Here is a 215,473-nt window from a genome sequence, read left to right on the forward strand (position 1 = left end):
CCTCTCTGCCCCCTCCCTAGGGCCCCAGCACCTCCTGAGATGTAAGTGTTTGCCCAGCCTTGGTCCCCAGCATGCACATCCATGAGGTGTGCTATGCATGGCTGCTTTCCAGATTAAGAGCCAGGCAACAGGGAGTTATGGGCTCTTAAAAGCAAGAAGAAAAAAACCTCTGAAGAAATAGTAGCAGCAACCAGTACTTCTACAGTCTTCCAACAGGGAGGTCTTGACCACTCATGGCTGCCCACCTCCTGGTTCTACCACAAGCCACCTTGAAGTATGGAGAGGCTTGTCCATGCAGAATGCAGTTGCCTATATTAGCCACAAGAGGTCACTTCCGAAGGCGTCTGTATCCCACCTGCTCTCTCTCATCCCCCTAGAACATCCAGGGCTGGAGCTCTCCAAGGTGGCACCAACTACTGGCCCCACTGGGCTGACCTCACCCTCCAAGTTCTAAGAGAAAGATCTGTAGAGTAATTAGTTTCCCCTGTCACTTGTCAACAGAGCCAAGTATTATTTCTTTCATTAGCCCACCAATGCCTATTTCTGTTCTCAACCACAATGATGATGTTGATCAAAACAAAGCTGTGCTCACTGGGCATGTGCCAATGGCTTACTTATCTGCTCCATAATACTTTCAAGCTGACACAGCAGCACAGATGGGCCCTGAGCAGTAGGAAGGAAGCCAGTGGGAGAGGGCCCATGATGTATCAACTTCTGAGGGCCTGTAGCATGAAATACAGCCTTAGAAGAGATGAGGTCCAGCCACTTCCATACTTTTAGCTCAGCTCTCTCTCTGAGAGCCATGTCTCTGACCTATGGCCACTAAGATTTGTTTGCTGAGGTTGGTAGAGGGCAGAGAGGGCCAATCGACATGATATATTCCCCTGCTTAATCAATAAGGCCAACTACCTTATCATTCTTCCCAGGCACCAATAGGATCATTAGAAAAGTCATAAAAACAGAAACATAAGGCCATACACTGACATCCCCACCCTATCTAACTTACCCTACTTACTCTCCCAAATGAAGGAGCAGCAAGCCCTCACAGGCAGACAGACAATGTCCTGGCCTGGGAATCAAGAAATCTGTTTCATTCCTGGGTCCTCCATAAGTTCACTATGTGAACTAGGCAAATCACTGTTCTTCTCTATGCATCTGGAAATGAAGGGAGTAATACAGATGATCTTTAAGCCCTTTCCAGCTTTAGGCTTCTGAGAATGCTAAGTATACGTTAACATCAAAAGTGAGCTAGGACACGACTACCTGGTAACAATACCAACTACACTCCTAACGTCAGGCACAATGATGTCATTCCCTTCTCCACCGCTTCATCCACAGCCAAGCAGAAATAACTGGCCGACTCTGAAAATGATACCAAGGGGAGGGGCGGGCACCGTGGAGGGATCATGACGCCCCGCCCAGGATTCGAGATGAAGCCTTTAGACTACAAATCCCAGCATACAGCACTGCAGCTCTGAAAAGTATCCCCTCCTGGTAGGCAAATCACTCTTCCCCGAGTCCATCCTACCGCATGCTGCATCGCACGCACACGGAACTACGGCTCCCACAATCCACCAGACCCACCCCTATTCTCGCTCCCAGTGTGCAGTGCACTCCCTTTCACCCTTCGGGCCCTTGGCGCGTTGCAAACTGGGAGTTGAAGTCCACTGTAGGCAGGTAGCTGGGCGTTGTCAGCATTACAAACTTCGCTTTTGGCTTTCTCTTGGAGAGCAGTTCTCAGGGACAGTGATCAAGAGAGGGTAGTAACGGGCAGGTGGAACTCTCCATGGTGCCACCACTACGAAAAACAGGAATGCTCAAGCTAAAATGTACTGTCGGGAGCGGGAGGGAAGCGGGATCAGCAGCCATCCAGCCCGACACCAAAACATCGTTTTCCGTCCCGATGTCTTTTCTTTTCTCTTTACCAATATGGCGCCTGGTCCAGCCACACCTGACGCTGGAACCAAACAATCCAGTACAACATCCCTAGGAGTACTGCTGTCACCGACAGCCTACCAGCTCCAGCCAACACTACACTTTGCTCCTTTCTGTTCATGTCTGAGGACTCCAAGGACATTGTAGTCTATATCCCATTACCAAAATGGCGAAAGGAGAAGCATTCTGGTTAGGGCCTGCAAGTGACAATACGCCTGCGCGGGAGCCGGCTATGTTGTTGTGGGGCGGGAGCGGAGTACCCTCAACACGCGTGCGCGGGAACACAGTGCTCTTGGTCTACACACAAACACCAATGGATGAAGAGTCCCCGTGTTCCTGCGGCTGCGCGATGACCCTTACGAGCTCTCCCAGGCGCCTGCGCGAGACCTCAGGTCCCGCCCTTTTGTCTCAGTACGCTGGCGCAGGGCAGAAAGGCGGGGCTTCGGCGCTCCAGACGAATGCCAGCGCGGCTGCGCGCCGGGGGGTACCCCCTCACTGCGGCTGCGCGGGGGCCCGGCCGCCGGCTGTCACTGCGGTTGCGCGCGGCGAGCGGCGATCCCGGGGCGCCTGCGCGGGTGGCTTTGCGGGCGCTCGCGGTAAGTTTGCGCCAAGTGCGCGGCAGCCGGGACGCAGACGGCGGCGGCGGCGAGAGGCGGAGCCCGGGGACCACCCCCCATCACCCTCCCCGCAGTCACCTCACGTACCACAACCTCACCTAACCTCTCACCCCCCTCCGATCCCCCCAACCCCGGGATGGCAGCGCCCGCCAGCCTTCCCGGCCGGACCAGCGGTCGCCAGCGCCGGCTTTAGCCTGTGGGACTAGGCCCCGCCGAGGCCTGACCCCCGGAGCCGGGACCCACCGTGCAGCCAGCCGCCGGGCCGAGGCTGAGGGGCCGCTCCCCCCTCACGGCCCGTGGGGAGGACGCTGCCGTCCCGGGGACTGGGGGCCGGGGGGTGGGGGGGAGCCAGGGCGAGGAAGTCGGGACCCGTGTTGGGAAAAAAGAAGGGGGACCGGGGTCAGGAGCGCCCCCTCCCCCCGTTTCCCCCCTCCCCCCGGGGTTGGGGGGGCCGGAGCAGAGAGCGCCCAGCCCGGGAGGTGGATGAATGTGGGAGAAAATGGAGACCAAGACGATCGTGTACGACTTGGACACGTCGGGGGGGCTGATGGAGGTAAGAGTGGCCCTCCTCATCCCTCTTCCCCAGCACCGGGAGGGAACCTCCGCCCTCCGCCCCACAAAGCCGGTCCTGAGCTTGCAGCGCAAGAGGGCCGGGGGAGGGGGGCGCTTCCTCACCTAGACTCTCCCTCCCATCTTTCCAATTCGAAGGGCTGAGTTCAGCCCCCGAGGACGTTTACAGCAGTTTCACCTACCCGCCGCCCTCGATTCGCTCTCCCGAGGCGCCAACCCACTCCATCTCGTTGCACCGGCGGGCCTCCCCACCCCCTTCTTGTCCGCCCCTTTGTGCTTCCCCCAGCACGTCCGGGTACCGGGCTTCAGGCCTCTGCCGAGCCTGGCTTTGGAGTCCCCCACTGTCCATACAAGGAAGTGGCGAGAAGGGAACCGCGCACTCTCTCCCCATCCCCCTACCCTGATCCTCCCCATTTGGAAGAAGCCGTTCTCGTTGTTGTGCTGCAAGAACGCGATTAGGGTGGGCTCCCCCTGGTTCCGGGGGCTGAGAGGTTCTGGGAGTAGCCTGGATGGGAGGAAGAAGGACAAAAGAGGGGAGAGGGGTGGGTGACGGAGAAGCCGCGCCGGGAGGGCGACGGACCGCCCGAGAGCTCCGAGTGTGCACACACGGCATTTGTATGTGTGTGCAGCAAATCCAAGCTCTGCTGGCTCCCCCCAAGACGGACGAGGCAGAAAAGCGAAGTCGGAAGCCTGAGAAGGAGCCCCGGAGAAGCGGCAGGGCTACCAACCACGACAGCTGCGATAGCTGCAAAGAAGGTGGGGATCTCCTGTGCTGTGACCACTGCCCGGCCGCCTTCCACCTCCAGTGCTGGTAAGGTCTGGGGACCCTTGTGGAGGCCCTTGGCGGACCCGTCTCGGCACATTCCTTCACCCGGCCTACCCCTGCCTGCCAAAATAACGGGCGCTTGTAGCCGCTAGCTGACTTTCTGCAGCCGCTGGGGCGAGTGCCTCCCCGCCCCCAGGTGCTGCCCGGCTCCGGCCGTTTGAGGGGGAGGAGCAGCAGTGGGTCCGGACCCCAAGGTGGGGGTTGGGAGGAGTGAGGAGAGCCCCATCTGGGATTGGAAGTCGCTGGGGAGCCGGGACGGAGCCGGCGGGGCACGGCTGGCGGTGGCGGGGGAGGAAGGGGAGGAGCTCCGGGCTCTGCGCCGCTCGCTTGCCCGCTCGCCCGCCGCTCTCGGGCCTCTGCCGGGCTGGGCTCTTCTCCGGGCGGGTGCGCGTAGCCCTCGGCCGCCGGAGCTGCCCTGGTCCAGAGCCGCGGGACGCGGCGCTCGGTTGCTCCCGGCTTTGGAAGGAATCATGGAGGGTGTCTCTCGAGTCCTCCTCTTCTCTGCCTCTCTGTTTACAATATGGCGACCTGCCTTTAAATTATATTTTTATTCTCAGCGCCATTTTGGCTGCATATATGATTTGCAAACGTCTCCCGGGGAACGGTGGGGGTGGCCTCGAAGTCCTTTCTGCAGAAGCTCCTTGGGGGCCAGGGTTGGGATCTCGCCGCTTTGGTCCCTTTCTCTGCCGCCGCTTGCCCCCTGTTGCCTCTTGGAGCTGCCTCCCCCTTCCCTCCCCTCCCCGCGCTGCCGCCTCTTAGGAAATCGGGCCGGATTAGACAATTAAAATTGCCCTTGGGCGCAGATTTCACTTCTTCGCTCCGGATCTGCGAACCCTTCGCTGCAGAATTCTTTACTGCTGGGGCAGGATTGTGTGCGGTGGCTCCGCGAGGGCATTTTTAAGGAGCGGAAAGCTGGAAAGCTGTGCGCTTTTTTTTTTTCCCCGTTACTGAACGCGAGGGGAGGGGAGAGACGGTAGAGAGAGGGAGGGACCTGGGTTGATCGCCCGCTGCTTGATCCTCCTCAGCAGCTCAGCCCAGAACAATCCAGCCAAGAAGAGTTTAAACTCCAGCTTCTGTTTGGAGAAATCACCTCTGCCCTCCACAAAAATCCCACAACTGTGCCGGGACCCCGATTGCGTCTTGTTCTGATGGGACTTGTTCTGTTGTTCAGCAACAGTTGACTGAGGCAGACGTTTGTGAGAGGAGACTGCAGGAGAGAGAGCGGGAAACAGAGGGGCTGCTCTGTTTGTTTCCACCGGTTTTTGATGTTGCCTTTTTTAGCCCTCTGTTTAAAAAAAAAGTGAGATTTTCCTTAAGCACCCCGCACAGTTCCAATCACATTCCGTTTCTCAGTTGGTGTAGTAGTGCCTACTGTGTATTTGTATTAATTGCAGGTTTTGGAACACTTACTGGACAGATGACTGATGCCGGGAAAATTAAGTCTGTGGTCAGAAGTTATGTAGGAAGTTCCCATTACCATTCCCAAGATTCTTTAGCCCAGGAGGGCACCCCATCTTGGCTTGTAATGTTGCAGGGACAAAAATGATTATCCTGGAGGGAGCTTTGCTGCTGGCTTTAAAATTTTTTATTATGAAATGACTAACACTAGCAGGAAGGATCTGTGGTTTTTAGCCTTTGCTTTCTATAAGATGTAATCCACCTGGAAAAAAATACCTCCTGTCAAGTTTCCTGTGCTGTTCTTGAGCACAGAAGAGATTTGTACCTGGGTATATGTTGCTTGCCAGTTATTCCCCTGTTGCTTACATTCGTGTATGTGTGTGTGCTTGTTTGATACATATTAAGACTGAATTGCAGACTTCTTGGTTTAAAATGTGGGTTAATGTTTCATCTCTAGAATGAACTTAGTGTTGACCAAGAATGGTGAATCCCATATTGAGAATTTTGTGAGCTCTTTATTACCATTTGTTTAATAAAGCTGAAATTGTTTGTTAGAAACTTCTGGGCATGGAAAAAGTGTGCTGTTTTGCCTGAGATTGGGCTTTTTAAACTCTAAAACCTAACTTCTGAATCTTTGAATTAGATAAGTCCAAGTCTTGTCAAGTTGTAACAATTGAGTTTCTACTTTAACTGGTAGGAGAGAGGGAGATGCTTTTTTAGCATTGGTGAGATTGAAGTTTGCCAAGACTGCATTTCATTGACTACCCCCGCCACTAAAGACAGTGAATGGGAACTGGTAATCAGAGATTTGAGAATCCTAGTAAATGAGGCAGGCCTTGTTTCACATCTCCAATTCCCTCTTTCAAGATGCCAGTACTGAATGTACCATTGACTTATCTGAGTAGTTATATAAATCACAAAACATTCTAGATATTGATCCAAAGGCAGGAACCCTTCTTTTAAGCAAGGCTTATCCGACTTTCTTGCCTCCTTAACATAGCACACTCTTTCTAGCCCAAGTGAAGTACTTCATTAACCATCTCAACTTGAGTAGTTAGGTCAAGCAATTAATGGTGTCAGAAAATTTTGATTCTTGAGTGCGCTCACGTTAATTTGTCCCATTATTGCTTGTTTGTGTCATGTGGGAGTGAGGTTAAGAGGTGTGGCTATATTTTCTCTTGCTTCCCTTTTTAATTGGCTAAGACTGGGTTATTTAGATAAGCATAGTAGTGATAATTTTCCTTATGTAGAGAATGTGCAAAAGTAAAGATGGGGTTTTGTAAACCCTATAGGTTGTAATTGCAGAGCTGCTGTGGGTCTCCATTCAAAGCTCTGTGAGATATGTCCTTTTTCAGTCTCTGGTGTGCCTTGCCAGCTTGCCTCACAGTGAACAGAATCTAGTAAAATGCTCCATAAGTGATTCTAGGCAAACTTTACCTCCTGGGCTTAGTGACATAACCATAACCACAGGGGATTTTTCTAAGCTAAGCTACTGGAGGAAATGACTGGTCAAATAAGCTGTTTTAATTGTCTTGTCTTTTCTCAGGGGCCAGTGCTCTGTATGAGGAATAGTCCTTTCTGTCCATTTAGACTAGGAGCCCTATTTCTGGGTTTTCTGTGATGATCTTCTGGGTGAGGGAATGAATTGTCCTGTGTTCAGTACCATGAACTCACTGAAGAATTGAACTTGAGGAGCTGATATCTTTGTATTTGTTTAAGTGATAGCATAATCATTTTATCCAAGTTTAACTGGCTTATCAATTATTCAGAGTGGTGGTAGGGGTTACTAAACCTACCCCTGGAGAATTAGAAAGAGATATGTTTTTAAGTGTTCCCTGGTGAACCTGATCTTTATCGTAATTGTCATGCCATAAGTTGAGCATTGTGAAAATACTGGTCTGCATAGACTGGTCTCTAAAAATCAACTTTAAATACTTAGAATAACTGGTAGAGCTCTAGTTGCTGATGGCCCATCGTTCTGCTTGAGGTGGACTGTATGGATAGGATTGTTCTCACTGATAAAGTCAACACCACAGAGCATCGGTAATGGAGTTGACTGGAACCTGGATGGTTTCCTCTGATTGCATTTTGCTTCAGTCAGAGGGACCAGAATGGTCTGATTGAAAAGTGCACCTACCTCAGCAGACCTCAGCATGGTTGCTTCCTGTCAGACAGATTTCTGTAGCATTTGCCTCCGCATGTTATATTTGGAATTGTTGGCTGGCTTTCCTCTCCCTGGTGTTGGCAGCAAGATCCAAAATGAGGTTTTCGAAGAATGAGAGTAAAAAGGTCTCTGTGCACAGGCAAAACTAAGCTCAGTTTGGAGTTTTGCATATTTAATTTTCAGTGAGTCATAACAAGAAGGGTTTCACACACAGTAGAAAAGTGCCTTGTAGAAAATCTTGGCTGTTTTGATTTTAAAGGAGGTGATTTTTTCTGATTTTATTGTGTTTAGCTCCTCATTAGAACGGTATCAGGCTAGTGGTGAATGGAAATACATTTATTTTAACTTTATCTTACGAATCTGTTGTTTCTGACATTGTAAGTGCTTGGAAGCCTGGCACTGAAAAACCGGAGGTGACAACATCTGGACTCCTTCCCTTCACCTTGCCCCCTCAATAGTAAAATGATTCAACAATAAACAAACCTAATTTGGTTTTATGTGTATTTTATTTCTTTGTTTTTGCATCTACTGTGTTGTTTAGGAATCTGAGTGTATAGTAGGGCTTTTGAATGGCCCACGCAAACAGGGTCCAGTAGCATTCAGTTTTAACTTAATTTCACATGCATGCTTCATAAACTTAATGTGGGGATTAGGGGCTAATTCTTGTGATATGAGTGCTTTAGTTCAAAGATAAAGGAAAATTACTGTTTAAAAATATAAAAATAATATTTGGTATGAGTTGTTTTCTCACAAAATGTGACTCAGATGGCTTTGGTTGAGAAGGGAAGCATCAGAAATACTAAAACTGGGAAAGGAGGTCATACTCCTCCAAGATAATAGTTTGTGTGTAATTTAAGGCAAATACTTAGTGGTACTGTTGTAGGAAATTTTTCGTTTCGGGCCTGTCCCAAAATTAATTACCAAACTCAGTGAAAGGTAGGACGCGGTTATAATCCCATCAATTTCCTGCTGTTCCTTAAGGCTCTCAAAATACTTCACAGATGGACTCCACTAATATATTAGGACTGTTGGGCCTTTGTTAATAATGACTTGTGTATTTTTTTACACACGTAAATGTGGAAAGTCATATTTAGGTATTGCCTTCATTTTAATCTGGAGATGAAATCCATGTTGGTCTGTTTTAAATTCTTAATCAAGTGTGTTTCCAAGATATTTTTTTAAAGCCAAATCAGAAGGACAAATAAATTATTTAATTTGAACTGAAAAGGAATTCAGATAGTCACTACTGTTTGTTAAACGAAACTTTTTTATTAAGCTCTGAGTGAAAGTATAAGTGATACTCAGAAGGGCTCAGTGAGTTTTCAGGGTTCATCCTTGTAGGATTTGTAGGATTTGTTCCTTTTAAAAACTGAATACTATTCTGTGTGTGGATATACCACTTTTTTTAGTCCATTCATCCATTGATGGATGTTTGGGTTTTTTTCTACTTTTTACTATTGTGAATAATCATGCTATGAACATTTGTGTGCAAGTTTTTGTGTGTATATCTGTTTTCATTTCTCTTAGGTATATACCCAGGAATGGAATCACTAGGTCATATGATAACTCTTACGTTTAACCTATGAAGAACTGCCAGACTGTTTTCCAAGTTGGTTGCATCATTTTACATTCCCACTGGCAGTGTGTGAGAGTTCCAGTTTCTCCACACCCTTTCCAATACTTGTTATTACCTATCTTGATTGGAACCATCCGATGGGCATGAAGTGCTATTTCGTTGTGGTTTTGATTTGCATTTGCCTGATGGCTAATGATATTCAACATCTTTTCATGTATTTGTTAGCCATTTGTGTATATTTTCTAGGAGAAATGTCTATTCAGATCCTTTGTCCAATTTTAATTGGGTTGTGTGGTTTTTTATTGAGTTATAAGAGTTCCTTACATAAATATAGTCTAGATACAAGTGCCTTGTCAGATATTTGATTTACAAGTATTTTCTCCTATTCTGTGGTGGTCTTTTCACTTCCCCATCTTTTTATTTTTTATTTTTAGTCTTACCTAGAAAAAATGGTTGATTTAAGCAGTTTAATGTCTATGCCTGTATTGTCTATGTAATAACAGTAAGTAAAGAGTTTCTTCTGTGAACTCAGGATGGTGTCTCTGTGGAGAGAGAACCTTACAGTGTAAATTTGGTATGTTTCTATTTCAGCTTTTCTGTGTGACCCCCTCTTAGCAAAGAAGTCTAAGGCTGGAAGTTAGCCTAGAGGAAATTTTAAAAATCCACCAGTTGCCTTAAGGCAGGATGCCCACCCAGCACCCATCTGCCACAATAGAAAATTTCTGTGTGTGAGCACTTCTCATACTTGGAGGTCCCCTAGTTCAAGGAGGAAGATTTAAATTGCCTCAGTTTGGTGACAGCTTGGGGTGGAAATAACTACAAATCAATTAATGAGCTGTCTTTTGAACCCAGTTAACAGGAACAAAAAGTTGTTTTACACTGCAGTGAACTCACCTGTTTCTATGTGTCTTTATGTAAGCCCAGATAGCAGTAAATAAGGAGACAGCCTGTGGAGAATATTTGCTTGAAGGTTTTATATAGCTTTTAAAAAGAAACTGTCTGCTTTGATGCTCCCAGGAGGGTTTGATGCTCCCTAGAAATGCAGATGTCCTGCTTCTTAACAGAAATTGGTATATTTCTCCTCCTACAAGTTACAGGGCAATAGAAAAGAGATAAAGCTAAGTGTTGTTTGCTTTTGGTTATGGGTAAGAGTGTTGAAATCCATCTTTGAACTTTCTTGTACCACCCCCAGCATGTACACAACAATTCCTTGGGTGTGTAGGTAAGCAGGCCACCCTGGTGGAAGATTCTGGTTGGGGTTATGAAGGCACTTACTATGATAATGCAGTATAGACTCCTGGAAATACATTCTTGTTTAAGGTGCCAGAGTTTTATGTCACCAGAGGTGGGCGGGGTGGAGGGGATGTTTTCCACCTCCACTGTGCTCTTCCTTTGACTTAAGGTCCCCAGGGAGTACAACATGGCCAGCTGCATTGCCATTCAATGACTGACACCGCTGCATAATGCTAGCCTCCCAAGAGACAGGACAGGAGTACAGCTGTCCCCCTGCCAGTTTCCTGAAAGAGGAGGACATTGTATTCAGTGCAAGTCCTAGACCAAATTTCAGAAAGGTACTTTAGTGTTGCAGACTTGTCACCATGCCCAGGACGCATGCACAGGTCACTAGCTGACTGCTTTTCCCATGACTCTAGAACAGTTAAGAAGAATAAGAAGGTGACACCTTTTTCTGACCACCATTTACAGATAACAAAATCCTCATCCTTTAAGCCTTAGGTTATTTCTAAATCTGGGTCTCAGCAAATAAGAATAAAGATGAAGTTTTGTGTGGGAGAGAAAAAAAACACTGAAGGATACAATAGGCACTTATAAAAAGAGAAATCATTGATTTGACCCATCAGCAAAAAGGAACTTGGCTACTACATAGAGCTGTTGTTGAATTCACTGTAAGCAATTTCCAAGTATATCTTGGAGATTGATGAAATTTTCTAAGTAATGAAAAGTTTGACTCATTCAAAGAACTACTCCTTTCCCTTTTGCAATCATGTACTAAATGCTCACTAAACTACTTGAAAGCCAGAGACACTTCCTCTGCTCACTGCTGCGTAATACTTAGTGGTATTACAGATGAGAAATGTGCAAAGATAAACACTGGTTGGGGAGCAGAAATGAAGTCTGGGTTCTTCCAACTGGATGGTACCTTGTTAACACAAAACATGGTGACCATTCCTTTCTCCCTAATTACATTTGCTTTCCTGTATGTTAGTCGCTTTGCTGTTTAATCTTTGCCCTTCCTCTGTTTTCTGACAAGTTATACAGAGTGTCTCCCAGGAAATACTTCCCAGTCTTGAAAGGCCTAAAGACATAGTAACAGCGGAGTTGGGGATAACTCTGCCTGAAGCTAGTGTTGGTCTTTCCCACTGATTTGGGCTCTGCATGAGGCTCTTTTTGAAATGAGCTAGAGTGAGCAGGAGAGGATTTTCTGCAGGGTTTGAGTTTAACCATAGCCCAAAGACATCACTTTACCTCTAGGCCAGGCAGAGAAGGAGGAACCTCTCAGAATTACTAGCAAGGTTGAGCTCCAGGGTGGAACCCTGTTTGTGGCAGCACAAGCACACTTACAGGCTTTTATCCAGCTGTGATCCTCAGAGAGATGTTGGATATTTTTTTCTCCTGTCTGCATTTGTGCAAAGAACGGAGCAGAGAAGCTAATGAAATACACTAAACTTCAAGTGAGTTCAGATGAGTCTCTACATCACAAAACGGCAATGTGGAGCTATTACTGTTCTTTCCACCAGCCCGGGGCTCCTGTGATGAACTGGGAGCTTTTAAATTCCCATGTTCACTGAACTGTCAGATGGAGTTCTACTGATTCTTGGTTTTAACAAAGCTCTGGAAACATTAGACGGAGGCTCTACAGTGAACTTTTTCCATTAATAATCATCAATTATTGGTCAGAATTCATTACAAAAATTGTACTACATTAATCTCATTAAGTGTATCTAAACCTATAACTTTTCACAGTTCTATACATAGGTTGCTGTATTTAAGTTTCCTAATCTTGCCTCTTTTTTTTTTTGAAAGAACATCTTAAGTGGAGGGAGAATTATTTTTGTCTTGCTTTAGCCCTCCTTGGTAGTCCTTGTGGTTTTGCCTGGCATAGATGACACTTAGCCATTCTAACTTAATTCTAAGGCCTAATTCCGTGACATCAGATATCTTTGACTTTAGTCTACAGTTTGTTGGTGTTGAAGGAAGCTGAATAGTAAGAAAAGTGTCTGCAGGTTATTTAAGTTATGGGAAAGCGCTCATGTCCGAGGCTCTTATGCTTGCTACATACCAGCTTTCTGCAGATCTTACCATTTGTGTGTGCACATTCAGGCCTTCAGGGTGATTGTTCTTCGGTGAGGGACCATCTGAGAGAAAAGAGGGCTGAAGGGGAAAATCATGGCGCTCTGTCTCTGAGAAGTATGTTCAGCTCCTAAATAGGTCACCAGGGGTATAACTGGAAGCCTTCAGAAGCCCAAGTCAGCACTTAACTGTGGCATCAAACCACGACAGCACAGTTTGACAGCATGCCCAGGAGATTACTTCAGTCGTGTAGGGAGGGGAGCTTTGAGGTTTCTGAGTAAAATTGGGGGAGGGGGAGGGCAAGGGTAAAAGAAGGTGGGGAATAAGCCCTGTGCTGTTTTGGCCCAAATAGTAGCATTATTCTCCCAGCTTTTTTTTTTTCTTTTCAAAAGAAGACCCTGTCAGAGGAGAGTAAATGAAGCAGAAATCCTCCTTAGGGAAAAGCAGCTGGGCCTTATGTAGAAACCTGCTCTCTACATTTAGTTGGATTTCAAATAGAAATTCTCCCTACACTTAAGATGTTATTGTTTTTAGTTTTTCCCAGCCTTTATAGAATTTTAGGTCCAATATCCATAGGATGTAAACTGGTCCAGATTCTCTGAGTTGTGTGGCCTGGCTACTTTCTTATTCTTGATAGTCTTCTAAAATTTGGCCACAGAACAGTACCCAGTTTTCCATACCTCTGAGAGTCTTACCAAATACACAGTTAAAATTGTTGGTTCTTCTTTCCAATGGAGTGTTCCCTGGGAGTGTTAGAAAGTGACTGCTGAGGCCAGAATGTTTACTCTTTTCCAAAACAGGTGGGCTCCAGCAACCATCATAAAGTGAATGAGTGAAGCCAATTTTTTAAATGTTTGCAACCAGCTCATTTTCCATTGTAAAGAAGCCAGGATTGTAAGAATAGCCAAATCAGTGACTAGTACCAGCACATTTCCTGATCAGGTCCTGTGGCATCTAGAGTTGGCTTGTAGAAAAGTTAACAGGCAAACACCTGGTATAACTGTTGGTACTCTATCCTCCATCCCTCCTCCTTTCCCTGCACTAACTCGTAACCCTCTTCTCCAGGTGTCTTCACTGGGAGGATGCCCCAAGCCAGCTCTGCATAGAAGGCAATAAAACTGGGGGGCACAGTCGGCTAATTTGAAAGGATTGTATGCCTGTGGAAGTGACGCAACTAGCTAAGTTTCTCAATGGGGCATTTGTGATAGCCTGGCACTTTGTTGGCCTCCTTGTTAACACAGCTACTAAGACTTTGCATGAAAAAACCAGCAGTCCTTGTACTTTTTATGTACTTTGTGGCATTAGCTGTATTTGAGTTAGTAGCTGGGATAAAGGAGGGTAAAGGATTAAGTTTCATGGGCCCTATGAACTTTCTCTCTGCTTTCATCTCTCCAGTATCCTTCAATATGACCATCTTCTCTGCCTTTGAATATTAGGCCACGCATGATGGCAAAAGCCAATGCCCGCTCCACACAAGTATTCAGAGGAAGCTTACTGTACCTGCAGACATTTGAATTTGATTAAATTTTGTTCCCTCAAAACATAAACTATTAAATTTGGGTATTATTAACACAGCTTTTAATTTAAATTTAGAAAGATATTTTTAAATTAAACTACCCAGCACCTCTTAGCTTTTCCAGGACAGAAGCTGATTTCAATTTATAAAAGGCTTATTTCTTGAGCCTTTATAGATCAAGAAGGCTGCTAGGAGGCTGAGACATGATTGTGGTCCTGTCAGCGATCACCTTCCCTCCCCATTTTGACTAGTACCAACACATTTCCTGAGCTGGCCGAGGACAGCAGGGCCAGTCTGAGGGAGTGTAGGCCTGATGTGAGCTTGTATTGTCTCTTGCAGTTGGTCTTACACAGAGCTGTTAAATATAAATGCAGGATTTTTATCTGGTAGTGGACCTCACATGGATGGATGAGACCCATGAACTGTGAAATTAAAAATCAAAACTGCTCAGTGCTATTGTTTGCTTGCTGAACCACCCTACCCCTACCAAAAAAGGGGGGAGGGGACATACAGATGATGGGGGGTGGGGGGTGGGCAGTGAAATCTTTCTTAGTCTGGTATTTTATTTCAGCTGAAACAACCGTATATGGCTAGAGAGCTTCTGATTCTTGGAGCATGATGGGTTGTGACAGGAGGGACCCTAACCAGTTCATTCGACTGGCCTCTTTTAGAAGAAAATGTGAGTGGAAGGCTGTTGTATATTGTGTACAGATATGCTGTTTGCACATAGTGTTCCTATTAAGTGTTTGTATTAAACAGAATATTTTGTCAGTCCAGGATGAGAAGATAGTGTTAGAACTTAAGTTCTTTCTTAAGTATTTTTTAATCCATTTGCTTCCTTTTGTCCTAAGACAAACACCAATGCTTTTAATTTGATTAAGTGATATTTTCATGTCTCTGGCCACCTTTGGCTTAAGTTTTAAATGGCATTGTCACTTAGCTGGATAGACAGTTGCAAGCCATATATCAATAACTTAACATATTTTTTTAAAAAGGTCCAGAGCCCAACATCATTTTTATCTGCTTGTTGTAATGCAGAAAATAGGTCTGTGAAATGAAAGGCAGTCTTTCTGCTTCCCTGTCTCCCTCTCCCTCCACCTCTCCCCTCCTCCCTTTGTTCTCTTCTTCCCCTCCCCCCCTCCGTTCCAGTTCCATATTGAAAAACTGCTTGTGCTGGATGGATAATTAACACAGAGCTATAGAGCAACAGGTCCCACTGGTGGCGACTAAATCTGAAGTAAATGTTAATGTCTTGCAGGTTCACGTGTATTAATAGGCGAGGGAGATGAGTGAGGTTAGACTCGGATCAGCCGCACTGGTGTATGACTAGAAATAGATCCTCTTAATTAGAGAGCCAAGAACCATGACAACTACCAACATCTTCCACCTGCAGTGGTGAGCTGCAGCCTCATTAGTGAATGAAAGAGGCATTCTAAGTTAAAACTGGACTCCGTCCTTTGGCTGTAAGTCGGGATCATCTGGCTCCAGGCTTTGAATCTTTGACACGGAGAGATCTGTCAGTGCAGGCATTACAGTGAGCTGAGAGAGAGAGTGTGAGAAAGAGAGAGAGAGTGTGTGTGTGGTTTTCTCTTTGATGGCTCCAGAAATAGACCAATCTAGACACCCTCATCAGCAATAGAGACAGATTATTTGGATTTGCTTATAGGAGTCTAGATGCTCGAGTCCTGCTGCAGAGGTTGGTTTTAGGAGTCTTCATTTTGAAAAAATTAATGTCTTTGACCAGTTTTTCAGTTGGTTTGTGTGTAGATGTTACTGTTAACAGTTTATGGGCCCTCTCACGCCTCACTACACCACACCAAACTCTGAGATGCTTCTCTTTCAGTTGTACAATCTCTGAAGACTTAGAGCCCTGTTGTTATGAACTATTTTGTAGCTAACAATGTCTTTAAGATCAGGTAGTGGTTAAAATAAATAGCGAGTTGGAGAGCAGTGAACAGTCACTTTCTGGCCAGGGATTGCAGACCAGGGCTTTTTAACAGACGATCTGGAAGGAAACATCCATAGTTGGGAAGATGGGAAGATATTCTGCAGGAGCTCCATGCTGACAGAGCGTTCTGTTCTCTGCAGTGAAGGGTGCCTGTCTTGAAGCACTGCAAACCATGTTCTTTTGAAGGCAGAAAATAAAGTAGAAGTTCTTGGCCTGTTGGCTAAAGAACTACCAGTTTTCCAAGACAAGCCAGCTCTTGTACAGAAGACGACTATTCCAGGGCTCACCTTCCTTCCAAGGACTTGATGGTTCTCAGAAGGAATCTAAAGGTTCAAAGACTGTTGTGCTCTAGGTAGACTTTAGCCTCCATTCCCAGGAAAATGTCTCCACTCCCAGAACCTTCCTTTTATAAGGTAGGTTTTCAAAATACAGAAATATACCTGCTTCTAAAACTAGTCTCCTCATGAACCCGCAAGTTCCTCAACTTCACCATCTTTAAAGGATCACTGGCTGAGTTACTATTTGCTGAATAGCAAATGCTGAATTGTAGAAGAGGTCAGGAAGAGGCCACTGTCACCTTCAGGTACCAAATGGCCAAACTTCTGGGACTCTAGGTTGAGTCTGCCATTCATAAGCAGTTGAGTCTTAGAAGTCTGTATGGCAAGAATCAATTTGTAGGTGATCATATGTGGTCTCATTACCAACTGTCATTTTATATATTGTCTCTAGCCTATGATCCCTGAGAGCAAGACCTTGTCTGAAATCTCACCACTTAGAACGTTGCCTTGCATAAGTGTCCAATAAATGCTTGCGTGGATGAATGACTTTGGTCCTCTCTCCCTAAAGGCAATGTTTCTTGATGGAGTAGATCATAACTTGTTTGCTTTGTGTCCTTCCTCTAGCAAAATACCTCCAGTATTGGTTAGTAAGGCATTGGTTAGTAAGCAGTGGGAGGGAACTCAATAAATACTGGCTGATGTAGAAGGAAATGCTCAACCTTGAGGTTGAGGAAGATACCCTGTTGGGATACTCCACTGTGTTCCGCAGAAATGAGAGAACTACCAAAGGTTCCTTAAAAACAATTGGGCCCAAGATTTGGAAGAACCAGGAAACTGATTTGAGTTCTAATTCTGCTGCTTTCTGGCTCCATGGCTTTAGATAAGTCGCCGTAGAGATACCTGTATGATGTGAATAAGAATTAATTCTCACGTGTACGATGGTGAGTATCAAATAAGAGCGTCTGTGAAAACACTTTGTGAACTGTAATACACTATCTAGATGTAAGATGAGATTATCACTCTGCTGTTTCTAAGCTTTAGTGATTAGGAAGCATATTGATGTCTTTACAAGCAATACTGGCTCATTATAATGTTGTCATGGTTTTTACTGCTGAGCAGCGGAAACTCTGATAGAGTAATTTCAGCATTACCTGACTTTTCTTTTTTAATCTTTAATGATTTCCTTTTGTAGAGAATGGCCCTCAACACCCTGTCTTCATTGATGTATGGGGATGAGAGGGAGCTACGACAGCCTTGTTTTTCTTGACAGGCATACCATGATTTAAAGACTCTAGCATGCATATAATTGTTTCAGAGTTGTGCATTTAACTTATAAGAACACCATTCTTCTAGGGGAAGGAGCTTTAAGATGGTCGGCTGAGGTGGAGAGGTCCTCAGGATGTATACAAGTACACAGAATCTGCAGAATCTCCTTTCTCCCTGGAATCCTTTCTCTGTTGGCAGTATTTCTGATACGGAACAAAACTAGTCTGTTTGCAGAACAGCCTCTTTCAGAACTAGTTCCTGAGCTTATTGCCCCAATGGCAGCTTGTCTTCCCTTGAGCCATTTCATGAATCCTTTTCCTCTAGATGTTTGAATGGAAAAACTGCCTTCTAAATAGCTTGAAAGGAATTGCTAGGAGCAAAGAGGAAAGAAATATCATCATGAGAAAGCTTTAAGAGGGGTGATTCCTGTGTTCCAGCTATGCCTGTGATGATCATTTTCAAGAAACATAGACCCTCCTTCCCTATCCATCCCATCTTAGATGTTACTGCCTCCTTTCAAAATACTGTATTTTCAAATTTATTTCAAGATGCATATTTTATCTCTAAGAAAGCAGGAGAATCCCAACAAGGTCTCGCTGTTTTAAAATGTTCTGTGTTCATCCTGGAGACAATACTCTGACACTCTGACTTCCCTGCGACTCCCTAAACTCACAGCCCTCATCCCACACCTTAGAGCAGATGAGAGAAGCCTATGACCATAATCTAGAATTGTGAGAAACCTGTGTTCTTAAACTTGGTATCTCTAAAAGTGATCAAACCAGGAGCTACTTTTGAGAGTCTCTTAATACAGACATTAAACATTTTACCCCTGTGTTAAGAAAGAGAAACGAGAAATCAACTTGTTTAAAGAGTGTTTAAATAAGTAGGGTGGGGTGGTACAGTATGAAGTTCAGGTTTGCAAGAATGGACTTTGACTCTGTTGTCTTATTGTTTTGTGACAGAAAACATAAGTAATTTCATATGTGATTTAACCACCAAGACAAATGTCTGACCAACGGCATTGCCTTGCCTCACCTCATGACTTGGGGGACGGGGCCGGTTATAGTCACTTCTTAGAAGTCCATTATTTTAGTGCTCCTTCATTCTTTAATGCTTTATTGAGTACTTACTGTGTGCCGGGCATTATGCAGAGTGTGGAGGTACAGAGATAAATGAGGCAGAGAAGGAGATTCGGGTCCACAATAGTTCAGTATAGTGTGGCACAGAAGTGCTATAGTGAACCAGGAGACTCCTGGAGGTAATACCTGACTTGAGCTCCAAAAGATAAAGGAATCCACCAAGTGAAGGAGTGGGGCACAGCTTTTATGGCTGTGGGTAGCAGCTCTGGAATGAGCAGAGACACAGGGTTGAGAAACAGTATGGCCCTGCGTAATGGAGATGGAGAAAGGGGCGGGGTTCTGGCCTCAAGGGTCTTACCTGCATTACTGAGGAGCTTGAATTTTATCCTGTAATGAATGGGGTAGGGGCAATATTGAATGGATTTTTAATTAGGTGACTGATCTGATTGGAATTGTGGCAGAATTACTCTGCCAGCAGGGTTGAGAATAGACTGAGGGAAGCCAGAAGGGTGGCCAGGGGGCCATTCACATCTTGGTAAAAGATCTAAGCCACTTTAACACCTTGCCTCACCCTTCTCTGCTTTACATGTTTGGTGTAGGGTAGGTACAAAACACAAAACCAGTAGGCAGATGAGAAGAAATGGTGAAAAACAGAATCAGAAATGACAGCCTTTTTAGGGTTAATTTTAAAAGGATTGCTGCTGAAGCATAGTGGAGTCTGTAGGCCTTTGCAAAGAACATACATGCATTTCATTAGTTTAGATGTAGCCTGTGCAGAAATATATTGGAGAGAACAAGGGAGACTTTACAGTGACGTTTCCTGTGGTCCTCCAGGGTTTGAAGACCTGTCCCAGTAGGCCAGTGTGCCTCCAGTTTTCTGCTTCCTGGTAAGGCTCCTCCTGAGATTCCACCAAGGAAACAGAAAGGATAGGAAGCAGTGAGCTGTGAGGGCTTGGTGGACATCCTGACATGTATGCTCAGGGTTCCAGGGATGCATTGGCAAAGCAGGAGCTAGGAAAATTTGTCAAGCCAAATACTGTTTTACGTAGAAATGGTAAAGTAGCCGAGCATTAAGCCCTGGGACTTAAAGGAGAGTCCTTACATATTCATAATCCACATATATTCATAAATATATGTGTGTGAGTATATAAAATATATCTTCTTTTTAGCATTTCACCTATACTTTGGAGAAAAATTTCTTCCATACCATTCCAAGTAGGTGACTCTCAGGAACTAAATGTAAGAATTTCTCAAGCATAAATGTAGCCTTATTCTGTATAGCAGTGGTTTTCAAACTTTGGTACTGAGCAAAATCACCAAGAGAGCTTGTTAAAAACGAATTACTGAGCCCCACTCCCAGAATTTCTGATTCAGTAGACCTAGAGTGAGGCCTCGATTTGCATTTCTAGTACCTTTTCAGGTAATGCTGATGCTGCTGGTCTGGGGACCACACTTTGAGAACCACTGCTGTGTAGACATTATATGACCTGCTCAAGGATTTAATAAAGTTTCATATAGTTCTTGGTATAACCTTAATGGAAGTTAGTGACCTGGAGGATCAGTAAAGCCAACCCTATACATCTCTAATTTTGATTCAGTATTGACTTACTGAATGACTTACTGAGTGACTATCATGTGTGCAACCTCTATATTATAAAGATACAAAGTGGAAAGAGATCCAATCCTTCTCTTGGTTCCTCTAATTTAAGAAATAAGAGAATTGTGAGAAATAAGGGAAAGCACAATAAGTGCCAAAATAATACAAAACCATGCAGCCAGAGGTCCAGGATGTGTGAGTAATCTGGGAAGAGCACATGGAAGAGCTGTGCTGTTATCTGTTGCTGAGTAACAAACTACCACAAAATTCAATGGCTTAAAATGGACACTAGGTATTACCTCTCACAAATCTGCATGAAGACTAGGCTCAGCTGGGTGGTTTTCCTGTTCACATGTTGTTATATGGGACTACAGTTATTTGGAGGCTCATCTGAGCTGGCATGATCCAAGATGACTCAGTCACATAGCAATTGTTGGTGCTGGCTGTTGATTTAGAGTTTAATTGGAGTGCCTTAAGTCTCCTCTGTGTGACCTCTCATCATGAGAGCAAGGCTCTGATATGGAACATCCAAGCACATAAAAATGGAATCTACAGGTCTCTTAAGATCCAGCCATAGAAGTTACAACATTGTCACCTCTTCTGCATTCTGTTGGTCAAACAAGTCATAAGACAAGCCCAATTCAAGAGGGCGGAAATGGACTACTTCTGGGTGGAAAGAGTAGCAAAGAATTTTAATCTTCCATAGGCTGACTGAAGCAGGCCTTACAGAATGGATAAATAGGGTTTTGACATGCATAGCTTTCAGTGGAAAGAGTGTTCCGGGGAAGAAATAGCAAGTCTTCAATTTGACTAGGGGGAAAGGTACCTGAAGGGGGCCTGGAGAGATGGAAGGGGGACCATGTTACAGAGAGAGGACTTTGAACAGCAGATGGAAGAGCTTGGACTTATACACTGGCAGACTTTGAATGACTGTGGAGGACCTCTCTCAGTGATTTTAGTAGCATGGTGCAGAGTTGGGAGTGACTCTCAAGGCTCCAAGCTGGTTCTTTATATATTTCCCTAAGTTCTGGATTTGGCTTCTTTTTCAAAGATATGGGAAGAAGGGATGCCCAGTCCTTAGGTTATTGTAAATGATGCTCAGTAAGCATTTTGAGGGATGACAGAATCCAAGGAGTGCTGCAGGACTGGCCAGAACAGGAGTTGAGGGACATGTGGCTTTGTGCCAGACCTAGCTAATCTTTTCCCTGATGCATCAAAGGGTTAGTTACTTAGTCTTGCCCTTGTCTTTTCCCTGCAGTAATCCTCCACTGAGTGAAGAGATGTTGCCTCCTGGGGAGTGGATGTGTCACCGGTGCACTGTTCGCCGAAAGGTAATGCTGCTTTCTGAAGGCTTTGCTCAGAATGCCAGATCTAGAGCACTGATACTCTAGAGCTAAGACGACTTGGCCCTGAAGGCATTTTCGTCCCTTCTTCTTGTCTCTTCCAGCCCTGGATCACCCTCACTCTCCCCATGGTGACTGTTTGGAATCCAGTAGGGCCTAAAATCCAAACATGGGCTGCTGAAATGGGCAGAAGAGGTGTGTTAATTTACTGAGCCATGTCCAGTCGCTAGTGACAGGAGTAGTCTGATCTTGTAGACCTCCTGATAAGAGGCCTGAATGTGGCAGCTATATCCATGGCTGAGAGTGGCTGAAGAAGAAGAAGGCGGCTTCTCCAGCTTGATGGAAAAAGGATTTCCCTCACCCTAAGGCAAATAAGTCGCTGGTACCCAGAGGCTTGGCCAGGTGTATGGGGTGAAGAGGACTTTGACCCACTTGTACCCCTGGTTGCCTAACCTCTCTTTAGTTCCCCTTCCTTTGGTTTTGGTCATTCAGTACTGGCTTTGAGAACATTATTTTCTACTTTGAGTACTTTTGTGGGGTGCAAAAGCTAAATTCTCCCTTATCGAAAAAGGAAGTAGGTGTGTTTCCACTCAGATTATGAGGGACCCAATCCTCAAATTACAGGCTGTGAATTAGAATTCACCGTGAATTGTAAACCACTCTCTTCCCTCCCGCAACACTAATTAAACACCAAACAACTTTGCATTGTTGTGACATCACCTCTGTTTTCCTGGCCCCTCAACATGATGTCACAATGAATGATGACTTCCTTGGTTGCAGAAACAGGATGAGATGATTCAGAGATTGTGGTTTATGTATGTAACAGTTTCCAGCCTTTAAGAAGAAGGTAAACAGGCAGACCCTATTTTTCAATGTGTGCATAAGGGTTCCTATTAAAAAGCAAGCCAAGTCCAGGTCAACCACCTTAACCACAGCTGTAGTTTGATTTCTTCTGAAGTTCATACACCAGGGTGTCCTCCAGCTTGTCCACCTCCCAGGATCTCTACTTGTGTGTCCCTAGTTAGAGTGTGACCAGTTAGAGGTACCTCCCAGCCAAGAGGCCTTTCAGAAACTTGCCACTCAAAGAAACTGGACTTGAAAGGGTTGGGAACAGCTGAAGGAGAAAACGTAAAGCCAGAAAAAGAGGGTGGAAAAGAGGAACTAAGATTATTTTAGTGCTCATCATAGTTGGGTATTTTACATGTGATATCTCATTTTAATCCATACAGCCAACAATGGGTGCTGGTGGTGGTATTTCCGTTTTAAAAAGAAACTAAGGTTCGCAAATGTAGAACTTTCCCAAGTACTGAAAGGAAGTGACAGAGCCAAGATTTCAACCAAATTTTGTCTTACTCTAAAGCTCTATTACCTCAGCATCAGTTTTCTAGAAACAGAACTACTTGCTGGGGATTAGAGTATGCCTTTTCTTAACATAGTGTGCTTTTCCTGAAATGCCACTCTGACCTGCCCTCAGGTGGATGTCTTTGCCTCCTAGTGTCAAATCTGCCTTTACACCCCTTTGCCCTCTGCACCCCTCTGGCCTCCTGTAGTCACACTGAAATCGATTGAAATCATACGTCCTGTGGGCCTCATCAACCTCTGATGTTCAGATCTTATTCCTAGTGGAGGCTAGATCTTCCCCCAACTCAGAGCCGTCCCTCTCATACATGTGATATTCCTTATCTCTGCCGTATCCCTGTGAGGAGGAGAAGAAAGGTTTTACCAGTCTCACTTTACACATAGAGAAATTCCTGCCCACAAGCCTGAGTCACTCAAGGTCATAGGGAATCAGTGGCAGAACTGGGACATGATCCCAGGTCTCCTGACTGGAGACCAGTGCTAAACCTCCGTTTGACCACTCCGTTTGGAGCCCTGGAGGAAAATGTGTTATCAGTCATCTAGTCCTACTGAGTACACTTAGTCTTTTTCCATTTCTCCACCTTCCCATTCAAAGAAGTGTCACTTTCAGAGTTCTAGTTAAACTTGAGACACTGAAAACCACCATTCTTGGATACAGTGGTTGCTGCCCTTCACACGACCCTTCCACCTTGCAGTACACTTGTCTTGCATGCCAGCACCCAGCCTCCCTGGACAGGGAGCTCTGCTTGCCCTTTTTACCTTTACTTTTGCAGACTTTTCTCTATTTTGAGCAAAGTGCTTAAAACCATTCAGGAGGTTTTAAGAGGACACTCCAAGGCAAAGTATGATGATCGCGTTGATTCTCTTATGTTATTGTCACTGTTGTCACTTAGTCTGAATTTATTCTCACTGTGAGAATGCCTTTACCCCTGTACCTTGTGTAGAGATATTGTTCATATGATGACTTAGAGTAAATGATGTGTGGTTTGTATAATTGTTTTTAACTTTCTGTACTTTTTGGTGATTCCCTGCTGCAGTGATTTTGCCAGCTTTAGTTTAGTTCAGCTATAGCTTTGTCAACTTCAGCAGACCAGTGTTGCAAGTCCCCAGGTGGATGAGTCTATGATATTAGAGACTTTAATAATTTTGGTTAGTGGTCTAGCAGGACTTTGTAGCATCTATCTCTTTCTATTTTGTGGTACTTTATGTGATGCCCACCTGTTCATTTGCACAGAAACGAGAGCAGAAAAAGGAGCTCGGCCATGTCAATGGACTGGTGGACAAATCTGGCAAACGGACTACATCCCCCTGCAGTGATACTGACTTGTTGGACAGATCAGCTAACAAAACTGAACTCAAGGCCATTGCCCATGCCCGGATCCTGGAGAGGAGAGCCAGCCGGCCTGGCACGCCCACATCCAATGCCAGTACAGAGACCCCCACCTCTGAGCAGAATGACGTTGATGAGGACATCATTGACGTGGATGAGGAACCAGTGGCAGCAGAGCCGGACTATGTGCAGCCCCAGCTAAGGCGGCCCTTTGAGCTGCTGATTGCTGCTGCCATGGAGCGGAATCCCACCCAGTTTCAGTTGCCCAATGAACTGACTTGTACCACTGCACTACCAGGTTAGCCAAACCATCATATCTTCTCCCTCACCTGGCTTCCACAAAGTCTATTGTGCAGCCAAGGGCAGTGCTGCCTGTGGGGTCACTGTTAGTGTAGCCACTGTCTCAGGCTCCTGTTCTTGCTTCATGGAGAGATCTTTGAAGATTTTATCTTTTACAATGCTTACTCAGTTTTCTACTTTCCACCTTTCCCATTATCATTAAAAAAAAAAGTAATACATACATGTGGTTCAAAAATCAAAAAATAGGGTTATAATGAAAAATTTCCCACCCATCCCTGTCCACCATTGGCCTCATTTCCACCTTCCTACCCCTCACACATAACCATTGTTTGGTTCTTATGTATCTCCTAGAATTTCTTTGTGCATATATAAGCAAATACAGATATATGTCCATTATCCTCTCCTTAAAAAATATATCATTGTACACATGTGAGTGTATACCAGGATAAGTTACTAATATTAGAATTGCTGGGTCAAAATTATGCATTTACAGCTTTAATGGATATTACCAAATTGCCCTCCGTTTCTTTTTTATTTTTTTTTTAATCAAGTCATGGCTCCTACTTGCTACCACAAAGCACCTAGATCTTATTTTCTTCTTCCCAGAGAAAGTGAAATTGGCAGGGTTAAGAAACCTACTAGTCCGTAGGATGCATACAAAATCAAAACTTCTCTGCTTTCTGTAAAAATATGGTAAAATTATAGTCTTTATCTCAGCCACCTCCACAGAATAGTCTTTGTTGACTATTTGACATGGGCATTTATATTTCTTAAGTTGTGAGTATCTAACCTAGGCTTCTGACCATTTCATGTTTGTAAAACATATAGATATATTTCTGCCACAGAGCAAGTGGCCTGTGATCATGGTTCTGACTTATGTCTCCGTTCTCCTCTTTTCTCATCCTTTTCCTCACTTGAAATCAGCCAAGGGGGCCCAGAAAAAGATCCATGTCCAGGCCATGGCATGTGCTTTTACTAAAATCTGTTCCTCTGACATACTGTTGTTTCCATATCCCAGGCTAGGAACTCTGCATCCAGGGAAAGTTCAGCACCACCAATTTCTCTTCTAGGTTCTAGCAAGAGAAGAAGAAAGGAGGAAACCACAGGGAAAAATGTTAAGAAGACGCAGCATGAGTTAGATCACAATGGTCTCGTTCCCTTACCGGTCAAAGTCTGCTTCACGTGTAACAGGTATTTTTCTTCCATACTAAGGGGCGCTTCCTCATATTCAGCAAATGCTTTTTCCTCTCGTTTTCACCTTTTCCAAACCATATATGTTAAATGTAGATAACCTGTATTCTGATGGTACGAGTACCAAGAGACTGAGTGTCTAATTGACCAGAGCCTTAAATGTTTTAACAACAAATTATCTGAAGAATCACATGCAGAAGTGCTGTAAATTGTGTGTGTAGAGGCTAGAACGAGAGGAGTTAGACTTAAAATGAAGCACAAGATATTTAGACTAGCTAGCAGAGAGAACTGTGGCCAGCAGAGACAGAAGTTCCCGGAAAAGACAGATAATTTTTAAAGCACTAAAGCGGAATTTAAAAGTAGTACAAGTTCCATAGTAGCATCAGGATGGATGACTTCCAAAAGGCTCTAGGCTGCCCCAGTTGTAGCTTCCCTGGGACACTGGTTTCCTTCAAGTAGAATCCCCTCAGTGACAGGAACCAGCTGCTTCAGTTACTGAAGCTGGACTTGTTCGCTTAGATGTGTTCGAAGGGCAGGACAGCAGGAGAAAATCGCTGTCAAAAAGAAAATGTTCTACAGCAAAAGCTACAGAGAACTAGATAGTAGAGCAGCAGAATTCTGAGTCAGGCCCAAACTGAGGCTCCGGCGCATCTTAAGGCCTCAAGGAGTATCACAGTTACAAATCATAACTGGCATTTGCTTGCACCCCCTCCCTTGAACTGTGCTTAACGTGAATATATACAAAATCATTTTCCTGGCACAACTCTCCCTACTTGTCAGTTTTGCTGAGCACTTCATGCAGAAGAGAAATCTTTTTCTTGCTGTAGTATAAGACTCTGGAAAGGTTGCTAGTGATTTTTTTTTTTAATGAAGTAATTGCTTTCTTTTAAGGAATAGAAAGATCAGAGCAGGGTTGGCTGTCTTCCCCCAGTGGGTGCTGAGCATTGATCATTCCTGCTCTGACAACCACTTAAGCTATACTCCAAATAAACATTCACTTCTTTATAAGACACATTCCTCTTAGAAGAGAGAATAATGAGGAGCCTGGTGGTAGCCCCCAACTTCATCTATCTTCCTAATGGTGAATGTAACTGAATCATTGGGGAGGAGAATGTGGGAGAACACTTAGCATTAAGGGAGGCAGGCTGTTCCACAGTGCAGTTTGTTTGAATTCTCCCATCTTGCCATAGAAATGGTCTACATCTCTTTTTTTGCAGGAGTTGCCGCGTTGCCCCTCTCATCCAGTGTGACTATTGTCCCCTCCTGTTCCACATGGACTGCCTCGAGCCACCGCTCACTGCCATGCCCCTGGGCAGATGGATGTGTCCAAATCACATCGAACATGTGGTGGTAAGCACAGCAGTGCCCTTCATTCCTCTGTAGACACAGCTGGGGTATGGACTGATTCAGTAGGAAGTGCAGTACAGTCAGCTTTGTACCAGAGTTCACTTTAATCTCTTAGATGCTGGTTTCTGCAGACCATCCCATTCAGTTCTGATTACTTTGACATCCTCAGCTGTGCATTTTGCCTTTTCCCACAATGCCTTGTTTCAGCTGCATAAGCAGACTTAACTCACTAGTGATTCCTTGTTCATGAATAACTTCTATAGTGAATTAAGCAGTTGACTTTACACCTCTAAAAGGACGGTGTATTAGATCCAGCCTTATGGAAATAAATGTTCTCAAAGGTAGTGGCTTCCATATTTTCCTGCCTCTTATTTTTAGAGGGAACAAACTAAGAAAATTTTTTAAATGTCTATTCTCATAGCACTTAACTGCCCAGAACTCTGGAGAATTGAAGAATTGACACAGATAACGGTATTCTAGACAACCATCCATTTATTGAACACCTGATGTGTCCTAGGCACCAAATGAGGCTCTTTCCCATCTCTTACTTTCTTTACAAAGGCCCTGGCATGGCACATGATAGGTGTTCAGTTGTTGAATGAATGAATGAATGATAAGATGGTTCTATTATCTTATCTCCCAGGAGGATTGGTTACATTTTCCAGACTGCTTCCTTGGGCTAGAAGAGGACTGTAATTTACTGTCTCCAAAAGAGGTTTAGGACATTTCCTGGTAGGCACTTAGAACGGTCACTCAGAAGATTGAATAGGAGAGGGCTTCAGGCAGAGCAGCTCCCTCATAAGAGCAGCCTTTCCAAATTAAAAAGGGAATTGTTTATGACATTGTCTATCAAATGCTGATAACCATAGAATGACTGCTGGCCTACAGCATGCCAGTGTGCTCCCTGCTCTGCACTGAGAGGAACCTCAGTTATAAACTTACACAATGGGAGAAAAGCTTTGTTTGGCCCTCATTTGACTAATGCCAGTCAGAAAGGTTTATGTGGGAGGAAGCTTCTCTCCAAGGCTCAGTGTGTCTTGTTTTGCCTCCTGCTGAACCAGAAAAAAACAACCATGAGTAGTCTACCCAAATATGAGTCTGTAAGAGCAGCTTTCCAGCAGATGACAAATTATTAATTAGGTAATTTTTTATTAACCACTTAGGGATTTTTCCTAATTTACTAATTAGGAAGCTGCCATACAGATCTTTTCTTTTAATTAAAATGTAGGGGACCAGAAGAGGAAAAGTGGCATAGTTTCTTTAAGCCTCTGTATGCTGCTGTACCAACTTTTCTTCCCTCCCTTTGGCCTCAGATCAGTATGAGGTTTTCTGCCTCCTATAGGGCAAGGCTGTGATATCCATATGGGTTCACTACTGCTCCCTGGTACCAAGGAGGAGGAATAAGGCAGGATATTCAGGACTGTGGTGCTGATGTCTGCTTTCAGCCAGGCTCCTTTAGAGGCAACGGTTCTGCTTGCATTGGGAGAGATTCCCTTGCTAGAAAGAAATCTAGGGCTCCCTAGGGCCAAAGCCAGCATATCCTCTGAAACCTGTGAGCTGGATAGAGGACTTGAGGCTGAATTTGGAAGGGCATTTCTTGGCTAATTTCCTATTTCTTGTCCCCCTCAAGCCTCTCTAGGGAATGAGAACATACCAGTTTTCCATTGCTGGACTGAACAGGGCTGAGGAGTGTTGACGGAAGGAGCCCATTTGGCTGAGGGCTTCTGTTTTTTAAACGTAGAGAATACAGTTAGCTGGGAGGGAGATGCATTTTGAGCTTTATGGCAGGAATATATCTGCTGTGTCCCTAGCTCAACCAGAAGAACATGACGCTGAGCAATCGGTGCCAGGTGTTTGACCGTTTCCAGGACACCATTTCACAGCATGTCGTCAAAGTGGACTTCCTGAACCGAATCCACAAGAAGCACCCTCCTAACCGCCGCGTGCTCCAGTCAGTCAAAAGAAGAAGCTTGAAGGTGAGTCACAACCTGGTGCAGGCAGAATGGTGGTCTCCAACTGCCCTCATGGGGTAGACAGAGGATCATGGTCCTAATTTTACAGATTGGGAGACTGAACCCCCTGAGATTTGTCTGTGGTGTCTCGGCAAGTAATGAATGCGACCATCTTTTTAATACTTGAGGATAGTGGTCAGGATTATGAAGTCCAAACCCCCAAGTAGACCTTCAAACTCAGCCAGATTTCTACGTCTGAGGATAAAGCCCTTTAGCCCCTCCCACCAAACTTAGATATGCCCTGCCGTTACTGCCTCTCACCTGGCACTTACTCCATCTGTTTCTGTTAGATGGCCAATTTCCTGGGGCTGTCTGGTGAGGTGAAGGTGGGATGATAAGCAAAGGGCCTTGTGGAAAGTGAAGAGCTATCCACTTTTCTGGGCTGCTGTAAATGTATCACCAGTACTCAAAAAATTGTGGCATTGGTATAACCTAACATTTGTATGCATTTGATAGTTAAGTGTGTCCACAAGATGAACAGGAATATTTCCTTCTTTGAAAAGCATTTGGTAGTATTGAGGCCATTTCTCATAAACCAACCAGATTCATTTAACCCAGAGTGCAGCACTATATACCCATATATAAACTCAGTTTTTCTCTTTTGAAATAATCCTGCCGACAGTCCCACTTGCCAGTGGAAACTCACAGTTCCCAAATATGGCCACTTGGTGGCAGTCACACTTTAAAATCACTCACACCACTTCTATCACTTCCGTTGGGTGTCAGCACTAGCAAGATGTTAACTGTTGAAAATTGTGTAACAGACTCTTAACTGTGTAAATATTTATGCTTTAGTCGAAACACCGGTTTTCCAAAATTAGATGGTGTTTTCAATTGGGGGTAGAGTATATTGGAGGTGGTATGCCTCATACCTTAATTAAACATCTGAAAGTAATCTAGACTGTCTGATTTGCCATGTAGATTTGGAAGAGAGGTGGCTGCTGAAGTGAATAGATCAGGAGGCCTTGATAAAATCCTGTTATTTTTATGATGCCTCCTCCCCTTTTTTAAATGTTTCTCTATTTTTTAAGAAAATCCAAAGGTATGAGTTACCTGAAAAGCATTTTATACTTAGACAATTTGATAGTGAAATGAGGGCTATAGCATCAGAGGACGGTGGTAGAAAACTGTTTCAGCTCTGCCTGGAATTGGCCTTCATCCTTGATGTGTAGCAGTGCAGGCAAAACCAGCTGAGGCCTTCATATCTTTGTTGGGGGTTCCTCTTCCCCCTGCCCCTTCACTCTTCCCCAAGGGCAGCCTTAGGCAAGCCTACTGCTCTGTCCCTCTCCCTCCCATTCCTGGATGACCGCAGACAAGCCCATGGCACCAGCCACCACTGTTAATGCTGATGACTCACAGTTCCATATTCCTTGCCTTTCTTCTCATACCTAGATTCATATCTGCCTGCCCATCTCACAGACACCACAGTCTCAGCCTGCCCAAGACCAAAAGTCTTCTGCCTTCAAATCTGCTCTTCCTTGTATGTTTCCTGTTTTAATGAATGACAGCAATCTCCACCCACTCCCTCAAACCAAAATTCTGGGAACAATTTTCAGCTCTCCTTCCCTTATCTTCCGTAAGGACTTGGTCACCAGATCTGTTGGTTTTCAAATGTTTTCCAAATCTATCAAGTGCTTTCACATCTTTGTGCCTTACATGCTGCTCCCCTGCCTTTATTTTCCCTTTGTCTGCCTGGAAATTCCTTCTTGATTTTAAAGTCTCAGCTCAAATACTGCCTTCCTGTAAAATCTTCCCTAATCCCAAACTCCTACCCCCCAGACAGAAGTAAGCATTCTCCCGTTTTTTTGTTGCTCCTTAGACATACCTCTCTTCTAGGACCCATTACGTTGTATTGTAATGTTTCTGTGTTTATCTCTCCACTAGACTGTGAGCTCCTTTAGGGCAAGGCTTAAGTTTTGTTCACCTCTGGATCTCTAGGACTTGGCACAGTGCCCAGACTCAGGCAGTGTTCAATAAATGTTGGTTGAATGTATGAATGACTCTTTGTTTGTGTGGCTCTTTCATTCTTACATGGTGTGATTCAGAGTGTGTCTTTTGTCTTTGTGCAGCAAAGAGGTCTTCAATTGTTTCATGAGTCATGAATGAATGGATGAAGGAAACTGACATTGAGTGCTTATCATGAGTTGGGCCTCACGCAGAGCAGTTCCACTGTGAATGTGACCTCACTTAACTTTTATCTCTTAGATACAGCTCACTCACCTCCCAAACTTGGGGCTGAGCAGTAAGATCCTAGAGTACCACTCTGAAGCCCTGTCCAGTGTCAGTCTTAGACACTTTTTAGGCCAGAGCAGAAGGCAGCATGCCAGAAGGCCTAATTTCCACAGGCCTTAGTCCTTGATGAAGAAAAGTGGGGGACGTGGCTGCTCTTTCAGTTCTGTGCCTTCTCAGGCTAGTCTATGTGTGTCAGAGTCAAAGAAATGGAGATACAGAGCAGTAGCAGCCCACTGAGCCTCCTTGTCCCCAGCGGATACCAGAGTGGATGATGGTCCCTTAGGCATCAGCACGGCAAACAGAAGAGTGTGGCCAGGGCAGAGTCAACTGGATGTGTTGGCACTATCTTCCTCTCCTTCCTCCTTCTGTCTATCCTAAACAGGTTCCTGATGCTATAAAATCTCAGTATCAGTTTCCACCTCCTCTCATTGCACCTGCGGCCATTCGGGATGGGGAGCTGATCTGCAATGGGATCCCTGAGGAATCACAGATGCACCTTTTGAACTCTGAGCACTTAGCCACCCAGGCAGAGCAGCAAGAGGTGAGTGAAGGCAGGGCCGGGATCCTAAATCCAATCTTTCTTCCACCTCACCACAGCTGTTAACGAAAGTAGCCTCAGTGTCTATCTTCTGGGACTCCCCTTCCCTCCCTCCCCCATGAGTTGAATATTCTGGAGAGAACCTGTGGCTCAGCTCCTGAGTCAAGTAAGAACTAGAGTCAGCTGGTCTGCTTCTCTCCATCAGTCCCCCGGTGTGCTGTGAGACGGGCAAATCTGTCTTGTAGAAAGAGATTAGTAGACCTGTAGAGAGGTTAGGTGACAGTGCTGGACACACTGCAGGCACTGGGGTACTTGCTGACTTTTGGTCACAGGGTGAGCCTTAGGGGCAGAGTCAGAATGGGAATCCCAAGCTCTGCTGGCCAGGGTGTTACCTGCCAAGCATACCAACAAGCCTTGCTTGGGAATGGAAACAGAATCCTCTCGGGAGTCAAGCACACCCTGTCTGGGTATTCTCGATGGGATCTCAGAACCAGTGCTTGTCAGCTCTGCTATAGCCCTGGCCACTGTGGCAGGAAGGACCAGTGCCTCCCAGGCCTCTCACCCTCCTCTCCTTTCCTCTCCTTCCGTTGCAGTGGCTCTGTAGTGTTGTTGCGCTCCAGTGCAGCATATTGAAACATTTATCTGCTAAGCAGATGCCTTCGCATTGGGACTCTGAACAGACAGAGAAGGCTGATATTAAGCCTGTTATTGTGACTGACAGCTCAATCACCAACTCCCTGCAAACAGCTGACAAGGCACCTACACCTTCCCACTACCCCTTGTCCTGCCCCTCAGGGATTAGCAACCAGAATTCCCTGAGCTGCTCTCCACCCCACCAACCCCCAACCCTAGAGGACATCAGCTGCAGTTCTTGTGCGGAAAAATCCAAGAAAGCCCCCTGTGGGACTGCCAACGGGCCAGTGAACGCAGAGGTGAAAGCCAATGGCCCACACCTCTACAGCAGCCCCACTGATTCCACGGACCCCCGGCGACTTCCAGGCGCCAACACCCCCCTTCCAGGCCTCTCCCACCGGCAAGGCTGGCCCCGGCCTCTCACGCCACCAGCGGCTGGGGGGCTTCAGAACCACACCGTCGGCATCATTGTGAAGACAGAGAATGCCACTGGCCCCAGCTCTTGTCCCCAGAGGAGTTTGGTTCCTGTCCCAAGCCTGCCCCCTTCCATTCCCAGCTCTTGTGCCAGCATCGAGAACACCAGCACTTTGCAAAGAAAGACTGTCCAATCACAGATAGGACCTCCGTTGACAGATTCAAGGCCACTGGGCTCACCCCCAAATGCCACCCGGGTGCTCACTCCCCCCCAAGCAGCAGGAGATGGTAACTTGGCCACAGGAGCCAACCAACGATTCTGCTCACCAGCGCCATCATCAGGTGAGTGTTGCTCAGCCTTTCCTCCTCTTCCTGGCAAATAAGGCTTAAGATTCAAAAAGCACTCATATCCCTGTGAATATTTCTGAGGACTTTGATCTCTATTATCTGTCCTCCCCCTGCTTTTATAGGTGGGACTGCTTAGGCTCTGAAAGCTTAAGTGATACTTTTAAGGTGACCTACCAATTGGGATTGGAACTGTAGCCTGGGTCTCCTGACCCCCATTTCCCACACCTTCCATGCTTAGTCTTCTGCCTGTTTTGTTCATCACCTTAGAGGAAACCAACAAGCTCTCTGGAGCCACTGCAGTCAGTCTGAGGTTTGGGTGATGGCCTTAGTGTTTCATGATCCAGATTCTCAGAGCCAGCTCATTTGAACATCTACATCACAGAAAGCAGGATAGAAAATAACACTGCCTTTCAGAATAGCTGCAGAGTGGGATGCCCACAGAGGTTGATTTGGCCCAAAAGCTTGCCTTGGAGCCACGTACCAAAAGGCAGTCCCTTAATCCGTACTTGGCCTGGTGTAGACCTGCTTTCAGTTGTCCCCAGTCAGCATTCAGAACCTCAAGGTTGCTGACCCCAGCATCTGAACCAGGTTTCAGATGCTGCTGGAACCCCCTGTGGTCTCTCCCGTCTGAACTGAAGCTGGCCTCCTAGTCAGCTGGGAGTCTCGGTAACCAGGTGACTGTGACTTCTCTGCATGGGGGCCCCTGGTCCCAGGATGGCCCCTACTCTCAGGCTCTCTTCCTATTCTGTTTATCTCTTAATACCAGCCTGGATAGATTTTGCACCCTGTGAGTCCAACTTCATTATGCAGGAATTGCAGGGGCAGGCACCACTTTCTGAATGAGTAGAGGCAGCAGGGAGGTAGTCGTGGCCCAGGGAATGAAGCTATCCCACCACGTTCCCCAGAGCAGTAGATGTCACGATGCTCTGGAGACTCCTGCGTGCCCGGGTGCATTGTCCTTCCATCTGCCCTTCCTCACCACACGTTTTTAGCTCTAGGAGTTCCAGAGCCTATGGGGTGAGAATCAAGAAGGGAACATCACCTTGGGTCCGAAATCCAGACCTGTCTCAGCAGTGGGGGATTGGACCGGTGGGTTTCCCTCAGGCGACGTAAGTAACAGTCTTCCTGCTCCGTCCCCAGATGGCAAGGTCAGCCCCGGCACGTTATCCATAGGAAGCGCTTTAACCGTACCCTCTTTCCCAGCCAACTCTACTGCCATGGTGGACCTCACCAACTCACTTCGAGCATTTATGGATGTCAATGGAGGTGAGTGAGTGAGCTGCTGCTCGACCACCAGCTGCTGTCCCTGTGCAGCATTTAACTCTTTAAAAAGGGACAGAAGGGAAGCCTGATCGGGGTGGTGGGGGTGGGAAAGAAAGCCCCTTCTCCTGTCTCTGCCTTATTCACACACATGTACACGTAGTCAAAGATGAAGGGAGAGCTGAGCCAACCTGAACCAGTGAGAAGAGAAGAAAATCACTTTAGGCAGATCACCTGGACTTGAAGAATAAAACCAGGAGGAGCCTCACTCCCAAGGAGAGACCTTATCTGTGAGAACCCCTAAAGTCAGGGAGAACTGGGGCAGATCTTGATCTCTGTGAACAGAGGGTAGGTAGAAAGTCCAAGCCTCAGCATCAGACATCCCAGCCCTCCGCCACGGGCAGGCAGGTGGTTGTGTTGCTCCCCCTTTCTAGGACCACTTTACTTTAATATTCGGCTCTACCCCACTGCAGGAGGCATCTGCACAGGCTGCTTTGGGGCCAGTCTCTCACTGCAGATGCTAGTTCTCAGCTCCAGGTCCTTGTACCACTTTGTACTCTGTGCTGTTTGAGAAAAATCACTTGGCTGGATTTTAGGAATGCTGAAATATTTGCTCTTTGACCCTCACTACTTCCACATTCCATTTCCTCCTCAGCAGCTTTTTAATCTTTCTCTTTGGTTAATAGAAATCGAGATAAATATGCTGGACGAGAAGCTGATCAAGTTTCTGGCCTTGCAGAGAATACATCAGCTTTTCCCCTCCCGGGTCCAAGCTTCACCGGGCAGTGTCGGGGCACATCCGCTGGCTTCTGGAGGGCACCACACAGAAGGTGCGCACGCCCACGTCTGCCGCCACACCACGCCGTTAGATTGCCCTTTGTGTGTGTGAACAGCCTTCTCCCCTCCATGGAGCAAGTCAGCTTTCAGCATCTCAACCCTCCACATGTGCCTTTAACGGGCTTAATAAAGCACCACGGTTTCTTTTACAGAAAGCAGAAACATGATGGCAACCACAGCTTTCAGATCAGACTCAGGAAAGTCTGCTGTTACTCTTTCATACACACCCACTTTGAGACACAGAAAACAGCTGTGAATGCCTTTGGGTATATGTGGTTTGCTTTCAAATACTTGAGTTAGAAGGGTTTCCCAAAAGGAAGTTTTTCAAGTTCAAGGTGAGAAACAGAGTAACAGTTGGGGTAGCCTCCTGAAAATTCTTCCCAAAGGGATATCCCTTTGAGCATTAGCCACCAAAAGCCTTGATGCTTAAAAAGTGTGGTCTCCAGACCAGTAGCATCAGCATCACCTAAGAGCTTGTCAGAAATGCAGAGCTCAGGCCCCACCTCAGACCTGTGTAATCAGAATCTGCCTTTTAACAAGATCCCTTGGTGATTCATATTCAAAATTAGAGAAACATTAGTCTGCCTTGTTTTTTGGCACAGCCTCCCTACATTATCAGTTGGTATATCCCTGACAAACTAGTAGCCATCAGCCTTGAATTCCACGGCCATCTACAATGATGATCCTTCTTACCACATGTGGGAAATGCTATAGTAAGGGAAAAAATCCTCACCCTGAAACAGCCCACTCAGATGTGAGTTTGGAAAGAGGATTCATCCAGTGGGATTAATTTCTCCAGGCTGTGAGCCAAATGTCCAGGTTCTGTTTGTTTATGTTTGAGCTGCAGGTTCTGTTGGTTTGTGTTTGGGTCCCAGATTCTGTTTCTGAATGGTCACATCCCTGTGTTTGTCTTGTAGCGCAGAGAAAGGAGGTACAGGCCCGAGCTGTGTTCTACCCTCTCTTAGGGTTGGGAGGAGCTGTGAACATGTGCTATCGAACCCTCTACATCGGGACAGGTGAGCCAGCTCGGATTGGTGCTGAATCTGTTTGGCCCTAAAGATTGACACCTTTACCCACAGAGGCTAGAAAGGGGGAGGGAAGCCTCTCCATGTCTGGACAAGAGGGACTAAGAAGGGAGACTACCAACTGCTTGTCTTCCCTGCTTCAGGCCCTTTTGCTTTGTTCCCAGTGTGGCATCAGGAAAGCTGAAAGTCAGCTCTGACTGGTGCTTGGTGAGGCCTTTTAAACGCTGCAGGAAGTACCTGAGGAGAGGGGGAAATGCTTTGTCTCTGGAGGTCTTTGAAAAAGTGATGGGACCCACACATACCTAACCTTTACTTAGTTCACCCTGTATCTTGTACAGACAGACAGATGAGCCTTTGGTCTAGAAATGTCTCTTTTTTCAGATGATATGACTTGTGGGCTCTGCCCCCCATGTTGTGCTCTCATAGAAATACCCATCCTCTTCAGTAGCTCACTGCTCCCCTCTGGGCAGCAGATGTTCTAAAGCAGATCAGCTGGTAGGGACAGCTGTTTTTAGCAGGGGGTTGGAAAGACATCAGTTTTGTTCAGAAATTATAAGGAGAGGGCCCTGAGCTGCCTGCCCCTTGAGTGCCCACCCAGAAGCTAACTCTCTCCCTGCCTTACCTCCCCATAACATACACTTTACAGTCTATTCTCTGCCTTCCTTTTCCTCTCCTCCTGCCACCTTGCAGGAGCTGACATGGACGTGTGCCTTACAAACTATGGTCACTGTAACTACGTGTCCGGGAAACACGCCTGCATATTCTACGATGAGGTGAGGGATTGGGACGGGGTGGGAGAGAGCTCTTCCCACCAGAGGCCTCTCCTAGACACTGGGCTTTGGTTCAGTGCCCTGGGGTGAGGAGAAGGGGGTTGGAGGTCCTCTCCTTTTCTTCCCTCCCTGTCATTCCTGGAGGAGAAGAGTCTGGGTGTGGAAGGGCATCCTGCCATGGCTGCCTGCTCCCCAGGAGCTGGGCTCCCTCCCATTTCTCCTGAGGTTGGTCAGCAGGCCAGCAGGGGGCGCCCACCCTGAAGCAGGGGAGGGGCATAGAAGGACCCAAGCTCTCTGGGGTAGTCCCTGTGTATTTCATCCTCATCATCATGTGCCCGTGAATATCATTTCACAGGAGCCAGTGCTGAGGGGGCAGAGTATAGAAACGGGGAGAGCCGGGGGCGGGGGCCACTAGAAAGGAAAGCTTCCCTGAGGAGGTGAGTCTTGAGCCCCATTCATTCTAAAGGGACAGGAAGGGAGGCGTGATGGGGAAGACAGGGCTCCCTAAGTAGAGCAGCACAGCCTTCTCCATATGTCCTCTCTCCCCTTAGCCCCAGGCCCCACGCAGCAGACCACACATCTTATCTTCCCTCCTCCTCCTCAGAATACCAAACATTATGAGCTGTTAAACTACAGTGAGCACGGGACAACGGTGGACAATGTGCTGTATTCATGTGACTTCTCTGAGAAGACCCCGCCAACCCCCCCAAGCAGTATTGTTGCCAAAGTGCAGAGTGTCATCAGTAAGTTGGGGCAGAGGCCTGTGGCTGCAGAGCCTGCAATTTTTGGACACATTCTCTAAGGCCCCAGTCAGGGTGGCTCTGGCTTGCTGCCAATCACCTGCTGTCTCTTGCTTTCCCAGACCCATTGGCCAGGTGCTCCTTGCTCGTGGGCCCTGGAAAGGCCATGGAGAAGCATGTGCTTTGCACCCCCATGTTGTGTACACACCTACCTGGGGACTTCAGACTCCACCAGTCCTTTCTGAGTGTCCCTCACCCCAAGACATGCAGCATTTAGAGTGGGGAGGTACAGGGGCCCCACCCTGGCAGACAGCCTAGATGGGTTGGCTGCTCACCGTTCGTCTCCTGTGACCTCCCCTTCTTTTCGCCAGGGCGCCGCCGGCACCAGAAACAGGATGAAGAGCCAAGTGAGGAGGCAGCCATGATGAGCTCCCAGGCCCAGGGGCCGCAGCGGAGACCCTGCAACTGCAAAGCCAGCAGCTCGAGCTTGATTGGGGGCAGTGGGGCCGGCTGGGAAGGCACGGCCTTACTGCACCACGGCAGCTACATCAAGCTGGGGTGCCTGCAGTTTGTCTTCAGCATCACTGAGTTTGCGACCAAACAGCCCAAAGGCGAGGCCGGCCTACTGCAGGATGGGGTCTTGGCCGAGAAGCTCTCTCTCAAGCCCCACCAGGGCCCTGTGCTGCGCTCCAACTCCGTTCCCTAGGACTGGCGGCTACCCCGTCACCCACCTGTCCACCCAACCCAAGACTCCTGCAATGCAAAAATGTACACAAACCAAGCCCGGGGGTTTTTCTATACTCCACCAGAAACCCTTCAACTACAATCTTTGCATGAAATGAAGAAAACCTTTTGACTGTTTTTTAAAAATCCTTTTTCTTTTCTCAAGTTCTAGGGGGCATTTGCACATATATTTGTACTCAACATTTCATGGGAAAGCGGCAGACCGAGCTGAGGAACAGCGTGGGCAGGGAGGGGAAGGCCAACGGTCTGGACACTTCCTCCGACACAAAACCGTTCCCCACCCTCCTGCTCCCTCCCCCTCGCCCGCCGTTGTAAAATAATCAGAAACTTGTTCTATTTTGTGGCAGTGACAATAGTTTTATATTAAAAGAAAAAAATACAGTTTTCATACAGCAAAATCTATACAATATCATTGTTTTATTTAATATAAAGATCGCTACCCACCCTCCTTCCATGGTTCCCACCCTCCAGGTTATTTTCCCTTTCTGCAGCGGTTGCACTACAGGTAGCTACTGTGTATTATGGACAAATGAGAAATGAATTCTTTTTCTGGCTGTCCATCTATTTTATTTCAAATAAGGAAAAGTGTATTTGGATTTTGTGTAAATACATCTAGTGATGACATTTTTTCAATGTTTTTAAAAACTGTGTACAGTACTACATGTGGTAGAGCGTTTTCTTCAAATTGTCTATTGTAGCAAAAATGTTTTTGTCGTAAACCTGTTTTGTCTCCTTTTTTTGTTCTCCTGCCACTTCTCTCCTCTTCCTCCCACCCCTGGCTCCCCTCCTCCTCTCCCACCCCCACAACTAGTACCAATGTACATAGTAATTGTAATGTTTTAGACTTTACAGAAACTTTCCTGTATTCTGTATATAAAAAAACAAAAAGACTTCAAATTATGTTTTCTGCCTGTCTGTCCTACCTGTCATCACCCTTAGAGGGGACCCTCCCCGAGGTCCTGGTCCCACAGTCTCATTGAACAAGTCTCATTCCCAGATACTCAGTCCTCAGGGAAAGTCAGGAGAAGGCAGGTGTTGGAGAAAAGTGAGCCTTAGGTGGGAGGGGAGTGGGGGGTGCATCTGTGAAGGGGGGCTGTTCTATGGCTTTGTGGGTGACTCGAAGTTCAGAAGGCTTGATCGTTTGACATGATCAGATTCTGCAGGAATCCAGGGGTAAGCAGGTCCCAAATCCAAGACATTAAAACGAGCTGACATGAGACTTCAGCATTCTAGTCTAGAAGCTTTAACCCAAGGAGTTGGGGCTGCCTTTTGTTCCAATTGTTTGCTATCCTACTTTATCCATCTATCCTGGGGGAAGTCATAACACTTGGTTTTGTCCATTCCCCTTAAGCTTTAGCTGGGCATGGAGCAATTCATTAATTTATTCAATTGTCACTCAAGTTCCTTTTCTGCCCAGCCTTTGCAGTCACTTGGATCTTGGTCTGGGTCACTTGCTGTGAGCAGTCAACAGGGCAGATGTGGCCCCTCCGTCTTGGAGCATAGAATCTAGTGTGGAGCAATCTGTTGATTCAGATGTCTTGGGAACATGAAGGAAAAAGAAATCCAGTGTCTAGACTCAGCCATGCCACAAGTAATGTGACTTGCAATTACAGCTTTACCACTGCAGTTCCTCATAACAAATCTACAGCATTACGTTAATTCTAAGGCCCTGAGCACCCTCTTATTAAGCCAAACTAGTTTTTCCTCCTTGCACAACTTACCTGAGAAACTACCCCAGAAGTTTTTATTTCATTAGTATTGCATCCCGGGCCTCATCCCACAGCATCTACAATGAACCCTGAATCCACAGTATGGCTAAATAGGAAATTTCCCCCCGAGTCAGTTCTGTCCCTGGCTTCCACCTCATCTAGCTTTGTCTACACAACTCTGTCCCCCAGTGCCCTGTGCTAATGGGCCTCCAACTTCCTAAGGGCAGAAACAGTATTGTTCTAAGTATTTCCAAGGCTAACTGCATTGCTGAGCATGCCAGAAGTGCCAAACAATGGGTGCTAAATTGTACTGGGTTTCTCAGGCAATGTCCTTTCTCCTGGCAAGTCACTTGGCCAGGAATATCCTTACCCCTGCCTCCCTAGCTGTCTCCACCCATTTTGCCATCATAATCACTTCTTCCACTGAGTGATGGAGTTTACCTATTTCTTTCACCTGTGAGAATCATTCTAGAGACAAATTTTCTCCTCAGGATAATAGGTTTTACAATCTCTTCCTGCTTCCCTTCAGAAACGGAGGGGGTGGGAGGCAAAGGCAGGAAGATAGACAGCTAATGAATGAATAAATTCTGACAGCCCTTAACTGATGGTGCCACCCTGAATATACTGTGTCAACTCTCCGGCCTTTATAGGAAGAAAAAGGAAGGATCCTAGAAGCTGAGAGCTGAATATGAGGATAAGTAACTGAAAGAACTTGTTTATGGAGGGCAAGGCATCCATGACTGGACTGACTCTCTAGACACAACAGCATTCATGTACCCACGCCTCTCCAGAAGGTAAGGACTGCTACATACTTGACACCCAGAGGGTTCACACATGGGTTAGCCCCTCCTGCAAGCCCTCAGCTACAGATAGATCTTGGCACAAAGTACAGGTAGACAGGGAGATGTTCAAGCACACACACCGACAGAGACTACAGATGCATGCACACACCTGGAGGGGCTCTCGGCCAGTATGGGTGCAAACATGTAAAAGGTGCTCACACAGGCACATACACCTAGGGCCAGCAAATGCACATACCTACAAGGTGCTCACAGGGCACATACACAGAGGATCCAGAGGTACGCAAATAACCTGAAAGAGGATCCCAGGGCTCCTGGGCACATTACACACCAAAAAGTCATTCACACTCTCACTAGGCACGCATGTACATACCTAGAGGGCGCTCCCAGGGCCTAAATGCACACATGCACCTAGGTTTTCGCACAAGCACACACCCAGAGGACGCAGACGCACGCCTAGGGGGCGCTCCCAGGGCCCACGCGCATACGCACGCACACACACCCCCGCCCTGCCTCTCGCCCGCCTCCACCTCCGCCTCCGCCACGCCAGGCCAGTGCGGGGCGAGCAGGCAGCCCCAGGCGGCGATCCGGGGCGGTGTGGGGCTCAGAGGGGAGCCCGGAGGCGCGGCCGGCATGGAGGCGCTGCTGCTGGGCGTGGGGTTGCTGCTGGGCGCCTACGTGCTTGTCTACTACAACCTGGTGAAGGCCCCGCCGTGCGGCGGCATCGCCAGCCTGCGGGGCCGCACGGCCGTGGTCACGGGTGAGTGCAGGCGGGCAGGCAGGGGGCGGGGAGGCCAGGACGGCGGGGGCGGCAGCCCGCGGGCTCAGCTCGGCTCTCGGCCGCCCTCCGCAGGCGCCAACAGCGGCATCGGGAAGATGACGGCGCTGGAGCTGGCGCGCCGAGGAGCGCGCGTGGTGTTGGCCTGCCGGAGCCGGGAGCGCGGCGAGGCAGCCGCCTTCGACCTCCGCCAGGTAAGGGAGGGAGGGGCTGGGCGGGACGGTGAACGGAGGATAGACACACCGGGGCACAGGGGTGAGCCGAGCAGCTCCGGGGAATCCAGACCCCTGGGAGGAGACTGCGGCTCTCTTCGCCAAGTGCTGAAAAGGGAAGTGCAGAGGTGCTCTGGTCACACAGAGAAGGGGCACCAGACCTGAAGGAAGTAATTGCTGTTCTAAGAAGTTTAAGAATTAGTAGGCCTTACATTAATGAAAGAGAATCTGTAAGAGAACAGTAGAGGAAACAGCATATGCAAAGGCCCTGAGGCAAGATAATTGGTCTGATTTAAGAAACTGATTAAAAGATTTAATGAGGCTGGAGTACAGCGTAAGGGGGGAAAAGAGGCAAAAGGAAGTCTGAGCCAGGGCCAGCTTCTGAGGAGATCAGATTTTATAGTATGGTCCGTAGAGATCCAATGAAGGGTCCTTGGCAAGGTCTGGACTCTCAAAATACACTTTTGGAATGAACCCCTTGGTGTGGTGCCTGGTCTGAAGGGGACAAGAGTGGTTTGGAGGAGACCAGTGAGAAGTCTGTTGTAGGTTTGGGATAAACAGTAATGATGATAATAATAATAAAATAATAATAATAATATAGAAAGTGCCTACACAGTGCTGACCACCTGTCAGGCACTATTTTAAGGATTTTACATATATTGACTCATTTAATCCTCACAATAACTCTATGAGATAGGTACTATTATTACTCTTCCCATTTCACAGAGAATTAAGGCTCAGAAAGATTAAGTATCTTGCCCAAGGTCACACTCGGGGAAGAGGCAAAGTCATGATTTGCATCCAGAGTCCACACACTTACCCACTACATTCTAATTTGTAGGGGCAGATCTTAGTAGCATTAGGAGTTGGTTTCAGAATTTGGTGCCTGGGGAGAGGGAAGAAGAGAGGGGTGCATATGACAGCCCAGCCCTTGCCACTCCACAGGAGAGTGGGAACAATGAGGTCATCTTCATGGCCTTGGACTTGGCCAGTCTGGCCTCCGTGAGGGCCTTTGCCACTGCCTTCCTGAGCTCTGAGCCACGGCTGGACATCCTCATCCACAATGCCGGTGAGGGGCAGCAGGCCCTACATGGGGGCGGCGGGTGGCCAGGGGCAGCTGACCCCTCCAGCCAGGCTTTGCGAGGGGGCAGTGAACATGTGAGAAGGATGTCCCCTACCACCATTTCACATGGGGGACCCCGAGGTCTCAGGGAATCCCTCTGGAGTAGTTGCTCACACCTAGCCCTTGCCCCAGGGATCAGTTCTTGTGGCCGGAGCCGCGAGCCCTTTAACCTGCTGCTACGAGTGAACCACATCAGCCCCTTCCTGCTGACACACCTCCTGCTGCCCCGGCTGAAGACATGCGCCCCTAGCCGCATAGTGGTGGTATCTTCCGCCGCCCACCGGCGAGGCCGCCTGGACTTTACACGCCTGGACCGCCCAGTGGTGGGTTGGCGGCAGGAACTGCGGGCATATGCTGACAGTAAGCTGGCCAACGTGTTGTTTGCCCGGGAGCTCGCCACTCAGCTTGAGGGCACTGGCATCACCTGCTATGCAGCCCACCCAGGTGAGACCTAGCTCTCTAGATGCTCTGCTTTGTCTTGATTCCCCCCTCCCATCCTCACCCCATCCTGTGCTCCCCCAGCCTCTCACTGAGCCACAGAATTTCAGAGCAGGAAGGAAGCCTGGTCCAAGGAGAGACCTGTTCCTTGATAATCTTGGAGCCAGATCCTTGGCTGGGTTCTTTCTCTCACACCACAAGCTTGGATGCTGACTACTGGGTAGGTTATGGCAATGAATAAGGCCTAGGTTCTCACCCCAGAGAGCCATCCATGTGACTGAACTGACTATAATATGATAATAATGATGATGTTAGCTAATAATCATCCATTCAGGAAGCATTTACTGAGTACCTACTATTCCAAGCATTAATCTTGGTGCAAGGGATGTAGCAATGTACAAAACAAGGAACTTACCCTTGTAGAGTTTACAAGCTACTTTACAGAAGGGGGAGAAGCTAATAAATAAATATATACAATGACAGGTGGTGGTAAAGTGCTATGGGAAAAGATAAAACAGGGTAAGGGGAATAAGAAATGATGGGGGGTGCTATTTTATCTATGGCAGTCAGGGGAGACGTTTCTAAAAAGATGACATATGAGTAGAGGCCTGAAGGAGATGAGAGAATGAGCCATGAGTCTTTCTTGGGAGAAGAGTAAAAGAACAGAGCAAACAGCAAGTGCAAAGGCCCTGAGGCAAAAGTTCCTGATGTGCTTGAGAAAGAACAAGGAGCCTGGTGTGGCCAGAACAGAGTGAGAGGGGTAGAGTGGCAAGAGAAGAGGTGTAGAGATGGGTTGGGTCACCTAGGGCCTAGGGGTCCACTGTAAGCATTTTTGTCTTATAGTCTGAGTAATTGAAGTGATGAATAAGACCTATCCCTGCCTTTAGGTTACAGAATAATGAGATCTGCTCTACCCATATTACCATACTGCATTTTAGATAATTGCTGCCTAACTAAGGCTCATTAATAACTATAATAGTGACAATAATAATTACAGCCAACCTTCATTACACTCCACATCGCAAATGTCCGAAACAGTGGCTGGTCTACCATAGATGTTAATAAATGTTTGCTGGTTAAACAAAGGAACAGGACTTGAGCTAGTAGAAAAGATGGAGACAGAATTGTTCCAGGCTGGGGATGCAGCATGAGCAAAATCTGGAAGATGGGAATATATAAGGAGTTTGGATGGAGAAGAGGAGGCTTGCTGTTAGAAATGAGTGAGGTCACCTTGTGGGACTCTGAATGCCTGGTAAATACTACCCTGGACCTAGACTCTGTTCCCCACTCCCTTCTAGCCCTGTTCTTGCTGCTCTTACCCTGGGCCCTCACCCCTTCTCCCTACTCTTTCATTTCTTCCTGACCACAGGGCCAGTGAACTCGGAGCTGTTCCTGCGCCACATTCCTGGATGGCTATGCCCACTTTTGCGCCCACTGGCTTGGCTGGTGCTTCGGGCACCACGAGGGGGTGCCCAGACACCCCTGTACTGTGCTCTACAGGAGGGCATTGAGCCTCTCAGTGGGAGATATTTTGCCAACTGCCACGTGGAGGAGGTGCCCCCAGCCGCCAGAGACGACCGGGCAGCCCACCGGCTATGGGAGGCCAGCAAAAGGCTGGCAGGGCTTGGGCATGGGGAGGATACTGAATCCGATGAAGATCCCCAGCCTGAGGACCCAGGGACCCCATCTTCTCTGAAGAATCCCCACCCTGAGGAACCCATGGCTTCTGAACATTACCCCAGTCCCCATGGTTCACCAGACTTGTCTAAGGTCACACGCCGAATTCCGGTCAAAGCTGAACCTAAGCCCCAAGCCTCCTAACCCCCAGGCTGGGAAGCTTTCCAGGGCACCTGGGGGACCTTGAAAACCTTAGCTGTGTGCTAGGCCACGCACTGGACATTGAGGAGGTTGCAATTTTTACCTCCATGGTTACTTTCTGGGGCTTCAAGTTACGTCCTGGTGTCCTGGACAGCTCTTCCTGGTGGAAGGACATAAAGGATGATTATTTCTTATTATTACTGAGTGTGACAGTAACCCCAGATTGAGAGGTAGAGGGTAGTGTACCAGACACTGCTTCTCAGGAATTTGGATTTCATATTTCCAGGCCCTACCCTCAGGAATGCTGATCCGCCCTGGAAGAGAGCCTGGGAATTTGTTGATCTGATGCACTGCCAACATTGAGAATTACTCAACTGGGCCCTTTGCGACCATGTAGCTTGGTAGTTACATTATCCCCATTTTTCAGTCAGGATTAGGCAGCCAGGTAAGGGACTCACCCAAAGTCTCCTAGCTAGTGAGAGCGGGGTGCTGAGATTGGAGCTCAGGCGGGCAGACTCTAGAGCCGACCGCTGGAAGGTGGGTGCTGGGAGGTGAGGCAAGGCAGGGCGGCTTTCATCCGGGCGCCCCGTGGGAGCAGGGGGACGCTTTCGCGGGCTGCCCAAGGGCTGGGCTCCACGACCCCGACCGGTGTGATAAAGCCTGCCGACTGCCTGGGCTCCTGCTACGGCTGCCTCTCTCCACACGCCGGCCCCGCCCTCCGCCGCCACACTTCCGGTGGGGCTGCAGCCGCGGAGGGGCGCGGGCGGGCGGCCGCTGGGGGTGGCGGGATAGACTGGGCGCGGCCGGTTGTGCGGGCGGGCGTGGGGTGCGGGCCGGCTGCTGCTGTCCAAGTCTCTGCGGCCCCCCAGGGCCCTCCGTCCGCCGGCGCCATGGGCAATTGCCACACGGTGGGGCCCAACGAGGCGCTGGTGGTTTCAGGTGAGGGGGCAGCGAGGGAAGTGGGTGTGGGACGCCCAGGGCCGGGAGGGTGTTTGGGGCGGGGGCTGTGCCTGGGAGGACGGGGCCCGGACTGGGGAGCGAACGGGGAGGGACTAGGCCGTGGAAGGGTTCAGAGAGTTGCGGCAGAGGGGGGTGGGGCTTGAGACTACGGGGCTGCTGGCCGCACCTGAGACCCCTTCCGGGAGGGTCCCACTTTCCATGCTCGACTTCCTCGGACACCCACCAGACTCTCCCCTTCCCTCCCCGTCCCGCGTGTTTGCCCGTGTTTATTCCCTCCTTTCTCCGCCTCCTGCCTGGGCAGGGTCTCCCCTGTGGCCTCAGGATTCCGGGAACACAGTTTGACTGGATGCCAGCGCCTGGGATTGGGGTTGGGTCGCACGCAGCTCTGGAGGGCAGGTGTCCGTCTCGGAAGGGGCCTTGGGACATGGATCCTTGGGCTCCAGGCACAGACCCGTTAATTCCGAGCAGGCTGGGGCTCGCTGGGGTTTACTGGCACTGCCTTCCGGGGAGACGCGGGTGCGGCCTCTACAGGTTGAGAAACCGGGCTCTGGGGTTGTGTCGCTCTGTTTGCAAAATGCAGACTCCGGAATTTCTGTGAGCTTAGGTGGGGCGGGGGGACCGCATTATTGGGGAGGGAGAGGTATCTTGCCGTAAGGCTGCTATTTAGATTGTATATTTGGGTATCTTGAGAAGTGGCTGACGCCTTTCGAACCACCAGTTTGTGCAGCCCTTGGCTCACAGGTGCTGCGGAGGGACTGTTTTTCCTGACAGCTTGGAGGCCTGTAGCTGCAGGAATCTCTCATGTTTTACTTCCCGCTGTCAGTGTGGATTCTCAGCCTGTGCACAGCGTTATCGGTGCTGGCTGCAGAGTTAAGCATAAGAGGGTGGGCTGGGCCAGGGCTTGTAGCTTCCCACCCTTGGGAGGTGTGATGTTATGAATCCATTGGAAACTTTCACCCCAGAATATGGCCTCTGGCTCAGTTTGGATCTCAAAAATCAGTCTCTCCCCTGGGACAGGAAATTCCCATTCTCCCTGACTAGGATCCTACTCCTATGGGGGAATTAAGATAATTCATTTCTCTGAAAACCAGAGGTAGCCTTGAGGTCATGTGAGAGACACCACCCCCAACCCCAACCCCCAGAGAGCACTGAGGCCAGACTTCCTCTATAATAACTGGGCCAGTCTCCCAGCCCCCACTCCGAGAGCAGGCTTTTAGAAACTCAAATCTGCACTGCGCTTGGTTTTTTTCTAGTGGGGTTTCTCTCTAGAAGCCCAGACTCTGGGCTGAAGAGCCAAAAGCTCGAGTCCTGCCCTTGTGGAGATCCTTGAGACTGAGGGGCAAGAGGAGCCCCTGGGATGGGCTGCTCTGTGTCTTCTAGTTGCCTGGAGACTGGTTCTCTGGTCAGAGGCCAAGGGAGTGCTAGCTTCGAAGATGTTTTAGGGGTGGGATAAGGAAGCTGTGCTGAGAATTAACAGTACTGGAGTCAAGGGAGGGTGGAAAAGAGGGAGACAATGTGTGGCATAATAGCACCTTGGGAATTGAGATAATCAAGCTGAGCTGTGGCTCTCTTGTACGTGGACTCCTAGCCCTGCCCCCACCTGGTTACTTGGGCCTACATCTAAGTCCAGGACATCTCACACAGCCCAGTTTCAGAAGGAGGATGCTGATATATTTCATGGTCATCTCTACCACTTGAAAAGTCTGGAGGTTCTTCTTATTGCCTTACCTCCCTCATTCATTCTATAGTATAAAACCTTCTCTGTTTCAACTTTTGGGTGTTCAGAAGGGGAATCCAAATACAATATACCTTTCTCTCATTTCTACAGTAGGTCAGAAGTTCTCAACCTGGGGTTTGTGGATAGAATTTTGAGGTCTGTGCGTTTGAATGGGGGCGGGGGTACATTTTAATTTCCACTAACCTTAACAGAAATTTAGCATTTCCTTTGGTTATTAACATCAGCAACAACCCTGGGTCTAGTGGGATGCTGCTTGAGGATCTACCATAAAACTAGCTGTTATTGATTCTTTCAAATTTGTTATTATATTTTGAATGTAATTTTTTTTCTAATTTTTGGAGGGGGAGGTAATTAGATTTATTTATTTATTTAATGGAGGTACTGGGAATTGAACCCAGGACCTTGTGCATGCTAGGCGTACACTCTACCACTGAGCTACACCCTCCCCCTGAATGTTATTAATAGTAGCTTCTTTATAGAAGAAAATGGAGTTTTATTGCAAGAGTAAATGGAATGATGCATAAGACAGGTTCTAATACTCTTGTGGGAACTTAATATCATTTAATGCTGAAAAAAAATATCGGCAACAAACCATGATAGTATTAGCAGGTATTTCCTACCATGCTGTTGTTACAGGCACCTTAAAAATCATTCATGCTCATCACTACTTTGAAATTAAACTGGTTATTAAATCTACCACTAAATCTTATTTAATGTATTACTACATCCCACATATTGCTATGTATTACGTATCATACAAATTACTGTATCACACATTTGGTTGTTTTAATATTTTGATAACTTTCAATACAATTTGTTTCTTCCATATTTTATTGTATGCATTTATGAACATTCTAGCATTGCCAGACTACTAAGGGCAGTGGGGGGTGGTTGGCTCAAAAAAGGCTAAATCCCCCTTGTAGACTAGGGGGAAGAAAAGGGTGGAAGAGAGGCAGGAAAGGAAGGGAGTGTTCCTGAGAGGGCTACCGGCACCTGTGTCTGGGGAAGGCTAAGCAAAGGGCGGAGGTTATCATGGGATGCTTTGTGATTAGGAGAGATTTCCAGGCCTCAAGACAGTGAGAATTAGGGGTCAAGGAAGGACCACCTAAGTGTCCTCTTTTGGGAATGGGGCTCAGGTTTAGTGTGACCAGGAAGCTGAGAGGAAGATGCCTTCCAGGGGAGGAGGCTGCTGGGGGTGGGGCAGCCTGGCAGTCTCAGCTTCCTGTTGTTGCTACCCCTGGGAACCTAGCCATATTGCCCTTGGCCAAGGCCCAGCTTGAGCTGTGGCAGCCTGCTCCCAAGGTCAAAGAATAAGTTAAATAAAGGGTGGACACCTGCCCTTGGCTCCTTCCCCTGCAATCCCACCTACCTCCGCCTCCACCTCCTTCTCCCACAGCACATTGAGAAAGTCCCTTGGAGCTGGCTAGAGGAAGCTGCCCCAGCCCCCACCAGGCCAGAAGGAGCGGAACAAGCTGTGATTTTTGACCCTCTTCCAGGTTCACTGGAGAAATGGTTTGGGTTTCAAAGTGACTGCTTGTCTTTAGAGACTTCCCTTACCGCATCCCTAGGGCAGGGAAGCCTGCAGTGGCTTAACCTCAAGCAGCAGCCCTGTGGATGGGTACTTCCACCATCAAGAGGCAGAGAACCAAGACCTCTTCCCTCCCCTCCTAACGTGGTGGGGCTGCTCCTGGCTCCCTGGACCTCTGCACACTTTGCATGCGGCATACCCAGGAAACAGGGTTGGCCACCCAGTGAGCAGTATCAGATGCTAGCTCTTTAACCTGGCAGGCCCACCACAGTGGGGGCGGTCTTTGTTCCTTTGCTTCCATCTATTCAGAATTTGTCTCCAGTTCGCTGTTTCCTGTTGTCTGTTCAGTTGTTGGCCTGACCCAGGCTCTAGAGTTGCACTAAATGATATGGTAGCCACAGGTGGCGACGTAAATTTAAGTTAATTAAATTAAAATTTAATTCCTCCAGCCACGTTTCAAGTGCTCAATAACCACATGTCATTGGTGGCGCTGTGTTGCACTGCACAGCTGTGGAATATTTCTACCCTCGAAGAAAGTTCTCTTGGATAAAATTGCTCTAGAAGTTATCCCCCTGCGTCAGCAGCTGTGTCCGGCCTGGGTCACTGAAGGAGGTTTCTATCCAGCCTCCTTGACCCAAGTTCTTCCTCCTTGTGCAAAGTAGTGTTTATAAAATGCAAATGTGGCTTTGCCACTCCTTAGCTTAAATGACTCCCCCATCTCTCTCTCTTTCACATACACACACACACACACACACACAGACAGCTGCTCGGCCTGACACCTCAGACACTGTGATCTGCTTTGTCCCCTGCCATGGGGCTTCAGAGACACTGTAACCCAGTCACACAAAGTTCCCCCTGACCTTTGACCTCAGGAGGCACACACCCTAAGGCTTTCCTGAAAACCAAAGTTTGTGAACACGGAAATGGTGACACCCACTGGCTTTTTCCCAATCACATTTCCTTTGAATCATGTTTCTGAACACATCTTTGCACTGCAAGTGAACTGCTCCTCTTGCTTTTTACTAAGTTTTCTCGCACTTGTGGAGTAATTTTGGCATCAGCAGGAGGGTTCACAAGAAGAATTTCAAGAATTGATTTTTCTTATTTCTGTGTAGAGAGCCTGCTGAGTGGGTCCGTGGCATGAATCTGAGTCGTGGCCAGATTCAAAATTCTGTTTAGTTGATATACAGTTTCCAGGAATCACTTCCTTTTTAGACCTTTTCCCTTTCTCTTCACTTTTCCCATTGGTACCATGAGTTGGTCTTTGTTTTGAGGCCTTGCCTTCCCCATCCACACTCACAAGAGAAACAGTCACTCTGAATCCCTGGGAATAGAGGACCAGCCTCCCTGAGAGGTGTCTGCTGGGCATGAGCAAGGCCGCACCTTGGCTTGGAAACCCCCTCCCACCAGCTGTCTAGTGTTGCCCCTTCCTCCCCAACACTGCATTCCCTCTCTGACCCTGCATTCCCTACCCTGAGAACAGGCAAATCACCTGGTATTACAGTCATTTCAGGAAAAAAATCCTCCTAATCTCACCTCCTTCAAGATAGGAGTTGCATTTTTTAAATTGAAGTATAGTTGATCTACAGTGTTGTGTTAGTTTCTGGTGTACAGCAAAGTGATTCCGTTTTACATACATACATGTGTATACACACACACACACACACATATATTCTTTTTCAGATTCTTTTCCATTATAGATTGTTACAAGATATTGAATATGGTTCCCTGTGCTGTATAGTAGGTCCTTGTTGTTTATTTTATATACAGTAGTATATATCGGTTAATCCTGAGCTTCTAATTTGTCCCTCCCTCCCACTTTCCCCTTTGGTAATCATAAATTGGTTTTCTGTGTCTGTGCAGTTAGGAAGTGTATCTTCATCACTGTATCCCTAGCACAAAAACATACTTATTTGTTGAATGGGTGGTTGAATCAAAGATGGGAGCTTTTCCTGCTCACTCCTGGTCACTGAGGTCTCTTGTGTTCTCTGAAAGCACTTACATTCTGAGCCACTCATTGGTTATCCTCCTCTCTCTGCAAATTGCCTGTTTACCAAACTAGATTCCAAGGCCCTTAGGGTATATCTCCCATTTATGTGCAGCTTCAGCACCTGGCACCCAACAGTGAGAGTTGTCAAGTGTCAGAGCAGCAGAGTTGCTGCTGGAGGCATGGAGGGTAGACAGACCCGAGAACTGACTGACCAGCAGTGGTTTGCTTTGCTCTCCAGGGGGCTGTTGTGGTTCCGACTATAAACAGTATGTGTTTGGCGGCTGGGCCTGGGCCTGGTGGTGTATCTCCGACACTCAGAGGTAAGAGCCTGGGGGCTTGGGAGCTGGGCATCCTGGTGGGCAAGGGAGACAAGGGCTTCTAGGGAGACAAGGGCTTCCATCCTTACCTGCTTCACCCCACAGGTCAGCTAGAGCATCCACCACTTGACATATTCCATCCGAGGGGGTGGGGGCCTCCTAAGAAGTAGGTGCAATGGGTGGTCCAGGAATGCAGGAGGTCTGTCTATGGGCGCCTCCTCCTTGGAGGGCATCACTTCTGTCCCAGAGAATTCAGGGTCATGCCCAGGCAGAATCCTAATTCTCTGATTCTGTCTCAAAGTTATTCACGAAGCCTTAATTACTTACCCTGTTTGGAGTGGGTCCAGGAAGGGAGGAAAGGCTGAAGAGACCCTTCACACATACCCTCACCTGCACAGGCCCTGGGACCGTGCAGGCAGGGGCTAAGTGGCAGAAAATGGCTATACCGTCTGAAGTGGCTCTGACAACAGCAGGTTAAAGACAAGGGATGGGGATCTAAGCTGTTGACGCTGAGACAGGGACTGGGCAAGACGGATCTAGACCTCCTCAATCAGTCTGGAAAGACTTACGAGGGAAAGGGAGATTTCTGTTCCCCAGAGGGCCCACCATCAGGCTCTACCTGCTGGCTTCCCCAGAGACCCCGGCAGGGCCAGACTTGGCCTAGGCCTCTCCTGCCTCCCTCACTGCCCACCCAGGAGGAGATGAGGCAGGTCACCTCTTCACCATCACCCCCTTCCTGGCTATGGGAGACCAGGGGAGGGGCCCAGATCCTTCCAGGCCAGGACCCAGGCAGCAAGGGCAGCAGAGCTGTGAATGTGTGGACACATTGGCAATGGGGTCATCGAAGGGGAAGCAATGGAGATTCCAGTGGAAAGCCCCCTCCATCCCAGCCCAACCAGTCAGCGGAGAGAAGCCCCATGGCTACACGGAGCTGCTGGTGCTCGGGGCTTCAGGGCATCTGAGGGTGTTGCTAAGGGACAGGGGCATGGGAAGTGTGTCACAGCTTTTTAACTCACAGTAACCCCCTCCACTGCCCTGTCTTTCCCCTAACTTTGCCCTGCCTGAGTTGAGGGATGCTGGGAGACTCTTCTGGCCCAAGGCCAAAAGTGTCAGAGCATAATCAATACTGGTCACATCTTCCTCTCAGGTGGATCCTAGGCACTCCTAAGTGGGCCAGTTGGCCTGTCAGAGGCCATGGGGTGCCCTCTCCAGAGACGTTGTCACCTCACCCCACCCACATGGAGTCCTGGGACGACAGAGTGTCTTATCCAAACACCTCAACGTATACCCTGGCCTCAAGAGCTTGCCGCCTGCCCACAGACCTGTCCTGCATGGGCATCCACTGCTGGGGCCACACCCCAGCAGCCCTTTCTCCACATCCTTGGTCCCCCTTCCTGCTTCTTGCTCCAGGGAGCAGAGCCCCAGGACAAGAGAGCCAAGCATCTCCGACAGCAGGTTTAGAAGTGAGGGGTGGGGGGCCCCATACCTCTTCCTAGGAAACTGATCTCACACACTCAGGCTTAGCATCCTCCCGCTGGTCCCACTTGCTGGGTAGTCTGAGCCTGCAGCCCTTCCCCTTCTTGGGCCTTGGTCTGGGGGCAGCCCCTTCCCCAACCCCTAGCCTGCTTGGGGCAGTTCCACAAGCTGGGCCTTTATTTCCCTAGGCCAGCAAGAGCCTCTTAGGTCAGAGTAGAGGCTCCCAACCCAGCCTGGATCCTCCACCTCCCTTTTGAGATACTTTCTGCAGCCATCCCACACATCACTCACCTTCAGTGTCAGCCATTCTTCTCCAGGCTCAGTGAAACCCCTCCTGCTGCACTTAGCTGCCACATCCTGTCCTATCCTATCCTGAGGCCCTGATGGGGGCAGCTCTCTCTCCCTTTCCTGAGCGACTCCTCCACCTCTGGCATCTGAGCTGCAGCCTCCCATCTTCCCTCTTTCCCTCCCTCCTTCCCTCCCTCTCTCCTTCCCCAGAAGAGAGCTTGATGGATTCCTGTCTGAGCTGGGTCTTTAGAGTCCTCTCAGGCCCGAGGGTGCTATTGTTAGGGACTCAAATGAAGGCAACCTTTGCACATCTGCATGGCTGGAGCCCTTGGGCTGGCACTGGGAGACCTGAGCTGGGGGATCCACATTGCCTACTCTTCCCCATCCCCCCAGCCCACCTGCTTCTGCTCCCTCAGCCTCAGCCTCAGCCTCTGTCCTCCCTTCCTCTAGTTTAAGGAAACTTTCCACGATGTCCACAGCCTGGCCTCTGCCTGGACCACCACCCTACATTCAGTCGCACACACGCTGCCCAGCTAGGGTGGGCTAGGTAGCTTCAGGGCACCTGGTTTTCTTTGCCATGACTCTGCCAGTGCCCAACTCTGGAAATTCCAAAGTGAATGACTTCGCCATCTCCTGGTTGTCCTGTGTATGTTATGGCAGGGGCACACTTTCTCCCTCAGCCTTCTTTGACATACCCCTCCCCCCCATATCAGAAAATCCAAAAATTTCTTTGAGCTTTTCAGACCCTAAATTGCCTTCTTAGTGATATGTAGCACAAACCTTAAGGGTTTGTGACCCAAACAGGATTTGGTATTTGCTGTGGCTCATTAATCCCCAGAGTGGCTTCCCCGACCCCTAGTTTCTGGAAACATAGGTTTGACTGTGTTTGGAGGGTGGAACTGAGGCTGTGTCCAGATTGTGCCAGGAATCTCCTGGGAACATGAGGTGGGGAGCCACTGGCATGCACAGGCCTCCCGACCTCAGGTCACAGGCCCAGGGCATCAGCAGACTTTTCCCCCAGCCCAGAGTCTGGGGGCTAGAGAAGAGACTGGAGGCCTCAGACCAGCAAGGGGGTGTCCCTGTCCCCCTACAGCCCTAGGCTGAGCTGGCAGTGGGGGGCTGGAGGATTGAGAGCAACCCTGCCCCACCCCCAGGCATCAGGCATCAGGGGCTTGTCTGGTAACCACTGTGTGTGTTTGCTGTGTCCCCTCCCACCCCTTCCTGACCCTGCCTCTCCCTACCCCCTGGCTGCTCCTCAGACTGTCTCTGGAGGTTATGACCATCCTGTGTCGCTGTGAGAATATTGAGACGTCGGAGGGGGTCCCGCTATTCGTAACAGGGGTTGCACAGGTAATAACCCACCTGCTTCCTCCTCTGTGTCTAACCTTCTCTCTTCTTGCCCTGAGGGGCCTGGCAGGCAGGAACCAGATGGACTCCCCTCCTGAGAGTGTGCCTCCCTCCCTCTGCCCCCACCTCTGCTGCTCTGGGTGGCAGGGTGGATCCCTGTAGATCCCCAGCTCCCTTGCCCTCGCTCACCGAGGCTGCTAGTGGGCAAAGAGCCAGGGCTTCTGGAAGCTCTGCCCCAGTCTGTCAGTGGGTGGCCTTGAACACCAAGCCTAAATTGGGAGTAAGCTGAGGCAGGAGACACAGGCCCTTATGTGGCAGAGCTAGGCTGTCCAGGTGGGGAGGGTTCCATCCTAACTACTCCTGCAGAAGTCCTGGTCCTCCAGGCACCAGGAAGCCCCTGCCAGCCCCTTCTCCAGGCTGACACCCTAGTGTCAAGCCCTAGTCCTCCTCCCTGCAAGGCCAGCAGATGGGTCCCATGGGGAGTTCTGTTCACCCTGTCCCTGAGCAGAAAGAGCCTTGGCCATTCCCTGCCCCTAATTCTGTGTCAAGAGGCCTTTGAGCAGATCTCTTGTCACGAGGTTGTAGCTTCCCCGTCCATGAAATGGGAAGAGTCACGCCCTCCCTGTGCCTCCTGTGCCTCCTTTGCCTTGCAGGGGTATTGGGAAGGCAAGTAAAACAATACAAGGGCCCTTTGGAATTTTCAGAAAAGAAGTGCTAGGGAAACCCAAGCTGTATTATGAACCTGATCTCACTTTGAAAAGCAAGGGACCCACTGCCTCACTCCTCACTACCACGCAGCGGTAGCCGTGAAACCCACTCCTGAGCCAGGGCGTTTAGTAACTCCAAGTGCTTTCTTCACAACGCACAGGTTCCCATCTTCCTTGCTTCATTCACCAGCTCCCTATTGAGTACCTTGTCAGTTCTTGGCACTGTAGAGGCAGCAGTGAACATCAGAAAGGCCCTGCCCCTCAGAGCCTGCGTGGTGGTGGGTCCCCAGGCTGGAAGAGACCTAAATGTCACCGTACCCATCCCCTTCCATCTCGTGAGACTGTTCTTCAGCTTCTCAGGCAAAACTGCTGCACCACCATACCCTCCCTCACCCATCCTGCCGTCTCTCCTTGGGAAGGGGACCATCCCCATCTCACCCACCCCTTGCTCGCCTTGAAACAGCTGCAGGTGCCCAGGTCCCTTTTCAGCTGGGTGATGTGGACCCTTGAGGATTCAGATTGTCTGGGCATAGCAACTCTTTGTAGGGTTAGTGCTCCTTGGCCAGGAAGTTCTAGTGTGACCCCAGCCCTTTTCCCCACTGGCCCAGCTGGGCCCAACCCCAGAGGGTGGGCTTCTGGTCATAGCCTATTGCCAGGTGTAGGGAGGGCCAGGCAGGGAGGGCTTCTCTGGCAGGGGGCAGGTGCCAGATCACCTCCGTCTTGGCGCAGCAAGACAGTTTTCACAACAGCCTCCTGGGACATCCCAGGGTGCTGAGCAGCCCCGGGGAACAGGTGAGGGCCCCTGGGGGATGTTCAGATGTCACTCATGGGCGCCTGCAGAGCACGGCCTGGAGTACCAGCCCTTATCTGCTATCCCAGGACATAACACACACAGCTGCACCTAGACTCTGCCCACCCTGCCACAGCCCAGACCACCCATGACCACTTCTCTACTACTTCCTTTTCCTCCTCTTCTAGCCCGGCTAATGTGCGCAGAGGACATATGTGCACGTGGGTGGCACACTGCACTCCTTCCTCTGAGCCACCTAAACCCACCTTATCCTGCCTTCCCACCCATCTCCTCACATGCTCCCGGCTCTGACCCCTGGAGGGTCCCCCTCCACCCTCCCCTGCCACAGGACCCCTGGCCCATCCCAGCTGGAGCAGTGAGGTATCGGACTCTCCCTGCACCTCAGGCCCCGGGCCCCCAGACCTATGCCCCTGTTTTGCATTTCTTGGCAGGATTTCCCTAGAGATTATGACGTTGCAGCCCCGCTGCGAGGACGTAGAGACGGCCGAGGGGGTAGCTTTAACTGTGACGGGTGTCGCCCAGGTATAGTAACTCAGCAGCCCCGCGCATGTCCGTTGAGCTGCCTCGTCCCCATGCTGGGGTTTGGGGGGAGGAGGAGAGGACGGCAGCCAGGGGCAGGATCTCTCCAGCGCCCCGCCCCGCCCCCTCTTCCAAGAGAGGGTCATCGCCACTGGAACACACTCGGCCTCTTGACCGCCCAGCAGGACTAACAGACACCCCTTCTTTCCTCAGCGGGCCCACAGGGGACAGAACCAGCGCTGAGGGCTCCTGTCTCACTAATCCCACCCCATTCTTTGCAGGTGTCGGAAATACCAAGCCCCAGAATCCAGGCCTTCCCTGTTCCTGGGGTCAGGGCTGCCGGGCGGGGACCAGAGGGCGAGGCCACATGAGGCAGGGGAGCTCTGGGCTCTGGAGTTGGAGGCTGTGTTATACTCCCAGCTCGGTGCCTGGGTGAAGGGCTTCCTGCTCTCAGAGGTCCACACAGGGTGGGTTCAGCCATCTTATAGACCTCTGGCAATGGGGTTTTTGGCTTAGTATCTCGGGAAGGAAAGGCAGAAGGATGCCCACCCTCGGTGGCGGCCCCCGGACCTGTCTCCTGCCCTATCCTGGCTCTCTTTCCTAGTCTGTTTGTCTGTGCCCCTGTTGTTCATTCTCCTTTTCGCAGAGACCTGCAGGCTGAGGGGCAGCTCGTGGGCTGGGTGGGTGGAAAGGAAACCCCAGATGCCCAGGAGAGGTCATGGCAGGGCCTGGGGCTGCCAGTGAAGATAAAATTTTCTCAGTGTGGGGGTTCCTCATGTCTTCTCCCCACTGGAGGCCTTGGACAGACTCCACCCCCTCTTAGCCCCTAGGCCTCCAGGTCCAGAAAAGGAAGGGAGGGGCACAGCTACCATCCTCCATGCCTCTGGGTCTTGGGCCTCCTCTGCCTCCCTCCAGCCTGGCTCAGGCTCCTCTGTAACCACTGGCAGGTGAAGATCATGACCGAGAAGGAGCTCCTGGCCGTGGCCTGTGAACAGTTCCTGGGCAAGAACGTGCAGGACATCAAGAACGTCGTCCTGCAGACCCTGGAGGGGCACCTGCGCTCCATCCTTGGTGAGTCCCTGCCCAGCCCAGGGGCCCCTTCCCTCTGCTGCCTTCAAGGAGCCTCACAGGGTCCCCAAGCCAGGGGCCAGGGAAGGAGGCAGGGCAGGCAGTCCCACCAAGAGCCTTCTAGCTAAAAAGCTGCAACATTTTCCTTCCATTATTTCTAGTCAAAACTTCAGGTGACTTGGGTGAAGGAGAAGGTGTTGAGGTGGGAGTGCATGGCTGCCAGTCTGTGTGGCACCTGGTGCTGCTTGGGACACTTTTCCTCATCCTGCCTGGACCCTGCAGGAGGAGGCTCAGTGTTAAACGCTGTTAAGAAACCCAGGAAGACCCAGCTCAGACTGCATAACCCCTGCATGCACTCAGACCTCTCTTTGCATGCCTCCTCCCTTTCCCAGCAGCCTGGGCCCCTGGGGAGCCAGCGCATGATCCTTCTGCCCCCAGGGACCCTGACGGTGGAGCAGATTTATCAGGACCGGGACCAGTTTGCCAAGTTGGTGCGGGAGGTAGCAGCCCCTGATGTCGGCCGCATGGGCATCGAGATCCTCAGTTTCACAATCAAGGTGCAGTGTGATGGGAAGGCTGTGGTCTCCGCATCCATCCTGCAAGGGGGAACATGGCAGGTGGGGCACCTTTGTGCCTGTAACTGTTCCCAGGGATGACTCCCTCTTCCCTCCCCAGGACGTGTATGACAAAGTGGACTATCTGAGCTCCCTGGGCAAGACACAGACTGCCGTGGTACAGAGAGATGCTGACATCGGAGTGGCCGAGGCCGAGCGGGACGCAGGAATCCGGGTACATGGGCTTTCCTTCCTGGCCCCAGGGACAGGGAGCTCAGGGATGGGGGACTACAGTTGTTCAGGGGACCCTCAGCATCTGTCCCTCCTGTCCCCAGGAAGCCGAATGCAAGAAGGAGATGTTGGACATAAAGTTCATGGCAGACACCATGATTGCTGACTCCAAGCGAGCCTTCGAGCTGCAAAAGTCAGCCTTCAGTGAGGAGGTCAACATCAAGGTGAGGAGCCGGAGGGCATCCTGCGCTGGGGCTCAGGGCTTAGCAGCCAGCCTCTGATACTCTGACCACACTCCCGCTGCAGACAGCTGAGGCCCAGCTGGCCTATGAGCTACAAGGGGCCCGTGAGCAGCAGAAGATTCGGCAAGAAGAGATTGAGATCGAAGTTGTGCAGCGCAAGAAGCAGATTGCAGTGGAGGCACAGGAGATTCTGCGCACAGACAAGGAACTCATTGCCACGGTGCGCCGCCCCGCTGAGGCCGAGGCCCACCGCATACAGCAGATCGCCGAGGGTGAGAAGTGAGTGCTGCTGGGGTTTAGTCTGGCGCCTCTTCTGCCCGTGCACTCCCTCTGCTCCCCTGACCAAACTTGGAAGCCACTTCTCCCCCATGTCTGCTTCCTCACTGTCAGATGGGGTGACCTGCCTCCCCCATGGGATTGTTGTTAGGAAGATGGAATTAGATGTAGGAGGTTGGCATAGAGGGCACCCCAGTTAATCCCCTCGCTCATTTGCATCTGGGAGCAGATACTGTTTCCCTGGCCAGAGCCAGAAGACCAGGCCACCCCCTCTCATGGGTCCCCCACCCCAGACACCTGCCAAAGCAGAGGGCTTGAGCATTTGCCATGCAAGCCTTGAGGGGCCCCTGGCACTTCCCACTGATCCTGTCCGGCCTGGACTCCCCCAGGGTGAAGCAGGTCCTCTTGGCACAGGCAGAGGCTGAGAAGATCCGCAAACTTGGGGAGGCAGAGGCAGCAGTCATCGAGGCCATGGGCAAAGCAGAGGCCGAGCGGATGAAACTCAAGGCTGAGGCCTACCAGAGATACGGGGATGCAGCCAAGATGGCCTTGGTGCTGGAGGCCCTGCCCCAGGTGAGGCTCCCACCCCAGGCTGGGACTGACTGGGCAAGTGCTGGACTTTTCTCAGCTTTGTCAGTAACACAGCGATAAGCTGGCTAGAAGGATTAAATGGGGGAGTACTCAGCAGAGGGGAAGAGCCCTCCAATAGGACAGGCAGGGGCTCATCCCTAGCCCACTGGGGTTGGGTGAGGTGGAGACAGGAGGGAGAAACACTGGATGGGCAGGGCTGGTGGACGGAGTCAGCACCAACCAGCTCTCCTCTCATCCCATCTCCTAGATTGCTGCCAAAATCGCCGCCCCACTAACCAAAGTTGATGAGATCGTGGTCCTCAGTGGGGATAACAGCAAGGTGACCTCAGAAGTAAACCGACTGCTGGCCGAGCTGCCTGCCTCTGTGCACGCCCTCACAGGCGTGGACCTATCTAAGGTGTGTGTCTAGCTCTCTGCAGTGGGGTTGTCTGGGCAGCCCATGGGGCTGGCCTAGGCGGAGCAGTCGGGTGCCCTGGAGCCAAGTCCTTATGGCATTTCCCGTCCTTACAGATACCACTGATCAAGAAGGCCACCGGTGCACAGGTGTGAGGTCCCGAAGACCCACACCCATCAGCAGCAGCCACCCCCCCTTTAGCACCCGTTTTAAAGCCACAGGGACAACGGGAACGTTTCTGACTCTGGTGCCTTATTTTGTAGGGACCAGAAGTGCTGCGTGCTCAGGCCTCTGGCTGTCTTCCCTTGTCCTCTGCCCACACCCTCACTTCCACTGCCACATTCATCTTGTTTGTCTCTTTCACCCTCATCTCATGTATGTCTCTTCCTTTGTCCGTTTGTCTTTTTCTCTCCCTCTTTCCTCCCACCCTCTGCACACATCATGTAGTTTAAGCTGAAGATGTTTGTTATAATCACTGTCTGTCTGTGGGGGGTGGCCCTGCTGCTCCTCTGAATCCTGGTGCCTTGAAGTTTTCTGTGCATCTGTCCGTTCCTCCTGTGTCCCTGGCTAGAGCTTCAGCGTAGGTGCAGGGGGTCTGGGTAGGACGGACACTCTGCCCTCTCCTGGCCTGGTCTTCCCAGCCCTAAACCTGCCCCCAGGAAGCCCCCAGCCTCTCCCACTCCGACCCCTCTCAGCCCAGGTATCTGCAGCTGCAGGCCCAGGGCCATCGCCTCTCACTTCCCCCCTGCCTGGCCCCAGGCCTGCTCTCATACCTTACCTCTCTCTCCCCTGCCCGGGGCACAGAGGCGAGGCCTCCTGTGTATAGCAGCTCCCTCAGTTTACTACTGCCTTAGGAGGCCCTGCTTGTGCTCAGGAAAGTCCCCTTCACGGATATGTCCCTACTAGGTGGAGTGGGACTTGGTCACAACTCTGCTAAGCCTTTCTGGGATCAGGATCTAGCCCGTCTAGGGACTAGAAAGTGTATAGACCCTCTTCCTACTAGGGCTGTGCCGTCCTAGGTATCAGGCTGGGCCCTTCCCGTGGGCAAAGCTGTGCAACCCTATACGGAGTCTAGTGCTGGAGACTGGCCAGACTCCATACCCTTTGTGCCATCTTTCTTCCTGGCCAGAGTGATAGGGTTCCAGCCATTGGGAAGCAGCCCAGTCCTCTGTCTCCTTGCTGTAGTGGAGGCAGAAGAGCCCAGGGCCCGAGCATCCTGGCAGGGGTGCTGTGGGTGTCCTGTGGTCCCAGTTCCCTACCCTTTGCCCTGCCCCAGCCTGTGTAGCTGTTCCTGCATGTGGATGCTGCATGTCTGGTCTGGGGCTTGGATGCTACACTGCCCCGCTGCCTGTCCCTTCTGGTAAAATAAAGATCTGGTTATGCCCACACCCTCTATGGTGTCTTCTGTGAGGGGAGAGACTGGGAAGCAAGAACCAACCAGGTCCGCCACCTATAAACCCCTTCAGTCTGAAGGCTACACTTTGCCTGTTCTTCCCCACCCTGGCCACTGGGGGGCATCAGCACACTGGCCTTGCTCTTGGTATCCTGAATCAGGGCCGCCATGGCCCAGGTACTGAAGCCAGACCAGAGCCCTGGGAGACCTGGTTCCACTGCAGACAGAAGATGAAAGGGGCTGCCAGGCTCACTGCACCTCTTTGCCCGTCCTGAGCCCCACTCAGTAATGGAGGCTGTGTCTAAAGAGCATGAAGTCTGGAGTCAGATTGCTTGGGTTTAAATTTTAGTTCTAGTGGGGAGGGGATACCTCACTAGAGTGGTTAGAGTGTGTGCTTAGCATGCACGAGGTCCTGGGTTCAGTCCCCAGTACTTCCATTTAAATAAATAAATAAACAAACCTAATTATCTCCCCCCAAAATAAATAAAAATTATAAAAAGATGAACTACAATTTCTTTAAAAAATAAATGAAATAAAATAGAAAGCACACGCTTAGCATGTACAAGTTCCTGTGTTCAATCCCCAGTATCTCCACTTAAAAAAAAAAGAACATCTGTTTATCAAAAAACAAACAAACTTATCTCCAGGGATTTATGTTGAGCAAGAAAAGCCAATCCCAAAATGTTACATACTACGTATATGATTCCAACTATATAACTTTTATTTTTAATTGTGGTAAAATATACATAACATGAAATCTACTGTCTTAACCAATTTTACAGTTCAGTGGTGTTACATTTACGTTATTATATAACCATCACCACCATCCATCTCCTAGAACCCTGCATTTTGTGAAACTAAAAACTCTATACCCATTAAACAATAACCCCCCATTCCTTCCTGCCCCCAGCCCCTGACAACCACCAAACTACTTTTTGTCTCGGTCAATTCGACTACTCTACACATTGCACGTAAGTGAAATCATACGGTATTTGCCTTTTTGTGACTGACTTCTTTCACTTAGGATAATGTCCTCAAGTTTCATCCGTATGTAGCATCGGTCAGAATTTCCTTCCTTGTAAAGCTGAATAATAACCCATTGTACGTCTATACCACATTTTGCTTATCCATTCATCTGTTGATGGACACTTGGGTTGCTTCCATGTTTTAGCTATTGTGAACAATGCTGCTATGAATGTAAGGGTACAAATCTCTCTCCAAGACTCTGCTTTCAATATTTTTAGGTGTATAGCCAGAAGTGGTATTGCTGGGTAATTCTGTGTAATTTTTTGAGGAACTGTTCTCTTTCCCACAGCAGCTGCAGCATTTTACATCCCACCACCTACCAACACTGTGCAAGTGTTTCAGTTTTTCCACATTCTCACCTACACTTGTTGTTTTCTTTTCCGTCCTCCTTTCTTTCTTTTTCTTCCTCTCTTTCTTCCTTTCTTTTTTCTTTTTTTGGTAGTAACCATCCTAATGGGTGTGAGGTGTATACACCATTTTTGAAATGACTACATTTTAGAAATGGAGAACTGATTAGTGGCTGCCAACAGTAGGGATGGGGCTGGGTGTGGTTATAAACATTAGGGATCCTTGTTCCTGGTGGTGATACATGTACATGCACAGGTGATAAAATTGTGTAGAACTTAACACACGCATAGTGAGCACAAGCAGAACAGGAAGTCTAAATAAAATGGGTAAATTACAACAATGTCAACATCTTGGGTATTTGGCTATGGTTCTGATATTATTCTGCAGTTTTGCAAAATGTCACCAGTGGAGAAACTGGGCAAAGTTGAAAAGGATCTCTCCATGTTATTTCTTATTTCTCTCCATGCTGCATGTGAATCTACAATTGTCTCGATAAAAATTTAAATTAATACACACATACATACACAAATACTCACACACAAAGACCCATTGAGAGAATGAGAAGGCAAACCTAAAAATAACTTACAACACATATATCTGGGGAAAAAGCTGGCACCCAGAATAGATTTTATAAATCAAAAAGGAAAAATATAATCCATCAGAAAAAGACAAATGATGGTTCAGACACTACACAGAATGGCCAATAGATGCACGAAAACGTGTGGTAGTACTTTGCAAAGATAGTGGCAACAATATTTTCCATTCTACATATTCCTCTTACAGTGTGACTTTGACAGTCCTTCCCATTAGAGGGAGAGCCTATGCCCCCTTCCCTTGAAACTGAGTGGACTTTTGTGACTATTTAGGTCAGCAGAATTTGGCAGTAGTGACACTATATGACTTCCAAGGCTAGATCATAAAAGACAATGTATCTTCCACTTGATTTGCTGGAATAATCTGTTTTTAAGACTTCAGCCATTATGTGAGCAGTCTGACTGTTCTGAGGCCACTGTGCTGTGAGGAAGCCCAAGCAGGCAGACCACACGGATAGGCCCTGAGCTACATGAACAGAGAGGGATGCCTGGCCAGCCCCCAGCATCTCCAGCCCCATCTGACTTCATCTGCACAAGAGACCCCAAGTTAGTTTCTGCCCAGCGGACCTCCTGAAATTCTGACTTCCAAAACTGTGCAAGGTAGGAAAAGGACTGTTAATTGTTTAAACTTCTGAGTTTGGGGGTGATTTGTTACACAGCAATAGATAATGGAAATAACTCCATTAGTCATCAGGGAAGTGCAAATTCAAGCCGAAATAGATACCACTACACATTCGTCAGAATGACTAGCATAGAAAAGAGTAACCATACCAAGTGTAGGTGTGGATGTGGAGCAATTGGAAATTTCATACACAACTGGAAGAGATACATATCAATACAACCACCTTGAAAACGTGTTTGACAGAATCTAGTACCTACACCTGAACATAAGCATACCCTTTGACTCAGCCATTCCACTCCCAGCAGAAATACACATACATGTACGTACAAGAATATTCATGGCAGCATTATGAATAAAGGCCCCCAAACTCAAACAGCCCAAACATTTACCAATGGTGGAATGAATAAAGTGTAGGACTTTCATGGAATTGAATACTATGCAGTAATGACAATATACCAACCACTCGTGTATACAACTCCAATGAGTCTCGCGAATGTAATGTTGGGTGACCGCAGGGGGACCTAACTAGGAAATGGTCCTGGTTAGCCTTGGTGTCAGGGACAGTGACTAGCCAGAGGAGATGACCAGAAGGGCCTGGGAAAAGGCAGGGGCCTTGATGAAAGAGGCGTGGAGGATGCTAGAGAGGGGAAAGGGGCAATGATCTAGGGGTAGAGGAGGAGGGGTGGTGATGCATCAGCACCTGCGCTAAAGCCGTGGCCCCTGAGAGTCAGGAGAACCAGGCCTCATCCCGAGCCTGAATCCAGCCTCGGGAAGGGGGAGTGGATAGCATCAGGCCTTTCGTCTAAGCCCGTAAAGACATGCCTAGTCTGTCCTGCCTCACCTGGGCTGCCATGGATCCAGGATGGGGCAGGAGGGCCCGGTGTACAGACTGGGCTCCTGGAGGGCACAGGTGTGGCTGCTCCCTAGTTCCCTATGCCTGTGACTCCAATCTTGGGAACTGGGCGTGGTGGGGGTCACAGGGCTTACCCTCACTCCCTGCTATTCCCAGTCCCTGGGCCTGAGGGCCCAGCACAGAGTGGGTTAAGGGCCCTGGAACCTTTGCCTGGGGTGGAGATGGGGGGCAGGGAACTGTCATGAGGAGCCTCCTCTGGCCTGATAATCCAGGCGGCCTATCTTTCACAGCAGCTGTGAAGCGGACAGGTTGTCCTGGCAGGGAGGGAGGGAGATGAGGGCCAAGCTGATGGCGGGAAGGATTGGAGGAAAGAGGAACACCCAGTCTCCCTGGAGATCCTTTGCCACCTAACAGCTGCCTTCAGGGCTGTGTACAGGTCTGGACATGGGGGCTCCCAGTGACCAAGAGGGACAGGAACTGGGAGCTGATGAACAGACATAGGGAGGTATGGATTGGAAAGTTTCTATTTCTGCCTCAGTATGAGCCCGGGTAGGTGTGCGCTACCATGTGCATCTGCACAGCTACGTGAGTGAGCACACATGCCCGTGCGCACCTGCCCCCTCCCCTGGGGAGGACGGGGAGGACAAGCCCACTGCAAAGCCAGAAGGGAAGGAGCCTGGCATTTCCTGAGTCCCTGATTTCTATGAGCCCAGCTCTAGGTTAAAAATTTTCACCTCCACTGTCTCATTTCATCTGCACAACAATCCTGCAAAAGAAGGCATTTTGAGCCCATTTTACTGATAAGGAAGCCAAGGCTCCCAGAGGGAAGCAGGGCCCAGGCCCACTCTGCAGGTGGCTGTGGAGCCCAGGAGCTGACAGATCCAAAGCCGAGCTTTTCCCTTCTGGCTCTGAGTCTGTCCTGGGAGGGGGGCCTGGAAGAAAAGCAAGCACTCTAAGGCACAACCCCTGAACCGTGCAGGCTGAGGCTCTGGTTCGGCCTGGGACTCCAGGGCCAGGACTCCAGCCGCAGGAGGTCAAAGGAGCAGGATCGCTGCTGGGTTGGCATTGCCTCAGAGCAGTGCGTGCTGGCAGAAGAGGCTTAAAAGGGGTGGGATGGGGTGAGAGGATCTGAGCAAGTGGAAGCCAGGAGGGAATCCCAGCTCCCTTCAGAGGCTTCCCACACACTTTCACTGAATCTTCCCAAGGTCACCCCCATTTTAAAGATTGAAGCTCAGAGAGATGACGTAAGCAATGCGCTCAGAATCATGTTACTGGTAAGTGGCAAAGCGCAGGTCTGACTCCGTTGCCTCTGAAACAAAAAGGCCCCACAGAGACACACACAAAATCAACCTCATTCATCGCAGCTTTGCGCGGGGACCCTGGGGTCTGGGGTCTGGAGAGCAGAGTTGTAGTCCTGCCTATTTTTCTGATGACTGTGTGACCCAGGGCCACGAGTTTCCTCTCGGAGCCTCTTTTTCTGTTATAAAATTGGCACGCAGTCATCATTTGGAGACTGATGGATGTTGGCAAAGCCCCCAGGGAAGCCATTACTAGAACTGTACTGCATCTGAGTTCATTGTTCAACTCACTCGTGGACTTAGTTGTGGGGAGGAAAGGCATAGTGTATAAGGGAACTGGTTGAGAACTTGAGCGCATGGTCAATGTAGGGCGTTCTCTGAGCACCTTGCAGGATAAGGCCCATGAAGTGTGCCAGGGTCACCTAGAAGAATCAGACCTGCTCATGGAGCAGTTGGGGACAAATAAGGGATCAGATCAATTCTCACAATGTGGTAAGGAAAACAGAGCATGTCCAAGCCTGGATACGATACAGGAGGAGGGGAGGGGGGAGTGTCAGGGAGGGTTAAGGGAAGCTTCATAGGCTGGTTCAGATGAAGCCAATCCAGAAGAAAAGGTAATCAGCATGAGTCACTTCTGACACACCCCTAGATCTCAGGCCCCAATCTATCACATTTGATTAGATGAGTTTTCCAGCTTTTATTTTCCACACCTGTTAAGCTCCTAGAACCACACCAGGCTCTTGCTTTGGGTTCTCTATATCTAAAGCAAAACAGGAGAGTAAGAACTTCCCAGAGCTTCTCCGAGTCCTTGGTTCCAAGATGAATTTTGCTGCTGACTGTGCTATGAGTGAGACACTGAATGACTATATTATTTAAATGGCCTTCTTTTATCTTTATACAAAACTGCGAACTTCATGAAACTTAGTAAAGCAACCCAGGAGGGAATTAAGAGTAATTTTACTAGCTGAATCTATTTTTTAATGTGTATCTCCGTGTGTTGTGTGTCTATGTGGGCGTCATACATGTGAACTGTGTATGTCTGTATCCATGTGTCTGCTGCTGCCTTGTTATTCCTCATAGAGTCATGGGTTCCTTGCTGCTGAGAGGTAGGGGGAACCCTGAGGCTTTGGATGATACCCTCCCCTTCTCTGGGCCTCAGTTCCCTCTCCTATATAAATGAAGGACTTGAACCCCATGATTCTGAAGGACTCACAGCTCTGACAATCCTTAATTTCATCACGCACAATGTGGTATAAGGACTTCACCCAAAGAAGGCCTAGTAAGAGTCAAAGGTTTAAAGCTGAAGTGGCAGGGATTGGAATCAGGCTTTAGAAGAAGGAGGTCCCAGACCAGCCCACCCTGGTCTCAGGAAAGCCATGAAACCCCTGGTCTGAAGGAAAAGCCATTTGTATACAAGACTGGGCCCAAGGACCAGCTCCATGCTGGTCAGGCAAGGGGCGGAGTCTTCATGTGACCAGCAGGAAGGAAGAAGAACTCCCCTAAAGGCTCTGAGGAGGCAGGGATGGAGCAGCCATCCGGGAGACAGCCCTCAGCAGGAAGTGTCCTCAGGTCCTACTGTGGCCCCTGCAAGCTCCTGATAAGCAGAAGGGCCCCCACCCTGATAGCCCCAAGTCTGCTAATCAGGGTCCACAGTCTGCCCCACCCAGACTCAGACTCTTCTAACCCACACCCTGATCACAGCACCCTCCACCCGAGCCCGGGGCCACAGTCACAAGATCTCTGTCTGGTGGAGATATCGCTCCTCTACCTCCAGGACCCCTGGGTTCCGTCCATGCTCACCTTTGAACTTGGTCCCCAGGAACTAAGTGGAAATCTAGCCAGCGAGTGACATGAATTTGGCCCTAGTACGCGAAGCCTTTTTCTGGTAAAGGAGCCCGAACTACCTGTGGGGTCTCTGAGTAGAGGTGGCCTGGCAGGCAGTGTCGCAGGGAGGCAGGAGTAGACAACGCTCATTCCTCACTGGGTTCCAGCACCTGGGTTTGTAAAGCTTCTTGCCCATATTTCTTATGTAATTCTTCAACTTCAACTTGGTAAGATACATATTACCACCAAACCTCAGAAAAGTGGCACTTTGCCCCTGTCACACAGCTAGGGAGTGAAACAGGAAAGGAGGGAAGGAAACTGACATTGGTTCCACATGTGCTGGGCTCCAATACAGCTGTTTGACCTGAGAGTTCGTGTGATCCTCGTCATCACCACGTGTGGTAGGGAGGGACAGCACCCGTTTTGCATTTGAGGTAACTGAAGCGGAGAGCACTTGGTCCAGAGTCACAGAGCTGGATGCAATGGAGTTGGGACTGTCACTCAAGGTCAGTTACCTCTACACATGGGCTCTCTTAATGGCCTGGAGCTGCTCTCAAGAGTATTTCATGAGAGGGAGGGTATAGCGCAAGTGGCAGAATGCGTGCTTAGTATGCATGAGGTCCTGGGTTCAATCCCCAGTACATCCTCTAAAAATAAATAAACCTAACTCTCCCCCACTCCCCTGAAAACTTCATGAGTTTTCAGATGTTCAACACGAGGCCTCACAGAGTTGAACCCCTTCTGTAGGCCAGAACTAGTTTTAGCAGCAGCTTAGCTTCCCCAACTCTGGTTCATCCTACATGAATGTTTATTTAGTCATTACTCTGTTAGAGATACATCAGTGAATAAACCAGGACCAAAAATTATTTGCTTAATGCAAATAATCACACAAATAAATGAGCCCATAATAGGGTTTAACTAGCCAGGGAAGACTTCCCTGCAAGCTGACACTTACAGATCTGAAGAAGGAGTAGGAGTAAACCAGACAAGAAAGGAGGGAAGATCATGCCAAACAGAGGGAAAGGCATGTGTCAAGGTTCTGGGACTCCAAGGAACCAAAAGAAGGTTGGGTCTCTCCTCTCACTCCCTGTCCTGGCCTCATTACCCTTGCAGAGGAGGGTTGTAACTGCCTCCCAGCACACAGATTGTCTAGAAGAGGGGAAGGGGAGGAAGCAGAGAAGCAGACGTGTACCCCAGAATGGGGGTCCAAATTACAGAGGCCCTGCTTTGAGGAGCCTCTACCCCAAAAGTCTCAGCTTCCCTAGAGGCAGAGAACCCAGTATCTCCAGGCTCTCACTCAGGTGCCTTGGACTCTGAGCAGGCCCCCATGTGAGCATGGGATTCAGCTGCGCTCAAATCTTCCAGCAGAGGACCCCCCCCCCCCGCACCTATAAGACCTCACCATGGCAAAGGTGGGCAAGGGGTCTGCCTGCCCAAGTCTGGCCTCCTGGGCTCAGCATAAACATAGGTAGGGGCCCAGGGACTGAAATTTAGGTCAGAGCTTGCCCCAATGGTATACAGAGATCCAGCTATCAGGACCCTCCCTGCCTTATAGAGATTCAAACTAACATTCCCCAAAACAACCACCACCTTCTGCACCAGGGCTCTGACTAGCAATTCAGCCCTGAAGGATGGAGGTGAGGCTGTTTTTCTTCCTCCCAGGCCCAGGCCCATCAGATAGATGACCAGCTTCGTGGGGAAGAGAGTGAAGGTTAGATCCTAGGCTTTGCACGATTCATAAAAGAGTATGTGACAAGGGAGCTAATAGGGAGAGAGGCCAGTGACCCACAGTCCAAGGAGTTCAGCAGGGAAAGGGTTAAGAGGCAGGGCCTTCCAGAACCGGGAAAGTGCCCCACCCAAGGGGAGGCGCCAGCGGGTGGAATAAAAAGGGAGCGCATTGCCTGGAGAGGCAGGAGATGGGTCTATCTACATCTAAAAACCTTCTCAGTCTGCAGTTTCAGCTCCAGGTAAGTGTCCCTCCTGTGGGTCTGTCTGCCTGTTGGTCTGGCCAGAGGGAACCTCCTGCTTCATTATGTGATCTCTGGGTCCCTAAGGAGATCTCAATAGACCCTATCTCTGAAGGGCCCTTGGCCACAGAATCAAGCAGATGCTGGCCTAGGAGCGATGGAGCAGGGGGTGGGGAGCCCTGTGTCCTGCTCTGCCCCCAGCGCCTGGCTCTCTCTGCCACAGTGCTCTCCAAGCCATGCTGCAGGGCCCTGGCTGGGATATCATCATATACTGTAAGTTTGCGATGAGACACTACAGTATAGATGATGTACTAGTCCGGGTACTTCCAGCTCTGGAGCCTGATGAGGAGGGCAGGGGATGCTGCACGCCTACCGCGGCTCACCGCTCAGGGTCTCACAGCCTGCCGACCACCAGGGCACTTGGGGATGGCGAGGAAACCGTTACCATTACTGAGTTTAGTAATGGTAACGGTTCTCTTGCTGCACCCAGAAAACGTGCCAAGAAGATTGCTCGGGACCCTGGAGCAGACTACTTGTGGGAGGGAGACTGCAGCTCAGACAGTGGGGTAGGGGTGAGGGAACGGGTAAGTTTCCTCTTTCTTGTTCTAAAGAAATAAAGATGAGAACCAGCATGCTTGTCTTTTAATTTCATTAGCATCCAAGACTGGAGAAAATGAGAGAGTGGATGGAGTGGGAGGAGTCAAGGACTGGAGGAGCAGGTGGGAGGCATTATCTCACTCAGACACATGAGTCCTTGCCTAGCCTCAAGGTGGAAGAATTGAGGGGAGAGGAAAAAAGATCTCTTTGCTAACAACTGGCAACTCAGGGAGAAACACTGGGCCCAACGTCAGGTGGAAGCAGTGCCACATCACTCCCTCACCAAAGGGCCAGCTTCTAAGGCCTAAGTAGCCATAGCCCTAGGCAGAGGAACTACCTGGGAACTGAGCTAAGGTAGGTTCCTTCCTCCAACAGGAGGCATGGCTGGGCAGGGGCTGTGCAGACTTGGCAAGGCCAGGCCAGCCCAGACAGCAGTCAGCCAGTCAGTGTCCATGCCCCTCCCCAGTTCCTGCAGGCCCCGCCAGGGGCAGTTCCAGTCAGTGGCTCCAGCCAGCAGTTTGGGCTGGGACGCCCTGGGAAAGACAGCAGAGGGTGGTCACTTGAGGAGTTTCACAGCTAGGCGGAGCCGAACTTCACAGAGGAAGATGTCCATGAGGTTGCGGCCCACCTCCTGTGCAATCTGGGAGATCAGGTGTCCCTTCGGACCGATCAGGATCCTCTGAGGGTGGGGTAAAAGACAGGGACACAAGCCTGCTCTCAGGGATCCAAGCAGTTGGGAAAGAACCCTTGCCTAACAGAGTCTTGGTCCCTCCTCCAAGCCCAGCCCTGCTTACCACATGAGATTCTTTGGGCACCAGAAGCTTCTGCTCTATCACCAGCTCCCCATTTGGCCCTTCATCCCACATCACTGTCTTCTGCACAGGGAGACACCACGACTGGTCAGGCAGGCCCCTACCCATACCTCTCTGGGACCCAGCTGTCCCGCTCTGGGTGTGTGCCTGGAGGAGAGCCCCCACCCCGCACTGTGCTGCACCTGCTGGACACTGTAGGGCACCTCCTGGGGCAGGTACTCTAGAAGCTTCTCTCGGATGATGTTGGTGCAGATCTCCTCAGGTGTCTGGCTGGTGAGGACTCCACTGTGGAACTCCCAGGGCCCTGGCCGGGCCTGCGCCAGGAGGTATTGCTATGGGCACAGAGGGAATAAGCAGGCATCTCAGTCCCAGCCAGGACTCTCCTACTCACTCTCACTTCCAGGAGGAACCCTGAGGCTTGTCTTCACATGGTGTAAACCAAAGGCCAAGCTATGGCCAAGGTTAACTGACCTTTAGTGTCCTGACATCCTCCGGGCTTAGGGCTGACAGCATGAAGATCTCCTGGAAGTGGGGCCAGCCAGTCCTCTGAGGGTTTCCCACAGACTGTGTGTTTGGGCTCTTAGCTGCTGGGCTAGGGGCATGAGTGCCCGGCTGTGAGTGGAAGGCCTGCTTCCTTTTGAGCTTCTTGCCGTTGACCACACCTTCAGTGAGGGCAGCTGTGAGCTCCAGGAGAACAGACTTATGCTTCAGGCAATCTACCTAGGGATGGGTGATGGGCAGAGGATTGTGGTCAGGGAGATGGGGGCCTTGAAGCAGACTCCTTCTTCATGTAGGTGGAGCTCACCTTGTTCATAACAAGGATGCTGGGGACTTGGGAGAACTGGGTCAGGCACTGGAGCAACTGGGGACTGAGCTGCTTCCGAGTCCACTTGTCGGAGACATCCACAAGAACCACAACTGAAAGTCACCAAGATAGGGAACAGGACAAGGATATGACCACTCTTTCCCCCAGCCCCTGAAAATTCCAGGGTATGGGCTCTGGCCAACCCCCTCCCCCAAACTACCAGGCATGAGAGCTTCAGATTCCCATCCTGAGCCTAACCCAGATCAGCAGATTCCATGCTCTTCCATGGATCTTCCAATAAAGAGAGCTCCAGATTGTGCCTAAAGGACAGACAGACATAGGTCAGGCAGTGTCTCATGACTCATGCATTCCTGAGGAGGGATGGGGTGTGATAAGGGGGTTTTCCAGCCCCTATGATGAAATCACCCCACCCACTCTTCAACACCTTTCCCCATACAATCCCGTTTCCACAGCTATTACCTTTTCTGTTTAGCAGGGCTGATGAGGCCAGGTGTGTCAAGCAGAATCTAAAATCAGGAAAGAGATGACCAGACCCCCGACCCCAGGAGGAAAGATTATGACTGGGGAGTGAAAGGCCACCCTTGATGTCAGGACCCTGTTCCTACTTTCTGGCCAAGCTGACTAGATTTTTACTCTCCAGCTTTGTTTCAATTCTAGATGGAATCTCGGAGGAAGAGGATGACTGAATATTTGGAAGATTAGGAGGCAGTAAAGGGGCAATGAGACCTTTCTGACTAGATGTCAGAGGGGGAAGGTAGAGAGAGAATTGCATCAGGCCTAAAGGAAAAGGAGGTCCTCCTTTCCCCCCAGAGAAGTGAGTCTAAACATCATTTTCTTCAGGTCTAACAGTAAGGGAGACCCTCTTGGCTTCACCCTCTGTTCTGTTTGCTGGACATCCACTGCAAATACCCACCACCTGGGCCTCTTTCTCTGTGATGACCCCTAGAGCTTGGCTGCGAGTGGTGTGCACCTTCTTGGAGACCGGGAACACCTGCCATGAACAAAGAAGTCCCAAGTGAGGTCCCAGATCCTTCTAGAACAATCCACAATGGCACAATAAGAAGTGAGAAATAAAAAGGGTTGGGGGTCAAGGATGCAGCATACTTTTCGGCCCAGCAGCTGGTTGGAGAGGGTTGACTTCCCTGCATTCGGGGCACCCAGAAGGACCACTCGTAGGACCCGGGGGTTCTCAGGCATGTCGGGGCGATGGACCAAGAGGAGATCCTGCTCATCTGTGTGTGGGAACAGGAGGGGAGTGAGAGGTAGTGCAATCTGGATCCTCTGTCAGGTACTCAGTCCTACCAATCCACAAAGGGAATATGGCTACAAGGTTAGCACACCAGGTTGAAGCTGAGATCTGGCTTTGAGACTTAGTGTATTCATTAGTTTGTTTACATGCCTTTATCAAATACTCTAACCTCTTAGGCTTAGGCCTCTTAGTTTTCTCACATGTAAAAGAATGATATTAGCGGTACCTACTTACTGTATAACCTTCTTTAGACAATTGTCAATTGTGTAAAACCACTCAGCACAACGCCTGGCACTTAATGCTCAGTTACCGTGTGTAATTGTATCGTGTAGTTGTGGCCAGTAAACATATGTACGTGTGTGAAAGTGAAAGTACATACCAGATAAAGTCAGAAATCCCTCCAGCTCTATCTCACCCTCCTAAAGGTGCCAGGAAGGCTCTGCAAACTTTCTCAGTCTTTCTGTATTCACTCCTTATGACACTGCATCACAATTACCAGTTATTGTTTCCAGCCTCCTTATCAGACTCTAGCTACTTTAAGAATAGAGGATGCTATTTCCAGGTGTACAGTTGACTCTTGAATCTGGATTTGAACTGCACTGGTCCACTTATATGTGGACTTTTTTTCTCTAAATAGGTACTATAGTACTACACGATCTGCAGTTGACTGAATCCTCAGATCCACCTCGGAATGGTGGATACGATGGAACTACATATACGGAAGTCCGGCTATAATTCATACGAGGATTTTCGACTAAGTGGGTTTAGCACGCCTAATTCCCCCCTCCAGCGTTGTTCAAGGCTCAACTGTAACTCAGTGTCTTGACAAGTAGATGGGGCACTTACTGGGTCGAGTTTTTTCCCCATGTGGGGACAGTAACAACTTTGTCATGCCTGTGGCCCTTCAATCTCCTGCTCTTTGTGTCTCTGCTTGTGACCAGATCGGTTCCCTCCGGTCTGAAAACTCTTAGAACCTAATATCTCTCTCCTGTGAGAACTTTCACTGCTTTTCTCTCTAGATCTCTCCCCCGCCTAGATCTCACCCTCTCTCTCTAGATCTCTGAAGATCGTTTTCTACAATACAGGGCCAAAGATGATATCCACAGAGACTGTGGGATTTCCCCGACACGGGACTTTCAGTGCTAAAACCGTGACAGTCCCGGGCAAATCTATCTAGGTCCTTTACCTTTGCGTATGGACACGGCGGGGGCGCGACAAGTCAACGAACTGTCGGGCTGAGAGAGTCCAAGGAAGCAGTCCAGGGCTGAGTTCTGGCCAGAGGGGCGAGAAGCCGAGGCCAGGAGGGGACCAGAGAAAGCAGGGCCCGCGGCACAGGAAACGCACCTCCGCGGACAGCCCAAGGGCGAGGGGAGTCGGGCCACCCGCTCCCTCGCGGCATCGGGGCCCCGCTGCCAGACCCCTAATAAGGTCCGAAGGAGCGCAGCCCCACGCCTGCCTGGGGCAGCCATCGCTGCCGCAAGGCACTTCGGGAACCGATCGGGAACGCACCTACGATTGGACAGAGACGGAGAATCGAGCCAGTAGGAGAGAGCTAGACGGGCCCAAATAGAGCGGAGGCACATGGGACCTTGGAGGTAGGCTGGAGGAGAAGCCGCTCTGGAGACTGCCCAAGGCTAAGAAAAGAGGGGGAAATGTATTTAGAGTTTGTGTGAGCACGACGATCGTTGTGGATTCCCATACACATCGAATTTTCTTCTTCTCCTTCCAAAGTTTTGTAAAAAGCTTTCCTAGCGCGGCCTCAGGAAAGACTACATTTCCCACAAGGCCAAGCGGCAGAAATCGTTCTCTGAGCGCCTGACTTCGCTCGGGTCAGAAACTCTCTCACCGAAGGAGGAATGGTCTGGGGCGTGGGAGCGTGCACTGCTCCCCCTGAGGGCCTTTTTAGTCCTCTGCAGCCTGAGGCTCGCAGGATCACCTCCCAGTTCGCCTCTGGTTTGGCCTAGCTGTTGGCAGTGGCCTCAGGCAGTCTGTTCCTTTGCTTTCTGGGGGCATCCTATAAGGAGTGGTCTGTAGGTCGGTGTTCTGGATGAGCAACAGACCTGGATTTCCCTCCTGTAAACCTCGGCCCTCTCTGAGGCCATTCCTTTCTGGAGAAAAACCATAGGGTCGGCAAAGGGAGAAGAAGCTGCTTAGTCATCCAGGATCTCCCAGATTGCCTTAGCGGCCTGAGGAACCTGATATACCTTGGCCGATTTGTGGCTTTAAGCTCTTCATCCTTCGAAGCCTCTCAATCAAACTCTTGGAATTGAGAGATAAATGTTGCAGGGATTGGAGATGCTGAGGATACAATGAACAAAAAGGACAAAAATCTTCTGCACGGAACTTGTATCCTGGGGGGGGGGTGCGCGCGCGCGCGCGTGTGTGTGTGTGTGTGTGTTTGTGTGTGTGTGTGTGTGAGGGAGAAAGACATGAGTTAGTGACCTGGCAGGAACGGTTTCAGTAGAGTGGTCTGGGTAAAAGTCTAAATGGAATGGGTTTAAGAGAGAATGAGAGAAGAGGAATTGCGGGTAGCCAGAATATATATACAACTCTTCTCCGGGGAGCAGAGCAAAGGGCATTGGTGGTAGAAGGGGAAGAGAGGGCTGGGAGAATTTTCTTTTCTTTTTTAAGATGGGAGGGTTTTGTTTGCTTATGGCAGTGACCCAGTAGAGAGGAAGAAACTGATGATATAGAGAGGAGAATTGTTGGAGGATGGTTAAGATCCAACTGGGTAGGCTGTTGTAGGAATGGAGGCTGAGTGTCCAGAGAAGCTCTGAGTGACACAGGACTGACAGACCCTGGGCAGCCAGGTGCACTGATGGTTTGCAAACGGCATCAGGCTCCAGCTTTCAGGCTGCCTGCTCTGTAAGTAGAAGAAACAACCTTTTTGGAACATGATATTCCGGATGTTCTTTGGCCATATGGATGTCCAAAGAACAAGATGTTACTAAATACAGGACAGCCAATGATCAGAAAAATACGAATCTTCTTTCATGGACGTTAGGTAAAATGCCATTTCAGCTGCAATTAAGGTGAAGGGAAATTTTAGGTTAAACAGTAGTTGAAGAGCTTAATTGCATAAATGCAAAATCACCCAAGGGACACATACTAAGTACTACAGTGCTGATAATAGATAATACTGTGGAAGAATCCCAGGGACACAAAAACTTAGGAGAAATGAGTCAAAGTGCCTTGTTAATTCTCTTTTTTTTCCCTGAGATTTTTCCCTGAAAGGATATTGTTAGGAGAAATTTTGTATTTTGTGAGATTAGGAAAGGCTAATCAAATGAAAGAGGCTTGCTTCACTGTTCTCAGAATAAATTGTCAACTAATTAACATGGCTCCAGCTCACTTCACCAGTCTCAGCTCTTGTCAGCTCCTCTTTTTCAGCTAAACTGAATATTTTCAGTCCCGCAATTGCTTGGTATTCTCTCTCACCTCCAGGTCTTTCCATAGGCTGTTCCTTTCATGACTGGTTAAATTTTCTCTTAGGAATCTTTATCCTCCTATGACAAAGAAGATTATAATACAGTGATTATGCACACAGATTAGTAAGCCAGACATCCTGGGTATGGTTCTCAGCTCCATTATTTACTGTATGACCCAGGGCAGGTAACTTCTCTTTACTTCAGTTTCCTTATCTATAAAACAGGAATAATGATTGTTATGTTATAAAATGGAGTTGTGTCAAGTGCTTAGAACAGGGCTTGGCACATCGTAAATGCTGTGTGCTTGCTGTTATTATTGTGTGTCCTCTATTAGACTGTAAGTTCTTTGAGGACAAAGAATATATATATATATATATAATATATATATGTTACTACTGTATCTCCTGCACCTGGAGCAGTGTCTGACACATAGTGTCTGGCACATTGTTCAGTGAGTGAATAAATTACATCTTTCTCTGGATTGGCTCTCCCTTGGTGCTGTCAACGTGGTTGCAGCAATTCCAGGTATTATATCTTCTTACACCCAGTTTTAATGGGAAAGAGCAACAGACTTTCCCAGAAGGGCATTTTTGGCTCTGACTAGGTTACATGCCCATCCATGAAACAATCATTGTAACTTAGGGAATGCTACATACTGACATTGGGGTCTAGGTTATGTGCTCATCCGTATGGTCTGAAAATGGAGTAGGGGTGGTTCTCTGAATGACTATCATTAGATATAATGAGTGATGCTTGGCAGGAAACAAAATCACAATTCTTTCCCTGGTAGGAAATTCAATAGGGAAATGGCTCAGGAGACCCTTATGGTTCAACATAAGGTATGCTGTCATCATACAGATTCTAGGAGGCCTTCCTAGGAGCTGAATGTGGTGGTGGGGTTAGCAGGGCAAGATTCCCAGAAGCTTCAGGGTCAGCCATGGCCTCCTTTTTCAGTCATCCATTCATTAGAACATAGTGTCCATATTAATTCTTCCTCTTTTCTGGCTCTGCAATTCCCCTCTGGTGCCAAATGTGCTGTCATTCCAAAGGATAATACTTTTGCAAGTAATGACAATTCTTTTAAGCCAGGAGCTAGCCTCTGAGATTGATCCTGGGCCCCACCCACAGGATGTCCTGTTTATTGCACAACTGCTCTGCCCTCCCACCGAGTTGAGTCTTACCCCAAGGGCATTGCTAAGTGTTACATGTTACAGTAGCACCTTCAAATTTCATGCAGTATCTCTCAATACTACCTTCCTCCTCATGGGCTGTACTTGTGACTATACCAAAATTTTAGCAGATTTTCATCATATTGGGAGCATCAGAGTGACTGAAGTCATCAACATCTTAGGGCTCAGCTTGGTGTGGAGCTCTCTAGTTGGAGTCCTGCTTGGGGGCATCCTCTTAGGCCTCCTGCTTGCCTGCAGGGACTGACGATTGAGCTGGACCGGACAAGCACCCCACCCCTTCACATAGCCAAATAAAGTTACAGAGTTTCCTTAAAAAAAAAAAAAAAAAAGCTGACCCTGAAGCTTTTGGGAACCTTGACTTGTTAACCCCACTACCACATTCAGCCCCCAGGAAGGCCTCCTGGAATCTATACGATGATAGCATATCTTTTTTTTTTTTTTAACATTTTTTTATTGAGTTATAGTTATTCTACAATGTTGTGTCAAATTCCAGTGCAGAGCACAATTTTTCAGTTATACATGAACATACATACATTCATCGATAGCATATCTTCTTATATTTGAACCATAAGGGTCTCCTGAACCATTTCCCTGTTGAATTTCTTACCAAGGGCGGAGACTGTGCTCTGTCAGCTGTTGTGTTTTGCTCTACATATGTCAAGATGGAACTACCTACGTGGGAGGCTATTTATACATGAAGCCAGAACCTTTATATTTGCTTTAGATTTGCTTTTCTAGGGGTGGGATTATGCCAATTTATACACTGTTTCTCTACAGCAACATATACATGTATGTAGAAGCCTATGGATGTAAAAGTCACAAGCATCTGATGAGAAAAAAAATTCTCCGAGCAGGGAGGGTGTAGCTCAAGGGGTAGAGCATATGCTTAGTATCCTGAGTTCAATCCCCAGTACCTCCATTAAAAAATAATAATAATTAAATAAACCTAATTACCTCCTCCCCTCCCCCCAAAAAGAAAACCAGAAAAAAAATTCTCAGGTGCCTAGGTGCTGCAGGGAGTAACCCTTAGTTTCTTAGTGACCTGAGAATTCCATTATATGCATTTAGATGGATCTTCCTTCCTCCTTTTACAGAAGAATTAGTAGTAATAGTGACAAGCAGGCTCTATTACCTCCAGCATCTCTGTGACACTCCATTTACAGCATTCTCAACCTTCTCTCTAGGGCCTGTTTTTGCTTCTTTCCAAAACGAGGAAAATTTCTTTAATCTTATATTTGGAGTTCAAACATTCATACCAGATCCTAGGATCAAGAGTAGCTTTTGCTTTCCCTAGAAGTAGAGAGAATTTAACACTCTTCCCAAAAAGAGTGGAACTTTTTTTTTTTTTTTTTTTTGCCTTGCATTATATCTTGCTCCGTATCTCTCCAGACTCTGAATTGTGGAGAGGAAACTGGGCTGGAGGAAGGACGGAAGAGTCATGTTGATAAGGAGAGTTTGGTCCTGTGTCTCCTCTTCCCTTTGATAGTCTTCAGCTTTCAAGTCTATATTGTTTAATTCCCAGGTCTGAACTGAGCCTAGTCACTTGTTGGGTTGTGCCAAGGCAGCAGTCTAGGTAGTGGTTCTAGGGGCTGATAGTTGGGCCTCCTTAGGCTCAAGTTCTAGTTTTTGTTTACCAGTTTGCAAAAGGGCCAGGTTCCATAGTGAGAGAAAGTGGGGACTATCAACCTGCAAATCCCTCGATGGCACATATGAGATACCTAGAATGTTCTTGTCTAATAAACAGTATGTGCTTGATAAACAGACTGAACTTAGCAGTGTCCCGGTGCATTCTAGGTGCAGTCACCTCCCTGACAATGTCCCCAGGGCTTCTGAGCACCTCCTGGCCTACAGTAGTGTATTCAGGGATGCCAAAGTTGCTTCTTACACAATTACCCCTCAATGCATTCTAGATGTGATCGTCTTCTTGAAAGAAACCTAAATTTATTATCAGTGGTCATCTCCGAGCATTCAGGCCTTTAAGGGCAAGTGGGATCCAGAATCCTGGAAGTGCTCTTAAGCCTACAGTCCCTTACGGCCACTACGTTTAGTAACCTACGCTACCTTTCAGAAGTGTCAGGCCCTGGGGCAGCCGCCAAAGCCTAAAAGCCCAACAAGCCCTGGAAACCAGCGGCCACGTCCACCTGAGACCCAGGGGTCCAGGGCATCAGGCACTGAGGAAGACGCCCCCGGTGCGGGCTGCGCAGGCTGCGCAGGCGCGGGCGACCCGAGAGGGCCCCGGCACTCCAGGCTGCGCAGGCGCAGGAGCGGCTCCCGGCGAGTCCCGACGGCGGCGGCGGTGGCTGAGGGGCCGGGGCGTGGAGCAGCGGTGGCGGCGGCGGGCGGCAACAGAGCAGCCATGAGGGCCGGGCCCAGTCACCGACAGTGAGTGGTGGTGGAAGCGGGGTGGGCGACGAGGAGGGGGTGCCTGGTGGAGGGATACCGGGACTTGGGGGGGTGGGCTCTGCCTGTCGGAGGCGAAGGGGCGTGGGGGAGGGACAGTTTGAGGTGATAGTGGGAGAATTTGGGGCACGGGTGGTCAGCTCCAGGGTTGGACAGCTTGGGGAGGAGCGCGGGTGCGCTCTGCAGAGTGAGAGCCCACGGCAGGGGCAGTGTCCCGCGCTCCCCTGTTTGTCATCGTCCCTTCCCCCAGAAGCTTTCGGTCGCCTCTCCCTTTTCCGCTTCTTTCAGAGAATGGTCGCGGGGTGAGGGGGTGGGGGGGAGGGGGGTGGAGGATGAAAGCCCTGCTGGAGCTGAAGAAGACAACTCTGATCAAGGCAGGGAAGAGCTGGTCGCCTGGAGTATTGGGCTGTTCTGGGTAAAGGCTAGAGGTCGGGAGCGCTCTGTTTAAAGCTGGGAGAGGTCTAGGGAAAAGAGCGAGGGGCTTAGAGTTCGACAGATTCGAACCCACGTCCACCGCTGATTAAAGCTGATAGGTAACCTTGGGCAGGTCCCACTTAACCTTTCTGAACCTCTGGAAGATGTAATGCTTCAACGGGTGATTGCAAGCATCATATTATGTGATTGAGATCGTTTATGAAAATTGTAAATTTCATGAGTGCTATGCTGATGTTACTGTATCACCAACAGTATCATTGGATTTTAGATCTTACCGTTATTAATGAGTTGACTGATTTCTTTGTCAAGGCAAAGCATATTGTTTGTAAAACCTCAATAGACACATACGTGTTTTCTTCACCGGCACCCCAGATTATGTGCAGAAATACCAGTTTGTTCTGTAATGTGACAAATTAGCCATCAGACTTGTGTAGGAAAAAATACCATATCCAGGCGTTTTTACAAATGGTGTGTAGCTCCTTATCCAAGAGGAAGGAAATAGAGAATGGAGGGCCAATCTGTTAAATGCTCATTCAGGTTCGTTCCCTAGTAACACTTGGTATTAATGTGCTTTATTATGAGTTGAGAAAACTAGTTTGAGACAAACTGGAGGGGTGCCCAGTGAGGGATGTGCAAATACAATTTGTTATTTCTTCAATTGTGAAAAAAATTTTCTTTGCAAAATTTTGAGTCTGTTTACCCCAGGGCCTGTCTCTAGGAGGTCAGAGAGCATATAGCAGCTTTTCAGCTTCACTTTTTGTTATCCTGTTTGTGGAACATCCAGGGTGGAGTGTCTCTCAGAGAAAGAAGCAGCTGTGCAAGAGCCCAAGAGGTGGCTGCTTGGTTTCTGAGGGGCTGTAGGAGCACTCCTGAGGTTTGTTGTTGTTCTTATTGTGGTTTAGGATGGTCAAAGCAGAGGACAGAGTTAAATTGTGTACTGAGAGAGAGAGAGAGAGGGAGAGAAAAATGGCTTTCTAGTCATAGCTTTTGAAAGAGAGGTGAAACTCCTTTCAAAAGTTCAGAAAGAGAGGGTGCTTCAGCTCCACTGGCCCTGAAGATGGAGAGTTTGATATGATGAGGCCTTTTGGAAATTAGTGAGTGATTTGTCTTCCATCTGAGCAAAGGTAAGGAGTAGCTGTACTAGATCCTTGAAGATTCACAGATAAGGAGAATGAATTATTTTATAGGAATGGGGGAAATGAACCCTAGTTGTCTTTAACTTCTCGTCTGGTAAAACATGTTTTACTTCTCTTTCCTGGAAATGCACAGTGATACATAATTTTTAACTTCTTGCTCTAGGTTTTGCTCTCCCAGTAAATTCTCTGTCCCTAACGCTGATTATTCTTTTTTAGAGGATAGTTTAAAAAAGAAAGCATTTGTTACTGTTGTCGTAAATCATTTACAGAATTGAAATTTATTCTGTCTTTGACTACCACATGGAAGATGAAGCAGAGGTATAAAATGTTAGAACTAGCCTAGCCACCTTATTTTTAGTAGTTAGACATTTATTTTTAATTTTGATAATGCATTTTCCCCTCTATTGGAAATTTCCATCAGTTCAAACAAGTCTATAAATGCTATCTGTATTATGTTAAAATGATAGAGGTTTATTCAGCTGTGATGAGAATTTCCTGTCCTCTTCTTCCATTCTCTTTCCTATTCATGATTGCTTTTATGTAGTAGATGACTGTTATCAAATGGGAAGTCTTCCACTGACGGAGAGAAAGGGGATGGTCAGTGCTTTGACTGCCTGTTATATGAACAGTCTGTCTAAAGCAGGGATGTAAAGACTTCCCCTGAATCCCTGACATAACAAGGCCCTAAATAAAAGAAATAAGGTTTACTAGCTCATTTTTATCCTGATAAAATGAGTCATTTTTCTTAAAAAAAACCCCAAAAAACTCATGCCTCAGGGAAACCTTTTAAACAGTCTATTTTAAAACAAAATTGTGGTTTTTTTACCTTTTTTTTTTTATTTTTACTGAGAATACTTGCTTGCTAACAATCTTTGTTTTTTTAAATTTTATTTATTTTTAATTGAAGTATAGTCATTTACTGTGTGTCAGTTTCTGGTGTACAGCATAATGTTTCAAGCATACATATACATACATATATTTATTTTCATGTTCTTTTCCATTGTAGGTTACTACAAGATATTGAATATAGTTCCCTGTGCTATACAGAAGAAACTTGTTTACCTATTTTATAGAATCTTTGTTTCTTAAGGGCCTTTCTGATCTTGCTACCCATTCCTTAACTGAAGTCTCTTGTGATATTTTTATAATCACTAATTAATAATAGAGCAGAAGTTTGGGGTTTTTTGATCATTTGTTTTGGTTTTTTTTGGTAGACTGCTAACAACTTTAAAGGAACACTGTATGAGAAGGTGTTAAAAAGGACAAGTAGAGAGAAGAGTGGGTTTAACTTAGTGAATTTGTAGGTTGGCTCTGAAGTTTGGAGGGTAAAGGATTCAAGAATGGACCTGTGGTTCAGAGTAGCCTCCTGAGAACCAGGGTTTACTTACCAGTGTTTATTTATTTAGCACAGTCATTGGCCTAGAGTAATTGCTCATTAAATATTTGCTGGATGGAAAAATAATAACAATATGAATCATAATCAGCAAACATGGGTTCAAATCTTCTGCAGCTTTGGGTATCTCTGAATGAGCTTACCCATGTCTCTTGACCTGTTTCCTCATCTATAAAACAGAAATAATAAATGTGCTTTATGGGGTTGTTGTGAGGATTAAATGTGTTAATATATGTAAAATGTTTAGAGTGGTGCCTAATACCTAGTAAATGCTAAATAAATGCTAATTATTACTAGTGTCTGTTGGATACATACATTGTGCCCAAATGACTGGTAAAAGATGATTATGGCATAGCTTCTGCCGTCTGGGAGTTCACAGTCTAGTGGAGGAAGCAGAAGTCTACAAAGTAATTATAACCGAGTATTATACCTTATTTCATCAAATCTGTAGTACCAGTGATTATAATTATTTTGCATACCGCTAAGTAACAAGAAATACTGCTAATGGGACTGGCATGCCATCAGATTTAAGATGTATCCTGTTTTCAGAGAACTGTGGTGGAAAAAAGTGTCTCAGAATTGATGGAGTACAGTAAGTGCTCTACTAGAAAAAGGTACAACTTGTTACGAGAGTTGATGGACTGGTTCAGTATTGTCAGTAAAGGCCTCTGCTGCATTGAACCTGCATGATGGCCCTCACGGATGGACGTGGAAGATAGAGCATTCCAAGCAGAAAATAAAGTATGAAATTGGAAGGGAGAGGGCATTATTGATGTGTACCACCACATCGGAACAAGCAGAAGGAGGAAATGAGCTAAGGCTTTGGCAGAGTAACATTGTATAATACAGCAGAGCAGGACAGGAAGCTTGGAACATTTTCAGAAGAGATATGAGTCTAATTTTTGGATTTAAACTCCTAAAATATTATCACAACTCTAGAAAGATGATTCTAATACAGTAAATTGGGAAGTGAGAGTATGTGTGAGAAGTGAATTGTCCAGGGGAAGGGCTGAAGCTTTACAGCTAACCAGAACGGAGATAAGTGTGAAGTCACTGTACTCTTGATAAGAGGTGAATGCTTTCTCAGCAGAGAATTGTTTAATATTTATTTCTGCCTTTCACTACCTATCAAAGTCTTGATTGTGTTACTTTTAGAGCTTTGTAAGTTAAAGTGAAAAGGAGTGCAACTTGAGAGGAAAAATGCTAAATTTTCTTTATTAAAGATTGCATTTAGTACAAAGTGGATAGTAGTTATCAGATTTTATAGCTCAATTATAAAATAGTGGCTTGGGAGGTGCCAAGATGGTGGAGTGGAGAGTCACAGCTCGCCCTCTCCCACAGATAACACCAGTTATATCTACAAACCCATTGAATCGCACAGAACACCTACTGAACTCTGGCATAGTGTCTCTCGCTTCGAAATACAGGAGGATTCCCACAAAATCCAATAAACAAGTTAATACTGTTTAGCACAGGGAACTATTCAGTATCTTGTAGTAACTTATGGTGAAACAGAAGATGAAAACGAATGTATGTATGTTCATGTATGACTGAAGCATTACGCTGTACACCAGAAGTTGACTGAGCTATGCCCTCCTCCCCACTTTTCTTAAATAGTGATCTGAGCTCTCCTGTGACTCCCTAGCATCTGCATCTACAAAATAAAATTCAGATCCCTCACTAAGGTCCTCCACAACCGGGCTCCAACCTATCTTTCACCTCACTTCCTTCCATTCTTACCTCATACTCCGTGATCTAGGCACATTAAACCACCTGCCTGCAGGTAAACACTCATACGCTTGTGTAGGTTGTTCTCTGCACTTGAAACACTATCCTCACCAATCCATTTTGGTTGAAGCAGCCAAATTGTATTCATGCCTCAAGACCCACTTGACTCTTCCTCCAGGAAGCCTTCTTCAACCTTCCCTTTCCACTTCTGGACAGAACCAGTGCTCCCACAGCTCTCAGTGCATATCTCTGTGACAGCGTTTATTGTACTGATTCATAATTATGTTTGTGTTAGTCTACAATTAAAATGTGAACTCCTTAAAGACAAGGATCATGTCATTCACATTTTAATTCCCAGTGCCTCGCACAGTACCTAACACACAGTAGGCATTTCAATGTTTGCTGAATTTGATAAGCAAGGATCAATTCCTACATTTTCCAATGAGACCTCAATCCAAAAAGCTTAAGAGATTCAAGCCAAGTTTTGGCTTATTGGTGAAAGGAAAAGACACTACCCAAATTAAATTCATGTTTATGTTATTTCTAGTTTTTCATATTTTTCCCTACTAGTTTCCGGGTTAGCTACCAGAAAACTAGTAACCAAGTTAAGCCTTTTAAATCACTCCTTAAATGACCTATATATTCCCATAAAACAGTACAATCCAGTGCTATACCAAACCACTAATTTTTTTCCATGTTTTTAGTTGAAGTATAGTCAGTTTACAATGTGTCAATTTCTGGTGTACAGCAAAATGCTTCAGTCATACATGAACATACATATATTCCTCAGTACCTCTATTGAAAAGAAAAGAAAGAAAAGTAACACTGTTTACAGTGTGGAAGTCAGATTTAAAAAGGAGAAATTGGCTTCAGGGAGACTAATTGGTTATGAGACTGGTGTGATGGTTGCTTGAGAGACATTTAAGATCTCAATTACAGTGGTAGTGGTGGAATTGTAGACAGATTAAAGAGCTTTTTAGGAGACTGACTAGAAGATCTTATTGACTTTATGTTGGGGAGGTGTTGTCAAAAATGGATTTGAAATTGCTTGCTTGGGCTACTAAGTGGATGGTGATGTCGTTAACTAAGGTAGGGAATACAGGAGTAAGAGGGTGTTATATTTGAGGGAAAATGAGTTTGATTTTGGTATATTAGATTTGAGTTGTCTGGGAAATCCAGGAGCAAATGTCCAGTAGGCTTCTAGATACATTTGGATTTTGAATTCAGTGGAAAGATTTAGAATGGAGATGCAATCTAGAAATCATTAGGATATAAGTAATAGTTAAAGCCAGTGTGATGACCCTGTGAGTCAGTCTAAGTTCCAGTTGCTTAATATATTGTTCATTCACATCATCTAGAGGGATTGACTTGATGGGAATGTGGCACTAAGTACTTCTCAGTAGTAGTTCATATGTATTTTTACATTTTTTTGATGTGTTATATATATACTTGGCTTAAATTAGCAGCTTTTAGGTTGCAAACAAGAATAAAACACAAAACCTCTCACCTTAGTGGAAAGAATGGTATTACTCTTAATTAAATGAGGATACCATTCTTGCTTAAATTAAAAGCATCTATAGGTTTGTAAAATTTTTCAATAAAAGGAAATTAGTGTGCATATCAACTGTACATCTTTTCCTAGTCTCAGTGGTTTACCAGACTTAGAATAAACTGCCTTTTCTAATATTAGTTCCATTATAGATATGGAGAAAAAAAAGAATTTGTTTCACTGAGTACCTCAGAGTTAGAAGCTAGGTGATTTTTATGAACCAGAACCTCAGAAGATTTGATTTGAACACCACAGGACAACAACATTGAGCCAGTGATACCAGGTTAGTTCATAGTTGGGATTGGGAACTCAAGCCAACTGACTCTGTCCAGTCTTCTACCCCACAGCTTTCCTTCATTTATAGAGTAACTGAAAACACTGAAATAAATATGCCTGATGGTAAGCCAAAGATATGCATACTGTTGTTGCTTTTTGGAAGGATAATTTGGTATAATTCAGGTGCTTTTTTTTTTTTAACAGTTTATGATTTTGAAATAAAAGCAGAGACATATTTTAAAAAAGGATAGAATCTGCAGAGCATCTAAAGTTGTTGATAGATTTTAGCTAAGGATTTTTTTTTGGTGTGGGAGAGGTAATTAGGTTTATTTATTTATTTAGAGGAGGTATTGGGAATTGAACCCAGGACCTTGTGCATGCTAGGCATGCACTCTATCACTGAACTATACCCTCCTCTCCAGCTAAGCATTTTTAATATTCACATGAAACGGGATGTCTGTCTGGCTTTAACTGGAGAATCAAATGCTGGTAATCACAGACATCCCTAGGGTCTTAACTTAATTCAAGGCTTACTCCCCATACTTTTCTTTTTCTCCCTTTCCTTGGGGATTTAATGTTAAAAAGAAGATTATTAATTTTGTAGATGTTATCTTTTTACTTCTTTTTTATGGAAAATTTAAAATACATACAAAAGTAGACAGAACAGTATAATGCACCCCTTATCACTCTGCTACAATAATTGTCAACTCATGCCAGTCTTGTTTCATCTATGTACCCCCACCCACTACCCCACCTAAATTATTTTTTTAACAAATCCCAGATACCATAATTTCATGAATAAATATTTCAGTATGTATCTTTAAAAGATAAGGACTAAAAGAAATCCCACAAAAAATTAACAAGCATGTCTTTTTTTTTTTAATTATTGAAGTATAATCAGTTTACAACCTTGTATCAGTTTCTGGTATATAGCATCATGTTTCAGTCATACATATACGTATATATTCCTTTTCATATTTTTTTTGTTATAGGTTACTACAAGATATTGAATATAGTTGCCTGTATACAGTATACAGTATAAAGTTTATACAGTATAAACTTCTTGTTTTTAACATTTTTTTATTGAGTAATAGTCATTTTACAGTGTTGTGTCAAATTCCAGTGTAGAGCACAGTTTTTCAGTTATACATGAACATACATATATTCACTATCACTTTTTTTTTCGCTGTGAGCTACAAGATCTTTTATCTATTTCCCTGTGCTATACAGTAGAATCTTGTTTATCTATTCTACATTTTAAAATCCCATTCTGTCCCTTCTCCCCCCTCCCCCCTTGGCAACCACAAGTTTGTATTCTATGTCTATGAGTCTGTTTCTGTTTTGTATTTACGTTTTTTGTTTTTTGCTTTTTTTTTAGATTCCACATATGAGCGATCTCATATGGTATTTTTCTTTCTCTTTCTGGCTTACTTCACTTAGAATGACATTCTCCAGGGACATCCATGTTGCTGCAAATGGCGTTATGTTGTCGGTTTTTATGGCTGAATAGTATTCCATTGTATAAATATACCACATCTTCTTTATCCAGTCATCTGTTGATGGACATTTAGGCTGTTTCCATGTCCTGGCTATTGTAAATAGTGCTGCTATGAACATTGGGGTGCAGGTGTCATTTTAAAGTAGGGTTCCTTCTGGATATATGCCCAGGAGCGGGATTCCTGGGTCATATGGTAAGTCTATTCCTAGTCTTTTGAGGAATCTCCATACTGTTTTCCACAGTGGCTGCACCAAACTGCATTCCCACCAGCAGTGTAGGAGGGTTCCCTACACCCTTTTCTCCACAGCCTCTCCTGCATTTGTCATTTGTGGACTTTTGAATGATGGCCATTTTGACTGGTGTGAGGTGATACCTCATTGTAGTTTTGATTTGCATTTCTCTGATAATTTAAACTTCTTATTTATCTATTTTATATATAGTAGTTAGTACCTGCAAATCTTGAACTCCCATTTTATCCCTTCCCACCCCTTTCCCCCCGCCCAGTAACCATAAGTTTGTTTTCTATGTCTGAGAGTCTGTTCCTGTTTTGTAAATAAGTTCATTTGTGTCTTTTTTTTGATTCCACATATAAGTGATACTGTATCTTTTCTTTTTCTTTCTCTTTCTGGCTTGCTTCACTTAGAATGATGATCTCCAGCTCCATCCATGTTGCTACAAGTAGAAATTTTATTCTGTTTTATGACTGAGTAGTATTCCATAGTATAAATATACCACAGCTTCTTTATCCAGTAATCTGTGGATAGACATTTAGGTTGTTTCCATGTCTTGGCTATTGTAAATAGTGCTGCTGTGAACATTGAGGTGCAGGTATCTTTTCAAATTAGAGTTCCCTCCGGATACATGCCCAAGAGTGATATTGTTGGATCATATAAGTCTGTTTTTAGTTTTTTGAGGAATCTCCATACTGGCTCCATATTTCCATAATGGCTGCACCAAACTACATTCCCACCAACATTGTAGGGTTCCCTAACAACATTTCTTAATTGCATCAGTTATCCAGTCAGTTTTCACATTTCCCCGATTATCTCAGTAATTTTTCAACTGGTTGTTTGGAACGATGTCCAAATAGGTCCATCTAGAATAATTTTCATGTCTACTGTTTATCTTCTAATCTATAGATTTGCCATCCATTTCTTCATGTATTTTTTGAAGCGCTTTCCTTCTTAAAAGCTGCTGTCACTTTGTACTCTTTGAAGGATTTCTTTTACAGTATGTCTGCAAAATAGAACGTCCTCTTTTCAGTGTCTTCCCTTTCTTGCTGTCATTGAAAGCAATTGGTCATTCAAAACAAAGATTTATGTATTGCCTACTCTGTGCTAGCATCTAAGAATGAATTAGTGTAGCTAGTTCTGGCCACCCAGAGTTTATGTCCTGATGGGAGAAGCAAAGTTAGCTATCAGTTATAGAATATAATATGTTAAAAGGGGGATGATGGAGCACCTGGTGGTACAGTGGAAACATGTTAACCCTTAACCCGTATTTGGGGGATCAGGAAAGGCTTGATGAAGGAGAGATGTTTAAGGTAAGACCTGAAAGTTGAGTAGGAGTTAGGCAAGCTTACTGACAGCAGAGGGACCATTGTTTGTAAAGTACAAGAAGTTTAACATTTTTATTTTCACTATTTGAAATAAATGGCATGTCTTTTAGGAAAACTGGGTTTTCAACTTTATTGTACCAAATGATATTAATACATATCTTTATACAAAGCATTTCTTTTCCCTTCTGCACAATTGTGGGAAATCTCAGAGCAGCAGTGCACGTGAAAAATCAGAACCTTGGAAAATAAGCATAAGATTTCCAACCCTTATGATACCCCTATCATTTTTCTTAAGGTAAACCTAGGTAGCCAATTTCCACCTAAAAGTAGACACTTTTGGTGAAGCTTAAAAAGTTTTTGACCAATAGAAATGTAAGTCAATGAACAGAATAGAGAGTCTGGAAATAGACCCACACTATTAAATATGGCTATTTGATTTTGTTTTTAATTTTGTTTTTTATATTTTTAAATATGGCTATTTGGTTTTTGACAATAGGTACAAAGGCATGTCAGCAGAGAAAGCATAGTCTTCTTGACAACTAGTCATTGAAACAACTAGATATCTATAATCAAAAAAAGAAAAAAAGAACCTCAACCTATGCTTAACACCTTATATAAAAATTAGCTCAAAACCAATCACAGACCTAAATAGAAAATGGAAAACTATAAAATATTCAGACTAAAACTGGAGAAAATCCTTGTTATCTTGAGTTCAGAAAGGAGTTCTTAGATATAACACCAAAAGAAAGCAAGATCCATAAAAGAAAAAATTGAGAAATTGGGCTTCATCAAAATTTAAAACTTTTACTCTGCAAAAGACACTGTTAAGTGAGTGAAAAGACAAGACACAGACTGGGAGAAAATATTTGCAAGTCATAGCAAAATAGGAACTGTATATAGAATGTATAAAGAGCTCAAAGCTCATCAAGAAGAAAGCAAACAACACCATAAAAAAATGGGTGAAAGATTTGAATGACTTCACCAGAGAAGGTATATTAATGGCAAATAAGTGCATGAAAATGTCCTCAACATCTTAGTCATTAGATAAATGCATAAAATCATAACAAGATATGCCATTAGAATGACTGAAATACAACAAAAGAAGAAAACTGACTAGATTATGGACTGACAGGGGTGTGGAGCAGCTGGAACTTTGGAAAACACTGTGGTAGTTTCTTATAAAGTAAAACACACACTTAACGTATGACCCAGGTGTCTACCCAAGTGAAATGACAACCTATGACACAAAAACCTGTATGTGAATATTTAAAACAGTTGTATTTGTACTCAACCCAAAACTGGAAACAGCCTGAATGTCCCTCAGCTTTGGAATGAATAAACCAACTGTGATATATCCATACAATGGAATACTACTCAGCAATGAAAAGGAACCAATCATATATGCAATAACATGAATGAACCTCATATGCGTTTCGGTAAGTGAAAGAAGCCAAACTCAAAAGGCTACTCACTATATGAATTTATATGACATTCTGGAAAACTCAAAACTATAGTGACAGTGAAGAACAGATCAATGATTGCCTGGCAAGTATTTGACTACAAAGGGGAAGCATTAGGATATTTGGAGGGTATTGGAGGGTATTCTGTACCTTGATTGTGGTTGTAGTTATATGACTTTATGCATTTATGAGAACTCAGAACTGAACACTAGAAAATGAATTTTACTATTTGAAAGTAAAAGTTTGAGGGTAGAAAACTTTAAAGAAGTCTTTAAAGACTTTAAAGAAGGATTCCAGTGATGTAACTTCCTAAGTATATCTGAATTTTCAATCTAATTTTATCTCTTTTGAATATGTTTTAAATAATTTATGCAATACATAGTGAAAATTCTCTGAGTAGGAACTTTAGATCCTTTAGGATTTCCTTATTTTACTTTGAAATGCAGTTGTGTACTCTGATTTTAACACTTGAGGAGTATGTTGTCAGCTATTTTCTACTTTATTTGTCTATTTATTGCCAAGCATGATGCAACTAGCTTTCCTTCTCCACTGTCTTCTTCCTCTTTTAGGACACTGCTATGTCACCTTAAGACATGTTCTCTCCTTCAGTGCATTAAAAAGTATTCACCAATGACTTATATGTAGAATCTAAAAAAATCAGACACAAATGAACTACTTATTATTTATAACTTAGATGATTGATTTCTTGAATATGTGTAAGCACATCTGACTGTCCTTTATAATTGGATTACTGCATTCTGTTAATTCTTATTTTGTGATTGGCTTTATTGCTTTGATAACTCTAAGTTTAAAAAGCTAAAGCTCTAAACTGTTCTTAGAAACAATGAACAGTACATATATGTAAATTTTAAAGATGTGCAGTATATTGTATATATGCAGGCAAATTGTATCAATTTTACCTAATAAAACTGGAAAATGGAAAAAAAAAGAAAAAGTATTCACTAGTGAGATTTATTGAGTTAATTGGGGGTTATGTGGATCTCATCCAAAGTCTAGCCAAGCTATCTGTTCTCCCAGAGATTACTTAACGAAATGAAGCTTGGAACTTAGAATATTGTGTTAGGAAACATCCTTAGTATTCTTGGAAACTATGTTATTACAGCTTCCGGGTGAGTATGGATTTTCAGATTTGGGAAGACATTGAGAAAATCGGCTGTGATTTTTAGGCAGCTGGACCAGGTCCAATATTGATTAACAGCATTGCCCCTTCTGCTGGGCATCCATCCTCTTCCCTCTGCTACTGCTTTTTTTGGTGGGAGACAGTTTGAACTGTTTGCTGGTGTTTCTGCATCATGTCTCTACTCTGCACTTTTTTTCCCCATGATTACTCTGATTTTCTACCAGATCTCATATTTCTAAGTAAAGGACCTTTATTTAGATAAGTAAGATCATTCCTCTTAGTATGGGATTGTTGAGTACCTGATTAGACTCCTGTATCTCACCTAAATATTTGCCTGTTCTTGGTAAAGAACAGTTATCCAGTTAATCCAGTTACCTCTAGTCCTTAAGTGTTATTCTCTTCCCTGCCTATCTCTAAGGCTGTCAAGTGGAAATTGTCTTTACTTCTTTCTTCCACACCTACAGAGTTTATTAATATTTTCCTTTTGTTTCTTCATTATTCTGTGAATCCTTCTTTGACCTTGTTGGATCACTATTTCCCTTTCATCCAAACCATCAGTCTTTTTGTCTTTATTTTTTCTTTTCCCCGACTCTCTGTCCCCACCTTACCCCCACTTACTGTTCAGTTTCTTTCCTATTTATAAAAGTAGTCTTTCCCCTGCTCTCTTCACTTTCTTACAGCCTATTTATTCCTTAAGCATGTAATTGAATTTTGTTCCCATCACTCCACTGAAATTACTCTGCTCATGACTCAGTTGTTAAGCCCAGATGATGCTTTTCAGTCCTTAGTTTACTTTGTCTCTTTTCTTTAAACTGTGATACTGCCCACTCTTGGTTTTTCTCTAACTGCCTATTCTTTCTTAGTCTCCTTCATAATCTTATAGTCTCCTTTCCTTCATTCAATCCCTAAATGTTGGTGTTCTTGAGAATTCTGTTTTTAGCCACCTTCTTTTTTTATTTTTCACAGCTGATGTAATTCACTACACACACAGACACATCCTCCAAATCTCTAGATTTAACTAAAATCTCTCTCTCCCTCTCCCTTTCCCTCTCCGTCCGCCTCTCCATCACCACATGCCCCAACCCTACCCCCTTCCCTCCTAGGATCCAGGCCTATATTTCCAAAACCCACCTAGACATCCCGTAGGCACCACAGAATTCATTATCTTCCCCACAAAATCTAAGCATTCTAGATTTCCTGTTGAATGATATCAGTAACCACACAGTTGCCTAAATCAAAAACTTTGGATTTGACGTTAGTTCTTCCTTCTTCATCACTCATCTGGCTGATGCCTCGGTCTGATTTTAACCTTCAGGCTCTTCTAAATCTGCCTTTTCCTTTCCAACCATATTGTTGAAGTCTTGGATTAGACCATTTTCATTTTCTCACTTGGACAGTTGCAGTAACCTCCTAACTAGTCTGTATGCCTCAATTCTTATCACCCTTCAGTTGATCCACCACAGTGCCGCGAGAGCCTTCTTCCTAAGTTCTAAGACTGCTTATGCCTTTTCCCTTTGTGACTCTTCATTACCCACAGTTCCTTATGCATAGTAGATGCTTGATTCCATCTTCCTTCTTCTTTTCCTCATTATGTTTTTGCTCTATCACTTTCTTTCCCTCCAAGGACACTTTCCAAACAATCAGACAGACATAACCAATAATCTGGTGAATCTCCTAGTAATTAATCTTCAGAATTTAGCTCATAGCTCATTTCTTCTGTGAGGTCTTCCCAGTTTCCAAGGCAGGATTAATCACTCCTGCTGCTGGGCTGCTCTGATGTTTTAGTATCCCGTTAGCATTACATTCATTATTTAAATCTTGTTTTGTTTCCTCAAGTGGATTGTGAGCTCTTTGTGGATAAGGGTTTTGTCTTTACCTTTTTAAGTTCAGTACCTCACAAATAAGTCTGCCAAATTTATTGAGTTTCTAGTATGAGTTGGGCATGAAATACACTGGTAAACAAGATAGAGTCCCTGCTCTTATGAAGCTGATAATAATAAATACTATGCAGAGCGTTAAAATAGAGTGATGTATTGGAGAATGAATGGGTAGCTCCTTTAGATCGAGAGAATAGGGAATGCCTCTGTGAGGGTATGGCATTTAAGATTCAGGAGGATATAGAGATTAGCCGATCAAACATTCCAGCACAAAGCTAAGGGGGAATGAACTTGGTAGATTGGAGGAAAAGAAATAAGGCCCGTGTGGCTTGAATATGGTGGTTGAGAGGGAGAATGGTGCAAGAAGAAGGCAGAGGCCAGATAACATTGAGATTTGAAAGCTAGGGTAGTGTGCTTCCTTTGGGGGCTTTTAAGCAGGGAAAAGATTTGAGTTGATTGTAATTACAAAAAATATTCTGGTTACTATGTGGAAATGGATTGTAGGGAGATCAAGAGTGGAGACAGAGAGACTAGTTACAAGGCCATTATACTAATTCAGATGAGTTGATGGTGACTTGGATGGGGGAGGTGGTAGAAGAGCTATAGAAAAGCGGACAGATTTGGGATGTCTTTTGGAAATCAGCTTGACAAGGCTTGCTCAGGGATTGGCAGCAGCTAGGGGAAGTGAAGCAGAGAGAAATCATGGCTAACTTCTACGTTATGCTGGAGCAACTTGGTAAGTGAATGGTGATTATATTTATTAAGTTGCGTACGACTTGTAGCAGAACATATTTGTTAAGAATTCTGTTTTGCTCATGTCAAGTTTGAGATGCTTGTTAGACAGCCAATTGGAGCTGTAAAATAATTCGGTAGAAAAGCCTGGCTTTCCTGGGAGAAGACTGGGCTGGAATTGTAGACTTGGAAAGCATCAACATGTAGATAGAAGTTGAAGTCAATGGAATTCAATCAGGGGGTCTCCTGGAATGGTTTGTGTCTGGAAAAGAGAAGTCTGAAAGAGGAGGAGCAGTCAGTGAGACAGGAAAACCAGGAAATGATGTTATGGAAGCCAAGTAAAGAATATGTAAAGAAGTGTGTGGACCACTGTATTGAATGCTGTCTCAGATAAGAACAGAGAAATACCTGTGGGGTTTGCAACCTAGAGATACGTGGTGATCTTGAGTGGAACTACTTACTGGAGTAGTGGAGATAGATATCTGATTGTAGTGGATCCAGGGGGAAGATGAGATAAAGAAACATTTGATCATTTTTTTCTTTTCTGTGTGATGGCAGAGGTTTTGGGAGCCTATTTCTGAAAACTTCCTGTGTCATTGTTACTAAATCATTTCCTATTTGTATTTCAATGTGGTTATATATTTTTGTCAGAGCATTATAATCTTAATATTTTTGTACCATCATTTTAGATGGATTACTGTTTTCTAAAAACCTAGTTTAACTAGGGTTTGAGCAATACAGATACACTGGTGAGTGAATGAGGCTGTTTTTTAGGATTAGGCCCCTGGTCTTGGAAAAGCAGACTGCCTTGACCTTGGCCTTTTTATAAATTAATTTTTTCAGTTGTCAAATAAGGGTTACAGGACCAGGTTAGCTCAGTGGGTGGTTGTGAGGCATGACTACTAATGAAAATAACTGTAAAATACTTTTGCAAGTAAAAGTGTGATATAAATGCTAAATAATAGTTCTTTATTGGGATGTTGTGAAAATTAGCAACAAGCTGTCTCTTAGAGGCCTTAAGATCCTTTTGAGAAAGTGATATATTTTTATAAATACTCTTTGAAGAAAAAATAGCTCAGGATATGGGAAAAGATCACTACACTAATTTCTAGAATGTAACAATTATAGAACCATAATGAAACAACTTTGTATTAAACAGAATATTTCCTAAGGATTTATTATAGTATCACTTTATTCATATCACAAGAGTTTTAACTTTCTTGGCTTTTTGTTTCAGGTGAGGGTGTGAGTGCAACTCTATGGCAGTTACAATGCTGACTGTTTAAAGTACTGGTGGGGCTGATTTATTATCTATATTTAAAGCATTACAGCCAATCAATAGAACCACTCAAAACAGAGCATTGAAAAAGCATTTTAATTTATTTTAGGTGACACCATATAGACATTTTAATGCAGGCTTAGGTGATGGTTGCAGTTAGGCTTTAAAGAGGGACATGGTGCCATTTCAGGCAAAACTAGCACTCCTTGTTCCACACCTGAGTCTAAATATAGAATCAGTGGCATCATTACCTACAATGTACTTAGAAAATGCTTGAAATTTGAGTCTGATGAACTAAATTTTTCTCAGCCTCTAAGGGGCATTAACAATAGAGGAAAACTGGGATGTGGTTCTTTTGATGTTTAAAACTGATAAGGGAAAACTGAAATGGTTAAGCAATAGTCTGCTGACATGCTCAGAACTTTACCCTGCTGGCAGCTCAGTTGGTATCTTGTGAATTGTTTTTTTCAGTGGGGACCTGTGTGTTGCTAATTTTAGAACAAAGTGACATGAAGTTCTTAGCTTTACATAGGTTGGAATTGAATCTTTTTTCTGGAATTTGAGTTCCACAATTCATTACCTCTTTTTATCAAGGACAAGTAAAAGGCTTAGGTTTCTTTTCTTCTTTGATGAAAACACTGTACTTGTTTTTGCTGCACCCAGGCATTATTTGCCTTATTTTTGCATTTGGATGACTGGAAAAGGGATCCCTGAATGGCCTGCTTCCCCAGCAAAGACAACTGAGTAAGCTATCTTTCTTGGAGATGCTTTATTCCTGTGATTGTATTTAGGATTTCTGTTATTTCCTTCCATCATCTGCCTTGCTCATTGTAGACACAGGGATTGGCTTCAGCTGTTTTATGTTCATAGGTAAATGATCATCTTAAAATTCATATTTTAATTCCTTTGGATTTGATTTGCAGTTGACCTGTATCCATTCTACTTAATAGTTTCTTTCCCAGAGTAGATATTTCGTAACGCTTCTATCTTGAATATTTTTAGGAACATATCTTTTTTCCGGCTTTATTAAGGCATAATTGACAAATCGAATTGTAAGGTATTTAAGTGTACAACTGATGATTTTTAGGTACTCTTATCTTTTTTTTTTTTTTACTTTTCATTCTGAGTAGCCAAGTTTTCTCTGGAAGCTTGCAGTTGGCAATACCATCAAGTCAAAATACCTTTGGGACCATATGGAGAAGCCACTTTTCACCACTTCCTAATAATATGGAATATATTGTAATATTTGATCTTACGTATTTCTTCAGTGGCTACTAGTTCCTGTCCTTTGAAAATTTCCCTTTCAGTTGTTTCTTTCTCTTATTGACTTGTAAAAGTCCTTTGTATTTTGTGGCCAATTCTTTATCATAAATGTTCCAAGTATTCTTAAAGGCTGTGTATGCAAAGTGAGGAAGCAGGCTATTGCATCCAATACTTATCCAAGATGGTATTTGGTTAAAATGTTTGCATTGGTTATTTGAGCAGTGGTAAGCTTCTTTTGTCTCTCTCCTTCCAAAGATGCATAGAAAAAGCTCCTTCTGTCTGAAGTAAAATGTTGGCTCTGTGTTGGTTATAATTTGCTTTTTCTGGCTGGCAAAGCCGCCTTTTTGTTTTCTGTCTTCTGACAGATTATAGGATTGTGGGGAAACAGCGTCCAGGGCTTTTTCAGGAATCGTGCCATTTTATCTACAGGAGAAGCCATTGGCTTTGGCACTAGAAAAGAATTGGTTCTGCATTTAAAGATGCCAAATCATGCTTGATTCACAAGTTTGCTGTCTCATTTTGTGTATGTGTGTGAAACTTTTTCAGGATGTTGGCTTTTATTTTTTCTACCATGTGCTACTCCATCAGTATGAGAAATTAACAACTTGTCCCTTCTCTCCAACTCTCCACCCCCAAAACACACAATCCAGACATCCCAAACTATAGCAAAAGATGCAACAGTCATTTTGAGGATTAGGGAAAGATACACCACACAAATGTTTCCATTGCCCTTTTGGTGACTTTGAGCTCTAATTCTGCTTTATCAGTTAAAGTCTTAGTCCTTCCTGTGTAGGCTTGAATTATTTAAATGTGGAAATGATTTGCCAACGAAGATGTCTCTTTACAGAGGCTTTTCAAAGGCATCAGAGGAAGCTAATTGTCAGAGTACTGTATTTTCTAATTTGGGAGATTTAATTTGTATAAGACAGAGCACATTTAGGAAACTTCTACTTACTCATTTATGTTTTGTTTTGTTTTCTTTTGTTTTTGGGTGGGGAGGGCATTAGGTCTATTTATTTATTATTAGTTTTTTTTTTTTTTTTAAAGAAGGTACTGGAGATTAAACCCAAGACCTTGTGCATGCTAAGCATGCATGCCCTCTACCATTTACGCTGTACCCTCTGCCCCATTCATTTATCCTTGACACACCCTTTTTGGGGAGTGTAGTGTAATTTATCCTAATTTCAAATGAGAATTTTTATTATTGTGTAAGCAGTCTTAACTCCAGTTGTATCTGTTAACCTTCATGCTTTTTAAAACTGTGTACAATTGATTTTGAAACCTAGCCAACTAGATATTTTAGCAAATCTTCCACATGTGTTGATGCCTCATTCCTCTGCTTTCTGTAGATAACAGTTTAAAGATACCTTCTAGGTGTGGGTTATTTCCGTTTAGATTAAGGGGGCAAGATTGTTAATAGGAGAATAAGCCAGTTTGGATAAGTTGGTTTGTCTAGCGTGAATTATTATATGGACACATGTTTTTACTCCTTCTGCCAAACTGTCCTGCCCCAAACTCAATCTTGCAAAAATTGGGGTTTGGTTTTCATCTGCATTCTTTGTTGTAGTTTGGCTTTTTTTTTTTTTTTTAAACTGGTGTGTCTCCCTTCCCTAGACTAAGCACTTAAAGACAGAGACTGTAGCTTATTTATCTTTTTGTCTCTGGGGTCTAATAGAGTTCCTGGTATGTAGGAATGCAATAAATATGTGGTGCTGTGAGTGAATGAATGAACAGATTGAACTCCCAGAGATCCAGTGAATGGATTTTACACTTCCCTCTAGTGTCTGAAAGAGAAACTGCAGCCAGTTAAAAAAAAAAAGTTAAAGGAATACCTTGCTATATTGAAATTAGTCAAGGTATTGCCTTTTTTTCCCCTTTTGAACTTTACACTTTTTTTTTTCAGACCTATTGTTCTCTTTAAGTCTAGTGAATAAAGTTTCTTATCAAAGTCTATGTTCTGTCTCTTGGGTGTTTGAATTCTGTAAAATGTCACATAGCAGGTCTTTATGGGGGAAAGTGCCTTTTTAATAGTGTTTATTTTCTGTTCAGGATAGATCATTGTTATTGTTTTATTTTTGGTATTTAGTTCTGCTGAAAACTACTTATTCTGGTTGGAGTAAATTGTCAAAGTCCCCCACCCTTTTTTTTTTTTTTTTTTTTTTGCTTATTATAAATGTCATTTGGGAATTTTGCAAAATAGAGTACTCAAGAAATATTGAAGTGCAGTGATTAGGCTAGATGGATGTTACCTAATCTCGTTTTCAAACAAACCCATTGATCTTTTCCTTCTGTTTCTGAGAGATGATGTGTTTGGTTTTTGTTTTAATGTTTTTTGCTGATTATGAATGTAAGACATGTTCACCATAGTTTATAAAGTACAAAAATAATAATCTGTAATTCTACTACTCAGCTGATCTATTAAAATTATAAAACTCATCCATATTTTTTTACTTTTGAAAGATTGAGTAAAACACATATAAAAAAATTCTCACTTTATTCCTCCCAACCATACTCTTTTCCTCCTCTCAGTGGTCACTACATTGACAGATTGGTTTATATACTTCCAGATAGTTTCTTGGACCTACAGACATATAATATTCATATGTGCTTTAAAAATAGATGATACAATGTGAAACTTGTTCTGTACAAGTTTTACCAGAATTATCCATTTGTCAAGAACATGTGTGATAATAGTAGTGAGACTGTGTGTTTGTCAGTTTTTGACGGCCTGGCAAATTAATTGGCTCATGAATGATCTTGAAAGGGTTTCAATTTTAGTTTCTATGTAATCCTTAAAGAGAAAAAAAATGCTTTTTTCAAGAAAACTAGAGTTTGAAGGAAAGTACTGACACATGTTTCTGTGACATCAAGAGTAGCTCTTAGGTCAACTGTTTTAAACAGTATTTTTCAAAGTATTGTTTAGTTCTTTTAATATGGAAAATGCCAGAGAATTATTAAATGATGTGGAGAATTGTAACTGCTTTTGTGCTTTTGAGGATTTTTGTTTTAGGTCAAGAGAAGATGGGTAAGGAATGGACTCACCTACTAGCTAATCTGGGATACTTTTCTGGGCAGAATTTAAAATGAAATACATTTTTTGCATTTGGTTCTTTTCATCTGGAACCTAAAAGAGCTAGTCTGTGAGACACCAGTGAAGTTCCTCTATAAAATCTATTTAAGCCCAAGCCTTTTAATTTGAATTAGGAAAAAGAGCTGGCTTTAAAATGGGCATGTCACACAGCTCCTTTTCCATCTTCCACATAAGGAAGTCTACTTAAATTTGAAGTGTTTTGACACAACATTGTTAACCGACTATAACTCAATAAAAAAAATAAAGTGTTTTGTTATTGTTTTAAAAAAATTGTAGTAAAACTTGGGAACCAAGTGGGATTGTAAAGTGTGATGTGGACACTTAACATTAGTTGCAAGAACTCTGTGGACAAAAATTATAATTTAGGTAATAACTTGCCTTCCCCATCCCCACTTTGTTTTTCTTAAATGAATTCCTTATACTACTTCACCACTATACCTAAGAAAATATTCTACAATCTGTGGCATATTCCATTTCTGCAATGTTATGCCCCTAACGTTGGCATTAGTGATTGTAGTGTTGATGCAGCCTGCCAGTTACGTGGCAGTCTGGTGGTTGCTGAGAGTTTTTTCTGTTATTAGGTATATGGCTTGAACAAGACTTAGATGTTTGTTTCCTAATTGTACTGAAACCTGCCAAGGGAATGGCTAGGTTGGGTTTAATTGGATGTAGATGTCTTGTATCTGAATTGGGTTGGAGCCAGCTGTGTTTGCTGTTTGCTTGTTGCAGATGATTTGATGTATTCCTTCTCCCAGCCCACCAACTAACAGATAAATACCTTCCCAATATGCCCCCCACCCCAATTTCTGCGTCACGAAAAGCAGGTGTTTTAGACACGGTGGATTGATGTGTGCAGCTGATGTAATATGCCTAAATCTATGCACTGTTATGAGGGAGTGCAACTGATTAGTCTCAGAGAAGGGCGAGGCAGAGAGGCCTGGGGAGCATCTTTTTACTGTCGGGCGTCTCGGGATGGCTATTGCTGTGGAAGTCTGAGGCACCCTGGGAGGCACCGCCTGGATAGGGGTCACTCCTAGTACCCAGGCAGAGCATGGACGGGGGAGCCGGAGAAGGGGCGCGGCAGCATCTGGCCCAGCTGCGGGATGCTGGGCTCCCGGCTTTGAGGTGGGGGCCAGGAGAGAAAGGGGCAGCTCTAACAAAGGGGAGCCGCGCCGGGGCCGGGGCCGCGGGTAGCTGGCCTATCCTGGGCGGCTGACCTCCCAGTGGGCCTCCCCAGTTGGCTGCTTGGTGAGTCGCTCTGTTGGCTTCCTGGCTCGCCATTGGCTGTGCGGACTGGAGGGGGCTAGCGGAGGGCCGGGATGAAGTTGAGGGGGGCGGGGCTGGCTTCCGGCGGCGAAGGGGAGCGAGCGGCAGCCGGCTGGGGGAGGGGGTGTCGGCGCACCGCGGAGTTCTGCGCTCCGAGAGCCTGGCACCCGGAGCAGCCGCCTCCCCCTCCCCCTGCCAAGACCGCTAGAAACCCCTTCTCATCCATCCTCCCGGGGCTGGGGAGAGGAGGGCTGAGCTGCCCCAGACGGGCGGGGCGGAGCCCGGAGCCCCACCGAGCGCTGCAGAGCGAACCTCACCTCCCTTCCAGGACTCAAGGTGTGTGTGCTTTTTCTAACGTAACCCCGACTTCATCCGACTTAACCTTGTGAGAAAAGGGGAATAGAAGGGGAAGTAAGAGCTCCACAGCTGATCAGTTTATTTTGATTTTATAATTCTACCCTTCATTCTTCGTTCTCTCCCTTCATCTCACCCTGTAGCAGGGTAAGGAGATTCAGGACTCTTACCTCTTTTTACTGATGTGTCGTTGTCGATCGCGTAGTAAAATGAACAGAGAAGAAAAGAGGGTCCCTTTCTTGTGTGGCATCTGATGCAGTAAACCGCAAAAAAAAAAAAAAAAAAAAAAGGCTAGGGTAAGAGTGGGTTTTTGGAACTGCACTGCATCCGTGTCCATTAAGGCAGTCTTCACCATTTTCTTATTTGGGACTGCCTTAATCAGCAAAAACAATCTGAAAAGGAGGGTTGTGCTACTGGAAAGAGGGATCAGCCCCCGTCAAATGGTAGTTAAAGGGAATCCTGGTAGTTGTTAGAGATTAACTCTGCTAAAGTCTCTCCCCGAGTACAGTGTCACGGGCTTTGTGTAGTACCCTGTTGGAGAAACCTAGCTAGAGCAAGCAAACTTACCTTTCCGTTACTGAAACTTAAAAGTCTTATCTGTTTCTCCATCTGTATATTTCTCATTCATATATTCTCAGAGGGATTAGTTTCTGTCGTCAAAAAACAAACTTTAAACAAACCCAGATGAATTTTGTTTAATTCGTTTATTTTTTAAAAGTCCCCTCCCCTTATGAATTTCAGTGGCTGTGTCATTACAATTTATGTTTATCTCTTGAGTTCCTTTGCTTCTACAACCTTGTTTCTGAAGGACAGAGCTCATCTTCAGCCAAAATCAGGAACATCTTTATAGGTTTTTAATTGAGAGGAAAGTTATCAATTGAAGATAGAAAACCCAAAATTTATAATAGAAATAAAGGGTGTATGTGTGTTTGTGTTGAGTAGCAGTGTTCTTGGTAAACTTGCTTTAACTGGGAATTTTCACCAGAGGTGTTTGGACCAGGTTTTATCTTAATGTTGATTAGCAAAGAGCTAGAATGCCAGAAGGGCTGAATATCAGTTTTGGGGCAGGACTTTGGTAAATATTAATTTAAATGATGGAGAGTTCATTCTTGTAATCCAGTACAGTTGTTCTAACTGGAGTTTAATTTTGAGGACAAAATTGATATGCTGGAGCTGTTTAACAGTTTAAGCTGGGTTAGTGTTTTTTCTTTGCATTGATTGCATCGGATCTCTTAGCCATTAAGGAGAAGTTTGGGGTAAAAGCAAGCATTATAAAGAATAGGGATGGTGGAATAGGAAACCATCTCAGTTGTGGAAACTTACTAGGGATTAGGAAATTTATTATACTTTTCTTTTTAAATCTCAAGTAGCCTTAGTATAGAGTTGTGCAAAAAAGTAGATTTACAGTAAACCTTTGTTAAATTTTGGGTTTTTAATTGATTACCCATTATCCCTTAAAGAGTCTATAAATTATATTTAAATCGAAAGGCAAAGAGGATCCCCAGATGTTGTCTTACCTAACTTGTTACTGAGAATGAACTGTTAAAAATCACTTTGAAGCTTTGACGGCTAGCTAGTATATAAAATGAAGTGCACTTTGGTGTCTGAACTATACAGTAAGCTGAGAAAGTGACAGAATCCACTTGGAGACCACATTAAAGTATATACAGCTTCACCTTGCTTCTACCAAAAAAACAAGTTGTCCTCCTGTTTGATATCTAGGTGGTGGTGGTGGTTGTTTGTCTACCCATGGGTGAGCAGTTAATACAGCTTTATAAAGTTATATTACACTTTGCTAACTTAATTTTTTTATGTTTCTATTTTCTTGACTGTTTTTTGTAACCTGTATTTTGCATGGTGCAGTGATTTCCCCAAAGAATTTTCCCCAGGAGACAAAATCTATGTGTAGAATTAATCATCGGTGTGTTATCTATACTAATCTCCAAGTATCATTCAGGGGGATGGAAATTCAGATTTGGTCTTCTGCAAGGAAACAGTTCTATGAAGCTATGACTTCCCATAATCTTTTAGGTTGAGGAGACACAGTGCTGCTGAGGTTAAATTTGCTGATTTAATTTTCTATAGTGATCTGTTTTTATCCATCCTGCTTATTTCTGTGAGTCACAGCTTCGAATGTGTTAAGAAAAAGGGCCCTATGTTCTCTCTAAAGGGAGACTCAAGCCCAATCCCCTATTCACATCAGAAGTATAAAATAGTCCCCTTGAGAAGGTAAAGGAAAAGATTGGACCCTTGGCGTTGGTAGATTCTCATGATAATCAGCTTGAGTGTTGTCAGGTTGAATTGGGAAAAGCTTGCTCAAGGTGAGAAAATATTAGAGGCAAAAAGACCTGGGAATGCTGCAATGTGAGAGACTTATTTAGAGACAATGAATGCTGCAATGTGAGAGACTTATTTAGAGACAATGAATGCATTCATATGGAGATGTGGCTGGTGGTAATTTTCAGTTATCCAGCTTTGTCAATCAGGTGCCTGAGACAATATTTTGTGTGTGTTTAAGCACAACCCCCTTCCTCAGGGATTGACTCTTAGAAGCTGAATCTTTTGAGGAAGTTATTTGCTATCTGAATCCAGAGGGTAGAGGACTTGGTGGAGTCTGTTATCTGTTTACAGCTCAGATAAGGACATGGAATTGATTGCTGGTGAGTTACTGAACTCTTCCTAATGAATGGTTGCTAGGCAAAGTGCATCTCAGTCAGTTTAATCCTCAACAGTTTACAGGTCTGCTCTTGGTGAGGGCCAGAGCTGTCTTTCTAATAATACTGCCCTTTAAGAATCCTGTTGGATGTGCATATATGTTGCTCAGTGGTTTAAAAAAAAAGGACTAGAATGACTTAATGTGTCTCACTTCATCCATCTAAAATAACTTAGCTTTTGGTAACCTGGGTCACATTGTCATTAACTTCTCCCCTGGATCAAGTGGTAGGGTGGAGTTGCTCTCCAATATTAAGATACCACTGTTTGATTATCTTTGGGTTTATAACTAGTAAGGCGGTGAACTAACACATTCATTTTAGAAACAGGCCAATGATAACACTGCCCTTGGGCCTGGATGGATGGAAAAATAGGACAGCGTAAACAATTGAGGGCATAAATAATGAATCTTCCAACTGAGCCCTGGGAGAGTGAAGGAGATTATCCTCAGAGCTGTTCAGTCTGGCAGTGAAAGGGGAAGAGTCCACTGAATTAATTACCTTGACTGTTTTTGATACTGCACTTATTGTGGGATTGTTAGGGCCATTCAAAATAGAGTTGCCTTTTAAATGTAAACTTTTAACCCATCTTTTTGTTTGTTTGTTTTGTAAGCCAAGCACCCAAATAGCTCATTTATTTTTTAAATAAATGGCCTTTGCTTCCTCCCCCAACTTTGTTCTCTGTTAGCATTCTGTGGATACTGGACAGACAGTGCTTTTGTTTGGCCAGATCTTAGAACTTTGCTTAATTAGGGATTTCATTGTCTGTAAATATATATGATAATAGAAGAGAAAACCTGAGCCTGGTTTAAAGGAATTATTTGGTACCTTGAGTACATATTATACCTTGAAATTAAATGTGGCATTGTAGGGTTTAATTATATAACAACTCACAGAAGTCAAGACATAAATTCTTTCAGCCTAAGAATCATTTCCAATATTAACATTATATTTTTACTTTGGGGTTAGTTTTTTTTTTTTTTTTAATTTATTTTAATGGTGGTACTTGAGTTTGAACCCAGGACCTTGGGCATGCTAAGCTATACCCTCCCTGCCCCGGCCGGGGTTAGTTTTCATCCAGTGAATTAAACAAGTGCTTCTCTTAGTGATCTCAGCATTTCTTAGAGGTAGGGAAAACTGGTGCCTTAGGAATGTCTAAATAACCTAGTAATTTGGTAGTGAAACCAGACCTAGAGCCAAGGTCTCTGAATTCTTCCTTTCTCTGAATTTCTAATATATTTAATTCTTTTCTCTAAGAACTCCTTTCAGGGTCCCTATTTGAAATGATCTGAAAATTTCCTATCTTTACCCTGAGAAGCTGTTTTTATTTCTCTAGTCATGAAGAGAATCCAAAGACCAGGATGCCATTATCAATCCCGAGGAGAAAGGTTCAAGATGAGGTGTTGGAGGAATAAAAGATAGAGATGGAAAGGAAAGGACAAATTGAAGTTTTATTATGTTTGGTGCTGATGGATCCCAGGGAGGGAGCACTCGGCTGATTATATCAAATTTAGTCCTTCACTGAGTTTGTTACATTTAAACCTACCTGAAAAGGGCAGAGGGCATCTTTACCAACACAGGGGCAGAACTCTAGTTAAGGATTCATTCCTGATCAAAGAATACAGTCAGCTCTTGACTATTCATGCAGAAGGGCAAACAGGCCAAGTATAGACAAGTAAAATCCAAAGATACTCCTAGGCCACATTTTTAAGCAGTAGGTTTAACTTCCTCTGCTTTTTAACTGGGATTTTCTAGCTGAACACACTGATTGAAATTTTGGTTTTTTTGGTCATTCAAGAGACAAATAGGTGAGATTACCACAAGCTTGGATTATGCTTAGTTTCTTAGTCATCAAAAGTATATAGCTCAATACCGAACCTAGAAAAGTTCAGCTCAGTTTTGTACCCTTGAGACAGTTTGTTTTATTTAATATTTTACGACTTGACCCTTGTTACCTAATTATACCAAAGTCCTGTGGAGAATAGGGATTTTCCAGGTAAATCATAGATAAGCTAGCTCTTGATACTGGCTTGTCTTCTTTTTTCGTGTTTTCTGGCCACACAGATATGCAAATCATTCATCATACGTGGGGGAGCTGTAGATAGCCAGGCCAAAGAAGAACTATTACCAAGTGAACCTCTTCTAACACTGGACTGTCTGTGCTCTAATGATGGGAGCTTTGGCTGAAATGAAATCCATTTACACATCAGGTTGTGATTAAAGAAGTACTATAAATTATAAATTCAAAGCTGCGGATTTGTTCGTTGGGAAGATGTTATTTGTTTCTCCCTCCTCTCTCTTTTTAGTGGGAAATCAACTGAATATTACAGCAGATTTAAAAGGCAAGGTTCCATAGCCAGTCGCTAATTCTTGGCACTCAGCAAAGTGTTTTTGAGGATCAGTTGCTGATCTGAGTGAAAATCAGGTTTTATTCTGCTTGCAGAATTGAAATGATTTAGACAGCATCCCTGTTGCCTCAGAGGAGAATCATAAACATTACTAGTCACAACTTAAATTTTTTCTTCCCTTCCAGAAGCTAAAGTACTTCTTCCATTGGCATTTCATTTATTACTTACTATGTAAAGGATAGGACTTAATCTGTTTTAAAAGGAAGAGGGTATCAAGACTATGAGAAGTTAAAGGCAGCTCATCCCGGGTCACAGTATATCAATGGAGGAGTCATATTTCCTGCGTTCCTGAATGGGCCTTCTGTATCACCCAGCTGTTCATCTGGAAGTGGTTTTACTATTGTGAAGACATTAATTTAGTAGCTGTGAGGGTACTAGTTTGGCTTTTGCTTATCTTATTCTTCCAGAACATCTTTCATTCAACAGAAAGTGGAACCAGTGGATTAATGAAGAATCCATATCTTGGTTCTAACCTGTCCTGCCAGGTATTACTGTGCTTTCACTAAAGTGCTTTACCACGGATTTTAGTATTTAGGCTGCATTCAATCCCTGTGAGGTATGGTGCAATCGGAGTGTGATATTGTGTTCGAACATTTCCCCAGAGAGACGAAAGGAACCTTTCCTTTTAAGAAAAGTGCTTCGCCTATTTCCATAGTCTATGACTTAATTAATTTGGAATAAGTTGCTTTTTCAGCAGGTTATGTTTTAATTTCTGCCTCTTCTTGAAGCTGAACAAATGTCCCAACTGAAATGTGTTGTTTTTATCATTCATAGTATGTTCTGGGGAGATTGTTCCTTAGAGCACCTAGAAGTGAGAAGCTGATGCCACTTCAGCCTGCACACCATTTTGTAGCTCTCTAAAATCCTTTTCTACCAACTCCCTCTATCCCCTTATCTGACTACATACGCTCCCCTTTCAGCTCTCCACAACTAGTTAAGAAAGTACCATTGCTCAACCAGGGAAATGCTAGTCTTTATTAAAGTCAGAGTTGCATCCAACAGCAGTCTTTGTGTGTGTGCTGGTAGGCTTGCATTAATTGGTCGCATTATTGCTTGAAGAGTATTTCACCATTATAGAAACAAAATTCCATTCTTCAACACAAGTTGATAAATTGCTTTTTATTAAATATGTGAGTGCCTAAGAGTTAAACTTGAAATGAGAAGGGAAAAAGCCTATACTATACTTTAATTGCTAAAAAAAAAAGACCTGCTATATAATTAAAAACTGTATTGCTGCCTTGCACTGAAACTAGCAGATAAACCGTGGAGAAACTACACTCAAGCTATGCTATTTAAAATTGTTGCCCCATTCAATCCTCAACTTCTTACACTGCTTTATTTGTTTTTTTCATAGCATTTATCACCTTCTAATCGTCTGTGATACTTAACCTATTCATTAACTTTGACCTTCCACTCTACCTCATGTGAAAATGGAAGCACCATGAAGACAGGAGCTTTGCCTGTTTTGTTCTTAGATGATGAGTCTCTAGCTCCTGGAGCAGTACCTTGCTACATAGCAGGTGCTCAATAAATATTGGTGTGAATTAATTGGAGGATGTGCTCTCTAATAGGTACCTGGGGATTAGAACTGGAGTGATGGGAAGAGATTATTGTCTTCCTGCAGCTAGTACTAAATTAGGGATCTGATTACTTAATTAGTTTAAGGGAAATAATATTTATGTGAAAAACTCAGGAATTGGGATTAAAGAAATGACATTTTATAGTATGCAAATATGAAGAAGCATTATACAAAAATAGATGATTAACTCTTACTCACCTTAAAGAGGGCAAAGGAATAGGCTGAAGTTTCTGAACAACAGATATAAGAAATGTGGAAAAATTTGCCGATTTTGAGAATAAACACTGGAACCAGGGACCAAAGAGGGATGGTTTCTAAGAGTGGATTTTCAAGACTGGCACCAGGTTGGAGGCAATGGTGAGAAAGAAAAGAGCGCAGAGGCAGGGGTCAGAAAATCTGGTTGTAGTCTAGGCATTTACTAGCTTTTCTTGGTTTCTTTATCTGTGAAAATGGCACTAATGATATGTGCTCAGACTGTCTCATAGGGCATTTGAGAAAAATCAAGTGAGAGAATCAATGTGAAAATACTTTGAAAATTGTAACCTTCTCTATAAATGTAAGCAATTTTTAATGATTTTAGAAAACCACCTATGTAAGTGATTTAGAATCTTGGAATCTAGAAGTTGGATTTAGTGGTCATCAAGTCCAGATTCTTAGCTACTGAAAATAAACTCTTTCCATCATTCTTAATGAATGGGTCATTGCTTTTGCTTCAGCATTTCTAATGCTGTGCCACTGCTGAACAAACTTGAATTATTTATATTCATGTAAAATTGTCTTTCTTCAGACTTTATTAACCTATTTTTGATCGCTGAAGTTCAGAAATAAAGCTACTCTCTCCTTTGTATGACAGCCCTCTTATGACACCTTTATTTGAGACCATCATCTCTCACCTCGAAATCACTATAGCCACTTAACTGACTTCTGCCATCTCCCATTTGTCTTTCACACTTCCAGCAGATTTATTTAAAATAGACATCTGATCACGTTACTCTTCTTAAAACCTGTTCCTTTTTCTCTTGGTTTCAGGATAAAGTCTGACATAAGCAAATAATAGTTACAACTACCATCACTGAGCATAGGCACTGTACTAAGCACTTTATGAGTATAATCTCATTTAATCATCACAGTTAGTCTATAAGATGTCAAGGTTACTTTTCTGCTGATTTATTTTTAATCTGCTATTCTGTCCTAGTATGAATATAAGGCTCTTCATAATTTAACACATCAGGCTCATCTCCAGGTTTCGCACATACACCCAACACCCTACTCTCCATACCAGACCACTTGTGGTTCCCTAGACATGCAGCTTAGTTTTACAACTGCATGCCTTTCATTATGCTAGTGTTCTCCACCTAGAGTGGCCTACTCTTCTCAGTCTGGTAAATTCTTGTTCAGCCTTCAATAACCCATGTTGTTTTCGTCTTTCTTTCTCATTGTTTCCTGGAAGTATTTTTTTCATTATTTGGGTTTTGAAACAACCCTGTCCACCTCCTTCTCTCCCTCCCTTCCTCCTTTCCTTTCCTTCCTTCTTTTCCTGAGGTATAATTGATTTACAATATTATATTAGTTTCAGGTGTACAACATAATGATTTGATATTTGTATAAATTGTGAAATGATTACATATCTCAACAGGAATTTTGCCTGTCATATCTGTATTCCTAATACATAGTACTAACTATTGCCATAGTGCCTGCTACATCATAGGTGCTCAGTAGATGAATGAACAGTATTCCAACTAAGTGTCCTCTTTTTCAGGTTGAACTTCTGTTTCACTTTACTATTCAGATTACAGTTTCTGGATCCCTCTCTTTTTTTATATCTTGGCTGAGCTTTTCCATATTTCACATCAGAAAGTGTTATATTTTAATGACTAGAGGAAGTAAACTGTAACCTTTCAAAATAACTTACGTTGAAAAGGGTTCCAAGTGAACGGGTAGTCCACCTGCTTTGGAAAAGGTTCAGATTGCATTAATTTCTCCAGCCATGTCCGTCTAGGATAGAGCCAAGGCCACTTAAGGAAAAAATAAGCAGAGGAAGCACTCGGCACCTGCTTTCTCTTTTACCTTCTGTCTCATCAGGAGGTTACTGCCTCCTGCCCACTTTATATAGGTCATTATAGATATAAAGACCACAATTTTCCCCTTCTGTAAAACAGAGTGGCTACCTAAGACTCCATAATACCCTTAGGAGTCTTAGCCCCTTGGGCTATAGACAGAGTTGAAAGGCAGAGTCTTATACTAATTCCAGGGGAAAGGAAACAGTTTTTGTCCAGAACTGAAGACAGATCAGTCAGGGAGCAGGAATCTTTCAGCTCCAAAGTCCATTCAGAAGTGATTTAATCTTTGGTATTGAAGCAGATCAGCAATGCCTTTTGCCTGTCTAAAAATGAGATTACCCAGGATTCTCTTACAACAAGATAAATTATTTGTGTAACAGTAGCTCTCGGCCTTGCATAATGTCTCTTCTTACTACCACATGCTAGTGGCACAGGGTGCATCTCATGCATAGAACTAGGGTGTGGAGATCAGATCACATTGCTTTACTTAGGGTATCCAGGGGAAATTTAACAGTTCTCAGCAACTCTCAGCCTTAATGGGTTTAGTTATTGTTAAAATTCATCTTTATCAAAGGAAGCATTGGTTAATGATTTTTCTCCTGGCCAAACGTGCCTGGGCATTAGCTGAAATTGCTGAGTGATTTGCAGTGGGGAAACCACGAGAGCAATTTCTTGTTTGTCCACAAATTATCATTAGCAGTTTCGTGTGCAGATTGAAGGAGCAGGAGGAGTGGGCTCTTAGCCAGTTGAAGCTTCCCTCTGACTAGGGCATTAGTTCAATTATGTCCAATTAACTTTTATTGCAGACAGTGGTGATAATTACTTGCAGGTCAGTTTTTTTGGGTGCAGTTATCCTAAGACTGAAGTATGAACTTGATAGATTTTTAATAACCAGAATGACACATTTCACTCCCTCCTTCCACTGCAGTTACTTCTTTTTTCAGACCTCTTTTAGATGGGAGGTCAAAGCATTGTAAAACTCCATCTCACAATTAAAACATACTGCCCTTCTTTTGAAGAGCTGTGTAGGCTCATATTTTAAAAGAATCTATTAAGAGCAGCCTTAATGGCTTTTTATATTCTGAGATCATCCCCTTGAGTTAGTTGCTGCTTATCATGGGAGGCTAGACTGAGATGGAGCTTAATGTTATTCACAGTAATATGTGCTTATTGTAAGATAATAGTAATTGGTAAGGTGCAGTTTAGTCCTCTGCTTGCATTGGAAAGTCTCTTCAAAGTACTAAAGAAAACTTTGTTTTGGGCTTTTTTTTTTTTTTCAGCACTAGCCTTTTTATTGTAATAAAAAGTATGTAACACAAAATTTGCCATTTTAACCATTTTTAAGTGTGCAGTGGAGTAACATTAATTATGTTCACAATGTTGTGCAACTATCACCACTATTTATATATAAAACCCTTTCATTACCTGTTTTGGGCGTTTTTAAAATCAGTAGGACACTGAGGACATGTTTCTTTGATTTTAACAGGAGGTTGCATAATACCTTTAGAAACAGTCCTTTCTAGGTAGAGAAAGAGGAAAGAAAGAAAAGGAAATCGTTTTTCTCTGAAGATGATGAAGTCCCTTAGCCATTTCCTGTTACCTGTTGTTTGATGGTTACCCTGAAAAGTAAATGGGCTTGTAAGCAAAATTTTCTCTCTTTAACATGCAAAGACTGAAGTTGATTCCAGCCGAGGCTGTTCCTAGAGCTCCAGGTGTCTTGCTCTGCTTTCATTTTGGATGTTGTTGCTCACCTTAATGTCCTTTGTTGCTAGGCTCTCTTCCCAAGGGCAGGTCAATCTCCTTAGTTATCTTCATGGGTGTGGCTGCATAAAAATTTTGTTGAGAATAAGTTGCCAAGGAGTATGGCAATGCATTTTAAGAGTCTGTTTTTGTTAGCGGTTGTTTATAAAGGAAGAAAGTTCATGGCTGCTTGGAGACAGGTTATAATACAGTTATCCCTCCTCCAAAACTTCCATGATCACCCTAAATAGGAAAGATGAGGAAAGGATGAGATAAACATCATCCTTGTACTACTTCACAGCTCTTCATTGATTGTTACTCAGAACCTTTCTGCTGTAGAATTACCAAGACCCTGCCCGCCAGCTGCTGTTGGTGTGAAAGTGGAGAAGCTAGTTATAGTTGCTAGATTTCAGGAAGTCTGGAGATAAAGCTTATGATGTCATTTGAAACTTTTTATGTAGTGGGAGGAAAGAGTCAAAACTCTGTTACACTCCAGAAGATATAACAAGCCTTTCCCTTAGAGCATGGAGGTTTGTGGGGCACTTGCTGAGGTTCAGGGTATGTGTTTAGAAGGAAAGGCCTTGAAAAAACACTTTTTAAAACATGAAAATGAACTTGATGAAGATGTTAGTGAATGTCAGGCCTGAAGTAAGGAGGGTGGTTAATAGCACCTCCTTCAGGAAAGACGTTTCCTTTTTGGAACCTTTCTAAAGGTGAAATTCTCCATCTTTAGGGTAAGAGGGTTGAATGCCACTTAGTGGAAGCATTGCCTAAACAGAGTGGAGGTTGGGAGAGAATTTAAAGTATAGACGCTGGAGAAAATGTTATTCAGATAAGTGTTGAAAAGAAATTGGAAGTTGATGAGGCAGAAAGATACAGGAAGCCTATTCCAAATGGCAAGAACCCCAGTGTCAGCAGTCACCAATTCAGAGATAAGTCACCTGCATTAAGATAAAATGAGGATGGTTTCCAACAGACCACTCGCTTCAACTCTTGTTTATGATCTCCACCCCTTTCAGATTTCAACACTGCTACCTTTTTTTTTTTTAAATAAAAATTTTGGAAACAATCTCAAATTTATAGAAAAGTTGCAAGTACAGTACAGGGTATATTTTTCTTCCTTGAATTATTTGAGAGTAAGTTGCTGACCTGATGCTTTATCATCCCTGAATACTTTAGTGTTTATCTTCTGCAAATAAGGACATTCTCCAACATTACCACAAAACAACCATCAAAATCAGGAAGTTAACACTGATGCATTACCATCATGTAATTCTTAGACCCGGCCCCCCAGTGTAATTCTTAGACCCGGTCCCCCAAATGTTGCTAGTTGTACCAGTAAATGTCCTTTATTGCAAAAAGGATACAGTTGAGGATCACACATTGCATTTATTTCTTATATCTTCTTGGTCTCCTTCAATCTGGAGCAGTGCCTCAGGCCTTCTTTGATGTTTATAACCTTGACACTACTGACAGTTATTTTGTAGAAAAGTTCTCAGTTTAGGATTGTTTAATGGTTCCTCATGTTTAATTTAGGTTATACATCTTCAACAGGAGTATCACAGGAATGTTCTTCAATGCATAATTTCAAGAGCTGCAGAAATTTTATTTGTCCCATTACTGGGAATGTTTGATCACTTGATTAAGATGGTGCCTGCTGGGCATTTCCAGTGTAATGTTACTCTTTTCCCTTTGTAATTAACTAGTAAATATTTTGGGAGGAGATACTATGCAAGTATCTGTTCCTCTTAAGCCTCTGTTACCAGTTTATTTGCATTAGTATGGACTCATGATTTCCTGTTTTATTCAATTTTATTCAATTTAATCTGTTATCTTTGTTTTGATGTTCAGAATATTTTGCTAGTAAATCAAGAAAAAAATGTATATATAACTATGTATTTAATTAACCTTGAAGATGCCCAAGTGATTTGCTGTCCTTTTATTTCAAAGGATTGGCTGATACTAACCCAAACTAACATCTTATGAACAGTAGTAGAAAACAAAACCTTCTAATTATTCTATTCCTAGAACATGCCTCCTTCACTCAGTGTACCCATTTTCTGTCCCCTCTGATTTCTACTGTGTAAACTTTTCTTTCTGGAGTTTCCCTCACTGATTGAGCATCCTGTAGTTTCTGTGTTCTTTGACATGTCACTGTTATTCTTTGAGCACTTCCTTCCTTTCCTGCACGGTAAGATGTACTAGACTCATCTAGTACTTTCTCTGCCTCAGCCATTTCTCCAAGAAGCCTTTGTTCCTGTTAGTGAAGAATTTAGTATTTAGAAGTCAAGATCTGAGCAGACCCTATTGGGGCTCATTGCTACTGGATGGGAAGTATTCACTGCATCCATCCCTCTGGGGATGCTCTCATTCCACATAGGTTCTGGCTCCCTTCAACTTTGTGGATACCCTCCTCACTCTTTTTGGGTACTTCTATTTCTAATTCAGTTGAAATGACTTAACAGGAAACTAGATGAAAGTTGGTAAGGACACTTAGTTGGTGAGGGAGACCTCAGAGAGAAATGTTTACAGATTAGAAATTAGGATAGTGAGTGGGGTACATTAAGTAAAGGAGGCATGTACCAAGAATAGAAGAGTTGTGAACTTTTGTTTTCTGCCACTGTCTATAAAATATTAATTTGTGTAGTGTTAATCATTTCTTTAAGGTATCTTTGCGGTAAAGAAAGGCAGATCATTTGGACATTGGTAAGATAAAACATGTATTTTTTTTTCCCTGATTTACTCTGTGCTAAAGTAATCTTGAGTTAAATTGCTTTGTTTGGGTGGGACTTAATATTTGGTCTAAGACAAATATTTGACCAGTTAGAACCAGTCACACACTGCCAAATAACAATGCTGAATGATGATGGAATTTCTTAGGGCCACTTAAGGGAGCAGAAGAATTCTGCTGATCAGTTGATCTGTGAGTGAGTTGTGATACTTTGAGTCCTATAGAAACGTAAAGTACTACTTTGTTAGTTTTTGTTTTGTTTCCCAAGGCAGTTCCTGAAATGACAAAGCTTCCTAAAGCTAACTTCAGAATCTTATTTCCGTGGGTGTTTACTCTGGCTATAAAAGTTATTTTTCTAGCAGGGACAGGGACTGTCTCTCTGTTCTCTCTTTACGGGTGGAAATAGCCAGTATTCTGAATTTCATTAGCTAATTGTGGTGGTTTGCAAGGTGTGGGAAGAGGGGTTGCTCCTTTTCCTCAATAAGCTTTCACTTCCTGGGTCCTTTTGAGGTTTAGCAGCCTCTCCCACTTTCAAAGGACACCTTTAGCTTCAGAAGCCTAGTAATTCCCTGGGTAAGTGGAGTGTGAGCCATAAAGCCTCAAGTGATAGTGAGTCTCAGTGAAATGGCAAGGTAAGATTTTTCTATTTTTTGCTAAGGCTATAGAAACTCTCACCAAAATTGTTATACATCAGAATTCCTCATCATCCTCTACTCAGGCTGGGGGAGAAGGAAAAGCCTAAATGAACAGAACATATTAGTATATCAATCATGCCTTATCCTAGTACCTTAAAATCTGCCTTTTGCCAAACTCACCCTGGATGGCAGCAGGCTAGAAGATACGGTGAAGGGTGATGTGTTTAACTTCATTTCCTACCTGCACTGAATTTACTAGCCTTTCTTAAACTCTTCAGTAGAAATCTAAGGCCCATAAGCTCAAGGCATTGTGCACAGAGAACTAGTTCTAGGAAGGTAACAGGCCAAATGAATATATAGAGGATATAGTAGATTCATGGCCATGGAAAAGTGTGAGTTCCTTTTCACCCCAAATTTAAAATACCTTAAAGAGCAGAAAGATGCTACTTGTCAGAGACCTTGGTGGGCTCTATGATAGCCAGCCAGCTTCCATCGTAGTTCAAGTGTCCAAAATGGAAACTGACTTAGAAAAGGTGAGTTGAGAGTGGGTTCAGAGTTAGTCAGGGTTTACTTCTCACATTCAGGGGAGAGTTTGAGGGTAGGAGGGAAAGAATTTTCTGTATGAGGATTGTTTGAGAATGAGAGATAACTGTTTGATCATTACTTGTATTATCCTCTGACACAATTTCCTCAGTGTGAAAGATACAGCTTTCCCATGGAAAAAGGTCTGACCACTTGAACCTAAAGCTTTTCTTTGCTTGCCTTTATGTAGTCACTTTCCTAATACATTCTTACCATGGTTATAGTTGCTGGCTGTTTGTCTGTTTTTGGAAAGGAATTTTCACCAAAAGCTGATTCCAAAGTGTTAGGCTAGCCAAAGTATAATAGAGTTACAGTGCAGAGTGCTGATCTGGGACAGGTAGTTCCCTAAATCCATAGAAAAGTCAGTAATTACGTTTACACTTAAAAAAACAAAGCCATGGCTTAGAATTGTATGTTCTTGTTGTACATAATAGTGTAAGAAGGATATGATAGGTGCTCAATAAATGTTGACTTGAGAGGGGGCTGTGGTATAGTGCAATGTTTTTTCAAACAATTTTGTTTGTGCCCATAATAAGGATTGCATCCTAGTAAATACACACGTATAATTTAAGTAGCTGAAACAGAGTCATGAAACAGTAAGCATTCTTACTGTTACTTTGTGATTTTTTTTTAAGGCTACTCACAGCTTGCAGATTAAAAAGTACTTGTCTAATGGAATGAGCCACAGGTTAGGAGTTCAGAGAATCTAATATGGGGACTACTATCCCCCTGCATATCACTGGTTAAGTTACCTAATCTTTCTAAGTCTGGGTTTCCTAATCTGTAGAATGGGAATGATACTTATTCCATCTAGGTTAAAAGATTATTTTAAATTTCAAGTGAAATTATGTAAACATGTTGCAGAGTGTAAAGAACTATCAAATGTAAGGTGATGGTTTGGTTCTGTTGGCAAAATAGAAAGTGACCTGAATTTTAATAGATTAGGAAAGTGATAATAGTCAACATTTGAATGGTGTTCAAGCACTTGAGTATATTAAATTCATTTAATCCTTTCAACGATCCTACTAAAAGTAGTACATTTTACAGATGAAGTTAAGTTTTTTCCCCCCAGATCACACAGCTAGTAAGCCGCAGAGCTGGGATTCAAACCCAGTCTTGTCTCTTCAGCAGTCTGACATTGTGCCCCCTTGTTAATCCAGGTTTTTTGATGTAATTTGAGCTACAGTTGATACTTAATCTATATGTGAATTTTCCTCTTTTAAAAATTTATCAGAAAATGACTGCCCTTGCCACCTACTTTTTTCCTAGGTTACTTTCTTGACTCTGTTGGTTTTATGTTCAAGAAATGAAAGCTAAGTAGAATGTTACCCTAACCTAGCTAGCTCAGATTTATATGATTTCCTTGCTTTTGGACATTTAGTTGATTGTTTTCATACAACTATGAACAATTTGTAGTGAAGAGAGTTGTATGTAAATCTTTGTTTACATCGCTGATTATTTCCTTAAATTAGATTTTAGAAGTGTAATTACTGTATCAGAGTATGAATATTTAAAAAACTGTTCATGCTTGTTTCCAGAGTGTGGCAATTTAACAACTCAATTTAGTGACTCTTTACCATATCCTAGACGCTGTATGTATTAGATTTTTTTCAAACATGTTTGTCAAGTTTTAAGCAAAAAAAAAAACATCGTCCCCTTTAATTTATATTTCTTTAATTATTAGGTTGCTTACATTTCTGCACGCAACTTTGGTGGGAGCATGACTTTGGTGGGGGTCGTATCTTCAGTCCACTCACATGCATTCAGGTGTTACCGTGGATCCTGTCTCTTCCACTGCTCCCATTCATAACTCTTCAACACCTGTTAGGCCATCCTTGCAGGTTTGACAAACTATCCTCTTAGGTAGTGTAAATCAGTGCTGCTTATTACATAGCAAAAATACAGGTTTATAAATGTTCCTTGAAATTTCTAAACCTAGCAGTGAACTTTGACGAGGCACTTTGGACTCTCAGAAAAGGAAGACACTTTAGCACCAGGGTGAGGAAACACAGGCACACACAGAGCCAGACAGTCTCATCTAGCTTGTTTCAGAGTAACACCTTGTGGTCATGTACTCAGGATGGAGCAGGCTTTCCAAATGACCTTGAGTCTCTTAAATTTCTGTCACCCTTCAAACATGAAAGTCAGACTCTAGACTGGGTAGAGGGCCTGCTCTGGTGAGGTGATTCTGAGGCAAGGGAGTCACTAGAGAATCTGGCCTCTGTTGTACCTTGTACAGTTGAGGGGAGGAGAAAGGGCATGAATAAGCAACTTGTTTAGCTGTTCTTTAAATACATGCTTGCCAAACATTTTTAACAGCCTGCTAAATTCTTAAAATTCTTTTTCCATATTGTGGCTGTGATCTGTAAGATTACAGAAGCTACACTGGGAAATTGTCATTTCCATTTTTATCTGAATGAATGCCTGTCTATGGTCTGACTTTTTTGGGGCTCAGTCAAGGCCTATTAAAGGACTTTTTAGATACCCTAAGACTTAAAGTTGTACCCAAATCCTACAGATTTCCTTTTTTTTTTTTTTTTTAATGGTTTGACTCTTGCCTCAGTTTTCCCATATGGGTGTGAGATCAGTGCTTCTCTGGCAGCTTTTCATGGTCTCATGTAGGACTGAGGACTTTGAAGATTAAAAACTGCTACATAATGATAGCTTATTTGTTGAATTATATTTCATCTGAGTAATAATCGGAAACTTTCTGCCTCCGTACAAGTTTCTACAGGAAATTGTGAAAGGTAAAAATCCAATATTTGTGTCTTATCTCAAGGAAGCGGTTTCTTCTGGTTTCTTGTTGTTCTCGTTGTCTTGCTGGGCACAGCCCCAAGTACTTATGAGTAAAATTCTACCCAGCCTGATAGCTCTGCTTGCAGTTATGAATGTGATTAAATACAAAGGTCAGTCTACCTTTCTGGAATGGTTCAGCTTAAGTTATAGTGATCCAGTCCTGATAGGAAACTGAAGCCTATTACACACTATTATGAAAAGTTGCAAGTTCTGATTTAGCAGCCTGCAATGAACACAGCCTTTATTTCACATTTTTAGAACACTGATTTCTACCTAATGGGGATTAAAGTATTGAAGCCAAAGGATACTTTTCAATACAATGCAAAGTAGTACCTGGGCTCTTTTTTTTTTTTTTTTTTTTTAGGTGCCTAGGCGGCTTTTATCTCCTCTGCCCTCACTCCCAGAGTGAAGGCACCTGTGTACACACCTACACAGACACATGTTGGCACTTGTATTATCCGTGTGTTTCAAGGACTTAAATTCAGATAAATTCCAGAGCCTGGGATTAAAGTGTATGTTGTTTTTCAGGAGTGAACCAGTAATATTTATTAAACAAATTCACACTCAATTTGAAAAGTTAATGTCCAGGGTAAATACTTTCCTGGGTCCTGAATAACAAATTTAGGAGAAAGCACTGAGTCATAAATGAATAATAAGAGGATCCAGGAAAGAGTATTCATGCTGAAGAAAGCACTGGCAGAGAAAGCACCTTTAGGGACCAGATTATCGGAGGTTGGAAACAGAATAGGAAGAGGACCTGTTGTGATGGGTTCTAAAGGGTAGTTAGGAGTAATGTTTCCAAACCTCATATGTCCAGTTACATGGAGATGGTTTGCAGCAGCGATAGTTCTGGGCTTTCAACAAATTTAGTTCAGAGGGAACATCCATCTTTCTCTCCTTCTCTTTCTCTCAGCCTAGAGTTGTGAGGTCACAATTGCAAGTGACTTCAAGTCCCCTATTGGGTTAAAGATAAAGAAGAAAGATGCCTTAGAGCAATGATGGAACTTTATTTAGGTTGGGTAAGTAGTGAAAAGTACAAAGTAGCTGGAAGTTCATAGTTACCTGGGCTGACAAAATTGCCTGTTGAATAGATTATTTCATTGACACAGACCATAAAGATGACTGATTCTGCAGAATCTAATTTACTAAACATGTAACTTTTGCCATCTTTGGACCTGTTTATTTTCCCCAGAGCAGTATTTCCCTTAGGTTTTAACCTAGTTTCTTGGACCCCAGGAGTAAAGGAACAAGGAGCAGTAGGTTAAAACTTTTACCCCATTATCAAAAAGTGGTCTTTTTAGATAAGCCTTTGCCTCATGGATGAGAAGGCTTATTGAGAGATAGTGATGACTCTTAATGCAGTTTCTCAGTGTTCATCATATTCTCTTAAGATGCAGGTACTCAGGGTTTTCCCTGTTGGGTATATTTTATAAAGTGGAGTCAAGTAACAAAGGGCATAACATTTTCTTATCCTGGGATTTCAGAGATGGCACTGCTCTCAATTTCATTTTTTAATTAAAGTCCATGAATGGCAGATTTAAAATTTTGAATCATAGCATAAATAATAAACTGGGCTAGTCAACCTATTTGGGGTGGGGGTTGTGGTGAGGGTTCTTTTTGAAGGCAGGGAAAGGAAAGGAAAACAGGAGAGAGGCCTGGCAAAGAAGGGTACTGGAAGACATTCGATTGTGGGTGGTGAGACTTGCTGGGAAGTGATTAGATCGTTTCACTCTCAACTCCCAAGTAAAAATTCCTTTGCTAACATTTTCTTTTCTTTCCCCCTCCTTTTCTCACTAAAAAAAAACATATGAAGAGTCTTCCTCCTTTTCTACCCTTCAGTGGTCTTAAGCATAGACAGGGACAAACAGTACAAACAGCTGAACTTTTCCTACCAGCACAAACCTGTCCTAAGGCAGAGATGATCCTTTATCAGATGCCACTCAGGAAAGCATAGAGTGTGATTCCACAACTCTAATAAAACCTCTACCAGCCTTGGGGGTCAGGGGGAGATGGGGAGCACGGATGAAAGTCCTTTTGAATTTTCCCAGTGGGGACAAGGGCTTTGTTCCTTAATTCAAGGTAGTCTGGGAAAAGCTAGCACTTGTGCAAATGCCCCAGGGGAGTTTGAACACCTTAATTCTGTGCACACTGTGATACTGTCGTCCCCCTGCTTAGGGAACAGACCAGCTGGTGGTAGGAAAGCTGGCTGAGAGCTGTCAGAGAGGTTCTGCCAAGAACTTTTTTCTTTCTCTATGATGTCTGTAGCTCATTTGGCCTGAGCCCCAAGTTACTACTTGATTTAGTTCAAAGTCAGGACTTGAATTTTGAGGCTCTTTCAGAAAAGGAAGAACCTAGTGTTGACTTCTGGGTCTAATTGTGCTTCTGGAAATATCAGCTGTAAAATTATATTGGAATTTACGTTTAAGAAAAAGCCAGATGGTAATCAAAATGTGTGGGTGGTTTAAAGTTTTTAAATAAAAGGCCTGTGCTTCGCTGCCAGGCCTCCAGAGGAGCTTTATGCTGTGCATCCCTGCTTTCTAGAATGGATTATGGAAGTTGCTTCCTTCCCGTTTCATCACAACCCTCATTGACCTTGCTACATTCTCTGCCTTCCCTGCCCTAACAGAACCTGATTCTTGATTTCAGTAGAACTGCTCAAGAGGCTTGAAGACTTCCTTAGAGCGCAGTCTTTTGCAAAGGATGGCAGACCCCTGAACTCTTAAAGAAAGGGTCACAATATAGAGGCTGCACTCCTAGCAGCCCAGATGATGTCAGTAAGAACTCAAGAGTATTCTAGACTTGCTGGGTGGTTCTGGTTGGGGACATAAATCATAGAGGGTTGCACTCTCTGGTGTCTTTCTCACATGTACTCCTTCCTGCCCAAACTATACACTGACGTTCTGTAGTCTACAGAATTCACCTCTTGTTTTTTGCTCCTTTGTTTGCTGTCGGTAAACCTGTTAATGCCTTTTGCCACAGTTTAGCTGGCTTATTATTTCTCTCCTGTTCTTCCTATTGAAATCCAGACTTGTGGCTTGAAGGGCAGTATCTTATGGTCAACTCTTGGGATCCACAGCCCCTACTTATTTCTTCTTGGTTGCAGGTATAAAGATTTAATAGGTGTATCAGAGATTACAGTTATTCATAGGCTGGTTCCTTCCAAAAATTATAGCTGTCTGTGAGACAGCTGAGTGGATGTGTTTTTTTGTACCTCTACCATCACAGTATTTTAGCCTTCCAGGTGAAGTACAAGGTGTGGAAGTGAGTGTGCTTGGCTTGTTGGAAGAGCCCCAAGGAGACCTCCATGACTGGCCCTCAGTAAGAGGGGCAAAGGAGGTTAGAAGATGAGGTCAGAGAGGTAATGGTAACAGATCATGGAAGGCCTTGTAGACTACGTTAGGATTTTGTATTTTATTCTGAGTGAGATGGGAAGTCGTTGGAGATTTTTGAGCTGATACGATTTCCAATTAGAAAAATAAATTACTCTGGCTGCTGTGTGGAGAATAGATTAGGTGATAGGGGCAAGGGTGGAACAGAGAGACCATTTGGAAGGCTACTGTAGTAATCCAGGTTGAGATGATGAGACGACAAGTGAAATGACTGCCTATCTCCAAGAAACGTTAGGAGACCTAATTGAGAAAGCATCACTAAAGCCCCTCATACAGCCCATTTCACAATATTAGCCTCCAGTATTTGTTAATTCCCTTCCTTTCCTTGGAGTTTGCCCTCAGCTATATTAGGACCATAGAGGAGAGGTTATTAAATAGAGATCAGCACTCACAAGGGAAGGGATTGTAAGCATTTGACCCCAACAGAAGACTTTTTATTTCTTGAGGCACTGCAGTTGGCACACTGTGTTCATTCTGTCATCCCACCCACCAGAGACCTGAAAAGACTGAATCTGTGCCAGAACTCTGGGGCAGCTCTGTTCTTATTGAGGCATTCACTCTTCAGTTCTTTCTGCAGTTGCTATCTTAGACACAGTTTGAGCAGCCTCTTTTACAAAGTATCTTTTCAGCTACCTGGCCTTGCAAGCTGGAGCTCTCTGATACGCATTGTGACAAGGTAGTTTCACATGCCTGAGAGGGCCCTCCAAGGGAAAGACAGAGGTTTTGTGGTCTTTGTTTAACATTTGAGCTTTCTCCTCATTATTCTTTTGTTGTGATCTAAAGCCTTAATATGCCAACTTGATTTCTGGGTTTTGCAGTATTGGAAAGGAATTTCATGTGTTTTAGTACATTATACTTGCTTGAAAAAAGCTTGGTCTATGGTACACAGAGAGCTTGCACTGTTGACAGGCCTTCAGTGTCTAGTTGTTTGGACTGCTTATGTCTTGTTGGTAGACTTCACTGATGAAACCATGCCATCTTGATAAAATGTCAGGATCGCCTGCCCAAAGAGGGCTGCTGGCAGCCTGCCACCTCCTTGATTTACGCTGGGAGCAAAGCAACTTTTTTCTTTTTTGGGTCCAGGAAGTCTAATTGTGTGAAAGGCAATAGGAAAGGCGAATCCCAGTTGTTAATTTTGTCTCTTAGGATGCTTTTCTCCTTCTTTCTTTTAAAAGTGGGTTCAGGTGTCTAGGGTTACAAATTGGACTTCAGGTGCCTTTGCAGCTCATATACAGCACTGCCTCTGGAGATGTGTGACTGCCCCGGCCCCTAGGCAGGACTGCGAGTAGACCGAGTCAGGCCCTATGAGGGTGAGCTGTCTTTGGGAATGCTGTTCTGTTTTCAGGGAGAAATCATCTTTTCCTTCACCTGAGTAAAACCGTGCTCTGTAGTGTTTCCACTCCTGCCGTACCTAGGGCACAGACGAAAGCCAGCATGCCGTGTATCTGGCAGTGCATGGGCTTATCCAAAAGCAGTAGCGAGAGGTAGTCTGCAGGAAATGCAAATGCTGAATGGGTGCATCTCTAGCTTGTGAATATAAAAGACCTTCGGCTGTTTGTGTGGATAGGTATTTTCTAGGTTTTAATTTCCCTACCCGAGCATCTGTGCTGTCTGAAATATTTTAGCCATAGTAATAGTTGAGAGCAAATTGTTGCTACAGATAAAGACATAGATATATTTTCAACCAACATGCTACTAATTAAATTGCTTATCTATCTAAACGTGGGCCTCTGCTGCTCATATCCGATGTCCCCAGTATCTTCCTTGAGGCGCCTTGTGTCCCATGACCTCGTTTTTTTGTCATTACAGTGTCACCGACTGCCTCATGTTGTGCTGATGCTGGTCTGCCATGCTAGCCTGTCTGCCAGGGCCAGGCGACCTGTCCTTTCAGCTTCTTTCTCACACGCAGATGAACGCTGGACTTCAGAAATGTAAGTAATCTGGATCCCAGGGGAGGATGTGATCCTTTATTTTGTCCCTACATTTGGGCTATCCCAGAGGCACATTTGGAGTACCCTGACCGTGATCTTGGTCAGTAAGTACTGCTAAGATATTCTTCAGTGCAGATAGTAAAACAGCTGCAAAAATTGTCCACAATGTGAAACACTTCGCTGATCAGAGAGATCCTCTTAAACACTAGAATTCTCCAGTGTGTGTCATCTTCATTGTTGCTGACAGCTGTCTGTTGAGCGATACGGTTTATAAGGAGTTTTATAGGATATATATATTACCCTTCAAAGAAGTGTTTTAATTTGAACCTTCATGAGGAATTGAATGAAAACTCACAGTCCGGATTACTTACTGTACCTCTGAAACAAACTGTTTCCACTATTCTGTTGTTTTGAACTCTCTGAGCCCTCTCTGCCTTGGAAACAGTTCCCTTTGGCTTTGCTGTCTGCTCCCTGAGCCGTTGCCCTTAGTTCATAGTAAGAAGCTTTTGCCTCCAGAAGGGATAGGGAGCTAGCTTTCTCAGTCTCTCTGGGTGTATTCCTGTTAATATGCTTGCCACAAGATTGATGTTTTGAGAACCTTCTGTTAGATTCCTGTCTTAAATTGGCTGGAATTGGGGCTTTATACTTCATAGTTTCCCAGATTCCTACCTTCTATCCCTGTACTATGTGATGTGCAAGGAGAAGATTCTATTCCTGGCTCATTACCATATACAATATCTTCAAGTGTAAAAATGGTCCTAAATTTGGAGTAGACTTTCAGAGCAAAAAGGGGACATCAATGAGGCACCTAGGCTTACCCTTTAATAGGAGCTTCAGCATCTTACTTGAATCAATCCTTTAGTACAGAGGTTGGCAAACTTTTTCTGTAAAGGGTCAGATGGCAGACATCTTAGGCTTTGTTGCATGTACTCACCTTGCTGTCAGAGTGCACAGGCAGCCGTAGACAGTATGTAAACAAACGAGTGAGGCTGTGCGCCAGTAAAACTTTCTACAAAAGCACAGCAGCTGGGTTTTGGCTTGCGGGCTGTAGTTTGCTGCCTCTGTTCTTGAAATCATCTTCAGAAGTTAAAAATGGCCTAGCTTCTTGACTGCCTTTCTTTGAGAGAGAGTAAGACTCAGAGCCTGGCTAGTTCTAGAATTTGACCAGTGACTCCAAGTTGCATAATGACAAAGCTGAAGGTGACAGTGTTCCTTCTGCAGCTGCTTGACATAATAGGCAAGCTGTGCTGTATCAGCTCTTCCCCAGCCTTTCTCTTACTAAATGACGATTGGGTGAGGAAGTTGTCGGTGCTCCCTGGCCACCCAAATCTGCATGCTCGCTGCATTGTGACTGGTTCCAGGCTTCTAGGGACACAACTAGGGAAGGAGTATGCTCGGAAGCATATAATAAGATGACAAAGAGCAGCTCACTGTCTTTTTCTTCTAGGTTCCTTATCACACTTTGACAGCTTCACCCAGAGATGTGTTATCAAGGGCTGAGCCATTTGGGAGGAAAGGCGAATTGGCAGCTTTATCTTGGATGCTGATTTGGGACCTCCACTCCCTTCTCCTCAAAGTAGCCCCTAGTAGCCTCTGCCAACCACTGTCCTAAATCTCTCTTCAAGAATTGAGATATCCTTCTTCCCTGGTTTCAGGCTCACCTGTCCGTGGGGGACTGTATATTTGAGCCTCTTCGACTCTCTTGTTGCTCTCCTTAACTACACCCAAATTTTTGCAGAGGAGAAAACCCAGTAGTGTTTTTAAGCTCACTTTTGCTTTCTTCTTTCCTCTCCCCAAATGTATAAGAAAAAATCCTGTCATGTGACTCACCGCTTTTGCATTAAGCATTTACAGTTAAGGTGAGACGGAGCATAAGCTGTCTCCTTTGGAAACCAACAGCCCAGGAGCTGCTCAGAGCCCAGGCCTATCAGCTATAGAGATCTTAAAGCCAGTTTTGTGATTCTGCTATTCAGCCTTTCCCTGCCACCATCCTCAGGAGAGTTGCTAGAAACACAGAACTCAGTATTTGATGGGGTGGGGATGGGGGACAAATGTTATAGCTTAATACACTTTATATTGCTAGAGCTCAAGGCAGGAGAGCTAGGTCAAGGGTCAGGACATGGGATATGTGGCTTCTTGACCCAGCACTGTAAGTCACCTGGCTAATCACTCTTCCCCAGGCTTGAGCTGCCATATGTACAGGATCACAGGACTGGTCCCTTCTAAGGCCAACATTTTCTTCTCTACATGCATAAGAGGATGTAATGCATTTCCCAACCTAGAGGTGCAGTTTGCCATAGTGTAGCAGACTGAATTAAAGTACATCTTGGCTTTGGGTGGGTCCTGTACCTGGTAGAAGACCGCAGCTGAGGTTAGGTGGATGCCCTAGAACTATTCTAGATTGTATATTCCATAATGGCACTTGCTTTGAGAGTCCTCAGCCATTTGGAACCTTGTACTTGCAAAATTTGTTTTCCTCTGATCCATCTTCTCTTAGTTCCTCAGAAAATGTATTTTTGAACATTTTTGTCTTCATTAACTCCAAGCCTCTGCTTCTCTTTCTCCAGCTCATGGTAAGGTATATAGTGGTGGCTCAGTAAATATTTCTAGGTAGAATGGCTTAAATGACCAAAGTCCTTGGTCCTCAAATCATCTTTTAGTCAAAACTTTGACCTCTTTCATTGTAGAATCAGTCTTGGGGCCTAGGACAGATATCAAAGTTAATCTTTTATGGCTTCTCTGCATGCCTGTCTGCCCCCTAGTGGAAGGGCCTGGAAATGGTGAATTGGCCCAGTGACTGGATAAATTCAGAAATATCAGAAATATTAGTTGACATTTATTGAGTGCTTACCATGTGCCAGGCATTAGCTCGAGTATTTTTATATATGTTCTCATTCATTCCTCAACAGTTCCATATGGGAGACTCTCTTATCTTTCTTTTCAGGATGAGGCACAGAGTGTCACTTTTCTATATCCCATTACTGCTCAGTGACTAGGCTAGAACTCACACTTGGGTCAGGCTTCAAAGCCTGTGTTTGAAACACATTGCCTGTGTCTCTCCACCTGTGGATGGAGGCTGCTGCTGCATTTGCCACCTGTGTCTTCTGACCTTCAAAACAAGACAAATGGGGAGGTCCCCATTAGGGAAGCCTAGATTCAGGGAGATTCCCCTGCCACTGCCTGTAGTAGACAACAGTGCTTTCTCCACTGCATTTAATGCTCAGACTCAAGTCCAGGGGATCCTGCAGTTATTAGGGCTTTCTTGGTCAGGTTACTGTGTCCCATCCGTGGGCAAATTCAGCCAGACCTGGTATCCTTGAATAACAGCTATGGACAGTCAGGGTTCCTGGTCACAGAGCACTTTCCATTCATTGGATCTCTTCATCTTAGTAATTCTGTGAGGTAGGACAGTAGGTATCATCCCTGTTTATAAATGAGGAATAACTGAGACTGAGTAGTCAGATAATAAAGCCACTGATTGAATCCGGATCTCTCTTTTTTCCTAACCACAGATTCCCTGTTCTCTACACTGCCTTATATCTCGATTAATGACACCATTGGTACCAGGTATTTAAATAAGTTGGTTACAAAACTGTAGTATCTGTGTTAGTTGCGCACTTACAGGAAGATGACACAGAAGAAAGTCCTGTGTGGGGACTGAGATAAAGTATTGAGGAAAATTTGGCTCTTTTTTAAGGATTGGGCTTAAGTCTGGTATATGAGGTGAGTGATGTTGGATTCCCAGAATGTGGCCTCTTTCTTGTTCAATATGCTTGTCTCATCCTTGAGATTCTTCCTTAATGTACGTCTGTGTCCATCTTCCCTGCCTGCCCCTCCTCTCGCTTTGATTATGATTTCTTTATTTGACTACCGTCATCACCGCGGTCAACATCAGTGGAGGCAGGACAAAGAGAACTAATCAGTATAGGTGTCCATTCCATATTCCTGAGTGAGAAGCAGAAGCTACCTGCTGCCTCTGCTAGAAAAAACCAACCTGAGAGTCAGTATTGACTTGGAACAAAGGAGCTCTTTTACTCAGAAAGCCACTGTACCAGTCTCTCTCACTTGGCCTTCAAGGAGAAAAGCCCATTAGCATGGAGGAAAGCCCAGGGGCAGACCTTCATTCCCTGTCTGAACTGAAACCCAGCAGCTTGGGACTCCCATTACTCAGCTGAGTCCCCGTTGTTCATCAGGTGGTACCTGTACTGATGGCATTTACCAAGTATTTACTGCATGTCTGCTCTGGGTACGGAAGGCACTGAGCTGGGAGCATCATATGCTTTTTATCAGACACCAAAGTACAAAGGCTGACCAGGGCAGCTTCTAATGGAATTCTGGTGCCTTGAGTTTAGGGACTATCTCTCAGTGTTCTCAGACTTTTTAGTATCTTCTTGTCCAGGAGAATGTAAAAAGGGTCAGAAAATGGCCCCAATTTGTAGAGACTGAAGGCTGTTAAGGGTCAGTAGCTTATAAGCAGCAGCAGAACTCAGACTTCGTTCTCCAGGCTTTGACCTTCCTCACCAGCTAGTGCTACCTACCTAGTGGGTGGGAGAAGACTGCCAGGCCTCTCTGCTTCCCTCTCCTTCCTCCCTTCAGTTGTCATTGTCACATTTATCCTTCTAAGACCTTCAAATCAGTCATCTTACAAACATTTCGTTTATAGGTGGAGCAACTATTCTGTACTCAGTAAATAAAGCAGAGCCTTAAATATGTTGGCGTGCCTACTAAGTTCAGGGCATTGTGCCGGTGTTTAAAAGCACAGACCTTTTCCTTTCTGTACCTTTTTGCTAAGTTCTACCTCACTGAACGTAGGTCTGAATCTCTCTGCCCCTCCTGGACTTGAGCTTTCTTTTCCTGCTTCCAAAAGCAGCATTTTCTAAGCAGTTGCTGCCAGCCAACCAGCAATGTCACTAAACAAAGGCAACTGTGCCCTTTTCCTTCTAGCACACTCACTAGCCTATTTCTGTTCCAGTTGCTGCCCAGCGACATGACTTTGAATGGGGTCTTTTTGGGGCCAGGCCAGCTGAGGCCACAAGCCAGGCGTTTGGTCAGCTTAGTCCCCTGTCTGCCTTCTGCAAGGGGAGGAAGCAGGGAGGGAGTCAGCTAGCTGAGCCCAGGCTCCCAGCCAAGCCCCTCCACCCCCACCTTTTTTCTGCTTTGGGCTATCTGTGTACTTACTCAGCAAGCCTTTATTAAGCACCTTCTGTGTATACTCAGGGGAGACCCTCCCTCAGAGAGAGGGAGAACAGAGCAGAGACCCCTTGCAGGAGCCTGGCATCCTTAAAGAGCTCTTGTTCTCTGAACCTTTTCCTTTTTGACTGGAAGCACGACATCCGCTGGAGCCCCCTGACGGGAGGCAACTGGAGATGGGAACAAAGAGACTGTTAGCATTAATGAGGCCCATTGAGCAGTGTTTCCGCAGTCTCCAAAGGAAGGCAGGTTCTTCCTCTTTCATTTTGGAAAGTGACAGCTGACAGGGGCCGAATACAGACTATTTTTGGCTCTCAGGACTTAAAGATTCTCTGAATCCTTTCTTCTCAGTTCCCTCCCTGCTGCCCTGTCATTATTGTCACCCCCTACAAGGAAATAAATAAAGCCTTTTGATCTTCACCAAGGCAGGCAGAGAGTAAGCTGTAAACAAAAGTGAACTTGTGACATGGGGATGGGGGAGGGATGTTGGCAGCTTATTCCTATGCTCCTGTAAAAGAAGCATCCTGTCTACTGGGCCAGGAGGCCCACCCAGTGGCCACTGTGCCCCGGCTGCCAAGGCAGAGAGAAAGCTGATGTCTCACCGGCCACTGCAGACTGAAGAATAGTCATTCTGGGTGCCCTCTTCCCCAGGGTGTCATGGGGCAGGGGCTGAGTGGCCCTGACAAGCAGCTGTGCTTAGAACCCCCAGGCCGGCATGGGCTGGTAGGAACTTGGAGAGAAGTCCGTATGAGAAGTGGCCAAGTTCTGGCTCTCTGAGATACGGGATTTTTCAGAGTTGCTCTGCTATTCTGATCTTTAGTGACCTCACTGTAAAATGGGAATCATGATAGTACCTGTCTCCTAAAGCAGTAGCAAGCCTGTCACTTAGCAAAAAGCCCGGCCCATTATAAGTACTGACTAAATGTTAGCAGTGCTTGTTTTTGTGGGGGGCTGAGGCTGGGTCTGAATTGGAGACCAGGGAGGACAACTTGGCCCAGCCCTCAGATGGGAAATCTCGAAGGGCTGGTTGGCTTGGCACTGACGAGCTCCCTCTCCTTCTTTGCTCTCCTTCCCCTTCTCTCTCTCTAGGGGACACTACACAGAAAATGAGAACTGCTCACTATCCTACCCCAGCCGAATTGGACGCGTATGCTAAGAAGGTCGCAAACAACCCACTGACTATAAAAATCTTCCCCAACAGTGTGAAGGTTCCCCAGCGGAAACACGTTCGTCGTACTGTGAACGGCCTCGACACATCAGCCCAGCGCTACAGCCCCTACCCGACTCAGGCTGCCACCAAGGCAGGCCTGCTTGCCATTGTCAAAGTGCCAGCCAAAAGCATTCTCAAGGACTTTGACGGCACCCGAGCCCGGTTGCTCCCTGAGGCCATCATGAACCCCCCAGTGGCGCCCTATGCTACTGTGGCACCCAGCACTTTAGCCCACCCCCAGGCCCAGGCTCTGGCCCGCCAGCAGGCCCTGCAGCATGCACAGACCCTGGCCCATGCCCCTCCCCAGACGCTGCAGCACCCTCAGGGTATCCCGCCACCCCAGGCGCTGTCCCACCCTCAGAGCCTCCAGCAGCCTCAGGGCCTGGGCCACCCTCAGCCCATGGCCCAAACCCAGGGCTTGGTCCACCCTCAGGCCCTGTCTCACCAGGGTCTCCAGCACCCCCCCAACCCCTTGCTGCATGGAGGCCGGAAGATGCCAGACTCAGATGCCCCCCCGAACGTGACCGTGTCTACCTCAACTATCCCCCTTTCGATGGCGGCCACCCTGCAGCACAGCCAGCCCCCGGACCTGAGCAGCATCGTGCACCAGATCAACCAGTTTTGCCAGACGAGGGCGGGCATCAGCACTACCTCAGTGTGTGAGGGCCAGATCGCCAACCCCAGCCCCATTAGTCGCAGTCTGCTCATCAATGCAAGCACTCGGGTGTCGACCCACAGCATCCCCACACCGATGCCTTCCTGTGTGGTCAATCCCATGGAGCACACCCATGCGGCCACAGCCGCACTGCCCGCTGCAGGCCCTGTCAACCTGCCCACGGGCATCTCTCGAGCCCCTACTGGCTACCCTAGCGACCTCAAGCCAGTCGCCTGGAACCAGCACCAGCTGGCCCACCTGCAACAGATGTGCAGTGAGGCCGGTGGGACGCCGGCCCCTGGCCTGACAGGCAAGCATACGGCAGGACGCGAGTTGGCAGGGCCTGGCTTTGTGGGCAAGGCCCCTGCCTACCCGCAGGAACTCTGCCTGGCACAGTCCTTCCATCCGAAGCCACCCCTGGAGAAGCCAACCCCATCCCCACCTGTCAACGGCCTGGCAGCCCCATTGGCCTACCCCAATGGTCACTACTTCCAACCCCTGTGGAACAACATTCTGCCCACTCCCAATAGCGACAGCTCGGGGTCTCAGGACCTCGCCGTGCCGTTCCACGGTGGGCAGCCTGCGGGCGCACCCCTCGACTGTGCGGCGGCTGCTGGGGCCCACTACCGGGCAGGGACCGGGGGCGGTCCAGTGGCGAGCCAGAACAGCTTGATGCAAACGGTGGATTACCTAAGTGGGGATTTCCAGCAGGCCTGCTTCCGAGAACAGAGCCTGGCCATGCTGAGCAAGGCCCACCGAGCCCCTGGCAACCGAGTCCCTGACCCCACAGATAGTCGGAGTCTTCATATTCAGCACCCTGGGTATAGATAGGTAGGCCCAGTGCCCTCCACAAGCTACACGTCATACATCACCCTTCTAGGTTTAGTCTTTTGAGTAATTGGATAGTTTGCAAGTTTTACTGCTCCAATGTGATCATTCTTGGATGTCTAAGAAAGGGAATTTGGTGGGATCTAATTGAGGACAGAAGGGGGATCCTCTGTGCCCGCATCCTCTTCTCTGCCAGCCCCAGCAACTTGTGGGTTGATGCTGGAGCCTAATCCCAACCCCAGACTTCTCCCCTGATGCCTGTGTATCAGTCAAGTCCCTCCCCCTCTGTCATTTTCCACCAGCCTATGTCAATTGCTGTCCTTCTGTTTCCCTTAGGACTGAGGTGTGAGCTAAGGGAAGGGCCCTAGGTGAGGTAGCTGTAGGTCCCCAGCCACCCAAGCTAGGCCTCTCTCTGTCTCTGTCTCCTTTTCTCTGGATTTTCTCTGGACTAAGAAGCCAGACAGCTCTGGAAGCTAATTCCGTATTTACCCAAAGACCTCAAATTAAAACTGACCTAGTCTTCATCTCCTCCCAGTCCCTCTCCATTCTTCAAGGCTTTGTTGTATATCTGCATTGATCCCAGAACCACTGCAACTGTCCTGGCGACAGCCTTGAGACAGGAGGGGGAAAAACCTGTCTTTGTATTACTGTCTCAGTTCCTGACTCCCCTTCCATCCCTAGAGAAATTCTGTGACTGTCCAGCATACCCAAGATCTTTCTCACTGTTGTCTCTCCCCTAACACCTGCTGCCCTCATCCCCCATCCCCCCCACCTCTCCCCCAAAAGCAAAACAAAACAAAAATCTTCCTTGAGGAATTAGGTAGTAGGGAAGGGATGATCACATTGGAGTTTGGAATTAAAAACACTGAAAAAAAAAAGTTAAAATGCATTTGGTTCTCTCTACACTGGCTTAAGAATATTGCTCTACACTGTTTAACACGTCCTGTTTCTGTATGAATATAGTGTGGGTTTGAGTAGCATTGTGTGTGAGCGGCGTCCCACAGGTGCATTCACCCTCTAGTCACCTTTCTCAGCCCCTCAGTTTAATGAAGAAAGAAAGGAAAAAAAAAAAACACAAAGCCTTAAGCTCTTTGAAATTTTCCCTTACCAAATGAGCATGGTTCTAACAGCTGGAGATGGGCCTCTATGGGAAACAGCCCCTCCTGCCCCTCGCCTGTTCTTCACCCATCCACTCTGTGCTAAACGCGTCTCGTTCCCAGGCGACAGTCAGTTGGCTAGAAATTTAAAGCTTTTCTGTAACTTAGATTATGTTTTGTTGTAATGTTTTGCACCCTTCTGTTAAAGATGCATAGTTGGGTTTTTTTGGTTTGTTTTTTTTTTTTTTTAAACCAAATAAGCCCTACCCTTTCCTCTTGTCTCGGGAATGTGAGCTAATGTTCTTATTTAAGATTTTGGGTTTTGTTTACTATACTATCCACTGTTCTTTAGCCAGAACTTCTCTAGTGATCTGAAGCAATGTGACTGAAGACCATTTTTTAAATTATGTGTTGGCGAGATGCCTTATATTTAAAAAGAGAAAAAAAAAAAAAACGAAAAAAAAAAAAGCCTGATTGTGTTATGCCAAATGATAGCAACATGAAGTCCTAATTTATTACTCCCAATTGTTTTCCTGCCGTCTGTGAACACTGGTACCTCCCTGTCCCTGAACCCCCAGGAGCACCTGTAGCTCCTGGTGTGATGCCTTCTCCCAGTGTGTTGGCCATCTCACCCCAGGCCCCCTTCCTGTTCTCACTTCTCTTGCGTTAAACTGAAAGAACCCATTGTCTCCCCTTATCCCTCGCTTGATCTCCAAGCCAGATATTTTTGCTGTAATTTTTTCCAATGCCTCTCCCCAAAAGGTGAGCTGCCATTTTAGGAAATTGGACCAGACACCAACTTGGGGGCTTAAAATCAAACCTCAAACCCATCTCTTCCTGTGTAGGGGTGCAAGTCTTTGAAGCGCTCACTCTCACCCCTAGTCTGCATGGAAAATGTACTGTGACTCCTACCCCCACCCCCCAACTGCCCTTGCCTTTGGTGTGAGATGTTTCCTAGTTCACCCTGAGCCCCTCTCTCCCTCTGCCAGCCAACCCCCAACCAGCAATAAGGGGCCAAGCCAGGGCCTCCTAGCCACACTCCCTGCCTCCACCCCACACTGCCCTAGAAAATACCTGGATTCCCCCGCTGCCCACATACTGTAGCATTCATTCTCCATCTCCCTCCTCATCTCACCTGTGGTGGTTTATGGGCGTGATGGGGTTTTTAAGATTATCATAAACCAGTAAAAAGAAAAAACTCACCTTTTGATCTTGTCCTATTCGTTTAATGCTGTCAGTGTTTGAGGTGGTTTTTCTTAGCATGTCGTTTACTAGAAGGAAAGTAATTTCCCATTTTTAAGGGGACTCCTGTAGTATTTGTCCCACTCAGAAGCCCTCCCAATCCATCATCCCAGACCAGGCGCTGATTGTAAGGCATGGAGTTCACAGTTCAGCCAGCCCCTGGCGGGGAGGGGGTGGGTACCCAGCTGACTGGCCTGCTCCCTAGGCAGGGCTGCCAGGGGTTTGGTGGGATCTGATGAGTAAGTACAATTTGCTGCCCTTCCCTGGAGGTCCAGTTCAATGTACTGCTGCTTTCACTCCAAGGAAGATCAGTCATTGAAACGTGGGGACCTGGTTTGCTGATAAGCCAGCTAACGCTAAACATCCTTATTGTCTTTCTCCCACCTTGAATGTTTTGGAATTTCTGAGTGTCTGACAGAGGTGGAAGTAATAGGTGCTGTAACACACAGTGGCCCTACTGGTGATTTGAGTCTTAAGGGTTGAGTATTGCGTGGAGAACTTTTTTTGTCTGTGGCGGGGGAGGGGGGACCCAAAAGAGCCATTTAGATTCCCCACCCCCTCCCTTTTCCACTGAACTTGGGTCTGGGCTAAGATGTGAGGAAGGGAAGGAGAGACTCCACAGGATGCGTAGGATTCAGTGAGGGTGGAATCAGATGGTTAGTAGCAGGAGTTAGGTGGCTCTCAATACTGATGGAGCTGAAAGGGCCCTGAGCACGCCCTTTTATCTGGGGTGCCCTTTTCTGAAGGTGCTTTGCCCTCTTTACTCCTCATGCCTTTCCTGTGAAAGAAAGCCCTCTTCTGCTTGTGTCAGGTGAGGCCTCAATCAGCCTAGGGTCATGCAGCTAGACAGAGTTGAAGGTGAATTGAGCCCAGCCCACACTGTGATGCGCAATCTGGCTTGAGTTCCACAAGCAATTATGACCACCTGCAACGGCACTGGAATGAGGGTTAGGCCTCGTCATGGGGTGGACTGCAACATCCACTGTTGCACGCACTGGGGGAACACCAACCTATGGGAACGTACCGCCTGGAACAATGCAGTGGCACAGTCCTGCCAGCAGAGGGAGCCCAAGCTTGATCCCAGGTGTCTGGCTTCTCTTGGACGCAAAAGTGTTTCAGCCTGTTGCCTTAGAAGCCTGTGCTTAAGTGAAGACATTTCCTCTACTAGAGCCCCTGGTCTTCTCTACCAGCTTCCAGGCATCACTGCACCAAGATGGTTTAGCTGGTAAAAGGGTCACCATTACTTTTTCAGCAAGGCAACCAGGGCTTCATCTCCTAAATCAGTGAATTTGATCTTTTGAAGGCTAACCTGCTGGGCTGCCTGCCTCAGGCTTAAACCCTTCCTGTCATCTTCTGATAAGGGCTCTTTTTACCTAAGACTCTGTCTGGGAAAGTAAAGAAGGCAAGCTATAGTCCTTGAATCTTCCCCTTACTAAACAACGGTTCTCATACATTGAGCCTCTCCTCAGAGCCAGGCAAGAATAAGGCACTTTATACTGATGAGTTAATCTTTCCAAACCTAGATGAGCAGGATTACTCTTATTTTACCAGTGAGAGTAAGGATGCCCCGTGTAGCTAAGTAACTTGTCAAAAAGCAAGCCCAGCAAGGATCCAAACCCAAATCTATTGCCAAAATTAAAGGAAGCTGTATTTCTAGAATTGCTGGAGCTTAAAACAGAATCCAGGCCCTGCTTCAAACTAGCTGACTAAAGTCAGTTCACTCCTCTGTTCGTATGTCATCAGCCAAATGTGGATAATCACAGCACCCACTGAGGCCGATATGAAAAGCAGGTAAGTATGGATGAGAAAATCCAAGTGACCTGTACACCTCAAAGGCCTTTTGTTCAGTTTGGGAGTCCCTGAGTGTGGGCTGGGCTTTGGAATTTGATTTACATTGAAACATTCACAGTCTTCCCTCTGGTATCCATGGGGAATTGGTTCAGGGATTCCCAGTGTATACCAAAATCCAAATATGCTCAAATCTCCAATATAAAACGGCACAGTATTTGGGTATAACCTACACACATCCTCTGGCACACTTTAAACCATCTCTAGATTACTTATAATACCCAATACAATGTAATACTACGTAAATTTGCCCATGAGTGGCCAATAATAATTTTTGCTTTTTGTAACATTGTGGAACTTTCCCCAAGTATTTCCACTGTACTGTTGGTTGACTCTGAGACTGAAACCCACAAATAGGAACAGTCAACTATCTTTTGTTGGCAACATGCATTGTCTCATTAAATCTTCACCACAGCCCACTTAGATAGCTTTTATTAAAAGCTGTATCATTTGACTGTTGTGGTAAATGAAATAATGCATGTAAAGTGCTTAGCAGTGTCTGCCACATAAAATTACTCAATAAATGGTACTTATTATCATTAGACCAAGAGAGACCTGACTACAGCACAGGTAGTCAGTCCTTAGTGGGGTATGGATCAGGGCCTCTTAACTTTACAAAATGTCCAAAGCCGGAACTTCCCCATCTAACCACCAGAGGGCAGCAGCAGGCAACTGTTCCAAAGCCTAGTGCAGTCCCTCCGTTCTCCACCAGAGGGAGATTCTAGCACAGCAGCTGGATTCTGGGGCCAAGAGGGTTGCAGCCCCTCTCTGGTCCTTTTAACCTCACCGTTGGGCCCAGCCTGCCAGGACCCTAACCAACCCAGATGAGTCAGGCTGGAACCAAGTTAATAAATACAATTCAGGATTTATTAAAAACCAGGGCTCCCCTGCTGTGCCCTCCTGGCACTAAGTAAATAAATAACCAGAGGGAACACAGCTGGGGAAAGGGGAAGAGAAATCAGATCTCAAGACAGATACTTTTAACTGCCCCTCAGTTTCCCAACTCCCCCTCCCCCCTATGGCTCTTGGGACATAGCACCAGCAGGCACCTCAGTCCGGGGTAGAGTGTGGCCCGCACCAAGGCATGTCCGCCCTGTCCAGGAGACAGGCCCTGGGATCACTTATTTCCAAGCCCTTGATGACCCTAAGACCTGCTTTCCTCAGAGGCCAGGGCTGAAGCACCAATAGGAGGCACCTGAGGGTGGTAGAGGAGGAGGGAGGGGGAACAGGGTAACAGAACCCAGGCAGCAGAAGCAGCTGTAAGGGGGTCCGGCCCCCTCTTCAGGTTCAGCCAGTGCCTGATGGAGGTCATGTTCCATCCCCCTTTCTCCTGCAGCCCCATCTGCATTCAGCTCAGGATCTTTCGGGGCAATTCAACAGAGGCACGGATGAAGACTGCATCATCCCGCACATAGTTTCGCTTGCGGATATCCTGGTGGGAGATAAACTTGGGGTAGCCAAAGCCCAGAGAACTCTCATCCAGGGAGCCCCGCCAAGTGCCTGGTTTTTGGAAATTCTTCCAGTTTGGGTCAGGGTGAAAAGTCTCAGTGACATGCTGTGGCTTAGCCAGCCCAGGGTCGCTCTGATCCAGCAGGGAGAAGGTGACGCGGCGAGCAAAGGGCCACTCGAGGAGATTGTCAAAGGCACCTGGCAGCACGCGAATGTAGAGTGAGAGATGTGTGCCCTCACCACTGCCATTGCCATTGAGAAAGGCAGACACCTGCAGCTTGTAGCCATACTTATGTGTGTAGAAGGCAGGGCTGAAGCACTCGAGGTTGGGCTTGGCTTTGGCCTCCTGGAGCCGTCGCCCGTAACTGCCAATCTTCCAGATGAGTACGCCATCACTGCCCACCGACAGCTCCTCCAACTCTCTTCGCAGCTCCTGCAGCTCCTGCCGTTGCCGGCTCACCAGGGCACACATCATGGCCAGATGTGGCTTCACGCTCTCCTCCACGTGCCGCGCCATTGCCAGCTTAGGGCACTGTTGGCAAAGCCCCGGGCCATGGGGGAAGGGAGGAGAGCTATCAGTAGGGGCAAGTCCAGAGGACAGGAGAGGAGTGGGTACAGGGTGGCCAGCACCCAGCTCTACATGAGGAAGACAGATGGCACTAGGAGGAGGCTGGAGCTGGCCAGAAAGGGGAAGGACTGAAGGCTTCAGACCAGCAGAGAAGGGACCATTAAGGGCCTCTGTCCGAGGCTTCAAGGACCAAGAAGGGAGCTGACAGGAAGAGGGGCATCTCACCCTGTGCTTGCAGCCAGAGTCCTTGAATGGGCACAGCACCAGGGCAGTGCTACAGCTGTCCTTCAGATGGCCCGGCAGGTCCTCCCGAGCGATGGTGCCCACGCCACACTGGTTGGGACAGGGCACAGGCAGCCTGGGGCACTGGTACTGGTGGCTCTGGGGTGGCAGGGCAGAGAGAAGCAGTTAGCAGCCCAACTCCCTGCTACCTGCCCCATCGACCCCAGCTCAGGAAGGGCCTCACCTGGATGGTGTCAAAGACGAACTCCTTGGTGCAGTAGGTGCAAGGCTGGGTGCGCTTGGGGCACTCAGAAGTGGCATGCTGAGCCAGCAGCCGCCGCATCATGCGGGCACCACACTTGTTCTCACAGTACACACTCTCTTGGGGGCACACGCCCTCGTGGCTCTGTGGAAATGCCAGATGGGCTGAGTTTAGGGATCCGTGGGCCACCAGGTGCCCCACTCTCCCTCTACTGTCAGCCAGGCCCCACCCACCTCAAAGGCCTCCCCACTGAAGTCACAGCCACAAAACTCGCACTTGAGGCGCCGCTTGGGGCAGTCGTGCTGCAGGTGTGCAGGCAGATCCCGGCGGCTCAGCTTGGCAGGGCAGCGGTTGGGGCAGGGGACCACATTGAAGCTGCAGGTATTCAGGTGGCCCTGGTGGGAGAGATGGCAGTTAGTGCCTGCCAAGAGAGGGAAGTGCCCCCTGCCCGCCCCCATCAGAGCCTCACCTGTAGGTGCCGAAGGGGCCCACTCCAGCGGCAGCCCTCCTCACTGTGGATACAGCGGATAGGCAGGCCCAGTACCTGGACCTCTAGCTCTGGGTCTGGGTAGATCTGTGGGCAAGAAAGGAATGGTCAGGGTCAGAGCCCGCTACAGTCCCTGGTTCCCACCTCCTCCACCCCCAGACAGGGTAGCTCTACCTTAGAGCCAGTAACAGCCTCTCTTGGGCTAAATGCCTCTCTATGCCCAGGAACAAAGGGCACAGCTGGTAGTATCTGCTCCAACACTAGATTCCAGGGTCCCCCAACATGCTGGCACAGGACACTCCCTTTGGAGTGGCAGCCAATCAGCCTGCTTAGTCTAGGCAGCCCCCACACCCTCTGCTTCCTTCCCCCTGGGAGAGGGGTCCTGGCCCTCAGCCACAGGTCTGGCCAGCCACCCGAAGAGGAGGGCAACACTTCTTGTGGGCACAGAGCAGCTCTGTGCACCCCCACAGGCTGGGCATTGTGCCTGCCCTCCAGGGCAAACACAGGCCTCATTTGCAAACTGGCGTGGTGGGAGGGAACAGGCCACCTTTGTGGGGGCACACGATTTCACAGCACTGGGTTGACACTGGCCCTGAGCCCACTGACTGCCAGCAGCTGCAGCCTCCACCAAGGGCAAGAGCCTGTACCTGGCACTGTGGACTCACCTTGGCATAGTCCAGAGGAAGCTGGTCCTCAGGGCACTTGAAGACTCCTTCACTGCGGGGGGGTTAGGGGGGAGAGACAGGGTCAAGGCTCCACACTATGGGAAGGGAGAGCCCCAGGCCTGACTCTCTCAACCAGGGCAGCCTCCTTCCCTCACCAGACCAGTTCCCAGGCAGCCTCACCTAAGAGGGTAAGCAGAGGCCTGAGGGTACCCACTTCTCCAGGACCCCAGAAGATCCCAGGTCTTGTCCTGGGGAGGGGTGGTTCTGGAGGCCAAGGCAGCTGCCTTAGACAGCATTTGGCCAACAGGTGGCAGCTGGCACCCCTCCTCCCAGGGTGGCAGCTGGACTAGGAAAGGAACAGGCTGCCCAGCCAACCCCTCCCCTGGGTTAGTTTTCATTGGTCAGGCTGAAAGCTGATTTGGGGGGGGGGGTGGCTGGTGATCAGGGATGAACTGAGATTAAGTGCCAGGGCTGCCCAGCCCCATGAGGGTGCCCAGCAAAGAACCCAGGGCAAAGGTCAGCTTGGAGCCACCCTACCCAATCCCTTCCCTCTTCCTATGAGGGTGTGTCTCCTAAAGCAAAGAGGAGGAAAGGTACTGTGTTTATGTTCCCACCCAGTTCTCATCACCTGCCTCTGAAAAGGGGCTCAATGTCCCCATTTTGCAGATCAAAGAACTGTCCCACCCAGTTCTCATCACCTGCCTCTGAAAAGGGGCTTAATGTCCCCATTTTGCAGCTCACAGATGAAGCAGCACCTACATATGTCTGATTCCACAGCTAAGATCAGTTCTACTACCCTGCATACAGAAGAAATGCTAGTGCAAGAAAAACTGTCCAGACAAGCATACCAAGGCTCTGGTCACTGCACAGCAGGCATGTGAAGCCTGCTGACCCTGTCCACTGCCCTCCCTCTCCTCCACCAATCCCTCTCCAGGTTGTTAGCACTCAAGGAACCTCTGGCACGCATCCTTCCGCCAACATGGCCTTGCTGACCCTAGCCAGGACCAGTCACACATGCCTGGCACAGCCCAGGCAGGGCAAGGGCTCACCCAGCAGGATTGAAGGCCCTCAGGCAGGGCATTTCTGGCAAGTCTGAGTCAGGTAGGTAGGAAGCAGGCAAGCATCAAGGCGGAAGCAAAGGCTCCCTGGGAGCCCTGTCCACCACGGCACTTTGCAGGACCTGGGCAGTCCATGGCTCAGGTGCTCAAAGAATTTCTAGCACCCACCTCCTCCCGACCTCACGACTACTACTGGCCATGCTGCCATTGCCAAGAAAAATACGTGCCCAGGCAGTGAGGAGGTGTGCCCGTGCCCACAAGGCAACCAGCCTTTCTGAAAAGACCTGAGTAATGGCCCAGGCAGGAGTGGGGAAAGAGGGTGGGCCATGAGGGAGGGGGTCTGCCTGGCGGCCTCAGGAATGTGCTGACTTAGTGGTTCTGGAGTCAGGGAAGGGACTGAGGCAAGTCCCCAGGCTTCAGGCAGATTAGCCTGGGCAGTTTGGGGCCCAGCCAGGACAAAGGTTCCCCCAGAGCTACGGGCACCTTAGGTGGAAGAGTGGGAGGGGCAGTGAGGAACAGAGCCTGTCCCACTACCTCCCTCCTCCCGGCCTCAGCAACAGAGCTCTACGGCGCTAGCGGAGGGGGGAAGGCAGGGGCCCGAGACTGCTCCAGGCGGTGCAGTGGAGGCCCAGGCCCAGGGGAGAAGACAGGATGGGGGGAGGGGGCTGTGGGAGAGGAAGAGGGGATTTCCGGGAGGGGGAGGGGCAGAAGCAGCAGAGAGGGGCTGAGGGAGAGGGAAACGGGCCTGACAGCCCCCTCCCCCGCTCCTTCCCCGAGGCAGTCAGAGTGGGTCAGCTGAGGAGGGGGGCAGGCTCAGCTGGCTTCATCTGGAAACCAGAGGGCCGGGGAAGGGCACGGGAGAAGACAATGGGACTGTGTGTCGGTAGGGGAGTCTGTGTACACAGAAGGGAGGAGGGTGAGGGAAAAGGAGGAGGGGGCAGCACAGCAGCTTGTGCAGGAGCATATGTGAGGGTAGGACCGGCCCAGGCTGCGGGGAACAGAAAACAAAGGACCTGCTGAGATTTCCGCCAGGCTCGGGGCTGCGGGTGACGGCGGGAGGGAGCACTAAAGGCAGGAGCCCCAAAAATGCTCTCCCTGCCTGCGCCCCGCGAACCCTCACAAACTGCCTCCTGACACATGGCAGTGGCTGACCCAGCCTTCCCGATGCTCTTGGAGCACGACCTCCCCAGGAGCCGGGGCTCCCTCTTCCTGCCTCCCCACACCTGGGACTGAGCAGGTCCCAGCGTGGGCAGGAGATTCAAAACACCGCAAGGCGCCCAAAACTCAACGGGTGCCCAAGAGCCAAGGGGTGACCTGGGTCGGGAGAGGGCAGGGGGCGTTGAGTCACACGCAGGGTGCGACCCCCTAACGATTTCTAGACCGCTCGCTCAAGACCTCCAGGGGCAGGGAAGGACACCCAAAGGGTTCCTACTGCAGTGGAGAGCTGTAGACTCGCAATCCTCCCTCTACCCTGCGACCACGAGCAGCCTGGGCTTAAACCCCAGTTAAGCCTTTAGGTAATCGTGTGACCCCGCGCCAGTCGCAGGCTTTCTTTGAATTTGAATCTCGTTTTCTCATCTGTGAAATGGGAGAACAATAGCTGCGGTTCTCGTAACTTCCGAATAATCAGAAGAGCTTAGGTAGCTGAAAATTCCGGAGGCTTAAGGTGCTGCGCGAAACAGGATTTTGTCCTCTTCCCAGAAGAATTCAAAGTTCAAGGCTGAGGCCGCTCTGGCTCTCAGGTGAGGGGGAAGGGCCGGCCACGGGTCAGGAAGACCCGTGCTTTCCCACCTCGACCCCGCAGGAAGGCAGGGAATTGTTCCCACCTGGGGCGGACGCCAATAGCACGCGGGACCCTACGGATTAGAGCGTGGGGTCCTCCCTCAGGGGGCCTGACGTCCCCGCCGCCTCGTGACGTCACGCTGGGCGCCCCTGAGATCACCGGGCTGCAGCGCAGACAAAGAGCCGTGGTGCCTCTGGCCTCGACCCTCCCCCGGCGGCGTGCCCTATCCCCCACCCGCCGTCCCCCGCTCCCCCCGGGCCGCACCTGAGGAACTCCTGCAGGCAGGTGTCGCAGAAGCGGTGGCCGCAGGTAGAAACCTGCACGGGCTCGCGCATGGGCTTCCCGCACAGCGGGCACAGCAGCCGCCGCTTGGGCTTCTCCAGGAACTTGTAGTCGAAGCCGGGCATGGCGGGCGGGCACGGGCGAGCGGGGCCGGGCGCGCAGCGGCCCCACAGCCCGCGCCTCGCTCGGGCCGCGATCCCGGGTCCGGGCGGCGCCGACTGGCGGCCGCGGCCTGCGCCCAGTTCTTGAGTCCGCCCGCCGGAAGAGGGGGCGGGGCTGCGCTCGCGCGGTCCTAGTGCCCGCCGCGCCCGGCTCCCCACCCGCCCTGTGAGCCGGAGACTTTGGGGTCCGCGCTCCGCCACGCTCGGCTCCCCCTCGAAGCAGGGGCTCCTCTTTCCCCTCAGGAAGAAAAATCGAGGCTCTGCTTCTCCCCAGAGCTCGGGCTGGGGCTCTGACCCTGGCTGAGGCGGAGGGCCTCGGACGACATGACGGGCCGGGCCGAGCTACAAAGATTCTTTTCTCCGGAGGAGTCAATAGCTCAGTCTCAGGGGCCACGTGTCGCCCAGGGGCCCGGGGCTCCAGCTTCCAGGTGCTAGGCAGCCGAAGCCTGGCAATCAGATCCGGGGAGCCCAGCTGGGCGGGGAGGCCGAGCTGGGCGCTGGGCCAGGGGAACCTGGGCTCCAGCCTAAGGCTGCGCCCACATTCCTCCCTCGACCGCGGCCCTGCAGCCCTGATCGAGCCCAACCCAGCCCTGGGGTGGCCGCCACCCCCACCCCTGAAGAGACCCACACTCTAGGCAGGCAGCTGATTTTTATTGGCGCTACTTTCCAGTCATCTGGGAAGCTGGTCTGGTCCAGCCAGCTAACCTTTCTCCCAACCTGCTTTGGGGGAATGGCGTGGGGTGAGGGGCAACCTTACGGCAGGAATCCCCTCTGCAGTCCACTGCAACCCATGCACTCCCGCAAGGGAAGGGAGGCACTCAGAAATTGTGCAAATCCCTGCCTCAGGATATAAGAGTGGGGGCGGGTGGCAGCACTCCTGGGACCTCCTTGCCTCAGGCCAATGCAGGGGCTAGGCCACCGGAATGGCCAGTCCAGGCAGGCCCTGGCTTGCCCTGCTCCAAAGCACTGAGCTGCTCTCCCAGTAGACAGCAGGGACTTATTTTCTAACTGGACTAGGGGAAGGGGCAGGGTCTGGGTAGAGCCACAGCTACCGCCAGCCTTTCTCTGCAGAGGCTCTGGAGACCACCCTGCTTCCAAAGGTTAACATCTGGCTTCCAACTCTAGCCAGGCTGAACCCTGAGGACGCTGACTAAAAAGAAAGGGTGGGAAGGGAAAAGAGGGATGCTAAGGGAATAGGGAGGGTTGAGTTTTACACATCCAGGGCAAAATGTGGAGCAGAGGCTTTACTGGTTCTTATACTCCACTGATGATACAATCCAGGGGGATGGTCATGCCTGAGGCACCTGCGCTTTTCAAGAACAAGCAGAGGAGAAGCAATATCAGGGTAGTCCAGAGGTGTATCCAGGTGCCTTAGGGTGGGACTGGCTCATCTGTGACGGCTGGAGAATACAAATGAGAAATCCCTGCAGCTTCCCAGAGGGCAGTGCCCCCAGCAAGACTCAACTACCTCAGTTCCCACACTGGGCCCTAGACTCTGGATCCTGCCAGGCCAGAAACAGAGGTTCACACTAAACTGAACTTGAGAGTTGGAGAAGAAAGAATGCATTTGGGCCCTGGTGAGCAGTGGAGGCAGCCCTTCAGTGAGGCTCAAGAAGCACCCACCCTTGTCCACCCCAGGGGCTCACTTTTGCCCCACAGTTTTTGCTTTCTGGGGGCTGAAGATGCTTTTAGTAATTTGGGCTGTGACCACTGAAGATGGGAGTGCAGACAGAGGCCAGCTGGATTAACCCTTGTGTGGGTGAGGGTGAAGTTATAACTCACCGCGAACAGCTAGGAGAGTGTTTCCATGGCAACAGGACACAGAAGTCACTGTGTAGGGGTGTGTCTCATCCAGCTGCACTAGCCTCGGGAGTCCAGCATCCTCATCCCTCCTTCCCAGTCGACCTCGGGCCCCTTTGCCCCAAGAGTACACTTCACTTTCTGCCAAAGAGAATCCCAAGGAGGGAAATGGGAGAAGGACATAGGTTAGTAAGTAGCTATCCTCCTAGACTGCCATACTGGCCCCAACATGAGGTTGCTGAGTTCAGCAGCCCTGAGCATCACCCACCATTGCCCATGGGCCTGCGCATGCTCCTATCTGCCCCCATAGTGCCCACTAATCACCTGCCCCAATGGCTACAGTGAAGGCATCCCCACAGGCCACCATCGCTATCTTGATGCCCTGGAGGCCTTGGACTTGACAAGGGGCCCGGCTGACCCGGCGAGCGTTGGTACCCAACTGCCCATGCTGATTGCTGCCGAAAGTGTAGCAGTCACCAGAGGCTATAGGGGAAGAGGAAAAGAAGAAAAGGGTGCCTCAACTGAGGACCCAAGGAAGCCAGGAAATTCCACCTCTGACCTCCTGTGCCCACGTCCTGCTCACCAGTTATAGCAGCTGAATGAGCAGTGCCCAGGTCCATGCTCAGCAGGGGCTCCTGGTCCAGGGGTGCAGAACCTAGTGGTGTGAAGCTTAGGGCCTCCTCCACTTGCTGGTGGGGAGCAGGTTCCTCCCCCAGGGAGAGGTGGTCCAAACCCAGCTTATTGAACCTGAGGACAGAGCCAGAAGCCAAGTCCAGTTTATACAGACTGTCCTCGCCCCTACTTATCTGAGCAGGAGCTTGTGCACCAGGGGACAAATCCCACCTTGGGTTGAACCCAGCACCCTCAACCCCTCCTCAGTTCTTATCCCTGATGGGAGGTAGGCAATGACTGAGCACTGGCAGCTGGGGAGGGCGGGGGCAGGCTGCTCATCAACATGCATCTACTTACCTGTTGCTCCCACAGGCCAGGGCTCGGCCAGGCACAGTGAGGATCATGGAGGAGTCAATACCACATACAACCCGCTGTGCTTCCTGCCCTGGGGGCATGGGTACCTGCTGGGGACAGCTGTGGGACTCCCTGGTGCCCAGTCCCAGCCGGCCTACAAGGAGAAACCAGGATGGGACTAGACTGAGCTTTAGGGTTGGTGATGCCAGGATAAGAAGGACCCATGGAGAGGAAGTAACAGCATGAGTGAAGGCTGTTCCTCAGACTGAAATGCCCATCCTTGGCCCCTCCGTGAGTCGAAATCCTACTCCTCCTTTAAGGCCCTGTTTAGATGCCACATCTGTCTCCTCCAGGTGGAGCTCCTTGCCATTCCTTGGGTTCCCACACCTCTGGACCTTGTGGGGAGGCCTGCTGCTGTCTGTCCTCTATCATGATGGGGAAGTGTCATCCCTCCTCCATCTAGAATCAGTCCTCTAGGAGGAGAGGAACCCCATCTAAGTCATCTCTATTTTCAATGCCCAGCCTGATTCCTGACCCAGAGAGGTCCACAACAGATACTGCTGGACGAGTCAAATCCCTCTCATTACATCATGAGTACCTGAAGGAAAAGACATCTTGTTTATCTTGTCTCAGCACCCAGCACAGAGTGGGCACATAATGGGTGTGCAATAAAGGTTTCTTGAGTTAATAAATGAATGGAATTAGAGTGAAAAGAGGGAAGAGAGAATGGGCCATGGGGTAGAAGATGGCTGTGAAGAAGAACAAATTGTGGCTGAGGGGTACTGTGTGACGGAGCCAGAGGCTGAAACAGAGTGAAAGCTTACCACCATCTCCGCGGCCCCAGGCAAACAGTTCTCTCTCAGTGGACAGGGCCAGCACGTGAGAGGCCCCACAGGCCACCTGCACCATCTCATAGCCCAGCAGGGCCTCCACAATGGTGGGCTAGAAAGAGAGGAAGCAAGGGTAGACTGTGGGCAAGGGGCCTGGAGTAGCCACCTGGCCTCAACATCCCCTGTAGGGATGAAGTTGAAGGCTGCAAAGTCTCAGGAAGGTGGCTGTCTCTTTAAATCCCCCCTACCCACCACTGCAACCAGTGAGGAAGCCTGGTCTTTCTGTACTTCCCCCGATGCTGCCCAGAACAGGTGCAGCCTGGGAGCTAGAGGGACCTGTGGCTGCTGGGTATTCCCCTGACCTCGGTGTCAGCTCTCAGATGTGGGCTCCTTGCCATCTCCCCACTTCCTCCTCCCCAACGTACACGCAGCACCCACCTGACTGATGTCATTGAGGCTGCCATGGCCTAGGCACCCATTGCTGCCACTGCCAAAGGTCATGATGATGCCTCGGTCTAGAGAGGGGGACAGTGAGGAAAGGGAAAGAAGAGAGGAAGAAGAGAGGTTAGATTGTTTCCAGACAGACCAGAGCAACCTTGGGCTGGAGGAGCAAGAAAAGTTAATTGCAGGCGAGGGCTGGAAGAATGGGAACGGGGAGAAAGGGACAGGGGTCTTTCTTCCCAAGTGACAGCCTCTGAGCTTTAGTTTCCGGGATCTGTCAAATGGGGATAATGTGACTGCTTTGCCAGGCCTGCTGTGAAGCTAAAGAAGAATGTGCAAGTAGAGCACCCCTGGTGGACAGACGCATTATTAAGTGAGTAGTTTGCAAACGACGGGCAACGAGGAAAGTTGCTCTGGAAGGCCTTCTTATAGCGGGGTCTCCACAGGGTAGTCCCCTGACTGGCTCACCAGTTAGGCAGGCTGTGAAGAGGTCCCCACAGGCCACATGCTTGATGGTCACACCTGACTGGCCCTCCAGGAAACGGGAGACGAACTGGGGATGCTGCTCAACTGCTCCCGGAAGGAGGGAGCCCCCTGCGGCGCCTAGGGGCGGGGCCTGCGAGGGGAGACGAGAGGGCGTGGCCGGCGCCTGTGCGCCCGGCTCCTGACACGCAGCCCCCAGCCCCCGGCCCCAGACCCGCGTCCCCCTCCCTCCAGGCACACTCCAGCCGGCTCACCTCCCACAGGATGAGGCGCCCAGAGCGCGTGACGCCGGCCTTCTGCGTGCGCCCGGCTGCCACCTGGACCACCTCTGTGTTGAGCATTGGCAGCCGCAGGGGCGCGCTGAGCCCACCGCCCCACGCGTACACCGACGACAGCGGCGGCGGAATGGCAGGCCGTGTGGGTCCCCGAGGGACGCCTGCAGGGACAGCTCATCAGGCCTTTTAAACTGATGGGAATGCCATAGCGTCCTTGGGAACCCGGGCGGTCGTCCCGACTTACCTCTGCAACGGGCGCTGGTGGTCCTGTTCCCTGTGCTGCCAGGGGCCATCGGTGGCCCGGTGGCTAGGGACTTTTCTGCCCTGCGGGACAGATGGGGACCTCAGGACAAGGACCCTCCTTGGCATTCCCACACGCAGCAATGGAGGGCTTGCCATGCGCGCCCCTCTGCCCCAGGCCTACTATGCTCCCCACCCTGCTGCTGCCCAGGGCCCCCTTCCCTGCTCCCTGCACCGGCCTCCGCATGCGGACGCTGCCCAGGTCGGTGTGGAGGTTGAGGAGCGCACGGATGCAGAGGGGCTGTGCCATGATGTGGCTGAGCGGTGGCCGCTGTGCGGGCTCCAGGCTGAGCAGACTCAGAACCAGCTGGCGAAGCTCAGGGCTGTACCGGTCAGAGATGGGCGCAAAGGTGCCACTCATGATCTTCAGCACCAGCGCTGGCAGGTTCTGTGAAGGCACCAATGTGGGACTGGCCAGAACCTCAGGCCAGGCTCTTAAACAGTAGCACCCCCAGCTCCAGCCCCAGCCCCAGCCCCTAGCCTTGGGTGGTCATAGCCCTGCAGTCAGAAGCCTTTTCTAGTGAGGGGATTCCCAGGAAGACAGGGAAGCCAAACCCTGCTTTTAAGAACCTGATAGGGGAGCTGCAGCTATGTCCTCAGAAATCCCAGGTTGTTGGGAGAACTCAAGTCTTGCCCTTCAGAGGTCCCTAATCTGATGGGAGGGCCCTGCCCTCGGGAGCCCTCAGTTTAATGGGGGGACCCAAGGCCCACCATCAGGAACCCATAGTCTGAGGGAAGCCACAGACCCGGCGTGGGGTAACCCACTAATCTGATAAGAGAGAGATAACTCAGCCACAGAAGAAACACAGAAGTGGTTGGTGCCAAGCACTTCAGGGGGGAGGAGCTAGAGGTAGAGATTTCCCAGTTGTCTCCTTGGTGAAGCTTACTCACCGCAGCCTCAAAGGCCCTCTTAAGGCTGGCGAGCTCATAGAGGACACAGCCCAGGGCCCAGATGTCACTCTTCTGGTTGTAGGGCTTGCCCTCACACAGTTCAGGGGAGATGTAGCATGGAGTACCCACCACCTGCAGGAGGGAAGCTAGTATTTCAGCCTGGAGGTGGGAGGACCAAGGCTCTGCCCACAAGCCTACTTAGAGATAGATTCTCCCTAAAGCAGACAAAAGTGCTTCCTTCTGCAGCCAGGAGCTAAGGGGCCAAGGTCCTGGGGGTGGGAATGAGGTGGGGATAGGGATGTAGAGTGGGCCTCAGCCCTCAAAACCTCCAGCACCGTTACGGTCCCCTCCATGCCCAGGCACCGTATAGGCCTTGCTCTTGCTGCTAAGGATCTTGGAGATGCCGAAGTCACCGATCTTGACGACCATGCGGTGTTTGTCTAGAAGGATGTTTTGGGTCTTGAGGTCCCGGTGCAGGATAAGGTGGGTGTGTACATGATGCAGCGCCAGCAAAATCTGCACAAAGAAGTGCAGGATGGTCTCCTCCTCCAAAAGGGAATTACAACGCTTCTGGATGAACTCAGCCAGGGTGCCACCTGCAGTCACAAGAGACTAGTTAAGATCGAGGTTTTCCATGCCTAAGACTCTCCTTTATATGAAATCAAAGGCCCAGACAGGGCAAGGCCCTACTAGTGACACACAACTGGGGTCGGAACTCTATACCTCTGACCCTCAGCCAAGCCCATTCCAAGCTGATCAGTGCCTGCCCGTCCCAGAGGTGCAGCCAGGCCAGTGCAAGGAGGCTGGCCTACCTGGTGCATATTCCATGGCGATCATGAGGGCCTTGTCCTCCAGGAAGTTCTCGTAGTACTCAATGACATTGGGGTGGTTGAGCAGCTTGAGGACCTGGCACTCGTTCTGGGCTGCCTGCCGCTCTTCTTTGGTCATTTGCTCCACTGGGATCTGCTTGATGATTACCAGCTTCTGGTCAGCCTTGCGCAGGCACAGGTGCACGATCCTGAGGACAGAGAGTATAGTAGTGGGTACCAGCTGAGCCTCCAACCACCTATCAGGCAGGGCAGACCTGGTGACTGGGTTTTCCTTAGGAGAGGGCAATGGGCACCTAAACTAAGAGGTCATCTAAGTAAGTGCACAGAACGCTGAGTTTAGGAATGAGGAGAACTGACCACAAATTGTGTGACACTTTGGGCAAGTCATTTAACTCATCTGGGACTGTTTCACCCCAGGCACAATGAGGTAAAGTTGTTTTGGGCTCTGTAAGTCCCCACAGACTCTGGATTTAACTGCCTGGGTTCAAATCCTGACTCCTCCTGTTACTAGTTATCTGGTCTTAAATTATGTAGCCTCAGGATCTGGAAAATAGGATCAATCTCACAAGGTTGTTGAGAAGATAGAACGAGAAAATGCATGGACTGCACTTAGCACAGTGCCTGGCACATCAAAATTACTCAGTGAGTGGAAGCCATTTATAGTATTATTTTCTTCCAACTCTGTAGTCAGTGTCTATTAAGAAGACTTTGGTTCTTTCTCATTCACCACTATAGCCCCACTGCATAGCCTAGTGCATACCCCAGCACATAGTAGGAGCTCAAGAAATATCTGCTGAATGATGTACTATAAGATGATCATCTATGTATTAAATGTATATCTCTAGCTCAGACCTCTCCTCTGAGCCTCAGACTTACATATCCAACTACCTGCATTGCGTCTCTACCTGAATGGCTCGCAAGCATCCTAAATTTTAACAAGTTCAAAATAAAAACTCCTGATGCCTGCCTTCAAAACCTTTCCTTCCTCAGTTTCTTCCATATCAGTAAATGATACCACTGTCCCCCAGTTATTAAAGTCAGACATCTGGAAATTATGCCAGAATCTTTCCTCTATCTGACACTAACACATCAATAAATCATGTTTCTACCTCCAAGATACTGTGAACCTACCCATTTTTCTCTGTATCTTGTACTATAACCCTTGCCCAAATCATTTCTTGCCTAGAATACTGCACTAGACTCTGAATGGTCGCTTTCACTCTTGTCACTCTCAAATCTAAATTCCACGCAGCAGCCAGAGTGACATTTTAAAAATGCAAATCAGGGGGAGGGTATAGCTCAAAGTGATACAGCACATGCTTAGCATGCATGAGGTCCTGGGTTGAATCCCTAGTACCTCCCCTAAAAAGTAAATAAACAAATAAATAAACATAATTACCTCCCCCCTCAAAAAAAAACCTAAAAAAAAAATACAAATCATATCAAGATCATGCCTTTGCTTAAACCTGTTTCCTTTACACTGCAAATAAATCCAACTCCTTTACTCCAGCCTGCAAGGCCATAATCTGGTTCCCGCCCTTTGTGACAATCACATTCTATTCCATTCTTTACGTTGCTCGCTACTTTCCAACTACATTGGACTTTTTCTCAATTCTTGAATACTCTGAATTCTTTCCCATGTGAGGACTTTCGCATAAGCTGTTTCCTCCGCCTGAAAAGCTCTGCCTTCTTCAGAATTCTGGTCCTCATTTCTCAAGTCTTGGCGTTAAATTTCACCTCTCAGAGAAATTTTCCCTGACCACCACAAACAAATGCTCCCTGGTGCCGTACTCTTTTCTCGCAGTTTCTTAATCACTTCTTTAACAATGTTCTGTTTCTTGTATAATTTTCCTATAGTCTGTAAGCTCCGAGAGGGAAAAGACCAAGCCTATTTTGGTCTTAGCTATATATCCAGCACAGAGAGCCAGACACATATAGTTGCCGCTCAGTATCTGTTGAATGAAGAAGTCAGGATCAAAGAACAGAACTCTGCCGTGGGCGCCAAAAGGCTGGCCGGGGGCGTGACCTCTTTGGGGGCGGAGTTTCCCGACCTCGACCAGGACCGGAAGCCTGGGCGGGGCTTCCCACCGTGGGCGCTCACGCCTCGGGGCGGGGCTAAGCGGGCAATGATTTCGCGGTCGGAGTTGGGGCTTATATTCTCTCTCCCCGAGCAATTTCCTCCCCCAGAGCCCTGGCTCACCCGAAGGCACCTCTCCCCACCACTCGGATCCGCTCGTACTTCTCCATCTCATTTCTCAGAGTCACATTTCCGGAACCCCGACGCCTAAACGCGGCGCGTGCGCGGACCCTCCCTCCCTGGAGCCACGCCCCCTGTACTGTAAAATAATTGCGGGGTGGAGCAAGTGGAGCTAGGTGTTGATTCCACCTCTCATCTGTCTTGGCTGATTTGCACTGTTCTTGCAGCCCGAATCTGCAGTCAGTCTAACAGGGTTCAAGAAATGGGCGATATGCCATTTCTTGGCGCGCTCTGTAAAGGCCAACACGGTACCAGCCACTTAAATGTGGCCGCATCCGGCCCTCGCAAATCTCCCTTAGACCAGAAGGGTTCTCCGCGCAGACCGAGTAAGGGTGGGAAACGAGGATCGACTTCTCTCTTTCCCCTTCTTTGCCCACTAGTGACGCTGTTTCCGAAGGAGAGGGCAGATTCTCATTGGCACGCAAACGATAAACACTACTAAAACAACCGAGAGCGTCGGCGCTCTCGGTCTGTGGGGGCAGGGTGCAGGATTAGTTTCGTGTTTGCCTAGGGAGGGACCGGGGAAACCCTGAGCTGCGCAAGTTGATTCACCTAGGGAGAACGTAACACGATCTCCAGGCTGTCCCGACTAGCGAGCACCGCGCTCTTCAACACCCATAATTCCCCCGATGCACACATACAACGCTGCCTCCTACAGCACTCAACTAGGGAGGAACTCCTTGGGGGACAATGGGAGGGAAGTGGACCACTATCTGAAAGCTTCGGGGAGAGGAGGAAAGACAGTCGTTTGGGTTATAGAGGTTCAAGGCTTCTGCCCAGAGGTTGGGGGCTGGTTAGTACCAATGTCTAAGATCTTGACCGGAAGTAGGTTTAATTCCAGGTGTCTCCCGGCGCCTCCTGATCTTCACAAGTTCCATAAAAGCTTAGTTAAGGAAGCAGGAAGGATGGTGATTAGCGTCCCTATTTCTGAGTGGGTGAGGAATGTGAGGAAAGGGGTGTTTATCTTCCGCTCCCACCCTGTCCCTTGAAAGGGTGCCTATACTACCCGCGTGGAATGACTGCTGGAAGGGCCCTGTGAGGGCCCCTCGGTCGCTGGCTCAGACTGGTGTGGCTGGCGGACAAAGCTACCCTGTGAGCAAAGGGGAGCCTAGGGGGAGAAAGCTGCTCAGCCGGGACACTCCGTGCTCTCACCTAGAAACCATAGTTGACCCAGTAGCCCCACAGCGGTTAATGTGTAAGCTTGGAGCCTTCGGGGAGGCAGAGCAAACACCCAAACTGCTTGGCGCCTCAGGCTTCTGGCTTTTCCTCCCTTTTGTAGAACCTCCTCACCCCTCTGCCTCAACTACTCCCATCTCCTTTACCCCTGCCCTCGGTTCTTCACTGCCCTTCCGTTCGCGTAATCTGGCTAACTCCCCACAACCAACAACCTTGTTTCTTCGGCGGCGGGAGGGATTTGGCGCCACGGTGAGGACAGGCTGACACCTAGTGGCTGCGATCTGCAACTGCTCCAGGCCGCCGGCCTGCAGAGTGAGGGTCACTCCAGCAGCCTGGGCCCGCCCCAGCCTCCAGGGAGCAGGGAGAATAGACCTGGGGACTGTCTGAGGGAGGACTGCGACTGCCGCTCGGCCCCAGGAGCATAAGAGCTTGGGAGAAGGGGCGGTGATGGGTTAGTCGACAGTTTCTAGGCACTGACTCGGTGCGGAACGCGGTAGAGGCAGGTAAACATACTCGTCTCTCGCCTGAAGAAACTAGTGATCCAATGCAAGAACAGGGTCCAAATGGAGATCACTGTCAGAAGCTGGGCACCGGCCCGTCCCCAGCACCAGGGATTAAAAGACGTGGGTGTGTGACGGGTCACGCCCAGCTCTGCCCAGAAGGGAGTTGAGGGCGGAGAGAAAGCTCTCTCAGTACCTGCCCAGGCAGAGGAGTCTGGACCCCCGGAAAAAGGTAGGGTGCGGGTTAACGAGACGAAGTGAGCGAGCAGGACTCCGTCGGCAGTCGGGAGGCGCCAGCGAGGGATGGCTCGGTGGCGGCGCCCCTAGGACAGCCGCCTTCCCCTTAAGTCCGCGAGAGCCCGGCAGGGCCCAGGGGCCCCCGGGAAACGCCGCTTGAGCCCTCTGAGCTACAGAGGCACTGGAGGGGCGGGGACAGGCGGAGGCGGGGCGGGGGCGCGGGCGGTTGGGGGCGGGGGCAGAGGCCGGCAGGGAGGGGACGGGAGGGGAGAAGGGGCCTACAGGGCTCCGCGGAAACCGTGTGTGAGGCTGGCGGCCGGCGGGAGAGGCGTCTGGGGTGAACTGGCCCGAGAGGGAGCCCCGTTCCCGAACAGCCCGCGGAGGCCGCCTAGAGGGCGGACAGGTAGAAGGCAGGGAGGGCCAGCATGCCCCCAGTGCCGCTCCCCGTCCTGCTGCTGCTCCTGGGCGCCACGCTGACCTTCCGGGCGCTCCGACACACGCTCTGTCGCCTGCCCCTGCCTGCACACGTGCGCGCCGACCCCCTGCGCACCTGGCGCTGGCACAACCTGCTCGTCTCCTTCACTCATTCCATTGTGTCAGGGATCTGGGCACTGCTGTGGTGAGTGAAGGACTGGGGGAGTGAAGGAGGCTAGGGGATCCCGCATTACTTGCCGCATCACTCACCAGCGGGCTGAGGCCCAGGCAGTCTCACCTGATTCCCAGTTTAGAATGCTGTCCAACCAGGAACTGCAGCAGCCCCAGGGGAGGGGGGTGGTGTCTCACCTAGGAAATGGGAGACACCTGGGTTTAAGCCGAGCTCCTCCGAGCTCCGCAGTCAGCCAATAGCGTCAGCCCAGACTCCCCGAGGACTAGCAAGGGTAATGGGGGAAGTTGTGCGTCCTTGGGGATACCGAGATGATGAGAGCCTACCTTCTTCCCTCCCTTCCAGTATATGGCAGACCCCTGAGATGCTGGTGGAAATTGAGACAGCATGGTCGCTTTCTGGCTATCTGCTCGTTTGCTTCTCCACAGGTGGGTCTTGCCCAGGAAGCATTAAATAGGTGGGGGGACAGGGATAAGCTTGTTCAGTCCCCTTAATACCTCTTCCCCCACCCCTCCCCTAGGGTATTTCATCCACGACACCGTGGATATCTTGATTAGCCATCAGGCACGAGCTTCTTGGGAATACCTTGTCCATCATGTCATGGTAAGTGAGAAGCAGAGGATATTGTATAGGCTTAGTGCTAGCAACCTAGTCTCAGCCCTGTCTTTTTGAACCTGGGAGGTATAGGCCATCTTTCAACACCACTCCAATGACGCCCTGCATCTTCTCATGCTAGAATGCCTTAGGTTGACTGTCTGTGCCCTTGATTCACTATTTGAGGCCAGCAATCAAGGCCTCACCTTCTTAGACTGGAAACTCCACCCAGACCAAGGACCTCTGGGCAGGGATCAAAATGCAGTGTTGAATCCACTGTAAACTCTTCCCAGAAGAAAGCAAATAGGGGAGCATTTCCTAGCCCTTAAATCGGTAGCCTTGATATTCTCACCAACTTTCCAGTTAAAGTCTTGGCATGTGAATTCCCTAACACGTTCTCTCCCTTGCATTGTAGGCCATGGGTGCCTTCTTTTCAGGCATCTTTTGGAAAAGATTTGTTGGTGGGGGCGTCCTAACACTGCTGGTGGAGGTCAGCAACATCTTCCTCACTATACGAATGATGATGAAGATCAACAATGCCCAGGATCTCCTCCTCTATCGGGTGAACAAATATGTCAACTTGGTCATGTACTTTCTCTTCCGCCTGGCCCCTCAGGCCTACCTTACCCATTACTTCCTGGGTTATGCTGGCCAGAGGACCCTGGGAACCTTTCTGCTGAGCATCTTGCTCTTGCTGGATGTCATGATCCTCATCTACTTTTCCCGCCTTCTCCGCTCTGACTTTTGCCCTGACCGTGTTCCCAGCCAGCAACACAAAGACAAGTTCTTGACTGAATGAAAAGCAGAGCTGGGAACTTGTGGCAAGGACAGCAAACACAGCCAAGAACAGCCCCACACATAAATGAAGACTTATCCCCTTGCCGGAGGCATCCTCTGGGGCCAGCCTCTTCACCCGCTATTGCAAACCCTAATGAAAGCACTCCTCTGAAGTTCTTGTTCTTTCTTGGACAAGGGGTGAAGGAAGCAGACAGACTGGTTGGGCATGGTAGATGGGTGTGGGGGAAAGGTGCACCCAACCCACATTGCCCTGAATGGATGCTAATGAAGACTGCGGATCTCTTCCAGGGATAAAGGTGTTCTTGTAAAGCTTCTTGCTTGTTCTCTTTTTTACCTCTATGATGGAGACAAGTTGTAGTTGTCCTAGGACAACCAATCCTAATGTGGGTCATAAGTATCTCTGCTATAAATTTGGTGAAGTGATAGGGCTGAATGTTACAACACAATAAGCAAACCAAGAATCTTGCCCAAGCCCTGTTATTTACTTAGGTGTGTATATATCACAGTATGGCCTCCCCCAGACCAACCAGAAATCAACATAAAGACAAGAAGCATACAGTAAAAATTTTTATATTTAGAATTAGCCAGCTGGACTGAGTTTAGATGATTCCAATCTGAAAAACAAAAGGGAATTTTGTTACTAGAAATTGAAATGTGAAGACTAAGCTCGAATGTCACTGTTAAAAGCAAAATGAGGGCACAAAAGGGATAGGGCCTATGAAAGACAAGGGTGCAGTTTGTTGAGACTAATCACCGAAGTCAGGCTTTGGTCACTAACAGACACATAATTTGCACCCAGGAAGGGTGGAGTGTTAGGGAATTTGTAGCAAAGGAAGCTTACTTTGTTGGCAACATCCAAAGCATCATAATCAGGAGCCAGTCGTACATATGCCTTCTTCTCTCCATCAGGCCTACAGAGAAGGAAGCCTTAGTCCTTGCTGCTCTCACTGCCCCCATACCCTCCCTCCTCAGTCATCTGGCGCATCAGTGGTTCCTTTGTTCATGTCATTTTTTTCCAAATAGTGATTTTTCCATCATTTGTGCAGAGGGGGTCAGGGGGAAGCCACTAAGCCACAAATGAAGCCAATTACATTTTACAGGAAACACAAGTATATTCTGACATTAACTGTAACTTAGTCTTGGGCCTGCTTCACCTAGAAGTAGGGATCAAGAAAATGAGCACCAACCCCCGAAGTCCCAGAGGCAGGACAGCTGATGTTTCCTCAAAACCCATACTTCATCCAAGTGACTGTAATTACAGCAGGTGCTGCTCATTTATCAAGGCTTACACATGAGGAAGCCTACTTCTACCCTCAAAAGCAGCACCAAAGAATTTCATGCCATTCAGGTTTCTTGACTTCTGACAGAGGCCCTGACCTCCTTTCCCATCCCATGGGGCCCCAACTCACCTAATCAGGGTATTGACTTTAGCCACGTCAATGTCATAGAGCTTCTTCACAGCCTGTTTGATCTGGTGCTTGTTGGCTTTGACATCCACAATGAACACAAGTGTGTTGTTGTCTTCTATCTTCTTCATAGCTGACTCGGTGGTCAAGGGGAACTTGATGATGGCATAGTGGTCAAGCCTTGGGGTGAGGCAAAATGGAGTCATCTGGCGTGGGCCCACTAAAAAGATGGTCCTTCTTTTGGAGCCCAAGGCCAGAAGAGCCCAGGTGCATCAGACAATGAAGTAGCAATCACTTCTGTCAGACTTTGGTCGCTTAACAGTGTCATCACGTGCACCCCGAACCCTAGGAACCTGGAGTCTCAACTCAGGGGCAGAAACCTTGTGCACATTCTCATTTAAAGGGCTCTCATCCTTAAAGTGATTAAACAATTATCTATGAGTTCCAACTCTCTTCATTCTTTATCTGACCGTAACATTTATGAAGCGCAAATTTCTGTAAGAAACTTGAGACTTAAGAGGTTAGACAACGTAATCCAAGAGCACAAAGCTAGACTATGGAATCTTGAAATTCAGGCTAGGGTTCCAAAGAATGTTGGTGCTTCACTATGAGGTTGAAGTGACTGTTTTGCCCCTTTGGTTGCTGAAAACTGGCTTGCAGGCCATTAGTTCTTGAGAGCAACTTTATTTAGTTTCAGGTTAAAGCTACAGTGGCTTGAACAAACCTAACACAGCTTTCCCTCTGAAATTCGAAAAAGCAAAGCTCTATTTGGATACTACCTTCCTGTTTTGAAGCTAGAGGTCAGGTCTCAACCTCTCATCATACTAATTTCTAGGTCCAAATGTTGGTAAAGTCCGTTCTTTCCTCCATGGACACCCCCCTACTCTACCATTTCTTGAATGTAAAAATTTGGAAGAATGAAAAACTTCCATAGGCCTTCACTATCCAATACAGATGAACAAATCTCATCAATCTAGAATAATCACACACCTTCACCTTCAAGAACTATTCCCTAGAGCAACAGGTGCAATGAGGAACAAACTAAACCTGGAACTCCAAAACAAAAAAACATCTAAGTCCCACTACATACTCACAAGAAAGTACACTTCCACATATGAAGCAATTAACCTAACAATTACTTAACCTAGACAGTGACTTTGGGTTGTTTTAATCACTGACAATATTCTAAAATCACCTTTTGTTCTTGAATAGCGCATTAATCTCTTCACCCTCCAGTTAGAGAAGCACACTAAGTACCAACATGGTTTTGAGAAACCATGCTCTAGGTTTGGTACGTTCCCAAATTACCAACATTGGGAGGATACCCAAACATCTTTTCATGAGTACAGGGCGGTACTGACTTGTTTCTCCTAGGGGCGCTCTTCCGAGGATATTTGGGCTGCCTTCTGAGCCGCAGTGTTTTGGGCCGTCGGAACGTGGGTGACGTCCGGATCTTCTTTTTTTTGTGGCTGTGGACGCCTTTCAGCACTGCTTTCTTGGCCTTCAAAGCCTTTGCTTTGGCTTCGGCTTTGGGAGGGGCGGGGGCTGAGAGGGAAAGAAAATGAGGGTGCGGGATTCATAAAGCGATCACTTCCGGCCTCAAGACCGGTAGTGGGCGCCCCAGGCCACACGTGCATCAGTGGTTCCTTTGAAGACATCACCAGTCTCAGGAGCTTAAATTTTTACATCATATGCACGACACTAAGGCGAACTTGGGATATGATTAAGAAAAAAAGTAACTAGTTAAAAAAAGAGGTAACTAGCAATGATCGAACGCTTGGTAGTTGCCAGGATGTGAGCTAGTAATTTTATACAGCCATCCTGGGAGGGTATATATCCCCAGTTAACATGGTGGGGGGGGGGGGGGAGGAAATAAGTTGAGGATACTGATTCCTTACAAGTCTGGAGACATGGAGCTCCCCAGAACCGACTGTCAGGCTGTCCCCTGGCAGATGGTGCCAGCCGGGCTTGCCTCCCCAACTCCCTTCACTGGAGCCCAGACCATGCGGCTGGGCCCACGCGCTCCTCAACGTTGCCGAAACGCAAGGAACTGCCCCGGAGCAGAAACCCAAAGGGTTGGCCCAGACACTGTCCCCCCAGTTCGTTCACTCTGAGGGGATCCCAGGTCAGCCAGCCGTGGCCCCCTAGCCCCATCACACACCTTCCTTCTTCGCTTTCGGCGCCATCTTCGTGAAAAGGGTTTCGTAGTTCTGGTCCCGCAAGCTTATAGCGCCAAGTCTCACCGAAAACTCGCGACGCTTTTTATTTAAAGCTGATTGGATAACCTGCAGCCGCAGCGCCCGCCGGGAATGGTAGTTAGATTTAGTTTCCTCGCGAGAGAGCCTAAACTAGCACCACCCCTCGGCTTGTCAGATACTAAAGCTTCACGGGTGTTGTAGTTTTTTTGCGACACGTGTTTATTTGCTGCGGCGGGTAGATGAAGTAGTCCGCTACTGCGCGGATCTGATCCTGAGTGTTTCGCATTTTGAGCAACTTAAGGGAAGAGGATTACAGTTCCAAGAGACAGTAACACTGCAAACTGGAATTAATATACTGTAGTTAGATTGGCTCAGGTAGAGTAAAGCAAAATTCTAGAACGGTAGAGCAGAATTTGTGCAGTCCAACTCCCTCAGACAACATCTGTGGAAACTGAGGTCGAAAGAGGGGACGGCTTATTAATAACACAGTGATTCCGGGGAAGAAAAAAGTCAGGCGGAGGAGAGGAGCAAAGTGTCAGAGAAGGTGGGTGGTGGTCACATCTGTCCCTCGTACCAGTGGCAGATTTCATGCGTTTTCCCTATTTCATGTGATTTCTCATGAAGAGATTCAACAGATATTCCAAACACCTAGGGCACAGATTTCTCCAGGATTCGCTCTTCTTGTGAATACTTTCATTCACAGTCCCCTCCCTTTAAGTAGTCTTCCCTGCCTTGCTCCAGGCATCTTTACATCCTCAAATTCAGTTCCTGACGCAGAGCAAAGTTTAGTAAATCTCAGGTTTGCTTCTCTGTGCTTTTCCCACACCCACACGGCCTTTCTGCCATCTCCCTCCCCTCTTGGAATCAGGGTTCCCCTTTGAAGATGAGATTTGTTATGTGCTATCCCCTCTTCTATCTTGCAGACTGCGAAAAGGAAAAGTTGTCCTTGAGGGGATGGAGATTTCCAGTGGGGACAGAGCGAAGAACGCCCACACTGGTGGGGCGTCCCCATGTCCCAGAGCAGTGAACTCTTCGAAGGGCCGAATTCTCGGTTCCCCTAGCCCTCTTTTATCCTCCATTGAGGGAGGCAGCTTGGTTTTTGGCCCTCCAACAATTCAATCTACAGGGCAGCCTAGGAGGAAAAGGCACTGGAGTTCGGACATCTCTCTCCTTGGTGAGCACTTCGTTCCGACCCTACTACTCCCTCTAAGCTCTCTCCCACCACCCCCCAGGGTAGAAGGGCGAGCGGGGGCAGACCCTATGAGTCACGTCCTGGCCCTGGAGTTGAGGGAAGCGCCGCCTCTCCTAGAGCCCCTTCTCTCCCTCTTTCCCCTCCCGCTGGTTCCTGGCACAGCTAGATGCTGCGCAACAGCCACCGATTCCCCATCACCAATTCGTCTGGGTAAGGGTCCCCATGGACGCGCCGCTCGGCACCGGCGGTGCAGAGGAGGGCGACCTGGGGGATGGATCCCCATCTTGGCAGGTTCCAGCCTGGGTGGCGGCGATCCTGGTCCCCGGTGAGGCGTCGGGCGGGGGAGCCTGAGCTGGGGCAGCGCCGGAGGGAGGAGAGGAGGGGGAGGCCGGGGCTGGCTGCGAGGCAGGGAGCTGCTGGGAGAGGGGCGGGGGGCGGCCCTTCTCCAGGAATTTCCGGGGATCAAGTTACAGCACTCGCCGAGAGAGAGCCGAGTGTGACGCGAGGCCCTGCAGTGGTCTGGGTCCCTCGCCCCCTCCTCCAGCAGTCCACCGGCCTTGCTGCGCGGTCCCTGCCCACACTGACCCCGAGTGGCGGGGCCGCGCCGCGCCCCCCCGGACCTCTCTGTTATGGTGGGGTCGCCTCAACCCCGAGTTGTCGTCGGGTCTCCACGGCCTCGAGTTATTGTAGGAACTATCCGACCCCGAGTTATTGTAGGGTCTTCGAGGACCCGGGTGCCTCCAGACGGGACTCCCCGCCCGCATTTGGCGGCCGAGGGGTCTCCCCGACCCCGAGTCGTCTTCGGGACACCCCGGGCCCGAGTGATTGTGGGTTCACCTCGGCCCCAGGTGACTGTCTCATCCCCGTGGCCCGCGGTGGTCGTAGCATCCCCGAGGCCACGGGCTCCCGCAGGTTCTCCGTGGCCCCGAGTTATAGTCGGGACCCCTCGGTCGCGGGTGATTGTCGGGTCTCCGCGGGCCCGGATCGCTGGGGCGGATCAGGCCTCAGCGCCTTCTCAGGGCTCCCCGCAAGGCCGCAGGCAAGATGAACATTCTGGCGCCGGTGCGGAGGGACCGCGTCCTGGCGGAGCTGCCCCAGGTAGGTTGGCGCCAGGGCCACGTCGGGCTTCTGGCTGCGGTGGGTGTGGGCGGGGAGAAGGAGGCACCAGACGGGTTAGAAGCTTGGGCCCAGCCCTGCCGCCCAGCTAGGCCTGCTGCTTCTGGGTGGTCCCCTCCCCACCCCCGCCCCGGGCTGCTGGGCATCTGGACTAGGGCCAGGAATGGGTGAGTCCCATTCTCTTCCATCCCTTTCAGTGCCTGAGGAAGGAGGCCGCTTTGCACGTGCACAAAGACTTCCACCCCCGCGTCACCTGCGCCTGCCGGGAGCACCGGACAGGCACCGTGGGGTGAGTTAGAGACACCCGGAATAAAGAAAGGAAGTCCCAGAAAAGCTGTAGTCAAAGCAAGGGTACAGAGTCAACAACTTGGGGCTCCATTTCAGCCTCTACCAGCTATGTGGTTATTTCTCCTTTTCATGCCCCTGTGTTCTTCCCTTTCTTCCAGCAAGGTTGTGGAGAGTGCTCTGAGATGGGGTGGGGTAGAAGGGTGGCAGTTTAATTTCTGACACTGAGAAGGTGTCCAACACGAGGGTGTGGTCACCAACTCAGCTTCCCACATACCATCTATCTGGACTCCAGGGCAAGTGGTATTGCCTAGAGGGTTGAGTCCCATTGTAGGTGGAAAAAAAAGAAAGTAGTAGTTATAAAAGTTGGCCACCATTAACTGAGCATTTACTGTGTCCCAAGCTGTATGTTGGGTACTGTTATTGTCCGTTATTAAATGGAAAACATCTTCACTTTTAAGATGTATCTGATTTCAGAGTTGTTAAAATTGTGTGTGTGGGGGGGGCTATATCTCAGAATATAGGACATTTATCTCATTTTAACCTTTGCAACAACCCAGTAAAATATATGTTAAATCCCCAGTTAACAAATGTTGTAACTGAGGCTCAGAGAGATTAAGAAATGTGTCCTAAGTCACACAGCTAGTAAGTGTGAGAGCTGGAATTCAAATTCATGTCTCTCTGATACTGAAGCACAAAACACTCCTCTCCAGCACATCTGTCCAGGCCTGGTGTCTATGGTAACCTCAGCCTGGGTGCACCTAACTTTGTGGACCTACTATATAGGGAGCATTTGGACTCCTCTGGGTGAAACAGCTAGTGCTCACTCTTACTGCTCACTCTTGTGTCAGCAGATTTAAGATCTCCAAGGTCATTGTGGTGGGGGACCTGTCAGTGGGGAAGACTTGTCTCATAAATAGGTAAGAGTTTCCTGGAATGGAGCTGGATTGGGGTGGGCAGGGTGGGGCCAGGCCTAGCCAGGTAGGCTGGGCTAGGGCCAAGAGCATCTGGTGCCTCCTCAGGTTCTGCAAAGACACTTTTGATAAGAACTACAAAGCCACCATTGGAGTGGACTTTGAGATGGAACGATTTGAGGTTTTGGGCGTCCCCTTCAGTCTGCAGCTGTGAGTTCTTCCTCTGCCCCTTCCCACTGTTCCTTCCCCCAGCACCTATATTCCACCTCAGCCATCACCACCCCCCTGCCCCATATAAACCTGTGTTTCCCCCTTCCTTCCTTCCAGCTGGGATACCGCGGGACAGGAGAGGTTCAAATGCATTGCATCGACTTACTACCGAGGAGCTCAAGGTATGGGTCTGGGTGAAATGGGCTGGTTGGGTGCACCTGGTCTCTCATCTAGGGCTGGGGGAGGATTGTGGAAATGATCCCAACAACCTGGGGTTATTTCTGCCACTCTTCCAGCCATCATCATTGTCTTCAACCTGAATGATGTGGCCTCCCTAGAACATACCAAGTACGTGGGGATGCTGAGCTATAATGGGGACTCTGGGGAGGAGAGGGTTCAGAAAAGAGGGGGGTTGGGGGCATGGTAGGGAACAAGAATGCATCCAGGACCAAAGAGCACCGGGTAATCGGGCATACGAGTATCAGCAGGAGAGCCTGGCCATCTCCCTCATCCCTCACTGTCTGTGGTCCACCGTCTATGGCAGGCAGTGGTTAGCTGATGCTCTCAAGGAGAATGACCCTTCCAGTGTGCTTCTCTTCCTCGTGGGTTCCAAGAAGGATCTGAGTGTGAGTGTGCCAGTGGGGGGACTTCCCGCCTTGGTGAGGGGAACCCCACCCTCAGCACCTGACTCTGACTTTCCTTCAGACTCCTGCTCAGTATGTGCTGATGGAGAAAGACGCACTCAAGGTGGCCCAAGAGATGAAGGCCGAGTACTGGGCAGTCTCATCTCTCACTGGTGAGTCAGAGGCCTCCGACCTTCTGTGGCATTCCTGTCTATGTTGCCTCTCACTCCTACACCTCCAACTTTGCCCATTGATCCCAGGCCTGGAACTGCTCTGAGCACCTATCTGCTCCCTGTGTCAGGTGAAAACGTCCGGGAATTCTTCTTCCGTGTGGCAGCACTAACCTTTGAGGCCAATGTTCTGGCTGAGCTGGAGAAATCGGGGTCCCGGCGCATTGGGGATGTTGTCCGTGAGTGCCTGCCTGGATGAGGGTGGCAGAGAGCACAAGGACCCTCCAATCCCTGCCTCACATATTTCCCCCTCTTCTTCAGGCATCAACAGTGATGACAGCAACCTCTACCTAACTGCCAGCAAGAAGAAGCCCACATGCTGCCCATGAAGGGTGAGAGGACTGTCCAGAGACTGCCCAGCCTTGGGGCATTGTGTCCTCTTGACTCCCCCAGAGCTCAACCCCTGAACATTTGCACTGACTGTTTTTCCAGACCAAAGAGCTGCCCCTTGGTGGCAGTATCCCCAGAGGGGTAGCTGGGACCATGCTAGTCACTTTTACTGCCCCCAGGCACTGTGCCAAAGACTGGATGCCCCTCTCCTCCAGGGGCTCTCCAGGGTGCCTAGTGTGGGGGAGGTGGGCTCTACTTCTCTTGCTCAGTCTGCTGGGCCCTTTGAGTATGAGGATGCTTAATGGTCCCAGCCTTACACTGTGCCTTATGCATTAAAATCTCTGTTATTAGCAGGTTGAGGGCTGGAGTCCTTTATGGGGGGTGAGGGATGTGGAATGGGCACAGCTGTATGGTAATCTTGGGACTGGAGTCTTCTGCTGCAATTCTGGCCATTCCTGGCTGCTGGGCAGGCCTCAGGTAGGTTGGAAACTCAGGGATAATGTTTGAGGGGATGCTATGGACCCTCACTGGGTGCATCTGAATGATCTTTGAGATCTTAGCCCTTTCCTTTGGTCCCTTCCCCCCCCCCCCCAAGTGGGTCCCCCTACTTGGTACTTATAACCAAATTTCCACCATTAGATAATATTTTTCCTTTTTTCACCTCTTGCCTTCCCTTTAAAAAATACTTCTCTGAGGGGAACACAGTGAGAAGTGATTGAATTTTCAGTGCTTTTTGGGGTTCACCAGATGGTAGGGGCAGGGCTCTTACTCAGAAGATGTGCTGATACATCTAACTATATTAGTGATATAAACATAAAATCATAAGTAGTTTCTTTTTATATTTTAAAGCAAATAAGAAATGACATTTTTGTCTCAAAAAAAAAAAAAAAAAAGATGTGCTGAGTCAGGAGGACCTGCATTTGAATCCTTGCTGTCCATCCTGGAACATTCAGGCATATTACTCACCCTCTGTGCTTCAGTTTCCTCATCTGTAAAATGAGGCTAATACTGATGAGGTTTCTTGGGTGAAATAAGATAAAGCACTAACACGTACATAGGAAGATCTCAAAAGCCTTAACTATTATAACAATTTGGGGGAAGAGTGACCAAGAACCTGCCTCATTGTTGACATCTGACCCAGAGCCAGAGTTTGGCTGAAAGTATCTCAGACATCTGAGCCAACATTGGAGGGACACATGTGGTGGGTGTCATCCTGGGAGCCATGGAGGATCAAGATGAGAACAGAGATCCTGGTTCTCAGTTGGCAAGTGTTCTGTCCATTGGTTCCACTCTTACCTGCTACTCTGTCCTGGAAGGGCTTGCTTTTCTGCACACTCCCCCTTCTCCTGGCTTCCCCTCTCCTGCTGTTCCTAGAGCTCTCAAAAGCTACAGTGGGTAAGAGGGTCTGGATGGTAGTCCTATCCACTCAGGCTATTGGGTCTAGAGGAAGGTGAAAGCTGGGATCACGCAGAGCAGCAGCAGGAGAGGCCCTTGATGACTCTGGAGAACACAAAGTTTAAACACCATCCTTTTCCCTCCAAGAGTGTGTGGTGTGAGGGAAGTGTATAGTAGGTTACTATGCATGTGGCTGGCCCTGCTCCCAGCATGGGGCAAGCCAATGGAGATAAAACGACATGAGGTTGTATGATCGAAATAAAGTACTAACTAATAAAGTACATAGAAAAAGCTCGAAAACCTGAACTATTATAATAACTTTTGGGGGAAGATTGACCAAGACTCTTTATTTCTTTGTTGACATCTTTATTGGGCAGTATTGTCTCTGGGACAGGGGGCTAGGAGAGCAATCTAAGAGGGGGCACTGGGAGTAGGCGCCACAGAGAGGCTGGGAGCCCATATAACGTCTTTATCCGATGGGCTCCAGTGGAGGGGCAGGCAGGCGGGGAGAAAGAGAGCGAGCCTGGCCTCCCGCCTGGGCAGGAGGGACATTGGAAGAACTGGGATGGCGGGTTGGAGTTTGTAGGCAGTTGCTTCCCAGGCGGGCGGGCATGGGACAGAGGGTAGATTGGGGGCGGGGCTAAGGGTAGTGGCTGGGTTCCGAAGGATTGGGAGGGGCCAGGAGCAGCCCGAAGTGTGAGGTTGAGAGAATGCCTGGGGCGGGGCTAAGAACGGGGTTAGGGGCGGGGCTAGGGTCTAGGGGTAGGAGTAAGCTGGGAGCAGATCTGGAAAGGAACCAGGGATGGAGTGAGGGCTGGGCCTGAGCGGCCGAGCTCAAGTTTAGGCCTGAGATAAAGGGGGAGGTGCCAAGGTTAAAGTAGGACAAAGAGGGAGGGGCCCGGAAGGAGCTGGGAGGCCCCGGATGAAGAGCGCGGTTGAAGTTCTGACCTGGGCTAAAACAACGCAGCCTAGAGCAGGGGGAGGGGAGGGACTGGGCAAGCATGAGGCGGAGCTAAGGGCTGAACTGGGGCGAAGCTGAGATTGGGGTTTATGGTGGACTCCGTCAAGCTGAGGTTCAGGGTTGGACTTCTGCGAGGAAGAGTCTTGTAGAGACGAAGAACTGGGCTGAGAGCGATGTGGGTCAGGACGACACTGAGGATTGAAAGGTGGACCAAGGAAAAGACTGAGGACAATGCCAGCTCGTGGGACGAGAGCAGCACGGGTAAGGAGGGGGCGTGGTACGGGGGCTGGCTTGAGGACACAAGGAGGGTGTGGAACCTGAGAGATCGACGAAGGAGGCGGGGCCAAGGGCTGACAGGGGCGGAGTTAGGATCTGGGGGCGGGCTCACGTCGAGCCGTGGACCAATGATTGAGGACTAGGGTCCTGAAGTCCTGGAGAACCGCCTGCGGGTTCCGCTGGGGTTGTCCGGTGGACCCTGGTTGTAAGGCTGGAAGGCGTCTCTGTGCCACAACCAGGAGCCTGAGCCGCTGCCCAAGACGTGCGGGCCTAGGCTGGAGCCCATGGTCCGGTGATTAAGTCACCGAGGCTGCAGCGGGCGGTTCCATTGACTTTGAGGGCAGGAAGTAGTCTGGAGTTTCCATACGTGACATCACAATCGCCTCCAGATGTGGGCGGGGCCAGGGCGGAATTTCCAAGGAGATCGGAGCTGCCCTGCCTTGCTCCCTACTCTTCCCTCCCCTTTCTAAGTTACTCCCTTCCTTTGTCCCTTCCTCCCTCCCTTCCTCCCCTATTCAGCTGCTGGGGTGCCCAACCTGGAACCCCACCCCCTGTGCCGCAAGGGCAGGGGGAGCTCCGCAGCCCTGAAGACTGGAAGGATTCCTTACAAATGAGCATCACCTGTGAGTTTTGAGTTAGGTCCCTGTGCCCCGATTAATGCCCTGTTGAGAAAGAGACCACAAGCCTCCTTCTTCCTTTTAAGCTATCACTCTTATTCATAATAAAGTCCCCCTAGTGTCCAACTTCAATCACTTCTGCTGCAGGAGCTCTAGACTGCTGCTTCAGTTAGAGCTCTCCTGTCGTGAAACTAGGGCAGATTGCCTCCCTCAGATCTGAGTTACTAAATCTCTCCCCTTGGCAAAGTTATGATTGTCAAAGATTCTTGGGGGTGTAGGGGGGAAGTTAGTCAGTGGACCCTGCTTATTAGCCTCTTCCATGATGACTCTGCAGAGAGCAAGCAGAGTTTGAATCCTGACCCTGGATCATGCTGCTCTGGCCTGACCTTAGGGTCCAGGCTGGATAAGAGAGGCTGTGGAGTAAGGACTGAGTAAAGCCAGAGGGTGACGAATTGGCTATGTTAGAGTTGAAAAGCAGGTGTAGTGGGAAGTAATAATTGGCAGGACAGGTTTTGGATAGGAACTGCAAGTAGACAGGGCTGAAAGAGCACAGACTATGGAGCCAAGAAAACTGAATTTGAATCCTACCGCCATCTATTAACTTGTGTCCTTGGACAAGTTACTTATCCTGAGTCTCTGTGTCCCCATCCACAGGATGGGCTGGGTTGATGATTTAGAATCAAAGGCATATTTTAAGAACCCAGCACAGTGCCTGACTTTGGGAAGATGCTCATCCAGGGTCAATTTTCTTTTCCTAGAGAAGTCCCCAGGTTTGAACCCTCCAATGCCAGGGTTTATTTGTGGCTCCAATACAGACTTTATTCTATTCTATTCATGTATTCATTCAATCAACCAACATTTACTGAGCATTTTCCATGTCTCAGGATCTGCAGACACAGAGACAGATGAAATATAAGCCTTGTTCTCAAGTTGCTATAAACACATGAAGTACCATGGTGCAGAGTAAAGGGGCAAAAGATGTGTGACCAATTCTATTTGGATAGCATTGTTCTTTCCAAGATGATCAGGTGTTCCTGGGGAGTGGGAGACAGAAGAGAAGGAATGGAAGGATGAGAGGAGCGATGGGTGGGAGGAACTTATAATTGAGGAAGGAACCAGGGCCCGGGTCCTGGGGGCCAATTATGTCATGATAAGGAGTTTACACTTTGTCCTGAAGGCAGTGGAATGCTATTAAAGAGGTGGACCAGTTGGGATTCTAGAAAACTCAGTTTGGTGTATTGTGAGGACTGGATGGGCCTAGTGAGACAGAAGTCAGGGAGGCCAGGCAGGAGGCCATGCCAGTTGTCTCCGTCAAGGATAATGAAGGAAAGTCCTAACCAAGACAGAGGCAGATGTGGAGGCAGGTAGGCATGGCAAGACTTCTTGGTGAGAAGTGAGGGAAAGGATGATCCCTAGATTTCTAGCTGAGGTGCCTGTTACTCTCTGAAAATGGAAGACACAAGAGGAGGTGGTTCATGGAAGATAGGGAGAAGATGGTGGGTTAGTGTGGGACATGCTGGTCTGATGTTTTTGGAATGTCCAAGAGGACACTGGCTTCATCCTCAGGAAAGCAGTCTGGATTGGAGACCCACCTTTGTGTCATTTTATTAGTGGATGTTGAAACCATGGAAGTGGATAACATTATCCAAGGTAAGCCTGTAGAGACTTTGGAGAATGAAGCCAAAGACAGAACCCTGGTAATCACCAATTTAAAGGGTACAACAGAGGAAGAGGGGAGAACAGAGGAGTCAAGAAAGAACTAAAGAGCTAGTCAGAGAAGGAAGAGAGAGATGAGAGATCTGTCACGGGAGCCAAAGAAACAGTTTGCAGAAGAAAGAGATTGGTCAGCAGGGTCAAGTGAGATGAGACAAAAAGAAGGCCACTGGGTTTGGCTGTTAGCTCACTGGTGGCCTTTGCCTGGGCTATTCTGATACAGGGTCATGCTGTAGGTGGCTGGAATAGGAAAGAGAGGTAGAAACTCTGAACTCACTGAAGGTAGGGACTGGGCCTCCTTCACTGGTGCCTAGTGAAGCTATCCAATCTGTCTGTTAAATGAGTGAGTGAGTAAATTTGGACTGAAAAGGAAGAGGGTGGGATATGAAGTGGCAGAGGGAGAAACAGAGTTCATAGAGTGTTTTGTTTAAAGATGTTAATAGCCTGTAGGAAAACAAAAACCCAAAAACATTAAAGAGGGGGAAGGTGAGAATTCTTTCTGGGACCTAGAGTTCAGGTACTTGGGCAGAAGGAAGGACACTTCCCCAGGCTCGAGGAGAGTTGATGAGGGTAGAAGCAGCCACAGATAATGCTAGTGAAATGATGTGCTGAGAGGAACAGCAGCAGGGTAGGAGTTTCCAGGGAAGTGCTTGGAGTTTCATTCATTCATTCCATTAATTTTGAATACTTACTGTACTGTGGAAAACAGAAGGAGCTGACCAGAGACCTGTAGGAGGCCTAGCTGAAGTCCTCAAGCAGTCAGCTACCTTCCTTAAGCAGGTCTCAGCTCCAATACCCGAAAGGATGAGGCTAATTGTAGGAAGAGAAGGAAAGTGGTGGATTCTACAGTGTAGTTCTGATGGAGCTGCTGTCCTGTTAGGAGTTTTGTTTGGGGACACTCTCTGACCAGGCTCCACACACCCTGGGACAATTCCTGGGACTGTCCCTGCTTGCCTAGACCCTGGCTAATGCCTATTCATTACTTAACGCCGAGTCAGTTCCTATTACGCTTCTTCTGAGAAATCTTTCCTGACCACCCCCATCCCCCATCTCATCCTTGTTCCCTCCTCCCATAGCTCTTCCCACCATTCCCTCCCTGTCTGTGTCTGCTTCACACTACTGTCACCCACTGTTGCACATACCTCTTCTGGGTCCCCCTCCTCATCCCCTCCCCCAGTGAGGACTGTTGTGTTCTTTTCATCTCTGCATCTCCTGAGGCCTGACACCTTGAGCTTCTCAGGAAATGTGTTTTGAATGAATGGCATGGGGAGGGGGCTGCTGCTGCTACCACTCTGTGCTCTCTCAGATATAAACAGGTTACCCAGCTGGGAGAGAGGACATCTGTTGGCTGGTGTGGCTTCGAGCACTGATACATCTACCTTCTCCTCTGAAGGTGGGTCCAGGGGATCTCTGGCCCCAGAGGCCCCCACACTCCTCACCTGGGACGGAGGGAAGTGTTTGGTCCTGAAGGGGTTACCCAGCTGCTCCACCCACAACCCTTCTCACACCAGAGAGCGGCCCTTCCTGGAGGCCACAATCACTCCTTTCCTTTGTATGGCAGTTTATGGTACACAAATATCTTTGACATAGGTGAACTGAGCCCTCCCAACAACCCTGCAAAATAGATATTACCACCATCCCTATTTTGTGAATAAGGAAATGAAGGCTCAGAGAAGTCATGTAACTTGTCCTAGGTTACCCAGATTGACTTGAAATCAGGCCTGTCTGACTACAAGTTCAGGGCACTTGCCACTCTGCTGCCCTTTGCCCCAGTTCAGCAGTGCTGAAGAAACCCGAGGTGGTGGTAGTGGTGTTCCAAGGTCCTGCCTCACATGCAGGACTCCTTCTGCCTCTTATTTCCCTGGGATGGAGAAAGGGAGGAAAGGGGGAGGGTCAGGGGTGTAGGGGGAACCCAGACCCTTCACAGCTGGGCAGGGAGAAGGGAAGGGAGGAGGAGGAATGTGGGGAAGGCTCAGATCTGTCTCATCTCTCAAGTACTTTAAGGCCACCTGGACTAACACCACCCTGCCCTGCCACCAGCGTGAGTTAACTCCTGGTGGCCAGTATGAGGTCTTGCCCCAGTTTCACCCCTTGTAGAGGCTGGATAAATGCACAATCCCCCTGGCCTGTTTGGAGGGAGTCAGTCAGCCATAGTACCTCAAGCCAGGCTGCCCTGGAACCCATGAGTGCCCTTCCTCCTCAGACTGGGTGGGGCCAGACTCAGGGGAACCTGCAGGATGGTGCCTTGTTCTTTCTGCCTTGATGACACTTTGGGCACAAGGAGTCACTACGTGGGCTTTTAGATGGTGGTCCGAGGGGAGAGCCATTGGTACACTGAAGCTATAGGCAAGATCAGAGGTGAGACAGTGGGGGTGGAGGCTGGGAAACGCCAGTATGTGTCCAGGGCTTGTATTCAACTGAGCAGAGGTAGGAAACTTTCTCCAGGCTTTCCCCTAATTCTAAACCCTCTCCCCAGCAGCTTCTCCCCTGTGCCCTGGGAAAGGGGACACAGTATCTGTGCTACCTACAAGGGGTGGGCTGTTCAAGTCTGTGGCTCTAGGAACTAGGGAGAATGGATGGGGAACGGAAACTTGATGAGTAAAGAGTAGGGAAAGAATCAATAGAGAGCCTAGGAAAGGGGAAAGAAGTGAGAGAAAGGTGTCAGAAGGAGAAGAGGCTTGGAGAAGAGAGGAGGAGGGAAAGGGGAAGGAAGAGTCAGGAGGAGAAGCCAAGGAGCATGACGTGCTCCCCTCCAGACTTGAGCTGGCAGGCTGCAGCAGGCCTGGGGGCTGGAGTGGCTCCAGAGGCTGTGAGGGGTCAGATACAGGCCTCCTGGGCCTATGCAGGACAGGCATAGGAGCTGAGGATGTTGCTGCTTCTGCTGGCTTTAATCACTGGGGACTCTGAAGTGGTGCTCCCCTCTGCCATAGCAAGAGAGCCGTCCCCTACCCAGGCACTCTGTGCCGTGGGGTAGGTGACAACTCTGAACAGCCGGGTGAGGGGCTGGCGGGAGTCTGTGGAGGGCCCTGGGAAGGTAGGCTCCCACAGAAGGCAGGGAAGAGCAAGAGGAAGGTGTCCCAGGGCAGCAAGGGGGACTTGATGAGGACCTTGGTGAGTCTGAGGAGGGGCAGGCAGATTAACGCAGTGGACTGGGGAGAGGGGAGTCCTGAGAGGGACCGACTACTGGGCTGAGTTACTACTACTCAGCAGTAGAAACAGGTGTCAGGGAGGGCAGAGGTGGTAGCAGGTGAACTAGTGAAGCCTTTAGTTTGAGCCGTGGGAAGACCCAGGTGTGTTGCTGCTACTGCCTGGGTATGACCCAGACTCCTACCTGCTCAGGTGAATTCAAGGACACTGACAGGTGCTGCTGGAAACATAAAAAGTGCACCGGGCACATCATCCATCCCTTCACCTCTGACTATGGCCACTACAACCTGCACCTGCACTCTGTCAGCCACTGCGACTGTGATTCTAGGTAAGGGCCTACTCCTTGGGAAACCTACAGCCTAGGAGACTCCTGGGCAGAGCCAGGGGCAAATTTTCACTTTGGTTCCCCACTCTGGCTTTGACCTGGCACTGCCAGCCCAGCCCCAGCTTTATAAACGTGTCTTTGCTACAACAGCCATGGGGAGGTCTTTTGGCAGTCTGGGCTGAGCCCTGTGGAAGCCCGTTGTCCCTCAGCTTCTTGCTCTGGGCCCCTGGGGAGTCATGGAGTCATAGGAACCAGGCTGAGTCCCCTGTGTGGCAGGCTGAAGGACTGCTCAGAGAAGATAAATAGCAGCTCCCAAGATGTGGGCCCAACCTGCTCCCGAGATGTGGGCTCAGCCTGTTTCAACACCATCCAGTCCCCTTGCTTTGAGCTCATCCCAGAGGAAGAGTGTGTGGAGCAGTTCTGTTATGGCTGGTGAGTGTCGGCAGGCTGACGGTGGCACTATGGGGCACTTGCCCCCCCACTCTCTGTCAACCGTCTTTCCCTGTCCTCCTCCCTCCCAGGTGCAAAAGCTACAGGCCTATCTCCGTGGCAGTGATCCACCATCCCATCCACCATGAGTGTGGGGCAGATGACCTCAATGAAGAAGAGGAAGAGGAGGAGGAGGAGGAGGAAGAAAGCAAGCCTCCCATCCCAACCCAGGTGGGGCCCACCACCACACCCACCGACACAGGCATGGGCATGGTCACTGGCACCCTTGACTCAGCAGCTCCCATCACCATCTGGCGTTCTGAAAGCCCCACAGGGAAGTCCCAGGGCAACAAGGTGATCAAGAAGGTAAAGAAGAAAAAAGAAAAAGAGAAAGACAAGGAGGAGGAGATGGACGAAAAGGCAAAGCTGAAGAAAAAAGTCAAGAAGAGCAAGTTAACTAAGAAGAAAAGCCTGGTTAAATCAGAATCACCTCCAGACTTGATACGATCGTTAAGTCCAAGAGAGCTGGCCAGGATGTCAGAGTCCAGCCCAGACAGCCGGCCAGACCTGGAAAGTGAGGACAGTTACAATGATCCTGGCCGGGAGGAGCCCTCCAGCGGGGATATTGTGGAGTCATCATCGCCCAGGAAGAGAGAGAACAGTAACAAGGCCAAGAAGCCTGGGATGAAGACCTCGCCGGCCAAGAAGGTCAACAAGAGGAAATCTCCCCCAGCATCAAACCCCAATCTCAGTTGAAGCCAGGGTGAAGAATAAATGCAATCAAGCCTATAGCTGACCCCCTGCTTCTCTCTCCCTCCAACCTGGCTCCTTCTGGGGGCGGGGGGGGGGGGGCAGGGCTCTGGGCAGAGCTGGAACCAAGGGGCTAAGGGGCTGCTGGGGTTTCTGGAGGGCAATCCATCTCAGAAGGCAGGTGGAAAGACATAGGAGGGGCACAGCCTGTTTCTTTGTAACATCCTAGGCCCAGGGCAGAAGAGCGCATCTGGGTGAGGTGGGAAAGAAGCTTCCTGTCAATTGGGAGATGAGTCTGAAATCCAGTTGGGAACAGGCAGTTCTGTCTGCAGTAATACCCCTAATAAATTGAAACTTTTAACCCAGTCTGTGCCACTGTGCCTGGCATTTCCCTGGGGAAGGTGCTGGTGGCATCAAAGGGTATATGATCTTCCCAGCTGGTGTGGCCCTGCTTCTGCTAGGCCCTTCTAGACCTTTTGTACTGAAGGGAACAGAACTGAGTTCCTGGGAGAAGGCCAGCCCTTTCCCCCAACACTTGCCAACAAACAACCAGAGAGATCTTGAATGAAGAACAGCAAGGTGGAGAACTCACCAAGTTCGGGCAGCAGAGGCCTTTTCTGACTTCTCTGATGAGCCCCAGAAGAAACGGAGGGGGAACCCTTACTTTCCTAGCACTGATAGGCAAAGTTGTCAGAGGAAGCCCTTGTGAAGAAACACAGTGAGATCAGGAGACCAGAACAGAAGAGGCAGTGGGGCTGGCAGAAGGGACTAGTGCCAGGGGACCGGCCTTCCCTGCAACATTCCAGTGTCCTTTGCCGAGGCTATGTGTGTGGCCCATCCTGGGGCAGACTCACGTAGAGGTACTGTCAGAGGCTAAGGCCCAGCCAGCACAAAGGAGAGAGGTGCGTGGATTCAAGTGGAGAAACGCAGATTGACTTGTGGCCTTTCTTCCATGTGCCAGAGAAGATGAGCAGACACAGTGGATGGGGTGGCTGTGTGTGACTGTTATTATAAACAGCAGGTCCCAAGCACTGGGCTTACCACTTCACACACTTCTATCTTAGTCCTCACAGCAGCCCTGCTGAGGTAGGTATCACCATCTCCGTTTTACAGATGAGAAAGCTTGGCTTAGAAACAACAGGAGTTCGCTCAAGGTCACAGGGCTGGGAAGTGGAGCAGGGATGTGACCTCAGGCAGTCTGATGCAGGAGCCACCTGATCCTCTATAAGTCATTGCCTCTGATGTCCTGGAAGAGGGAGTCAAGGGAGCCCTCAGAACTCCAAACACTGCTTTGAAAGCTACCCTTCAAGAGCTGGAGAGAGAGAGGCTTTTCAAAATGCTCTGTAGAAACACTGTTTATTCAAATGACAGGCAGGAAGCGGTGGCAGCAGGGGGTGAGGGCAGCCAGGTGGGGGCTGGGCAGGTTAGCACTGCTCCCATGTCCTTTGCCATCCTCCTTTGACAGCCACCCAAGCTGTTGGCATCAGGGTCAAAAATACTTTCCCTCCTCTCCCTCCTGTCCCAAAGTGAATAAATAGCATCTCTCTCCCCACAAGAGCCGGGGGAGACTCATGTGCTGAGCTTGGTGCCCCATCATAGCCCAGAGTCAGGTGAGGGCAGAAGCTCAAAATGGCTTGTAGGGAGTAGAATACAAAACTGTTCCACTCTCATTCTCATCTTCCTCTTCTTCCTCCCTGCCACACTCCCCTACCAGCCTGGTCCCAGGACAGGTGGTCCGTGAGGGCCTGAAGTGGGAGTATTGTCGCCTAGCGTACAATGAGCTCAAGTTTGCAAGGCCATCCAGCCTGTCACCCATCCAGGCTGACCACCAAAGAGAACGTCAATTCACGCCACTTTATGGACAGAAAAGGAGGGGCAGGGAGTGAGGCAATGGGCAGCCAGGCCTTTCCCAGCCTCAGAGGTAACCAGAGTCCTAGGAGCAGGCCCCCTACCGATCCATCTCGTCCAGGAGTGGGGTGGCATCGCCAGCAATAGACATGGGGGTGCTTTCGATCATAGGGCTGGGGGAGGGCCGAGGCGTCAGCCGCTGCTTCTGTTTCCTCCGTTCTGCCTCCTTCTCCTGCAGCCACTGCTCTGCCATCTTCCCCCAGTCGATGGCTGCATGGCTGTTGGACCTGGGAGGAAGTAGTCTTTGAGACTGGGACTCTCTGGGGCTTCCCACAAGGATGGCTTCACACCAGCCACCGGTGAGCATCCTCTCTTGCAGAAATGGACCTCATACCCAAGAACCTGTTCCATGCCACCATCAGCATACTTACTTTGGCTGCTGCTGCCGTTGCCGGGAGCTGGAGGAGGGCTGGGGCTGGGCCTGGGCAGACTGTGGGGTGGTGCTGGCCTGTAGCTGGTGGTACTGCGGGGTCGTGATGGGCTGGCTTGGGGTTGTGTAGGAGTAGCTGGGGGTCATTAGTGGTGTGGCCACTGGCTGCTGGGCTGGTGTTGGGAACACCTGGAGAAGGGGGAACAGTTGAAAGGGGATGGGTTTTGCGCTTATTTGACCTTCCTGTGAATTTCTGGCAAGCTGAAAGTTGGGGTCCAAACAGAGCTTTGCAGCTGACCCTCTCATGAGCAGTGTGTGGTTCTGAGCAGCAGAGGTAGGCCAGGGCTGGGACCTGGCAAAAACAATAGGGCCCACCACTGCTGACCACTTGAGGTTTCTAGTGACTTGAGGGTTCCAAAGATCCTGACTCTGTAGAAAGGTCAGAATTTCTCTTATTCCCTTTCCCTTCAAATAAGCCTGAGGAAAGGGAACATCTGTTGGAGACAGTTCCTAATGCTGTGGCAGCCCCATCTGCGTATGAATACCCTCCCGGTGGGTACTGCAGAGGCTAGTCTATGGACACAGGTTGGTAAAGGATGACTTTTCCCTTTCAGCCATCCCCACCCTCTGCAGGGAGCTTCCTCCACAAGCCACGTACGTGGTAAGCGCTGCTGCCCCCTCCACTGCCACCATAGCCATACTGGCTGGAAGCCCACTGGGCTGGGGTGGCATTAGGGTTCTGGCCTTGGCCTGTCACGGCAGCGATGGCACTGAACATCTGTGAGGTCATGTTCTGGGGCAGGGCGTTCACAGCCCGTGTCAGATCTGCAAGCACACAGAGGCGGGAGATAGGTACGTTAAAGGCGAAAGTCGTTCTAGCTCCAGCCCTCTGATCCCCAGTCCCTGGCATGAACTCCTTACCTGCAAGGTTGATGTTGGCTGGGGTAGCACTGATAGAAGCAGGTGTCCGGGTCCTGCTGCTGCTACTAGGGGTGATGCCTGTACAAAACGGCCCAAGTTACTGACATCTCTTCAGAAACCTAGTTCTGGTTTTACAACTTAGGGGGCTGGAGGAGGTACTGAGGTGGGTGGAGAGAAGGGAGCTGTACAAGCAGAGTGGATGGAGGATCTTTCTGACGCCAGAAGGATGGAGGGGTTAAGACAGCTACAATGACAGCCTAGGCCTCAACCCCTCCTACAGAAGTCTAGTGATTATTTTGATTCAGGACTTAGGTGGTACTTCAACCATACTCCAGAAGTCAGAGACAGAAGAACTCACCTGGTACAGGATCCTGGTAATGATCCTTAAACCATCTGAAAAGTCCATTCACGGTTGGGAAGATTTGGCCCCGGTACCGGAATCCTTCTGGAGTCACCGTTACATATTCTATCCTGGGATTTTGGAAGGAAACATGCATCAGATATCACCCGTGGCCAGCTGTAAGCGAGTGGCCAGAGCAGATCTCCACCATGTAAAGTAGCCACACTGGGTGCTGGCGGAAAGGAGAGATAAAAGAGCCAGTCCCTGTCCCTGTAAGAGGAGGCTGCACTCTGGTGAGGTGAGGAGTGTGCAGCAGGGCACAGGTAGGGCCAGGAGTCAGCAGCCCCTGGTGTGCTATGTACAGGCTGCCAGAAGAAGGCTTGCTCGGGGCTGGGCCACCTCCTGGGCTGCAGTATGATGGCAGCACACTGCATGTGAGGGCAACACTGAGGTCATAGAGTGTCAGGGTTGGGAGAGGTCTTCCAGGGCAGCAAAGCCAAATCCCCATGAGCTGGAATCTGGAAGTGCCTCTCGAAGGTGGTTGGTCTGCCCTTATTCAACACTTAGCCAGAGCAGAGAGTACGCAAGAGATGGGCTCTGTGTTCAGACCCAGGTCTACTTCCAGTTTTGGCTATGACACTCACCATCTATGTGACTTTAAACCCAAGTCTCAGCTTCACTTGTACAATGAGGTAACCGCACTTAAACTTTTACAGTGAGTATGACGAATAAAGGTGACAGCATATAAAGCACTTAACAAAACACTTAAAATGGGCTGTGCTCAATAAAGGTAGCTGTCAACAGCCAATAGCCAAAGCTAAGCATGGCAACATTCTCACTCATATTAACTGAAACCTGCTTCTTAAATCTTCTACCCAAGTGTTGTTCACTCTGCATCATAAGAAGTTTGTGCCCTTTTCCACAGGAAGTTATCACGTTGCTTCTGCTCCTGGTTAAACGTCCCTTTTTTTCAACTGTTCCTCATGGGACAGCTTCCAGCCCCTACATGGCCCTGGCTGCCACCTCCTGGAAGCATGCTGGTGAGTCAGAAAAGGCTTCTCAGAAATGAACACAATATTCCAGAAGTGCCCCAGATGGTACAGGGTCCGGAGTCCAGAGCCTCTTATCATCTGGCCTCTGAGCCCCTCCTAATAGAGTCTACGCTGTGATCATGTGCAGGCAGTACAGGACTAAGAGCAGAAATGCACAGGCGCTGGCAATGGCCAAGGCGAGGATGTGGGAGCAGAGAAGGCCCATATAGCTGTCAGTCTGGGTAACAGACACAAAGAAAACAGGTCTAAGAAAACTGGACTTTGTCCAATGCAGGGTGAGCACTGGAGGGACTCGGATAAAGGAACACCCAGGAAGGTCAGCCTGTCAGCCACACACAGAAGGGAGCAGAGCGGGCTGACGACTGGATGGAGAGATACTCTCCTGACCTAACCCCCTTCAGCACAGGCTCACCATGGCAACAGTGAGCCACCATGTGCCAAAGGCCCTGGTGAGGGTGAAACAAAGTGGAAAGGAGAGTCTGGCGTGCTGGTCCCCATCTTCGCCAGTCAGGTGGGAAGAGTGGTGATTTGTGTCACTCCTTGGGAGGGAGAAGAGGCGAATGGAACTCCTTTTTACGAGGTTGATTATAGCGCCTTTCTTATTCATTCTTGCCTCTAAATCATCACCCTCTTTCCCCACCTCCAACCTCCACCTCCACTCTAAACAGATAAGAGGAGAAAGGCAGTCAAGCAGAACCAGAGAGAGTACTGTTCTGGGGGCCTCTAACTCCCCTGCTAGCCTATCTGTGAACCCCAGCGGCAGCACCTTCTCAGCACCAGTGCTCACCTGGGTTTACCCCGGGGCTGGTATCCCAGTAGGAACTTGCCGGGCAGTTCCTTGCAGGCACAGATGAAATAGGGAATGAAGGTGGGCTTCTCCTTCTTAGTTTTGATGAGCAGCTCCTCTAATTTCTGGGGGTAGAATGAGGGGGAGAGGTTGGGATAGCAGCATGCTTGGTATACAGTGTCTGGCTCACACATGATGCACACCTCCTTCATCAGCTGAGCATCCCCTACACTGAAGGGAAACCATACATCCTTAAGTGACTGGGAGGTGTCAACCCTCACAGGGCCCTGGGCTCACCTTACGGTCCCCACCACTGCAGTCCTGATAATACTTGTGGTTCAGAAGGTCCCGGGCAAAGGATGCCATAGGCTGGACATAGCGGGCAACAATCTCATCCAAGTCTTCAAATTCCTGTGGGAAGAAGGTAAAGATCCCATGTGTCATATCCAGGGCCAAGACTCAGCCTTTCATCACATCCACTCAGAACAGAACCCATGGGAGGGGAGGAAATTCCTAGCCCTGCTATAGCTTTACTCTGCTGCGAAGTCCCCTCGACTTATCCATCTGTCTGAGTCATGCCAGATGTATTAGCTAACAAGACACAAAACCCTTTAAATCGTAACTTTAATACTCCCCCGGTCTTGGGAACAATAGGGAGCTTCATAAAATTTCTCTTCACTGAAAAGAGGACAGAGAAATTTGATGTATGTGCGCGCGTACACGCGTGCAAGTGCTCGCATGTGTGTTTTTTCCTCTTCCTCCAGGGACTCTCTAGATTAACACGCTGATCGCCACGTCACTCAAATCTGGATGACAGTTGTGTTTCCTCAGGGGCCCCGTAATCTAGATATGGATGACACTTTCCTTATTCCAATTATGCAAGTTTTTACAAGTAATTTGCAACAGTTTTTTTAAGTTTTTTTTAAACAAAAAACTTTTGAACAAAATTGTTTTTTTTAAAACAATTCCAATTACACTGGAAAAACAGATTAATTATAAGCACATATGGTGTATTACACCGCGGTGAAGTGTGAATTTGGGCCTGGCAGGAAATACACATGATCCATAGTGGGCGATCAACGTGTCAAAATTTGGAGGACAGGGAAGGAGGGACAAAATACACAAAACTGATTATTTAATTACTCATTTCATAGCTAACCTCCTGTTTTGTTACTCTGTGTGGCTAAAATATATATAATGCATACAAGTTGCTAAGGTGAAAGTGGCCAGAAACGGCTTGTTTCTGGAAGCAGGAGTGGGGATGCTGAAGTGGGCAGGGGTTGGCTCTTACCTCACTGTTGATCCACAGGGTGGCTCCCAGGCTGAAGGCATTTTCTTTGCCCTCTTCCCGCACATCCACGTGCTGGTAGATGCCATCACTGACCTTCCAGGTCACTGTCAGGTGATTTTCACCCTTGCTGCTTGGTCGGATGATCACATCACCCTGGTCCATGGTCTCCATCATCTTTTCTGCTTGTTTAAAATTTATATTATGGAAGGATGGGTGTGCAATCACTCGCTTGATGTATGCTGAAGAGAGCAGGAAAGAAGTACAAATCAGGTGATGGGACTAGGAGCCAACAGCAATGGGACAAGCCATGGCTTAATTTCTGACACATGAGTGAATTCTGGAACTCTTTCACCCTCTCTGGGCCTGGATTCTCTGAGGAAAAGGATGTGTGAACCTGGGTTCCTAGGCTGAGAAAGAAGCTTTAAGAGTCACAGTGCATCAGCAAAGAAAATTAGACTCAAGAAGACCCCTGCTTCCAACCCTGCCAGTGACTCCCTTTCATGATGCCTATGGGCCTCAGCACCTCAGCGCTGAGTCACTCCCATCAGGAATCTGAGCAGTCAGCATGTGCATCCTGCGAAGGGAGAGCTGCCAAGACTGGGGTGCATGGGCATGGCTGTGGGCACACTCACTGGTCCGCTGCTGTTTCCGTTTCATGTCCTCCTCCTGCTTGTGGTCTGCTGCTTCAGCATCAAAATCATAGTAGGTGTCCTTGGGCAGTTTCCACTCATTGTTCCTGTCCATAAGGTCTGAAGTACGGCAGGTCAGGTCTGCACTAAACTTCTCAATGTCGATCTTCATGATGCGGCAGTGAACAGTCATTCCCACCTAGATCCACAGAACATTTGAGCTGGAAGGGACAAAGATGATCTAGCCCGATGCCCTATTTATATGTGAGAAAACCAAAGTCCAGGCAGAAAGGTGGAGTGACTGCCCAAAGCCAGCCAGCTACGGGATGGCAGATTAGGAGTTCAGGGTTGAGTCTGGCCTGCAGACTACAGCCTATGCCCTGTACTGATGCCTCCCATATAGGCAGGAAAACCCACTAGAGCCTACTGGGATCTATCCTGTCACTGGCACTATTCCCTCCTCCCATAACGTCGCCTAATTACTGCTCCTATAGTGTGAGCGAAGTCTGGCTGCCCTTTTAGGAGGGAAAACAAATAGCCATTTTCTGTATTTTATCCCTAACTTGAGCCCTTCTGTCTAAAGGGTGACAAAAACCAGTTAATCTGCATGACTCTCCTTCTGAAAATCTTCTCAGCTTCATTTATAGGCATATCTTGGGGATATCACAGGTTCAGTTTCAGATCACCACAACAGAGCAAAAATCGAAATAAAGTGAGTCAAAAGAATTTCTGGGTTTCCCAGTGGATATATACGTTATGTTTACACTACACTGTAGTCTACTAAGTGTGCAATACTATTATGTTTAAGAAAAATGTACATACATTAATTAAAAATCACTTCATTGCTAAAAAATGCTAACCATCATCTGAGCCTTCAGCAAGCCCTAATCTGTTTGCAGTAGTAACATCAAAGACCACTGACTGAAGATCACCATAACAAATATAGTGAAAAAGGTTGAAATATTGTGAGAATTACCACACATACATGTGACACAGAGACAAGAAGTGATCAAATGCTGTTAGAAAAATGGCACTGATAGACATGATCGATGCAGGGTTGCTACAAACCTTCAATTTGTAAAAAATATAGTATCTGCAAAGCACAACAAAATGACATATGCCTATATTAGGAATGTCTTTCCCTAGCTTTTCTAAGTCCACAGTTCTCAGAGGTTCACAATACTCAGAACTAGAACCAGAGAATTTGGCAGATCTGGTACCAGCCATGTTACTAACTTGCTGATCCTGGAAAAGGCACTCGAATGCCTCTGAAAAGACAAGGTAATTTTCCTTCCCCGTAAGGCTGTGAGATTAGAGGTAACATATGCAAATGTTGATCGCTGGTATCTAGTATGTACATAATAAATGGCAACTTGGCATAATAAACGCCAAGAGAATACTAGAACAGAAAGGGAGTGCAGCCTTTCTGCTTCGCAGCATGTAATGCGGGCCCTGCTTCCTGCCGGCTGGACTAAACCACAGCTTCCCACACAGGAAGAGCCCTCTCCCAAAGGGTTGGCAACTTGATGAAATTTCACAAAGGCAGTGAACAAAAGCAGCTACTCATTCAGATGCTTCTGGTCCTGGCTTCTCTCAACTAGTTATAAATCCTCCTGAAACTCTCCCCACCAGCAGCCACTGGGAACAGAGCCTAACTCTCGATGAGGACAGCCCAAAGTTAGAGAGCCTGACTTGAACAGCTGAAAACTGCACTAGATACCTCAACCCAGTCATTCACCTACCTTCACTCGTTCCTCTGGCCGCTTTACCACTTTGTCACTGAGGAATTTGGTGGGGATGAAGCCCGTGACACCATTGTCTAGCCGTGTTTTGACACCGATGGCCTGGCCTGGGCATGAACCACTGTCAAAGTGGTTCCAGACCTAAAGAGGGCATCAGGAGAGGAGACTGCTCATTAAGATTCTGGAGATCACACATTCAAAAGAGAGCTGCCAGGGGTGTTGTAATTCATTTTACCACTGACACTGGCATAATGATCTGAGAACACAATGACTGAGCCACCCAGCAACAAAGAATTTAAACATCCTCACTGCTTCTTGACTCATAACTCATGTTCGGCACCACTGGCCATGAGATCAATCCTTTACGTTAATCTAATCTGTATGTTCCTCCAGCTACAACTCCTCCAGCTGTATGTTCCTCCATTCCTCCCCATTCTGTTCTGACCTAGCAGGCCTAAGAAATATCTATGTCAGTCTCCTTAGAACAACTCATTCCTGTGAACCAGGAACCCCTTGGCTTTTTTATATCCTGGAAAAATCCTACCAGTTTCTTCTATTTGGTAAAGCTGAGAAACTATTTTACAATCGAGTAACATCTGAAGATCCAGAAAAAGCTTTCAGGGTGGTTTTTATGAGTTCTGCCCATGAGAAAAACAGACAGTGTCTAGAAGAATGTGGGAAAAACTGTTAAGATTGTGTGGAGAAAGAAAAAATTGAAGGGAGCCTACAAGATACCTTCTAACTATCATAGGGACTCTGTACCCACTCTGTAGGTAAGAAATGCATGTTCTCATGTCTCTAATCTGGTTGAGCTAGATCCTGAGAGAGTGCGAAACAAGGGTTAAGCCACGAAAGCATATAGATCATCCTGAGTAGCATACGGAAGGATGTCATGTTAGACCTATGTGCATTCTAGCCTTCTTCCTTCTTTGTGTATTTATTTGGTAAAGCATGATCTAAAATATCCCCATTCTTGATTCCTTTCTAGGGCACTGAGACAATTCAATCAAGGAAATTCAGTGACCATGATAACAGGGCAGCACATACCTCGCTGAGTTCAGGGAAATTGTCCTGTTGACAGAAGGGGCACTGCCATAGCCCTGTCTCATCATTGCGGATTGCCTGGTCATAGCTCTCACCCTGTGGACGCCTGTGGGCAATGCCAGTGACGTTGCAGATGATAAGCTTTCCTGGAGGAAGGGGAGAGAAGGGAAGAAAACAGGGAGCAGGCTAAGAGAACTGGAGAGGTGATTCCTTCCCACCAACCCACAGAACACCTGTCTTAGAGCATCTCTACTGATTTTCTTCACACCCTTGAAAAGGGAGATCATTTGATGAGGGGGAAATGAGGCCATAGACTGACCCCATGAAGATCCCACAGCAGCAGGTTAAAAGCATATTTGACCTTAAACTCAACTTTGACTTCCAGTTCAGGACTCCTAATCTTCTTAAAAGCTCCCCTGGTCTTTCCCACCTACAGTACAAACCTGCCTCATTCTGTTGGAATTATTGCTTGGTTTGAATGTACAATAAATGCATCCCCTCACCCCTCTACGTCCTCCTCCCACTGAAAAACAGAATTTACCAATGTAGAAGGTCTCTGGTGTTTCTTTGGTCAACATATTGAAGATTTCCTCTGTGTTGGGAGAGCGGTAGGCTGTCCGGAGGTCCTTATACCGACAGCTTAGCTCTGCCCGGATGTCGTACAGAGTGATGTGTTTGTCACCATAGCCCTGGGGAAGAAGCCCATCAGGAAGAACCTTGCAACCTCCCCAAGCCACAAGGGGTTCCTATGAAAGGACTAGGGCAGTTGGCTCCTGTCAGGGATTGTCTCTTTTCCCCCAGCATTTACTACAGGAGATATTCAAACTTTTCCTTAGCCATGGAATGCTCATCTACAATAAAAATGCTTTATAGAACCCCCATGTGTAAAACAGATAAATGCAAAGCCGCACTGTTGGAAAGGGGGAAAGAGGGCCTGGAAGGAAACTGTATGACTCACCCTCTCCCCGCTCCCCACAATGTGGTTTCTCTGGAGACTTGCTGCCTGAGTCTCTTTCCAACTAGGCCATTTGGGATGGTTTCTGTGCCAGGCTTTCTACACTGTCACCCACCTGCCTCTCCAGTTCTTCTGCAAACGCATCAAGGTCCAGGTCCTTGAGTCGCTCTGGGTTTTCCAAGATCTCTTCAAGGGCTCCTGCAGGGTTGGCATCCTCAGCTGATTCATCATATTCCAGAGCATCAACCGCCATCTTCCTGGCCCACTCATAGGTTTCAGGGTGGACTCGGGAACCATCAAGAACTTCTATATATGAGTCAGTGCTGAAGAAAAGGTGAAAAGGGGGAAGGATACATAACGAGAAGTTTCTAGTAACAACCCAAATGTTCACCAATGGGGAATTGGTTAAAGAAATTAGGGTACCTCCATACAATGGAATACTATACAGCCATTAAAAAGAATGAGGTAGATCTATGTGTGCTGACATGGAAAGATGGCCACGATATACTGATACGTGAAAAATGCACTGCAAAACACTATGAGTCATATGATCCCATTTTTGTAGTAAATGGGTAGTTAGTAAATGCATAGCAAAAAATAAAATTTAGGAAAGTTGTAGTATACATCAACTTGTTATGGTAGTTATCTCTGGGGGGTGGGATTATGGGGGACTTCAACTTTCTGCACAATGTTTCTATATGTTGAATTTTATATAATGAACTTATATAAGTCTTACATTAAGATAAAACAAGAAGGGGGAAGAAGACCTTTGAGAATTTGCTGACAGTTACTTTCCCCCATAAAGCCTTCCCAGGCTGGTCTTGCCCGTGCACTCACATGGACCTATGTTATTCGTGGAGTGTTACAGCAAAGCTGGGTGGAAAATGAAGTTTTAGAACTTGAAGCCTATTTCCCCACTGATTTCCATTACTGAATGAGGAGCTATGTGCCCGTGGAAAAGATCCTCCAAAGACTGAGTTGATAACTTCTGGAGAGGAAGAGGTCAATAGTGAAGTCCAAAGTCCAAATGAAAAGAACTTTCTCTCAATAACATCATTTCAAAATACACGAGATCTCTCTCCCCCTTCCTTATCTCCTCAGACCCCCCTTTCCACTGCCCGTGCTATCCCCACCCTTCTCTAGCCATAACTAACCATAACAACAGAACAAGTTTGTGTTTACTGAACCAAGCATTATGTTTTCTGTCCTTAATTTATAAACTAAGTTGGTTCTTTTTATGTTTCTCTCACAAAAAACCTTCACATAATTGAACTGATCTTTTCCATAGGTCAGAGGCTCTTGACTAAATAAAGGTTCCTCAACTTTGCTTTAAAACATTTGCTAATTTAAATAGCTTGTGGCCCTTTGACAGCCCTCTCCTTTGTATCCCCAAAGTAAAGCCCAAGGGAATTCCTCTTGGCCCACCCAGGCAGAGGGCATCACCTGTCCCCCAGGGAGGCCGTGTCGATCTTGAGGAAGCCAGCACAGTTCATGAAGACTTTGGGACCCATGTGGCACATGGTGACGAGCTGGGTCCGGCTCTCCAGCCTGGTGTTGTTCTGCTTCAAGATCTAGGGGAGAGGCCTGGAGTGAGCTGGAGCAGCAGGCAGGCATCACCTCCCAGCCTGCTTTCAGGTCTCTAGGAAACCCTCCCTGATGGGAACTTTGCCCCCACACCCCAATATTTGAGCACTACACCATACTAACTGTTACTAAAAAAATTATTTAAAGAACTTCATTATACTGACCAAAGACAATACATAGCTAATGTATGGCTTCAAAATTCGTGATAAAATATACACTCAAGTCGCCATCACTCATTTTAAGAAAAAGAATACTACCATTACTCTTGAAGGTCACTACATGATCCCCTCTGTGACTGAAATACTTTTTCTTTCCACTGGGAAAAAATTATCCTAAGGTCTGTGTCTAGTACACTCTTGCCTTCCTCCATCTGTTTTGAATCATGGCTTAGGCTATCTTTTCCCTAAGTCATCATAGCACAGCCGTGAAGAGCATGGCTGTGCCCACCCTATCTGAAGTCTGACTCTCACTCTGATGAGCTGGATGACTCTGGACAAGTGCCTTTACCCCTCTGACCTTGGTCTTTCTGTCAAAGCATACTGGCATAGTGTAAAGGCTCAATGGAATAGGAACTTCTTTTCTTCCCCGAGTCAACCCAATCCTACCTTTAGGAGATGGGTCCCTTTTCGAGGTCCCAGGCCACAGACATACTGTATTAAGGCCTGGCTATAGGGGTGGGCAATGGCACGGTTGACATCGACCCCAACCTCGTTGACTCGGTTGATAAATTCACAGTACAAGGCATTGAGCAGCTCTTCTTTCACCACATGCTCCTGTCAACACACAGCAAGTAGGGATAAGGTTACTGTGCCACTCTGCATACCTGGGGCTACCTGTTAACTCCTACTCACCTGCAAGGGGTGAAACTTGAGGCACAGGATGTCTTCATCAGAGCTGCACACTTGGGCAAATTCAATTAGAGGGTCCTGGATGCGCCGGGCCAGGGAGACGGCCTGTCTCAGCACTGGAGGGTAATCCCGGAATTCTGCCTAAGAGTCAAACGAGGGTCAGCGGGGCCATAAAGTTCCCTCAGCAAAAATAGCAAGAGAAAATCTAAACCATCTGGCTTTAAGTCACTTTCTCTTCTCTGGGACCATTTTTCCTGGGACCAATTTAATTTCTGGGGCTCCCAATCTAAACCATGACTGGCACAATGGAGAGTCTCTGTTTAGGTAAATAAACAGGTGCAGTCCTGTGCCCCTGATAACTTTTGTTTACCTATCTCTCTGGGGTTGATAACTTTTGCCTCTGTAGGTCCTAAGGGTGGGGCTCCAGCATTACCTCTGATTTCTTGCTGTTCATATAGAGAATGGCCAACTCGTTGTCAATCAGCTCCACCCCAATAGAGGACAACTGTTGGCCCTGGTCCAGCTCATGCACAATGCGCTTTACATCCTCAATCAACATCTGGGCGTCCCTGGAGGGATGAGGGGTGCTGGTCAGGGCTATTTCTGGACAGTTTCTCAGGGATGAACTATCTCATGGCTGGGATGGGGGAGGAGAGAGCTTTGAAGACAAAGAGGTACAATATTCCCAGGGACATCCCCTGAGGATGAAGGTATTATAAAAGCTCTACACAGGCACATGCCTACTATGTAATAGGCATGTGGCAGATTCAACAATAAAGGATGAGTGACTTCAAGCCAGGCCTGGCCCAATCCTCTGATGCCCCTACCTGTTCTCTCCTGCAACTGTCACCACATGAGGCTTTTTGTTCAGAAGAAATTTCTTTAGAGTTTCAATATCTTGAGCCTAGATTGAAAGAAAATTGGAGCTGAATGGCTCTGAGGATATAAAGATTTCAAGTACTTCTCTCTCGGTAAGTAGCTTGAGGCCTTACAAGACCAGAACAATGATGCATCACACTCTGTTTAACTGAAACACAAAACAAGGGGATGAGGACCTCTAGTTTGAACAATATACACATCTGTTAATGTTTTCCAAGATTATTCTAATTCTAGCTTAGACTTGAGTTGTGGTTAACTAAACATACTTGGGTCTTTTTTTTTTTACATAAACCACTGCCTAACAGTCAGGACTATTTTGATCTCACTTTAAGATTTTTCCTTTTTAAAACAGTTGCTTATTAAAAAGTACTTTTTAGAATGGGGCTCTCTCAAGAAAACTGAAAGATACTGTTAGGTTAAAAAAAATTAGAAGCATATACACAAGATGAATTCAAATTTCTCTTTCCTTGGAAGAAACACTGAAAGGCTAAAGCAGGGAAAAGGTTGGCGTAATGCCTCAGTGGCTTTCAGCTCCTGGAACAGGCTGACCTAGATGCTGGTAAGAACAGAGGCAATTATGGCAGCTCCCAGAAGCACACAACGCCTAGGAACTGGCCTTATGCCAGAAGTAAATTCTGCACCAGAACTTGAGTGCCATCTACTGCCTATGGAAGTGAGACTTATCCCAGGACTTGAGAGGTCAGTGACCAGGTCAGAGATAATCAGGGTCTTGCATGCGATGTTGCTTAGACCATTAGCTTTTAACCCCACTGAATTATAAGATGCATTCAAGATGTACACGTGGTAACCTATCCCAGATACTTGCCTTCTTTTCCCGTTCTTCCTCTCTCCACGCAGTTCGCCGTTTGGTAAAATGAGGCAGTCGGAGGAAGTCTGTCACTTCTCCTTCACCGTTGACCAAGGCGCAGAACACAGGGTGATCTCTGCCAGCCAGGCAGAAAAGGACCATGTGATAATTAGCAATATGAGGATATGAGTAAGAGAAGAATGAGATCAGGAAGACAGGTAAGGGCTAATGTCAGGCAGGCAGGAACAGGCAGTTACCTGGCAGAGGAGAAAGCAATGCCTAGGACTCGGATGCCCTTCCCTTGGTTCTCATCCATAAAGTCGTCATCTTCCTCTACCTGTTGATCTGGCCGGTAGGGTGCCACCCTCAACCAGTTGTAGAGCTTTCGACTGCAGGCCTGGGGAGGAGATATACCCAACACTATGGCCATCAGGCTTACCAACTGTGTTAAGGAAAGAGATGCAGATACACATGCACAAAGGTCATTTTCATATGCACACATTTTCTCACTCCTGGACAGGCTTATGACCTGAAGACATATCTTGCTTTTAGAAATAGGAGAGTACACAGAGGCCAGCCATATAAACAAAGAATATTTGTATGGAATCGAGGAGGGAGGGAAGAGGCCCTTTAAGTGAGGAGGTCTTGGAATGACCTGTGACTGCACTCACTCTCAGGTTACGCTCTGCCTGCCCCCAGTGCTTCCTCTTTAGGTACAGGATAGTTATTAGGAGTTCCTTCATGCTGAGCTCTCGTTTGGGAAAGTCCTACGACTAAAGATCATGAATTCCTGTCCTCACCTTTATGACATATTCTTTGGCTTCGGCCAGCAGCTTGTTCTTGAGCTCTTTGGCCATCTGCACATAGAGGAACTGCTGCAAAGCTCGCTCAATGGCCATGGTGCGCTGTCGGTTCCACTCCTGCACCTGGTGGCTGAACTCATCTCGGTAGTAAAATTGTTTGATTTCTTCAAAATATGTCTGGTCATTGCCATAGCTGAGAAAAGACAACACTGTGGTGTCAGGGATTGAGAAAAGGTGATGCCCAAACACCCATGAACACTGTGAGTAAACCACGGACAGTGGCTTGCTCAATTGAGAAAGTGTGGTTCACATTCCTGAGGGACCCTCCCTCCAACACACTCCTCGCCAAGCCCTCCCCAAAGAGCTTCCAGCCCAGAGTGTAGCTTACCCTTCTACCCCCTTCATGTCTATGCTGATGTCAATGGTGAGCAGTCCTTCATCTTCAGCCAGGCATATCTTGAGGAACTGATCATCTCTCAGTTCCTTAACAGGCTTGTTCTTTAAGTACTTGAAGGAGTAAGCATAGTGGGCCTCATCCACATCCTACACATCAAGAGGGAATCATCAGCCTATGGATAGCTGGGCTTGACCCTGGGGAAAAAGACCGCCTCTCTGCTCTCAGGCAGAGCTCAGCTAAGTGAAGGCAATAAACTCAGTTCAATCAAACAGAGCTGAACCACATACTGGATCAAAGCCCTCCAACTGGCTTACCTTTCTACCTTTCTTGGTGGGGGTTATATTTAGTTTGGCTCTCTCCTGGAAAGTCTGCCTCAGCACCTGCCGGACAAGTGGCTCTCGGGCAATCTGCAGGGCTACCATGTAGCGGGCACCTTCCAGTACAGCTTCTGGTGTAGGGAACTGGCTGTAGGGAAAACGGAGAAGCTGCAGGATGAGGGCATCTTTGTCCTCAGGTCCCTCCTCCTGCCAGCTACCTGCTGCAGGCCTACCTGCAAACATAATCCTTGGCCAGCTCCAAGGGCTCTGCAGGAAACTGCTCGGTCTCGTGCCGCTGGTAACTGTCCCGGAGGTTTTCCCCAAATTGCTCAGGAGTAAGCCCAAACTTTTTGGCCAAGCCATCTAAAGCAAACAGGAGAGTGAAAGGTGAGGCAACAGCTGGGCCGAATAACCTCTTAGCTTTTAGTTTAGAGCCGCAATTCTGGACATTAGGCTTTATAGGGGTCTCGAATGAGCAGGACCAGGATGTCTTAAAACAGTGAAAACAGTGACTGTAAACAGCTGACAGGCTGTTATGAAGCAGAAGGAACAGAAATTTTAAATATGACTACTACGCTCAGAACTAAGGTGGAAGCTACAGTTTAATAAAAGAATTTCCCAAAGATGGGATGAATTCCCTCTCTCTGTGAGTTTTCCGCTCCTTCAGGAATTATGGGAGAGGCTGAACCATTCCTGTGGCATGGGTCATGGGATAAGTGTTACAACTTTATTGGTGATTCACTCAGATGTCCTTTAAGTTCTTTTCCTACCTACCAGTGACTATTGGGGAATTTATGCAGTTAGTTTTTACCTAGCCCAGCACTCTGGCAGATGGTGTACATATCTCGGCGGGAAGCCTGCTTGAGCTCTGGCCCCCTCTGCTCCTCATCTTCTCCCTCCTCACCATCACCTGGAAGGAAAACATGAGTTAGTGCTGTAGTTTCCAGTCACTCCCAAGGATCTGACACACATAGAAAAGCCCCAAAGTGTACTCAGCCAAGGGCATCTTTAGAAAGGCCACGGACACTGAGCCTCTGGGTTTTCTTTTCCAGCACTCACCTTCCTCATCGCCCTCTTCCCTTACACGCTTTAGCTTCTTGCGGCTGGCCTTGGCGGCATTCTGCATCTTGGGGATGTCACGACCATAATAAAGCAGGAAATGATTGTAGACATCTTTTAGCTCATCCATTGACTGTACATCCTTGAGCCTGGAGGGAAGGGACATAAGACTTCAATTATCACTGAAAAAGGGTATACCCCAGTTTTGCTACAAGAGGTCCAATTCCCATGAGGCAAGATCCCAACTAGGATAGGTACCTGTATTATTTATTATTAGAGACATACAATGGACCCAGACCATGACTTAATTGTAACCAAAGTACCTTAAAATAGTAACATGTCAAACAATTGGTGGCTGGTGGTTGTCAGAAACAGCAACAAAAAGGGAGAGGCAGATGAGGCAGCACGTCTCCACCACAGCTCAGAGTCCTCGAGACAGTCCTTGTCCTTCCTCTCCAGCTTTATACCACTGGCCACTAAAATCATCTGATCCCTTCCCACACCCCTCTCTGATTCCAGGCTCACCAAACTACTTTCTGGCTTTAGTTTGGTTCCCTATGTAGCTTTATATACAGGGAACATACAAAAAAGCAAACATGACTATCTGATTCTCTTAAACCTTTTATACCAACATGAAGTAACAGGAATTTGCCTGTCAGAAAGATCACTTCTGACGAGTTGATAAATTGAGTTTCCGAGGGAAGGGCCCTGTGCTGAGAATTCTACAAGCTTATTCTGCTCTGGGGTTGGGGTTTGGGGGGAACCTGTCTCTGGTATGAGAGCTCCCTGTAATGGAATAAACCCTGCATATGCTACCTCTCCATGTCGGTGGTGTCCAGAGCCCGGATACCATCAGCAAGGGGCTTGTCAGGGTCAGCAGAGATTTGCTCATATTGATAAGCCTGCATCTTCTCAAACAGCCGCGTTAGGTTCTCCTTACGGATCCTCAGCTGGGTCCACTAGGGCAGGACAGGGCAGAAGTAAGGGCTGGTGTTCAGCCTTGGAGACCCAAGGCCATGCTGTTCATCACCAGGAGACCCTGGGGGAAGTCTGGCAGGCTTCGGGGTTTGGCTGCCACCTGATATGTACAAGGGGACTTTGGGCCCAGAAGCAGTAGTACCCAATCCAGCCCTCAGCCCCTTGGGGGTGCATATTCCTATTACCTTTTCATCCCACTGCCACACCCTCCATAGGTCATTGATATGCAACTCAGGCTCCACATACTCTTTTCGGTAAAAGGCAATGAAAGGCACCTAGAGTGGCAAGGAGATAGCATTCAGCCAGAGAGAAAAAATCTGCAAGGATTCCCTTTGCCAGAAGGATAAACAAACAGCTCCAAGAAATTCAACAGTTGGAAGCCTGGCCTCCCTCACATGCCCATCCAGGGCACACACTCTCCCCCTAGAGGGAAGATAATACTGCACATGGGGTAGCACTGTTCTCTTGATCACTAAAGTCTATGGTCCTTACACTTCTTGAGTCAAGGGACCACTGCTGATGATAGAAGGCAACTTCCACCTGAGTTAGGGAGCCACTTTTTCACTCACCCCTAGTTGAATTTTTAACCAACAGGCCACAAGGGCTTGAGGTGTTACCTCAAAATGCTGATTTCGCATGAAGCCCAGGGCCTCTTTAATCTTCTGAATTGTGCTGGGCCCTTTTCGACTGAAGCTGCTGGTTGGCTGCCCTCGGTCTAGGTAATCACAGCTTTCCTACAGTAAGAAAAAAAAAGAAACAGCAATGACACCATTACTTGCTTTGCCTTACCACATGCAAAACTGCTTCTTGTCACAGGATGACCTTCTCAGATGAAACCTAGGAAAATCTCCCTCATACCCCTGCACACACACATGCTGTTCTGTTCCAGGCACACAGATGTTTGGGGTAAGGGAGAAGCAGCTTCTCATCCTGATGAAGTGGCTTAGTCAGGAGTGGGATTCGAACCCACGCCTCCAGGGGAGACTGTGAGCTGAACGCAGCGCCTTAGACCACTCGGCCATTCTGAAGGCGGGCTTCTGATAAAGCGGCTTTGGTTCATGTCAAAACATAAGGATCTTTTTTTGGGGTACCTGCAGAGAAATAGTTGGTGTGGCAAAGGCGTTCCTGTAGATCCAGTCAGCCTCTTCTTCCAATTCATCATCTTCAGCCCCCTTGACTGGGATGGAACGGAGCTGCAGGAGATAAAACAACAGCATGAGACTGACTTTATCTTGTATCTCACATAGGAAAAACACATACTGCTTCTGAACAAAAATGTGTGCTCTGCAGGCATACATTTCTAGTACCCAAAAGAGGGGTGTCTGGCAAGTAGACACTTCGTCTATTTGCTAAAGAAAGAGTGCAGTTTCAGGAACCATTAGCCACATGAGTCTATGCTGAGCTGGACTCCCTATACCGCCATCAAATGGGGCTCAAAGCTGACTTCCTATATACCAACTGTTATCAGATTGTTGCTAGATTGTTTCTCTGCTATAACTCAAGGTAGGTGATGACAGGTTGGCAGAAGGACAGAGGCTGGTGCTTCCTTACCTGGAACCTCTCAGGCAGGTCAGTGGCTCGGATTTCATTGTCCTGATCTGTGAGGTGGCTGCTTTCTAGCTCGCTGGGCTCGTACATCTCAAAGATGCTCCTGCGGCTCACACGTTTCTTGGTGGTCTTCTTGGGGCGCACTCGGATCTCACCCTCAGCCTCATCATCCTCATACTCATACTCTTCCTCTAACTCTTCATCATACTCATTGTATTTCTCAAATTCATCATAGTCGAAGTCCACACCGAAAATCTCCTGGGCTTCTTGCAAGGCCCTGTGGGTGAGAGCAAAAGGCAGTTGGCCCAGGTTCTGGTGAGAGGAGAGGAATGCAACCCCTGCAGAGATCCTTTATCTACCCGAAGGGAACTGAGGTTAACAGAAAGGTAAATAAAAAAGGCATATTCATCATGGAGTAAAGGCTTAGCCGAGGGATATTTCTGGGGAAACTATGACTTACTGAGGTTAAAAGGCCCATCTTTGGCATGTGCAAGTGACAAGGATCAAACAGCAACAGGGCAGATGGGTCCATATCACGTTCAGTGGGTCTATCTTCTGCTAAGGCACTACAGTATTCCCTCAGGGCAAAAGCTTTCTTCCAACAAAATTATATTTAGAAAACTAATATATAAACAAATGAACATAGGGCTGCAAGTGGAAGGGAGAGGTTGGAGCCTTGCCCAAGTGTGATTCCACCCTAAGCCCACAGAGACCCTAGAATGCAGGAAGAGAGCTATCAGAGCTTCTAGGAGCAGTTCGACATCACTGCCTGGTAAAGGTTATTAGAGGCAGGGAAGCAAAATGGCTGAGAGCTGAGAATGTCCCATTTTTGGCAGAGAACTCTGACCTCCTCCTTCCTGACTGGGTCCATTCAGATGCCTTTATCACCACCTCCCACCAGACCCCACTCACGCATCTGTGTATCCAGGAAGCTTTTTCCGCCACTTAGGTTTTTTCAGTGGTTGTCCATCGTCATCCACAATGAAGTCATCAATATCTGGGTAGGGAAGGGAGGGGTTAGTGCTCAGAGGCAGGGGATGAGCCAGGACTGAATGGCTTTAGTTCCTACTATTTGAGTGGCCAGTGAGGAGGAGGGTAGATTGGCTCCTGAAAAGGAACTTCTTTGTGTCAAATGCTTGGGCCGTGTAGCTGAAGAATGGTTTCCCATTCTCTTCCTCAGGGTATGAAAACCCAACACCCGTACCAAAACAGGCTTCCCTGCCTGACGCCACATACCTGACTCTTCATCATCTTCCTCCTCCTCCTCGGGAGGAGCCATGGGGGCCTCCACGGCCTCCTGCCCTTCTTCCCCTTCCCCATCCTGGAAGATCTCCTCTGCAATAGCTTCTTTTTCATGTTCCTCCTTGCCATATTCCTCCTCATCGTCATCTTCATCATCTGACATTTTTTTGACACGCCGGTATTTTTGCTAGGGGTGGAAAACCTGCCTCATCAGGGCCTGAGGAGACTGGCATAAGGATGCTTGCTCTCCAGTCTCATTCCCATTTTCCCACCACAGTTACTCTGACAAGGGACATCAGAGAGAACACATCAAATGATGCTCTTTCAGCCCCAAGGCCCACCCTTGAAACTTTGATAAGCTTTTAACAGGCACCCAGAACTGGGCTCCAAAGCACAGTGATACTGAGCCATTTTCTCTTCTCTGATGTTCCCCAAACTGTTCTGGATGTGCCTCCTCCCCCTGGAGTCACTGAATTGCAAGGGCTTTTTCTCTCACCCCCAAGGTAAGAGACAAAAAAAGACACTTACTCCTCTTTTGACTTTGACACCCAAATTCTCCTCAATGAGGTCAAAATCATCATCCTCCAGGCGGTCGTCAAAAGATGCTAGAGAAGACAAAGTGTAGCCCATGGTGATGGGGAGGCCCCTCCTCCACTGAGACTTCCACCCCAGCCTCACCTGACCTGCAGAGAGGCTACTCACTGCGTTTTCTCTTCTTGTGGCCAACATCATCTTCTGAATCGCCGGAGTCACTGCCCTCGTCCTCCTCCCCTTCGTCTTCATCATCATCGTCATTGATAAAGCCTTTCAGGTTTCCTTGTTCATCCTGATCATCTAGGTTTTCCTCCTCCTCCTCCTCATCTGGAAAATATGCATGTTTGAGGCAAGCAGTCTGGGAAATAGGCTGGGGCTGGGGCAAGGCCACCTGCTTAACTGTGATTCTCCATCTGCTCTGAACCTAAAGACCTGGATGCCAAGTTAATTCTTCTGCCTCATCTAAACATGACCACTTAGAGCAGCAGCTTCCAGAAAGGACTACCTCTTTTCCACATTCACCCAACACGAGCTTCCTAATTACTTTGGCTCTTCAAAATCATTACTAGAGGCTTCACAGCTAACAATAACCTTTGTTTTCCTCTCACTTTATAAACATAGTAGCTACATTCCTTCTCTTATCCATAATGCTTTTGATAAAGCTTGTATTTTCCTTCCCATCTTTAAAGCCATTTCATGGTTCTACTTTGCTGATGGTCCTAATGGTTGGGTTTAGACAGAGAAATATGAAACTGGGTACATACATACCAACACTGTTAGGTCTCTAAAAGAGTGAAACACTACTTATGTATTTATTTATTGGTATACTGACTGTCCCCTCCCACTAATGTTAATTCCATGATAGCTGGGTCTTTATTTTGTATTCCTACTTCTAGGCACAGTGCCTGGCATACAGCATACAGATGCTCAGCAAATATTTTCTAAGAATGACTGAAAATTCTCAAGCTGGTACCTCATGTGTGATAACTTCTGTGCTCAGCCTGAGCCTCTCATCAGCAAGAATCCAACTATCCAAAGCTTAGCAATAGTGGGGAGAAGCTTGAGGCTGGGGCTTCCTCACCATCATCCTCCTCTTCTACAAATTTCTTGGTGACCCGGGGTACCACCTCGCCTTCATCATTGTACTCTTCCTCTGACTCCTCAGCCTCGCTTTCCACAAAATCAGACATTGCTGCAGCTTCTCACCGTTTGCCTGAAGACTAGAGAAGGAAGGGAGATGGGGATAAAAAATGAGACAGAGTTCCCTTAAACATTTCCACAAACAGCCTTCAGCTATGTGCCACTGCTCTGCCCAACCATTTCCATCTGGGAGGAGAGAGTAAGACTCAGATGGCTCCATCTCTTCTATTATCCATACTTCCCATGGGTGCCCTTTCAGGTATATCTTTAAAAAAGCAATTATACTGCACTGCTCTGTATGTACTGTCTGGTTTGCCCAAGGAGTTTTACCTCATGTTCCACTTGGGGGCAGAAATGGGTAGATGAAGAAAGAAATTAGGCAACAAACGTAAATGCAAAGACTGCTGGGCTTAAGAGTAGAGATCAAATCCTGGTCCCACCATCTACTATAAACCCTAGGAAATTATTTAATGTGCCTGAACATCAGTTTCTTCATCTGGAAAATGGCAACAGCACTCGCAAGATAGTTGAGAATATTACATAACATAGAGAAAGGAAACTATTTACTATTTCAATAAATGTTAACTGAGTTTGAATTTGAATCCTGGGCCTAAATTTCCTTAGCATTCTGTAACTTTGTACCAACCAATCCTAACTTTGTCTCTACTTCCCTGCTGTCAGATGCACCAAAAGCCTGGACATGGCAGGGGAGAACCACAGAACCATAATACGGAGTTTCCTGGGCTTTAAAACACAACACACATCCCACGAATCATAACATCAAGATTCTGTTCTGAAATCCTGAAGCTGGCTGCTGATAAACTCAGCACCACTCCTTATCCTGTCCTGAATTATCATGCTATTCTTTTCAAAGTGTATGACTGCCTACCCAGTACAAGCACTTGCTAGGAGCTGGGGATCTGAAGAGAAACAGGATGGTTTGTTTTCAAGGAGCTGACTTCTAGTAGAGGGCCAAATAAGGACCATGAGGTAATTTTATGTATTATGACATATATGTAGAGCAGACACAGGAAGATAACTGGAAAACAAACCCACAAAACCCAACCAAAACTAATACAGGCATTTCCTGGGTATTTTAAACAAATAGAAAAATGTGCCCTGAGGAATAATATTTATTGCACATCAAGTTCGAGACATTTAACAAATATCTTATTAACCCCTACATTGTCCAATGAGTTACAGCACACTCCTCTCTACTCAGCAAAGGAGGAAATAGACTCAGAGATGAAGTCACTTGCTCAATGCGACACAACTCTTAACTGCAAGAGCTGAAATCTGAGTTAAGGCTTGTCTGACTCCAAAGTCACAACTGTTTCTATCATACAGTAGTTCTCAGAGTGTGGTCCAGGGATCAACCCCCACCTTTCTCTCATGAATATACAGTGGAGTTTTCCAGAGGTCGTAAGACTTTATCACAACAAACTGAAAGTAGAGGATATGAGAATCTAGCAGTACTCTGTTAAAGCAGACATTAAAATAGATTTGCAAAAAAAAGAAAAGAAAAAGAAAAACAATGCCATTCTTTTCATTTTATTTTTTGTTTTGAAGATTACAGTTGTTTTTTTTATAAAATGTGTTATTTATTTTAAAATGTAGCAGGCTTATTTTTTTTTTTCTCAGCTTTATTGAGATACACAGTTGACCCTTGAACAACATGAGTTTAAACTGTGAGGATCTTTTTCTCAGTAAACATAGTACCTGTATTTTCATTTTACAGATCTTTAAATTAAATGTGGGTAGTTTGTGTTCGATTAGAGATCACAATATTTGAAATCAAAGAACTAGGGTTTAAGTCTTAATTCTATCCAAACTGTTTTAGCTTCCTGCTGTTAGATGAGTCACTTATTAATTCGTTTGTTTTTGAGGCAGAAATAGCAGTATGCAGACTGTGGGAGGAGCAGAGAGTCAGCACCCTAACCCTTGTGTTGTTCAAGGGCCATCTGTAATTGATGCATAACACTGTGTAAGGTTAAGGTGTATAACGTGTTGATTTGATATACTTGTATGTTGCAAACAGGCTTATTATTATGTTAAAATGAAGTAATATCTATTAGTTTTAATTTCTAATCTGGTAAACATCTATATATATATATCTCATAAATATCAATAGATATAACTCACATGAACAAAATGTCTCTGAAATTTTAAATTATCTTTAAAGCATAAAGGGGTGCTCGGATCAAAAAGTTTAAGAGCCTCTACACTGTATCTTTATATAGGTCCCACAGGATGGTGACATAGGAGGCCTTGGGATAGATGAATGTCCCCTTTCCCCCCAAGATCTATACCCTTAAGGTCATTTAACTTAAGTACAGCCAAAAATGAATATGTAAAACTTCTGTCAATTAAATGTGGTGCTCTGATTTTAATACCACTCCCCCTCAGCCCTGAACAGAGCCATTAAAAATAGATTTGGGTGCAGCAGCCCCCACACATAGCTTGCTTTAATTAGGCTATCAGACCCACAGACTCAGTTTTGTAAGGCCTCAACTTACTTCACACTAAATGCCAGCTCCTGCAGACCAGATGCCCTATAGCTTATCAGCAGAGAGAAACAGCCTACCTGATGAAAATAACAGCTTTCTTCTGTTTCGGGAGTGGCTGGTGCTCTGTGCTGCATGCAGCTTTCCTCCCATTCTCTAGATCAGCAATAAAGTACATGATGTGCTACAGCTGGGGAATGCCTCCAATCTAGCCCACTGGCAAGACTTCCAGTTAAAAGAGGTTGTGCCAGAAGCAATCCTGACTTGCTGCAACTTATGGGAGCTAGATGTACAGAGGGTGCTGCAGCAGCACTGCAGGCTGAGGTTGGCAAGCAGCAACTATTCCAGAACAAAAACACTACTTATTAGTATATGGTTGTTATTAATATTTGACATCTGAGATAAGTCTGATGTCTTTTGGGTTTTGTATTTAGTACTTATGCTTTTGAATTTTCCCCATATTCAGACTGTAAGTTACATTTGCTACTGAAATAGGTCTAGAAAGGGAATGGGGTGCTGAAAGGAGGTTTCTCCAGGCAGAAGCACAGCTGCAGTACAAGATGTGGCTCAAAGGGAGAGGCTGGCAGTTACCATGACATTCTTGGGAAGAGGAATGGTGCTGGGATCAGATTGCCACAGGGGAGGCCCTCCGCAGTCCCTCCCTTTGAACAAGATGATGTAGGAGGCAATTAAAAGGAGACCAGAGCAAAAAAGAGATGTCTGTTAATTCCCTCCACTGGCAGCTTTAATTAACATTTACTTTTTTTTTTAAGGGTCAAGCTCTGTGCTGGGACTTGAATATATAAAAATGAGTAAAACATGCTTTGGACCCTGGTGTACACAATTCATCTCAAAAAACTTGTAAATAAAGTTATGACAAAGCATAAATGTTTTATGGTAGTTATATACAGGACTATGAAAGCAATATGAAAGAGGGAGGTCAGAGAATGCCTCAGAAGAGGTGAAGCCTGAGTTGAGAGGAGTTAAGAAGACAGACTGGTAAAAAGCAACACGAGCAAAGGCTTAGGTCTGAAAGGGCCTAGTGGTCTGGAAAATAGCCCCAGAAGTCTGGTGCGGAGTGTAAACTACAAGACATCCTGCATTTTATGAGCAAGGGCCTAAGGCTATTTCAAAGGTGTTCACTAGTGACTACCCAATTTAGAATCCAAAAATCTAAGAGTTTGAACTCTTTGGTATGAAAAATCCTAATCACATCAAGTCAAGATGTTAGAAGACAGCAAATGTTAATTCTACCTATAATCATTTTAATATGCTCACCATATTTATAAGAAATAACAGTCTTACAATCTTTTCAGTATCAGGGTATAAAAAACACTACTGTTAATAATGGCTAATGTAATAACTAATTTAAAATTATTAGTTATCCCTTTTCTTTCCATGTTTCCTTTGGGGACAAGGAAAGGGCACAAGAGGAAGAGAAACAACTGAAATAAGTAACCAGATTCAGAATCCCTGCAACACACAGAGGGAATAACAGTTACTGAGCTTTATGTAACACAATGGGGAGCATATAGTTCCTTCTCTACAGAGGGCCAGATCTGCTGTTAAAGTACAAAAGCAAATGGAAAATACGTACATGAATGGGAGTGGCCTAATTTGGCTCAGGAGTCTTAGTTTGGTAACCCTCGATCTAGAAGTACAGAAAGTCTTTAAAGATTGATGGCAAAGGTACCAATGGGAGCTTGTAATAGAAGACTCTAACCCAATTTTGAGGAAGCGACTTAAGGACCTTAAAAGTGAGGAGGAATTAACTAAGTGAAGAAGTTGGTGTCTTTGGAGGTGGTTGGAGGAGTGATGTTGTTGGAGGCAAGTGCTCCCAGCACAAGGCCCAGGATACGCTGTGGCAGGAACCATGAGGGCCAGTTTGGGAAGAGGGAGAAGGGTTCATAATGAGTTGGAGGTGAGGTCACAAGGATCTTGATAGGATAACTTAAGGATTTTTGATTCTATCTGAAAGGTGCTGAGAAGCCCCTACAGGGTTTTATACCAAGAACTGACTCAGTAATTTACTTTCTGATTCTATAAATAATTACTTAATGAGTGCTTACTACACGCCAGGCATGTACAAGACAAAATCCCTGCCCCTAGCATACCTGTGTTCTGGGGCAGGAGACAAACCACAAACAGATAAAGCTTGCTGTAAGTGCTAGGAAGGAAATAATCATCCTCACCTCTGAGAGGGTTAGTTCAGACTGAGATGTCAAGAATGGGTAGGATGTGGTAGGCAGAACCAGGGGAAGAGGTTCCCGGCAGAAAAGGTGGGCAAGAACCTGGCATATGGTAGGCAATGTCCTAAGGCTAGTGTGACCAGAGAATGGTGACGGAAGCAGGATGTGAAAGGGAGGAGGGGTCTGCTCAAGCAGGTCTGTGAAGGTCATGGAAAGCCGCTGGAGTGTTTTAAGCAGGGAAATGACATGTTCTGACCTGACCTGATCCTCCTATGTGGAAAATGGACTGGGAGAAGTTCTGGGTGGAAGCAGGGAAAACTGAGAACACTATTTCAGTAGCTTGGGAAAAAGAGATGGTGGCTTGCAACAGGGTGGTAGCAGCAGAGATGGAGAACAAAAAAAAAATTTGAAATATATTTTGGAAGTAGAAGTGACAGGACTAACTAAAAGACTTGGGGAGGTGAGTAGTAAGAAAGAATCCAATATGATTCTCAGAGGTCTGGCTTTGGTAACCATGTGGATGAGAGTATCACTTAGTAAGGCAGAGAAGATCAGGTTTGGAATGATAGGGAACCCAAAATGTTATGCCAGGTTTGGGATGTCTAAGAGACAACCAAATGGACCTATTAAGCAGGCATTTTGTATGAGTCTTAAACACAGAAGAAAGAAGGCTGGGCTAGAGAGTTTAACTTGGGAGTTGCCAGCTTTCAGATGCTGATTAAAGCCACAGGACTGGATCACCTAAAGGAAGCACACAGAAAACCTAGGATTAAACTCTGAAGGAAATTCAACATTTAGACACTAAGTAGAGAGTAAAAGTAGCTAGCAAAGGAGACTGAGAAGGAGCAGCCATAAAAATGGAGAAAATCCAGGAGTGAAGTGTCAATGAAGCTAACAGAAGAGAGAACTTAAAGAGAGGAATAAACTGTGCTGAGTATTCCATACTGAGAAAGATGAGAACAAAGTATCCACAGGATTTGACAAAATAGAAGTCACTGGTGACCTTGACAAAAGCAGTATCAATGGAGTGGTCAGAAGAGAAGCCAGACTGGTGTAGGCTGAAGAATGAAAAAAAACTGAGAAAGTTGACACAGTTGGAAATCTGGCTATGAAAGGAAATTTTAAGAAGTAGAATGCTAGCTAGATAGGGATGAGAGGAATGCCAGAACATAATCTGTATGTTGATGGGAACAGATTTTTATGGAGAGGTAGGATTTGGTGATTGATTATATTGGAGAATAGTGGAAATAAAGAATCAAAGTATTACACTGTAGCATAATCTGACTGTGGTGCCTTAAGAACAGAGGAGCAGGAGCAAATTTATTTGCTTCCAAAGACCATATGTTTCCACCCTACTGGGGAGCCCTCCTTTCTTGTGAAGGTCTACTGAGGGAGGGAGAACTGTAAAATACGACTACACCACTTCTCGATGTGATTAATCCCATGATGAGATTTAAACCTCTTAGAGTAGTAATACTATGCTAATCTAATCTTGTAGCCAACCAAACCAACTAAATAAGCTTTCAGATGATTCAGATTTGTCCTCGTTGAAGGAACACAAGTCATGGAAAAGGGCTGTAAATTCACAACTGATGTGGGGAGCAATCATACTTCTGTAATCAATACATGGAAGACTTAAAAATCAGTAACTTTTGGATAAACAGTCGAACTAAACTTTTTTCCAAAGAAATTAATTAATTTCAAAATTCTTTACATTCTCCATGATCATTAATAGCAGCAATGTAATTTAATACTCCCTTGCTACTTCTGATATTACAGTGAATTTCTACGGAAGTATTTTCGGAGAGCTCAGGCCTCCTGTAACTGAAAAACAAGTATCAGTACTTGCAACAACCAAGGGAAATGAACTGCTCAAACGAGTGCCTAGACAGAGAGACAGAGAGACACAAACGGGAAGAAAATAAAGTTTTAACTTAATATCGCATTCGTACGTGTATGGTAGACGTCTGATGGATGTAGCCATCTACACAAATTTCTAATTATATCATTTAACAACATGGAAAAAGAAGGAATTTGGCATCGCCCCCTACTCTGATAGCCGAGTTGCTGAAAGCTCCGTAGGTTTCACATCCCCAGAACAAACAATTCGATCACCTGATCCTGACTCAGAAGCCCTAGGTCCCTTCCATTCCAAACCCTATCGCGTGGCCCAGTTTTCAGAAGCTGCGAGAGAGGGACGGCATCCCAGGAAGCCTGTTGATACAACAGGCCGCCCAATTCCTGGGTTCTGGGGTGGCACAGGATTGGGAAAAGACTTAAGACTCTAAGCAACTATCTTGCTTTCCTCCTCCTCCTCCTCCCTCATAGAGAAGGGAAGGTCGGAGGCCCCACTTCTTCCCGCATAACGGCTCCCCAGTGCCTCTTCCCTTACGGGACCAGGCCCTAAGAGCCTAGCTCCCCACCTGACCCATTCGAGGAACACACTTTCCAGTCCAAACTTTACCTGCTTGAGGCCCGTCCCTTCTCCAGTGCCCCCAGCCCCCACCGAGGAAAATGGAGTCGCCGAACCGAGACTGGGAAAGGATAGTACGAACCCACCGCACGGCCCCTCCGCCGCCACCGCCGCCGCTGCTGCGTCAACGTGCTACGTCACTTCCGGCCCCCTGTCACTGGGAGTGGGCGGGCCATTTCTTCTTCTCGGCTCCCTCCTGGCTCTCCTGGCTTGGTCGAAGGAGCGCGAAAACTGGCAGAAGCGGTTCAGAAAAGCAGCTGTCACAGGGCCCCGGGAACGGAACGAGGGAGTCGGAAGCAACTAGGCCTAGCTAGTTCCTTAGGCCTCTCTAGCCAAAGGAACCATAAAGACCAGATTGGGCTTCTTCCTTTCCTCCTCTCTGTGGTTCCGCTCGCAGCTTCCGGTTCCGGGGAGGGGCGAGTTTTCTTCGAAGATTAGGGGCTCTGCGCTACAGCCAGGATGGCTGTGGTGTCACTGCTGTTGTTTGGGGGTTTGTGGAGTGCTGTGGGAGCGTCCAATCTGGCTGTCGTTACATGCGGTTCTGTAGTGAAGCTGCTCAATACGCGCCACAACGTCCGACTGCACTCACACGACGTGCGCTACGGGTCAGGTACTGCCACCCGGGTTCGGGTGGGCTGGGAAGGCCTGCTAGGCTCCGGAGGGGGTGGGGCCTAGAGAGAATCTGAGGGGTGTGGTCTGGGAAGGTTAGGGGAGCCGGGGGGAGGTTCCTGAGGTCTGGAGGCGGAGAGTCGGAGAATTCAGTGGTCCTAAGGCATCTTAATCGTAATACCAACTTGTATCTGGTGAGCTACGTGCCAGACATATTACATATTTACTTCTGAAGACTTATTCTTACGCGATATAGGCCATTATTATCCTCATTTTACAGATGAGGAAACAGACTCAAATAAATCGCATGCTCAAATCCTTGGCAGCTAGTGAATGACAGAGACGGTTCGATCCAAATCTGTCCAGGTTAAAAGCCTGCGTTCAGTTACTGCAGGCTGGCACTACTCAGTGCGGGAGAGACAGACTTGTAGAAAATTACAGTAAGTCTTGTTATCTCTGAAATCTTCCAAGACTTCACTCTTTGACTACGACACTCTTGTCTAACTCTTTTGCATCTTACACTTAACTTCATCTCTTTTCTTTGGCCTCTTTTCACTCAAACCTTACCCTCGTAAAGAAAAACTGAAGCACTCAGTGGGATTGGAAGGGAAACTGTTCAGAGGGCTTTTTAACATATGAAAATAAAATACTTAGTTTGTGGTTCATTTATAATTGTAGCAGTTATTTGTGGGCCCATTCACTCAGTATAGATTTAATGAGTTCCTACTGTGTGCCTGATACTGTTCTAGATACAAGAGACACCGTAGTGAACCAGTCAGCAAGTTACAAGAAAACAAAAACAGACAAAAAGAAGAGCGTAAGGTTCAGCTAGTAAGATGTGAGAGGCATCTAAGATGACTGCTAGATGTCTGTCTTAGGTAACTGATGATGCTATTAGCTGAGAGAGGAAGGCGTTCTCCTAGATGGGGCTGGTGTGTGGTTCATGATCCCCAAAACCTGTCTGACCAGTTAGGCTAGGAAAGGGGCTGAATTTTCATTGTTGGCAGAAGCAGTTCAGGAAAGCAGCTGTCACAGAGCCCCGGGAACAGAAGCTAGAGGGGGTCAGAAGCAAGTTTGGAAAACACAGGGTTTCTTTATAGGAGGGTTTAATAATCTTAGTGGCCTTTCAGTGAATAACTACTATGTGTCAGACTTATATTTTAATTTGATCTGGTTTCCTACTTTGGATCTACTAAATCAGAACATGGGTAAAGAGAGGCCTGCCAGTAAGAATCTGTAGGTTTGAAAAGCTCTTCAGGTGTTCCTGATGGGCAGCCACATTTGAGAACCAGGCTCAGTCTGAAGCTCAGAAGAGAGAGATCTGTGTTGAGCCTGAGACACAGAGTTAAGTACAATATCATTGTACAGGTGGTGGTTGAAGATGTGGGGAGAGAAGATGAGATTGCTCAGGATGAACTGTGGTTCTCAATCTGTTGTCAATTTGAATCAGTTGAAAAACTTGTTGAAGTACTTGTAAATGCTTTTGTCTTCATCTCCAACAAGTATTTAAGAGTGCATAAGGGCCAGGGATAGAACTCTGGGTAATCCCAAAGTTTAAGGACGGGAGAGGATGTGGAAGGCTGAATGACAGTGAAAAAGTAGGAGACAGAAAATGTACAACATGATTTAGTGAAGCATGACAGTGAGAACCAAGAGAACTGTAAGGCAAAAGCTAGAAGTAAGAAGGTAGGTTGGTTTGCCCCCCCCCCCCCTTTTATAAGATAAAACAAAATCATTATGAGTTGAGTAGAAACAGCAAGAGTGAGAAGCTGGTAGTTTAGTTCTGAACATTCACACAGATAACTGTGGTACAAGGCATAATGTGTTAAGTGGTAAAAAGGAAAGTGTCATCAAAAGCTTGTGGTCAGGCAGGGCCAGAGGACTGAAGGCAAAGCTAAGAGAAATAGGCAAGAGTAACTGAGGAAAGTGGGAAATATGGAGTGCCTTCCAAGAATTGACTAATGAATGAGGCCTAAGGAAGGGAAATCTCTGGAGTTTATATGAATGGCCTATTTGGAGGAAATTGACAGAAAATAAAGCTTTCTGGGAGGCCAGGTGGTAGAGTGGTTTAAGAATGCGAGTTGTAGAGTCAGGCCACCTAGGTTCAAACTCCAGCACTGCCTCTTGGGGTTGTGTGTGACCTTTGGCATATTATTAAGCCTTTCTAACACTCCAGTGTAAAATGGGGGAAATAGTAATACTTACTTTAGAGAATAGATGCATGTATCAAATAAGAATAATCAATCAAAAGGCTTGGATTGGTAATTAGGTTCAGTACACATTACCTACCCGCCAATTATTGTTTGTATATTTCTTTTTTTCCCCCAAGTCTGTAGCTACATATTTAACCTAGTACCTTTTAACCTGCAGAATTGCACCATTTGTAAGCAGTGTTAACCAAATTTAGATGATTTAAGAATACTTTTACAATAGGTTGATAGATCACTTACAGGAATTGGGGAGCTGTAATGGCTTGTTGGATTAAAGTTGACAGGAATAACTGGTCTCACTTTAACTGTGAAATGTGGTAAAAATTTTTGATTGTAATACATAGTAAACATTGAATAACATTACAAACATGTTAATATATGATTAGACACCTGACATATATTAGGGGCCATCCAGGCTAGTATATATAGGTAAATGCTGCCTGTGCTTCAAAAAAACCGCATGTGTTCACTTATTTAGTGCTCTTGGATGCAAATTCTTGGAATTTTCTGATGTAATATACTCCTAAATATAGTTCATCATACAGTAACTAATACTGTATAAATACATTTAGTATTTCTCATGCATACTTTAATGTTGTAGGAAAAAATATTACGAAGCATAGGATTTCCTTCCAACCCCTCCAAACCTATTATGTAACACATGAAAGAGAAGGGTCAGGTTGAGCTCACCCTCTTCCTTTTCTTTCTTTTTTTTGACTGCAGGTAGTGGGCAGCAGTCGGTGACAGGTGTAACCTCCGTGGATGACAGCAATAGTTACTGGAGGATACGGGGGAAGACCGCCACCGTGTGTGAAAGGGGAACCCCCATCAGATGTGGTCAGCCCATCCGACTAACACATGTCAACACTGGCCGAAATCTCCATAGTCACCATTTCACCTCACCTCTTTCTGGAAACCAGGTGAGGTGGCATCCCGTGGATCACTGCTGCTCTACCGAGGAGTACTCAGTTGAGTTGTTTGATACCTTAGTTCTTAACCCTTTCTTTTCCAGATGTAGGTGTTCTCTTTTGTGCAGACCTGGAGAATATGCTTCTGTCCCATATGTGTGAAGGAAATTGTTTCTGGTCAAAATGGAGACTCTACGTCTAGATCAAATCAAGAAATGATGAGGGAAGAGAGACTAGGTATATGTTAGCATATCATAAGGTATCTTGATTAATCCTGCTATAAAGAAACCCTATGTTTTCCAAATTGCAAGAAAAATTATTACCATTATGATTTTTTTAATGATGCTAACTAACCACATTAGGAAAATAAATTATGTATTGTGCCATTTTTTTAAGCCTTGAATTTTCGGATGATGTGGACACCTTAATGACTGATTCCCTCCCACCCCTACTTTGTACATAGTTTTCCCTGTTAACATCTTAACATTAGTTTGGTAAATTTGCCACAGTTAATATAGCAATACTGATACACTATTATCAACCGGAGTCCATAGTTCATTTTGGTTTCCTTAGTTTTTACCTACTAGCTCTTCTCTTTTCTGTTCCAGGATCCCATGCACGTCACATTTAGTTGTCATGCTTCTTTATGTCCCTATTTTTTTTTTAAACTTTTTTTATTGAATTATAGTCATTTTACAACGTTGTGTCAAATTCCAGTGTAGAGCACAATTTTTCAGTTATACGTGAACATACATATATTCATTGTCACTTTTTTTCGCTGTGAGTTACACAAGATCTTGTATATATTTCCCTGTGCTATACAGTATAATCCTGTCTATTCTACATATGCCTGTCAGTATCTACAAATTTTGAACTTCCAGTCTATCCCTTCCCACCCCCCACCCCCTATGTCCCTCTTGACTGTGACAGTTTCTCAGATTTTTCTTCTTTTTGTTGACCTTGACAGTTTTGAAAGGGGCTAGTTAGGTATATTATAGGGTGCTCATCTATTGGAATTTGTCTGATCTTCTTATGATTAGACTGGATTTATAAAGGTTTGGGCGAGGAAGACCGCAGAGGTAAAGTGTAATTTTCATCATCTTTATCAAGGATACATAGTATCTGCATGATTAATGACTGTTGATATTGATTACCTGGCTGAGGTAGTGTTTTTCAGGTTTCTCTTGTAAAGTCAGTCTTTCCATTTTTCCCTTTTACATACTGTACTCTTTGGAAAGAAGTCACTATGCACAGCCCACACTTAAAGAGTTATGCTACCTTTAGGGTAGAAAAGCTGCATAATTTATTTGGAATTCTTCTGCATGTGTGATTTGTCTTTTCTCTATTTACTTAATCATTTATTTACATTGGTATGGACTCCTGGATATTTATTTTATACTTTAAGTTATAATCCAATAGCACTGTCTTTATTATGTTGCTCAGTTGTTCCAACTTTGGCTATTGGGAGCCCTTTCAGTTGTTTCCTGTATCCATATGACATATTTCCATCATTGTATATATTGTGTGGGTGTGTTTTAACACTTCCTTACTTTCTGGCACTATGAGATATTCTAGGCTCATCTTGTATATTTCTTGTCCAGTCCTAGAATGAGCTATTTCCCTAAGGAGTCCTGCTTCCATTTATTGGAGAATGGTACTCTTAGATGTAGGCCCTACATGAGCTTGTTGCTACTGGGATATTGTTTCTTTTAGGCCCTCTCACCTGACAGGGCTAAGAAATATCTGCATGTGAATGCATATACACATAACCATAAATGTTCATATGTGTAACCATCTGTGTCTATATTAAATGAAATAAGAGTTCTTACTGATGTCTCCAGCTCTAATCCATTGTCTCATAGATCATTTTAGCCTCCTCCCTTTGCTTATTTGTAAATTCCCACTCTTAACAGTGAGATACCTGGCTCCTACCACTGTTGTCCACTTACTTACTTGTTCAGTTCCAGTATAGTAATAGAATTGTTAATTATGTGCAGTTCCTTTTGCCTTTAGTCTTACAGACTATATTTCCAAATGACTGCCTTCTTATCTAAAATTTTATGGCTGTTAGTGTATATTTAAATTATATATGTTTTGTAGTGGTCATTTTGTAAAGTATAGAAAATTGAATCACTGTGTTGTGCACTTGGAACTAACAGTGTTGTAGGTTCACTATACTTCAATTAAAAAATATCTGTATGTCTGAAATAATCAGTAACTTATTTTTTAAATTAGTTAAAAAAAAATTTTAACAGAGATACCAGGAATTGATCCTGGGACCTTGCACTTGTTAAGCACACACTTTACCACTGAGCAATACCCCCACCCCTTAGTAGCTTTTTATTATCATACAAACTGAATTCTTGGCCTTAAGGGGAATGAGATTAGAATACGAGTAGAAGATAGAACCTGCTATACTTTGCTCGGTTAATATATATTATTTCATTTAATTCTCATAATTATTTTGTAAGATATTATTGTCATCATTTTATAGAGGAGAAGATGAAAGCCCAAAGGAGTCACACAGGAAGGGACAAAACTGAGATTTAAGGTTTGCCTGTTTCCAGAGCCCATCCCCTTTCCAACTTGTGTTTCTCACCAGGTCACTTAAAATCTAGTTGAGGGAATGAGGCAGGAATAGTTAAAAGTCAAATAATGAGGTAAAATATTTTTAAGACTATAATAGAAAATAAAAGGCAAATAGAGGATTACTTGTAAAATAAATGTTTGGGCCATAATCTTATGGCAATTGATTTCATGTCTTTTGTGTCTTTTTATTTTTTTCCCACAGTTTATTTTATTTATTTGTTTGTTTTGTCAGGGGGAGGTAATTAGATTTTTATTTATTTTTAATGGAGGTACTAGGGATTGAGCCCAGGACCTTGTGCATGCTAAGCACGTGCTCTACCACTGAGCTATACACTCCCCCCTATTTTATTTATTTTTGAACAGTATTGGAAAACCTCTTATTTTTCACTTTTAGATAGCCTTATTTTTCTTCCCATTGCCTCCCTCTTTTTTCAAGCCTGTGTGTCAGCCATACTAATGTTGCTTACCTATCTGTGTCTTCTAGGAGGTGAGTGCTTTTGGTGAGGAAGGTGAAGGCGATTATCTGGATGACTGGACAGTGCTCTGTAATGGGCCCTACTGGGTGAGGGATGGTGAGGTGCGGTTCAAGCATTCTTCCACCGAGGTTCTGCTGTCTGTCACAGGAGAACAATATGGTCGACCCATCAGTGGGCAAAAAGAGGTGCATGGTATGGCCCAGCCAAGCCAGAACAACTACTGGAAAGCCATGGAAGGCATCTTCATGAAGCCCAGTGAACTACTGAAGGCAGAAGCCCACCACACAGAGCTGTGAGTCTGGAGGATGTGAGCCACTGTTACTGCACAGTGTTCATAGACATCTGCTGCTCCTTCCCCCTTTGGATTTCTGCCACAGGCTCCCTGGGCAGTGGCCATGTCACCACTAAGATGAAGATGCGTGACAGAAGACAGAGGCTATGTTTGGAAGCTTCAGTCCTTCATACTTGAATTGGTGGTTCTCCCAGACTTGGGTCAGTTCTTTCTGAGTACAGGACTTGTTTGTGAAGGAACGGATGCTTTTTATTCATACTAATAAAACAAACTGAGGGAGACATCCCTCGTAGCTGGGAAATTTTTATTCCTTAGAATCTTGGCATCATGGATTATTAATGTGTGTGACTTTTCTTCTACTTTCTTTCTCCAAATTGAAAAAAATTTCATTGTTACTGTGTTGTCATTTATTAGATGTGCTATTTCATAATCTGATAAATCCTTGAGTCCTAAAAGTCATTACAAACACTCTTGAGATGCTGGAAACCTTTAGTGTAGGCACTTTTGAGAGCCTTACTTACATTCAAACTTTTTCTGTCTCTACTTTCACCTTTCTCTCAGCATCTCATCTTTGTTTTTTGACAAATTATGACTAAAGACCCTTAATAAATAGCCAGTGAGATGTTTTACTTTGGATCTGTTACTGCACTTGATAAAAAGAGGTAGATGTAGAAAGAGGAACCAACATTTATTTACTGTCTGCTAAATAGTAGGCACCATATTATAATATTTATTTTTTAAATTTTTTGGGGGGTAATTAGGTTTGTTTGTTTGTTTAATTAATTAATAATGGAGGTAGTGGGGATTGAACCCAGGACCTCGTGTGTGCTAAGCACACTCTACCACTGAGCTATACCTTCCCCCCCAGGTACCATGTTATAGATCTTACCTCATTTAATCTTCACAGGTATATTACCAGGTAAATATAGTTTTACCAGTGCAGAACAGAAAAGTTTAGTAGCTGCCTGAATTCTTAAAGCTAGTAAATAATTTGAGGATAGGAATCCAGCTTTGTTTCGCACCTGTTCCTTTTACTAGCACTACAACTGCGTTTAGCTCTTAGGAGATAACTCTACTTTTTGGACAAATGTAGGGATGACTTCCTCTAAAAAGAGGGTTAGAAAGCTTTTGTCCTCTGCTCACTTCATTTCTTCCTTTACTCTTGCTTGTCAGTTCCAGGAAGTTTGCTTCTATGTCCTTCAAGCATGGTAGTGATGAACAGAAGTGTCTGCCATCTGCTGGAATTTCAGTGATTAGTAGGCCTTTTTATTTTTAGAAACTTCTGGATTTTTTCCTCCCTATTTGCTTTAGGGAGTTAATGTTGAACATTTAGGGATACCAGGTTTGTGCCAGACATGGCCCATAATATTAAAAGACTTGATCTCTTTTACAAAGATTTGTCTCAGTAAGCTGAGGCCACATCTAGTGGAGCTCCATCTCTGCCTCCTCCGTTATTCCACTAAAGTTGCATTGATCCCTTGAGGTTTCTCCAGAAAGAAGTAGACAAATGATAAAATCATTTCATACTATTGAGATAGTTGGTAGTAGAATAGGAAGAAAGAAAGGAAGTGATAAGGAACAGCTGAGTAAAGGGAACAGCTTGTACAACATGAATGAGAGTAAAGATGTGCTGCAAGGTGCCCCTTAGTGGCTTGGTCATCATTTTCACTGAGCTGTTGAGCTTTCCCTGAAGGTTCATAGACAGAACATGTTGAAGCTGCAGATAATGGGGATGGTGGAACTATGGTGTTTGAGAGGTAAGCATGAACTTGAAAAAAACAGTGGTGGAGCCCTTGGGGAGATGTGAAATGACTGATGAGACAACTGGATAAGGAGGAGCCAGTTGGATGGGTAAAAGCAACTTTGGGCCACCTAGGTGAAAGTTGAAATGGTGAAATCTGGAGGGATGGAAAAGATAGGATGGAAAAGATAGTCTTCAGGTGAAGTGGATCTGAAGGATGTTTATGGAGATTAGGATGTCAGAGCAAAGGGATATGAAGTACTTATTTTGAAATCCTCACAATGTCTTTAGCTTTTACTGTGTTAGAATCACCGTACTAAAGTTGGAAGGAATCTTCTTTGTCCAATTCCTTCATGTCACAGAGAAGGAAACAAGCAAAATAAAGCTGAACTTGAATTCTCTATTTTACACAATTATGTTTGCTTCCCAGATAAATTGTTGTTGAAGGGCAAGAACAATATCTTCTACTTCTGTAGTATCCCTCTAGCCCAGTGCCTAGACTGCTATTCACGGTAGACACTGAAAACTGCAATGAAAGGCCCAGAATGGTGTTGGCCACACAGCAGCTCAACACATACTGACTAGAACAATATTCAGTGAATAAGCTAAAAACTCAATTCCTTTGTGGATGGAATGAGATGGGATTTTGAGGCCTTTTAATTGGTTTAATTGGTTGGTCCTTATTTTCCTCCTTAATGATTTTCACACAAGGCTCTCGAATAAGATAGAATAACTACTTCGTATGACCCAGGGTGTAAC

At 46.9% G+C, this 215,473-nt stretch overlaps 13 protein-coding genes and 4 non-coding genes across 41 annotated transcripts; 8 read left to right on the plus strand and 9 right to left on the minus strand.

Annotated features, from left to right (window-relative positions):
- The first annotated feature begins 2,480 nt into the window (after positions 1 to 2,480).
- PHF12 (PHD finger protein 12) lies at positions 2,481 to 39,399 on the plus strand. Of its 5 annotated transcripts, XR_004141937.2 has the most exons (16): positions 2,483 to 3,105; positions 3,752 to 3,933; positions 21,338 to 21,410; positions 24,016 to 24,409; positions 25,482 to 25,602; positions 26,820 to 26,952; positions 28,761 to 28,925; positions 31,576 to 31,734; positions 32,325 to 33,120; positions 34,119 to 34,143; positions 34,267 to 34,392; positions 35,073 to 35,216; positions 36,141 to 36,239; positions 36,939 to 37,021; positions 37,623 to 37,761; positions 38,130 to 39,399. XR_004141937.2 is itself a non-coding variant. In XM_031468415.2 (15 exons), the coding sequence occupies exons 1-15, from the start codon at positions 3,040 to 3,042 to the stop codon at positions 38,462 to 38,464; spliced, it is 3,015 nt and encodes a 1,004-aa protein (XP_031324275.1). In that variant the 5' UTR covers positions 2,486 to 3,039; the 3' UTR covers positions 38,465 to 39,399. The 5 variants fall into 5 exon arrangements, 2 of the variants coding, with proteins under 2 accessions (XP_031324275.1, XP_031324276.1); XR_004141935.2 differs by lacking the exon at positions 34,119 to 34,143 and having other exon boundaries at positions 2,484 to 3,105; positions 37,570 to 37,761; positions 38,130 to 38,270; XM_031468415.2 differs by lacking the exon at positions 34,119 to 34,143 and having other exon boundaries at positions 2,486 to 3,105.
- Positions 39,400 to 41,517: 2,118 nt separating this feature from the next.
- Positions 41,518 to 45,577, plus strand: DHRS13 (dehydrogenase/reductase 13). Its single transcript, XM_031468425.2, has 5 exons — positions 41,518 to 41,771; positions 41,865 to 41,983; positions 42,947 to 43,070; positions 43,257 to 43,568; positions 44,932 to 45,577. The coding sequence occupies exons 1-5, from the start codon at positions 41,645 to 41,647 to the stop codon at positions 45,381 to 45,383; spliced, it is 1,134 nt and encodes a 377-aa protein (XP_031324285.1). The 5' UTR covers positions 41,518 to 41,644; the 3' UTR covers positions 45,384 to 45,577.
- Positions 45,578 to 46,156: 579 nt separating this feature from the next.
- On the plus strand, positions 46,157 to 61,805 carry FLOT2 (flotillin 2). 5 transcript variants are annotated; one of them, XM_031468422.2, is made up of 11 exons: positions 46,157 to 46,319; positions 51,835 to 51,916; positions 54,937 to 55,027; positions 58,009 to 58,132; positions 58,568 to 58,686; positions 58,805 to 58,918; positions 59,019 to 59,138; positions 59,221 to 59,435; positions 59,822 to 60,005; positions 60,271 to 60,420; positions 60,534 to 61,805. In XM_031468422.2, the coding sequence occupies exons 1-11, from the start codon at positions 46,271 to 46,273 to the stop codon at positions 60,570 to 60,572; spliced, it is 1,287 nt and encodes a 428-aa protein (XP_031324282.1). In that variant the 5' UTR covers positions 46,157 to 46,270; the 3' UTR covers positions 60,573 to 61,805. The 5 variants fall into 5 exon arrangements, with proteins under 5 accessions (XP_031324282.1, XP_010977258.1, XP_031324284.1 ...); XM_010978956.3 differs by lacking the exon at positions 54,937 to 55,027 and adding an exon at positions 56,974 to 57,064 and having other exon boundaries at positions 46,160 to 46,319; XM_064495867.1 differs by lacking the exons at positions 46,157 to 46,319; positions 51,835 to 51,916 and adding an exon at positions 56,974 to 57,064.
- A 9,163-nt stretch (positions 61,806 to 70,968) lies between these two features.
- On the minus strand, positions 70,969 to 75,302 carry ERAL1 (Era like 12S mitochondrial rRNA chaperone 1). The gene is made up of 10 exons (XM_031468413.2): positions 75,012 to 75,302; positions 73,681 to 73,808; positions 73,490 to 73,567; positions 73,036 to 73,082; positions 72,814 to 72,875; positions 72,556 to 72,668; positions 72,222 to 72,470; positions 71,933 to 72,082; positions 71,733 to 71,813; positions 70,969 to 71,617 (listed from the first exon to the last, which is right to left on the minus strand). The coding sequence occupies exons 1-10, from the start codon at positions 75,292 to 75,294 to the stop codon at positions 71,495 to 71,497; spliced, it is 1,314 nt and encodes a 437-aa protein (XP_031324273.1). The 5' UTR covers positions 75,295 to 75,302; the 3' UTR covers positions 70,969 to 71,494.
- A 5,402-nt stretch (positions 75,303 to 80,704) lies between these two features.
- On the plus strand, positions 80,705 to 134,436 carry FAM222B (family with sequence similarity 222 member B). 5 transcript variants are annotated; one of them, XM_031468394.2, is made up of 3 exons: positions 80,705 to 80,825; positions 125,320 to 125,441; positions 131,721 to 134,436. In XM_031468394.2, exons 2-3 carry the CDS (start codon positions 125,360 to 125,362, stop codon positions 133,325 to 133,327), a joined length of 1,689 nt encoding a protein of 562 aa, XP_031324254.1. In that variant the 5' UTR covers positions 80,705 to 80,825; positions 125,320 to 125,359; the 3' UTR covers positions 133,328 to 134,436. The 5 variants fall into 5 exon arrangements, with proteins under 5 accessions (XP_031324254.1, XP_031324255.1, XP_010977261.1 ...); XM_031468395.2 differs by having other exon boundaries at positions 131,833 to 134,436; XM_010978959.3 differs by lacking the exon at positions 80,705 to 80,825 and adding an exon at positions 102,653 to 102,861.
- Positions 134,437 to 138,356: 3,920 nt separating this feature from the next.
- On the minus strand, positions 138,357 to 144,502 carry TRAF4 (TNF receptor associated factor 4). 2 transcript variants are annotated; one of them, XM_031468399.2, is made up of 7 exons: positions 144,270 to 144,502; positions 141,165 to 141,216; positions 140,482 to 140,586; positions 140,246 to 140,407; positions 139,995 to 140,156; positions 139,754 to 139,909; positions 138,357 to 139,492 (listed from the first exon to the last, which is right to left on the minus strand). In XM_031468399.2, the coding sequence occupies exons 1-7, from the start codon at positions 144,410 to 144,412 to the stop codon at positions 138,860 to 138,862; spliced, it is 1,413 nt and encodes a 470-aa protein (XP_031324259.1). In that variant the 5' UTR covers positions 144,413 to 144,502; the 3' UTR covers positions 138,357 to 138,859. The 2 variants fall into 2 exon arrangements, with proteins under 2 accessions (XP_031324259.1, XP_064351943.1); XM_064495873.1 differs by lacking the exons at positions 141,165 to 141,216; positions 144,270 to 144,502 and adding an exon at positions 140,674 to 141,027.
- Positions 144,503 to 145,080: 578 nt separating this feature from the next.
- On the minus strand, positions 145,081 to 156,248 carry NEK8 (NIMA related kinase 8). Of its 4 annotated transcripts, none has more exons than XM_064495870.1 (15): positions 156,147 to 156,248; positions 151,247 to 151,452; positions 150,798 to 151,030; positions 150,435 to 150,566; positions 149,723 to 149,931; positions 149,488 to 149,567; positions 149,223 to 149,404; positions 148,954 to 149,101; positions 148,483 to 148,559; positions 148,039 to 148,156; positions 147,218 to 147,368; positions 146,832 to 146,995; positions 146,573 to 146,731; positions 146,231 to 146,389; positions 145,081 to 145,752 (listed from the first exon to the last, which is right to left on the minus strand). In XM_064495870.1, the coding sequence occupies exons 2-15, from the start codon at positions 151,380 to 151,382 to the stop codon at positions 145,703 to 145,705; spliced, it is 1,998 nt and encodes a 665-aa protein (XP_064351940.1). In that variant the 5' UTR covers positions 151,383 to 151,452; positions 156,147 to 156,248; the 3' UTR covers positions 145,081 to 145,702. The 4 variants fall into 4 exon arrangements, with proteins under 4 accessions (XP_064351940.1, XP_064351941.1, XP_064351939.1 ...); XM_064495871.1 differs by having other exon boundaries at positions 156,119 to 156,242; XM_064495869.1 differs by lacking the exon at positions 156,147 to 156,248 and adding an exon at positions 153,465 to 153,570.
- TLCD1 (TLC domain containing 1) lies at positions 155,702 to 157,743 on the plus strand. The gene is made up of 4 exons (XM_010978961.3): positions 155,702 to 156,053; positions 156,384 to 156,466; positions 156,559 to 156,641; positions 157,048 to 157,743. Exons 1-4 carry the CDS (start codon positions 155,860 to 155,862, stop codon positions 157,429 to 157,431), a joined length of 744 nt encoding a protein of 247 aa, XP_010977263.1. The 5' UTR covers positions 155,702 to 155,859; the 3' UTR covers positions 157,432 to 157,743.
- Positions 157,744 to 157,891: 148 nt separating this feature from the next.
- On the minus strand, positions 157,892 to 161,109 carry RPL23A (ribosomal protein L23a). The gene is made up of 5 exons (XM_031468412.2): positions 160,998 to 161,109; positions 160,198 to 160,381; positions 158,840 to 159,016; positions 158,272 to 158,341; positions 157,892 to 158,044 (listed from the first exon to the last, which is right to left on the minus strand). The coding sequence occupies exons 1-5, from the start codon at positions 161,020 to 161,022 to the stop codon at positions 158,030 to 158,032; spliced, it is 471 nt and encodes a 156-aa protein (XP_031324272.1). The 5' UTR covers positions 161,023 to 161,109; the 3' UTR covers positions 157,892 to 158,029.
- On the minus strand, positions 158,160 to 158,226 carry LOC116157990 (small nucleolar RNA Z17). The gene has a single exon (XR_004142220.1). It is a non-coding gene; the product is annotated as a small nucleolar RNA Z17 (small nucleolar RNA).
- LOC116157983 (small nucleolar RNA SNORD42) lies at positions 158,410 to 158,474 on the minus strand. The gene has a single exon (XR_004142213.1). It is a non-coding gene; the product is annotated as a small nucleolar RNA SNORD42 (small nucleolar RNA).
- On the minus strand, positions 159,103 to 159,174 carry LOC116157989 (small nucleolar RNA Z17). Its single transcript, XR_004142219.1, has one exon. It is a non-coding gene; the product is annotated as a small nucleolar RNA Z17 (small nucleolar RNA).
- LOC116157982 (small nucleolar RNA SNORD42) lies at positions 160,468 to 160,533 on the minus strand. The gene has a single exon (XR_004142212.1). It is a non-coding gene; the product is annotated as a small nucleolar RNA SNORD42 (small nucleolar RNA).
- A 1,202-nt stretch (positions 161,110 to 162,311) lies between the features above and the next one.
- RAB34 (RAB34, member RAS oncogene family) lies at positions 162,312 to 166,287 on the plus strand. 2 transcript variants are annotated; one of them, XM_010978965.3, is made up of 11 exons: positions 162,312 to 162,436; positions 163,112 to 163,324; positions 163,540 to 163,631; positions 164,482 to 164,547; positions 164,650 to 164,751; positions 164,869 to 164,933; positions 165,048 to 165,099; positions 165,296 to 165,377; positions 165,457 to 165,547; positions 165,676 to 165,783; positions 165,866 to 166,287. In XM_010978965.3, exons 2-11 carry the CDS (start codon positions 163,271 to 163,273, stop codon positions 165,931 to 165,933), a joined length of 780 nt encoding a protein of 259 aa, XP_010977267.1. In that variant the 5' UTR covers positions 162,312 to 162,436; positions 163,112 to 163,270; the 3' UTR covers positions 165,934 to 166,287. The 2 variants fall into 2 exon arrangements, with proteins under 2 accessions (XP_010977267.1, XP_031324270.1); XM_031468410.2 differs by lacking the exons at positions 162,312 to 162,436; positions 165,866 to 166,287 and having other exon boundaries at positions 163,192 to 163,324; positions 165,635 to 165,707.
- A 1,779-nt stretch (positions 166,288 to 168,066) lies between these two features.
- Positions 168,067 to 175,912, plus strand: PROCA1 (protein interacting with cyclin A1). 5 transcript variants are annotated; one of them, XM_010978967.3, is made up of 6 exons: positions 168,067 to 168,551; positions 170,750 to 170,833; positions 172,203 to 172,289; positions 174,236 to 174,371; positions 174,645 to 174,800; positions 174,890 to 175,912. In XM_010978967.3, the coding sequence occupies exons 1-6, from the start codon at positions 168,464 to 168,466 to the stop codon at positions 175,551 to 175,553; spliced, it is 1,215 nt and encodes a 404-aa protein (XP_010977269.1). In that variant the 5' UTR covers positions 168,067 to 168,463; the 3' UTR covers positions 175,554 to 175,912. The 5 variants fall into 5 exon arrangements, with proteins under 5 accessions (XP_010977269.1, XP_010977271.1, XP_064351947.1 ...); XM_064495876.1 differs by lacking the exon at positions 168,067 to 168,551 and adding an exon at positions 169,074 to 169,189; XM_010978969.3 differs by lacking the exon at positions 174,645 to 174,800 and having other exon boundaries at positions 168,069 to 168,551.
- Positions 175,913 to 176,884: 972 nt separating this feature from the next.
- Positions 176,885 to 206,101, minus strand: SUPT6H (SPT6 homolog, histone chaperone and transcription elongation factor). 3 transcript variants are annotated; one of them, XM_031468390.2, is made up of 37 exons: positions 205,976 to 206,101; positions 198,665 to 198,803; positions 197,752 to 197,910; positions 197,578 to 197,654; positions 197,044 to 197,236; positions 196,720 to 196,804; positions 195,811 to 196,084; positions 195,351 to 195,452; positions 194,877 to 194,993; positions 194,445 to 194,534; positions 194,098 to 194,240; positions 193,282 to 193,430; positions 193,034 to 193,132; positions 192,456 to 192,585; positions 192,220 to 192,370; positions 191,897 to 192,051; positions 191,506 to 191,701; positions 190,963 to 191,102; positions 190,724 to 190,841; positions 189,846 to 189,922; positions 189,452 to 189,587; positions 189,022 to 189,159; positions 188,776 to 188,943; positions 188,030 to 188,157; positions 186,702 to 186,909; positions 186,173 to 186,320; positions 185,635 to 185,777; positions 184,588 to 184,728; positions 182,849 to 183,044; positions 182,217 to 182,455; positions 181,223 to 181,336; positions 180,926 to 181,050; positions 179,105 to 179,217; positions 178,747 to 178,824; positions 178,484 to 178,650; positions 177,827 to 178,014; positions 176,885 to 177,682 (listed from the first exon to the last, which is right to left on the minus strand). In XM_031468390.2, exons 2-37 carry the CDS (start codon positions 198,771 to 198,773, stop codon positions 177,496 to 177,498), a joined length of 5,181 nt encoding a protein of 1,726 aa, XP_031324250.1. In that variant the 5' UTR covers positions 198,774 to 198,803; positions 205,976 to 206,101; the 3' UTR covers positions 176,885 to 177,495. The 3 variants fall into 3 exon arrangements, with proteins under 3 accessions (XP_031324250.1, XP_031324249.1, XP_031324247.1); XM_031468389.2 differs by having other exon boundaries at positions 205,972 to 206,101; XM_031468387.2 differs by having other exon boundaries at positions 205,881 to 206,037.
- Positions 206,102 to 206,215: 114 nt separating this feature from the next.
- Positions 206,216 to 213,602, plus strand: SDF2 (stromal cell derived factor 2). 2 transcript variants are annotated; one of them, XM_031468411.2, is made up of 3 exons: positions 206,216 to 206,499; positions 209,432 to 209,676; positions 212,690 to 213,602. In XM_031468411.2, exons 1-3 carry the CDS (start codon positions 206,349 to 206,351, stop codon positions 212,975 to 212,977), a joined length of 684 nt encoding a protein of 227 aa, XP_031324271.1. In that variant the 5' UTR covers positions 206,216 to 206,348; the 3' UTR covers positions 212,978 to 213,602. The 2 variants fall into 2 exon arrangements, with proteins under 2 accessions (XP_031324271.1, XP_010977273.1); XM_010978971.3 differs by having other exon boundaries at positions 209,432 to 209,628.
- Positions 213,603 to 215,473: the final 1,871 nt, after the last annotated feature.

Source organism: Camelus dromedarius, chromosome 16 (assembly GCF_036321535.1).
Source record: "Camelus dromedarius isolate mCamDro1 chromosome 16, mCamDro1.pat, whole genome shotgun sequence".
In the NCBI taxonomy this organism is placed as follows: Eukaryota; Metazoa; Chordata; class Mammalia; order Artiodactyla; family Camelidae; genus Camelus; species Camelus dromedarius.

What these genes read in the sequence shown, in the direction of transcription:
- PHF12 (XM_031468415.2), top strand. Translation starts at nt 3,040, where the DNA reads ATGTGGGAGAAAATGGAGACCAAGACGATCGTGTACGACTTGGACACG. An exon ending in GCCTTCCACCTCCAGTGCTG is followed by an intron (nt 3,934 to 21,337) that starts GTAAGGTCTGGG and finishes TTTTCCCTGCAG; the next exon opens with TAATCCTCCACTGAGTGAAG. An exon ending in ATTTATGGATGTCAATGGAG is followed by an intron (nt 34,393 to 35,072) that starts GTGAGTGAGTGA and finishes TTTGGTTAATAG; the next exon opens with AAATCGAGATAAATATGCTG.
- DHRS13 (XM_031468425.2), top strand. Translation starts at nt 41,645, where the DNA reads ATGGAGGCGCTGCTGCTGGGCGTGGGGTTGCTGCTGGGCGCCTACGTG. An exon ending in CCGCCTTCGACCTCCGCCAG is followed by an intron (nt 41,984 to 42,946) that starts GTAAGGGAGGGA and finishes GCCACTCCACAG; the next exon opens with GAGAGTGGGAACAATGAGGT. An exon ending in CATCCTCATCCACAATGCCG is followed by an intron (nt 43,071 to 43,256) that starts GTGAGGGGCAGC and finishes CCCTTGCCCCAG; the next exon opens with GGATCAGTTCTTGTGGCCGG.
- FLOT2 (XM_031468422.2), top strand. Translation starts at nt 46,271, where the DNA reads ATGGGCAATTGCCACACGGTGGGGCCCAACGAGGCGCTGGTGGTTTCA. An exon ending in TGTATCTCCGACACTCAGAG is followed by an intron (nt 51,917 to 54,936) that starts GTAAGAGCCTGG and finishes GCTGCTCCTCAG; the next exon opens with ACTGTCTCTGGAGGTTATGA. An exon ending in CAGGCGTGGACCTATCTAAG is followed by an intron (nt 60,421 to 60,533) that starts GTGTGTGTCTAG and finishes CCGTCCTTACAG; the next exon opens with ATACCACTGATCAAGAAGGC.
- ERAL1 (XM_031468413.2), bottom strand. Translation starts at nt 75,294, where the DNA reads ATGGCTGCCCCAGGCAGGCGTGGGGCTGCGCTCCTTCGGACCTTATTA. An exon ending in CAGAGAAAGAGGCCCAGGTG is followed by an intron (nt 73,083 to 73,489) that starts GTGGGTATTTGC and finishes TCCTGATTTTAG; the next exon opens with ATTCTGCTTGACACACCTGG. An exon ending in TGCCCTACAGTGTCCAGCAG is followed by an intron (nt 71,814 to 71,932) that starts GTGCAGCACAGT and finishes CTCCCTGTGCAG; the next exon opens with AAGACAGTGATGTGGGATGA.
- FAM222B (XM_031468394.2), top strand. Translation starts at nt 125,360, where the DNA reads ATGCTAGCCTGTCTGCCAGGGCCAGGCGACCTGTCCTTTCAGCTTCTT. An exon ending in GAACGCTGGACTTCAGAAAT is followed by an intron (nt 125,442 to 131,720) that starts GTAAGTAATCTG and finishes CTCTCTCTCTAG; the next exon opens with GGGACACTACACAGAAAATG.
- TRAF4 (XM_064495873.1), bottom strand. Translation starts at nt 141,012, where the DNA reads ATGAGGCCTGTGTTTGCCCTGGAGGGCAGGCACAATGCCCAGCCTGTG. An exon ending in AGGCTGTTACTGGCTCTAAG is followed by an intron (nt 140,587 to 140,673) that starts GTAGAGCTACCC and finishes TCTTGCCCACAG; the next exon opens with ATCTACCCAGACCCAGAGCT. An exon ending in TCGTCTTTGACACCATCCAG is followed by an intron (nt 139,910 to 139,994) that starts GTGAGGCCCTTC and finishes CTGCCACCCCAG; the next exon opens with AGCCACCAGTACCAGTGCCC.
- NEK8 (XM_064495869.1), bottom strand. Translation starts at nt 153,511, where the DNA reads ATGGAGAAGTACGAGCGGATCCGAGTGGTGGGGAGAGGTGCCTTCGG. An exon ending in CACCAGCGCCCGTTGCAGAG is followed by an intron (nt 149,405 to 149,487) that starts GTAAGTCGGGAC and finishes CTGTCCCTGCAG; the next exon opens with GCGTCCCTCGGGGACCCACA. An exon ending in GGCGCCTCATCCTGTGGGAG is followed by an intron (nt 149,102 to 149,222) that starts GTGAGCCGGCTG and finishes CTCCCCTCGCAG; the next exon opens with GCCCCGCCCCTAGGCGCCGC.
- TLCD1 (XM_010978961.3), top strand. Translation starts at nt 155,860, where the DNA reads ATGCCCCCAGTGCCGCTCCCCGTCCTGCTGCTGCTCCTGGGCGCCACG. An exon ending in GGGATCTGGGCACTGCTGTG is followed by an intron (nt 156,054 to 156,383) that starts GTGAGTGAAGGA and finishes CCTCCCTTCCAG; the next exon opens with TATATGGCAGACCCCTGAGA. An exon ending in ACCTTGTCCATCATGTCATG is followed by an intron (nt 156,642 to 157,047) that starts GTAAGTGAGAAG and finishes CTTGCATTGTAG; the next exon opens with GCCATGGGTGCCTTCTTTTC.
- RPL23A (XM_031468412.2), bottom strand. Translation starts at nt 161,022, where the DNA reads ATGGCGCCGAAAGCGAAGAAGGAAG. An exon ending in GCCGAAAGCGAAGAAGGAAG is followed by an intron (nt 160,382 to 160,997) that starts GTGTGTGATGGG and finishes TTTCCCTCTCAG; the next exon opens with CCCCCGCCCCTCCCAAAGCC. An exon ending in AAAGTCAATACCCTGATTAG is followed by an intron (nt 158,342 to 158,839) that starts GTGAGTTGGGGC and finishes CCTTCTCTGTAG; the next exon opens with GCCTGATGGAGAGAAGAAGG.
- RAB34 (XM_010978965.3), top strand. Translation starts at nt 163,271, where the DNA reads ATGAACATTCTGGCGCCGGTGCGGAGGGACCGCGTCCTGGCGGAGCTG. An exon ending in GCCTCCCTAGAACATACCAA is followed by an intron (nt 165,100 to 165,295) that starts GTACGTGGGGAT and finishes CGTCTATGGCAG; the next exon opens with GCAGTGGTTAGCTGATGCTC. An exon ending in GCGCATTGGGGATGTTGTCC is followed by an intron (nt 165,784 to 165,865) that starts GTGAGTGCCTGC and finishes CCTCTTCTTCAG; the next exon opens with GCATCAACAGTGATGACAGC.
- PROCA1 (XM_010978967.3), top strand. Translation starts at nt 168,464, where the DNA reads ATGTGGGTCAGGACGACACTGAGGATTGAAAGGTGGACCAAGGAAAAG. An exon ending in AGTGGATAACATTATCCAAG is followed by an intron (nt 170,834 to 172,202) that starts GTAAGCCTGTAG and finishes GTGCTCTCTCAG; the next exon opens with ATATAAACAGGTTACCCAGC. An exon ending in ATCTACCTTCTCCTCTGAAG is followed by an intron (nt 172,290 to 174,235) that starts GTGGGTCCAGGG and finishes CTACCTGCTCAG; the next exon opens with GTGAATTCAAGGACACTGAC.
- SUPT6H (XM_031468390.2), bottom strand. Translation starts at nt 198,773, where the DNA reads ATGTCTGATTTTGTGGAAAGCGAGGCTGAGGAGTCAGAGGAAGAGTAC. An exon ending in CACCAACTATTTCTCTGCAG is followed by an intron (nt 194,994 to 195,350) that starts GTACCCCAAAAA and finishes TTCTTACTGTAG; the next exon opens with GAAAGCTGTGATTACCTAGA. An exon ending in GCCAAGGATTATGTTTGCAG is followed by an intron (nt 192,371 to 192,455) that starts GTAGGCCTGCAG and finishes TTTTCCCTACAG; the next exon opens with CCAGTTCCCTACACCAGAAG.
- SDF2 (XM_031468411.2), top strand. Translation starts at nt 206,349, where the DNA reads ATGGCTGTGGTGTCACTGCTGTTGTTTGGGGGTTTGTGGAGTGCTGTG. An exon ending in CGACGTGCGCTACGGGTCAG is followed by an intron (nt 206,500 to 209,431) that starts GTACTGCCACCC and finishes TTTTGACTGCAG; the next exon opens with GTAGTGGGCAGCAGTCGGTG. An exon ending in GCTCTACCGAGGAGTACTCA is followed by an intron (nt 209,677 to 212,689) that starts GTTGAGTTGTTT and finishes TGTGTCTTCTAG; the next exon opens with GAGGTGAGTGCTTTTGGTGA.